Source organism: Schistocerca cancellata, chromosome 2 (genome assembly GCF_023864275.1).
Source record: "Schistocerca cancellata isolate TAMUIC-IGC-003103 chromosome 2, iqSchCanc2.1, whole genome shotgun sequence".
Taxonomy (NCBI): Eukaryota; Metazoa; Arthropoda; class Insecta; order Orthoptera; family Acrididae; genus Schistocerca; species Schistocerca cancellata.
The window spans coordinates 744,148,515-744,436,872 of record NC_064627.1 but is presented as its reverse complement, the minus strand read 5'-3'; the positions used below and the strand labels follow the sequence as shown (position 1 = coordinate 744,436,872).

Sequence of the window (288,358 nt, the reverse complement as noted above, 5' to 3'; positions counted from 1 at the left end):
TTCTCAGCCACTGCTTACCTTTCATGCCCTTTGACTCTTATAACTGCCATTTGGTTCTGTATTTTACCCCTGCCACCTTCAGAATTTGAAAGAGAGTATTCCAGTCAACATTGCCAAAAGCTTTCTCTATGTCTACAAATGCTAGAAACATAGGTTTGCCGTTCCTTAATCTAGCTTCTGAGCTAAGTCGTAGGGTCAGTATTGCCTCATGTATTCCAGCATTTCTATGGAATCCAAACTGATCTGCCCCAGGATTGGCTCCTACCAGATCTTCTGTTCGTCTGTAAAGAATTCACATTAGTATTTTGTAGCCATGATTTATTAAACTGGTAGTTCACTAATTTTCACGTCTGTCAACACCTGCTTTCTTTGGGATTGGAATAATATTCTTCTTGAAGTCTTAGGGTATTTTGCCTGTCTCATACATCTTTCTCACCAGATGGAAGAGTTTTGTCAGGGCTGGCTCTCCCAAGGCTGTCAGTAGTTCTAATGGAATGTTGCCTATTCCCAGGGCCTTCTTTCGGCTCAGGTCTTTCAGTGCTCTGTCAAAGTCTTCAAGCAGTATATCTCCCATTTCGTCTTTATCTACATCCTCTTCCATTTCCGTAATATTCTTCTCAAGTACATCGCCCTTGTATAGACCCTCTATAAACTCCTTCCACCTTTCTGCTTTCCTTTCTTTGCTTAGAACTGGGTTTCCATCTGAGCTCTTGATATTCATACAAGTGGTTCTCTTTTCTTCAAATGTCTCTTTAATTTTCCTGCATGCAGTATCTATCTTTGCTCTCATTTTTGAGACATTTGTATTCCTTTTTGCCTGCTTCATTTACTGTATTTTTATATTTTCTCCTTTCATCAATTAAATTCAATTTATTTTCTAGTACCCAAGGATTTCTACCAGACCTCGTCTTTTTACCTACTTGATCCTCTGCTACCTTCACTATTTCGTCCCTCAAAGCTACCCATTCTTCTTCTACTGTATTTCTTTCCCCCATTCCAGTCAATCGTTCCCTAATGCTCTCCCTGGAACTCTCTGCAACCTCTGGTTCTGTCAGTTTATCCAGATCCCATCTCCTTAAATTCCCACCTTTTTGCAGTTTCTTCAGTTTTAATCTACAGTTCATAACCAATAGATTGTGGTCAGAGCCCACATCTGCCCCTGGAAATGTCTTACAATTTAAAACCTGGTTCCTAAATCTCTGTCTTACCATTATATAATCTATCTGTTACCTTCTAGTATCTCCAGGATTCTTCCATGTATACAACCTTCTTTCATGATTCTTGAACCAAGTGTTAGCTATGATTAAGTTATGCTCTGTGCAAAATTCTACCAGGCGGCTTCCCCTTTCATTTCTTACCCCCATTATATTTTCACCTACGACATTACCTTTTCTTCCTTTCCCTACTATCAAATTCCAGTCCCCCATGACTATTAAGTTTTCATCTCCCTTCACTATCTGAATAATTTCTTTTATCTCATCATACATTTCATCAATCTCTTCATCACTGTGGAGCTAGTTGGCATATAAACTTGTACTACTGTGGTAGGTGTGGTCTTCGTGTCTATCTTGTCCACAATAATGCGTTCACTATGCTGTTTGTAGTAGCTTACCCACACTCCTATTTTTTTTTTTTAATTCATTATTAAACCTCCTCCTGCATTACCCCTATTCGATTTTGTATTTTTTGTTGTTGTGGTCTTCAGTCGTGAGACTGATTTGATGCAGCTCTCCATGCTACCCTATCTTGTGCAAGCTGCTTCATCTCCCAGTATTTATTGCAACCTACATCCTTCTGAATCTGCTTAGTGTATTCATCTCTTTGTCTTCCTCTAAAATTTTTACCCTCCACGCTGCCCTCCAATGCTAAATTTTGTATTTATAACCCTGTATTCACCTGACCAGAAGTCTTGTTCCTCCTACCACCAAACTTCACTAATTCCCACTACATCTAACTTTGACCTATCCATTTCCCTTTTAAATTTTCTAACCTACCCACCCGGTTATGGGATCTGACGTTCCACGCTCAGATCTGTAGAATGCCAGCTTTCTTTCTCCTGATAACGACGTCCTCCTGAGTAGTCTCCGCCCAGAGATCTGATTGGGGACTATTTTACCTCCAGAATATTTTACCCAAGAGAACACCATCATTTAACCATATAGTAAAGCTGCATGCCCTCAGGAAAAATTACGGCTGTATTTTCCCCTTGCTTTCAGCCATTCGCAGTACCAGCACAGCAAGTCCGTTTTGGTCCATAGACAGTTGATACTAGGGCTCGGAAAGGAGAGCCCATGCCTTGAACTTCTCTATTCATGTCTTGTAAACCATGTCTCTTGAGACTTGGAAATGAAAACATGCTTCTGATTTCATCATGTTCAAGAGTCTGATCACAGCAACTGGCCCAGACTCTCTTGGAATTGGGCTGTCAGCTGAGCCATAGCTTTCTACTCACAGCGTATGTGCCATTTGGTAGGCCTATAATGGCAAACACCATACAAAAATTTCATCATAAGAACTGCACTAAATCCAGCACTTGTATTGCAGTGAATTATGTGCACTGTTGTACTTGTTCCCAATATATTAGTTCTGAAAGCCTAAAGACAAAAGGCATAATTTGCGATTTGAAGAACCTTGAAATATCTCCAAGCTGTCAGGCATCGCGTAGCTCACTTGTGCAGTTATTAATAATAACTGCAATATATTACTCATTTTCTGGAAGGTGGAATACATCTAGATATTTTGGCTCTTTTTTACATGACAAATTGCTTTATTAACAAGAACTTGCACCACAGATTATAGTTATTTTAAAAATTAAATATGAAACATTGCAACAGTTAAAATAACACTAAGTAGTAGTCCAACTGAAACACACAAGTATCCAAGCACTTTGTATCTTAACATTTCCTGTCCTCAAATTATTGTGTTAACATTGAAGAACTTGAAAAAAGTTCTCGCATGTACACAATTTGACATTGAAGACTGTGTGTGGATGAATAACTGTGGTATCAAACTGACACTCATAGCAGCCTTAGAATACTAAATTGTGATAAAGTCACAAAAATAGGCAGAGAAATAAAGCATGCAGTGTGTTATACTGAGTGCCATTGTAACCATATATATTTTCTCTCCCCCCCCCCCTCCCCCCTCTATGTAAGTACTCTTTTGATTTGTCAATTAATCCCGTGTTACAAAATAACATTTTAATTGACATCTATACCCTACAAGGCCACATTAAAGCTATCAGTACATCCATTTAAATGCACGTGTGATTCCAGCCCAATTTATTATGCATCCCCAAATAAGCTTATGGACGTAACTACTATACATGATAAAAATATAAGGGAAATTAATAAATTAATTTTTTTATGGAAATAATGTACTTTTTATCTATCAGAGCTGATCCAACTGTACTTACTTCCTCTTTGGGCACCTTTTTTTTTCTTTTTTAGATTATTCATTTATAGTTTTAAAGATAAATCAAGTCATAGACTAATGTCTATGGTTCTGAGTAGATAAAACTTTATCTAATGAAAAATAATAAAATACAATTGTTTCTTAACATGATCCAAACTGGGCTTGCTTCTATCTCAATTATTTTTGTGAATAAACAGTACTGGTGGTGGTGGTGGTTAGTGTTTAACGTCCCGTCGACAACAAGGTCATTAGAGACGGAGCGCAAGCTCGGGTTAGGGAAGGATTGGGAAGGAAATCGGCCGTGCCCTTTCAAAGGAACCATCCCGGCATTTGCCTGAAACAATTTAGGGGAATCACGGAAAACCTAAATCAGGATGGCTGGAGACGGGATTGAACCGTCGTCCTCCCGAATGCGAGTCCAGTGTGCTAAAAACAGTACTGAAACAATTAACCTACACGAATGTTCCAGCAGATCAACAAAAAATGATGCTGTTCGAAAATGCATACAAAAAGCCACAATTTCTGTGCGTGGTAGCTGCAGTCCTTGAGAGTAGTTCTTGCACTACTACTTTGTTCATTTGCTTACTCTTGCCATGACAACAGGACAGTTCAATATGTCTAGAGTCTATTGAGCAAGACAAATTCCCACCCACAGTTGATAGTGTTTACTGCAGAGTTACATAAATGCTTTGCATGATGTACTACATAAAAACAGCAATTAGAATGTTTGTGCATATAGATAACACTACTTGCTTCATGTTCCTGAAGACTCTCCTTCATGGTGGGATATCTGGAGCATTTCTCCCCAAACAAGAAATATAGCTTCAACAGTACAAAAGAAAAATGCTTTATTAACAATTACACAAACTACACAAATTTCACAAAAGGAAACTCTTCACAGAGTTATAATTTCCGGAAGAGTTCTTCACACCTAACTTATTTCACAAGTAGCCCCTACTTTTGATAAAGCTTCTTTCAATTTGTCTGCTTCATCCTTCCCAATGTCTGCTTTTACAACAACTGGAGCACTCTCAACAAACTTTTTAGCCTGTGGAACAAAAAGTAAAAGAACATGTTTGTATTTTTAACTTTTTAGCCTGTGGAACAAAAAGTAAAAGAACATGTTTGTATTTTTAATCATTTATTGCAATATAGTTTTCCTTAAAATAAAAAACCTGGTAATATAATGAGTCTGTATAAACTGTTCTGATTACTATTACATTCATCAATGTGTTTCTTTACCATGCAATTCATATAGTACCTTACAAGACAAATCCTTAATATACAAATATCATCTTTTCGGCAATCAATCTACGAAATCTCCAACTCAATTTCATTATACAAACCTCAAGAACAAAGTAACTTCTTAAATTATGTTTAGGTTATTTTGTATTTTTATGCTCTTCACTCTTAGAATGTAGGCCTACCACGCAAATATATACTGTCATCAGGAAGTAGTGAGTGGAGCTGTGGATGCTATAAAATGGAGTGCCACGTAGAGAAATCAGAAAATTACTGACATAGTCTTCTGTTAAGAGTTCAACTGAGAAGTGACAGCAGCAGAGGCAGCCAAAAACATTTGCACTGTGGACGGGGATAATGCCATTGGGTAGGGCATGACAAGAATGGTTTTCTCATTTTGAAGAGGATCATTTTGATGGTAGTGACTCTCCATGTTCAGGAAGACCTTTGGGGTTTGATGAAGATCATTTAAACACTTTAATCCACAATGATCCATACCAGGGTACTTGAGAACTGGCAAATGCGATTAACTGTGACTATTCCATCACGGTGTGACATTTGTGTCCGACAGGGAAGATTGAAATGTAGGGTGTATAGGTACTGTATGATCTAAGCCAAAATCACAAAAAACCACAGGTGGCCATATGTCCATCTCTGCTTGCTCGTCATATCAATTGGCTCATGAACAACAGTGGCCATTCCTACCTCGTATCATTACTGATGATGAGAAATGGTATCTTTATGCTGACATAAGAAAAAGAAAGGAACGACTGAGCCCAAACAAAGCAGCAACTCCCCATACAAAGACCTGTGCACATTCACAAAAGATAATGTTATGCAGCTGGTGGAACAGTGAGACTGTGGTGTACGACAAATTGCTTCTCTGCTGTGTAACCATCACTGCAGTTATTGACAGTAAAAAACTAAGATGTCTTCCAGATGCAATTCCTGAACAATAATGCCAGACTGTGTTCTGCTAGACTGACAACATGCAGGAGTTGGGAAGTCATTCTGTAGCCATCTTATTCATCTGACCTTGCACCCTTACATTTTCACCTTTTCCACCTTTATCGAGTAACTGTCAAGTAACTTCTTTCCTGGATGAAAATGTACTCCCAACATGGCTCAACAAGTTCTTTGCCTCAAAACAATGTGATTTCTACAGTCACACAATCGAAAAGTTATCCGAGAGTTGCAGACTTTTTTAAATAGTGAAGCAGAATGTATTATTGATAAAGTCTCTTATGTGCATCTGTTGTGTTTAATAAACTTTTGCACCAACCTAATACTTAGGGCTGGAAAAATAATTTCCCCAGGCAAGAGATATTACATAAATGTTTTGCAACATGGCCATAATTTCACCTACTCCTTCTATGTTGTCAATGAAAAAAAGAGCTAACAGAATTTAAAAGATAATGGCAAGTGCTTTACAGTGATAGTCTGGAGGGGAAATGTTATGTAATCACAATTATATGCCTAAGAGATTAATTGCCTAGGTTTTTAACAAAGTTCATGCTGCAGACCATATGAGAGGGTACCCAAAGAAAAAAAGAAAACTGAAATTATTTTTTAGAGCTATATATTTTCAAATTGTTTGCAAAACAACCTTATACCCTTCAAAATGTTCTCCAATACAACTAATGCATTTGTCCCACCGGTACTTCCACCGTTCGAAATATTTTTTGTAGTCATCTTTAGAAATGGCTGACAGCTCCTCCCTCATTTTTTTTCCCTTAACTTCTTCAATTTTGTCAAACTGGTGTCCTTTCATGCCCATTTTCATGCTTGGAAATAAGGAAAAGTCGCACGGAGCCAGGTCAGGTGAGTAAGGTGCACGAGCCAGCAGAACCACGGCATTTTTAGCCAAAAATTGTGCAGGTGGATTGTCGTGGTGGAAGAACCAGTATCCCATCTGCCACAAATTGGGTCTTTACAAATTGGGTCTTTTTGGACGAACACTGTTGTGCAACCTTCATAAAACAGTCTATGAGCACGAGCTCTCAAATTTTTTCAACACTTTCAACGATTTAGGCTGTTGATGGATGTCCAGAATGAGGTTTGTGATCAAATGATATGACACCATTTCTAAACTGAGCAAACCACTCATACACTTGAGTTTTCAATTGCGTCATCTTGGTAAGCTGTTTGCAGCATTAAAACTGTTTCAGCAGCATTTTTACTGAGTAGAAAACAAAATTTCACGGCTGCATATTGTTCACTTAACGTTGCCATCATAGAAAACTAAACAAGAACAAAAGCTGCTACCAAAACAATCAATGCAGATGAGAGGGGGGAAGGTGGGATGGAGAATTGTGACATGCTATCAATATCAGGTCATTATGGATGGAGATTGTACTGAAAAAGAGCACGCGAGGAACTGCAAAATTCACAACAAAACAATCCATTTGTGAAGTGTATCCAGAGTTTATGATTGTAGAGGGCTGTCTGAACAAACCAGCTCCTTTGCACAATGTGAGGAGGCATGTGTCTTAACAAATGTCACACACACAGTGAACATTACCTCCAAAAATGTTAAGACCACCAACACAATTAATGTGTGCAGAAACAGACACACATAACTGTAATACACTAGAACTTCTTGAACAGGTGTAGAATGATGCATTTTGGACACAATCAAGTTTCAACAAGATGCAACACTGATTTTTGCCAGTGTCACCTGGGAATACTTAAGTGATTTCTTCCCTCACAGGTGGACTGACAGATCATCCCAGAACCTCTGATCATCATGTTAACCAGGACACAGATTTTAATACAGGTGTACTGAATACTATGTACAACTGTGAAGTTAAAAACTTGCAGTTAATCTTGTTCAATCCAAGCTTGTGCTCTAATGCTTTTCATTTCCATTATTAGAATATCCTCATCAGCACAATGGATCACAACAAAAGTACCTAAATCAAATCTTAATACTAGTTAATGAAGAGCTTAAAACGTATAACAAAACTTTTGAATTTTTACCTGAACTAAGTTCATTCCTTCAAGTAAGTTCTTAACTTCTTTGATGAGAGCAACTTTCTGTTTTTCATCAAACTGTAAAAGTTTGACAGTAAAACTCGTCTTTACTGTTTTTGCTGCCATAGATTCATCATCCTGTAAAGTTAAAAATCAACAGATATTTTTTCGTCTCCAAAACAACATTATTACAGAAATGGAAATAAACTATAGGCATGCATGCACCCATACCTCTGCTTGAGAAGCTCCAGGAAATGCACCAACTGCCCCAACAGGCATAAGTGGTGCATCAGGTAAATTTAGTCGCTTTTTTAGAGCTTCACTCAATTCAGCAACTTCTAGTAAATTAAGTCTTGATATTGATGTAACAAGTTCCTCAATTTTTGGTGAAAGTGGTTTTGCAGCACCTTCTGAATGTGGAGGAACTATCTTCCCCTCAACATGTACTTCAGGTTGTGAAGCCTGATAGATAACACTCCTACAAACACAACACACATAACTATATCACCTAAAAAAGTGAATTTTTGAAATGTCATACAAAGATTCATTTAACAACCATGGTGAATGTATATTTCAAAGATTCATGTTACTATAGGGAATACACATCAACATCAAATTTCAGTTTGCCTGCAGTTATGGAGGCCAGCATGGTTTGTGACTTTTTATCCCCCCCAGAAATAAGAATAAGCTGCCTCAAATTTGGAATCAAGTGTAACACAATATATCGCAATGCTGATTTTCAGAGCAAATCAGTAGCGACAGCACGCTTGAGGACATCCCTCTGTACTTAATAAAAATACCACTGCTCTGGGCTTCGACGAACTGTTGACTCATTAAATTATTCACTGAAGGCCATATAGGTAATTTTCAGAACTGCTTATTTGCCAGCCCATGTTGCCCCTTTTCTAACTTGTCTACTTTTTCATTATGCATGATGCTTGCAACTGAATTCGTTAATAAGAAACTGACAACTTTTACTATTTCTTTTGCATCTACATCCATACTCCGCAATCCACCGGACGGTGTGTGGTGGAGGGTACCTTGAGTACCTCTATCGGTTCTCCCTTCTATTCCAGTCTCATATTGTTCATGGCAAGAAAGATTGTCAGTATGCCTCTGTGTGGGCTCTAATCTCTGATTTTATCATCATGGTCTCTCCGCGAGATATACGTAGAGGGGGAGCAATATACTGCTTGACTCCTTGGCCAAGGTATGTTCTTGAAACTTCAAGAAAAGCCCGTACTGAGCTACTGAGCATCTCTCTTGCAGAGTCTTCCACTGCAGTTTATCTATCATCTCTGTAACGCTTTCGTGATTACTAAATGATCCTGTAACGAAGCGCACTGCTCTCCGCTGAATCTTCTCTCTCTCTTCTGTCAACCCTATCTGGTACGGATCCCACACCGGTGAGCAGTATTCAAGCAGTGGGCGAACAAGTGTACAGTAACCTACTTCCTTTGTTTTCAGACTGCATTTCCTTAGGATTCTTCCAATGAATCTCACTCTGGCATTTGCTTTACCGAGGATTAATTTAAATGGTCATTCTATTTTAAATCACTCCTAATGCCTACTCTCAGATAATTTATGGAATTAACTGCTTCCAGTTGCTGACCCGCTATACTGTAGCTAAAAGATAAAGGATTTTTCTTTCTATGTATTCACAGCACATTACACTTGTCTACACTGAGATTCAATTGTCATTCCCTGCACCATGCGTCAATTCGTTGCAGATCCTCCTGCATTCAATACAATTTTCCACTGTTGCACCCTCTCGATATACTACAGCATCATCCACACAAAAAGCCTCAGTGAACTTCCAATGTTATCCACAAGGTCATGAATAGCAACGGTCCTACGACACTCCCCTGCGGCACACCTGAAATCACTCTTACTTCAGAAGACTTCTCTCCATTGAGAATGACATGCTGCGTTCTGTTATCTAGGAACTCTTCAATCCAATCACACAATTGGTCTGCTCTTACTTTGTTCATTAAACGACTGTGGGGAACTGTATCAAATGCCTTGCGGAAGACAAGAAACAAGGCATCTACCTGGGAACCTGTGTCTATGGCCCTCTGAGTCTCGTGGAGGAATAGCACGATCTGGGTTTCACACGATCATCTTTTTCAAAACCCATGCTGAGTCCTACAGAGTAGATTTCGAGTCTCCAGAAAAGTCATTATACTCGAACATAATACGTGTTCCAAAATTCTACAGCTGATCGACGCTAGAGATATAGGTCTATAGTTCTGCACATCTATTCGACGTCCCTTCTTGAAAACTGGCATGACCTGTGCCCTTTTCCAATCTTTTGGAATGCTACGCTCTTCTAGAGACCTACGGTACACCGCTGCAAGAAGGGGGCAAGTTCCTTCGTGAACTCTGAGTAAAATCGAACTGGTATCCCATCAGGTCCAGCAGCCCTTCCTCTTTTGAGCGATTTTAATTGTTTTTCTATCCCTCTGTCATCTATTTTGATATCTACCACTTTGTCATCTGTGCGACAATCTAGAGAAGGAACTACAGTGCAGTCTTCCTCTGTGAAACAGCTTTGGAAAAAGACATTTAGTATTTCGGCCTTAGTCTGTCATCCTCTGTTTCAGTACCATTTCGGTCACAGATTGTCTGGACATTTTGTTTTGATCCACCTACCGCTTTGACATAAGACCAAAATTTCTTACGATTTTCTGCCAAGTCAGTACATAGAACTTTACTTTCGAATTCATTGAACGCCTCTCGCATAGCTCTCCTCACACTACATTTCTCTTCGTGTAATTTTTGTTTGCCTGCAAGGCTTTGGCTATGTTTATGTTTGCTGTGAAGTTCCCTTTGCTTCCATAGCAGTTTTGTAACTCTGTTGTTGTACCACAGTGGCTCTTTTCCATCTCTTACAATCTTACTTGGCACATACTCATTTAATGCATATTGTATGATGGTTTTGAACTTTGTCCACTGATCCTCAACACTATCTGTACTCGAGATAAAACTTTAGTGCTGAGCCGTCAAGTACTCTGAAACCTGCTTTTTGTCACTTTTGCTAGAAAAATCTTCCTACCTTTTTTAATATTTCTATTTACAGCTGAAATCATCGATGCAGTAACCGCTTTATGATTGCTGATTCCCTGTTCTGTGTTAACTGTTTCAAATAGTTTGGGTCTGTTTGTCACCAGAAGGTCTAATATGTTATCACCACGAGTCAGTTCTCTGTTTAACTGCTGAAGGTAGTTTTCAGATAATGCACTTAAAAAAATTTCACTGGATTCTTTGTCCCTGCCACCGGTTATAAACGTTTGAGTCTCCCAGTCTATATCTGGTAAATTAAAATCTCCACCCAGAACTATAACATGGTCGGGAAATCTACTCAAAATATTTTTCAAATTTTCCTTCAGGTGCCCCGCCACAACAGCTGCTGAGCCAGGGGGCCTATAGAGACATCCAATTACCATGTTTGAGCCTGCTTTAACCACGACCTTCACCCAAATTATTTCACATTTTGGATCTCCGTCTATTTCCTTCGATACTATTGCTATTGTTTTTGCTTTTATTGCTATAAACAAACTGTCCAGCCTGTCTCTGCAGTATACATTCCAATCTGAGTTTAGAATTTCATTACTGTTTACATCTGGTTTCAGCCAACTTTCCGTCCCTAGTACTACGTGGGCATTGTGACTGTTTATTAATGAGAGCAGTTCTGGGACCTTTCTACAGATGCTCCTGCAATTTACTATTACCACATTAATATTGTTATTCCCTGTTGCGTTTTGCCTACTGCTACCTTGTCGTGTCTAAGGAGGTGTCTTGTCGGGCCTAGGGAGAGAATTCTCTAACCTAAAAAACCCACATGTGCACTCCACACGTACTCCACTACCCTTGTAGCCGCTTCCTGCGTGTAGTGCACACTGACCTATTCAGGGGGACTCTACATTTCTTCACCCGATGGTGGAGGTCGAGAAATTTGCACCCCAGATCTCCGCAGAATCATCTGAGCTTATGGTTTAAGCCTTCCACTCGGATCCAAACCAGAGGACCGCCATCGGTTGTGGGAATGATACTACAAATAGTTAGCTCAGATTCCACCCCGCGAGCGAGGCTTTCCGCCTTCACAAACTCCGCCAACCGTCTGTATGAACTGAGGATGACCTCTGAACCCAGATGGCAGGAGTCATTGGTGCCAACATGAGCAACAATTTGCAGTCAGGTGCACCCAGTGCTCTCTAACACCACCGGCAGGGCCTCCTCCACATCTCGGATGAGACCCCACAGCAATCAGACAAGAGTGAACACTGGCCTTCTTCCCCGACCTTTCTGCTATTTCCCTAAGGGGCTCCATCACCCGCCTAACACTGGATCTCCCAATCACTAATAAACCTCTCCCCCTGTGTGCCTGCTTGGACCTTGCTGACGGAGAGGCCACATGTCCACTCACAGGCAAAGGGGGCGATGCCACACGGCCAGGCTCCACATTGACACTCCGCCTCATGCGACAAGGAAAACACAGTTAATACTTAAATTTAAGTAGCTTGCTGCACAGGAGATGTGAAGCAGACTGCATCTATGACGACACTACTCCCACTGAACAATTAAGTAGTTCATATGTTATAGTTCATGTGAATTGCAGCTTTTGAAATTCTCTGATTGACTAATTATTAAGGCATTGAGGGCTTGAGCAGTCCTTATGCATTTAGTAACTTATATGATAACTAGTCTCAGACAAGTAAAATAAAGTTCCAGGTCATTTAGATCTTGTATGAGCTGAAGTCAAGAGGGAACTAGAAGGGACGAACTTTAGCATTTTCCATGGTTCTTATGCAACCAGCTGTACATACACAGCCAAAAGTCTGCCCTTGTGTTCTCCATGTACATAGCCCATGAGGAAAATGATATGTGTAACACACTGTATGCCTGTGCGTCTTCTTACACAGATCCCTATAATGGTGTAAATGAAAGTTGGTTCATTTCAATAATTCAATACTGAGGAGTGCCTGGCAAGTCAAAAACTTGACTACAGCGTCATTCTTTGCACAGGGTATTTTTCACAAAGATTTTCGATTATATTGATACAGGCATTTTTCCAGCTTCTGTCAAAGTGTTAGCTGGAGCTGAAGACATTACACCCAGTCATAGACAAACATTCTTGTACTAAAGTTTATCTACTAAAAACAAGTACTGCTAAATGGCACTGGTGTGTACCAGGCACCCATAATCTATGCAAAACCAAAGTATCAATTGGTACAATCAGAGTGATAAGCTACGGTAAGATGTTCCACATCCTGGCGGACTTCCTCATTACAGATCAATTGGAATGAAAGTAAATCTAATCTAATCTAAAAAAAAAAACATCAAACTCTGGAAACTAACCTAATAATATTTAAAGCTTGTTCATATGACTTAAAGACATTACACACGTGGTGACTCCAACTTAGATGAGAATCAATATGACTCCCAAATACCAAAGAATATACAGTTCATTGAAGTTTTGTGAAAATTGCTGGCTTGTGAATGGGATAATGGCTAGATTTCTTTGGTGATATCTGTAAGACAGATAAGTTACTACAATTTAAATGGCCTTAAATAGCCTTATTTGTGCTAATTGTATGCAGATGTCTGCTTATTGCAGCAGACTTATTGCAACAAGCAGCAGACTTGAAATTTGCAACTTGATGTCCAAATACTTCATATACAACAGAAATTGTTGGGATCCACGACAGTCTTATGACATTTACTTTACACATTGTTGCCTCCAGTAGGTTTTTATTTCCAATAATTGTTTGACACAACATATCCCTGCAGCACACTGCCATCTCCAGTTGTCTTGTCAGATTAGGTGACTCAACTACCACACTCAACAGAAACTTCGTAACAGAAAGGAGTGCATACTGCTCTAAGTAATGTTGGTAACAAGGTGTCATGCGAAGCTACCATTAGAAACACGAAGGGGCTGAGGGCAAAAACATGTAAAATACATAACGTTAAATGGTTTTAAGTATCAACCATTTCCATTCTAGTATAGATGAGTGTCAGAAAAAAATGAGCACATACTACGAATGGAGAAGCTGTTTCACAGAAATTAGCAATGGTTTCAATTTTTTTGTTGGAGATAAATACATCAATAAATTGCTATTTTGCCTTCTTATATAAAGACCCTTTACCAATGAGAGTCAAAAGCCTCCAGACAAAGGGCGCTCTCTGCTATAGAAGTTTCTCTTTTTTATTGTAGTTTGTGTGTACCCAAAATCTGACTACTAGATTAAGCAGTTGTACATTTAAGTTATATGCAACTGTGTTTATCAAGACTATTTATTGCACAATCAGATATCAGTATCTTGCAACAAACTTAAAGGGAATACAAGAGACCATAATAATTAGAGATATAATTTGGAAATGTGATACACAACCGAATTTCATGTCATTAGCTATTCTGACTTTTCAAGAAATCCCAGGTATCCACATTTAATATGCAGTGACATTCAGAATGTCATGACACCACCATGTTTGCAGGGCACAGATATTTATTGCCAGCACTACTTTTTCTCTCATCCAATTCCAAGGAAAATTTTGGAATAATCTCCTGCAGTGAGATGTGTACAACTTCAAGGTATGTACAGTGAATTATATTTTCATATACGCCCCCTATTGCCTGTTGACACTGCATCACTATTTCAGACCCCCTGCTAATGACTGCTGCACTAAATACTTGTTTTATCAGTCACATAATGTCTGGTCAATTTTAGTATCTCTTACCATTGTATAAATCTGTACTTTGTGAATAATATACACAATGCTCATGAAACCAAATTTAAGTTATGATGCCTCAACAGTTTTCACATTCGTCTCTGTTTGGTGCTCTCTTCCCAAAACATTTTTTTTTTCTGCCACTCTGTAACTGGAGTGGAGATGAGTGGACACGGTATATCACTCTGCAAAGGGGGCATTTCATTTAAGGGGAGAGACCAATAGGAAGCTGAACCCTAACTCAAATGTATACATTTCAGACTAGGAACCTTCTTACCCCAGTCTGCCTGTTCTTTGTCACTAGATCTCGTGGAACTAGAACAAAATTTGTTCACAAGGAAATGGATTAAGTTTGAATACCATGAAGAATGTCAGTCTGTAATATTATGACAATTTTGTTTCATACTGTACAGACTTACATTTATCTCCTGTCATACATTCTGATCCAACGAAAAAGTCACGGACAGCGAATTGTCAAGCACAAATATCCGAAGCTGCTACATAATGGGCCCTGATGGAAAAGAAAGGCGGCTGACGCAGAAAGTGCTGAGATGTGTAAATTGTTTACTTTGCACTGTGGTCACAGCTTAGTGATAATGCAGTACAGTAAAAACATCTGCACATCTTATTAATTATTGTTTAACATGATTACGTTGCCTGTCGTGAGTGCAGGAACAGATATCATTCTATATTCAATTACTTGAACTGCGGAATGATGTATTAAGTGAGACACATGCAAAATCTTGATTTTCAGTACTTACCATCTTGAAAAGCATCGCCAGTGCCTGATTGTTCCTCGAAAAAATATTTTTCCACTCTGCATCCCTTGAAAATTAACAGTAAAATTTGTATAAAGTTGTTCTTTTCTATGCACCGGCACTTTCAACGAAAACAAACTATATCAACCAACTGCCATATGTAGTATCGACTGAAGACTATCGATGTCCATTGCACAGTTCCCTGACTCATAAATCGGAAGTACGTCGACAAGACCACTCTTTCGTAATGAACAATCGCAGGTGGGCGAGTATAAGGCCGGGTTCACACACGCAACGTAAGTATCGCCACAAGTCAAGTCATTATGGAGTGGCGCTGTAAGCTACCGTTCACATAGGACGCCACAAATACTTCGTAATTGCACAGTTTGCGAAATGGCGTCACCTGTCTCAGCTGATAAAAAGGCTGCACATACTACTAAATAAGATGTTTTGGAAACATAATAATTGTAAAATATTACTTACCAAAGTGTTTCTCGTCTCTCTTGTCTTGACTACATGTTTTAAGAACCGGTCTGCATCATCAAACCAAGCAAGGCTGGCTTTATAAATACCGTTTGTAGACGCACCACTCTTAAGTGATTTCAGTACTTTTTTATGTTCTTTCATGTAAGCATTTCGAATGCTTCGAATTTTTAATTTTGTCGTAGCTACATCAATTCCAGGTACATATTCACGCATACTGTTCACTATTTCAATTAATGCAGCATCTCTCAAATTTCTGTTTTTGTATGACTCCCTTTTGTGATTCCAAAGGCATTCTCGTTGTTGATACACCACCAAGAATCTCATAATTGTTGCTGTTGACCACTTTTTCGACATATTAATAGCAAACGCACAAACAAAAGCATTATCTGCGAATGAATACGCACTAGAAAGGTTTGAATCCAGCCGCGAGGTAGCAATCGAATGACGTTATTCGATTGTGGACAAGGAAAAATGGCGCAACAAAGTAGAACCAAGTTCAACTTTTTGTGGCTTGACAAAAGTTGCGCTTCTTAAATGGCGCCACCGAAAACTAGGAGTTCACACATGCAACTACAAAGCAATAGCAGTTCGCCATAAGCAGTGGCGATACTTTTGTTACCTGTGTAAAGGCGTATGTACAAAAATTACTGGAAAGCTCAGGAGTTTATGTTGAGTTTATTGTGATGAAAAGGCAACAGAAAATGAAAACACAAGGCCACTGTGGGTAAAAAAGTGTCTAAAACAACAGAGGTACGAGAAATACAAAATGGCGGTGACGTTTTGTTTGCAAATTCCGAAATATGACAGGTGAGATTTAGATTTTTTGGTTACAAAACTACAGTCATAGGACTGGCAACAACATTTCGCTAGTTGGTAACCGGCGACTTATTTACCTGTTTGAACTAATTATTTCGCATTTCAAAGCAAAAGTATTCCGGTTTTTACTCCAGAAACAGAAATATTGGATTGGTGCATAAGTTCGAGGTGTTTTTCCGTAAGTTTAATAAATTATATCTCTGGCAGGAAACAAAGGGTGTTATTAGGAAAGAGACATGTATCAAGCTATCAGGCATCATCCAACTGGGAACTAATTACATGTGGGGTCCCACAAGGTTCCATTTTGGGGCCCTTACTTTTTCTTGTGTATATCAATGACCTTTCATCAGTAACATTACCAGATGCCAAGTTTGTTTTGTTTCCCGATGATACAAACATTGCAATAAATAGCAAATCAAGTGTAGTCTTAGAATGAGCAGCCAATAAAATATTTGTGGACATTAATCACTGGTTCCTAGCCAATTCTTTGTCACTAAACTTTGAAAAAACACACTACATGCAGCTCAGAACTTGTAAGGGGTGTCCCAAGAGTATATGTCTAACATATGATGACAAGAAGATAGAAGAAGTGGACAGTGTTAAATTCTTGGGATTACAGCTTGATAATAAATTCAACTGGGAGGAGCACACCACAGAACTGCTGAAGCGTCTTAACAAATCTGTTTGCAATGCGAATTTTGTCAGACATAGGGGATATAAAAATGAAAAAGCTGGCATACTATGCTTACTTTCATTCCATAATGTCATATGGGATTATTTTTTGGGGTAATTCATCAAGCCAAGCTAAAGTTTTCCACGCACAAAAACTTGCAGTAAGAGTTATATGTGGTGTGAACTCAAGAACATCCTGGAGAAGCCTGTTTAGGGAACTAGGGATACTAACTACTGCTTCCCAATATATTTATTCCTTAATGAAATTTGTCATTAAAAATGCATCACTTTTTCAAACCAACAGCTCAATTCATGGAATCAATACTAGAAATAAGAATAATCTTCACAAGGATTTAAAGTCACTTAGTCTTGTACAAAAAGGTGTGCATTATTCAGGAACACACATTTTCAATAACTTGCCAGCAGCCATAAAAAGCTTAACAACCAATGAAATTCAGTTTAAGAGAAGCCTAAAGGATTTATTGCTGGCCAACTCCTTCTACTCCATTGATGAATTTCTTAGTAAAACCAACTGATTTGTATATAAGTACAACATAACTTCTGCACAATTTCAGTGCAGTAATGTGTTCATTGTAAATAAGTATTACAGTAGTTGTATTACATGTTTATTACCATATAAATAAATAAAAAACTTCTTTATTTTAAATTCAGTGCATTAGTATTTGTAAAATGACTCTTAGTGTTCATTACTTGTTTTAGTTGTAAATACACTCCTGGAAATGGAAAAAAGAACACATTGACACCGGTGTGTTAGACCCACCATACTTGCTCCGGACACTGCGAGAGGGCTTTACAAGCAATGATCACACGCACGGCACAGCGGACACACCAGGAACCGCGGTGTTGGCCGTCGAATGGCGCTAGCTGCGCAGCATTTGTGCACCGCCGCCGTCAGTGTCAGCCAGTTTGCCGTGGCATACGGAGCTCCATCGCAGTCTTTAACACTGGTAGCATGCCGCGACAGCGTGGACGTGAACCGTATGTGCAGTTGACGGACTTTGAGCGAGGGCGTATAGTGGGCATGCGGGAGGCCGGGTGGACGTACCGCCGAATTGCTCAACACGTGGGGCGTGAGGTCTCCACAGTACATCGATGTTGTCGCCAGTGGTCGGCGGAAGGTGCACGTGCCCGTCGACCTGGGACCAGACCGCAGCGATGCACGGATGCACGCCAAGACCGTAGGATCCTACGCAGTGCCGTAGGGGACCGCACCGCCACTTCCCAGCAAATTAGGGACACTGTTGCTCCTGGGGTATCGGCGAGGACCATTCGCAACCGTCTCCATGAAGCTGGGCTACGGTCCCGCACACCGTTAGGCCGTCTTCCGCTCACGCCCCAACATCGTGCAGCCCGCCTCCAGTGGTGTCGCGACAGGCGTGAATGGAGGGACGAATGGAGACGTGTCGTCTTCAGCGATGAGAGTCGCTTCTGCCTTGGTGCCAATGATGGTCGTATGCGTGTTTGGCGCCGTGCAGGTGAGCGCCACAATCAGGACTGCATACGACCGAGGCACACAGGGCCAACACCCGGCATCATGGTGTGGGGAGCGATCTCCTACACTGGCCGTACACCACTGGTGATCGTCGAGGGGACACTGAATAGTGCACGGTACATCCAAACCGTCATCGAACCCATCGTTCTACCATTCCTAGACCGGCAAGGGAACTTGCTGTTCCAACAGGACAATGCACGTCCGCATGTATCCCGTGCCACCCAACGTGCTCTAGAAGGTGTAAGTCAACTACCCTGGACAGCAAGATCTCCGGATCTGTCCCCCATTGAGCATGTTTGGGACTGGATGAAGCGTCGTCTCACGCGGTCTGCACGTCCAGCACGAACGCTGGTCCAACTGAGGCGCCAGGTGGAAATGGCATGGCAAGCCGTTCCACAGGACTACATCCAGCATCTCTACGATCGTCTCCATGGGAGAATAGCAGCCTGCATTGCTGCGAAAGGTGGATATACACTGTACTAGTGCCAACATTGTGCATGCTCTGTTGCCTGTGTCTATGTGCCTGTGGTTCTGTCAGTGTGATCATGTGATGTATCTGACCCCAGGAATGTGTCAATAAAGTTTCCCCTTCCTGGGACAATGAATTCACGGTGTTCTTATTTCAATTTCCAGGAGTGTATTTGTCGTGTATTGTTGTTTTTCTAACATGTTCCACATCCTGGAGGACCTCCTCACTACGGATCAATTGGAATGAAAGTAAATCAAATCTAATCTAATCAACACAACAGATACACATAACAGAGACTATAGTCATCAATAATATACTCTCTTTCACTGTTTACAAAAGTTTGCAAGAGCTGGAGTAACTTCTGTGACTAAAAATTTCGTGGTTTTGAGACGAAGAACTCGTCGATGTTCAGAGCGCATTTTTATCAAGAAAGGAAGCAGCTTGAAGGTTGTTCGACAGACAGCGGAAAAGCTGAAAAGCTGAGAGCGCATGATGAGGTGAATAAGGTGGAAACAGAATGTCTTCCGAACCAAGCTCCTGTATTGTGTGTTTTGTTAGTCTAGCAGAATGCGGAGGGGCTTTATCGTGGGGTAGCATCACTTCCCGCAGCCTTCCTGGTCGCTGTTCTTGGAATGAGTCTGCAAGACAGTTGTTGACATTAGATTCAGTAGTGATGGTTATACCTCAGGGACTCAATTCGTAATACCCTTCATTCTCGCTTGTGCACCAGACGCATAAAGCCGGGTTCACACATGCATCTAATGTGGCGCCACAGTTTGGGCTTGCTGTAGTGGCATAGCAGGGCACCACAAATTCTGTTGCACAGCTTTCAATGTAGCGTCAATTGAAAGATATGGGTGCAAGTTATAGTGCAAGTTATGGGCTTAGAGCTGTGACAAGAGTTAAATACAAGGAAGATGAAACCCAAATGCTGGATCTCAAAATAGATTTCGCACTGGGATAAATCAAGGGAAACAAACACATTTATAAAAGAACAAAGACGACAATTCTGTCTGCAATGGAAAACTAACCAAAAGCTGGCAAGTAAATAACATCTGCAGATACTCCACTCTTCCAAGATCTTAGAATCTTATTATATTCATTGATACAGGCATATCGAATAACTAATTTCTAGTGGTATTGCGCGCGCGCCACACAAACACTGCTGCGTAAAATAAAACATAGATTGCTGTTCTTGTGGTTCTAGAAACTGGAGAAGGTACCTGCCGACTATTGTTTTCACTTTTTTTAGAAATAAAATAAAAACACACCGAAATCGAATGGAGTACAGCAGCAATTGCTACAGGATAACTGCGACGGAATGCTCGTTCTTCGCTATACTGCTGCAAGGGAGCAGTGGTGACACGAAAGTGGTGCAACAAAGGACGACCAAGATGAACTTTTTGTGGCATGACATAAGTTGTGCCTCTTAAGTTGCGCCACTAAAAACTGGGAGTACACACATGCAGCTGCAATTTAGCTGCAGTAAACCACTAGCTGTTGGCAACACTTTTGTTGCGTGTGTGAACCTGGCTTAAGGGGGGTTAGAACGGAATTTTTTTCACATTTTCGGATTTTTATCTCATTATAAAATTTGCACTTTTCTGAATAAAACGATATACAGGGTGAGTCACCTAACGTTACCGCTGGATATATTTCGTAAACCACATCAAATACTGACGAACCGATTCCACAGACCGAACGTGAGGAGAGGGGCTAGTGTAATTGTTTAATACAAACCATACAAAAATGCACGGAAGTATGTTTTTTTAACACAAACCTACGTTTTTTTAAATGGAACCCCGTTAGTTTTGTTAGCACATCTGAACATATAAACAAATACGTAATCAGTGCCGTTTGTTGCAATGTAAAATGTTAATTACATCCGGAGATATTGTAACCTAAAGTTGACGCTTGAAACCTCCGACGTTCAGTTGCGTGTTGTAACAAACTCGGGCCACGGTCGGCGAGCAGCATCTGCAGGGACATGTTTACGATGACGACCATGTTTACAAGTGTGGCTGTAGTGCACTGTTGTGGTTCGGTCTAGCTGTTGCACTGTCCGCATGTAGCGCTTGCTGCTATTGTTATTCTGCATTCGTCTCCGCAGGAGACCAACTGTAGTACACCGTGTTACCAGACGTCTGTGATAGTGTAGTGTTGTAGGAACTGTGACCATGGTGTATTCGAACTCTGAAAAGGCGGAGATGACACTCATCTATGACGAGTGTCGATGAAATGTAGCAGGCCCGTCACAGGAGAAGCGGGTGCAGTTGGTGTGTTAGCTGCTGTTGTCATGAACCCACACATGAGTACACGGGACATTGAGAGAGCCGGTGGACTGAGTCAAAGTAGTGTCATGCGCATACTGCATCGCCACCGCTTTCACCCGTTTCATGTGTCGCTATATCAGCAATTACATGGTGATGACTTTAATCATCGAGTGCAATCCTGTCAATGGGCATTAACAGAGAATGCATTGCAGTTCTACCTGTTTACCGATGAAGTTGGTTTCACAAACCATGGGGCAGTGAATCTACAGAACATGCATTACTGGTCCGTGGACAATCCTCACTGGATCAGACAGGTAGAGCGACAGCGACCTTGGACTGTAAATGTATGGTGCGGAATCATTGGCGACCACCTCATTGGTCCTCACTTCATTGCAGGGACCCAAAGAGCTGCAACATACATCGCGTTTCTACAGAATGATCTGCCAACGTTGCTCGAAAATGTCCCACTGGAAACGCGTCGACGTATGTGGTATCAGCATGATGGTGCACCTGCACATTCCGCAATTAACACTAGGCTGACCCTTGACAGGATGTTCGATGTGGAGGATGCATAAATTGGCCAGCCTGTTCTCCTGATCTTACACCTCTGGGCTTCTTTCTGTGGGGTACGTTAAAGGAGAATGTGTACCGTGATGTGCCTACAACCCCAGAGGATATGAAACAACGTATTGTGGCAGCCTGCGGCGACATTACACCAGATGTACTGCGGCGTGTACGAAATTCATTACGCCAGAGATTGCAATTGTGTGCAGCAAATGATGGCCACCACATTGAACATCTATTGGCCTGACATGTCAGGGACCGATGAGCGTCGCAGTCTGATCCCTTGAATCCCCAAACCAACCAACCAACCAACCTGACATGTTGGGACACACTCTATTCCACTCCATAATTGAAAACGGAAACCACGTGTGTACGTGTACCTCACCCCTCATGGTAATGTACATGTGTGTCAGTGAAAAAGACCAATAAAAAGGTGTTAGCATGTGGACGTAATGTGCTGTTCCAGTCTCTTCTGTACCTAAGGTCCATCGCCGTTCCCTTTGGATCCCTACGTAATTCGGTGCTCTCTGATACACACGATCGAACAGCAGAGGACTGGTACTCAACCGTCAACTTTAGGTTACAATATCTCCAGATGTAATTAACACTTTACAATGCAACAAACGGCACTGATTACGTATTTGTTTATATGTTCAGATGTGCTAACAAAACTAACTGGGTTCCATTTAAAAAAACGTAGGTTTGTGTTAAAAAACATACTTCCGTGCATTTTTTTATGGTTTGTATTAACCAATTACACTAGCCCCTCTCCTCACGTTCGGTCTGTGGAATCGATGTGGTTTACGAAATATATCCAGCGGTAATGTTAGGTGACTCACCCTGTATATATATATATACCACTTACAAACTCACATGGGGAGCACTTTATTTTATTTTTTTAAAATATAATCTATACCAGTTAGAAATTTTAAATTTTTTAGGGCATTACTTCAAGATCTAATAAAATCGGTAATTTTTTATATAGAACCCTGTGGATTGCTGTGTTATAAAGGTTAAATTAATTTTTTGTATTTGTTAGCAATGTCAAAAACAGTATCGCATCGTTTCATAGTATAAACACGCGTTGCATGTCGAAGTGCCACTGTTTTCCCGAGGAAAAGTGACGAATAGATTGGTAAATCTCTCAAAAGAAACCTGGGTTTCATGGTAATGGATTTTCGGATAAAGGGACCATAGTGTTCAACGTGTGGTGTGTGAAGTTACAAACAATGAAATACAGGAAAACTCTTCGGATAAATTCTAGTGTCCAATTCCACTCTTCGGCTTTGACCAATGATGTCATATCTAAGGCAAAGATGCTCCATAGAGGCAATCTATGAAAGAAACGGATCGTACTCGTAAACAAACGAATGCAGCATGCGATAAAATTACAATTACATTTAACGCGATTATTATTTACCCACGAATTACATCTAAACAATTAGAAGATAACCAATATAAATAAGACCAAGAATTAACAAAAAACTGGTCTGATTTGAATTATTACTATAATTTATGTGATTAGAGGGTCACAGAGAACCATTAAACTTCTGTAGCCACTACGTATCTCCATTCTATTAATGATAGACTCGTTCGTATTCTTAATGTTCATCTTTGTTGTGAAGCAACGAGCCAGACACTAACATGGAACATCTAAGACAAAAACAATCACAAAGCAAAGAGTAAATGATTATGTGCACACTAGAATCTTTGCCACTGCCTCTGTACTGAACACACGCAACTATTCGTCCGCGTGTTCCCACACAGCCCCTTGCCTGAAGAGTGGAGCTCCAGGAATGTGTGGAAACTTGTACCGGACCCTTCACCCGGCTCTTGTGCGAATTTCTGGCTGTACTTCCTCCATCGTCGTATCTTCTCGCGGCTTCATCTGGCTCACTGTCCTACCATCCGTTGCACTCTGCAGGGGACCCTCATCTTGCTACAGGCCCGGCTCCTCTTTTTGTCTTACGTCTTCCAGCAGTAAGTGAGCCGGCTTCACCCAGTCTATTGACACAGTAACACTCTTATCGCGAACTATTGACACAGTAACACTCTTATCGCGAACTAGGATAGTCATGGCCTGGTCCGTGCTGTGTAGTACTTTATTAAGTCCCGTATATGGCGGCTGTAATGGAGTTCTGACTGCATCGGTTCGCAACATTACATGCAAGCATTTGCTCAATTCTCTAAGCACGCACGACGGCCTAACGCCATGCCGTGTCAGTGGTTATGGCCTAAGCGCTGCCAGTTGAGCCCTTACTCTCATTAACAAGTACGGTAGGTCCGTCTCGCCTGTACTCTTCTGAAAAAACTCTCCGGGTAGGCGTAAGGTTTCCCTGTATACTAACGTTCCGAGGTCAGGTTTGAAAACAGCGCTTAAGCCTAGTAACACTAGTGGCAATGCTGCTGACCAATTCTCGCCATTGCACATTAACGCGGCCTTAAGTGTTCGGTGCCACCGCTCTACCATGCCGTTGCTTTCCGGATGATAACTTGTGGTACGGTGACGGCAAAACCCGCTTGCCAGCTCCAGGAACAAGGAGGATTCGAACTGACGTCCTTGGTCTGTCGTGACATGTAACGGACATCTGAACCATGTTATCCACGTCGTCAAGAACACCTGACTGACTGTCTCTGCTGATATGTCTGAAATGGCGATTGCTTCTGCCCATCTCGTAAATCTGTCAATTGCCGTCAATAGATAAAAAATGTTCAAATGTGTGTGAAATCTTATGGGACTTAACTGCTAAGGTCATCAGTCCCTAAGCTTACAAACTACTTAACCTAAATTATCATAAGGGCAAACACACACACCCATGCCCGAGGGAGGACTCAAACCTCCGCCAGGACTAGCCGCACAGTCCATGACTGCAGCCCCTTAGACTGCTCGGCTCGTCAATAGATACCAATAGCCTTCTGACATTGGTAACGGTCCAACAATATCCAGATGAGTATGTTCGAAACGTCCAGTTGGCCCATCAACTTTACCCACTGGCTTCTTCACATGGCGTCCCACTTTACATCGCTGACAATCCAGACACGTTTGCGCCCACTTCCGACAGTCCTGGCCACACGAAACGCTCCGTCATTAATTTTACACTCACTCAGGGTCCTTTGAATACTTCCCAGCACAAACTCTCCGGCACAAAAGGTCTAGGCTGTCCCTGTGAGATATCGCACCATAACTGTATTGTCTCACCTTCCAGACACAGTTTTCTTAACTTCAACCCGGTGGGCGTGCTCTGCTGAAAAACTTGCAGTTGTGCATCATCCTTCTTCTCTCGCCATTGTAGCATAGTTCACTGAATACTTTATCGCCGCAACTCGTGAGAAGTAATCTGCCACCATATTCTCTGCCCCATTAATACGTTGTAAATCCATAGTGAACTTGCTTATATATTCCAGTTGCCTGAATTGTTTAGGTGACAAAGTATCCGTACGCTTGCAGAATGCGAAAGTGAGCGGTTTGTGATCTGTGAACAATGTAAATGGTGTGGCTTCCACATATGGCCAGAAATACCTTATGGCTTCTAAGCAGGCAGCAGCTCTCTGCCATACGCACTCGAATTCCGCTGTGAGTCTGTGAGTTTCTTGGAGAAGAATCCTAAAGACTGCCAGTGACCAGAAGTCCACTGATGCAACGCTGCCCCAATCGCCACCTGACTTGCGTCAACAACAATAGCTAGCTTCGCATCCTTCCTTGGGTGAGCTAGTAAAACCGCTTGCTTTAGGCTTTCCTTGATCCGCTCGAACGCGTGCTGCATGTTTGATGTCCATTGTAGCTTCTGATTTTTCCCAGTGTTCGTGCCCGCCAAAGCCTCCGTGAGTGGCGCTTGTAAAGCCGCAGCTTTTGGCAGATGTCTCCGGTAAAAATTTAATACACCTAGGAACCTCTACATCTGTTGCAAATCTATCTCCTCCAAAGGACGGATGCCAGCTGCTGAGACTGTGTGACCCAGGTAAGTCACCCAATCTTTACGCAAACTGCATTTGGTGTCATTCACCACTACACCATAAGTACGTAGCCTCTCGAAAACTGTCCGAAGGTGCTCTTCGTGGAAGGCTGCTGTCACTGAGGACACCAGTATATTATCTAAATAGGCGAAAGTGAAATCTAGCCCTCACAGCACCTCATCGATGAAACGTTGCCATGTCAGGGCAGCGTTTTTTAAACCAAATGGCATGCATAAAAACTCCAAAAGACCGAACGGTGTAGTGACTGCTGTCTTCGGTATGTCACTGTCAACCACCGGTATTTGGTGGTATGCTTTTTTTACAGCTGACTACACTGAAACACTCAGCTCCGGCCAATTATTTGTAAAGTCGCGAATGTTTGGAACTGTATACCGATCACGTATCGTACGGGCATTCAACAACCTATAATTACCACAAGGTCTTCAACTTCCTTCTTTCTTCCGCACTAAATGTAAAGGCGAGGCCCATTGACTATCAGGTCTTCGTATCTCTCCCATTTCCAATATCTCTTCGAACCCAGCTTTTGTGTCTGCAAATCTGTCTGGAGCCAACCTTCTCGGTCTGAGGGACACCAGAGGCCTGGGCACGGTGTTTATGTGGTGAACTGTATGATGGGCCACCATGGCTATCGGCTACGCTGATGGTTCTCTAAGTCGGCATACTTCTGTGACTCCAACAGAACTGTGTACCTTCTCTGTGATTATTCCTACATGACCATGCACCATCTCTTTGCCCCTTCTAAGCTGCGATAGCCGAATGTCCATCGCAATACCAAATGCGTATAGAAAATCTGCTCCTAATATGCACTCTGCCACATCCGCAATGACAAAAGTCCAATGACAAATAATACTAGGTCCTAAATTCGCTTCTTTGACACAACTGCCATACGTCATTATGGGCTGTTTATTTGCAGCCTTGAGGCAAAGCGATGTGCTGTCACTGAGGGCAGTATATTTCCCCTTTGGCCACATGCTGACATCAGACCCCGTGTCTATCAAATAATAACGCGAAGCCGTCACATCCCGAACATGAAGTCGCTGAGATACCGTTAATAAAGAAACATCTGTACATACAGTATCCATGTTATTTACGCGGCGAGCGTGACTGCACGGTAGAATGCACTTCGAGGCTCGCTCCCCGAATCGTCGATGATACCAACACAACTGCTCCTTCCCGACATCTCCGCTGTCCTTACCTGTCGGCAGACCCTCCGAACCGGTAGCTCACAACGCCTCCATCTTCCTCTGCAGCCCGTCTAGCTGCTCCTTGAGTTTTAGAAGTTGTGTACCAGTAACAGCGCGAAGCTGCTTATTAATCGCCGCCGCTTCGTATTCTTCCGTCGTCGCCTCCACCTTTGCTATACTCAGAGAATTTGTTGGTTCAACCGTCGGATGAACCCTGTCGGCGAGTTGGAGTAGTGCTTGTATATCGTATCCGTCATTCGCTGTGCACAGCGGCTCTTACTGCAGACGGAAGCTGTGCTGCCCAAACGGAAAGAAGTGTAGTGTTCGAAAATTCATTTTCTGTCACGATTCCATGCAAATGCCTCCAATATGCGGAGGGAATTCTGTCACCTCTACGTTCACCTTCCAACACCTGGCAGATTCTTTGATCTAGCAGTTTTGTAAGCCGGCTTATTAAAAAGCCCTTCAATGTTGTATATTGCTGCGTTTCCGGCGGCTATCTAATTATCCCTTCAATCAATATCGCTGCCCTGGCATCCAGACTGTTTGCCGCTATCATGAACTTTTCCGTCGTCAGTTACCCAATTATGCATGAATGCCAGTTCTTAGACGGAGAACCAAAGTTCCGGTTTATTGGCCAGGAACGGCGGCGTGCGTACATTCATGCGTTGTCCCAGCGAATCTTCCTCTCGTATATGTGTTCAGGTCGCGGATTTTATCCTGGTAATATCACTGTCCCGCTCCGCTGAATCCATTCCTTGGCGTCGAACGTTGTTCCATAATTCCCGAACCTGACCGCGCAGCGTACCCTGCCGATGTACTGATCGTGCTGTAGAGCTCCTGTAGTTTGGCGTATGTTGTAGAGTACCTTCGTTGACCTTCTCCTCTTCCTCTTGCCGTACGTGTTCTTTTGACTTTGGGATCACCACTTTGTAGCCACTACGTAGCTCCATTCTATTAATGATAGACTCATTCGTATTCTTAATGTTCAACTTTATTGTGAAGCAACGAGCCAGACATTAACATGGAACATCTAAGACAAAAACAAACACAAAGCAAAGAGTAAATGATTATGTGCACACTAGAATCTTTTCCGCTGCCCCTGTACTGTGCACATGCAACTATTTGTCTGCGTGCTCCCACAGTTCATTACTGTATAGCGCATTGTGAAATCTTACTATTATAGAATTGCGTTAATTTCAATAGTAATTATTCATTCAAACGGGAGAAGCGCAGGAAGGGTGAGATTTTGGCTGGGAGAAACTAAATTACAACAGAACAATGGAAAAATAAAGCGAATGGTAACAAATACGAATAACTAAAAAGAAATATAGGGAAACCAACACCACAAATCCTAAGAAATAGTAGTAAGGAAAATCCATGAAAGGTAACAAATATTGGAATCGATAGCTGGAATTGACCTATACATAAGGTCAATTCTAGTTACCGATACAATTATTACTAACTTTTTTGCAGAATTTCAGAGACCAGTTACGAGTGCAGATGATGATGATGTTTGGTTTGTGGGGCACTCAATTGCTCGGTCATCAGCGCCCATACAAAGCCCCAATTTTTCAGTCCAATGTTTTTCACAGTCCAATCTAGCCACTGTCATGAATGATGAGGATGATTATGTTATGATGTGGACAACAAAAACACCCAGTCCCCGGACAGAGAACATCCCCAACTCAGACGGGAATTGAACCCCAGACCCCGTGATGAAGAGGTAGCAATGCTAGCCACTAGACCACGAACTGCAGACTATGAGTGCAGAAATGGCATTATACCTAACACACGTCCTGCAAAAATGATCTAATTAATGAACCATCGAATAGTTGGAATCAGTAACCAGAATTGACCTATATAGGAGGTCAGTTCCAGTTACCGATTCAGACAAGTGACTCATTCATAATGAAAAGTAATTGTGTAAGAACTCAGAATCTTATAAACCACGAATACTTTCATCAACAAAAGATACCTAAAACAAATTATGATATGAACACACTATATCAGATTTTTCATACACACACGTAATGAAGAAACCCAGAGAAATAATTTTACATTCATAACTACAGTACCCAGCGTAAACAAAATAACATCACACATTACGTCATTGGTCAAAGCCGATGGGTGGAATCAGACGCTAGAATTGACCCAATTCATCAGTATGTAGAGAAACACCCATTAGTGCTTCGAAGATTAAAATAAAACGTTGTGATACACAGTTTTCTCAAAGCGAAAGTGATATAAATGGTAGGTTAGGTTATATTCTGATAGATTTACACACCCTAACAAGGGTGTTAGGTGAATGTGTGTGTTGTAAAATATGTGGAGGGCCAGTTAGTTTACATGAAAACAGTGAGGTATCAAACGGACTAGCCAGGAAACTTCTCATTACTTGTGCCAGTTGTAAATATACTCATCCATTTTGGAATTCTAATAAGTGTAAATATAATTATTTAGAAGTAAATGTTAGGTGGTTTTATAGATTGAGAGCTATAGGTAAAGAACACACTACAGCAGAAACAATGTGTGCCATGATGAATATGCCCCACCCACCTTTTAAAATCGACAACTATGCAGGATTTATTGGAGCTGCTGTGGAATTTGTTGCATGCGAGTCAATGAAGGGTGACTGACATACCAGTAGCTTTTGATGGCACTTCGCAGAAGCGCGGCTACAGTTCTAAGAATTCTGCTGCTATGGTGACCAGTGTGACTACTGGAAAGGTAAGATTTCCAGATTTTAATCAAACATTATTATAAGTGTAAAACAGGAATAAATGTGACAGAAATTATGAAGGAACAAGTGGTGATATGGAAACCTCTGCAGTTATTGAAATTTTTAGTCGATCTTTGAACGAAAAGAGAGTTCTTAGGTGATGGAGACTCGAAAGCATATAACAGTGTGTAGCCACTCAGCCTTATGGTGAGAAGATTATCACAAAACTGGAATGTGTTGGTCAAGTCCAGAAGAGGATGGGCACCAGGTTGAGAAAGTTGAAACAAAGTTGGAGAGACAAGAAACTTTCTGATGGTAAAACCATAAGAGGCAGGCTGACAGACAAAATAATTGATGAACTACAGCAGTATTATGCGATAGCCATTAGAAATAATACTAAGGATTTGTTGAAAATAAAGCAGGCAGTATGGCCTACCTTCTTCCACAGACTGTCAATTATGAAAAACCAGTATACCATGTTTGCCCTAATGGACCTGATTCTTGGTGCAATTACTGCAATGCCCAGTACTCAAACAGCCATAAACATTCCATCCCAGCAACAGTCATGGATATCACTAAACCTGTTTACAGAGACCTGGCAAATCCTGAATTACTAAAGAAGTGTCTGCATGGTCAGACTCAAAATCCCAATGAGTCATTCAATAATCTTATATGGACTTGCTTACCAAAAATTTTTTTGTTGGAATTAAGACACTAAAGTGGGATGTCAGTGATGCTGTTAGTGCTTTTATGATGGCAACATTGGTAGGGTGAAAGTGCTACAGCATGTGGGAATTAATCCTGGAGCAAGCTGCATTAGAGAACTTGAACGGATGTACAAGGTTAGCATTGATAAAGTAGAGTATGCAGCACAGTTGGTCACTAAGGAGTCCGAAAAGAAGAAAAAACTTGGATAAAGATCAAGAGAATGATATACAGTATGGTGCAGGGTGCTTCTGAGTGACTAAAAATAAAAAAAAGGCACATATTAAGTGAATTACCGTCTTTGAAACTCAACAAGCCGTTCCTGAAAATTTACAGTTTCTGCTGCATTTCTCCCTAAATCTTAGAAACCACTTCGAGTAGAGCATTAAAATTTTCAGGGAGTATTAACATACATGTCCTTAGTTTACTGAACTAAAAGAAGAGCATAATTTTATGTATAATTAAAATTATTTAGGATAAAGTACAAAAAAGTACACAAAATTTTAAGCATGTAATTAAAGAATTGTATTTTCGAAAGAAGTAGCTGAAATGCAATTATTGTAGTTCATTAGACTCAGAACATACAATTTAATGTCCTGTAATTGTTTAATGTCAATGGCTACAGTGGTTCCTGAAATACAGGGAAGCCAGCTCAATAAATTTAACATTGTTGGGATAGGGCGCTCCAGCTCCTCGTAACTAACCGAGGTATAAAATGGCGACATACAACGCGCAATCCAAGTTGACCTGTGGTTAGCCTATTCCTTGGTTACCTAGCCCTGGATTTATACCAAGATTGTACAACCAACCTATAGCCCTGTTAGTGGGAGGAGAATCTCACAGCAGTAGCGAGAACTCTTTACAGGAATGTGTTTGTGGTCGTACAAGTGCGCAATATTTGTGATAAGGAAGAATATTAATGTTGCGAGCCTATATCCTTACACTTTTGTAAACTACGACGTAATTCAATATGCCACACCTCAATAATACAACTATTGTCTCATATCTTATTTATCATAATATTTCTTCAAGCCTCCTAGGACTGCTCCGTTATTAACTGTCATTTAATGACCAGGGTGACATGTTGGAGTTGTTACCATCTGACAGATGGATCGACACTAGCGCCCCTGTCGGTGAGAAAGCAGTCATAATATTAACGTTTGTTTTTAATTATTTTTCTTCTTAATTAACGAAATAGTTAATATATTTCTTGTGTTAGAAACATTAAGAGATTATAGAGACACGTGAATTATCACGAAATTAATGTAAAAATAGTCGAATCTCAATCATTCAGTGACATAAGCTACAACTCTCCCCCCCCCCCCCCCCCCTTCCCAATGAACAAAGGACCTTGGCATTGGTGGAAGGGCTTGTGTGCCTCAACCATACAGATAGTCATACCTTAGGTAAAACAACAATGGATGGGTATCTATTGAGAGACCAGACAAACATGTGGTTCCTCAAGAGGGACAGCAGCCTTTTCAGTAGCTGCAGGGGAAACAGTGTGGATGATTGATTGATCTGGCCTTGTAACACTAACCAAAACAGCCTTGCTGTGCTGGTATTGCGAATGGCTGAAAGCAAGGGGAAAATACAGCGGTAATTTTTCCTGAGGGCATGCAGCTTTACTGTATGGCTAAATGATGATGATGTCTTCTTGGGTAAGATATTCTAGAGGTAAAATAGTTCACCATTCGGATCCCTGTGTGTGGACTACTCAGGAGGACGTTGTTATCAGGAGAATGAAACCTGGCATTCTGCAGATCAAGGTGTGGAATGTCAGATACCTTAATCGGGCGGGTAGGTTAGAAAATTTAAAAAGGGAGATGGATAGGTCAAAGTTAGATATAGTGGGAATTAGTGAAGTTTGGTGGCAGGAGGAACAAGACTTTTGGTCAGGTGAATACAGGGTTATAAATACAAAATCAAATAGGGGTAATGCCGGAGTAGGTTTAATAATAGATAAAAAAAATTGGAGTTAGGGTAAGCTACTACAAACAGCGTAGTGAATGCATTATTGTGGCCAAGATAGACAGGAAGCCCATATGTACCACAGTAGTACAAGTTTATGTGCCAACTAGCTCTGCAGATGATGAAGGGATTGATGAAATGTGTGATAAGATAAAAGAAATTATTCAGGTAGTGAAGGGAGACGAAAATTTAATAGTCATGCATGACTGGAATTCGATACTAGGAAAAGGACGAAAAGGTAACGTGTTAGGTGCATATGGAATGAGGTTAAGAAATGAAAGAAGAAGCTGCCTGGCAGAATTTTGCACAGAGAATAACTTAATCATAGCTAAGACTTGGTTCAAGAATCAAGAAAGAAGATTGTATACATGGAAGAGGCCTGGAGATACTGGAAGGTTTCAGATAGATTATATAATGGTAAGACAGAGATTTAGCAACAGCATTTAAATTGTAAGACATTTCCAGGGGCAGATGTGGACTCTGACCACTATCTATTGGTTATGAACTGTAGATTAAAACTGAAGAAACTGCAAAAAGGTGGGAATTTAAGGAGATGGGACCTGGATAAACTGACACAACCAGAGGTTGCAGAGTGTTCCAGGCTGAGCATTGGGGAACGATTGACAAGAGTGGGGCACAGAAATACAGTAGAAGAAGAATGGGTAGCTTTGAGAGATGAAATAGTGAAGGCAGCCGAGGATCAAGTAGGTAAAAAGACAAGGGCTAGTAGGAATCCTTGGGTAACAGAAGATATATTGAATTTAATTGATGAAAGGAGAAAATATAAAGATGCAGTAAATGAAGGAGACAGAAAGGAATACAAATGTCTCAAAAATGAGATTGACAGGAAGTGCAAAATGGCTAAGCAGGGATGGATAGAGGACAAATGTAAGGATGGAGAGGCTTATCTCACTAGGGGTAAGATAGATATTGCCTACAGGAAAATTAAAGAGACCTTTGGAGAAAAGAGAACCAACTGTACGAATATCAAGAGCTCAGATGGAAACCCAACTCTAAGCAAAGAAGGGAAAGCAGAAAGATGGAAGGAGTATATAGAGGGTCTATACAAGGATGATGTACTTGAGGACAATATTGTGGAAATGGAAGAGGATCTAGATGAAGATAAAATGGGAGATATGATTCTACATGAAGAGTTTGACAGAGCACTGAAAGACCTAAGTCGAAAAAGGCCCTGGGAGTAGACAACATTGTATTAGAACTACTGATAGCCTTGGGAGAGCCAGCCCTGACAAACTCTACCAGCTGGTGAGCAAGATGTATGAGACAGGCGAAATACCCTCACATTTCAAGAAGAATATAATAATTCCAATCCCAAAGAAAGCAAGTTTTGACGGATGTGAAATTTACTGAACTATCAATTTAATAAGTCATGGCTTCAAAATACTAACACGAATTCTTTACAGACGAATGGAAAAACTGGTAGAAGCTGACCTCGGGGAAGATCAGTTTGAATTCCATAGAAATGTTGGAACATATGAGGCAATACTGATCCTACGACTTATCTTAAAAGACAGATTAAGGAATAGCAAACCTATGTTTCTAGCAGATGTAGACGTAAGGTGCGTCCACACTACTCGTGTACTTGTGAGACTTACGAACCTTACAAGAAATGTGGATGGAGGTAGGCTCTGAGGGCTCGCCGCGAAACAGGCATGCGAGCCGCCCGAGCAAATTTCTTGTCTGGCTCCAGCTGTTGTCAGTACATCAAAGGGATGTGCGGGGAGCTGCACGAGTAGTGTGGACAGCAACAAGCACTGACCAGTTGGCTTGCTGCTCTCGTACAGCTTGGTCTTTGCGTTATTGTTTTTCTGTGTTGTGGACATCGGTTTTTCTTTTAAAATGGAGTGGACCGACGATTTTACCATTAAATTCGTAAATATTTATGAACAATATCCTGTGCTGTGAGATGCAACAAACTGCCAATTTAACATAAAATTTTAAAAAAGTGAAGTGTGGGATTCCTTTGGCACAGAACTTTGGGTGGATGTGGCCGAATTAAAAAAAAATAACAGTTTATTAATCACTTACAGGACAGTTCACCCAACAAAAATGTGCCTGGGCAGTTTGGCACTGGGGTTGAGGAAGTGAATGCTCCAAACTGGCTTGCTTTCAAAGCGTTTGAATTTCTGCACTGTAAATATCAGCTGTAGAAGATAATCAGTACAGATATAAGTAAAAAATATTTTTTTTGGGAATGTATAAAAAAAACAAATTAACAAACTTAATGGGGTTTGGTCCCTTTTGGGTTCTGTCTCCAAAGCTACTTAACTTTTTGTCTTCCTCAGCTTACATTTCGGTCCCTGCTCATTTGTTATTTTTATATTTTTTGGTGTTATTCTCTTATATACTATTAATCATCTCATATCTTATCTTAAGATATTTTTTTCATATTTATTTTATCTTACTATCATTTCTATTAGGAATATATCTAGTAACTGCTTATAGTTTTTAAATTTAAAAATTAAAAAAAAGGTTCTAATTGTGATAAAATTATAGGGTTTATGGCAAAATAGGCTCTGAACGTCATAGATGAGAAAGGAGGAAATGGACTAACAGGATTGGAATACATACTGGGGCAATGCTGGCTGGGTACTTAGCTAGTTATAAATAAATAGTCATTAATAACATTTATTTTTCTGACACAATATGTTTAAGAACATGTACATTTAGGTATATTTTATTTGTATATTGTGTTATTTGAGGATATAAAAATAATGAAATGGGAATTAATAAAGGTAAAACTTCACATATATAGGTAGCTGAAATGTGTGCAGTAAGGCAGTCACTAGTATGTATGTAGCTAGTAGCTGAAAAAAATTCTGTAATATGTTATTACTAACCATCTTGCCATGGCAATCTTCCCTCTTTGGAAATGGAATAGGTAGCGAATTCATCTCCAGTGTCTTGGGCAGTCTGCGTTGAACGTCGCGGAACGATTACTAATCGTGTAAACGTTGCAGCAGAAGTGATCTCATTTCTCCAAGTTCCTGGCTTTAAATGCCCATTCTCCTCATAATCCAGTAATCCAACAGGGGTATAGATTTGTCTGGAAGCAGAACTTTTTCGCAAGGAATTATTGAGGTATATACAAGTCATAATAACACTTTGGAGTTTCTCAGGCTGTAGTAATACAGGCTTTCTTAGTATCCGGAATACGGAAGAAAGTATTCTGAACGCATTTTCCACAATCCGCCGTGCTCTGGAAAGTCTGTAGTTAAAAATTCTTTTCATTACCCTTTGAGGTTGTTGCAGCATATATGGCTTCATGATATGACTGTTCAGGGGAAACGCGTCGTCTGCGACAATAATATAGGGTACTTTTCCCTGTCTACCTGGGAAGGTACAATCGTCCGGAAAAATGATATCATTTCTCTTATTCTTATAAAAAGATGTGTTTCGAAAAACTCCACCGTCTGAAATTCGACCTTGGCAGCCAACATCAGCAGATATCATCCACCACCTGCGTTTTCTTGGATCTTTGTAGCATCTTCTTCCTCAGCTAAAAGGCCCATCACTTAATATAACCGCTTCGTCTATTTTTTAAATTAGGAAACTGGCACTGGCCAGGACTGCGACTACAGTGCGGATCCTCACGAGCCAAAGTCTGGCAAGCAACTGGAGTAGTGTGGACGAAGATGGAAGTAGCATGAGCGCAAGTCAGACAAGTCTCCTGACAGACGAGTATGGTGAGCACAAGTCTGGCGACCACGAGTAGTGTGGACGCACCTTCTGAGAAAGCTTTTTACAATGTTGACTGGAATACTCTCTTTCAAATCCTGGAGGTGGCAGGGGTAAAATACAGGGAGCGAAACGCTATTTACAATTTGTACAGAAACCAGATGGCAGTTATAAGAGTTGAGGGACATGAAAGGGAAGCAGTGTTTGGCAAGGGAGTGAGACAGAATTGTAGCCTCTCCCCAATGTTATTCAATCTGAATATTGAGAAAGCAGTAAAGGAAACAAAAGAAAATTTCGGAGTAGGAATTAAAATCCATGGAGGAGAAATAAAAACTTCGAGGGTCGCCAATGATATTGTAATTCTGTGAGAGACAGCAAAGGACCTGGAAGAGCAGTTTAATGGAATGGACAGTGTCTTGAAAGGAGGATATACGATGAACATCAACAAAAGCAAAATGAGGACAATGGAATGTAGTCGAATTAAATCAGGTGGTGCTGAGGGAATTAGGTTAGGAAATGAGACACTTAAAGTAGTAAATGAGTTTTGCTATTTTGGAAGCAAAATAACTGATGATTGTCGAAGTAGGGAGGATCTAAAATTCAGACTGGGAATGGCAAGGAAAGCGTTTCTCAAGAAGAGAAATTTGTTAACATTGAGTATACATTTAAGTGTCAGGAAGTCGTTTCTGAAAGTGTTTATATGGAGTGTAGCCATGTATGGAAGTGAAAAGTGGACGATAAATAGTTCAGACAAGAAGATAATAGAAGCTTTCGAAATGTGGTGCTACAGTAGAATGCTGAAGATTAGATGGGTAGACCACATAACTTATGAGGTGGTATTGAATAGAATTGGGGGAAGAGAAATTTGTGGCACAATTTGACTAGAAGAAGGGATCGGTTGGTTGGACATGTTCTGAGGCATCAAGGAATCACCAATTTAGCACTGGAGGGAAGTGGAGAGAGTAAAAACTGTAGAGGGAGACCGAGAGATGAATACACTAAGCAGATTCAGAAATATGTAGGTTGCGGTAGGTACTGGGAGATGAAGAAGCTTGCACAGGATAGAGTAGCATGGAGAGCTGCATCAAACCAGTCTCTGGACTGAAGACCACAACAACAATAACAAGCTACAACTCATGAAATAAATACTTTTGAATGTGTGTATAGTTGTAGATTATACCACTTAAATCAAAGAATATAAACATATATTTCATGTATGAGAAGCACACTTTTTTGTTGTTTTCTGTTCTAACTACGATAACCACTTCTCTTGACACCTAATAATTTTTTGTGGTGGGTAATGATTCACATATTATTGCACTTCATTCGACCTTCCAATGCACGGATATTTTTGTAAATGTAACAACTTTTCCTTCAAAAGATAAAGTTTTGGAGGTTCTTCCTGTTTGTGGGTCAGATGTAGCAATAATGATGGAATGGTATATATTGTTTTTGGGCAAAAGTTTTATGACTTTTTTCCGTTTTATTACCGCGTCTGTGTAGTTTCCCTTCAGCTACAGTTGTGCTAGCTTACTTGGTAGATTAAGTAGTGTAGGTATTGCATTCCATACAGGTTTCTTGCGTTCTACATTCACCAATTTGACTTAAATGTAGTGCACAAAACTTCACGTTGTTGAGTAGATATATGAAGTCATTCTGCAGAAGGTGAGGTTTTCTGCTGTTTAATACATATTTTTTGTTTTTAAAACAAAACAATATTCTTCGATAAATATTTCTAGATCACAAGAGAATCGTAAATTAACTGTTCTGTAATGTACCATTTCACACCTCCCACAGTACTTAGGAAACTAAAGAAAGACAAATATGGTATCATCTTTTAGATGTTGTGGATTTTTATGGCACTTCACACGCTCTCCATTCTAAAAACTATGTCACAAATCAATATAAACGATACTATTCGCACTCATTCGACATCGTATTCAGAAATGTAGCTTGCTGGCCACTTCATGCACTGCTGCCGCAGTTTATAACAAAAATGAGCACAAGTGTTGTGACTGTATAATTTAGACTGTGACAGCCCCGGATCTACGAAATTTCCGAACCAGGACAAAAACCAAGCGATTGAGACAGGATGTCAAACATTTAAAAAAATTGGTTTTTCAAACTTTTTTTCATTTTATAGCGCACGTCGTTCTGAAGTGTGTGACATATAAAACATAGAAGTTCGAGGAAATGTAAGACATGTTATCGGTCTTAGGTGTGTCAAAGTGTAGTGGACGCCTCTTCAAGCAGCATTCTTCTATCACACGAGACTGTGTTTCGCTCTGTGGAATTAGACTATGGAAACTAAGATGCCCTGTGGTGCCTCTCCTGCTCCCAGTAGATCGGTTTGACATCCTACCCCTTTTAAAAAAAAACTTACAATTAACACTGGGTGGGATTATTTGTGACCAGGAGAATAAGAAATCTTCAGAAAATTTGTACTCTTTTCTTGTCTATTAGCTAATAACTTCCTCTTTTGTGGGACGTAAAATTAATTATAGAAAATATGAAACAAGTGAAGTTAAGAGACAAGCAAGACAGCACACGATTCTTCAATCCTTAGGTCCCAGCATTTTTCTCTCTAATCTCGCTACAGCTTTACAAGGTGTGCTTCCCTTTCTGCGAAAGAATTACCTCACCAAAATTCGTCAAACGTTTTGCTACATAAAAAATCAAGATGTCGTTGTCTAAAACTGAAAAAGCTGTTAATACGAATAGTACCCAAGTTTGGTGTTGTTTTTTCGATTTGATTACGTCTATTTTGTCACTGCCTGCTAGATAAGACGAAATAGGCCATTATAATATTGCAGCAATTACAGCAAACTCCAAATAAGCGAGACTATTTCGGCACTAATGGTCATTTTTATGTACCTCACTTACATAAATAGCACAACAGAATATAATTCAATAAGTACCAATATCAAAAGCCTATTTACGCATTCTACAAGCAAAAAGTTTTACGTTAGGAAATAGCTTCACATTTTATTCACACACCCGAGTTTCTCAAGCATGAGGTCGAAAAGTAGTAATGAGACTTTTTAAATAAATTTGGAATCGTCATATTCTTCCATATAATTTATTTGATGTCTCCTTTTCTTCTCCTTCCTTGTGCTAAAATTTTTTTTTATCATCACGCATTCTGTAACTATTCCTGCCATTCTCAAAACTTATCCTCTGGTTAACCTCACTAACCCTGCCAGAGTCACAGGTACAAATACCCCGCGTTTATTCTCTGGTTAGGTGTTATTGCGAGTTCGCACAACGCGTTTCCCGCGCTATTTCGAGAATAGAACTTACAGCGGCTGCTAACCGGGGACTCCACAACTGGTAGTGATCGACTTGGCAACATTTTTGTTTGTCAGAATTCATTTTATTGGATACACATAAAAGATAATATGTAATTTTCCTTACCTGTTATTCCTATTAGTCGCTTATTTCCACTCTGGTAATCTGAATATATGAATTTAAAATCACTTACTCTTGTACAAAAAGGTGTACATTATTCAGGAACACACATTTTCAATAGCTTGCCAGCAGCCATAAAAAGCTTACGAAATTCATTTTAAGAGAAGTCTAAAGGATTTATTGGTGACCAACTCCTTCTACTCCATTGATGAATTTCTCAGTAGAACCAACTTATATATATATAACTTCTGCTCAATTTCAATGCAGTAGTGTGTTCATTGTAAATACGTATCATAGTAGTTCTATTACATGTTTATCATCTTATAAATAAAAAAACTTTTTTTTATTTTAAATTCAGTGCATTAGTGTTTGTAAAATGGTTCTTTCATATAGTGTTCATTAAAAAATATGACGATCATTCCACTTGGGACCTATGGAAGGTACATTAGCTTATTTGTTTCAGTTGTAAATATTTGTCATGTATTATTGTTTTTCTGACATTTTCTATATCCTGGAGGACCTCCTCACTACGGATCAATAGGAATGAAAGTAAATCTAATCCAATCTGGATGTCGCTAATAAACGCTGATCATTCGCACACCCAATCAACAACATAAGCAAACAGCGATTGGCATTAATCCGTTCCGGTTTATTCGGATGATCTCGTCTAGCTCCACCACCTTTTTGTCTTGGTAAAGTTTTATATTTTTTAGATGCGAGGGGAATTCCGCTGGCAGAGACATCACGTACACTATGGACGCATTAAAAAATCAACTTATGATTCGTTCAGAATTAACTTAGAATGCATTCAAAACGCAACTGGGATGCGTTTCGAAATCATATGAATAATCGATGGAGCAACATGCACTGGATGTTAAGCACCTTGTTAAACAAGGTTTTTTCCTTCAAGAATACAAATTCGGTGCCCTTGAAAATGTCGCCCGGGGCAGATACTAAGGGAATAATCGAAATGCACACAGAAGTCACTCAGTCGTGCCCGCAAAAGTCGATAATCGAAAGCCTACATTTACAAAAAGTAGCAGCACAGTCTAACATAGACTGTGGTAATAGTCTGCTGGTTTCTTGCGAGGTTGTCGATATTTTGCTAGTTTTTTCTGGAATAAATGCAGTATACGAAAAGTGAACACTATTTCACCGCAAATTTCTGCCCACAATTTTAATAAACCTTGAATGCTTTATTTAGGGTTAAATGCGACGAATGCGTTGGTTAGCCCGTGAGCAGTGGCTAAGCCAGCATTCTGAAATCCTATCTCACATTAGGAACAACGTTTCTCTTATTTTATTAAATTTTTTATTCGTGACGACGCAAGTAGGGGCTCACGAATTGAACTTTGGTGGAAGCAACAATGAATAACTTCACCATTACTTCTCTATTAACATACACGGCACTCTGTCTAATGTGAACCATATAACAATCGGGATAGGGCCGACTTGTCCACTGAGTAGAAACAGATGCGGAAGGAGAGTGAAGTCGAGAGCCTGAAAAATGTTGCGAGTGGGATCCAGATTCTTCAGCTTACTTCTACCCGACAACCTTACCACAACGAAGATGGGTACCACCGTGATGTCACTGCACTTTAACACTCAATGGCATCATCACATGGTGGCTTAACAGAAGGTGAGGTCACCTGGTCAACACCTTGGGGCACCAGTGGCTGTTTACTGTGCTTATATAATTGTCGGAAAGTAGGTCCGTTGCTCCTACTGTAAGTTCATGTGGTTCAGCGATCTGGGCAACTTCTGGTAAAGAGGACACGGATAAGCAAACGCCCGTTTTTGGACCTCTGATTCAAGAGCTACTTGGACAATCACATCTGTGATTAGCAAGACCGTGTGTGTGTGTGTGTGTGTGTGTGTGTGTGTGTGTGTGTGTGTGGAGAGAGAGAGAGAGAGAGAGAGAGAGAGAGAGAGAGAGATAGTTATTTGGGGTTTACAGATGCTTGACAGTTAGGTAATCATGCCCTCACAAATACTGAAAGAAACAAATGTGGATGAAAGGGCTAAAAATGTTGCCACAGCTTGAAGAAAAAACCTACAAAATGATACTCACTCACCTGAGTAAATGGAAATGAGCGTATGGCACTGTTGGCCAGGAGGTCCAATTCGGGGGGGTTCAGCCGCCGTATTGCAAGTCCTTTTTAGTTGGCGTCACATCGGCGACTTGTGAGTCAATGATGATGAAGGACACACAACACCCAGTCCCCTGCCGGGAATCGAACTTGGGCCCCCTGCGTGGTAGGCGGTAACGCTACCACTACGCTACAGAGGCGGACACTCACCTACAGTGACCCACAATCACTCCATCTCGCATGCCGTAAGACAACAGAGAAAGGTGCCATACCTATGTTTAAAACATAAAGAAAATGCAAAGGAGCTAAATTAACAATACAGGGAAATTTTACTGGCTGATTTCTTACAATAAACATGGATGAGCCAGTCTGTAAAATGCCATAAAGTGGTAAAACTGAAAGTAAAAGAAGAAATACAAATGAAGAGCTCCAATAGCAGCATAGGGAAATGTGAGTGGCCGACTACTTACAAAACATGGGTGAGCCTGTCACCCTACACACTAACATTAAGAACATCTTCTTAAAATTTTAGGAAATGAATTAAACACATCACAAAATCTAGACTCTAATCACATTTGTTTGACGTTCACTTAAAATACAGAGATCTGATGTCAGCAGTTCTGCTACTGTCGTCTGGTCTAAAGATAAAACATTCTCTAGTAAAATGCGGCACACAGGGATCAGTACACCACAAGCACCACACATTGGAGGCTCCTCTTGCTAGAGCAAGAAACCATACATCTTAAGGCTGTTGCCCAGCACCTTATTGTCTGTCACTTCCATCCACTCATCTTCCAATCGACGCATGACTCTGTATTTCAACAGCGAAGTGATAGCACACAGAGGAATGGCTCAATGAACTAAATGAGGATTGTGACACATCTCCTTAGCTGTTACATTCCCTGAAATACCCCTGTGCCCTGGCATCCAGCAGAAAAACACCTCCTTCCACTTACTTTCTATTTGGAGGAGGGTGTCCTAGATATTCTGGACTACTTTTATCTGCTGGCTGCAAGTGTGGTAGATAGTGAAGGGCACTCACGGAATCAGAACAGACAAGGAAATTAGCACTCAAAACATGTCTCATCTGTTCCAGTGTTTGCAAGATTGTGTATAATTCCATGTCAAAGACAGTAAAGTGTCGAGGCAGTTTGATCTTGAGGACGGGATCAGGGAAAACAATAGAGAAACCAACAGAATCCCCCTGCACAGACCCTTCTGTAAATACAGTTACTTGCTCAGTTCAAATGTCATAAAATAATATATTAAACACTTATGTAGGAGTGCAATGTCTCCTGTACTGCACTAAATCTAAAAGTACTCTGAGCCTTTGCAGCAATTAGGTTGGCAGATAGTTCAAACCTTGGATTGGAGGTTGGTCTTGCTCCACCAAGTGACTCCAGGACACGCCGCATGCAGATCCGAAATGGCCTTGTTGCTTGTGGACAATGGGAGAAAAGGCTTTCCAGAGATGGACGAGCAACACTATGGCATGCGGGTAAAGTTGGTGCACCATAGAACTTAACAAGGAAATTTTGGAAATTTGTGGTATGATCTAATGAGACCAAACTGCTGAAGTCATTGGTCCCTAAGCTTACACGCTACTTAATCTAACTTAAACTAACATATGCTAAAGATAACACACACACCCATGCCCACTGCAGGAGGCTACGCGGCTACACCACGCGGCAAACTTAACAAGGTGTGGCTGTAAAATAATGGGATTGATGAGTCACAGAGTAAGTATGCATGTGCCAAGGATGAATAACCCATAGCTGTGAAGCATTCTCAGTCAAATGCAGCATCTCTGGTATCTGCAGACAAATAAATGGGCTGTGGCTTTCGTTTATGTAAGAGCTGTTTTGTTTTGCTGAAAAAATGAAAAGTATAATAATAGACCAACAAACTGTCATGAAGTTTCACATGTAACTTGCAAACACTGCTACTGAAACCTATCTTTTACTAAAAAAAAGTATGGCAAAGACTGTTTATCAGGTATGTGAGTTTTTGAGGGGTTGAAGCATTTCCAAGACGGCCGAGATGACTCATGCCTGGGACGCCTTTCAACAACAAAAATGGATGAAAATATCGACAAAGTAGGTAATCTGATTTGAGTATCAGCTGAGTATCTGATCAATTACTGAAATTGCAGGAATTGACAAAAAATGTGTAAATGTAGGAATTGAAACATAATGTGTAATAAGGAAAATTCTACCTAACTAATTTAACATGAGAAAAATGTGTGCAAAACTGGTGCAGAAAATTCTCATGACTGAACAAAAAGAAGATCACGAAAATGTCTGTGGTGACACTTTGAATACTGAAGTTAAAATCTTCTGGGTTATTAGGCTGCATCATGTTTCTTCTAAACTGATCGATGTTTTGGCCCCTCTGCTGGGATCTTCCTCAGGATCTTCTGGTGTCCACTACTGCTAGAACACTGTCAGAGACGAGTGTTGCATCCTCTTATAAAGGGGGAGTTTTTAGGCGTTCGTGCTGGAGAAGTGATAGTATTGGTTAAAACTGATATGGCTACCACTGATGGGCCAATAGTCATAGGCTAATATTCCCACTCTGATGCAGAAGTTGGTAGAAGATGGTAGCTCATTTCCTGTGGATACAATTGGCGGCCCATCGTCATTGGATAGAAAGGCACTACCACACTTATGCTGGAGAAGGGTTATTGGTTGAAATGCCTTCTACTGCTATTGGTTGGTCGTCATCAGTGGCTAGATTTGAAACAGACAGAGCAAGAGAGGGGGAATGCTCATCCAAAATATTATAGTCCGCCGAGGCAACACTCATCTCCTACAGTGTTCTAGCAGTAGTGGACACCAGAAGATCCTGAGGAAGATCCCAGCAGAAGGGTCAAATTGTCGATCATTTTAGAAGAAACATGATGTGGCCTAATAACCCAGAAAATTTTAACTTCAGTGACAACAGCCACGAAAGCCTGCAGACTTACACTTTGAATACTATTGAAATTGATCCTAATTTCTTGAAAAAGGTTGTAACATGTGATGAAACTTTGTTTTTCACTTATGATTCAGAAACTAAAAGCCAAACCATGTTTTGGAAGGGCCCAACTTCACTGAGAGCAAAAACAGCTCAAATGAGCAAATCAAGATTCAAAACAATGAGGACTGTTTTTTCCCATCATTCATGGATTTGTGCCTCTTCACTGGGTGCCTGAAGGTCAAACTATTAATTAACATTACTGCCTTGATGTTGTTGCTCAACTTCTTGGAAAGTGAGAAAAAACAACCTGAATTGTAGAACAAAAAGTTGGGCTCTGCATCAAGGCAACCCACCAGTTGATACCACATTGACTGGTGTGAGGTTTCTAGTGAAGTACAGCATCCCAGTGTTAGACCACCCACCTTCTTATCTGATCCAGCACCATGTGACTTTTATCTATTGCCCAAGGTCAAATATGCATTAAAAGAAACAAGATTTCAGTTCAATGAAGCAGTGGCATACATCATCAAGGAGCTCACAGATGAAGACTTCCAGCATTGTTTCCATTAATTGAAAATTCACATGGAGAGTTGTAGGGATAGAGGAGGAGAGTATAGCGAAGGTGACAATAACTAAATAAGTATATTTTTGAAATAAAGTGTTTTACAGCAATAGTCCCATTATTTTATGACAACATCTTGATGCACAATGAGGAGCTCCAGCTTGATGGTGAGTGGTGATTCCACAACTGGGTAGGTGCTGATCTGATAAGCACCTGCGGTACGCCTAATTCCATCATCGTGGATACAGTCAATGATCTTCAGATAAGAAAGCCTCACTGATCCAAACATTGTGCACCCATAGTTTAGCCATTTCTGCTCCCCGAGACCTGTGGCTAGGCACTTTAAGATTTTAAGTGCCTTCTGGATTCTGTTTTCAGGACTCTCAGGTGTGTTAACCACAACACTGACATACCAGCAGCTTTACATGTGCACTGACAAACAAAGGGAGTAGTGCTGACACTAGCAACACCTGCTAGAATAGGCTTTTTACAAACAGATGTGAACAATGTAGTGAACACTGAAGGTTGCATGGCCTTATGGATTTTTTTGAACTTGATTTAAGCTGCTGGAGTTTCTTTTCTTCAAGTAAGACACTGCAGTACCTACTCCAGATAGGATGGTTCCCAGAGCAACTGACACACTTTGGAGAACACGAACAATTGACTCCTTTGTGGGCAGCCTTACCATAATTACCACAAGTGGCTTCTCCTTTACTTCCTAGAGTGATGTGCCCAAAATGCTGGGATTTGAAAAGCTCATTGGGTTTGGGACACAGAACCACATGCTTAAGTGAAGGAAACCTGCCTTGCTATGCTCTGGATGTTTGGTGCTATTGAAGGTAAGGATAAAGGAGTTAGATTTTACCAGATACCCATCCACCCATTTCATGACATTTTGTACATCTACAATATCCTCCTGGGCCCACTCATCTTTCAGGTTCTCCTTGTGAATATTGATAAGATCTCTACAGAGCACAACGTCTTTGCTGTAGTCCGAGGTGTTGTGTAACTCCATTTCAATGGCATATTCCCCATTGCTTTTAGCTTTCCAGAGGCTCATCACTTGTTGGGAACTAGAAGTTTCAATCAAAAGTATTCCCGTAAACAATTGCTTGACTGATTTTAAAGCGCTGGCAAAGCTCTCTAAACCTTTTTGAATGTAGAAATGCAAAACTTTCTCAAAGTTGCCCTATTTTCTTCTAACTATCAAAAACACATTCTGCTTAGCAGCACGCTTTCTATTTCTAGAAAAAATAGTTTTCAAATCAATTCCCAAGTCAGGATGATTGGCCACAGGATCCCTCTTGTTGGATTAGGTGTTAGCACCTACAAGTGGCCCAGCCATTCTGCTAGGAGGAGGAGGAGGAGGAGGAGGAGGAGGAGAAAATTTTTAGGGTTCCATCTTGGTCCCACAAGCAGCTAAGGAAACAAGGGTCCATCAGAAGACCCTGTGTGCCTAGGTAAGCCTTATTCAATTGAGGAGTGGCAGGTTCCCCAGAGGATGGTTGCCAATGACTGTTCCATGTCCAACAGTCACGCATATCATCAGCGTGCAGCACACCTTGAGGGTTTTTACCACACTACCTATCAGGAAAAAGAAAACTGGCGTTCTATGGAGCGGAGCATGGAATGTCAGATCCCTTAATTGGACAGGTAGGTTAGAAAATTTAAAAAGGGAAATCGATAGGTTAAAGTTAGATATAGTAGGAATTAATGAAGTTCCGTGGCAGGAGGAACAAGACTTTTGGTCAGGTGAATACAGGGTTATAAATACAAAATCAAATAGGGGTAATGCAGGAGTAAGTTTAATAATAAATAAAAAAATAGGAGTGCAGGTAAGCTACTACAAACAGCATAGTGAACGCATTATTGAGGACAAGATAGACACGAAGCCCACACCTACCACAGTAGTACAAGTTTATGTGCCAACTAGCTCCGCAGTGATGAAGAGATTGATGAAATGTATGATGAGATAAAAGAAATTATTCAGATAGTGAAGGGAGATGAAAATTTAATAGTCATGGACTGGAATTTGATAGTAGGGAAAGGAAGAAAAGGTAATGTTGTAGGTGAAAATAGAATGGGGGTAAGAAATGAAAGGGGAAGCCGCCTGGTAGAATCTTGCACAGAGCATAAATAACTTAATCATAGCTAACAGTTGGTCCAAGAATCATGAAAGAAGGTTGTATACATGGAAGAATCCTGGAGATACTAGAAGGTATCAGATAGATTATATAATGGAAAGACAGAGATTTAGGAACCAGGTTTTAAATTGTAAGACATTTCCAGGGGCAGATGTGGACTCTGACCACAATCTATTGGTTATGAACTGTAGATTAAAATTGAAGAAACTGCAAAAAGGTGGGAATTTAAGGAGATGGGACCTGGATAAACTGGCTAAACCAGAGGTTGTACAGAGTTTCAGGGAGAGCATAAGGGAACAACTGACAGGAATGGGGGAAATAAGTACAGTAGAAGATGAATGGGTAGCTCTGAGGGATGAAGTAGTGAAGGCAGCAGAGGATCAAGTAGGTAAAAAGACGAGGGCTAGCAGAAATCCTTGGGTAACAGAAGAAATATTGAATTTAATTGATGAAAGGAGAAAATATAAAAATGCAGTACATGAAGCAGGGAAAAAGGAATAAAAACGTCTCGAAAATGAGATCGACAGGAAGTGCAAAATGGCTAAGCAGGGATGGCTAGAGGACAAATGTAAGAATGTAGAGGCTTATCTCACTAGGGGTAAGATAGATACTGCCTACAGGAAAATTAAAGAGACTTTGGAGAAAAGAGAACCACATGTATGAATATCAAGAGCTCAGATGGAAACCCAGTTCTAAGCAAAGAAGGGAAAGCAGAAAGGTGGAAGGAGTATATAGAGGGTCTATACAAGGGCGATGTACTTGAGGACAATATTATGAAAATGGAAGAGGATTTACATGAAGATGAAATGGGAGATATGATACTGCGTGAAGAGTTTGACAGAGCACTGAAAGACCAGAGTCGAAACAAGGCCCCGGGAGTAGACAACATTCCATTAGAACTACTGATGGCCTTGGGAGAGCCAGTCCTGACAAAACTATACCATCTGGTGAGCAACATGTGTGAGACAGGCGAAATACCCTCAGACTTCAAGAAGAATATAATAATTCCAATCCCAAAGAAAGCAGATGTGAAAATTACCGAACAATCAGTTTAATAAGTCACCGATGCAAAATACTAATGCGAATTCTTTACAGACAAATGGAAAAACTGGTAGAAGCCGACCTCGGGGAAGATCAGTTTGGATTCCATAGAAATATTGGAACACATGAGGCAATACTGACCTTATGAGTTATCTTAGAAGAAAGATTAAGGAAAGACAAACCTACATTTCTAGCATTTGTAGACTTAGAGAAAGCTTTTGACAATGTTGACTGGAATACTCTCTTTCAAATTCTAAAGGTGGCAGGGGTAAAATACAGGGAGCGAAAGGCTATTTTCAATTTGTATAGAAACCAGATGGCAGTTATAAGAGTCGAGGGGCATGAAAGTTAAGCAGCGGTTGGGAAGGGAGTGAGACAGGGTTGTAGCCTGTCCCCGATGTTATTCAATCTGTGTATTGAGCAAACAGTAAAGGAAACAAAAGAAAAGTTCGGAGTAGGCATTAAAATCCATGGAGAAGAAATAAAAACTTTGAGGTTCGCCGATGACATTGTAATTCTGTCAGAGACAGCAAAGGACTTGGAAGAGCAGTTGAACGGAATGGACAGTGTCTTGAAAGGAGGATATAAGATGAACATCAACAAAAGCAAAATGAGGATAATGGAATGTAGTTGAATTAAGTCGGGTGATACTGAGGGAATTAGATTAGGAAATGAGATACTTAAAGTAGTAAAGGAGTTTTGCTATTTGGGGAGCAAAATAACTGATGATGGTCGAAGTAGAGAGGATATAAAATGTCGACTGGCAATGGCAAGGAAAGTGTTTCTGAAGAAGAGAAATTTGTTAACATCGAGTATAGATTTAAGTGTCAGGAAGTCGTTTCTGAAAGTATTTGTATGGAGAGTAGTCATGTATGGAAATGAAACATGGAGGATAAATAGTTTGGACAAGAAGAGAATAGAAGCTTTCGAATGTGGTGCTACAGAAGAATGCTGAAGATTAGATCGGTAGATCACATAACTAATGATGAAGTAGAGAATAGAATTGGGGAGAAGAGGAGTTTGTGGCACAACTTGACAAAAAGAAGGGACTGGTTAGTAGGACATGTTCTGAGGCATCAAGGGATCACAAATTTAGCACTGGAGTGCAGCGTGGAGGGTAAAAATAGTAGAGGGAGACCAAGAGATGAATACACTAAGCAGATTCAGAAGGATGGAGGTTGCAGTAAGTACTGGGAGATGAAGAAGCTTGCACAGGATAGGGTAGCATGAAGAGCTGCTGCAAACCAGTCTCAGGACTGAAGACCACAACAACAACAACCTATCAGGGCAGTCAAGCCAAGATCCCCATTCTCTGTGTTACACACCACATGCTTATCACTTGAGGCATGCCCAGACCTGATGACGAAGTACTGGCGGTGCTTACCAGTGCACAGCTCAGGAATCCTGGCGTCACCAAGTCCATGCCCAGAAAACAAATGCTGTGCCCCTGAGGGCTCCACAAGTGAGGCAGCACACTGTGTACACTTTAACCAACACCTGTGTAAGAGACCTTGCAGGTCGGTGACCCAGATCACATGTAACTGCTCAGGACACTTGTGCTGCTGGTTAAACTGCAATCATGTCGTCACCACAGTGATCTGATGTGCAAAATACTGTGTAAGCAACTGACAGATCCCCCCAAAGTTAAGTTTCTTGGGCTCAGTAGAGGGCATCAAATTTTCCACAATTTCGTACAACCCTGCACTGATGGGCAATGACAAGGTGGCCTTATCAGTTGGATCAACAATACCCCTTATCTGGCAGTGCCACAGGAACCAGCACAGGTAATTCTCCCAACTTTTCATAGACTTGTTGAAACCAGTGAATGGTGTCGGGGGTGGGGGGGGGGGGGGGGGGGCAGCATGCGAGATGATCAAAGCAGCTCCTGCTGCAACTGCAATTATTGCTTCAGGAGGTGTAACTGTTCCTGCCAGCATTGCTTCAATGCCATGTCCATGGTCGCCACAAATTAAAACTATGAGAAAAATAAAAGCTTCACACCACAGGTAAGAATGTCCTTCATTATGAAGGACATTCTGAATGAATGACACTCTTTCTGAATGAAGGACACTTTGTATATGCACATGCGTGACAACACCGTTGCATCATCCTGGCAGCACTAAAGTCACTATTCTACTCAATGGTGGGTACTTGATAGGGAACTGAACCACATAAGTGGGAAAACTTGATGTGCAAGTCAGTCTACAGAGAGCCCAAACATCGCTTATATATAGGGCATGGAGAAAGCAAAAGTGTGACCAACACGAATTATCAAAATAACTACCACATGGAAGCAAGAGCAAGGTGTGATGCGGAAACCAGGTTTGTGCTGATTGATCTTACTGTAAGGACAAATCTAGCCCAGCCTATTGCCGCTGGCAAGTAAACACCTGGGTCAGTGGGTCTGCCCATTCTACGCTCTGAGTTGTCCATCTGTGATATCTTTTTGCATTATGCTGCTGAAAGAATCACGCCAGCTTGTCTGTGTCCATACATATGTGCTCTGATGAGAATACTGAAGACAAAATATAAAGCATGCATCAGATCATTTCCCTAAATGAAACTATGGAGAGAAATAGAATGAAATTGTCCGAGTTCATTAAAAGAATGGGACAAGAAAGACTTCCAAGATGAACTGGAATTTTCAGAATGCGAAAGAAGATCAATTGGAGGACCATGAATAAGATGGAGAGAATAGGTGAAGACGATGTGAACGGAACAGGACTATGATGGAAGAAAAAGCTGAATGACAGACTTAGTGGGAAAACAGGAGATTCGACGAGGCTCTATGAATGAACTGCATACAGCAGAAATGTTTCAGAAGTAGTAGTTCTGATTCCTTCAAGAACAGAACATTTGTTTTTGTTTTCAAAGGCACTATCATATTCACAGTAGCACCCTACTGACACTAATTTGTGAAACACTAAGGTAAAAAGCATTATGCTAAAATAGCCATGTATCAGCCACGAAAACACAATTATTTCATCAAATTTCAGTGCCAGTGATTGTAAAGAAGTTTGCTTTGTGGGTAGATGTCGATGACCGACCTACTCCAACAGACAAGTTGAAGAGGTATTTCACTGAAAACTGTAAAATTAAAGAAAAAAGTAGCTTCTCACTAGAAAAGAAACAGGCAAAATTTTCCTACTTTCTTCAGAAGATCACTAGAAAAATATTCTGGGTACTTGCATTTCTCTCACCTTCTAAAAGCAATTTTAATTCTGACAGTTTAATTCTCAACACAAAATGGTCACCTGGAAATATGGACAATACTGATGCTCTTTTTATTTATAGCAACTCTACTATCTGAGAACAATGAGTAAAAAAGTATACTAAAACTATTTTTGCACATTAAGTTTTGTTTTCTTTAGTTTGTACTTGTGAGAAAGATTTTCCTTGCTGCATAAGCTTGTTGTATATGCTTGATTTACCTAAACTGTTTTTCAAATAACTTTTGATTTACTGAAGTGAAACACACATTTATTTCAAAATTAGTACTGAGCAGCAGGGGCAACACTGGCAGTTTTATTTCAAACTCGGATCATGTGCTATAGAGTTTGCATTTAGGAAAATAACTTTAGAGTAGCTAAAGGCAGAACGCACCTGCTGACAGGATGTGGGATGCCTACTTGCTGTCACCTTAGATGCACTCGTCAAGTGGGTTTTAGTGCAGTGGGATGGGGTAATCCAAAGCCGTGGGTTGGCATGTGGCCACATTGAATGAGATGTACCAGGCCAGCTTCAAAGCCCATGGGCTCAGACTACTGTGTGGCGGGCCACCCTGCATTACTCTGAACTGTACATGGAAGAAGCAAAGAAGACAAAAAAGAATCACAGAAGCAAAAGGAATTTTTGTTAACAAAAGAAAAGTGCTCTGTTCAAACAACACATTTACTGAAGTGAGAACAAGCTGTATTTGCAGCGTAGCACTGTACGACTGTGAAACATGAACAACTGCAGAAATGAAACTAATTCCCTTGAACCATTTGAGGTACGCCACTGGAGACACATGTTAAAGTGGACAGATAAAACCACCAGTCAGGACGTCATACAGAGAATTGGTGAACAAAGGTCATTTAGAAGATCAACAAAACAAAGAAGACATGAGACATAACCATTTCATTATAAATATCCTAGAAGATACATTACAAGGGAAGTCCAAGGAAGACTGTGACTGGCATTTTTAAAATAATGCAAAAGTCTAATTATGCAGAAACGAAATTAGCTTGTAATAAATCCAGGTGGAAGGCAGCCAACCAATCGAAAGATTGATGATGAAGAAGAAGATAATTATATAAGGGAAGAGAATTCGGTAAATCTACTATATAATGAGGAGTGAAGTGGCTGACAGTTTTATATTTGTGTTGAATTATTGGAAGGCACCAATGACACTAACACTGAAGTATACAACTTGCACTTTATGAGTTCTGCTTGTTAATTTAATACATTCCTTTTTTTAATAGGCACTTTTTGTAAATAAATATATTTATATGGTTTCATTTCATTTTACTTTGTATTTTTGTAATGAAACATCTATATACTTAAAGAATACTTTATCTTTCATCACTGACTTTGTAACTTATGCATATGGTTAGTTACTCCATATCTGCTGTGTTACGCAATATGATGTAACACCAATGATACCTGTAGTCACATTTTTGTTCAGAAACATGCAAGCAATTGGTGTAATAAAGCAGTGTTTATATATTTTTATGTCATAATTTAATAGTAACAATATCAGTAATGAAACTTTGAAACTAAAATTGACACCAAATATAACAAATCCTGATAAACATATGTGTTTGAAGTGTGTAATGGACAGGCATTATTAGTTGGAACTAGACATTGCTGTTAGCACAGATACTTGCTTGACACAAGTGAGGGCTCTGTGAATTTTAAAACTGAATGAATGTGTGAAAGCAAGCTAGACAATAAGTTGTGACGAGTCTATCATCTGGACTCATTGCATATGATGCCCATGTCATACAATTAGCCAACAATTACTGATGGGCTTAGCTAATAATATGAGGATGGAAGACACTGATAACAACATCTACATTACATCTACTCTCACAACACACAAGCATTATTAGAACTGTTGCTACTGCTATGTTGGAGCGTATAAATCTGAACCACTAGTTAAAAGTTAAGTTGAAGTGTACAGTACAATCTCAGTTAAATTGTGTGTAAAGGCATTTTTAGTTGTTCAAAATCACATTTCCATTCCTCTGTGCTGGGTTGTTAAAAAAATAAGCCACTGTGTTAGCAAACAACACAAAAACCTGCAATTATTAATACCAGCACTGTCCCTTACAGTTGATTAAACTTACTTGAATTGTTTCTATGCTGTATGCCTTAAAGTAGCTTGCCTTACCTGTTTTACTCTGTGTGTGTGTGTGTGTGTGTGTGTGTGTGTGTGTGTGTGTGTGTGTGTGTGTGTGATCTACATCTGCAGTCCTCATGCCATCACATGCTGTGCAACTGATGTGCTACAGTCTCTACAAAATGCCATAGTATAACAACAAAAACAATCAATTTTTGGCAAGATGTAATGGGGTAGATTAAAAAGCTACTCACCAAACTGCACCAGAACAAATGCATAACAGAAGATTATAATTAAGCAAGCTTCCGGAGCCAGTGGCTTCTTCTCCAGCACAGTTCTAGCTACACATTTCTGTCCCCATTAAATCTACTAACAAACAACAGTACTTACATTTTGACAGTTGCCATTCTTTCCACATCAAATGTTCCCTCCCATACTGCCTTGCATTCGAAGCAAACATATTTGTTCCGATGCACATTTTTTACAGCAATACACTACCATTCACACCACAGTCTTCACTGGATGTAATTACCCCACCAGCTTAGTTCAAAAGCAGATTTCCCAGGCCATCACATCCAATTCTGGAACTGCTGATCTCTCCAAAAAACAACTTCAGAGCACACCACTGGTCAATCAGTATTATCCTGGCCTGGAAAGTATTAGTCAGCTACTTCGACAATGCCATGACTTCCTAAAATCATGCCCTGAAATGAGATCCATTCTGTCCGAGATTTTGCCAATCACAGCTAGAATAGCTTTTAGTCGCCCTCCCAGTTTCCGCAATATTCTTGTCAGTCCCTATGCACCTTCTGCACCCATCTTCCTACCTATGGTTCCAACCAATGTGACTGTACGTGCTGCACGACTTGTCCTATGCATCCTCTTACCACCACCTGTACTAGCCCCGCAACTGGAAAAACATATACTATCAAAGGGAGAGCCACCTGAGAAACGACATGTCGTATACCAGCTGTTATGTAAACACTGTTCGGCCTTTTACATCAGCATGACTATCACCAAATATCAGTTAGGATGAATGGGCATAGGCAAAGGGTGTATATTGGCAACATACAATATCCTGTTGCAGAGCAGGCTCAACATGACAATAATGACCTCAGTGCCTATTTCACCAAATGTGCCATCTGGATTCTTCCCCTAAACATCAGTTCCTCAGAAATCCGCAGGTGGGAACTAGCACTATAACATGTCCTTGGTTCTTGCCACCTGGCCTTAATATATGTTAATTTCTTCCATCTCAGCATTTCTTCACAGAAACTACACCTTTTTTCACTCCATTTTAGTTTTCTACATCTTTCATTTTCTGATCTGTCTATTTTTAGCCGTCGCCCTTCCATCTCTGTTACATATAATGTGTTTAGCTTTTCACTCTTATTAACTCATGCAAAATGTTTTAGCAGAATGTCTGTCTTGCATATTACCCTGTCTTTCACGTTTAAGCTCCCAGGTTTTCAAATCTCATTCGTTGCAGTCCCCAACAATCAGTCTTTCTTTCTCATGATGCCCGATAAGTCTCCCCTGACCTGCAGTTCTGGGTGACTTTCTGAAATCTACCCCTTTTCCTTCATCCCTCTTCCTTCCCCTTCAACCTTTCTGCTTGAAGGAGGAGCCACTGGCTTGAAAAGCTTGCCCAATTATAACCTTTTATGTGAGTGCTCTGCTGTCTTGGTGAGTAGATTTTTTATCTATCCAATTACAATAGAATACCAACTTGTGTATTTTTTTGGGAAGACTGGGGATTAATTGTGTATAAATGTTGTTTATGGTTAAACTGCATTAAGATCCAAGAGCTGCAGCTGAAATTTTTCTCCGTATTGCATTTGTCTTAGCAGCCACAGTATTACCATTTGCAAATGTCACATTTTGTATTATGTTTTATTTTCCTATTCTGTACTATTATACTTCTTGCACAGGTTAGCAGAGTTAGCTCTTACACAGCAATTAACTGCAACAGATTAAAAAGGGAGCTGCTGAAGGTGGAAAAACATAAAAAAGAGATGTAAAAATCTCCATCTGCACTACAAACCAGTCTTGAAATGTAAGACAAATAATATAGGTAACCCACCTGTTGCATCAAATCAGTTTTTTCACTGAAGAGGGCAGCAACAACAACAATGTAATATTAACTAAATTATTGATGTGATGTGAACAACACCCTTTGAACATATGTATTTTTAGTATGAATAGGATTTTCTAATTTCGCAGGAACCTGTCAATCAGATGTTAAGAAAAAGTGCGAAGTGGAGATTTGTAGCTTTGTACTTTGAGACATCAAAATAACAGAACTTCTTCTCATCACATGTCAGGCCCACAGAAGAAGTATAAATAATGTAATTAAATATATTTGTATATCTAGAGTTCATCTGAAACAGCCAGTCAAACAATAACAATTGCAACACTGCAGAAATTGACTAAACTGGACAGGAGTCATCCACAGGTAACGAAATGTTCACAAAATGATAAAATGCAACAGAATCCGGCACAACAACAGCAAAAAGTAACGGTACATCATCTTTTAAATCCTTTAGTAAGAATGATATTTCTCCAGCACTTGGAACTTCCTCTTCACATCTGCAAAAACAGAAAATACACATTAGAATTCATAATGACCAATAGGTCATTGTGAAAGGAAAGGCTGTAGCCAGGAAGAGGAATTCTGATGGCAAGGCAGTTTGGGGATGGTGGTTCACATGGGTCAAGCAGTAATGGAGGAACAATATATAGAACTACATTTTCGTCATATTTGAAAAATCATAAAAAGTATACGACTCTTTTATACCTAATTTAACATTCAAAACAAATTTTCTAAAAAGCAAGTGCTTATATTAAACTACATACATGTGTGTAAATAAATGACTGACAGAACCATGATGAAGTACATTTTATAAACACATGTCATGAATGAAGAAAATAAGCACAGAACAGTCATTACTAAAAGAATTGTAAATGTTATCTCTATTTGAGTGCAAACAACTGTCGTTACAAACTGTTAAAATTAAATTACAACAAAGTAAAATGATGTGCCCTCTACGGGGCCATTCGGTAGTGTTGCATTGCTGGTGCAAGCACCATCATTATGTTTACTTCCATGTTTTCAGCAGTGTGTGGTCACACATAGTCGGTGGTCACCACATTCCGCAATTGCAATCTCAGTATGCATTCTTTCACTGTTTGTGTGACGATCAAAAGTAGGAAACATATTACAAACTTCCACAGTGTAATAATTTTAAAAAGTATTTTGGCCTGCTCTCTGTCATCTTGTGTTTTGGTATCTGTATTTTATTTCAATGGTCATCTGTACCAATGATTTTGATAAATTTACTAACTTTACGTGAGACCAAAATGTTTTTGGATTTTTCAGGAAATTAGTTGGCAAAATTTTACTTGCACTACTCTCCTTAAATTCTTTTTAGCTTCATTCAGCTTCGGTTTGCCTTTAACGTAATTAAAATCTCTTAGTTAAAGTAGCTTTTGCAGCAATTTTCTGATACTACTTCTGAACTATATTTCTTTTTACCTTGCTCAGCCCATAGATGTCTAAAGCATTTTGCGCAATAATTCTAAATTTATTGATTTATATTCCACACCTCCATCCCCAGAGATCAAAGTTTGATGTTGATTGTTGAGATAGACTGCAATTTTATTCCTTTTTAACTTGCTGATCAGAAATATTTTTCTACCTTTTTTAAAATTTATTTTAACATTTTTTGCCAATGATATTATGACAGCTGTATGATCACTGATTCCCTCCTCTGTGATTACTTAACTGAAACCCGTCCCTGTCCCTGGCACCTTTTTTAATATGTGAATCTCCTGATCTATAGATGCTAAGATGAAATTTGCCACTGTTATATTATCATAATCAGGAAATTTATATCTTCTTTTTTGTCCTGGCCATATCCCATACCTTCACGGGTCGGCATGTAAACCAGGATTTGGCAATGTTAGTGGTAGGGGTGGCCAAATGCTCCTTCTGTTGTCACCGCTTTCCACCCGGGACACAATTTGTGTGCCCCATCTACCTGCACATAGTATTATCCATGTGATAGTGTGAGAAATTTTTGAAGTGTCTGTGAACCATGTAACTGAGGCGTAATGTACGTGCCAGCCAAGTAGGCGTGTAATTAGATGTGCCAAACTGTCTAACAACCACATTCATGCTGGCCAGCACACTGGGTGTTGTTAATCCACTGGGCACATTTGATTCTCAAATCCTGGAAGAGATGTGCTAAGGGTTGTGGCTATCTGGGTGGGTTCTGGATAGGAAATTTATCTGTGGTATTCTCCAAGTTTTCTCTGCTATTACAGTTTTTGAGGTGGGTGGTATACAAAAGCATTTAACTGCCATGTTTGAATTAGCTTTGGTGCTTAACTTCAGCCACACTTTCTCACTTTCAGCATCTTTAATAATATCATTAGAAATTTATGACAACAAATATGCTGCCACCACCATCACCATCTAGCCTATCCTTGCAATAGATATTGCAGCTGAAAAATTAGGATTTTGTTGTTATTCAGTTCTGGTTTAAACCAGCTTATGTTCATGATACAATGTGGACATTATTCTGTTTAACTTGTGAGACAGATTCTAGGACCTTAGTGTGAGCACTCTTGCAGGTATCTAATACATTTACATTATTTCTTTGTGACCTGCAAGGGCAAAAATTATATGTGACTGACTACTCTTTTCTCTGACTGCAGGAGTAAAATCACTGTAAAAGCATAAAAGGTGTGGAGCAGTTCCTCACCTTTTTTTTTTTTTTAATAAAAAAAGAGACGCTGCCATGGAAGGGAAAGGGGGAGGGAGGGATACCGTTATGTGGTACCCTTTGTAAGAAACCATACTGAGTATAAATATAGAAGGAAAATACAAAATAGGTCTTTCATTCATGCCACATTATGAGACACAGATGATGTGACTATTAACTGTTTAGTCGACACCTGACTGTCATGTGAAAGTTGTGAATTAAAATAAAACAGTTCTCTGTAACAGTCACCTACTTATTACCCCTCTTTGTATTAGTTCACACTGTCACCATCAGGTGATAAAACTACTACTTTTTGTGCTAGAAGCAGCTAGACAAGAGACACAGACACTTACAATCTTGCAGCGATGAAAATTTTTCATCATGAACAGCACTAACAAATGCAAAACTTTACTTACAGAAGCAGCAGAGCAAAAATTATGTTGAATCTGTGATGGAAAATGTCTTGTAATTCTGAAACGCAATAATACTGAGGGAGTATATTTTTTGCTGCATCACCTCATTTACCTGTCAATGCAACAGTTTTCACAACAGTAAAAATGATATTACAATTACATTTATGCTAAAACAATCAATTTGAACGGTTGCATTCTGTTGTTAGTGCTTATTCTTGCAGTACATGTTCCTAACAGCAGGACACATTTCTCATTTGTGACTTTTCTAGCTGGTGATGATATGAATCTGACATTACATAAAAGGAAGACCCTGAGTGGACTAGTACACAGACAGGTTGGCCATTGATGATAGCTTCTTGATTGTCACCCATGGAGGATTTGTATCTGAGGCAGTCTCACCTCCATACGTGGTTGCTTCACTTAGTTTTTATGATGTTGGTGACTAGGCAAATGGCTGGTATCTCTGTAAAGCAAAAGGGAATGGCTACAGCATGTTGGGGAATGAATCATCCAGGGTATGGTGACACCCTTCATCCCACAGGTCAATTACAATTGTTTGTAGTTGAGTGGCTTGAATGTCTGGTGGTATAGCTGTTGTTGAAAACATGCCTTCTTTCTCTGCAGTAGCACACATATCCACAGTGTAAACATACTGGCCTCTTGTCCTCTGTCCTCCAAGTGTCTGTCCTGCTATGGTGGTTTATACTTGGTGTAGAAGTGTGTTGAACTTGCTTGGTTGAGTACTGGGTTGTCATTTGATGGATATGGTGTAAGTTCAAGCCCAAACTTTCTGGAGCGTGGCAGAGATTGATGCCAAAAGACTGACACACCTTTTCTTCAACATTTCCTATTATTTCCTGACACACTGGGTCAACAGTCATGGCTGCTATCTCTTGCTTACTTGATGTGACAGCTTTGGTTGTCATAAAATGCTGTATCTTTTCTCTCGTTACATGATGTAGGAGTGAGGTGAGATCATTGTGGCCTTCTGCAACTGCCAACGAGACCATATTTGGGAGTTGGTCATACTTCTTTAGTCTGATTCTTTTCTGTTGCATTTCCTCCATGTGCTGGTGTAACTTGATGAATTCCTTTACATATCTTCTGCAAAGCCTGCCATCAAATCTGAGATTTTAGCAGCCTCTGTCATATTTGGATTCACAGAATGGCATAGGGTCAAAACATTCTGTTTATACGACTGTGTCATTTTACCATGGCATTGGACCCTGTTCTTGGATTGTTCTTCCCCTAATCTGACTTGTTGCTGACTGTTGCAAAATTTTTTTTTTTTTTTTTTTTTTTTTTTTTTTTTTTTTTTTTTTTTTTTCAGTTCAAGCTGGAATTTATCCCATTTATTGAGCTTCAATTTATTGTTATTGAACCACTGCTGGGCTGTGATATTCAAGTAAAAGTACACATTTGTGAAACACGTCATGTTATTCCACCTGTTGTATTGGTAACTTGGTTGAACCCTTTCAGCCATTTTGTTGGGTCTTGATCAGAATCTTCGGAGAACACTGATGGGTGACCGATGCGCAGCTGAATTACTGCTGGATTTGAATCCATTGGTCTTGTGAATGCTTGTATCCTGGTTCCTTACCATGTAGGTAACACACTTTTACGTTGTCTAATTGGAGTCAAGGTGATACAGATATCTTGAAGTACCCAGCATTTTAATCAAACAATGCCACATTGTAACTACACTCAAGTGCAAAATCAGAAATCAGAATGGCCAATTAAATACAACACTTAACACTGAAAGCATGTTTATTACGAACATCAACATACAGCCAGAACAGAACTGATCTGAATAGAGAGTGCAGCTATTTGTACAAACAGTGAATATTCTAATGACACAAATCACTATGCAACATTGGATACACCACATCTCATGGCAATATTACCGATGATGGTGCCAGTAAAGCAGACACACTAAACATGGTTTTCCAAAATTTCTTCATCAGAGAAGTTGCAGTAAATATCCCAGAATTTGAATCAAGAACAGCCATCAACATGAGTAACTTAGAAGTAGATACCCTTTGAGGAGGAAAGCAATTTAAGTCACTTAACAAAGGTAAATCTCCAGATCCAGTTTGTATACAATGGTGTTCCTTTCAGAGGATGCTCATGTAACAGCTCCATATTTAACAATCATACACAACTGCTCACTCTATGAAATTATTACCAGTACTAAACGTATCATTGTTAGCAATTTTACAATTATGATAACATCCAACAAAAACACAGGGTAAATCAGAGAATGGGAACCAAGTCCTTTAAACTTTTTCTTGGCAACATCCAGAGATGTACCACTCTTCAACTCAATATTATCAATATCCTCAATACACAAGAAATGATGACTGTTTTCTGTAATGTCTCCTACAATGGCGTGGCATAGTTGTACCTCCGTTCAATGCAGTTGCTTGTGCTGCAGCTCGCACAGACTGACATGGTGCGCACATTCCATGCTCTTTTACATATTCCAGGCCAAAGTGGTTACATAACAACATGGCCACTATACATAGCATAATGCTTGCTAGTGGCCAGTGTCCTGGTAAATTTAGTGATGGTGGGGCCATTGCACGAAATGCAGCTCTGTATTGCTTATGCAGTGAAGCTTGCGTGGAGCCACTGTGATCACCCAGTGGTGCCTCATGTAGAGGCTGTCCCACAGTAGCCCAGAGAGGCTGAAACACCTAGAAGAAATCTTTTTTCAGCTTTTCACAGTTTGTGTAGTTTTGTTTTCTTTAATTTAATGATGCCAAGAGACAGTACAATCACCAGTTAGAGCAACAATTTCCAGTCTCATGTCCTTTAAACCATAACTGTACAGACTCCCCATTATAAATCTTACATTTACTAAGTGCATAAAGGGTAAGTGGCGTATTGAAAACATTATACGAGGGCCCAAAGTCTTTATTAGCAACTTCACCAACATGGCACATACAATAAGCATTAATATTATGGGATTCAAAGATCTCCAAACCAGGAACAGTAGAAGTACCACTATTCCTTACTCCTTTCAGCTTTTTCTTGGCAGAATCCAGAGATATACCAGTCTTCAACTCAATATTGTTGGTATCCTTATAAACAGGAAATGACAAACATTTTCTGTAATGGTCCCAGCATCCCTAGATTTACCACAACGCTGGCCACTAGCGGGCATTGCAGGCATGTTGTTATGCGACCACCTTGGCCTCGAATGTATAAGCGCGAATGAAATGTGGGAACCAAGTCACTCTGTGCGCACTTAGCGCAGGCAACTGCACAGAATGAGCCACAACCACACCATGCCATTATAGGAGACTTTAAGACGACGTCTGTCATTTTCCATTTGTAATGATATTGATAATATCAAGCTGAAGACTGGTACATCTCTGGATGCTGCCATGAAAAAGCTGAAAGGACTTGCTCCCCATTGTCTAACTGATAGAACCTGTTTTTCTTTAAGTAACCTTAATTTTAGTATTGCTAGCAATGATACATTGAGCACTGGTAATGGTTGGCTGATAGTAGCAGTTGTAAGGAATAATGGTACTACTTCTGTTCTGGTTTGGAGAGTTTTGAACCCCGTAATGTTATTGCTTATCGAACCTATCATATTGGTGAAGATGCTAATAAAGATTTTGGTTCTTTGTATTATGTTTCCGATATGCCACCTACCCTTTATTGACATAATAAATGTAAGATTTATATTGAGCAGTTACTACAGTTATGGTTTGAAGGATATGGGACTGCTGAAAGTGTTATTGTAACTGGTGACTGTACTGTATATTGGCCTCATTAAATTAAAGAAAAGAAGACTACACACTGATTGAGCCAAAAGCTGAGAAGCTATTTCTTCTTGGTGTTGTAGTCATTCTGGGCTACTGTGGGACAGTCTCTATGTGAGGTACCTCTGGGTGATCCCAGTGGCTCTGCCCAGGCTCAACTACATAAGCAACACACAGCTGCATATTTCACAATAGCCCCAGAATCCAATACATAAGAAAGCAAATAGAAGTAATCCACTGAACTATAAAAATTATCACTGATGTTAATTTGCAGTACGATTTTGGAACATGTACAGTGTTCTATCACTACCTCAAAGGAAATGATCTATTGACACTTAGTCACCATGGATTCAGAAAATACTGTTCTAGTGAAACACAAATTTCTCTTTATTCACTCAAAGTAATGAGTGCTACTGACAGGAGATCTCAAACTGATTTCATATTTCTAGATCTCCAGCAGATTTTTGACATCTTTCTTCCCAAGCAGCTCCTAATCAAATTGTATGGAATATTGTCACATTTGTGTAACAGGATTTGTGATTTACTGCCAGAAAGGTGTCACAGTTTGTAGTAACTGATGGGTTCTCAAAGGGGCTATCCCATGCCCTCTACTGTTCCCACCAAGCGAGGTGGACTTGACTCAAGGACAACAGTTCAAATCCCATCCAAGTAAAGAGATACAGGTTCTCCATGATTTCCCTAAACCGCTTAAGGTAACTGCTGGGATGGTTCCTTTGAAAGGGGCACAGTTGATTTCCTTTCTCAATTCAAGCTTACGCTCTGTCTCTAATGACCTTGTTGTCGAAGGGATGGTACGATTTTCTGAGAACAGACCTGTGATAGTAATATGATTATTTTTACTATATATTTTTGTTTTTCACATATACATGAAGATTTACAAAACATGAAGAAATATATCTGTTCCAAGGACTTAAGCTATAATGATACAAACACAGTTTATGGTACACAGAGAATCATTTTTCATTTCTCATAAATGTACATACATTATTTAGTTGAGCATGGTATATTGTGATAAATTTGTCCACATGGAGGACCACTGTACATGTATTACACTCGAAACAGGTTTCCCTATAATACCCTTGATCACCTTCTAACAGGAGCAGTTTTCATTTGAGCTGGCATTCTTTTCACAGAAAATGTCTCTCGCTTCTGGGTTGGAGCTTTGTGACTTTTCTGTCTTGCTTGATCATCCCCTACAACTGTAGAGAGGGAGAGTTACATTCTCAAGAGCTGCTCTGCCACATTGAACTGGAACATTGTTGACATTATCCTCTCGGGTCCTGGTTTCGGTATGTGGTAAATTATGCTTACATTTAGCATTACTATGTCCAGGAGCTAGAGAATATTCCTTGATATAAGTTCTCATAAGTGCACAATGCACTTTGTCGCCACATCGGTACACGTTTCTTGCACCACCACATTTTAACAAGTAATTCAAGTTACCCCATTAAGCAAACCGCTAATGTTTCCATCTCTCGATGATGTATCACAGTAACATAGTCTGTACCATTACTCTAATCACTAAAATCACTTTCTTCTGCTTCATAGGATGAGCCTCTCACTGAGTTCACAAAACACACACAAAATAAATTTAAGCTTGAATTAATGCGTCAATTTCACTGGTGCCATCTAATGTATGGCTGCAGACCTATTACAGAAAGCAGCAAGTTGTAGAAAAGTTGCATGTCACATCTGTAGTGCTGTGACTAGAACACCCATCACTGAACCACAATACAAGTAACTGCTAGACGGGTGTAATTGTTATTGTAGGCAAATGGCTTAAACTCTGATATTCCTTCTTTTTCTGCTGTTTCTAGTCTATATAAATGATTTAGGAGACAATTTCAGCAGCTATCTTAGACTGTTTGCAGATAGTGCTGTCATTTACCATCTACTGCAAAATGATTTAGATAAGATATTTGTATGGTGTCAAAAGTGTCAACTGACTCTAAACAATAAAAAGTGTGAGATCCTCCGTATGAGTACTAAAATAAATCTTTGAAATTTTGGTTACACAATAAATCTACATCTACACTCTGCAAATCACTGTGAAGCACATGACAGACGATACATTCCATTGTGCTGGTTATTATGCTTTCTTCCTATTCCACTAAAATACTGAGCATGGAAGATGATCGTTTAAATACTTCTGTGTGTTCTATAATTAATCTAATCTTGTATTCATGATTGCTGTATGACCGATATGAAGGGGGTTGTAGTATATTCCTACAGTCATCATTTAAAACTGTTTCTTGAAACTCTGTAAGTAGGCTTTCTCGGGAGAGTTTGCATCTATCTTCAAAAGGTTTCCAGAATGAGATTTTGCGCTCTGCAGCGGAGTGTGCGCTGATATGAAACTTCCTGGCAGATTAAAACTGTGTGCCCGACCGAGACTCGAACTTGGGACCTTTGCCTTTTGCAGGCAAATGCTCTACCATCTGAGCTACGAAAGCACGACTCACGCCCGGTACTCACAGCTTTACTCTTCGGTAGCTCAGATGGTAGAGCACTTGCCCGCGAAAGGCAAAGGTCCCAAGTTCGAGTCTCGGTCGGGCACACAGTTTTAATCTGCCAGGAAGTTTCATATCTTCAAAAGCCTTGTAGTTGTTTCTTCAGCATCTCTGTGACACTCTCCCATGGCTCAAACAAACCTGTGACCATTCATGTTGCTCTTCTCCGTATACATTTAATATCCCCAGTTAGTTCTGTTTGGTATGGGTCCCGTGCACTTGGGAAATATTCTAGAATGGTGATCTGTAAGCAATCTCCTTTGCTGACTGATTGCATTTCCCCAGTATTCTACCAATAAATCAAAGTCTACCATCCGCTTTACCCACAACTGAAGTGATCATTCCATTTCATATCCCTACAAAGTGTTACACACATATATTGTACAAACTGGTTGAGTCTGTGACTCACTGATATTACAGTCATAGGATACTACATTTTTTCCATTTTGTGAAGTGCACAGTTTTACATTTCTGAAAATTTAAAGCAAGATGCCAATCTTTGCACCACTTTGAAATCATCAGTATCTGACAAAATATTTAGGCTCCTTCTTTCAGACAGTATTTCATTATAAGTAACTGCATCATTGGCAAAAATTCTGAAATCACTATTAATCACATATATTGAAAGGTTGTTAATTCAACTAAATACCTAAAGATTACAATTACAAACAACTTCTGGCATCAGCTGCATTAAGTACGAAGATGTTGCTTATTGGTGACACATTAGAATCTGTGCTGAACCAGGACTCAAACCTAGATTTCCTGCTCGTCAGGAACCTAGATTTCCTGCTCGTCAGGAACAGTCACCTTAACTACTTCAGTTATCTAAGCATGTTTCCAGCACAGCCCAAGTTTCCATATGCTGCACTCTCTATGACAGTTTGTCTCTTTGATACCCTGTGGCAGGAATCAAAGTAAAGCTGTGAGCAATGGGGTCATAGACAGTATGACTTATGAAGGGGTCAGAGAGATATAGTCATAAGACACAATTTTTTCGTAATTCAGTTTTTCATGCTACGACATTCTTAGAAATGCCCTCTTCATATTCCATTGAAAAAGTTCAATTTTTCTGCATCAGATGGCAAGATATGACAGACTGTCATTCTATACTTTGCCATCCTGTGATATGTTCAGAAGAGACGGATTCACAATCCACAGCAAAATTGCAGACAGTCTAAGAATGTTTTCAGCTACTTCACATATTCAACAAATACTTCCAAGAGACAGTATTGAAAATGAAGGTTGTGATCTGTCTGATACTGACAGTAATGAATCTTGGCATCCATTGAGTTACAGTTCCAGCTCAGATGATGTTTCAGTAAGTGTATAAAAGTGTTCATATCTGGTAACTATTGTGCAGTGGCTTGTGACTTTGTCTCTCTCAATCTTGCTCACTCACTTGATCGCCATTTTTTGTGATAATGGGAAAAATCTAAAGGCATATTTCAATGACAGCTTAATGCTGTAATAGTGCACCTCCACTGACAACAGACTTGTGCAAATATTTGTCTTGTGCTCTGCAATTTTTTGTGAGGCTTATGACTATAATTCATGTGAGTTCTGTGACTCCTTTCTCTTCATATTACCACTTGAAATAAACAGAGTAACTGAAGAATTGCCACAGAAGTAAAAAAAAAGGCTAAATACTGACCGGCAGGAAAAAAAAGGGAGGTGAAATGTCAGCGTAATGCTGCTCAGAAGTACATGTCTTCCAAACCCAACGAGACTGTTCAGGCAGGAACCCTACGTGGAATGGATGTAGTGATTGGCCAGGAAGCTTCCCTAAGGGTTCATGACTCATATAAACATGCAAGAATGGTGAGGAATTTACAACAGCAAATGAAGCTGCGTTTTCATGTTCCAAAAGACGATGGAGCAGGTTCGTATGTAACATTATACTATAAGTCTCCCTTTTGCTCCAAATACAATTTTGTTGCAATATTCGAGTTAGGAATGAAAATATAAACTGAAATGCCTTTTTCCTTTGAGGAAAACAAGGAAACTATCCACATAAATGTCAAAATTTTCTTTATGCCGTACAAAAGGAACAGCAGGCAACAAGACCCCAACATGGTGTATTTGGAATGCAATGTTACCGTTGTATCCTTATTTCAAGATAAATACTCAGAATGCTGCAAAGAAAGGCATGATCCTATAGTATCTGAAACTAAATAGACTTCAGACTGCCAAAAATAACAGGTGTTCAAAATTTGATGTGTTTCTAATGGTGATGAATAACCCAGAATTATGTGCAGTAGAAGTTACAGAAAAGAAACAACAATACAAACTGCATCTCAGAAAGACCGACAGTGGGGAAAATATGACAATATCTTTAACTGCTCTGACTAAACAGAATCTTAATGCAACAAATTCCACATCTAAAATAACAGTTGGTCCAGTGTTTTACAATAGAAAATTATGGACCTGTAACTATGGTACTCAAGATGGTGGATCTAATAAGGGATACATGTTTCATGGAGTGAGAAAGATGGAGGAGGAGTTTCAGATGAAGTTGGGGCCTACTTGATAAATTACTTCAAGGTAACTAACCCTCAAACAAAACATTTTCACATAATTACAGATAGCTGCAAGGGACAGGCAGAGAACTGTGCTTTTATTGCTTTAGAAGGATCTTTGCTGCTAGAAGTTCGGAATGTGTCCAGCATTTCCCTGTGGTAAGTCACATTAGAGGCCCTTGCAATCATGATTTTGGTTGCACTGAGTCTGTGCAAAAAACACACATTTAATAGCATACACATCAGATGAATGACCAGAATAGTACAATCTGCTAATCTGCAAGTCCGAAAAATTTTATTGTGACCATTGTGAAAAGAGGTGTCTTCAGAAATTTGGATAACCTTAACACATTAATCTCGAAACCACCAGTATTCACACCCAGAGATCAAGTTAGTTTCAGTGAAGCTACTCAATTTAAGTTTGGGTATGAATATCACTTCAAACAAAGTGTGAAGTACTGTTTTTAATACACAGGAGCCCTCACGTCAGTGGATACTCACATCATGATGGAAGGAAGGCATGCTGAACCAGATCCATTTCAACTGCCAGTAAAATACAGAGAGCCACTTTCAATTAACTAGAAAAATACTGATAACGTGCTATCTCTCATGACGTGTATAACTGCAGCAGATCAACACTTCATTTGGTCATGTATTGGGATTAATGTGAACAATGATGAGACACAGAAACTTCCTCAATGTATCTATCTCAATGTGAACTAATTTATTGGGGTGAGTGATATGTTATGTTATGAGTAGCATGGAAAGCTGCATCAAACCAGTCTCAGGACTGAAGACCACAACAACAACAACAACATGTTATGTATATATAAAGGTGTAAAAATTGTAAATACATAAGAAACAACAAATGTACTAAAGAGACTGCATACACTATGCGTGTCCGTCCTCTTATGGAGTATTGGTGCACAATATAGGATCCTCACCTGATACGGTTGACGGAGGACACCAAAAAAATTCAAAGAAGGGCAGCTTGTTCTGTATTATTGCAAAATAGGGGAGAAAAAGAAAGTCAGAAAATTACATTTTATCAAATTCTACACAATTCATTCCAACACATTTTTCCACATACACAAAAAAAAAAATGATGACATTCCTATCTCTAAATCAGGTATATTACATGTTGAGGCTTTTACATGTTGGGGCAGCATGCACTGAACCAGCAGGTGCAGGTTGCACAAGCCTAACTGAATGATTATGAGTCTCGGTCGGGCACACAGTTTTAATCTGCCAGGAAGTTTCATATCAGCGCACACTCCGCTGCAGAGTGAAAATTTCATTCTGGAAACATCCCCCAGGCTGTGGCTAAGCCATGTCTCCGCAATATCCTTTCTTTCAGGAGTGCTAGTTCTGCAAGGTTCACATGAGAGCTTCTGTAAAGTTTGGAAGGTAGGAGACGAGATACTGGCAGAAGTAAAGCTGTGAGTAACGGACGTGAGTCGTGCTGCGGTAGCTCAGTTGGTAGAGCACTTGCCCGCGAAAGGCAAAGGTCCCGAGTTCGAGTCTCGGTCGGGCACACAGTTTTAATCTGCCAGGAAGTTTCATATCAGCGCACACTCCGCTGCAGAGTGAAAATTTCATTCTGAATGATTATTGATTGTCTGCACCGAAAATGGAGTTATACTGCTCTGAAGCTGCTATGCAAATAAATTTTATAGATGCATAATGAAAACAAATTGTGGCCTATAGATAGTTTGCCAGTGCTGAAAAATAAAATACTACCATGAATTCCTTAAATAGTTTCACAATTATATTGTGATATATGTCCTTTAACTAACTAAAATTTGAGTATGGCACAATTAGAACAGAAATTGTGTAATTCAATTCAAAGAATCAAAACTTGAAAATCCCACATATTATCAGTGTCCAAGCAACACCGAAACACATCAAACATCAAAAATTGTACCATGTTAACAGAATCTTCTGTCAGTTCTTGGTAGAACAACATATAATAAATGAAAAGCATCAGTTTGCTTTTGTTCTACAATATTACTTTTATTGTTAACCGGTTTTCGGCTTACAATGCCATCTTAAGACATTATATAAATGCCTGAAGATGGTCTTGTAAGCCAAAAATCGGTTAACAATAAAAGTAATATTGTAGAACAAAAGCAAACTGAAGCTTTTCATTTTAAAAAAATTGTACCTTTGATGCTGCAGTAACAAATCAACAAGGCCTGCCAGCTGACAAAGGCTCCACCACTGTTGTTTTGAACTGCAGGTACTACCTCACAGAAGGACTCTGCCAGCTGTCAGATTCATCCACCTACAAACCCTGCCACAGTGACCCCATTCCAGAAATCCAACAGGATCTCCAGTCTCTCCTCAAATCCTCAGGCCCATCCCAGAACCTCTCCCTGCACTCCTACCTTCTACATGCTTCCTAAAGTCCACAAAGCCAACCACCCAGGACGCCACCACCTTCCTTTGCACTAACATCCTTAATGCCCATGGCCTTACTGCTATTGAACACTAGCTTTCCCAATGCCCGATGGATTCCAAACCAACCATCTCCTTCCTAGTTGCTATGACCAACCATATCCTCACCCACAATTACTTCTCCTTTGAAGGCTTTACCTACAAACAAATCAAGGTTACGGCTATGACACCTGCATGGCACCACCCTATGTCAACCTGGGCCATCTAGAGAAATCCTTCCTAAATCAGATTCACTGATGACATCTTCATGATCTGGATTGAGAGTGAGGACACCCTATTGAGATGTCTCCTGGCAAGACATTTGTAAAATCGGTGTAATATATGTGAAAAAAAATTTAAAAAGATCTGCGTTTCTATATTTCATTTCTGTATGAACAGTTACTGATTATTTGAATACTGTAAAAAAGGAAATAATTATTTTTCATTTTTATGTTTGTGTAATATTATGTATGACCATTTTACAAATAACATCTATGGTTGGCGAGTGTGGAAACCGAAGCATACAATGATAATTAAAAATATAACAAAGATATATATTAGCATATTAAATTGCTTACATATAGTGGAGGTTTAGATATTACTCTCTCTGTCATCTTGTAGCCGTGAATGTTGTAACAGCCTGTGGCGCTCTCTCGAATGCTTAGTTAGCTTTCTTTTGTTCTTTTATTGACAAAGACGCCATTGGATGCTGATGTATAAAAAAGCTAATTTAGAATTTTCCGTGACGCAGTGCTGTGCCACGATTGCAGAAGCCGCTGCTGCGCCAAATTCAAACTATAATTGAATGAAAGCAGTTTTCTCGCAACTAAGCAGGCAGGTAATGGTACATTAAAATTATTTCTTTCAGCTTTCCAGAGATCCCAGAGGAGAATTATAGATTTTATTATGTTGTTTTCAGACGGACGTGGGCAATTGCATGTACAATATCAGTGACATAAACAATTAACGTAAATCAGTGCGTTAAAACTTCACTTGTGTGATATCAAAAACTGTTGTGTTGAAATCTGGTCTGGCTAATAACATTAAAATCAATTTTCATTTTTAGCTTCATGCTCTTGTGTTAGCCGTGGAAATCAATAGCGTTCAAATATTAAAAAATCCACTGCAGCCTTTATGTTTGGTAAACACTGTATACTGTAACTTCTGTGTGTATAATAAGAGTAATTTTCAGTGCATTTCAGAGACGAAAGTAGAGGAAGACATGTTTAATTTCGTAATCAGTTACAGTAATGATACAGTTTTCCATTTCTAACAAGCCAGATCAGAATTATGAGAACATAGTCTTGCAAATTAAAGATCATACATTCACAGCAGGAAATCTTTTAGTGTTGTGCGTATCCCCACATAATAGATCAGTGGGCACAAAGTTAAAATTTTCAACTACAGAAACCAGTAACGAGAACCACATTTTATCTTTCGGGGTTGCAACAATAATCAACATATAGTTTATTTAAAGTGCTATGCAACATAAACTGTACATAAAATCAAAGTGCATGAGGATACGCGACACTATCCACATTCCTCCAGAAACTCAACACCTTCTCCCCCATTCACTTCACCTGGTTCAACTCAAACCACCAAGCCACCTTCCTCAATGTTGACCTCCACCTCAAAGAACGCTATATGAGTACCTCTGTCCGTATCGTATCAAACCTACCAACCATCCAACCACCCACCACCAATACCTCTGTTTTGACAGCCATTCCATACCAAGTCCCCTCCATACAGCCTAGCCACCTGTGGCAGTTACATCTGCAGTGATGAGCGGCTCTTGAAATACACCGAGGGTCTCGCTAAGGACTTTACAGGTTGTTCCCAAAACCATCATCCGGCCACAGAGGGGCATTCCACTCATGACTCAGTATCACCCAGGACTGGAGCAACTGAATTTCATTGCCTGCCAGGGTTTCAACTACCTCTCTTCGTTCCACTATCCTTCTCACCCCTCCCACAGTGGTATTCTGCTGCCCACCGAACCTACACATTATACTCATTCATCCCTACACAATTCCTGTTCCCAAACTCTTGCCTCATGGCTCATATCCCTGTTACAGACCTAGATGACAGACCTGTCCCATACACCCTCCTGCAACTTCCTACTCCAGTCCAATCACACACAAACATCACCTATCCCGTCAAAGGGAGGGATACCTGTGAAACCAGTCGTGTGATCTACATGCTAAGCTGCAACTACTGTGCTGCATTCTACATGGGCATGACAACCAACAAGCTGTCTGTCTGCATGAATGGCTACAAACAAACTGCGGCTAAAATACAACTGGACCACCCTGCTGCTAAGTATGTTGCCCAACAAGATGTCAATCACTCCAATGACTGCTGCATAGCCTGTGCCATCTGCATCCTTCCCATCAACACCAGCTTTTCTGAATTACGCAGGAGGGAACTCTCCCTGCAATATATCCACATTCCTGAACCCTCCTGGCCTCAACCTTCATTAGTCATTGTCTTTACCCATCTAGCCCCTTCTCTGCTCCCATTCCAGCACTACACAGCCCTCTATTCCACCAACAAACTCAGTTTTTTTACTTCTCTCCTTTCCCGCCACTCCCCCCCCCCCCCTCTCCCCACTCCCCATCTAACCTCCTGATTGCATCTAGCTGCCCTATGCTCCATCTCGTCTCCCTGCATGCCCCCAGCAGCACTTTACCATCCCCCACCCAGTTGCCTCTCCCATAATGCACTGCTACTCGTAGTCTGGCTCCAGCTGCCAGAGACTGTGGTCATGTGTGTGAGAGTTGCATTTGTGTGTGTGTTGCATCCTAGTCTACTGTTCACATTTTTTTTACATAATCACTCACTCTATTCATATGAAATGGGTATCTTCTTGTGGTGTGTTCAGTTACCTCCATTACTATGGTTTCCTGGAACTATTCACGGTTCACAAATTTGCAAATAGCTATGGAGGTAACTGAACAAAACACAAAAAGACTGCCAATTCATATGAACCAAATAAGAGATTATTTAAATTTTTTATGTGAATTGCAAATCGACATATGAAGTACATACTCCCTCTTGTTATGTTATCCTTTACTTTCTCCACAGGATGACCACAACAGACACCAAGATTTTAAAAAACACTTTAATATCTATATGTATTTTTGTGAATTGTTTTTGTACTGCCAGTGTAGCCTGAAAATAAGGTTTATACTTCACACCATATTGCTTCAATAACTGATGTGTCAACACATTTTGTGGCTGGTAGTGGTCTCTGAAAAACCTTTTCATATTTCTGAAACAATCATAGTCAATTAATGCTCAATATGGCCACCATAACATTAGAATCAGCTTTTTGAAAGAATGCTGTTTACAGGAGGCCAAGTAGAACAGTACAATATGTTTTGAGGGCATTGTGAGAGCTACACAAAATAAAGTTACTTTATTCATCCGTGCTTATTATAAATTATATTCCCCCACCATGTTTTTTCCTCAGGATTTTGATAAAGTTTTTACGAGGAAGATTTGTTTACATACTACATATTATAAACAAGGCATCCGGCTAAATATACTTAGTGCTACCCATGAGAAACCTCTGCGGATTGCTAGTACTCAGGACATCATCATTATTGAAGCACACATTTTCATTCATTTTCAATACAGAAAATTAGGGTAATATCTCAACAAACAAATAGGTATCATGTGAGCTTAGGTTTAAAAAACTGAGCTGTATGAAAGTATACTCAAATAATTACGACTAGCATAAAAAACTTAACTTACCCAATTATGCACAGCCTATAATCTGGTAAGCATGGTGAAGATTTCTTAAATTTTGTTGTTGGAAGATAAATGTCATAGTTTATTTTCAGTTTAGTATCAGAATGTGCACTTGGAACTGTATCACATGGAATTTCCTTAAATATATTTAGTTTTTGTAATATGGATCCTGTAAAGAGAAAAATGTAAATTCTCAAAATTCATTCAAAATCAATATTTTCAAGGGCAATTTCTCAGTACTTTAACATTTTGCTCCTTAAATAATAAAGGAAGACTTTGGTCATTAATCTCAAATTCAGATTTTTCTCTCAAGCACATTTAGCACATATTATTTATAAGATCTCTGCATCTAGAAGACTGGATGATAAATTCCAAATCAAAAGCATCTTGAGTGCATGAATAAATTACAAAAACAGCAAGCTCTTTGAGAGCAAATATGAACGTGAATCCTGAATTAAAGTATTAGCTTCAATTTCATGCTCCAGATCCATGTATACACTGTCCATGAAAAGGCTACAAAAACTGGTAGTTAAATGACTGACAGCTAGTTGACTACAGTACAGGTACCATAGCAACAACCAGAGAATGACTATGGCCACATCATTTATTCTGTTCACAGCTGTCAAACTCTGCTACCTCAGTTGCAAACTATGCCCACAGCCGTAACATAACAATTGCAATTAGTTTGTGTTGTTTATCTGTGTGTTATGTTCATTTTATGCAATGGAATGTCCTAAACTTACGAAAATGTGCAGGAAAGTGATAATACTATTACCACCCTGCAGTACTGCACATTAATAGGAAGCATGTGAACATACCCAGAACGGAAAGGCCCAAGCAAACATGAACCAAAAACATCACCCTCTCCCATGCTCGAAAGTGTCTTTTCTTATTTTAATCAAGGTGTAAGTGGAGAAAGTGACCTTTATTTGAATGGCAGAGTTTATTCATAGAAAGTTGCAAACAGATTTGTTGTTATACATAAGGAGTTATTGACTGTAGGCTGTGCCATAAGTGTTCAGGAGCTAGTGGAAGGGATAGACAGTATTACTAAAAGAACTCCACAGGGAGAATATACACATATGCTTACTAGTGCCAGATTTGTAGATTTTTACCAAATTTTTCTCTACAAAAGGCATACTTCATAAAATAATAGCTTCAATACATATACCAGCATAACCTAAGACCAACTGTTGTAAAAAGAAAAAGGGGTATCATTCTTGAATGCATGATTAAAAAAAAGTTATCAGCATGCTGCCTTGTATGGCTGTTTGTGTCCCATGTTTCTTTTTTCATTAATCCTATCCGGAATTTGGCCAAAGTAATTTAGGAACACCATAGGAGATCTAAACCTGCATAACCAGGCTTGTATTTGAGCTCTACTTCACTTGAATTTGAGTTTAGTGTCAGTGCTTCCCTTGCATGGGGTGCTTCCATTGGACAGTGGCATTTAGAGAATAGATACACATGATTGCATTACAGTTTCAAAGCAGGAGATGGAGAACAAAGGAGTTGTTGGATGAAGTCCATAAATCATCAGCTTAAAAGATCATGAAACATTATATGAAGAGAACACACTATTATTTTACGTGTACATAACTGTATAATAGATCATCCTTCCTCACAGGCTACAACATCTTAACAAAAAAATGGTTCAAATGGCTCTGAGCACTATGGGACTTAACATCTGAGGTCATCAGTCCCCTAGAACTTAGAACTACTTAAACCTAACTAACCTAAGGACATCATACACATCCATGCCTGAGGCAAGATTCGAACCTGCGACCGTAGCGGTCGCGCGGTTCCAGACTGTAGCACCTAGAACCGCTCGGCCACTTCGGTCGGCCAACATCTTAACACTGGGTATGCAGTGGTTTAAGATCAGTATCTTTTATACACAGGCGAGGGGAGCTTGTCTGAAAGTTTAGTTCCCTAATTACATAATTTATGAGATGTTTACTACTGAAGGAGTGCACATCCCTTTCCAGCTGCCTCACCACTAATAGGTTCTGCTCTACTATTCATTTTATAATTTAATTTTTGTTATAGCTTGGCCTCTTAGAGATTTTATGGGTGTAGGAAAATAAGAATGCAGATCAATTTTGATCATAGTTCAGAAATTGAACCTGATTCATAAATTTGTTTTATTAGGCAATATTAAAATTGGAACAATGAATGAGATTCTGAGTTGATTGAAATTGGCATGAAACATATTGGGCAATACCACTAAATCAGCTATTGATAACACTATTGCACACACTGGCCAAAAATATTAATTGTATGTTGTAGATACATAATATTTATCATTAATGGTTTCACATTGTAAAAATAGAGGTATGTAATCAGAAGAAGGTGCACTCTTCATATGTCTCCATAGCAGAAAAAGATTTACAGCTAGAAATCGTATGGCGTGAGTTTCAGGACATAACTGAAAGTGGAGAAACTGTTAAGGTTACTTTGGCCAACAAAGAAAAGGCATGCAAAGAAGTCATCATTAACTTTAATTCATGAAACATGAGAACAAATCATGACTGGAAAATTTCAAAAAGGGTTGCGTAAAGAAAACCATTGGAGAAGGATTTCATGCATGGTAAGGTAGTTTTAAAATGCTCTTTACAATACAGAGAAATTCTCCAGCTGATAAATCATGGACAGCAGTTAAAGCATTTATCTGCAATGAATTACTATCTGAAAACAAAAAAAAAAAAAACTGCACAAATATTCATCATTTCTTGATACATTTCAAATTGGGAAACTGTCAATTTACAAAAATATCTGGGAGTAACCATTTCTGAGGGTATGAAATGGAACCATGGGTATGAAATGGAACCATAACAAAGATTCAGTCATGGTAAGCAGGTGATAGAATTTGGTTCATTGGTAGTATACCAGGAAAATGTAGTTAATCTACATAACAGACTAATAAGGCCCATCCTAGGATATTGCTCAACTATGTGGGACCCATAGTGAAGAGGTTTAACACGGATATTGAAACATATAAGAAGGAGGACAGCATTAATAGTCACATGTTTGTTTGACCTATAGGATAAACACCAAGTACTCTATGAAAGCCTATTTTTGAAGTTTTCAGAATCAGCATTAATTGAGGAATCTAAGAATATACAACAACTCTCACAAGGACAGCAAAGATAACACTAGACAATCACTGTGTACACAGGGGCATTTAAGCATCCACTCCCATGCACAAATAGAATGGGAAGAAACGCTAATAATGGGAGCTCCTCTGTGCCATGCACTTCACAGTTGTTTGCAAAGTATGGATGTAGATGTAGAAAACAATTAACACATACTCTGAGGTGCGCATGAATCTCCATATGCCCATATGTGGCGATGCTACAGATCACTTGAGAAGAACCTGTGTCAAGATTACATTTGTTGTAATGCATCATTAAGGCCAAGGCAACTTTAAAGTGACTAAACATTGAAACTATGTATTGGGTCACAAGTGCCATGTTAAAAAAACTCCTTTTTAGTAGTCTGAAACTGAGTCGTTCATTATGTTCATCATTATGCAGGTTCCCATATTCTTTGATTCTTTCTCTAAGTCAATGACTGAGATGTTTGTGAGTTCCTGCACAAGGGGGATTATACACTGACATTACATGTTCCCACCTCTCATCATAAGAGGGTATGCAGTGTGCCCAGGAACATTCTGAAAGATGGCCATTTTGGTACGCCAGGTGTGGATAGGCATAATGATGCATGGGTTGATCTCCAAATCTTTGAATATGGTTCACCCATTGGTCAACAGTATTGCAATACTGTATTCCTTTCCCACATGCGTATTTTCTGGGCTGCCTTTGACCCTGACTTCATTTTTATGGATGACAGTTTGAAACTGAATCGAACAGTGTAGTTGGAGGAGCTCTTGGAAAAAGAGGATATTTGGTGAATGGACTGCCTTTCTCATCCCCCCCAACTTAAAATCCCATCAAGCAAGTGTGGGATGCATTGGGCAGATATGCTGCAGCACATCCAAATGCCCTACTTAGGAATCTTTTGGCCACCTTGGAAGCATGTTAAGAAGCGTGCCATCCATAACGAATCACACACCCTATTAAGAATTATGACTTGCCTTTTTTAATGCCCATGGGACCATAATGATTCACACTGACTTCAGTGTAATTATTTTCTTTGAATGAAAGTGTCATTTCTGTTAGCCTTACCTTCTGTACTATACTGTAGCAGTTCTTTCTACGTACGACCCAAGTCTCATAGATCTATGCTGCATGGCAGTACACGTCATGTTAAATTTACTTTCGTCCTCAAGTTTTGCACAGCAGTATGGTAAGCAGACACAAACTTCAGAGTTCCTGTCACTTCTGACCCTTACTGTTCATACCTAGGCTGGGGCAGGTGTTCTCAAATATTCACCCAGTGTTCTTTTTTTCAAAAATAAAGGTAATGGCATCTTTTTTTAGCTGAAAATACAGTCAGCAGTATTAGCCTTCCATATAGCCATATCAGCTGGGTGTTCAAGCCTAGCAGAGAATGCAGTCAGCAGTATTAGCATTCCATATGGCCTTATCAGCTGGGTGTTCAAGCTTTCACTGACTGACTGACAGGAGTTTCATTGTTTAGATTATTAAGGATACTCTCATGCAGTTGACGGGGGGGGGGGGGGGGGACCACGAAAATTTCTGAGGGGCAAAAGGGTTTAAATTGTTTCACTTATGAGACCACATTATTTTTAAAAGATTATTATTATTATTATTATTATTATTATTATTATTATCACTAATTGATAAAACTGTAATACTGGCATTAATGCATGACACAATGTGGTGGAGGTTACAGCTTGTGAAATGAATGTACCGATACCTTCCTTGCACCATCTACGCAGTACAACATACTTTGTACTATGCAACTATGACAATAAAATTGAGACATATCACATAAGCAGGCATGGCTAGAGGACAAATGTCAGGATATAGAGGCTTATGTCACTAGAAGTAAGATAGATACTGCCTACAGGAAAATTAAAGAGACCTTTGGAGAAAAGAGAACGACTTGTAGGAATATCAAGAGCTCAGGTGGAAACCCACTTCTAAGCAAAGAAGGGAAAGCAGAAAGGTGGAAGGAGTATACAGAGGGTCTATACAAGGGCAATGTACTTGAGGACAATATTATGGAAATGGAAGAGGATGTAGATGAAGATGAAATGGGAGATATGATACTGCGTGAAGAGTTTGACAGAGCACTGAAAGACCTGAGTCGAAACAATGCCCCCGGAGTAGACAACATTCCATTAGAACTACTGACAGCCTTGGGAGAGCCAGTCCTGACAAAACTATACCATCTGGTGAGCAACATGTATGAGACAGGCGAAATAGCCTCAGACTTCAAGAAGAATACAATAATTCCAATCGCAAAAAAAGCAGGCGTTGACAGGTGTAAAAATTATTGAACTATCAGTTTAATAAGTCACGGCTGCAAAATACTAACGTGAATTCTTTACACATGAATGTAAAAACTGGTAGAAGCCGACCTTGGGGAAGATAAGTTTGGATTCCGTAGAAATATTTGAACACGTGAGGCAATACTGACCCTACAACTTATTTTAGAAGCTAGATTAAGAAAAGGCAAACCTACGTTTCTAGCATTTGTAAACTTAGAGAAAGCTTTTGACAATGTTGACTGGAATACTCTCTTTCAAATTCTGAAGGTGGGAGGAGTAAAATACAGGGAGTGAAAGGCTATTTACAATTTGTACAGAAACCAGATGGCAGTTATAAGAGTCGAGGGACATGAAAGGGAAGCAGTGGTTGGGAAGGGAGTGAGACAGGGTTGTAGCCTCTCCCCGATGTTATTCAATCTGTATATTGAGCAAGCAGTAAAGGAAACAAAAGAAAAATTCGGAGTAGGTATTAAAATCCATGGAGAAGAAATAAAAACTTTAAGGTTCGCCGATGGCATTGTAATTCTGTCAGAGACAGCAAAGGACTTGGGAGAGCAGTTGAATGAAAAGGACAGTGTCTTGAAAGGAGGATATAAGATGAACATCAAGAAAAGCAAAATGAGGATAATGGAATGTAGTCAAATTAAGTTGGGTGATGCAGAGGGAATTAGATTAGGAAATGAGACACTTAAAGCAGTAAAGGAGTTTTGCTATTTGGGGAGCAAAATAACTGATGATGGTTGAAATAGAGAGGATATAAAATGTAGACTGGCAATGGCAAGGAAAGTGTTTCTGAAGAAGAGAAATTTGTTAATATCAGGTATAGATTTAAGTGTCAGGAAGTCGTTTCTGAAAGTATATGTATGGAGTGTAGCCATGTATGGAAGTGAAACATGGACGATAAATAGTTTGGACAAGAAGAGAATAGAAGCTTTCGAAATGTGGTGCTACAGAAGAATGCTGAAGATTAGATGGGTAGATCACATAACTAATGAGAGGTACTGAATAGGATTGGGGAGAAGAGGAGTTTGTGGCACAACTTGACTAGAAGAAGGGATTGGTTGGTAGGACATGTTCTGAGGCATCAATGGATCACCAATTTAGTATTGGAGGGCAGCGTGGAGGGTAAAAATCGTAGAGGGAGACCAAGAGATGAATACACTAAGCAGATTCAGAAGGATGTAGGTTGCAGTAGATACTGGGAGATGAAGAAGCTTGCACAGGATAGAGTAGCGTGGAGAGTTGCATCTAACCAGTCTCAGGACTGAAGACCACAACAACAACTACATCACATATGCTTTTCTCATGAAAATGTTTTTCCAAGTTGTAGGTAGTTCTGGTGAGAGACTAGAAACTGCTTCATTATCCACTTTGCAACACTATAAAACCTAGCTGACAGCACAAAACAACAGCCACTATGTATTGGTCATTACACCACAGTAGGGCCTACACAGTTCGTCACATTCTTCCTTAGTTTCGGCAAACAGAGACCTCGAGAATTCAGCTCTTTTTCTTTTTCTGAGCTTTAGCTGCCACCCAATGCTTAACCATTTCTTTCTGGTGTTGTTCTTTTCTCTGTTGGATCCACACCTTTCTTGTCTTCAGCTTCAGGTTTCCTTGGAAAACTGTGTGTTAAAAAATTTTCCTTAAACAGATCACATTCTGAGATATCTTTAGGAGAAATTTTTGCTCTTGTAATCTTTTTCAACTTTCTGAACCATGCCCCTTTGGTTTCTTATGTTGAAAGTGGGTTAATATCCTGGGGTCATTCAGGTCAAGTGGGCATAAAAGGCAATCTTTCTTTTCCAAATTGTGTCCCTTATCTTCTCCATACATTTATACAATTCACAGTTGTGAAGCCTTCTGTACTTGCTGGTTTCTTTGATGGACCCAAGAGTTTCCTCAAACTCTTTCTTTCTTTGGCCTCAGGTTTCTCCTTTAGACCTTTCTTGTTCATTGTGAGTCTTTCCACATGTAGAATCTTTGGTATAACAACAGTGGAGTAGTGTCTAATTCTGACATATAAAGGTATCAACCTCTTATTGTAGATACCTGTTGTTAGTCTATAGGCCATTTCTATTTTGTAAATGGGTGATATCAAGTCTTCTTTCACTAACAGGTTAGACATTAACCATTTATATAGATATTTAAATTTTACTACCAGCTTAATTTTGCCTTGTCCGAACTCTCATTCTCTTGGTGCTGGTTTTATGTTTGTCGATGGTACATATGCAGACAAGGAAAAAAAATTCTGGATTTCCCAGTTAAAAATACATTTTCTCCCAGGTGAAAATACACTTTTTCCGTGTTAAATGCCAGTATACTTTCCCTTGGAACTGTAAAAGTTATCAGTCCTTTGAATGGCTATGGTTTTATACACCGGCGTAGAATTTCTCGGCACTTAAGGAAATGAAACTGGGGGGACAACACGTTTTGAAAGATCTTTGAAGTGCAGCAACATGTACATGTTGCAGTAGATACTGGGAGATGAAGAAGCTTGCACAGGATAGAGTAGCATGGAGAGCTGCATCAAACCAGTCTCAGGACTGAAGACCATAACAATTGGGAATTCCACCAAATACTGCATGTTACTTTCCAAAGCATTGGAATTGAGACTGCAGTGCTCTTTTATAAGCCAGTCACAGCTCATGACACGTGATCTCGCCAGCTGTGGACAGTGAATATTCAGAGTATGGAATACATGATGTAGTCAGTCAATTAGCAATATCATGATTAAGTAGCGCAAACACACAAATAGGAAAAGTTAATGGTTTAAATTAAAATACATAGTGTTGCTACAAGAAAAGCAACGCTTTCATATATAATATTGGTCTCGAAGGTTTGTGGGGGCGTAGAACCACTGGTTCACCCCCCAATAACAACACTACCCTACCGCAGCGAAAACAACTGTATCTTTGCCAGATCAGTTCTCTGTAGTACGTGCTCCATGCTACATACATTGTGTATACAATGTGAGAGTAAAAGTGTTCGATAGTAAATGACGGAAGTGCGAGTGATTATTTATCATTGTAATTACCACACCCGCTCTCCACTACTTATAGATTAATAAGCTGCAAGAGAAGCTACGCTTTCACATATAATGTTGATTTTTTTGCTCATGTAACCCTTTAAGATACATCACACAAATGAGACAGTAAAATGTTTAATAACAACATAAATGTCTTATCTTCTGGGCTCGAAATTCTTCTAAATGGCTCGTCCTCAAAGAATTTAATTTTAAATGAGAGTCAAACGCTCTTTGATTTAATAAATTCATTGTACATTCTCGCACATAGCTCATCTTGTGTAAAAGGAAATTTACTTTGAAAGTATAACGCTTTTCAAACCACCATTTGTAATACTTTCCCACGACCTGTTAAAAATAGGTTTGTTTCAGCAGTTGGCAGAGAGCACCAGATAACAAGTGTCACCGCACTTGCGCAGCTACGATGATGTAGGAAACCCGTACGTTCGTACATTAAAAGATCTTACATTATGTCCTAAAAGACATCAGAGGATACTCCAAGAGCATTGGAATTTAATGAAGCATACTAAAATGTATAATTCGGCTTGCAGTGCACATTCGTGTGTCCAGATTCCCAATGAAGTAGGCCTCAACACTTGGTTCTTTATTATGACATAATGACATACGTGCTAGAAGGTGAAAACGAGCACTTGAAATTCAGTGAACAGTTGAAACTATCCAAAAGTTCGGAATTAAACACTTCGTTTTAAACAAATTGACCGTCTCAGCAGAAAATATTAATAAAAAGCCCAGTTTCTTTAGTAAACCGACAAAAATAACTTCATTGTTCTGCAAGGCGATTAATGCTTGACTGTCAGAAAGGTGGAAATAAGTTCTGAAACTAAAAACATTTCAGCCCTTCATAATTATGTGAATGTATTTTAATTCACTTGATAGCTTCCGGCCATAGAAATCTGTATTGTTTTCATTTGACACGAGCAGGGGAAACAGCAAAATCTCTAAACATAAACAAGGGTCATGTGGAGACTACCCACCTCCCCACTAGAATCAGACTACTCTGCACATCTGGCCCAGATCTACGATATTTATGAACACCCCCCTCCCCCCCTCAAGCGTTTGAGATAGGACGCTAAAAATTTTAAAAACTGTCTTTTCAAAAAATGTTCATTTTGTAGTGCAGACCTTTCTGAACAGTTTGATACATAAAGAAAATATGTTCAAGAAAATGTAAGACATGTTATTTGGTCTTACGTGTGCCAAAGTGCAGTGCCACGCATCTTCACACAGCATTCTTCTATCACACATCACTGTATTACGCTCTTGGAATTCAAATGTGTACAATTATATTAACGACAATGGAAACTGAAATGTCCTGTTGTGGCTCCCCTGCTCCCAGTCGGCTTGTTTGACATCCTGCCCCTCTTTAAAAAAAACTCACAATTAATACTGGATGAGATTTTTGTAACCGGGAGAACAAGAACTTTTCAGAAAATTTGCACTCTTTATCGTATTTTATCTAAATTTGAAATTGTCACATTCTTCCATAATTTGTGTGATGCCACCATTTCTTCTCCTTCCTCGTTCTAACAAACAATCTCATCATCACTAATTCTGTAACTATTTCTGCCAGTGTCAAGACTCATTCTCCGGTTAATTTCACCAACCCCGCCACAATCATCGGTTTAGTTATCATGCGTTTATTCTATGGTCAGGCGTTAGTTATTACCTGTTCGTACAACGCGTTTTCCGCGTTACTTCCACAAAGAACGTAAGCGGCTGCTAGCCGGAGACTGTACAACTGGCCCTTACTAGGGTAGCGATCTGGCCGAAACTTTTCTGTCAAAATTTCTTTTTCTTGGAGACACCGAGAAGATAATATGTGATCTCTCTTATCTGTTATTCCTGTTTGCAATTCTTTCCACTCTGGTAGTCTGAATCTATGGATTTTGCTACTAATTATAACAAAGCTGATCATGTGCAAATCCAGTCAACCACACAAAAACAGCAATTGGCATTCATCCGTTCGGCTAAATTCCACTCAGCTCGTACAGTCCCGTCCCCTTTTGTCTGCAGGAAAGTTTATTTCTAGATGCAACCGGGATTCCTTTGGCAGAGACATCATGTACACTATGCACCCATTCAAACATCAAATTATGATTCATTCACAAATCAACAAGGAATGTGTTCAAAAATGTTTAAAAAAACCAACAGGGATGCGTTTCAAAATAATATGAATAATCGCTAGACCAATGTGCGCTGGATGCTAGGCGCTTTGTGAAACAAGGTTTTTTTTCTCAAGAATACGAATTTGTAGCCCCCCCCTCCTTCGTGAAATTGCCACCCATGGCTGACAGCCCGGTCCCCCCTCTCCCCCCCCCCCCTCCTCCTCCTACCTCTACATCCGGGCCTGTTGTGCATGCATGAATCTGGCAGCTTGGGCGCGCCAGTAAAATTTTTCCGTGTAGCATCTGGCTGCTTGCTGCTACTGCTTATACAGCTAACAGCCAAACTTCTGCGGGGGAGAAGGTACTACTCATACGCAACTCAACTGTGCATGTGTATGAACCCGGTCGCAACTGCTTGAATGAATTTAATGTAAACAGTTGTGATGTCGCACTCATCGTCGGCAATTTGTTATGGACCATTGCATAGTGTTCCTAAAGCCTTGTGACACATTTTGCTGCTGGCAGACGCTTGTATGAGCACTGTGTTTTGTTGCTGTATGTAGCGCATTTGCTTTTCAACTGAAGTTTTATTTTATTTTTTCCCTTCAAGAATACGAATTTGTAGCCCCCCCCCTCGTGAAGTTGCCACCGGTGGCTGACAGCCCGGGTCCCCCACCCATGACCATTGTTCATGTTTTATTCTGCAGTAGAGGGACACAGTAATATCCTTTGATATCCTTTGTTGGAGTATCGATTCTTATCAGCCAAAATTACAAAAATTTAACTGAAAACTAAAACAATGAAAAATTCCCGGAACTCTAAAAATTCCTGGTTTTCTCCCGTATGAAAAAATTCCCGGGTTTTTCCTGGATCTCCCGGGTCGTATACACCCTATTGTCACAAAGTGTCTTGTAAAAGAAGATCTGAAGCCCAGCCTTCATTGCCTATGCCTTCAGTTGGTTAAGATGTTTTGTTGCTGTATTCAGGGAGTCTGAAAAGATCACTAGATCATCTGCAAAGCCTAGACAGGAATTGTAAAATTCATGTACTTGTAGCATAAAGTAAGGCAAGGCAAGGTAAGGTAAGGTAAGGTAAGGTAAGGTAAGGTTAAGCTCTGCATTCTGACCCTAAACAGGAAAGTCTGGCCCGACCGACCATTGTAATAAGTGTGGTCCTTCAGCGCTTGAATGATCTTCCTGACATCCTCCTTTGTAGGAGGAGTGAATCAGAGTGGATGTATGGACTGTTTTTATAAACGAATGTGGTCTTTGAGACCTCACACTCGAGGAGACATTCAAAGTAAATCACTAGAAACTGTCAATCATCTTCATCGCTGACGGCTAGTTTCCCTTTGGAATCTTTGAGCTGTAGGATGGCTCGGGGGGTGGAGGCAGGGGGATATTTGTTCAGATTGTGCTTGAAGATTTTATAGAAGTTAGGAATGTTATTTTCTCATGTTTAGAAGTTGACCTACATTGCATCATTTTTATGGCAACTCAATTTCTGCCAAACATCTTGTCTTAGCTGTTGGGACAGTCTTCTTAGCTGCTCTGACTATGGTGTCTTGCAGTTGTTCCCATTTCTCTGGATTTGAAGTTTCCAACTTGTTGGTGAATTCTTGGTTGCTCCTTACCTTGTCTCCGTCAAACTTATAATTTTTTTCTGGGAGTAACCTTCTTGGCATTTCTTGGAATTAGTCGAACTTCAATATTTAGAAGGTAGTGATATAAATTGGCAATTATCAGAACTTTTACATTCTGGATCTCCTGTTCCACCTTCTGTGCAAAGGCGGGCGACATGGCCAATATGGAAAACACTGAGGTTTGAATCTGGAGATGTCTGGCTATCCTGCTTTTTGGGAAAGTGCGTGAAAGCAGTTGGCTTTAGAACCAGATTGCATAACTCCACTAGTCCCTCTCCACTGCAGTTGGTTCTCCTTTGAGCTGTGTAGTATACAATAATAATTAATATTTTCTTTGCTTACCAGCTGGGCATTGAAATTCCCCAGCAATATACTGGTGTGTTTGCTGGGTACCTTTGAGAGGATATCTTCTAGCTCCTCCCAGAATGTGTCTGTTCCTTCTGTGTCCTCCCTGATTGATTGGTGCATGTATGTTCAGCAGTGTGTGAAGTCTATTTGGATACAACAAATAGAAAGAATAGAGTCTTGGCTGTTAGGGAAGGTGAAGTCTGTGATCAAGCACAAAAACTTCCTGCAGGCAATTACTCCTGTGCCTACGAGTTATTATTATTATTATTATTACTGGCAAGTGGTTAGGTACAAAGCATTGGCAGCCTATAGGCTTCCAATTTCTGTCAGCTCAGAAGTAAGGAGACCGGCAAACAAGTGATTTACAAATATTAGGCCTAAGTGTAGTGCACACATTTTAATTTGTTCTGGTTTAATTGGGGTGCAACATGTGGGTGAAGCATGTGCCAGCAGGGAGGGGAGTGGCACAGAGAAAACATTATGTAACAAGTATCTACCTTCAACATGAAGAGTTAACTTATTTCCTCAGTAGGAGTTGTAGTTAGCACTCACACTGACTGCACTGAGAAATGCTTCATTATTTTACAAAAAAAGGTTGTTGGAAATAAGCAGTACAATTGACTCATCAGCTCATGGTTTAATAAAAGAACTACAAAAAATAAATATAAATTATCTTTCATCATTTTAAAAATGAAAGTGTTCAATCGAAATTCTTTTCTCATTCTAAAGTTTAGTTAAATGCTGATGGTAATTGTGGGAGTGGGGAGGGGATTACTAGCTGAATCTGACTGTACACAGGGGTAATGGTCTTGAAAAAGTTGGGAACCACTGTTCTAATGAGAACCAAGGGGAATAACAGTCCTCTCAACCAGATCCCTACAGGTAAAGTTAAGTCTAATACAAGTAAGATGTAACAAATAAGATGAGGCAGACACCCAACATATTGCATACTAGTGGTGTGTGTGTGTGTGTGTGTGTGTGTGTGTTTTACCAAATCCTTTTCATTTCTTTACTATTTTGCTACACAAGAGCTGATGATACATATAATTAAGCCAAAATAACTACTCTTTATATGCAATATTATGAAAACATAAACTGCTACTCACCACACACACACACACACACACACACACACACACACAAAAGTAAGAAAACCACACACATACATGACTGCTATCTCTAGCCAGAAGGCCATGTCCAGCCAGAAGGCAATGTCCAGCCAGAACGGAACTCCGTTCTAACGGCAGAAGCAATCCAGAATGGGAAGGGGAGGGGGGCAGAAATAGCAGGGTTGGGGGTGGGGGGAGAAGTGAGCAATGCCTGGCAGAGCGTGCAGGGACTAGATGATAGCAAGACAAGGCTCCCAGGTGCTGCATTGGGAGGCTATGCAGGAAGGATGGGGAGCAGAACAGGAGAAAAAACTAGTGGTTGTGTTGGCAGACAGTGGAGCACAATGAGGGTGAGTGGATGTGAACTGGGAGGAGCTGGTAGGACTAACGTGGCGGATACTATTGGGTGGAGGGTGTGGGGACAGTAGGTTGATGCCGGAATCATTTTGGGTGCAGAGAACTCTAACCTACTGTGCCCACATCCACCCTCCAAAAAGTGTTGCCCCCTCTGACCTATCACCTACTCTCAGTTTGTGACCCCTCATCATCACTGAGCCCCACTCTGTGCCAATGCACCCACCAGTCTTTTCCACTTCTCTGCTCCTCTACACTCTGACAGGCAGTGCTCATTTCTCCCCCCCCCCCCTCACACACACACACACACACACACACACACACACACACACACACACACACCTATCTTCATTCTATGTGACAGTTGCATTCTGGTCTGAGCTGTCAGAGATAGTGGTCATGTATGTGCTTGCTTGTTGTGTGTGTGTGTGTGTGTGTGTGTGTGTGTGTGTGTGTGTGTGTGTGTGTGTGTGTATTCTTTTCTGATGACGGCTTTGGCTGGGAGCTAAATGTTATGCCTGTCTGTGGCCCAATGTGTCACCTTTCCTAATATTGCTGACATTCCAATGTTAGATGGATCAAACCCACCTACAACAATTACAGTAAATTTATTGGAATTATTAAAGGTGCAGCTAGTGATGCATTCCTACAGGATACCACATAGCACAAAGAGTATATCTCTGGTTGGAGTGCAGAGGATGAGAAATATCTAAGAGAATATGAGTAACATCCAAACTCTGACAAAGCAATAGGTCTCCTCCAATTCTTGGATCAGGGTCAAAGAAAGACCTGTCAGAGAACAGCAGAATCCTTAGAATACACCCACTCTAGCAGAAAAGCCTGGTCTATTATTAGGAAACCACTTTCATCAAATCCTGCAATCAAAAGATCAGAAATTGCCATCAGTTTGAATGATTTTGCTGTACATTTAGTATCAGTTTCCAAGCATACAAAAGACAAGTAATTCAAAAGGGTTATCAAATTTTAATTGAAGACCAAGAGAAGAGCTGCTATACATACTTCTAAATTTTCCAATGCATTCTAAGAAGATGAAACCAAAGATGCAATGAAAAGTGTGAAACTTAGAAAAGCAGATGGATTTGATGGAATACACTCTGGATTTGTAGTTCACAATAAACCAGCTATAGTAGAATGGCTTACCGACTCCTCCTCAAACACCATACAAACAGGAGATCTTACACTTCTGATAACAAAAACAAAAGTATCAGCCACACTGAAACCAAATAAAGGCACACAAAAATTGAGAACTACTGTCCAAAAGCACTTCTAAGTGTTACAAACAAACTCCTTGAGCATCTGATCAATTACGGTGATGCATAAGTTTGTAGCATTTTTATATTGCATGTTGATACAGTTGCTCTTGGTTTATTTATCAAATGTCATTTTTTTATTCACAATTCACTGTTGTTATTTCAGTTTACATAGTATCATTAGAAGATAGTGAATGGAGCTGTGGACACTAGAAAATGGGGTGAAAAGTCGAGAAATTGAAACATTTCCAACACATTCTTCTTCTTGAGTTCAATTTAGGGGAGACAGCAGCAGCAGCAGAAGCAAATAGACACATTTGTGCCACGTATGTGGATAATGCCACTGGGCAAAGTATGGCAAGAAAATTACTTTCTCATTTTAAGGAGGATTGTTTTGACAGTAGTGATTCTCTATGTTAAGAAGACCTTTGGTGTTTGATGCAGATCCTTAAACGCATTAATCCAGAATGATTCATGTCAGTATACTCGAGAACTGGCAAATGTAATGAACTGTGGTCATTCCACCATTGTGCAACATTTGTGTGCAATGGGGAAGGTTCAAAAATTGGGTGTATGGGTACCACAAGCTCTAAGCCAAACTCACAAAAATCAGCGGGAGGCCATATGTGTATCTCTGCTAGCTCCTCATCATCTGTATCGTTCCTGGTGACAAGGAGTGTTGTCTCTATGCTAACATACGGAAAATAAAGGAATAGTTGAGCCCAAACAAAGCAGCAACTACCCATACAAAAATCTGCACGCATCCACAGAAGATAATGTAATGCATCTTGGGGAACAGCGATGGTGTTGTGCTTCCCCGTGGTGTAACCATCATTGCTGACATTTACTGACAACAGCCGAGATGTCTTGCAGATGCAATCCCAGAACAATGGTCAGGAAGATTGCATGAAGTGATGCAACTCCACGATAACACCCACCACCATTTTGCCAGACTGACAAAAAACACTATACAGAGTTTGTGATGAGAAATCATCTCACACCCCATCTCATTCACCTGACCTCAACGAGTTCTTCACCACAAAACCACACAGTTTCTACATTCAGAAAATCAAAAACTCACCCCAGTGTTGGCAGACTGTTGTAAATAGTGAAGGAGAATATACCACTGATGACTCATGCCTCTGTTATGTGTATGTGTAGTGTTCATTAAACTTTCTAAAAAAAGTCAATGATCTTATGCACCACCTTAAAACAATAGAATTTTTGAAGTAATCAACAAATACGTCCCTACAGAAGCAACATTCAGACTACAGAGAAATTGTAATGATCAGGTACTCTCTCTCACTACTAATATCGAAAATAGGTATGAAAAGAAATCAGTAGCTCGGATCTATCAGCTGCTGAGGATACTGTTTGGCAGTAAGGATTTCTTTTGAAATTCACAAGTGTTATCCCACGTTGTAAACTTACAGATATACTTAACAACATGCTAAGCAATATATACTTTGAGGTCTATTCTTACAATGACAGAAGAAGAGTATTTAAACTAAATGATGGTTTACCTCAAGCATTTTGTCTGTACATATGCAAATGACCTAAAACATCCCAACTTTTCTGATGCTGAAACCACTTCTACCATTGACAAGGGAGCCTTTGACGTATGTTTCAAGAAATGGTGCCTCCACCTAAATCTCAGAAAAAAGTTATATCTGAATTTCACCCATGCAACAGATAGGTCAATTATAAACTAGAAGTCAGATTCAGAGGCTTGTCTTGCTGTACAGCAGTTCACCAAAACACCTAGGAATAACACCAGATAGAACTTTAACTTTCAAGCAGGATCTCTCAAGTACAATAGCTGAAGTCAAAATGACAAATAACAGTGTACATAAACTAGCTGGTACCTTGTGGGGAGCCAATGCTCATGTTTTAAGCTACACAGCCTTAGCCCTATCATAATCTGTTGCTGAATACTGATGCTTGATCTGGATCAGTACCACTCACACTAAGATAGATGTGCAACTCAATTGGCAATACGAATAATTACAGGATGTATTTAGTGTACAAACACCTTATGGCTTTCTGTTCCCAGCAAAATCTCACCTGCAACTTTAAGATCATAGCTCTCCTGGAGGTCTGGAACAACATTTAGAAGAATTCTCAGCTATCAGTTCATCGAGATATTGCAGAAGCAGAACACCATCATTTGAAATCAAGAAAAACATCATGGCGCACAGCGAATAACCTTGTTGGGTCCTCTTTCAGTGTCAACCATTCATGGAAAAGCCAGTGGGAGCAGCCATCAGGTGTCAACAAACATCTAGTTCAGAAGCTTTCATATGGATACAAGGATTTGATCTTCCTAGACACCAATGGAGGATAACAACTGGATTTGAACCAAATAAGGCAGATGTAGCTATCTACTGCACAAGTGGAGATGAGATAGTTCTGCAGGATGGGACTGTGGTGTCCCCTTACAGTCAATCCACCATACTGTTGCTGACTGTCCTCTTCAAGCATACAAAGGAACAATAATGGACATTCACCACGCATTGGATGAAGCAATCAAATTGATCAGGGAACTGTAACTGGAGATGTATATCTGTATTTGTTTTCATACTACAATAAATAAAAATACTGTTTAATCTCTATATAAAAGTCAATCTAGGAATTATTACAGGACAAACTGAAAGGAATTAGCAGCCTACTGAGCACAGAAAACTGATTGAGAGTTAGAGAGAAACTTACCACCAACATTGAGGACCATGAAGTAGACGTATTCTGCTACCTTGGAAGGAAAGTAACTTATGAAAGACAAAGCGAGGAGGACGTAAAACGCAGACTAGTACGGGTACAGAACGCATTTCTGACCAAAATGTGCCTATTAGTACTGAACATCTGCTTTAATTTGAGGAATAAACTTTTGAGGATGTGTGTGTGTGGAGCAGAGCACTATCTGAGAGTCAATCATGGACTGGGAGAAAACTGGAAAAGAAGAGAATTGAAGTGCTTGAGATGTGGTGATGGAAAATTAAGTGAACTGATAAGAAATAAGGAGGTTCTCATCAGAATCGGCAAGGAAAGGAATATATGGAAAAACAAAAGGAAGGGACAGCATGATAGGACATGTTAAGACATCATGGATTAACTTCCATAGTACTAGAGGGAGCTGAGGAGGTTAAAAAACTGTGCTGAAAACAAGAGTTTGGAATATACCCAAGAAATAACTGAGGTGGTTTGTTGCAAGAGCTGCTATGAGATGAAGAGGTTGCCACATGTGAGGAATTCATGGTGGGCCACATCAAACCAGTCAGAAGATTGGTTGGGGAGGGGAAAAAAATTAAAGACTCATGATGCTATAGGAAAGATGTTGTGCATCACACGGAAGATTACGTTTCAAGAAGAGCCAAGCAACATATTTTCTCCCACATATATCTCGTAAAATAGCAATGACATTATATCAGAATTCACATTGAGACTTATGGACAGTTGTTGTTCTCCACAACATTCTTGAATAGAAAGAGGAATAAGAAAATGGTAGTGGCATTAGACATACTCTCTAGCAAACATTCTGAAGAGGCTTTTGGAGTATGGGTGAAGTATACAAAATGAAACATTTATTCACTCACTCGCATACATTTGCCAGTTCATGCAGATTTTAGGTTCATATGCCAATATTTACCAAAATAATTATCAAGCAATACCAATGCAATAGCCAAGGCTCAGTGCACTCACATAGTGTCAGGTGTATAAATATTCATTACGGAGTCATGACAGGAATGTAATTTATTTATTAACACATGAAAGCTAGCAGTGTGTGTGTTCAGCAATATAGCTAAAAACTGTTTAGCGGGTAACACCAAACCATTTACCTCACATCAACTAAGAAAATATAAATGATACATATATATTTACCGACTAGGTGGAATTTGATAGACTAATACTTATGCCAAGTGTCTGATATTTTTAATATTACTATCAACCTCAATATCATATATAATTTCCCTTCTTGCCTCTGGCATGGTATGAGCTTTAATTTTCTTTGTGTTGGGAAAAAACTGACTTTTTATTTTACCTATGTCTGTACAGTCTGAAGGCTGAAGTAATGGTTTCCATTCAACTTCTTCCTCTTCAGCTACCTCATCCAAAGACTCCACTTGTTCCTCCTCCTGCTCCTCTTCTTCCACCTCATCATCACCATCTTCTGCTTTCACTGATGTTTCTAGTTTTGATTCCACTGAAGGCTCTTCGCAATTTTTGCCACCAAGCAGCTTCTTAAAATCTGACCAACTTTCAGCATTTTCAGACACATTACGAAGATTTTGCCAATTATATTCTGTGGTTTCTTCCTGGAAGTTGGCTGTTCTGGATGTGTGTGTGTGTTGTGCAGGATGATGGAATGATCTGAACTTTGACCTACCACTTGGATTTCTCCTGTTAGTTGGGTTTCTGTGATATCTCCTGTTCCACCTGAAACAGTCATGTCAATATATAATTATGTCAGGAATTGCCACAAAAACTAAAAATAAAAAAAAACAATACTGCTGTGAATAAAAAATAAAGGAAGAATGAATTTCTAAGAGAATAAGAAGAAATGCTACTGAACATTATATAACTAACTATAGTTGTACAACAAAGACTACCCATATCTAGGTTTTATGTAGTTTCCTTAAACCAATCAAGATAAATACCAGTATTGTTTCCCTTTTCAAAGGGCACACTCAATACTCTTCCCCACACTCATCCAATCAAAGATTTTGCTCTGTCTCTAATGATTTCATTGTCAAAAGGATCACCTTACTTCTTTCTTTCCATTCTTAAACAATTATATGTTCTCTTGATAAGAGCAGCTGTTACTGCTCAGTGTGCCATACATAAATAGTTGAATTAATCAAATAGGAAATGCAAATTAGGACTTGATGCTTGAATTTGAACACACTGCAAAGGATTAACAAGGTAACAGTTTCAGAGATTTAGCTCCAGACCCAAAATATAAAAGAATATTCACAGATCTGTAGGTGGTATGAGCACGATTCAACTTTTTGTTTACCAAGTCTCCAAAATTGCTGAAAGCTACATGATTACATGTTGTGCAGTCCTGCAAACTCTCCATGGATGAAGAATTAATGAGTAACTTAAGTTGAAAATGCTAATAGATATTCAGATCAATTCAGTTATGGTTCAGAATAGTGGTGAGCAATAACAAGTGAAGGAACATATTTGTAACTTAGGCCTGCTGAGCTTGTTTGTGTTTGAATGACAACTAATGAAATCTTTACACTCTCTGAGGATCATTCCAGCAGAACAGACAAAATGCTTGGTGCAGACACATGCCGTAGATGATGGCCAATTGCTCAAACAAGTAAAATCACCAACAATGGATCTGCCACTGCTGAGATCTGTACATAACAATGGATGGTACAAGTTGAGAATTGTCAAAAGGGAATGATGAATCCACAGTTAGGCCAATGTCTGTCAGGAAACAATGATTTAACAAAAACCTTACTTGATTCTTTGGAAATGCGCTGTGGAATTCAAAACTTCTATTTTCAAAATGTATCGGTAAAAAGAAGTCCTTGCTGTAGACTGTAACTAATAGATGCAAATACCACAAATTGTCATAGTATAGCTCTATAAGCTGAGGGGCCAAGAAAAGCACTGACAGTTCTGCGGCCAAGAGAATATTTTCCCACATCTATACGTCCTACAAAAAGGAAACAATATTGCACAAGGCACTATACAATGAACAGACACGTGTGTGATGCTAATGGGAAGAAAATCCACAGACAGTCAATATTACAGTGCTGATTGCAATACTACCTCATTCCAAGTATATCATATTCAAAAAAACCATCATGTTGTACACAGGCACAATTAAAAGACACTTACAAATTAGGTTTCAGCTACAGCCTTCATCATGAAAGGAAAAAGAAACACACAAGCAAGCACACCTCACACACACATGATCGCCGTCTCTGGCAGTTCGGACCTGAAGACAACTGTCAAGTGGAATCGAAGCAACAATCTGGAGGGGGCAGGAAAGAGGAAGGAATAGCAGTGTATGGATAGGGGAGAGAAAAGTGCTATCCGGCAGAGTGTCTAGTCTGCCAAGAGGCGCTGCCTCGGGAGGCTGTGGGCGGAAGGGGGGGGTGGGGAGTGAGAGGGCCAGAACAGAGAGAAAATGGAGAGGAGCAGGGGAAGAGGGGCTGGTGTATTGGCAAAAGGCAGCACATAATGGGGGTGGGAGACGAGAATTGGGAGGTGGTGATAGGACAAAGATGGTGGAAACTGTTGGGTGGAGGATGTGGGGACAGTATGTTACCATAGGTTGAGGCCAGGATAATTACAGAAGCAGAGAATGTGTTGTAAGAATAACTCCCAACTGCACAGTTCAGAAAAGCTAGTGGTGGAGGGAAGGGTCCAGATGGCTCGAGTAATGAAGCAGCCATTGAAATCAAGTCTGTTATGTTCAGCTGCATGTTGTGCCACAGGATAGTTCGACGTGGTTGTTCATCCTGGTGGACAGCTGGTTGGTAGTCATACCAATATAAAAAACTGTGCAATGATTGCAGCAGAGCTGGTAAATGACATGGCTGCTTTCACAGGTGGCCTGGCCACTGATGTGGCAGGATAAGCCTGTGACATGACTGGAATAGGAAGTGCTGGGTGGGTGGATTGGGCAGGTCTTGCACTTGGGTCTTCAGCAGGGAGATGATCCTTGTGGCAAGAGGTTGGATATGAGTGACATAGAAATGGACTAGGATGATTTGGAGGTTGAGTGGGCGACGGAACACCACTTTAGGAGGGTTGGGAAGATGTTGGATAGGATGTCTCTTATTTCAGAGCATGATGATGGTAATCAACACCCTGGTGAAGGATGTGGTTCTGTTGTTCCAGTCCGAGGTGACGCTGAGTGGCAAACAGGGCACTCCTTTGTGGCTGGTTCTTTGGGGTGGTGCGAGTACAAATGGTACAAGAAATATGTTTGCTGACTAGGTCTGGGGGACAATGCTTGTCTGTGAAACCCTTGGAGACCCTCAGCATATTGGGCAAGGGAGTTCTTGTCACTGCAGATATGCCATCCCCTGGGTTGCCAGGAATTTTTTGCTGTGAAAGGGATAACAGCTGTCAAAATACATGTGCTGTTTGTAGTTGGTGGGTTTAATATGAACAGAGGGGTGGTGGAGAAGTCAGAGAGGAGGAGGTAAAGGTCCAGGAAGGTGGCATGGAAGATTGAAGAGGATCAGGTGAAGAAGATGGGAGAGAAGGTGTTCTGGTTGTGAAGGAGTGAAGACAGAGTGTCATGGCCTTGAGTCCAGATCATGAGTACAGCATCAATGAACATGATTATTGTGGTATCGATAGCAACGATGCCACGGCATATTAAAGTTATTAGGTTGGCACTACAACAGACACCAACGACAGTGCCCTCTAGTCGGTACTGTGCAGATCTAAGAGCTCCGCTCCAGATTCTCCCTATTTGATCAAGAGCAGATGGCAGGGACACTTCGCTTCAGCTTCGCACCTCAGGGCAAAGATATGTATTACTCTAGTTGCTAAAGTAAAAGTGATTTTAATTCACAATGCAGTACCGAGAGATTTTCACCTTACCCTCCTAACAGCTCCTTTTCACTCGGTACTGCTTTCTTTTCGTGCTAGCCTCAGTACAAGACTTTCATTTGTGTAAACCATGGCTTCGCCACAGGAACAGGCTTCACTGTCTGATCTTGCACGTTTTCATGCTCAGCAAATGACGCAGCTGCTTGCTGCCATAAATGGACTGGTCACACTACGAACTGCAGCTACTTCGGCACCTCCGATGCCACCGCCTGTACTGATGCCATCGCTGACGGCACCGCCATTTCGTGCTTTCAATCCTGACATTGAACGCTGGCCAGAATACATCATCCAGCTCGAGGCACAATTCGCAGCATACAACATACCAGGTACAGAGCACCTTGCCTTTTTCATTGCCAATGCGGGTGTTGTGTTATACCGTGTGCTCATCAAGTTGTTTCCCACCACCTGCCCAGACACTAAAACTTATGACGAAGTGATTGACGCTTTGAACTCCCACTTCCGTGACAGTCTAAATGTGGTAGCTACACACTACAAATTCTTTCGTCTCTGGTGTGGCCCTACTTAGTCAAATAAATCTTGGTTAGCAGACCTTCTAGGACTAACTTCTGACTATGACTTTAATTGCTCGTGTGGACGCTCATATGCGGATATAATGATTAGAGATGCTATTGCGCAGAATATGGCGGATCACCGCATCCGCGAACAAATCCTCAGATTTAAAAACCCGTCTTTGCACGATGTAGTGGACTTGCTAGATAGACAAGATACATTAGACATGGCTCCTTGCGCATTCGACGTGACCCCAGGTGTGTGTACTGTTAGTGCGGCACAACACATGCCCTTTTGCCCGGCCCCAACCAGACAGCCAGCCAAGCCACGCCGCTCGCACGCTTGTGAACACGTTTCAAACCAGGCACCCAGTAAGGAACTAAAATCATATCCGAACTGCTTTCGTGCCCACCCATGGGACAGTTGCCCATCATGTCAAGCACAGTGTTATTTTTGTAATAAGAAAGGACATATGCAAGCTGTGTGTAATAAGACAAACTCTAATTCACAACTTGTCTCCCGTTTGCGTGGGTGTCACTGCAACGAAAACTGCCATGATCATGATTCACATCAGCCTATGGATGTTAATGCCATTTATTCACAGCCTCCTGCTTCATGTGCTTCGACAGCTCGTCGTGTGAATCAAGTTTTGCCAGACATTTCCTCTTGCATTCAGCACGATGTGCGGAAACTTTTTGTTGCTTTGAACATTTGTGGACGTTCTGTTCGCCTGCAACCGGACACTGGTGCATCAGTTTCTTTACTGAACAAATCAACGTATGACTTGCTCGGTTCGCCCCCACTTCGTTGTTCGCATTCCACACTGACTGCATTTACTGGACAGGAAATCTCAGTGCTCAGAGTGTGTAGTTTGCAAACCACATATGGAGCAACAACCCGTACAGTGTCTTTCCATGTGCTCCACTCTAGTGATGCTACGAACATTTTTGGCATGGACGCATTTGAACTATTTGACCTCGCAATTCAGGACAATGTACTTTGTATCAACGCTAGTGACCATGCAGACAGTGTTGCCGCACTATACGATGATTTTGCTGAACTCTTTTTCTGATGGCCTTGGTTGTGCCACGGACTTTGCAGCACATGTTGTAGTTAAAGACAATGCCATGCCTGTTTTCCGGCGCGCACGCCCAGTTCCATACGCACTGTGTGACGCCGTAGCTGCTGAACTTACACATTTGCAAGACTGTGGCGTCACTGAACCTGTTTCTGCTTCACCATGGGCATCGCCTATAGTGTGTGTGACGAAACCAAACGGTCGTCTATGTATCTGTGGTGACTTTAAGTCTACATTAAATCCCCAGACAGTAGTAGCTACATTTCGCTTACTACGCCCTGATGACATTTTTGATAAGCTTGGTGCAGGAAAATTCTTTTCCACGATTGACTTGTGGGACGCATACTTTCAGATTCCACTCGACAAACAGTCGCAGTGCTATTCTGTGATCAACACCCACCTTGGCTTGTTCCAGTTTCGCCGCCTTCCGTTCAGTTGTGCTTCGGCTCCTGCTATTTTTCAGTCTTACTTGCAGCAGTTGTGTGCCACTGTCCCTGGTTGCTCAAATTATTATCTGGACGATATAGTTGATTCAGGTCGCACCCCTAACGAACATTTGCAGAATTTGCGTGCCTTATTTACAGTACTTTTGCAGGCAGGACTAAAGTGTAACAGAGACAAATGCAAATTTTTTCAAACTGAGATTCAGTATTTAGGACATATGATTAACAGACAGGGTGTCCACCCCTCACCGTCACATCTCAGTGCGATTAGAGACTTGCCAGCACCCAGGAACTTGAAAGAACTTCAGTCTGTGTTGGGCAAAATCACTTATTATATTTGGTTTATACCAAATGCAGCACAGATTGCTGCGCCTTTGCATCGTCTTCGGTGTAAGAATGTTCCTTTTGTTTGGTCTTCGAAATGTGAAGCTGCTTTCCACAAGCTCAAATCTGCTTTGTTGAATGATCGCTGTTTGATTCCTTTAAATCCCTCCAAACTGCTTGTTTTGGCTGTCAATGCATCTTCTCACGGCATCGGAGCGGTTCTCTCGCACCGCATTAATTCTGTCGATCGCCTGATCGCTTTTGCATCTAAGTTGCTCAATTCTGCCCAGCAAAACTATTCTCAAATCGAGAAACAAGCTTTAGCTATTGTATAGGGAGTGACTAAGTTCCATGATTTTTTGTACGGTCGTAAGTTCTATTTGGTCACCGACCATACGCCTTTGACATTGTTGTTCCACCCGTCAAAGCCAGTTCCGGCCCATACTACACAAAAGTTTCAACGTTGATCTTTGTTTTTGTCTAACTACAATTACGAAATTTTGTTTCGGACTATGGCCCAGCATGGCAATGCTGACGCTTTGTCTCGTCTACCTATCGGTCCTGACGCCGTGTTTGATTCTTCCGAATTGTCATGCGTGTTTATTGATTCGCAAGATAAGGAATTAGCTGATGGTTTTCCGGTAGATTTTTGTCACACTGCTGCCGCGACAGCCGCCAATGCTTCTTTGCAGATTCTTTTGCAGTATCTTCCTACTCAATGGCCTCCATCTGCTATGCAAATTCGTGATCCACTTGTTCGACGTTACTTAGCGCAACGTCACAATTTGTCTGTACACCATGGTGTTATCTTGTTACAAACTGACAATGATCAGCCTCGTGTGGATGTACCTTGTTCGTTGCAGTCGGAAATCCTCAGATTTCTGCATGCTGGTCATTGGGGTATAGTGCGGATGAAGCAATTAGCGCGTCATCACTGCACTTGGGTTAGCATTGATAAACAAATTGAGAATTTGCTTGCTAATTGTCGCTCTTCTGCAGAGCATCAATCTGCTCCCTGCCAGCACTTCTTTGGGTTGCCAACTCCTTCTGCGCCTTGGCAGCATGTTCATATTGATTTTGCAGGTCTTTTCTGGGACACTCGCTGGTTGACAGTTATTGATGCATACAGCAACTTTCCTTTTGTTGTACCTATGTCTTCTACTGCATCTGCCAGTACTATTCGGGCTCTGATGTCTATTTTTTGCATTGAGGGCCTTCCTGAAGTTATTGTCTCCGACAATGGCCCCCAATTCATGTCCTCAGAGTTTGAAGCGTTCTGTGCTGCTAATAGCATTCGCCATCTGACCTCAGCCCATTTCCACCCCCAGTCAAACAGCGAGGCTGAACACTTTGTGCGTACATTTAGGTCGCAGCTGAGCAAGTTGCACGTCACGCACTCTCGCGAGTGCGCGCTCTGGACTTTCCTTGCTTCCTATCGCTCTCAGCCACACAGCTCCCGTTCCCCAGCGGAATAGCTTCATGGCCGTGCCCATCGGTCGCTCCTCGAGCTTTTGCACCTGCTGCTGTGTGCTGCTGCTGCTGCTTTGCCTCATTCTGGCTTGGCATGATTTGGTATTCTATCGCATTTTCTCTGGCAGGCAGCGCTGGGAGCAGGGGTGCATTCTTCGTCAGCTTGGCCGCGCCTTGTTTGTCATTTTTGGTCCCTCCGGTACTGTCAAGCGACACCGGAACCAGATCTGTTTGTGATGTTCTCGGTTTTCTGCCACTGGTTGTTTTCCGGCAGAACTGGAGGCTTCACAGCTTCCGCCGCCTCAGCCCACAACTCCACCGACGGCACCTCCGCTGCTCATGCCTCGGCAGGCGTGCCAGCCATCGCCACCACTGCCGGTCCGGTCACCTGCATTGGATGGGCACCTGTTGCCGCCAGCACGGCCCCAGCTCCAGCCACCGCTGTGTTCCTTTGCAATGCTGGAACTGATGGAGGCTGAGGCTGCCATCACGCCGCTGCCACCTTTGCACATTAAGGTCGTTGCTCTACCTCATCCGAGCATACCCAGTAGCGGTGGACGGCCTGGGCAGGTTTTCCACAGGGCGTTTTCCTAGCCCACTTGCGAGCAATTCGGAGTTATGGGTGGACAGCACGCACCGGCAGTTCCGCTGTCCGCCCCCTCAGCTGCGCCGCCCCTGGGTCCCCCCACCTGCGGTCGGAAGCCCTACTCAACGATGGTACATCGTTTCAAGGGGGAGGGATGTGGTATCGATAGCAACGAAGCCACAGCGTATTAAAGTTATTAGGTTGGCACTTTGACAGGCACCGATGATAGCGCCCTCTAGTCAGTGCTGTGCAGATCTAAGGAGATTTTCACCTTAGCCTGCTCCTACCCACGCGCCGCCTTCCAGGTGGGATACAAAAATTATATCAACCACTTCCTTCACTGAATCTTCACTATCTCCACCCCTTTACCTCCTGGATCCCTACTCGTCACTGTTGGTGCCACCTCCCTATATACTAACATCCCTCATGCCCATGGACTTACTACTATTGCACACTGCCTTTCCCAACATCCGTCAGACTCCAGACCCACAACCTCATTCCTCATATATCTTATTAAGCTTATCCTAACTCACAACTACTTCTCTTTTAAAGGCAAGGTATACAAACAAATCTGCAGCACAGCCATGGGTAACCGCATGGCACCCTCTTATGCCAAACTGTTTACAGCCATCTAGAGGAGACCTTCCTAGCCTCCTAAAACACCAAACCCCTCGTCTGGTTCAGGTTCATTGATGATATCTTCATCATCTGTACTCAGGGCCAAGACACCCTATCTTCTTTCCTTCACAACCTCAACACCTTCTCTCCCATCTGCTTCACCTGGTCCTCTTCAATCCAGTGTGCCACTTTCCTGGATATTGACCTCCTCCTCTCTGATTGTTCTAACCACGCTTCTATCTATATTAAACCCACCAACAACAAACAGTACCCATACTTTAACAGCTGTCCACACCAAAAGGTCCCTCCCATACAGACTGGCACCTGAGGATGGCGTATTTTAAGTGACAAGAGCTCTCTCCTGTGTAATTTCCCCTCACATCCTCAAACCTCCCACCACCGCCAAGAACCAGCCACAGAGAGTGGCCCCCCTTGTCACCCAATACCACACCAGACTGAAATAACTGAACTACATCCTTCAATAGGGCTTTGATTACCTATGCCGTGACATGAGGGATATTCTATCCGGGATCCTTACCTTCCACCCTAAAGTGGTGTTCCTCATCTTCCCACCCTCCATAACTTCATATGCCACTCCCAATCCCATTACCTTGCCACAAGGATCATATCTTTGTGGAAGACTCAGGTGCAAGACCTGCCCAATCCATCCATCCAGCACTTCCTACGCCAGGCCTATCACAGAATTATCCTACCATATCAGTGACCAGGCCACCTGTGAAAGCAGACATATCAGTACCAGCTCTGCTGCAGTTATTGCACAGCTTTTCATATTGGTATGACAGCCAACCAGCTCTCCACCAGGATGAACGGCCATTGCCAAACTGTGGCCGAGAGCAAAGTAGACCACCCTGTGGCACAACATGCAGCTGAACATAACACACTTGATTGCAATGGCTGCTTCACTACCCAAGCCATCTGGATCCTCACCTCCACCAACAGCTTTTCTGAACTGTGCAGATAGGAGTTATCCTTACATCACATTCTCTGCTCCCAAAATTATCCCAGCTTTGATCTGCAGTAATGCACAGCCTCCTGACACTGCACCTGTTGGCAAGGGCAGGCTAGTCCCTGCATACTCTGCCAGACAGTCCTTTGTAAAGGTTTGTAAAGCTGGAAAAGGCTACTGGCTGAACTGAAGGACCGAGAAGCCTAATTAGTTGTGCCTGGACAGTTCAGTTCGTATGATTGTCGCTCATAAAAGGCAAGGTTCCAAGTATGAGCCCCAGTTTGACACAATGTTTGATATTTAATCAAGTCAGTGTTTCATTCAATAGTTCAAAAATGTATATCCAAACTACCTTGGGATTATATCTGCATCATTTGTGTCAGCTAATTACTGTTGTGAAACAAAAACACTATCCTATATTATGAACCATTCCATGTGTGGCCCTTAAAAGCTACACGAAACTGCAACAAAATATTAGAACATTTTGGGAAGAAAGCCTGGAGAGTGAACCATCTCAGGAAGGAATTGACAGACTGCACCAGTCAGCCAGATGTCTGAAAATTTGATCTTAGAGGTGTATTCTGAGAAATCTGAATAAACTGCTCTCACTTGAACCAAACAATAGCAGCATACATGTGCCATATCTAACAATAACATTTTTATAAGTACCATATTCAGCATGTACAACTGTTTGGGACAATTTCCCTCTTTCTTGTATCAACTTTTTGTACTTAGTTTCTGCAGATGTCTGCCACATTCCATTTCCTTGTTCCCATTTACAAATAAATCACACACTGATAATGTCAATCTGTTATGTAGATTTACGAGGCGCATTCAAGTTCTAAGGCCTCTGATTTTTTTTTTCTCCGGACTGGAAAGAGATAGAAACATGCGCATTGTTTTAAAATGAGGCCGCGTTCATTGTCAATACGTCCCAGAGATGGCAGCACCGTACGGCAAATGGAATTTTACCGCCAGCGGCGAGAATGAGAACGGTTTTAAATACTTAAAATGGCAACGTTTTCCTTATTTGAACAGTGTGCAATCATTTGTTTTCTGAATTTGCGTGGTGTGAAACCAATTGAAATTCATCTACAGTTGAAGGACACATGTGGTGATGGAGTTATGGATGTGTCGAAAGTGCGTTCGTGGGTGCGACAGTTTAATGAAGGCAGAACATCGTGTGACAACAAACCGAAACAACCTCGGGCTCGCACAAGCTGGTCTGACGACATGATCGAGAAAGTGGAGAGAACTGTTTTGGGGGATCGCCGAATGACTGTTGAACAGATCGCCTCCAGAGTTGGCATTTCTGTGGGTTCTGTGCACACAATCCTGCATGACGACCTGAAAATGCGAAAAGTGTCATCCAGGTGGGTGCCACGAATGCTGACGGACGACCACACATGGCTGCCCGTGTGGCATTTTGCCAAGCAATGTTGATGCGCAACGATAGCATGAATGGGACTTTCTTTTCATTGGTTGTGACAATGGGTGAGACGTGGATGCCATTTTTCAATCCAGAAACAAAGCGCCAGTCAGCTCAATGGAAGCACACAGATTCACCGCCACCAAAAAAATTTCAGGTAACCGCCAGTGCTGAAAAAATGATGGTGACCATGTTCTGGGACAGCGAGGACGTAATCCTTACCCATTGCGTTCCAAAGGGCACTACGGTAACAGGTGCATCCTACGAAAATGTTTTGAAGAACAAATTCCTTCCTGCACTGCAACAAAAACGTCCGGGAAGGGCTGCGCGTGTGCTGTTTCACCAAGACAACACACCCGCACATCAAGCTAACGTTACGCAACAGTTTCTTCGTGATAACAACTTTGAAGTGATTCCTCATGCTCCCTACTTACGTGACCTGGCTCCTAGTGACTTTTGGCTTTTTCCAACAATGAAAGACACTCTCCGTGGCCGCACATTCACCAGCCGTGCTGCTATTGCCTCAGCGATTTTCCAGTGGTCAAAACAGACTCCTAAAGAAGCCTTCGCCGCTGCTATGGAATCATGGCAACAGCGTTGTGAAAAATGTGTACGTCTGCAGGGCGATTACGTCGAGAAGTAACGCCAGTTTCATCGATTTCGGGTGAGTAGTTAATTAGAAAAAAAATCGGAGGCCTTAGAAGTTGAATGCACCTCGTACTTGTATATTTACTTAATGAGTGTCATTTATAATCTTTCCATACCTGTGGTTTCAATGAGTCTTTAATATCGGAATATGACCAACAATGAAAATTTCTGCATGGTCTCTCAAGAGTAGGAAGACTTATGGAACTATTACTAACTAAACAACACATAAGATATGTTGACAATTTCTTCTTTGAACAGAGAGACACTAAAATGAAATTTCATAGCCAGACTGAACATTTGTTCATGTAAATAGGTTGAAAAATGCTAACAAGACCACCAGACCAAAAAGAAAAGGCCAATCTCACAGGGTAACATTATACTCTGGAACACACTGAGCTACACTACACCTACATACATTTACATACATTTACACCTACACCTACACCTACACCCTGTAAATCACCATGAAATGCGTGGAAGAAAATACATCTCATTTTACCAGTTATTAGGGTTTCTTCCCATTGCATTCATGTATTGAGTGCAGGAAGAATGAGTGTTCGAATGCCTCTGTGTGTGCTGTAATTATTCTATCTTGTCCTCATGATCCCTATGTAAGTGATATGCAGGGGGTTGAGTATATTCCTAGAGTCATCATTTAAAGCCAGTTCTTGAAACTTTGTTAGTAGACTTTCTCAGGATAGTTTACATCTATCTTCAAGAGTTCGCCAGTTCAGTTTCTTCATCTTTGTGACACTCTCCCGTGGGTCAAACAAACCTGTGGCCATTTGTGCTGCCCTTCTCCACATACATTCAATATCCCCTGTTATTCCTATTTGGTACAGGACCCACATACTACAACAACATTCCATAATGGGCTGCAGGAATGATTTGCAAGCAATCTCCTTTGCAGACTAATCACACTTCCTCAGTATTCTACCAATAAACCAAAGCCCAACACCCGATTTATCCACGATTGAGCTTATGTGGTCATTTCATATCATATCCCTCCAAAGTGTTACACCCAGGCACTCTTATGAGCTGGCTGATTCCAACTGTCACTCATCAATATTATAGTCATATGATACTATGTTTTTCCGTTTTGTGAAGTGGACAATTTTACATTTCTGAACATTTAAAGCAAGTTGCCAATCTTTGCACCATTTTGAAATCTTATGAAGATCTGAATGAATATTTACGCAGCTTCTTTCAGGCAGTACTTCATTACAGAAAACTGCATCATCTGCAAAAAGTCTGAGACTAATATTAAAATTGGCCAAAAAGGTCATTAATACACAACATGAATGGCAAGGATCCCAACACACTTTCCTGGGGCACAACCACATTTGATGATGACTTTCCATCCAAGATAACATGCTGTGTCCTCCCTACCAGAAAATCCTCAATCTAGTCACATATTTCACTAGATATCCCATATGATAATACTTTTGACGATAAGTGTAGATGCAGTATGGGGTCAAATGCTTTTCAAGAATTAGGAAATACTGCATCTACCTGGTTGCCTTGATCCAAAGCTTTCAGTATTATGTGAGAAAAGTGAGAGCTGAATCACATGTTCGATGATTTTAGAGTCCATACTGGTTGGCACAGAGGTGGTCATTCTGTTTGAGGTACTTCATTATGTTTGAGCTCAGGATATGTTCTAAAATTCTACAAAAACTAAATGTCAAGAACACTGGACAATAGTTTTGTGGATCACTTCAACTACCCTTCTTGTAGATGGGAATGGCCAATGCTTTCTCCCAACTGGGCACAGTTTGCTGCAAATTCAGTATAGAATATGATAGGCTTTCCATTGCAATCTGGGGCTTTGTTCAGTTTCAATGATTTAAGCTGTTTCTCTACACTACTGATACAAATACTTATCTCACTCATATTTTCAGTGGTACAATCATGAACAAAACAGCAGAAATCTTGGGTGGACTCAACAGTGGAAGGAGTCAATAACAATAGTCTATATAGAGGAGGTGTCGAGCAGTTGACATGCTCAAAAGTAAAATTCGGAATTTGTAACGTAACTTTGAGGCTAAATACTTCTTTCATGTTTGCACCCCCCCCCCCCCCCTCCACACACACACACACACACACACACACACACAGAGAGAGAGAGAGAGAGAGAGAGAGAGAGAGACTGTTCCAGCATTGTAGCTGAGTGGATACTTCTGTATGTACACTCTATGTGATCAAAAGTATCCAGACACCTGGCTGTAAAAGGCTTACAAGTTCATGGTGCTCTCCATCGGTAATGCTGGAATTCAATATGGCGTTGGCCCATCATTAGCCTTGATGACAGCTTCCACTCTCACAGACATATGTTCAATCAGGTGCTAGAAGGTTTCTTGGGGAAGGTAAGCCCATTCTTCACAGAGTGCTGCACTGAGGAGAGGTATTGATGTCGGTTGGTGAGGCGTGGCACAAAGTCAGTGTTCCTAAACATCCCAAAGGTGTTCTGTAGGATTTAGGTCAGGACTCTGTGCAAGTCCATTACAGTGATGTTATTGCCATGTAACCACTCCGCCACAGGCCGTGCAATATGAACAGGTGCTCGATCATGTTGAAAGACGCAATCACTATCCCCGAATTGCTCTTCAACAGTGGGAAGCAAGAAGGTGCTTAAAACATTAATGTAGGCCTGTGCTGTTATAGAGCCAAGGAAAAATAACAAGGGGTGCAAGCCCTCTCCACGAAAAACACGACCACATCATAACACCACTGCCTCAAAATTTTACTGTTGCACTACACACGCTGGCAGATGACGTTCACTAGGCATTTGCCGTATCCACACCCTGCATCGGATCGCCACATTATATACCGCGATTCGTCACTCCCAATAACGTTTTTCCACCATTCAATCGTCCAATGTTTACGCTCCTTACACCAAGCAAGGCGACATTTGGAATTAACGGGTGTGATGTGTGGCTTATGAGTAGCCGCTCAACCACGAAATCCAAGTTTTCTCATCTCCCGCCTAACTGTCATAGTACTTGCACTGGATCCTGATGAAGTTTGGAACTCCCGTGTGATGGTCTGGATAGATGTCTCCCTGAACCTAGGGATGTTTAGGAGTTTGGAAATCTTGCATACAGATGTACGACACAAGTGACACCCAATCACCTGGCCACATTCGAAGTCCGTGAGTTCTGCAGAGCGCCCCATTCTGCTCTCTCACGATGTCTAATTACTACTGAGGTCGCTGATATGGACTACCTGGCAGTAGGTGGCAGCACAATGCACCTAATAAGAAAAAAAATATGTTTTTGGGGGTGTCTGGATACTTTTGATCACGTAGTGTATATATGTGTGTGTGTTTTACTTGATTCCAAGTATATAAATATTTGTTTAATTGTATTAAAAGGAAAATTCACTTGAGAAAACTATAAAATTATACTGAGCAGAATTAAAGGTCAGTATTTACTTTTGGGAGACAAAATTTCAGTACTGAATATAGATATATCTAAAAATTAAAAATTAGTTCTAGCATTTGAAACTATTAGTTTCTTCCTAAGGGAGCAAGGAGGGAGAGGTTGGGGAAGGTTTGAAAGGAAGGGCAGGTCACTCATACCCAAGATGAAAGAAACTCACTTGTTGTAAGGACCCTGAGAAAGTAATGGTTTTGAAAGTTAATTTTTTTCACTTTTGAACATATCAGAGTTCCTCATTTTGAACCAACACTCCAAAGCCTTAAAGATCGGAAATGGTTGCACACAAATTGTATCACCACATCAATCATAGATATGTGGCCCCCAAGTGATTTAGTACAGGTAATGGCATTTTATCTATTTTTACTGTCTCTAACATAATTTCTCTACATTTGCAGTCTCCTGTTCATAACTATTTAATTGGAAGTTACTGCTCACTTTACCAAAATTTTACTCTTTTCCATTCAAATTCATCAACTGCAGCTTCTATTCTTTAAGACATTATGGCTGCTTTTCAGTACAAGTTCTGGGATATTTCTACAGCTTCTTCTTCTTCTTCTTCCTCTTCCTCTTTCCCCATCCTTTATCCATCTTTAGCTTCTCAACCCACAACATTATAATGAAAGTTCAGGAAGCACTTTTTCATTTCTTTTTCAGTCCAACCAACTATGGACAATATACAACAGTTACTTATGTTTTATCTTTCTTCCCAGAACTTTTTCATTCTTTCACCCAGCTGTGTCCCCTGTTTCTCAGAGGACATTTTACTGTGCTCTCTGTTTTCTCTCTCTCTCTCTCTCTCTCTCTCTTAAAACCCTTGAAGTTGTTAATTAATTTATGGTTCAGGAGTTTTCTCTGTTTTGGACATCTTCACAATCATTCATTTCTTCTACATGTTTTTGAGATTCAATGACACACCATGAAGAAATTATCTGAATGGGACAGGAATCAGTAGGTGCGATGTACATGTACAGACAAACAAATTACTACAATTTGAGAACAACTGGATGTTTTATTGAAGATAAAGAGGTTCATAAACGGAGCAAGTCAATAATGTGTTGGTCCACCACTGGATCGTATGCAAGCAGTTATTTGGCTTGGCAATGATTGATACAGTTGTTGGCTGTCCTCCTGAGAGATATCATGCCAGATTCTGTCCAATTGGCATGTTAAGATTCTCAAAATCCTGAGCTGGTTGGAGGGCCCTGCACATAATGCTTCAAACATTCTTAATTGTTGAGAGATCTGGCGACCTTGCCAGCAAGATAGGGTTTGGCAAACATGAAGAAAAGCAGTATAAACTCTCACCGCATGCGAGCGGGCATTATCTTGCTGAAATGTAAGCCCAAGATGGCTTACCATGAAGAGCAACAAAATGGGGCGTAGAGTATCGTCGACATACTGTTGTGCTATAAGGGTGCCAGGGTAACAACTAAAGGGCTCCTGCTACGAAAAGGAATGGCACCTCAGACCACCATTCCTGGTCATCGGGTTGCAAATCGGGTGACAGACAGGATGGTATCCTACCACTAACCAGGGCATCTCCAGACATGTCTTTGGCCTGGAATCTTATCAATTGGAGTAGAATTGTCTCAGTGATGAGTCTCACTTCCAAATGAGCCCCAATGACCAGTAAAGAAGTGCCTGGAGATGCTGCAGACAGCTGTGGGATACAAACCTGACTGTCGCCCGCCTTACAGCCTGACAAGCAGGAGTGCTGGTCTGAGGGACCTTTTCATAGCAGGACACCTTTGGTTGTCATTAGTGGCACCCTTACAATACAGTGGCATGTCAACGATGCTCAATGTCCTGTTTTCTTGCCCTTCACGGCAAAACCACCCTGGACGTACATTTTGGCAAGCTAGTGCCTGCCTGCACATGGTAAGAGTTTCTACTGCTTATCTTCGTACTTGACAAATCCTACCTTGCCCACCACGGTCAACGGGACCCTCCCCAAATGAGAACATCTGGGGCATTATGTGCAGGGCCCTCCAACCAGCTTGGAATTCTGACGATCTAATGCAGCAAATGGACAAAATTTGGAATGATATCCCTTAGGAGAACTCTGTCAATAAACAAGCTGAATAACTGCTTGCAAAAGTGCCAGGGGGGACCAATGCTTAACTGACATGCTCAATTTGAGAACTTCTTTCACTTGAGTAAATCATCAATTTTTTTCTGAAATTGTAATACTTTGTTTGGCTGTACATGTGCATCACATCTACTGATATATGTCCAAAGAAAGTGGTATATTTTTTCCTAATTGTCTGAGAAAGTTTTTGGCTTTTCATAGAGCTCTATGTTGCTCCTTAGTATTTATTTCCAGTTTTCATCAGTTGTCACACCCTGAATTTTTTGACGGACTTTTCTTTGTTATTTAGTGATAACAGTTTCTATAATTTCCAGCAGTATATGCATTCCTTTAGAACTTACAGGGGGATTAAAATTGTTTATCAGATCAGTGTTAAAACCTGGGACCTTTCACCGGCCAGTACTCTACCAAATGAGCTATACAAGCATGAGTCATGACCTGCACTCACAGCTTCGCTTAAACCAGTACCTCTTCTCCAACCTTCCAAACTTCACTGAAGTTCTCCTACATATGATGCAGGTCTAGGACTCCTGGAAGAAAGGATATTGCATAGAAATGGCTCCGACGCAGCCCATAAGATTGTTACCAGAATTAATTTTCATTCTGCAGTGGAATATGTGCTTATTTGAAACTTCCTGCCAGACTGAAACAGCTTCCACACATTATGTTTTAGTACAATATCTAAATCATAATCATTAAGGTGAAATGACATAGTTGCAAATTAGCATCCAGTTCTGACAATGAATCATTTTACAGTCAAGAAATTACGCAAATAACATAACCTAGTAAGAGTATTATCAAAAAATTGGAAAAAAAACGCTGAAACATCAAACATACAAACCTTTGTTGATTGTGCCGGTGTCCTGAAAATCTGTTATCAACATTCATAAGCTCATAATGTTGAGGAGAAGCTGAAGGTGAATCACTATGCTGCATAAAGGCATCACTTTGTGGACCTGTGTTCCAAGTGTTTTCATACCATGGTTTGTTTGATCGCGCTTGAAAAAATCTTTGTTGGTGTTCAAACCTTCTTACATGTGAGAAATCTCCAGAAGTATCAATCACAGCAAAAGGTATATTTTCTTGTGCCGGATGGTTGTATGGATTAGAGTAGTTCCGAGAAACCGACTGCCCATCATAGTCCATCCTAACATTACGAGAAAATTCTTCTGATATTACCTGTGGATCAATGTAATGCCTCTCATCAGCCATATGATGGTGAGGTGATCCTCGATATTGCTGGCGTCGGAAATACCCCCTCCTGGGCCTAAATCGTTGGTGAGCATCTCTACCTCTATGTGGGCGTCTGCGCACAATCCAATCTGGCCGGTCAGAGAGTAGGTTTTGCAGGTCAATTTGATATTCCTCCTGTGACGGTGTCACATTCTCTGGTAAAAGATCAGATGGAGGAACTCTAACAGTAGCAATCTTCACACCAGCAAAATTAGGAAACATATCCAAAATTTCAGTTCTAGTTTTTGTCCTGGAATCTTCACCTGTTAGATCAATGAGAGTTATTTCTTCATAAAATCTGGTCAATTCTAATTCCAGGTCATCATCTTTCAACACAACTGCTTCATCATTCTCACACTGGGTGTCGATATCATCGACAACTATTATTTCACCCATTTCTTTTTGCTTTTCACGCTTAGCTACCTTTCTTGGAACCAATTTATCATCTGAATGCATAAGAGTATCAGTTTCAACATCAACTACATACGACTTTTCACTCTTTACAGATGATTTCCTTTGAGAAATACGACGTTTCCTTTTTGATCTGTGTTTGTGATCCACACATAATATATCATCATTCCCTTCTTTATTACTAGTGATGTCCGGACAGATGGCTATGCTTTCTTCTGCTGAACTAACATCGGTTATGTCTATTTCACATTTCAGAGATTTCTTAACGAAAGACTTCTGGCCCCCAGCAGTCTTCCGATTCAATGTCCTTAAGGCTATACTTTCTTTTTTTGAATTAATGTCAGTAATGTCTACCTCACACTTCAAAGAATTATTAGAAGTACACGGTTGTCCTACATTCTTTTTCGGTCTTGGTGGCACTGGCAATTCATCCACGATAACTACTTCTTGAGGAGTTCTCATTTTACTTTGAAAACTAGACAATTTGTTTTCATGATAATTCACTAAATTCACAAGAGTGGGTTGGCATGTTTTGCCATAATTTTTGTTCTGTTCTTGTTCCTCAAGGTCAACAATGATATCACTGAACCCCGATACACTACTGTCACTAATTAGACATACCTCATGTGATATTTTTACATCTTCCTTTTTTATTAACTCATGTGATTCCTGTGTGATTTGTGGCTCTCTAGTGTTTAAATGTTTGTCTACTTCATGTACTTCCTCTACTGATTCAATAATGCTGGGTGAGTCCATTCTGTCTACTGAAATATCACAGTTCTTCTCTGTATGAATAGTCTCTTTTTTTATTATGTCTTTTGATGACCTCTCTGTTGATGTAGATCCTGAAATAATTCTCTCTCTTTGCTTTACAACATCCTCCTGCAAATCATTTTCTACCTTCATTTCGATGTCACATATGACAACATTATTTTCATGATGATTTTCTTCATTATTTACTGCTACATGTGAAAAATCAACAGTACTTTGTTCATGTTTGATGTTATGAATATTGTCTTCAATCAATCTGCCATTACCAGATTTTTTGCTAATAAACACTTCAGAACTATTTTTAATTCTCTGGTGTGACTCTGAGAAGTCATCTTTAGGATTTGGACTGCTTAGCTGTTGCTTCTCAGTTTTAAAATTAGTCTCAGATACACCAGGTGAAACTCTTGTACTGTCTGATACTATGTTATTTGTGTAAAATCCAAATCCACGAGCTGTTTGAAGCTCACTATCTTCATTTTTAACAATATTACATATTACATCATCACCTGTAGATTTTTCTTCAGAAACCTGTGGGATTATGGTTTCAGTTTTTACATGGCTCTCTGATAAAATATCTGCATGTTGTTTTTTAATGTGGTTTATATCTATCTCAACATCATTTCCTTCAGATGACATAGTGATTTGTCTAATAGTGTTTTCATGGAACTCAGCATTTGCGGAATCTCCATTTTGATCATTATGCTGCTCTTGCGTGCTCACAGTGCTACGCTTACTGGGATAAAGATAACTCTGTAGACCTATACGTCGTTCATAGTCTGTGAGAACGAAAAGCGGTCCGTCATGACGTTTAAGCCGAAATCCTTGGCGTGCTAAGTGTGAGAAAACTCTATAACAATTCAGTGTACAACCTGTCCTTTGTCCTAAGAGTGTGTTATAGCCTTGCTGCACACTCAGACCAACATTGTTATGCAGTAGCAGCAGATTACTCTGAAATGAAAAAGAAAGGAATATATCTTAATATGCTGAGGAATACCACAAAATGTCTGATATACAAGAATGATAAAAAACTGTAAATTATGACTTACAGATATCAAGTTAACAGCTATAAGTTCAAGCCTTTGCAGCTATAAGTTCAATCATCATAAACAAATTCAGAAATATGTTCCGGATCAGTATTTAAGGCGTATACAATAAAAGACAACACTGTTTGACAAAAATGAGAACTATTTCAGTGATGTATTTCTGAGTGTTTAGCCGAGATGTTGTTTCGTGTGTGTGTGTGTGTGTGTGTGTGTGTGTGTGTGTGTGTGTGTGTGTGTGTGTGTTTGAGGTTTACGGGCGCTAAACAGCGTGGTCATCAGCGCCCAAACGCATAAAAAATAGGAACACATGCAGTGAAGGGACTAACTAAGACAAACAGCGAACAAGGAGAACGGCTAAAAGACACAGACCTGACACAGTTCCAAATCCTCACATACAGAGGCAAAACAAGAGGAGAAGGAACACACTAAAAAGGAAAGGAAACACAAGGAAAAGAGAACAGAAACCGAAGGGAAACAAGGAGGTAATCGTGACTGGCTGACCTCTTACCTAAAACCTGGGTGAGCCAGTCACCCAGCAGCACATTAAAACCCTCTCCCTAAAATCCGAGGCAACAAATTGGACAGGACACAAAACAGTAAGACCTTAACTACAGTCGTTGCGTCATCTTGTAAAATAGAGGGCAAATCCGGTGGCAAAGAAACCACCGCCCTCTGGTCAGAGAATAAAAGACAGTCAAGTAAAATGTGGCGGACAGTAATCTGGACGCCACAAGAACTGCAGATTGGGGGGTCCTCCCGCCGAAGTAAAAAACCATGCGTTAAGGGACTGTGCCCGATGCGGAGGCGAGTGAGGAGAACCTCATCCCGCCCGCATGACTGGTAGGACGTATGCCATGGCTGCGTAGTAGCCTTGACCAGACGCAGCTTATTTTCACCGACTGCCAGCCACTCCTCTTCCCACTGACGCATAACGCAAAAACGCAGGAGGGAGGTAACAGCATGGAGGGGGGACGGCTCATTCAACAACGTGAGGGAGGGAACATGCATCTTTGGCAGCCACATCTGCCAGTTCGTTTCCCCTAACACCCACGTGCCCCGGCACCCAGCAGAAGGAATGTTGTTTCCATTTTATGCAAAATATACTGATAACTGAATCACTCATCTTCTTCAGGTACTGTGAGTTGTGCTGTTGTGTGTATTTTCTGCCTGGATTCCACCTAGACTGTGAGTTTGATTCGAATGCCCACTACACTCATCTAAGAGCGTAGTGCGCATCAAAAGTTGGACTCACAATTGGCTATAAATAGTGGCATGAGACCAACAATAGTTCACAGTCTGGTTGGAGTTAATGCAGTGACTTCTAGAAAGTCTTAAATCTACACAGACAGAAATATTTGAATTCTTAGATTCTAGACCTTTCGCAAGCCATCAATGTCCTCAGCCATAAAATTCTGCTTGAAAAATTAGAAAGAAGTGGAGTAACAGGTGTAGCACATAGCTGGTTGAATTCATACCCAACAAATTGCAGGCAGTAGGTAACACTTCAGCACGAGTTCAACACTTTGAAATGAATTAGAAACAACACTTCCCCTTTCCAGCGAATAAACAATAAAATATGGTGTACCTCAGGGCTTAAGCATAGGACTGCCATTCTTCTTCATCCATGTGAACAATTTTGTTAACTACATAATTCTTCAAAGAACTATCCTATTTGCCAATAACACCATCATACTGCTCAATGGGTCCAGCCCAGAAACTTTGCAATCAACACCAGATAGTTCTATGGCACAACTTTCAGAGTGATTCACCAAAAACACATTCATTGTAAGTACTGAAAAAGCTGTGTATGTCAACTTTATTTCCACTATCTAGTCAAATGTCTATTCAAGCAAGATTAAATAATGATCCAACATAAAATACAAATGTGAGAAATTTTTTTGGTCTGTGAGTTCAGTAAGACTAAAAATGGTACACACATATAAAGAACTTGTCTAAGAAAGTCTCATCCACTTGGTACGGGCTAAGAACAGGAAAGTCTACAACAAGCAAAACATTCGTACTGCAGGCATACTAGCATAGTTTCACTCACTGCTCTAATATTGGATCATTTTCTGGGGACAAACAGCTCATCATATAATTGTCTTTAGAATTCAAAATCGAGCTCTAAGAAAAATTTGTGGCCTTCAAAAAAAACATGGAGTCCTGTAAATTTTGCTTTACTGAGCTGGATGTTCTGAGTGTTCCATGCTTATTAATTTATGAAACTATCTTGTTCACCAGAAACTACCTCTTGAAAATGGGCAAACTATTCTGAAAATGTACGAAACTATTGTACCAGAGGGAAATCAAATATACACTAAACAAATTCCAGAACAACATCTTATCAGAAGAGCATAATTAGTGTCATACAACACAATAAATTACCAGAGGAAACAAAAATTGGAACATATCCAATATTTAAAATAAAACTAAAGGGATTTCTAATAAAGTGCTATTTCTATTCTGAAAAATAATTTTCAAATGTGTGAAATAAATGTTAATTTAAATTGATTCTAAGAATAGACACCCAATTTTAATTTCTACATATACATAAACACTGCACTAAACATCATACAGTGCGTGGCAGATGGTATCTTGTATCACTACTAGTCATTTCCTTTGCTGTTCCACTTGCACGTACAGCAACAGAAAAACGACTGCCTACAGGCCTCCATACAAGTCCTAATTCTCCATAATACTTGCTTGTTGATCAAACCTACCAGTAACTAATCTAGCAGTTTGTCTCGGAACTGCTTCGATGCCTTAAATTAATCTGATCTGGTGGGCGTCCCACTCACCAGGAATACTCGAGAATGGGTCATATAAGTGTTCTATATGCGGTCTCCTTTATAGATTAGCTACACTTTCCCAAAATTCTCCCAATAAACAAAAATCGACCATCTGCCTTCTCTACTACAATCTGTACATGTTTGTTCCATTTTCTATCACTTTGCAAAGTTATGCCTAGATATTTACTCAAAATAATCAGTTTTTGACAATTATTAATTGGATGGATAAAAAAAAATCTACTCACCAAGCAGTGGCAGAGGAACACACATACACTCCTGGAAATTGAAATAAGAACACCGTGAATTCATTGTCCCAGGAAGGGGAAACTTTATTGACACATTCCTGGGGTCAGATACATCACATGATCACACTGACAGAACCACAGGCACATAGACACAGGCAACAGAGCATGCACAATGTCGGCACTAGTACAGTGTGTATCCACCTTTCGCAGCAATGCAGGCTGCTATTCTCCCATGGAGATGATCGTAGAGATGCTGGATGTAGTCCTGTGGAATGGCTTGCCATGCCATTTCCACCTGGCGCCTCAGTTGGACCAGCGTTCGTGCTGGACGTGCAGACCGCGTGAGACGACGCTTCATCCAGTCCCAAACATGCTCAATGGGGGACAGATCCGGAGATCTTGCTGGCCAGGGTAGTTGACTTACACCTTCTAGAGCACGTTGGGTGGCACGGGATACATGCGGACGTGCATTGTCCTGTTGGAACAGCAAGTTCCCTTGCCGGTCTAGGAATGGTAGAACGATGGGTTCGATGACGGTTTGGATGTACCGTGCACTATTCAGTGTCCCCTCGACGATCACCAGTGGTGTACGGCCAGTGTAGGAGATCGCTCCCCACACCATGATGCCGGGTGTTGGCCCTGTGTGCCTCAGTCGTATGCAGTCCTGATTGTGGCGCTCACCTGCACGGTGCCAAACACGCATACGACCATCATTGGCACCAAGGCAGAAGCGACTCTCATCGCTGAAGACGACACGTCTCCATTCGTCCCTCCATTCACGCCTGTCGCGACACCACTGGAGGCGGGCTGCACGATGTTGGGGCGTGAGCAGAAGACGGCCTAACGGTGTGCGGGACCGTAGCCCAGCTTCATGGAGACGGTTGCGAATGGTCCTCGCCGATACCCCAGGAGCAACAGTGTCCCTAATTTGCTGGGAAGTGGCGGTGCGGTCCCCTACGGCACTGCGTAGGATCCTACGGTCTTGGCGTGCATCCGTGCGTCGCTGCGGTCCGGTCCCAGGTCGACGGGCACGTGCACCTTCCGCCGACCACTGGCGACAACATCGATGTACTGTGGAGACCTCACGCCCCACGTGTTGAGCAATTCGGCGGTACGTCCACCCGGCCTCCCGCATGCCCACTATACGCCCTCGCTCAAAGTCCGTCAACTGCACATACGGTTCACGTCCACGCTGTCGCGGCATGCTACCAGTGTTAAAGACTGCGATGGAGCTCCGTATGCCACGACAAACTGGCTGACACTGACGGCGGCGGTGCACAAATGCTGCGCAGCTAGCGCCATTCGATGGCCAACACCGCGGTTCCTGGTGTGTCCGCTGTGCCGTGCGTGTGATCATTGCTTGTACAGCCCTCTCACAGTGTCCGGAGCAAGTATGGTGGGTCTGACACACCGGTGTCAATGTGTTCTTTTTTCCATTTCCAGGAGTGTATAAAAATAGGTTTTGTGTATGCAAGCTTTTGGAACCAGTGGCTCCCTCTTCCGGGAGAAGGGGTGAATGGAACGGCAGAGGGGTGAAGGAAAAGAGAGATTAAGGGAAAAGGGATAGAGTTCAGAAAAGTCACCCAGAACTCCGGGACAGTGGAGACTTACCGGACAAGATGAGAAGAAAAGACTAATTGTTGGGGACTGCACCAGACAAGATTTGAAAACCTTAAAGGTGGAAGAAATGGTAATACGCAAGACAGAGATTATTGCTAAAGCATCATGCATGAGTTAATAAGAATGAAAAGCTAAGTGCAAAACAGACATGATAGAAAATGAAAGATGTAGAAAGCAAAAACGATGTAGTTACTGTGAAGGAATGCTGAGATGGAAGAAACTAAAGTTAATTGAGGCCAGGTGGGTGGCAAGAACCAAGGATATGTTGCAACAGTAGTTCCCACCAGCAGAGTTCTGTGAAACTGCTGTCTAGGGGAAGAATCTAGATGGAATGTGTGGTAACATACACACCGAGGTCATGACTGTCATGTTGTAGAGCATGCTCTGCAACAGGATATTGTGTGTTGCTGGCATACATCCTCTGCCTATGACCTATGACCATTCATCTTAACTTACATATATGTAAGTTAAGATGAATGGGCATATTGTGTGTGTGTTTTTTTTGTTTTTTGTTTTTTTTTTTTTTTTTTTGTTTGGGATTTAAGGGTGCTCAACTACTGAGGTCATTGTTAGAGCACATAGAATCTAGTAAAACTCAAGGGGAGGGGGGGGGGGGGGGTTGGACACCAGAAAGTTCTTACAAAGATGCAGATAAAATAAGTGAAAGAGTTAGACGTCTTTGGACAAGCCAGTCAAAGAATGAAACGAAGAACACGAGCAGCTGCTCGAGCGTCATCAGCTAAAATATCCTGTAAAGTAGATGGCAGAGACAGGACAACACGAGATTGGCTAAAACGGGGACATGACAATAAAACATGGCGCACTTTTAATGCATGACCACAAGGGCACTGCGGGACTGGGTCACCGGAGAGCAGGTAGCGGTGGCTAAACCGGCAATGCCCAATCCGCAACCTGGTCAGAAGGACCTCTTCTCGCCGAGATGGTTGGGAGGAGGTTGTCCAAGCAGTTGGGAATGGTTTTACTGCCCGGAGCTTGTTTCCTTGAAGTGATGACCAAGTATCCCACCACAACGACACAAGCCTCTTACAAACAACCCCACTAATGTCAGATGACGGGACACAATGGGAGGCTGGCCGAGGCACGAGGACTGCAGCCTTGGCTGCAGCATCAACAGCCTCATTCCCAGGCATTCCTACATGGCCGGGAACCCACAGAAAGCTGACAGGAGAGCCATCTTCAGCAAAAGAATGGAGGGACTGCTGGATCCGTTGCACCAAGGGATGGACCGGATATGGAGCTCCAAGGCTCTGAAGAGCACTAAGTGAATCAGAGCAGAGTACATACGATGAATGGTGGTGGCGGCGGGCATACTGAATGGCCTGATGGAGAGCAAAAAGCTCTGCCGTAAAGCTGGAACACTGATCGAGGAGCCAGTATTTAAAGGCGACGGCCCCGACGACAAAGGCACAGCCGACACTATCGTCAGTTTTGGAGCCATCAGTGTAAATAAAGGTGTGACTGGCAAGTCGCGCACGAAATTTGACAAACCGTGAGCAATACACTGCAGCCGGAGTACCCTCCTTCGGGAGCGAGCTGAGGTTGAGATAAATATGAACCGGAGCCTGGAGCCAAGGTGGTGTCGGGCTCTCACCCTCTCTGAAGGTGGTAGGGAGGGCAAAATCCAATTGTCGAAGCAGGCGACGAAAGCGGACTCCAGGGGGCAGCAGGGCAGACACATACAACCCATACTGACGGTCGAGAGAATCAGCGAAGAAGGACTGATAAGAGAGGTGGTCGGGCATTGACAACAGCCGGCAGGCATACCGACAAAGCAGTAAGTCGCGCCAGTAGGTCAATGGTAATTCGGCAGCTTCAGCATAAAGACTCTCGACGGGACTAGTGTAGAATGCTCCGGTCGCAAGTCATAACCCCCTATGGTGGATGGAGTTGAGACGGCGTAAGAGGGATGGCCGAGCAGACGAGTAGACGAGGCTCCCATAATCCAGCTTTGATCGGACTATGGACCGATACAAGCGAAGCAGGACAGTGCGATCCACTCCCCAAGATGAACCACTAAGAACTCTGAGGACATTAAGGGAACGTGTACAACGGGCAGCCAAATAAGAGACATGCGGAGACCAACAAAGTTTCCTGTCCAGTGTGAGCCCTAGAAACTTGGTTGTTTCCACGAATGGGAGAACAACGGGACCGAGATGTAAGGATGGCGGAAGGAACGCTTTATATCGCCAAAAGTTGATGCAAACCGTCTTCTCTTCAGAGAACCGGAAGCCATTTGCCACACTCCATGAGTATAGGCTGTCTAGACAACGCTGAAGGCAGCGCTCCAGGAGGCATGTTCTCTGGGCACTGCAGTAGATCGCGAAGTCATCGACAAAAAGAGAGCCTGAGACATTAGGTGGAATGCAATCCATAATTGGATTGATCGCTATGGCAAAAAGGGCTACACTCAAGACGGAGCCCTGAGGCACTCCGTTCTCCTGGAGGAAGACGTCGGACAATACGGAACCCACACGTATCCTAAACTTTCAATCTGTTAAAAAGGAATCAATAAAAAGGGGCAGGCGACCGTGTAGACCCCACCTGTGCATAGTGTGGAGGATACCTCCTCTCCAACAGGTATCATAAGCCTTCTCCAAATCGAAGAACACGGCTACCGTTTAGCGCTTTCGAAAAAAGTTGTTCATGATGAATGTCGACAAGGTCACAAGGTGGTCAACAGCGGAGCGGCGTCGACGAAAGCCGCATTGAACATTGGTAAGTAGCCGTCGAGATTCAAGAATCCAAACTAACCGAGCGTTAACCATGCGCTCCATCACCTTACAGACACAGCTTGTAAGAGAAATGGGGCGGTAACTAGAAGGAATGTGTCTATCCTTCCCGGGTTTGGGTATAGGAACAATGACGGCGTCACACCAACACATGGGGACCACACCTTCGGTCGAGACGCAATTGTAGGTACGAAGAAGGAAGCTTTTGCCTGCCGGAGAGAGGTGGGCCAGCATCTGAACGTGAATGGCATTTGGCCCCGGAGCAGAGGACCGGGACAGTGCAAGTGCACGTTCGAGTTCCTGCATAGTAAAGGGGGCATTATAATTTTCCAGATTCAGCGAGTGGAAGGAAGGTTGCCGAGCCTCTTCTGCCTCTTTCCTGGGAAGTAAGGCAGGGTGGTAATGGGCGGAGCTTGAAACCTCCGCGAAAAAGCGGCCGAAGGCGTTGGAGACATCCACAGGATCAACAAGGACCTCATTACCTGAAGTCAGGCCAGGTACCGAGGAGTGGGCTTTAATGCCCGACAGCCGGCGCAGGCCACCCCAGACGACAGAAGAGGGAGTAAAACTGTTAAAGGAGCTGGTGAAAGAGGCCCAACAAGCTTTTTTGCTGTCTTTGATGACTCTACAGCATTGCGCTCGGAGTCGTTTGTACCCAATACAATTCGCCAACGTAGGATGGCGGCGAAAGGTGCGAGCACGGATAGCGTCTCTACAAGCCTCATTCCACCAGGGGACGGAAACGCGACGTGAAGAAGAGGTAGTACGAGGAATGGAATGTTCAGCAGCATTGATGATAACAGCCGTGAGGTATTCGACCTGACTGTCACAACTGAGAAAATCGTGGTCCGAAAAGGTCGCCAGGGAGGAGTAAAGTCCCCAGTCAGCTTTCGGTATGTTCCAGCTCGAAGGATGTGGGGATGGGGTGTGGTGCAAGAGACGAACGACACACGGGAAGTGGTCGCTCGAATAGGTGTCAGAAAGGACATACCACTCGAACCGACGGGCAAGAGTGGTAGAACAGATCGAGAGGTCCAAGTGGGAGTAGGTATGAGTAGAGTCCGAGAGGAAAGTCGGGGTGCCAGTATTGAGGCAGACAAGATTGAGATGGTTGAAGACATCCGCCAAGAGGGAGCCTCTATGACAGGATGCAGGAGAGCCCCAAAGGCGATGATGGGCATTGAAGTCGCCAAACAATAAAAACGGCGGAGGAAGCTGAACTATCAGGTGCATCATGTCAGCCCGACTAACTGCGGATGACGATGGAGTGTAGATGGTACAAACGGAAAAAGTAAAGGCAGAAAGAGTAATACGGACAGCTATTGCTTGGAGTGGGGTGGTCAATGGGATGGGATGGTAATAGACATCGTCCCGAACGAGCAACATGACCCCACCATGAGCTGGAATACCGTCTACAGGGGTGAGGTCAGACTGCTCCGAGGTATAGTGGGTAAAAGCAATATGGTCAGTTGGGTGCAACTTGGTTTCCTGGAAACCAAGGACGAGCGGACAGTGCAGGCGGAGGAGCAGTTGTAATTCCTCCCGATTAGATTGAATACCTCTTATGTTCCAATGGAACAAAGCCATCGCTAGTCAGAAAAAAGGGTGGAACGAACGGGTGAAGAGCTGGTCACCTCAACAGCCGCAGAGGGCCAGGTTTCGAGGGAACAACGCTACAACCGGCAGGAGGCGGATCCTGTTCCATCGAGTCGTCGCCAGCTGCGGCCGCTTTCCTGGGTTGCGTAGGAGGGGCAGCATCATTCGCCGACGAGAGGCCAGCTGAGCGCCTGGCAGCAGAGCGTCCCAGCGAAACTGAGGACGGCCGGGAGCAGCGACTCACAGATGGAGCGTCAGACGAAACGCGCAGGGGTGGAGAGGGGGATAAAGACTTCTTCTTGGAGGCCTTCTTGGAAGTCCGATGAGGCACGGGGATGGTAGGCTGGACCCGAAGAAGGTCCTCACGCGCGGGGTCCGTTTTGGAACGCTGGACCTTGGAAGCCGGGGTCCAGATCGTTTCCCCGATGGACGCCTGAGAAGAGGATCGCTTCTCAGGCGGCAGAGGGGGAGGAGCAGGAAGGGTGGCCCCTGGGGCAGAGGGGGCAGGGGCCGCGAGGGAGGAGGATTTGGAAGGGAGGGCTTTGGGAGGCGGAGGCATAGACCCTGGATGGGGTGAGGAGGTGGAGGGGGGACAGGATAGGGGTGAAGATACTGTGGAAGGAGTGGACACGACTGAGGCAAACGAAGCTGTCAACGTCATGGGATGGAGGTGGTCATACTTCTTCCTGGCCTCAGAATAAGAGAGGCGATCCAAAGTTTTTAATTCTTGAATCTTCTTCTCCATCTGATACGCGGGGCAGTCTAAAGATCTAGGCGAGTGGATGCCAGGACAATTGACGCACCGAGGTGGTGGGGTGCATGTATGTTCCTCATGAAGAGGACGTCCACAATCGCCACAAAGGGGCTCAGCCTCACACCGTGACGACGTGCCCAAAGCGCAAACACCGAAAGCAGCGCATTGGAGGCAGGACGTAAGGTCGCGCGTCGCACCGGTAGCAGATCACCTTTACCTTCTCAGGGAGAACGTCCCCCTCGAAGGCGAGGATAAAGGCCATGGTGTCGATGCGACAGTGTTTGGGGCCGCGTTGGACTCGCCGGACGAAATTCACGCCTCGGCGCTCCAGGTTGGCCCTGAGCTCCTCATCAGATTGCAGCAGGAGGTCCCGATGAAAAATAGCCCCCTGCGTCCTATTCAGTGCCAGATGCGGGACAATGGACACTGGGATGTCCCCTAGTCGGTCGCACGCCTGGAGTGCCGCCGACTGAGTGGCGGAGGTGGTCTTTATAAGAACGGACCCTGAACGCATTTTACTGAGAGCCTCGATTTCCCCGAAGATGTCCTCGATGTGCTGGACAAAGAACATGGGCTTGGAGGTGGCGAACGTCCCCCCATCGGTCCGAGAACAGACTAAATAGCGGGGGAAGTACTTCGCCCCAAGCTAGCGAGCCTGTCCTTCCTCCCAGGGAGTGGCCAAGGGGGAAAGGGCAGGAGAACCAGAACCAGAGACAGTACCTTTCTTTTTAAAAGACTCGGCCGCAGAGCGACCCGATACATGTTGACGTTTCATCTGCGAAACGTCCGCCCCAATACCACCCACTCCGACCTGGGGCTCTCCCCACAGGCGCCACCCACCCTCAGCAAGGGCCACCTGGCAGCATGACCGTTGCCGGGAGTCCTGATGCCCCCAGGAGACGGGCATCTACTCCTTGGCCAACGTGGGGAGGGTGCACCTCAGGTATCGGCAGTACGATCCCTGTGTTGTCAGGGGGCTACAACCTAGAGGGTACATGACGACCCCACCACAACGGGCTGGCTACCGTGCTGGATTTCGGGTGCCATGGAAAGTCCATCATGATCGTAGATGCAGATGGGGACGCACTATGGGCGTAACGTGTGCAACCCATCAGGCGTTTAGGCCCAATTTGAGGAATAGTGGGTGTGGTTACAACGCCGTTACAATGCTGAGTGCCAAGGTCTTAGTGCACTGAGGACCAGTGAGACACCACGTAAGGCGTCCTTCCCCAAAAGGCTCGTACTTCTGTAGAATTTTGAAAAATGGAGGTCAAACCCCAAGGGGGACCATCACATGGAAGGCCGAAACAGTTGAAACTCCTTTTAGTCGCCTCTTACGACAGGCAGGAATACCTTCGGCCTATTCTTACCCCGGACCTGCAGAGTGTGTGTGTGTGTGTGTGTGTGTGTGTGTGTGTGTGTGTGTGTGTGTGTGTTTGTTTGTTTTCTCCTCCTGCCACCACTTGGTGAGCAGATATTTTTTATCTATCAAATTACATTATATACTTAATTAACGTGGCTGTATCAGGAAGCATAGAACCAATGCTGTATTTGAACATTATGGGATTGTTTTTTTTTTTAATACTCATCTGCATTAACTTACATTTTTCTACATTTAGAGAAAGCTGCCATTCATCTGACTTATCCTGTATCCTACTACAGTCACTCAACAATGACACCTTCCCATACACCACAGCATCATCATCAAACAGCTGCAGACTGCTACTCATCCTGTCTGCCAGATTATATATGTATGTAAAGAAAAGGAGCAGTCCTGTCACACCTCCCTGAGGGACTCCCAATGACACTCTCTCTCTGATGAACACTTACCACCGAGGACAATTTACTACATTCTATTACTTAAGAAGGCTTTCAGCAACTCACATATCTGGCAATCTATTCCATATGCTCGTACTTTTGTTATCAGTCTACTTTGGGGCACCACGTCAAATACTTTTTAGGAATCTACACATTTGGAATTGGCTGCCACCCTTCATCTATAGTTTGCAGGTTATCACGTGAGAAAAGGGCAAGAGGAGTTTCTCATGAGTGATGCTTTATAAAACCATGCTGATTTGTGGACAGAAGCTTTTTCGTTTCACGGTAATTTATTATATTCGAACTGACAAAGGAAACTCCCCATTGCACCCCCATCAGATTTAGCGGGCGCCGATAACCTCGTTGTTGTGCGCCCTAAAACACTAATTATCATCATCATCCCATCAGATTTAGTGGTAAGAGGGCCCAGTAGACAGCCTGTCAAAATCTGAACACAGATCAAGCATGAAGATAGGAAGAAGGAATACTGAACTGTGGAAAAAAAAGAAAGAAATAGTGAATATCAAAGGACAAGAAGTGCAATAAAGAGTAGCCTAAAAGAGCAACGGTGCAGTGGTGAAGTGGTCACGGTGCTCGACTGCCCTGTGGGTGAGCCATGCTCAAAACTCCTCACGCCAGTAAGCCTCATCTGTATGAATATGGTCCCGGCCAGGGCACACATTTTCAACTGTCCCCATTGAGATTTATCAACGTCTGTAAGCAGCTACTAAGGTCTGGATTTCACTGTAATTTCATTCTTCAAGAGCTGCAAGATCACCAATGGTGTCTGTTCTTTTGGACATCTTATTCATATATGTGGTATCTTGCCTGCTGTCACTATCCATCACATTTACTTGCGATGGTAATGTATTCTTACCACTTGACTTATGTTCTATAACCAGTGAATAATATGACAACTGTCTGTACTACAGAAAAAGAACAGACATTTCAATGACCAGACGGACAACTCACAATCTTGTGAAAAAATAAAAATAAATAAACATGACTCAACAGCATAGCAGTCCAACGCCGTGACCACTTAACCACGACACTGTTGCTATTTCAGGCTGCTCTATATTGCACTTCTTATCCTTTGACCATTCAATGCTTTTATTTTGATTTTTTTCACAGTTCAGTACACCTTCTTCCCTGTTTTCATGCTCAATTTGTGTTCAGTTTTTGACCGGGTATCCACTGAGCCATCTTAGCACTAAATCTGATGTGGGAGCAATGGTGAGTTTTCCTTGTAAGAATATGTTCAAGAATTCTGCAGCTCACCAATGTTAAGGATATTTGTCTGTAATTTTGTGGGTCTGTTCTTTTACCCTTCTTATATACAGGAGTCACCTGCACTTTTTTCCAGTCACTTGAGTATTTGAGCTGGGTAACAGATTCGTGATATCTGCAAGTTAATTAAGGGGCCAATCCTGCAGAGTATCTTTGTAAAACCAAACTCTGATTCCATCTGGACCTGGTGATGTATTTATTTTCAGATCTTTCAGTTGCTTGTCTACATCATGGATGTCCATTACTTTGTCCTCCACACTGCAGCCTGTGCAATGGTCAAATGACAGTATATCTGTACAATAATCCTGTGTGAATGATTTCTTAGATTTGAAATTTAAAAGTTCAGCTTTCCTTCTGCTATCTCCTACTGCCTCATCAGACTAGTCAATGAGTAAGTGGATGGAATCCTTTGACCCACTTAGCGATTTTACATAGGACCAGGTTTATGTTGAGTTCTTGGTAAGATCTTTCACTATAGTATAATAATGGTAGTTGTTGTATGCTTCTCACATTGATCTTTTAACAGACATACAAATTTCTACTAACATTTCCCTGTCATCACCTGCATGTTCTCTTTTGAACCAAGAGTGCTACAGTCTTTGGTTTCTCAGAATTTTCTGAATTTTGTTATTAAACCACTGTCAGTCTTCTCCATCCTTAATCCCCTTACTCAACACATACTTCTCCAGAGTACAATTTACAATCCATTTAAACTCTGTCAATAATACCTCTACATCCATCGGACTAAATGATGTACATTCATTGTCTAAGTGGGATGCTAACGACTGCTTATCTGTTCTTGCTAGCAAAAGTACTGTCCTAGCCTTCTTGGTTGATTTCTTAACTTCAGTAAACACCGTCGCTATGATGACATCATGATCACTGCTCCCTGTCTCTATACTGAGAATGTCTATAAGATCACATCTGTTTGTAGATACAAGGTCTAAAATATTTCTATTTCATCTGGGCTGTCGAACTAGAAGCTCAAGTCAGTTTTCAGAAAACGTGTTTAAAAGGCCTCCACAAGACTGCCTGTCCATACTCCCCTGCAATTAATCCATAGACATCCCAGTCTGTGATAGGCAATCTCCCCCCTCTTTCTATGGAGTTTGTGTGTCTTTCCTATCTATGTTCCATGACTTCCTAAATATTTCAGGGTTTCTACTTCAGGTTTCAGCTATCTCTCGGTCCTGAGAATAATTTCAGTGTTATAAACTTCCTAAAGTGTAGTAAATTTAGGAACTATGATGCAAATACTTCAACACCTTACTGATAAAATTTTGACATTCAAAGTGTCTTTATTCTGAAAGCAGTCCAATTTTGCTATCTGTGTGGGCTGGTGAGTGCTCGTAGGAGTAACTCAAGCTACCACCTAACCTAAAAATCCACCATGCACACCCCACAAGTATTCTGCTACCTGATTAACTGCTTCCTTTGTGTAGCATGCCCCTGACCTGTAAGGGGAGTCCCGTAATTCTCCACCCAAAAATGCAGGGCCAAAAAATTGCAGTCAAGACCATCACAGAGTCCATGAAGCCATTAGTTGACACCCTTCACTCAGTTCACAATCAGAGTATCCAAATCAGCTCTGGTAACAATGCTGCAGATTGTGAACTCTGCTTGCATCAATTTTTCTGATACTATGTATTACTGTAACTGTAACTGATAAACTTACGATTATGAGAATAACTACCTACTTTCTCAATTTGTGTGGCAATATTGCCCATAGTGGATTCATAATAATTATTGATGGTATTTTAATTCTGTCTTTGCAACTACATGAAAATGCATGTTTTTGTCATCAAACATGTTTTGTTTCATTGGAATAAAACATTACAATTTGCAATGAGAGACATTTACAAATTGGATTTCTTTCTAGATGGAAAGACTTTGTTACAAATGATGACAATTTTACCTAAGGTATTTCATGCTTGGTTCTTGCTTAAAGCAACATGGGATTAGATCAGGATCAACAGTGCCAAAAAAAGGTATTAAAAAAAGCATGCAAGCAGACGGCGATTCCTGATGTGAGCATGAAATACCGTATATAAAATCAACATCTTCTGTGACTAACTGTTTTAGTACATAGAAAGAAAACCAATTATGTAAATATCATTCATTACAGACTACTGATTATGTTTTATTTCAATAAAACGAAAAGCATTTGGAGACAAAAACAGGCATTTTCTTGTAGTTGCAAAGACAGAATAAAAATACCTTCAATAAATTTACCTACTTAATTTCACTTAGTTTGATAATTATTAAATACAACACTATCCTCATTTTGAACTGTCTAATATCAGTTTACAATTTGTATTATGAAAAGGAAAGTTGCTACTCACCATATAGAGGAGATGCTGAGTTGCACATAGGCACAACAAAACGTTTGTCAGAAATATAGCTTTCGGCCAGTAAGGCATTCGTCAAAAACATACAGACAGACACAGAAACACACACGACTGCAGTCTCAGGCAACTGAAGCCACGGTGTAGCAACAGCACCAGTGCATGATGGGAGTGGCAAATGGGTGGGGGTAAAGAGAAGACTGGGGCAGGGAGGGGAAGGGATAATAGGGTAGGGGTGGCAGACAGTGAAGTGCTGCTGAGGAGAGTGCAGGGATGAGGTGGAGAGAGATTAGGGCAGGGGAGAGGTGTGTGTGTGTGGGGGGGGGGGGGGGGGGGTTGAAGAAAAGGAGAGAAGTAAAAAGACTGGGTGTGATGGTGGAATGAGGGCTGTGTACTGCTGGAATGGGAACAGGGAAGGGGCTGGATGGGTGAGGACAGTGACTAATGAAGGTTGAGGCCAGGAGGGTTAAGGGAACATAGGATACATTGCAGGGAAAGTTCCCACCTGCACAACTCAGAAGCCCCGGTACCTTGCTCATCACTATTGATGCCACACCCCTTTACATTAACATCCCTAATATCCATGGCATTACCACTACCGAACACTACCTTTCCCAACACTCGATGGATTCCAAACCAACAACTTCCTTCCTAGTCACCATGACCAACTATATCCTCACCCACAATTACTTCTCCTTTGAAGGCATTACCTACAAACAAATCCGGGGTATGGCTATGGGCATCCACATGGCACCATCCTATGCCAATCTGTTCAACCCGGAATACTAAACCCTTCACCTGGTTCAAATACACTGATGAAATCTTTGTGATCTAGATCGAGGGTGAGGACACCATATCCACATTCTTCCATAAGCTCAACAACTTCTCCCCCATTTGCTTCATCTGGTCATGCTCAACCCTCAATGCCACTTCCCTAGATGTTGTCCTCCACTTCAAAGATGGCTACATCAGTACCTCCGTCCATATCAAACCCACTAACCAACAGCAATACTTCTACTTTGACAGCAGCCACCCACTCCATACCAAGCTTTCCATACAGCCTAGCCACTCGTGGTCGTTGCATCTGCAGTGATGAGCAGCCCTCTCAAAATATTCTTTGGGTTTCACTGAAGTCTTCACAGACCATAATTATCCTCTCTACCTTGTACAAAAACAGATCTCTTGTGCCTTATCTTTCCCATCTCCCACCACCTCCCAAAGTCCCACCGTCTGGCCACAGAGGAGAATTGCCCTTGTAACTCAATACCACCCAGGACTGGAGCAACTGACTTACATTCTCCGTCAGTGTTTTGACAACCAGTCATCATGCCCTGAAATGAGAAATGTCCTGCCCACTATCCTTCCCAACCCTCTGACAGTGGTATTCTGTCATCCACTGAACCTATACAATACACTTGTTCATCTCTACATAACATCTGCTCCCAACTCCTTGCCTCATGGCTCATATCCCTATAACAGACAAAGATGCAACACCTTCCCATACATCTCCTACCACCACCTACTCCAGTCCCGTCACAAACATCATCTAATCCATCAAAGGCAAGGCTACCTGTGAAACCAGTCAGGTGATCCACAAGCTAAGCTGCAACCACTGTGGTGCATTCTATGTGAGCATGACATCCAACAAGCTGTCGGTCCGCATGAATGGCCACCGACAAACTGTGACCGAGAAACAAGTGTACCAAACTGAACAAACTGCCAAACATTATATCCTTCATTTCGATCACTGCTTCACAGTCTGTGCCATATGGTTCCTTCCCACAACCACCAGCGTTCCTGAGTTGTGCAGGTGGGAACTTTCCCTGCAATATATCCTATGTTCCTGTAACCCCCCTGGTTCAAATGGTTCTGAGCACTATGGGACTTAACTGCTGAGGTCATCAGTCCCCTAGAACGTAGAACTACTTAAACCTAACTAACCTAAGGACGTCACACACAGCCATGCCCGAGCGAGACAGGATTTGAACCTGCGACCGGAACGGTCGCGCCGTTCCAGACTGTAGTGCCTAGAACCGCTCGGCCACCCCGGCCGGCTGTAACCCTCCTGGCCTCAACCTTCATTGGTCACTATCCTCACCCATCTAGCCCCTTCCCTGTTCCCAATCCAGCAATACACAGGCCTCATTCCATCATCACACTCAGTCTTTTTACTTCTCTCCTTTTCTGTTCCCCCCCCCCCCCCCCCTGCCTCTCCTCTGCCCGCCATATAATCTCCCGACTGCACATAGCTGCCCTACTTTCTCTCCACCTCATCCCTGTGCTCTCCCCAGCAGCACTTCACTGTCCACCATCCCTACCCCATTATCCCTCCTCCTCCCTGCCCCAGTCTCCTCTTGACCCCCACCCAGTTGCCACTCCCATCATGCACTGGTGCTGCTGCTCGCAGTGTGGCTTCAGTTGCCCGAGACTGCAGTCGTGTGTGAATTGCATTTGAGTGTGTGTGTGTGTGTGTGTGTGTGTGTGTGTGTGTGTGTGTGTGTGTGTATTTTTGACAAAGGCCTTACTAGCCAAAAGCTCTATTTGTGACAGTTTCTTTGTAGTGCCTATCTGTGACTCAGAATCTCCGTTATGTAGTGAGTGGCAACTTCTCTATCCATAATATTGTTACAATCTATCCTGCATTTTCCATTGCCTTACGACAAAATGGAGAGAAAAAAAAAAAAGTACACTTAACAGCAGAACTTGCACCAGCTAAAGATGATGACTGAGTCAGTTATAAAAATGTTGTGCATAAAGCAGAAACAACTTGGCTGAATGGCACTGAGTTCACATTAGCCAACACAATGGATGATTTACTGTAGATTTTTACTTCTTTGGTGCCACGTGGCTTTTGGAATTTAGGCCATGGCCTAAGCTTATTTTACTGCCACTAATCCCCCCCCCCCTCCTCTTCCAAAAACTTCATCTGAGGCTATGTATGTAGGTGGTTTGATTCTCTGATCTTTACAGTACCAGAAGTAAATCATTTGGACATCTCATTGATGTGTTATAGTGTCATATGATTATCTTTTTGAAGTTGTAATTGTTGGAGAAAGTAAACATCTCTCTCTATTTATGATGAACCATCAGGCAGAAAAATACACTTCACGTCACAGTCAAAATACCACAAATCAGATTTAATATCAGACAAACACCACAAAAAGTTTCCACTGACTACAGAATCTATAAAGAGGTTACACGATTCAATTTCCATGGTTCTCCAACTGCCATGAAGAAAGCACATGAGTAATCTCCTTAGAGCATGGTATGTATCTTTCTTTATTACTGCTATTCATGTGCTCTGCTTAGTGAAACTTTTATGATGATTTATTTCATTATTTGTAACGAAATTGTTAGTTTCTTTTATCCCTACAGGTTTATAATCAATTCTCTTTTTATCTCATTGGTATTGCCAGCATTTTATTGAACTGTTTCTTGCATGGCAATGGTATACCCTTCATATTTATTACATCACTATTTTTGTAATGCTGTAAAACTGATCTACATCTACATCTACATCCATACTCCGCAAGCCACCTGACGGTGTGTGGCGGAGGGTACCTTGAGTACCTCTATCGGTTCTCCCTTCTATTCCAGTCTCGTATTGTTCGTGGGAAGAAGGATTGTCGGTATGCCTCTGTGTGGGCTCTAATCTCTCTGATTTTATCCTCATGGTCACTTCGCAAGATATACGTAGGAGGGAGCAACATACTGCTTGACTCCTCGGTTATGGTTCACATTCATCTAATAGCTGCTTTTTCTTCCTTATTTAGTACTAAGATATGCAGATGATGCAGCCTAACCTCACTGTATTTATGTTGACTCATTGTTTTTACCATGACTGGTATGTCATTACTTTTTGTATGTTATTTTACCTTGAAATGTGTACATTCCTAAAGACTATTAAGTCAGTTCCTGGTTGTTCTTTCAGATTTGAGGATGTTCGGGTGACCTACTGAAAATACATATGAAATATAATGTAGTACGTTGTTTGCGATCGAGACAATTAAAAGATTTTGCATAACATTTTTTTTTTAATTTTCTGAATAGGCTCAACATCGCTTTCTCCATTTTCTGATAAAATCAGGATTGCTAATTCTTTCCGTTGTGCACAAGAGGAAGACTGTGTACTGTTTGTCCCAGGAAGAATAGTCAACACCCAGGCAAATGACAGGAACAATCGTTCGAAGCATAGAAGTCTAGTAAACATAGGCTCTAAAACACGTACCTTAAGAGCTATGAGCACTTCTCCATCTTTTACATTGTGAAACAAATCTCTTCTACTGCAAGGTCTTTGCTTTCCATATTCTAGGATGAGGCAGTATGAACCAAAATAAAAAAAAAAAAATCTACTGAACATGGGCTCTAAAATGAGCACCTTAACAGCTATGAGCACTTGTTCAGTACAAGAGAGGTTTTTCACAGTAATGAAGAACAAGTGCTCATAGCTTTTAAGGCACCCACTTCAGAACCCATGTTCAATAGGCATTTTATCTTGTTTTGGTCCATTCTCTCACAATACTGAAAGCAAAGTGCTTCCTGTAAAAGATATTTGTTCCACGGTATTGAAGATGAATTACTCTTAGCTCTTAATGTACACATTTTTTCTTAGAATGATTATTCCTGTCATATTCCTTAACACTGACCATTCCTCCTGAGACAGTGGTGTATAGTGGTGAGCCACAGTATATGATAGGCAGATCAGAAGGACATATTGAGACTTAAGGGATGTATTGTGAATGATATTTACCTGAGTATGTTGTGACAACTGCAAAACTCGGTGGTGGTGTGGTACGGGGGACGGGGAGGGGGGGGGGGGGCTATTTTTCCTGGCTGAGACTCATAACAACAGTTTTGGTCAAATGCTAAATGAATGTAGACATATATAAAAACATTTTAAACAATATCATGAATCTTACACTGTAACAACACATCAGAAATATAGCTTTCCTATTTAGTATGATGATGCACCTATTTAAAAAGCAGTCGTCATTCTATCATCGTTCAAATAAAATCAGATGCATCTACTGGACTGACAATTCAAAACCCAACCTGATATCGAACAAGTATCTTTCGCATGAACTAGAGAGTTGGTGGTGTGTTACACCAACTCATTGAACAATCTAGTAGTAATTACTTATCATCCTTCATAAAGGATGTAAACAAATTCCTTTATCAAATCAAAACATACTGAAAAGAGTTTCTCAAAAATAGGACATTCAAACAGTAGCAAAAGAGTTACATGCAATAAACTGTATGCCTGAAATCTTTTAAATGAACAGCAACGGGTGTCCAGAGACATTTGATCACACATCATACCTGTTTGGAACAACTGAGTCACAAATTAGAGAAAGGCTTATCTACAAATTTGGTCCATTTAGAAATGTTTTATACTTGAATATGGTAGCTACCTTATGTTCATAGTACTTGGAACTAATGACTACGAATCTGTCTTTATAACAATGACTTCTTTTTAGCAAAATTACATCTGCAAATGAAATTCAAGTAAGTAACGAATTTTCAGCTCCACTTCAAAACACAAAGTCCTAGAATACACCGGTATAAAGTACTGTGATTGTTTCATGTATACTAGCTGCAAATTACACATATCCACACTTTTCCTTACTGAATGATTTTACAATACAAGTGGGTTAAAAAAAAAATGTTTGTGGTATGAGACCAAATCAAGGTTTTCTGATAACATAAGCATACAACCAAGGATACCAAATTCAAACTTATCAGACACATGACAGCAAATGTAGTGTGACACATTGTTGATTTGGAACAAAATGTTACATCTCTTCCTTTCAAGCCGACAAAAAATGTGCATTTATAAACGTTTTTTATGTAGTATTTAAGTAGCGAGCTCAATGCAATTTTGTCATATGTAGACCTAGTTGAAGACTGTGGCTGTTATATAAAATAAATCATTGATGGAGTCATGCAACCAATTTGTGGCTGCCTGCTGTACACCATCAACAATTTATAACAACAATGCCCAGGAATAGCTAAAGAAAGCTTAACAAAAATAATAAGGAAAAGATAGATTGCTACTCACTGTAAAGATGATAGGTTGAGTTGACGACAGGCACAATGAAAAGACACTTACACATTAACTTTTGGCCAACACCTTCTTCAGAAAAGAAAACACACACAAACATTCATTCACAGATTCACAGGCAGCTTGGAACGGTGTCCAGTCCAAGCTGCTGGTGATGGTGGTCAGGTGTGCATGCCTGTCCGGAATTCAATGTGTCATCTTTACAATGAGTAGCAATCTATCTTTTCTTTATCTTGTTTGGAGTAATAGACAGAAAGTCACTGAGTAAAAAAGAAATAATATCTGGCATTGCCCAGCGAATTGTTATACGACCTATATTGTTCCTGCTCGATATTAATGACATAGGAGACAATCTGAGTAGTCCTATTAGATTGTTTGCAGATGATGCTGTCATTTACCGTCTTGTAAAGTCATCAGATGACCAAAACAAATTGCAAAATGATTTAGATAGGGATTACAATTACAAATAACCTAAATTGGAATGATCACATGGATAATGTTGTGGGTAGAGCAAACCAAAGACTGCAATTCATTAGCAGAACACTCAGAAGGTGGAACAGGTCTACTAAAGAGACTGCTTACACCACACTTGTCTGCCCTATTCTGGAATACTGCTGTGCAGTGTGGGATCCGCATCAGGTGGGACTGACAGATGACATTGAAAAAGTTCAAAGAAGGGTGACTTGTTTTGTATTATCATGAAATAGGGGAGATAGTGCCACAGACATGGTATGTAAATTGCAGAGGTGTTTTTCGTTGCAATGGGATCTTCTCATGAAATTTCAATCACCAGTTTTCTCCTCTAATTGCAAAAACATTCTTCTGGCACCCGCCCACATAGGGAGAAATGATCATCACAATAAAATAAGAGAATTGAGGGCTCACATAGGAAAATTTAAGTGCTCGTTTTTCCTGTGCGCTGTTCGAGAGTGGAACAGTAGAGAGACAGCTTGAAGTTGTTACATTGAACCCTATGCCAGGGACTTTATTGTGAATAGCAGATGTATATGTTGTTGATATTCCAACCTGGAGTTTGCACTGTTCAACAAAAATGTTGTTCTATTCTGAGATTTTAAACAGAAATGATTATATGTAAGGATTTATGAGAGTTACAAATTGAAGAGATCTGTCCAACCACAGTTGTAAATATTCTTATACTATGGATACGAAATATACAAGAGTTATTGAAATATATTTATACATTTAGTAACTTGCATAATTTGGAGTTCTCTTGCAGCTCTTGACCCTCTGCAGAAGGTGAAGAAGTCACACAGCACGATTTTGTGGGAATGCATAGCAGATCCACTATATCAAGAAACTTTGAGAAAGGAGACCGTAAAAAAGAGAGAGAGAGAGAGAGAGAGAGAGAGAGAGAGAGAGAGAGAGAGAGAGAGAGGACATAATTAAGGTATCACAAATAGAATCAGGGTGACAGATCATTTGGAAGGCAGCACTTTATTTGGCTTACTCTAGCTACAGAACTTGTCTGTTACATTCCATTTTTTCACCTTAAGTGCAGGACATGAATAAGAAGGTGTGAAAAGAAGAGAGTTTTATTGAAAATAAGGATAATTTTCAAGAAATAAGGGAAGAAAATATGATGTCGCCCACAGAAACCTAAGCAAACAGTGAAGAAGATATAGGCAAGTACATGATGTAGTGTCGCCCAAAGTAATTAAAATGTTTAAGAAGTAATTTTCATTTAGTAAAAAGCTAAAAGTTTTAAATTGTTACTAGAAATTGGATAAAAGAAAACTGTTGACTGTAGCAACGAGGCCAGCAGCAAGATATATTCATATGTTTGAGTAAATAGTTCAGGCATGTGAGTCAAATAGTTCAGGCATGTGAGTCAAGAAGCATCATGCCGATACTATAGAAGAATTCAAAGTGCTGATTTTCAGGCTACAAGTGCAGCAACAACATTCGACAGCATCTCGGCAGTGGGCAACCAATGCAACAACAATACAGCTTCGATCTACAGTGCAGCAGTCAGTCAGCTGACTATGAACGAATTGCACAGCGTCTCATCGCGACATCGCTTTGCCCACATGCATAATGCATCAGTAGTATGGGGTAGTTAGCAGTATGATCTATTAGGTGAACTGTAAACAGCCCAGAACTTAATCTTTTTTAGAAGTACTCTGCGTAAAAAGTTACTGAAACATATTTCACTGGTTGAGAACAGTGGTGTTCAAATAGTCATATTACTGAAGTGTTATTAAGGACATATAATTTTGTCTATATTGTACGCTGGTTACTACTTGGTAAATAGATGGAAGTATGTCAGAAGTAGTGAAGAAATTAGAATTGCCAAACAATAGTATAGCTCAAGCAGAGAAATTAAATAAACTAGACAAAATGTGTAATAGTTCTACGACCCGAAAAACCCAAGGGGAAAAATTTAAAAAATAGTGTTTCAGATGTAAACAGGCAAGGAGATAAGGTATCTACAAAAGTAGATAAAATTCCTAAAAGAGAAGAAACCTTAGCAAATTTACCTAAGGAGCTAGAAACAGAGAAATGATTAAGTAATGTGACTTAGTCTGGAAAGAAGTTGAACAGGTTTAGAGACTTAAATACTAAGATGAAACAAAGAGAAGAATATTCAACAAAAATATTTGAACTACTAATACTTCAAGGAATAAATAATGTCAAACACCCTAATAAGTTTCTCAGGTTATGGCAAGCCTTAGAAAGCAATCAGCAAAGACTACAAAATAAAATGACTATCATTAGTTCTGGGGGTATCAAATGATTTAACAGGGGAATTTCAAATGAGTAATTGAATAAATTAAATAAATAAAATAAAAGCAGTTTACTAAATTTAAACCAGATGGTGTGGTACATCTAACTCATTTTTTAAGAGTGTTCTCTCGATCTTTACCAAAGAAGTGGGAAGATTCTAAGAAAATAGATTTTACATTTAGTTATCTGGTAGCTGACAGCTCAGAATGGGACCCCAAGACAGGAGAACATACAAGAAGTAGAAGAGTAGAAGTTTAAATAAATATGAACTCAACTACACAGCAACTGAGAGAGAATTGTTACTTATTGTATGGAACATACAAACAATTTCAAAAGTTAATTTTGATATCTAAAATAATCACATATAAGGATCATCCTTATGGAAAATAGGTTGCTGCACTGCCAATTAATGCTACAGGTATTGTTGCTTCGGAGGAATCAGAGATTAACTACATAAAAGATTCACAAAATAAAGTGCCAGGTGAATTCTCACAACTGGGATTAGGCATGAAAAAAAGACAAGAACTGGAGGAAAAGGGGATATTTTCTCAATAAATTTTCTAGTTTCAAGTTACGCTAATGATGAAGTAAGAAGGTTAACCTTAAGAAAAATCTCTGTGAACAACAGGAGGTTAAAAGAAAAGAAAATTCAGTGGAAGTTATGTCTTCCACAAGCTCAGAAAATGATTTAATATGGCTTATTCATAAAGGATATGGACATTTTTGAATACATAAGTGTATCCAACATATGAATAATTTTTATTATTAAAAAAAAACTATGTAGAAAAGTGAGAAAAGAATTGAGAACATGTGAAGTGTGTCAAATGGGTAAAGATGATAAAATGAGTGTACCATATAAACTGTACCAACAGCTTTACATGAACAAACAGCAGCAGATTTTGTTTGGCCAACTGCCTAGACATCGGGAAGAGGTCACTAATATTTTTGTCATTGTTGAATGTTGGTCAAAATATGTAAAACTATACCCAATTAATCAAGCAAATACAACTACTGCAATAAACTCTTTGAAAAACTACTCTGCAGATATAGAGAAACGAAAAGATACTCGATCACAGAATACAAGTTTTTTTTATTTGAGGAATTTCTAGCGTGGGAAAGTGTCGAACAGGTGACTATTTCAATATTTCCCCTTCTTATGAGCATGCTATGAAAGAGATAGGACAATTGTGTGTAACATACCACTTCTTGGGCTTAGATTTTTCCAGTGTTTCAAGTAATCACCAGCAAACTACTGCATACATCTACACGACTATCCCCTGTCAAAGTTGTCAATAAAAATTTTATTGGTGAACCACTACTAAAATTATTTAAATGGCAACCTATAGAAAAAGGCAGAAGCAGAGCAATTACATAAGATGGTAGATAACAGTCTACATAACCAAGTAAAAATCAATGGGAAGAAGTACAATTAACTGTATTTAATAAAGATGAATTAATACTTATTAATGTACCATCCAAGTTAAAATATAAAGAAAGAGACTGTGTACCATTTAAAACAGTGAGTATTCCACACCCAAAAGCTGTGTTTTTGGTACACCTCAAAATGTGGCAAGAAAAAGAATTACACAATACTGATATGGTAATGAAATTTAAAGCTCCAGGAGTTTGCACTCTTTGCAAATTCGATGGAGTGATGTTAATCAGCAGTCCCATTAAACTGCTTTGTTACTTCAAATTTTGTTTTCCATGAAACAGTTTCTTCCTCCTCAACTATCCTATTATCTTTAATCTACATCCACCTCTTAACTGCCCTATTCTAACACCCAAACTTGCAAATGTCAGACATTCAGACCGGTAACAAACGTTGTATTCGATAGAGTATCACTCAAAACTCCGATTTAGTTCGTACCATGTGCTGTTGTCCAGCAGAATGGGCATAAACGTTAATTAAAAGTAACAGCAGAATTACCAGAGGATAAGAAAAGTAAATCTGTGAACAAGTAAAATCTATGGTTTTCGTGGGTGAGTTTGTTGAGCGTTAAATTGTCATACTCATACCAAAAATCCTGGATTCAAATCCCAATGATGACAATTTTTTTTAACTCTTTATGTGTGAAACTGGTATATGGCAGAACATTTTCATGACAGTGTAAAAAATCTTTTCAGAGCTTGTCAAAATATTCGTTTGGCAGTCTGCTTTTCTTTTGCTTCTTTGAAAGCAGTAAATCCATAGAGTACATTTATATAGATAGATGTGATGTTCTGTCAAACATGTGTGACTCATGATGAAGCAGCTAGTGCATTTGTAGTTTCACAAAACTGATCTTCATTTCTTCAGTTTATACAAGCATACAATTCATAAAATGACCAATGCTGCTCAAGATTCTTCAATTCTGTAACAACAGAATTATCATCTTAAGCTGCAGTCTCTCACATACAATCAGCTGTGTTCTCCACATTTCTATAATTCTCACCATCAGTGGTGGATAATGGCTAAACTCACTGTTGAACCCAGACCCTTTGAAACTTTGACAAAGTTCTGTTTCAGACACAAGCTTCCATTCTGCAATCTACAGGGTGGATATGCAAATGTGAGATTCATCAAATGTGCTTGTTGTAAGACAGTAATTTGCTTCACACACTTCTTTGTATGCAACCATTATTGTGAAGCCTTTGTTCCTGAATGAATCACACTGTGTGTGTGTGTGTGTGTGTGTGTGTGTGTGTGTGTGTGTGTGTGTGGAGGGGGGGATAATGTTTGCATTGATTTTTGAACTTTATAAACTTATTATTAATCATATTATTTTGTTTATTATTACTACCGGTACCATTAGTTTTATTGTGTGTATTATTGTTATTATTATTATTATTATTATTATTATTACTTCTACATGTGTGATGCAGTTGTTTCTTTATTTTTCTGTTTTGTTTGAATGTTCTGTGGAACAAAAAATGTTCTCCATAGGTTTACTACTTTCAAAGAAACAAAGCGAAAGCAGACTGCCAAACGAACATTTTTACAAACTCTGAAAAGTCTTTCTACATATCAGGAAAATGTTCTCCCATATAATAGTTTCAGATGTAAACAATTAACGGTAATTGTCATGATCAACTTTCGCGCTGGGGTCCATTGGTATGACGATCTAACGCTCTACGAATTCACCCACGGCAGCCATTAACATTAAGTAGTCACAGACATGCTTTTCTTGTCCTCTGGTAGCTTTGGTGTTGCTTTTAATTAACTTTTACACCCGTTCTACTGGACAACAGCTCATAGTTTGAACTAAATCAGAGTTTTGGTTGATACTCTATCGACATTCAACGTTTGTTATAGATCTGGGTGCCTGACATCTGGAAGTTTGGGCATAAAAACAGCATAAAGTAGTAAAAAAGGTATGTTATTTGAGCATAAAGGACATATGTTACTGAAGAACGATTATAAACCACATGGGTGAGTGGGTACACAAAAGTGAGAAACATAAGACCTCCTTTTTTATTTTTTTATACACACTTTATTTGAGTATAAAAAAAGTAAATTTGTATTTACACTTTTCTAGCTTTCCTTCTTTGTTATAAATAATGGTTGCGCTTTATGTACTTTGATAGGGGAGGTCAAGTACAGAAAGATATGAAAAATTTACTGCTTGGCATTAAGTACGGCCAAGATTCTTGTATTTGACGTTGTTTGGAGCGCCAAGTTTGGCATGAAATCTGGTGGGCTCTTAGTTTACTTCATTCTGGTTAGCATGATTTGTTCACTTTAGTTTTCGTATTCAACCACTCGACTTAACTGTTTTCTCTGTGAAATCTCATGCACTGTATGTCAGTGCTTACACAACTTTTTAAGTATGTACATTGATATGTATCCTGCAAGTCTGTCAGTTACTTACTGTGTGTATTGCGAAGTGTTTTGTGCTCATGGTGTATATATTTTTTACAACTGTCTGATGATGGGCAATGTCCAAAATGTGTAATAAAGAGTTTGGATTTGATACAACGTTTCTATGAAACACCCAAGATATGTTATTAGTGACCATCAGTATGTATATATTTATTGGCTTAATCATAATGGGTCACATATCTCATGCTGATCATGACAATTTCCTTTAAATGTTTACATTTGAAACTATTATATGGGAGAACATATTCCTGATATGTAAAAAGACTTTACAGAGTTTTTAGAAATGTTCTTTTGGCAGTCTGCTTTCACTTTGTTTCTTTGAAAGTAGTAAATCTATGGAGTACATTTTTAGTTTCACAGAACATGCAAACAGAACTATAGGAAAAGGAGTACACAAGAAGGAATCAGGGAACATACATTTAAAATAACAAAGAAAAAATTGATAAAGATAAGGATCAGAGGCTGGGTACACAGTTGAAATTTTTAAGACTGGATAAAACCAACTTCATATGGATGTGGGAGAGAGGATGCATAGGTGAACACGAGGGAGGGATGGACTAATCCTTGGTCACATACACAACACTGCCATGTCTGTGTTACTCTGAGTAAGATGCCACGTTCCTTCTGACATGAACATCTGCAAAGAAACAGGCACTGGAGTGACTACAGCCATTGTGAAATACATTAAATGTATTCACAACTGCAAATATGCACAACCATCAGCTGTAGAATGGAATGACAACAATGAAAATTTGTGCTGGACTGGGATTCAAATCAGGATTTCCTGCTTATTGCAAGTGATTGCTTTACCATTTGGCTATCTGTGCATGACTCACAGTCTGACCCAAATTTCCATATGTCGTCTACTATGTGTCTACAATCTGTACTCATACATCCATTGAGTATATTCCCGTGCAGGTGAGACATTTTACTTATGCAGGCATGTCCAAAGGAACTCAGCATCATATTCAGAATAACACTAGGTACTGTAATATTGTATTTACTCACTGACACCTGGAATGTAACTTGCAAGTAAAATGCCTCACCTGCACAGGAGTATACATAACCGATGTACGAGTACAAGTTGTAGACGCATGGTTGACGACATATGGAAGTTTGGGTTTGGTCATGAGTCATGCACAGATAGCCAAATGGTAAGGCAACCGCTAGTGATAAGCAGGAAATCCGGGCTTGAGTCCCGATCTGGCACAAATTTTCATTGTCACCATTCCATTCTACAATTGATGGCTGTGCATTGTGAATAAATTTAATGTAATCCTTCGTCGGCTGAATCTATAGGAGGAATGACTTGAACTGTGTAGTATGGAACAATAAGGAAAGGGCACTTACATAAAAAAAGGCAACAATATATTTACGCAGTACCTGTCTGGAGGATACTTACATTAATAGGGAGATGGAAAGTGACTATGAGACACACTAATGAAGTATTCTCCAAAATATTTAAAAGAAAATATACTTATCTGGGCAATGATGATTCTTTGAATTTTCATTGCTGTATACATGTGATTAAATACAGGGCTGAGATTTCCCATCATGGACAGAAGACTAGATTAAAATGTCAGCACATAGCTCCTTGTGGGAAATAAAGACTTAAACCTTTTACATCTCAATAAATCTGAGAATGGGATTACCTTTAACTGAGACTATTGTAATCACGACAGAGCCTAATCAAACAGGGCAAATACCTCTCACAGGTTTTTAAGACAATGAAACACTGTATGGGCAAGGTAGTCTGAGGGTAATAATAATGAAATAAAATGTGAAATGAGAAAGTCATGTATTAGATAAGAATACAAGAAACAACCTCATAGTTAAATCAGTATTCACCAGCAATTTAAACCCGTAAATTAAGAAAGAAACAAGGATATTAAAGAGACATGAAACCTTTTTCTCAAGGAAGCTGAATTAGGGGACAATGCTTATCTAAAACGGAAGTGCATACTATCATATTTACTATTGGTAAATGAAATAATCATTAATTGGGAGAACCGAGAAGCAAAATATGCTCAGATATGTTTTTATTGTGTGTAGCCCAAGGAATTTGTTCTTAACAGACCTTTAGTTTAAGAATGATATTAATTTAACAAAGTTATAAAATGATTGTAATTAGTTAAGGAAGTTGTTTTACACATCTTTCATCTTAGACGGAAATCTGTTATGTGACATGTTGTTCATTCGGAATAATGTGTTTCACTTCTTCCTTTAAGTTGACAAACGATGTATGTGTAAAAATTGTGTGTGTTTTTGTTTGGTGTATGTGCAGATGTGGTGAGAGAAGCATGAGCACAAAACATTGTAAAGTGAGACAGCAATCAAATGCCTCCACCTGTGGCAGTGGGCTCACTTATACTTTGGTGTTGTGGAAGGTGGTTTCTTGGAAGGTACAGAGCAAGAGGCACTGCTGGTAATGGCAACTACTGGGAAAAGCTGGAGAAGGTTTAACAAAAATGTCATTCTGTTCTGAGATTCTGTATGGAAATTATTATATGCAATGATTTGTGAGAGTTATGAACTGAAAAGAGATCTTCCCTTCCATGGTTGTAAGTATTCTTAAACATGATATAAAATACGGACATGTTATTGAAAGATGTGTACATCATTTAGTAACCTGAATAGTTTGGAGCTCTCTTGCAGCCTTCAACACTCTGCAGAAAGTGAAGAAGTCACACGGCAAGATTTTGTGGCACTGCGTAGCAAGTCCACTACATGAAGAAACTCTAAGAAAAGTGACCATAAAAAGAAAGATATAATTAAGGTAAAGGTTATGATGGATAGCATAAGAGGGAAGGTAACACTTCATTTTGGCTTAGTCTAGCTACAGAATTTGGCTGTTACAGTCCACAAAGAGGACCTACAACTGCAAATAGTTTATGTCTTAATCTCACAAATACATATACTACACAATTCCAAATAAGCAGAAATGTCCTGTTAGTACCAGAAACTCACATTAAAGGTCATATACTAAATGAAACACTGCAAGTAAAATTTCTTGATGCCCAGTTTGATAAAAGTTAAAAGGGAGTGAACACACACATAAATTAATCAAGAAACACAGTATAGCATATAGCATGTTTTGGCCCTAGAAGTGTATCTCAGGATTTTGATTTTAAGCTGTTCTACTCCACCACAAGACAAGAGGCAAAAATAATTTTCATGTAGACTTTGCCTCATTGTCTAGGATTTGGAGTGGAGTCCTGTACCCTCCTTGTAAAAGTATTTAACGAGCTCCCACCTGACGTGAAGCATGATACTGGAATATCCTACCAACTGAAAAGAAGATTAAAAATATGTCTTATAAATTACTCACAGGGATTGTCTGATCATATAGATTCAAAGATTGAAAATTCCCACATGGATAACAGCAGCATTCATTTCAAAATTATGACAATTAGTAGTGTACTGTATTGTAAACAGAAATCTGTTGCTACAGGTGCAGCTAATATTTTCATTTAAAAGATACTAATGTAATCAACAAAGCATTAAGCTACCCCATCTATAGAATATGAACATCAGCTGCTTAATATCAATGAGGAAGCAGCAGATTTTTCAACAAATGTGATATCTTTCTCATTTTCTTGGTTAAATTTCCTTATGTCCCTATACCCAACAGTTCCCTCTTCCTCCATTCCTCCATCCTGCCACCTCCTACCAATTCATGCCATCTTCAGTGCGTGCCGCTCTCCAACGGCTCTGACAATCATGCACCACTTGCCTAGTCCAATTACCTGCCAACCCTCACTCCTGCATTCCCAGCCAGCAAACTGGCTGCCTCCCTCCAAAGTGCTAGCCATCCATTCTCAACCCCTATGCCTCCCACCTCTCCCCCTCTACCCACTCCACCCAACACTACCCCCACCACAACCTGCCTGCCAAAAGACACTGATGCAACTGTCTGTCGAGCCAGCATCATGTAGGGGCACACATGCATGTGCATATGTGGCATGTGTAATGTGTATACATGCACTTGTGTGTGTGTGTGTGTGTGTGTGTGTGTGTGTGTGTGTGTGTGTGTGCTTTAGCTCAAAAAAGGATAACTCCGAAAGCTAGCAAGTTTGTTTTTCTTATGTATGCCCATCGATGACTCCACACTTTTGCTTCTCGGTGAATATTTACATTCTACCAGACATTTAACCAATACTAAATGATACCGTGGTAATTTATCGTTTATAAATAGTGTACAGACTAAATTTCTATGACATGTTTGTCATTCGTTAATGTATATCATAGTGCTTTCCACATCCATGAATGTTTGCCTTTTTGATGGGATCTATAGAACACAATGAATGAATATGTTAGATTGCCCTTTTTTTTTTTTTTTTTTTTTTTAAATGTAGTGTGCATGTCCTTCCAGGAGACACCGCCTTATAGTAGGCACCTTCGGTGCCGGGCGGAAGGATTTGCGTACTTTGTTGAAGTCGAGAGTTATAATGGCAGTAGCGTAGCTACTGGGAGGGTCACCCAAGCCAGATTGGTCTCTACTGAGGAGCCAGACGAACTGTGTCCTACAACATAGGGCAGGGAGGACTCTAGAGGAGTAGTGAAGCAAGCTTCGCTAGAGGAGTAAACCTAATACAGATCCTGGTCCTCCAGGTTGGGGAGTTGGGCATGGGGCTAATAGCCCCATACTGTAAAAAAGAATATTACAAAAATTCCACAGATGGAGAATATATATATCAACCCAGGCAAAGGCAATGGATAAAGGTTCTGACAGTAGCATGAAATGTGAGGAGAATGCTTCAGCCTGGAATCATCATCATCATTTAAGACTGATTATGCCTTTCAGCGTTCAGTCTGGAGCATAACCCACCTTATACAGTTCCTCCATGATCCCCTATTCAGTGCTAACATTGGTGCATCTTCTGATGTTATACCTATTACTTCAAAATCATTCTTACCCGACTCCAGGTACCTTCTCCTCGGTCTGCCCCAACTCCTCCTACCCTCTACTGCTGAATCCACGAGTCTCTTGGGTAACCTTGCTTCTCCCATGCGTGCAACATGACCCCACCATCTGAGCCTGTTCGCCCTGACTGCTACATCTATAGAGTTCATTCCCAGTTTTTCTTTGATTTCCTCATTGTGGACACCCTCCTGCCATTGTTCCCATCTACTAGTACCTGCAATCATCCTAGCTACTTACATATCCGTAACCTCAACCTTGTTGATAAGGTAACCTGAATCCACCCAGCTTTCGCTCCCATACAACAAAGTTGGTCGAAATATTGAACGGTGCACAGATAACTTAGTCTTGGTACTGACTTCCTTCTTGCAGAAGAGAGTAGATCGTAGCTGAGCGCTCACTGCATTAGCTTTGCTACACCTCGCTTCCAGTTCTTTCACTATGTTGCCATCCTGTGAGAATATGCATCCTAAGTACTTGAAACCGTCCACCTGTTCTAACTTTGTTCCTCCTATTTGGCACTCAATCCGTTTACATTTCTTTCCCACTGACATTACTTTCGTTTTGGAGATGCTAATCTTCATACCATAGTCCTTACATTTCTGATCTAGCTCTGAAATATTACTTTGCAAACTTTCAATCGAATCTGCCATCACAACTAAGTCATCCGCATATGCAAGACTGCTTATTTTGTGTTCACATATCTTAATCTCACCCAGCCAGTCTATTGTTTTCAACATATGATCCATAAATAATATGAACAACAGTGGAGACAGGTTGCAGCCTTGTCTTACCCCTGAAACTACTCTGAACCATGAACTCAATTTACCGTCAACTCTAACTGCTGCCTGACTATCCATGTAAAGACCTTTAATTGCTTGCAAAAGTTTGCCTCCTATTCCATAATCTTGTAGAACAGACAATAACTTCCTCCTAGGAACCCGGTCATATGCCTTTTCTAGATCTATAAAGCATAGATACAATTCCCTGTTCCACTCATAACACTTCTCCATTATTTGCCGTAAGCTAAAGATCTGTTCCTGACAACCTCTAAGAGGCCTAAACCCACACTGATTTTCATCCAATTGGTCCTCAACTAATACTCGCACTTTCCTTTCAACAATACCTGAGAAGATTTTGCCCACAACGCTGATTAAAGAGATACCTCTGTAGTTGTTACAATCTTTTCTGTTTCCATGTTTAAAGATTGGTGTGATTACTGCTTTTGTCCAGTCTGATGGAAACTGTCCCAACTCCCAGGCCATTTCTATTATCCTGTGTAGCCATTTAAGACCTGACATTCCACTGTATTTGATGAGTTCCGGCTTAATTTCATCCACCCCAGCCGCTTTATTGCACTGCAATCTATTGACCATTTTTTCCACTTCCTCAAATGTGATCCTATTTCCATCATCATTCCTATCCCATTCTACCTCGAAATCTGAAACATTACTGATCGCATTTTCACCTACATTGAGCAACTCTTCAAAATATTCCCTCCATCTGCCCAAGGCATCAACTGGATTCACCAGTAGTTTTTCTGACCTGTCCAAAATACTTGTCATTTCCTTCTTACCTCCCTTTCAAAGACTGCTAATTACACTCCAGAATGGTTTTCCAGCAGCTTGACCCAAAGTCTCCGACCTGTTTCCAAAGTCTTCCCAAGATTTCTTCTTGGATGTTACAATTATCTGTTTGGCTTTGTTTCTTTCTTCAACATAACTTTCTCTGTCTACCTGAGTTCTAGTATGTAGCCATTTTTGATACACCTTCTTTTTCCTTTTACAGGCTGCCGTGACTGTGTCATTCCACCAAGCTGTTTGCTTCATCCTATCTTCACACACTACTGTTCCAAGACATTCTTTAGCCACTTCTAGCACTGTGTCCCTGTACCTTGTCCATTCCCTTTCCAATGACTGTAATTGACTACATTCAACTAACTGGTACCTTTCTGAGATCGCTGTTATGTACTTGTGCCTGATTTCCTTATCCTGAAGTTTCTCCACTCTTATCCTCCTACATATGGATCTGACCTGCACTTTCGGTCTCACAATCCCAATTTAGCTGCAGATTAAATAATGATCAGTGTCATCAAAGAATCCCCTGAATACATGTGTGTCCCTCACAGCCTTCCTGAATTCCTGATCTGTTGTTATATAGTCAATGACAGATCTGGTTCCCCTGCCTTCCCAAGTATACCGGTGAATGCTCTTATGTTTAAAAAAGGAGTTTGTGATTACTAACTGGCACAGAAATCCAAGAGTTGTTTCCCGTTCCTGTTGGCCTCCATTTCCTCTCCAAATTTACCCATAACCTTTTCATACCCTTCTGTTCGATTTCCAATCCTGGCGTTAAAATCACCCATGAGCAGAACACTGTCCTTTTCCTTTACTCTAACAACTACATCACTGAGTTCCTCATAAAAACTACCCATCTTATCTTGATCTGTCCCTTCACAATGTGAATATACTGACACAATCCTAATTTTCTTGCTAGACACTGTCAAATCTATCCACATCAGTCGTTCGTTTACATACCTTATTGCAACTACGCTGGGTTCCATTTCTTTCCTGATATAAAGCCCTACACCCCATTGTGCTATTCCTGCTTTGACTCCTGACAGGTAGACCTTGTATTCTCCACTTCCTCTTCTTTCTCACCCCTTACCCGAATGTCACTAACAGCTAAAACGTCCAGCCCCATCTTACTTGCAGCCTCTGCCAGCTCTACCTTCTTCCCAGAGTAGCCCCCATTGATATTAATAGCTCCCCATCTCATTACCATTTGTTTGCTAAGTCGTATCTTAGGAGTCCCTGGTTTGTCAGTTAGAGGTGGGACTCCGTCCCCTCCAAAGGTCCGAGGCATTTTGCTCTGATTGTTGCCAGCATCATATTTAAAGTACCAGGGAAGCAGGTTGCTAGCCTTACTTGCCCCAAGTCCCATTGGGTTTTACCCCTAACGGCTGAGGGACTAACCGGTGGATTTGGTAGTCTTTGCCGTATGAGCACAAAGGTGACCACGACTCAGAATATGTCCGAGATGCCCAGCCTTATTCCAAAGTAACTGGTATCCCGACTGTCGGGACCACTTACTTGGCCACTCATACGTTGCCCGTGGTTCATGAACTAGGACATGACTACAGGAACCCACACCATGAACCACTCAGCCTGGAAAAATAGAAATAGCCAATGAAACTTTAAAATGTAAATAAGATGTCAAAAGAGCTACAGGAAATAAGGTAGCAAGGGAATGGGCAGATAGATAAACTTGAGTACTCATTGGTATATAGTGGACCAGAAGAAAGAACAGGCGAACTTGGAACAGGGTTTACGATAACTAGGGAAGTTAGGAAAAGCCTTCTAGAATTTCGACCCATAAATGAAAGGATGTGCAGACTCAGAATAAGAGGGGAATTTAGAAATATACCAATAGTGAATGCACATGCACCAACAGAGGAAAAAGAGGATATAATTAAAGAACTGCTCTACAAAGACTTGGAAAAAGAATGCTGCGCAGTACCTAAATACAACATGATTCTAGTAATAGGAGATTTTAATGCAAAAATAGGGAGGAATGAACATCCATATACAATTCACAGGAAGGAATAATATGATTATTAAAAATAGATTGACCATATTTTAGTGATTGCATGACACTCCATGTCAGTTATGGATGTACGAAGCTGCAGAGGACTAAACTGTGGCTCAGACCACTTTGTGACAAAATCAGTCTTGAGAGAGAAACTGTCGCGAACAAATGGCAACAGAATAGGAAATATGATGGAATGGAAAACAGAAAAACTGAAAATCCCTGATTAAGAAAAATAATACCAAGTAACACGAAGCAGAAAGTTGAGCAATGAAGAGACTGCAGTAGGAGCAGACGAAAGGTGGAACAGGACTGAAAAAACCATTAAAGATGGCACAGAGGAAAAAAAATAGATATAGGATGGGACAAAAGAACCCAGGTATGGTTTGATGCAGATTGCAGGTCAGTAATAAAGGAAAATAATAGGGCAAGAACAAAAGTGCTACAGAGAGACACCAGAAATAATGTACAACAACACAGAAAATTAAGGAGAAGAGCTAACAGGCTGCGCAAGAGAAACAAAAGAGAGTGGACTAAGAAGAAATTTCCAGAACTAGAAAAGTTAAAGGAACAGAGTGAAATAAGAACATTCTATCATGCTGTAGGCAAAATGAAGAATAGATTGCAGCCAAAAACTATGGCCTGTTCCAGTAAAGATGGGAAAATGATAAGGGAGGAAGAAGAGACAGTGGGAAGATGGGTAGATTATTTCAAAGATACACTAAGCACCAGCCTAGAAGATGAGGAGACAGCTGTACAGGAAGAAAGAGTGGAGCTGGAAGTAGACAATGATACCAATGAGGCAAAATAGCCACACTACAAAGAGGTATCCCAGGCTGTGCACAATGCAAAAAACAATTAAGCTCCTGGGGAAGATAGAATAATCCCTGAATTAATAAAAACTGCAAGTGAGGCTGTAATAAACGGATTGCAAACATTACTATCAGATATATGGGAAACAGAAACTATGCCAGATAATTGGAAAACTGGAGTAATAATTCCCATTTATAAGAAAGGGGACAGAACAGCATGTGAAAACTATAGAGGTATAACACTTCTATGCATACCTTATAAGATCTTCACTAGTATATTAAAGGAAAGGATACAGAAGTGTGCAGAAGGCATAGAAGGGAAACATCAATGTGATTGGCGACTCCATGAAGTGTTCTGTACACCACGACCAAATAGTGGATAGAATTGGAAGGAAAATCAGCATTGACAGTATTTTGTTGTTTTATTGTTAGTAAAATCGATTCTCTGTCATTTAGTGACCATCCTCAGTGCTAGAAGTTGAAAATTTTCACATAACGATCGGAGAGTATAAAACAGAAAATCACAACTACACTTGCGTATGAACATAACAGTTGGTAGGAACATACAGGGTGTTTCAAACATGTCCGGTATATTTGAAACGGCAATAAAAACTAAACGAGCAGCGATAGAAATACACCGTTTGTTGCAATATGCTTGGAACAACAGTACATTTTCAGGCAGACAAACTTTCGAAATTACAGTAGTTACAATTTTCAACAATAGATGGCGCTGCGGTCTGGGAAACTCTATAGTACGATATTTTCCACATATCCACCATGCGTAGCAATAATATGGCGTAGTCTCTGAATGAAATTACCCGAAACCTTTGACAACGTGTCTGGCGGAATGGCTTCACATGCAGATGAGATGTACTGCTTCAGCTGTTCAATTGTTTCTGGATTCTGGCGGTACACCTGGTCTTTCAAGTGTCCCCACAGAAAGAAGTCACAGGGGTTCATGTCTGGCAAATAGGGAGGCCAATCCACGCCGCCTCCTGTATGTTTCGGATAGCCCAAAGCAATCACACGATCATCGAAATATTCATTCAGGAAATTAAAGACGTCGGCCGTGCGATGTGGCCGGGCACCATCTTGCATAAACCACGAGGTGTTCGCAGTGTTGTCTAAGGCAGTTTGTACCGCCACAAATTCACGAATAATGTCCAGATAGCGTGATGCAGTAATCGTTTTGGATCTGAAAAATGGGCCAATGATTCCTTTGGAAGAAATGGCGGCCCAGACCAGTACTTTTTGAGGATGCAGGGACGATGGGACTGCAACATGGGGCTTTTCGGTTCCCCATATGCGCCAGTTCTGTTTATTGACGAAGCCGTCCAGGTAAAAATAAGCTTCGTCAGTAAACCAAATGCTGCCCACATGCATATCGCCGTCATCAATCCTGTGCACTATATCGTTAGCGAATGTCTCTCGTGCAGCAATGGTAGCGGCGCTGAGGGGTTGCCGCGTTTGAATTTTGTATGGATAGAGGTGTAAACTCTGGCGCATGAGACGATACGTGGACGTTGGCGTCATTTGGACCGCAGCTGCAACACGGCGAACGGAAACCCGAGGCCGCTGTTGGATCACCTGCTGCACTAGCTGCACATTGCCCTCTGTGGTTGCCGTACGTGGTCGCCCTACCTTTCCAGCACGTTCATCTGTCACGTTCCCAGTCCATTGAAATTTTTCAAACAGATCCTTTATTGTATCGCTTTTCGGTCCTTTGGTTACATTAAACCTCCGTTGAAAACTTCGTCTTGTTGCAACAACACTGTGTTCGGGCGGTGGAATTCCAACACCAGAAAAATCCTCTGTTCTAAGGAATAAACCATGTTGTCTACAGCACACTTGCACATTGTGAACAGCACACGCTTACAGCAGAAAGACGACGTACAGAATGGTGCACCCACAGACTGCGTTGTCTTCTATATCTTTCACATCACTTGCAGCGCCATCTGTTGTTGAAAATTGTAACTACTGTAATTTCGAAAGTTTGTCCGCCTGAAAATGTACTGTTGTCCCAAGCATATTGCAACAAACGGTGTATTTCTATCGCTGCTCGTTTAGTTTTTATTGCCGTTTCAAATATACCGGTCATTTTTGAAACACCCTGTACCTGTAATATACAATTAAAATTGGTAGGCACTGGTATCAAGCTATAAACACAAGCTTAGAGCGATCACATAAACTGAGGCCGCTGTTTACATGCATCTGTTCAGCAGCCCTCGGTGTGACAGGGCTTGGAACGTCCTCTATGTGACAAGTGTCACGTGAAGACTTAATATCACTGATTTTGCAAGATATTAACACAAAATACCTCTTGTGCATTTGTGAATCATGAAGTAATTCAAATTTAAAATGTACGTAAATAACACAGCAGACAAAGGGGGAAGGAAACATCTAAAATACTCTGGCGTATTGTTTTTAAAAACCAACTTACAAAACATAAAACAGATTGATAATAAGTCATCAGAGTGCTTGTGTTTATAGCTTGATACCAGTGCCTACCAATTTTAATTGTATATTACAGTTATGTTCCTATCAACTATTATGTTCACACGCAAGTGTAGTTGTGATTTTCTGTTTTATACTCTCTGACCGTTATGTGAAAATTTTTAACTTCTAGCACTGAGGATGGTCACTAAGTGACCGAAAATCGATTTTGCTGTCAATAAAACAACAAAATACGGCCAATCCTGATTTTCCTTCCAATTCTATCCAACATCAATGTGACTTTCGACCAGACAGAAGAACAACTGGTCAAATGTTTGTGATAAGGAAAATGATAGAAAAGTTCTATGAATATGATACAGATCTGCATTTCCTATTCATTGACTTCAAACAAACCTTTGACAGCATAAACTGGCAAGAACTATACAGAGTACCGGAAGAAGTTGGTGTATGTGCTAAACTAATAAAACTAATCAGAATGACAATGACAGAGCCAAGAGTGAAAGTAAAGGTCCTTAGCAGAACAAGTGAAAGCTCTAACTTTAATAAAGGCATGAAGCAAGGTGATAGTCTCTCCACTGTCCTATTCAATATAGGCCTGCATAGTGTAGTAAATAAAATCAACAATAGAGGCACCATATTTATGAAAACTAGCCAGACATACGCATATGCTGATCACATTGCTATAGTAGGAAGAAATATCAATACACTCCAAGAAACATACAGGGCAATAGAAACAGAATCCTTATAAACTGGCCTCATAGTGAATGAAAACAAAACAGAGTATATGGTAATGTCACAATCTGAGGCCAGAAGAACCCCTAAAAACCTAAACATCAAGTGTCCTCTTTTAACTGGTTGGGAGTCTAATAACAAATGATAACAGTATTGGAAAGGCTATAAGGGAAAGAATACAAGCAGGAAAAAGAGCTTACTTTGCAAATATGCAACTTTTCAGAAATAGCCTTGTTACAAGACAAACAAACTGCTAAATATATTTCCCTAGTCCACCCAGCTATCACATACATGTCAGAAGTATGGATGTTGACAGAACATGATAAAAATGCAATAAGAACCCTTGAGTGGAAAATACTATGCAAAATCTATGGGCCAATAAGGGAGGAAGAAGGCTGGAGTATATGCTACAATGCCGAAGTACAAGAGTTAATACAAGGTAGGGACAAAGTAAAATTTGTCAAATCACAGCGAATACAATGGCTAGGACACTTTGAGATAATGGCAGAGGATAGAATTCCAAAGAGAATGATGAAAGGTGCGATCCATTCAGCTAGGCGAAAAGGGAGACTTAGAAGAAGAGGGATTGATGACATAATAGTGGATCTCACCAGTATGGGAGTCCGGGGGTGGAAAAGAGCAGCAAATAACCGAGAAGTGTGGAGGAATATCGTTGAAGAAGCCAAGGCTCACTAAGGGTTGTAGTGCTACTGAAGAAGAAGAAGTGTGCATGCTACAGTGAGACAATTTTACACAAAAAGAATGGACGTGCTCATGGTGTATGATAATGTCAGTTAACAATGGAAAACAGATGGCAGTTTGCAAAGAGTTGTTTATAGCAGTAAAATTTGCATCTTCTTCTTTCATTAGGTATAATGCTGCATAGCTGGTTTCTTCTTCTTCTTCTTCTTCTTCTTCTTCTTCCAACTGTGCTGGCTTTTACCATTTTTTTTCTTCTTGATTGCCCCAATTATTTTCATCCTCTTGATCAGTATATATGCATGGTGTATTTAAATTCCCTTTACAGACTTTGAGGACAGGTTCCTTATGCCATAACATGAAAACAATGTCTAGTAAACATGAACTCCAAAATGCATGCCTTAAAAACTATGAGCACTAGTTTATATTCAATACTGTGAAAAAATCTCTTCTACTGTAAGCTTCTTTGCTTCCCATACTTAGGGATGAGGTAGTATAGACCAAAACAAGAAAAATAGTCCAGTAAACATGGACTCCAAAATGCATACTGTAAGAACTAAGCACACTTGTTCGTCATTGATATTGTGAAACACTTTTCTACTGAACAAGTGCTCATAGCTCTTAAAGTACACAGTTTGGGACCTATGTTAACTGCACAATTTTTTTCTCGTTTTGGTCTAAGACAACAAAATGTTCATAGCTCTCAAGGCACTCATTTTAGAGCCCATGTTTACTGGATATTTTTTTCTTGTTTTAGTGTAATGAACCTGTCATCAAAGTCTGTAAATGGAATTTAGTTACACCCTGCACATCTTTTCCACATAAAAATGTATTCCAGTGCATCCAACTGATTTGTCCATTTTGCCCCATAGACACACGCACAAATTTGTTATACTTTTTATTCTATGTTTATTTCTACATATATACACCGAAGTGCCAAAGAAACAGGTATAGGCATGTATATTAAAATACAGAGATTTGTAAACAGGCATAATAGGGCGCTGCAGTCGGCAATGCCTATATAAGACAACAAGTGTCTGGCGCAGTTGTTATATCAGTTACTGCTGCTACAATGGCAGCTTATCAAGATTTACTGTAAGTGAGTTTGAACATGGTGTTATAGTCAGCACACAAGTGATGGGACACAGCATCTCTGAAGTAGTGACGAAGGGGGGATTTTCCTCTATGACCATTTCACGAGTGTACCGTGAATATCAGGAATCTGGTAAAACATCAAATCTCCGACATCGCTGCAGCCGGAAGAAGATCCTGCAAGAACAGGACCAATGACTGAAGAGAATCATTCAACGTGACAGAAGTGCAACTCTTCTGCAAATTGCTGCAGACTTCAATGCTGGGCCATCAACAAGTGTCAGTGTGCAAACCATTCAACAACACATCATCGATATGAGCTGAAGGCCCACTCTTGTACCCTTGATGACTGCATGACACATAACTTTACGCCTTGCTTGGGCCCGTGAATACCGACATCACAATGTTGATGACTGGAAACATATTGCCTGGTCGGGTGAGTCTCATTTCAAATTGGATTGAGCGGATGGACGTGTATGGGTATGGAGACAACCTCATAAATCCATGGACCCTGCATGCCAGCACAGAACTGTTCAAGTTGGTGGAGGCTCTCTGTGATGATATGGGACGTGTGCAGTTGGAGTGATATGGGGACCCTGATATGTCTAGATATGACTCTGACAGGTGTCACATACGTAAGCATCCTGTCTGATCACCTGCATCAATTCATGTACATTGTGCATTCTGACGGACTTGGGCAATTCCAGCAGGACAATGAGATGCCCCACACATCCAGAATTGCTACAGAGTGTCTCCAGGAACACTCTTCCGATTTTAAACACTTCCACTAGCCACCAAACTCACCAGACATGAACATTACTGAGCACATCTGGGATGCCTTGCAACGTGCTGTTCAGAAGAGATCTCCATGCCCTCGTACTCTTATGGATTTATGGAGAGTCCTGCAGGATTCACGGTGTCAATTATCTCCAGCACTACTTCAGACATTAATTGAGTCCATGCCACATCGCGTTGCAGCACTTCTGTGTGCTCGCAGGGGTGCTACATGATATTAGGTAGGTGTACCAGTTTCTCTGGCTCTTCGGTGTAATTCTGTTTGATCCTGTGTATTTTGGTAAAATTGCACCATGTTTTTCCTTCTACCTTTCTTTTTTAAAATTTCTGTCAAGTGTGTCATCATCATAACTGTATTTTAGATTTTGTTACCAATGTCCAATACTTCTTGGAATGATTAAAGATAATCCAAGGCACTGAACAACTTTACAATTTTGGTCTGCTTATTATCGATTATTCTTTTGCACGTTAGTAGGTTCTAGTACTCTTACTACTTTGATTTTGGTTCTACGATTTAAACACTAACATTATGTGCCATTGCTATCAAATGGTGTTGATGAGCAGCACTTTGTAATAATAGTTCCTCACTGACAGTTTGCAAAATCAAGGTGCACCTTTAAAATTTTGCCTTTGGTTGAAGAGATCTGTGACAGAAACTTGGAAAATATCAGAACAAGCATCCAAAGGAGAATTTTATTCTCAACAACTTCATTTTTGTGATTCGAAAAGTTTATCAAACATCACATTCCTAGTATAAAACACTTGGCTTAGTTCACAAACATGATGAAATATTTCCCATTGTAGCACATTTAACATTTTCATGGTTGCATACTCGTTTAAATTGGCCATTGAGGAAGGATATTAAAAATGCTATGTCAGAACAGAGCCAGGTGAGAAAGAATGCCAGGAGTTTTAGAGCCAGGCAAGACCTACTTCAGTCCTATCATTACTGGTAATGAAAGTTGGCTACATCTTATGCCCATGAAAACAAACTTCCATGTATAGTTTAGAAGTTACCTAAAGCAGCAGCCATAGAAGAAAATCAGCAGTAACTTTCCCACTGATGCAATAGCTGCGTCAGTAGGGAAGTTACTGCTGATTTTCTTCTATGATTGCCAGGTAGCAGAGCATGATTGCAATTTATCATGATTACGATGATGTTAAGAATGATGGGCACTTCACTGCGGGGACCGAAGTGCCCTTCATAAAATACTATGAGGTAAATATTGTGAAATCATATACATGAAAACACAAGCACACATGCACTTATACTATTCTAAATCATGGTATGATTGATAGATAACAATCTGGAGAGAACTGTGGTGATGGGAACCTGCCATCACCGCAATTTAATACACAGAGAGCAATTACTGTCAGTACATTTCAGCACAGGTATTAAAGAATTGACACAACTGTTAGGAGCCTCTGCTGTATTTGCTGTATGGCAGAGGTATTAATGCCAAACTGAAGCCAACATTTTATCTGCTGTTCACTCTGTAGCTTAAAATTTGCAGAATATGTGTATCAAATTTCTTCCTCTGTGAATGACATCTACATTACAGCTGATAAAGCACAAATAAGCACATTAAAATTAGATCTATTTTCATATATGAAATGCTGTATGAGCATAATAGATGTGGCATTCACTACTAAATTCAAAATTTGGTAATAATTGTAACACTTTAAGACACAAAGGAATTGCAGGCGTTGGCTGTGAGTGGACACTGTCGCAGCCAACGTATATAATTCCTTTGTGTCTTCATTAATAGTGGCTGCTGGATCAAAATGGTGTCTGCTCTTTCAGACATGAATTAAATTCAGTGTGTACAAGACAATTGCATCGTGTGTGAAAGATAACTGCATTGTCACATCTATTTAGTATGATGTGGAAAGGACATATGCCTGTTAGCAAGTGAATTTAATCAGCCAGTCTTCTGTCTGACTCACCTCTACCAATCAAATAATGGGAAGCCACGGATAGAATACGAAAAGAATAGAATGCTACTCACCACACCAAGGAGGCACTGAGTTGCAGATAGGCACGATGAAAAAGATCACTAGAAATACTTACAGCTTTTAGAGAAAGCTCTTCTTCAGAAGCGAACTCTCACCAATTCACAGAACAAAACCTCACACACATAGCCACTGTCACTGGGCATAGTAACTGTGTCTGACATGCATAGCAACAGAGGCTAGAGTGGGTAGTTGGGATAAGGAGAAGACATGGGGCAGGGAGGGGTATGGGTAGCAGGATGGAGGGTGGGGGAAGATGTTAGTGCTGCCCATGGAAACGTGCACCAACTTGGTGTGGACAGGATAGTGCAGTGATGGGAGGGTGTGCTGGGGGCAGGGGTAGGAGGCAGAGGGAATGGGGAGAGGGAAAGAGAGGAGTGGAGAGGAGAGGAGACGAGAGGAGTAGTATGTAAGGAAGGACTAGTAGGTGCATTGGTGGGTCAGAAGGCGTGTGCATGCTGGACCAGGGGCAGGGAAGGAGGAGGGCATGGACTAGCAAGGTTGAGGCCAGGGGGTTTACGAGAATGAAGGATATGTTACACGGTGAGTTTCTCCCACCTGTCCAGTTCAGGAAAGTTGGTATTTGCGAGAAGAATCCAGATGGCACAGGCTGTGAAGCAGTCATTGCAGTGAAGCACATTGTGTTGGATGGCATGTTTAGCAACTAGGTGATCCAGCCTTCTCTTCGCCACAGTTTGACAGTGGCAATTCATGTGAATAGACAACTTGTTAGACTGAAGGTGTTGGTCCACAAGAGCAGAGATCAGAGTGTATATGTGGAAAAAAACATTCCTGGATTTCTCTCAGATTTCCCAGTCAAAAATACACTTTTTTCCAGGTGTAAATACACTATATCCCTGGTGAAAATACATTTTTTCAGTGTTAACTGACTATATATTTTCTCTCTCCAGCTGTAAAACTTATTAGTTCTTTGAATTGTGAAGATTTTATACACCGGTATAGAATTCCCGGAACTTTAGGAACTGAAACACAGCAAAAAAACAATGTGTTTTTGAAAGATCTTTGATGCACAGTGACATTTACATTGAATATTTTTGTTTTATGAAAGTATAAACAGGAATCCCACCAACTACAGCAATTGAAAGTTTACCAAATACAGCAAGGTAGCTTCCAAAGCATTGAAATTGAGATTGCAATGCACTTTTGACAGCCAATCCCAGCTCGTGGCATGTGATCTCAGCAGCCAATGATAGCAGATAATTCAGAGCATAGGACACATGATTTAGCCAGCCAGCAGCAATACCACTTTTAAGTAGTGTGAATACACAAATAGGAAAAGCTAATGGTTTAAATTGATATACATACAGCATAGCTACAAGAAAAGCTAAGGTTTCACATATAATATTGGTCATCAAAAGTTTTTTGCCGTTTTTTTATCTTTCCCCAAGGGTATGGTTAGGCAGAGTCCTAGGAGCACAGCTTAAAGTGCAGCAGCTGAATATTTTCAACAAGCACGATTATAAATTCAACTGCTGTGCACCGAAAATTTTATGGGCTACCTGGTCGAGTAAGTGTTCCTTCGAGCACTAAGTCTTTTCATTAGAAAAGCCAATTATACGTGAAATTACTGAAGAACTTACTTCACACTTTTTTTAAAAGATAGTTATACTTTTTGTGATTGTTGTTGCGTAACTTGTAATCTAAGAAAGAACTAAAACAAAAATGAAAAACTAACCTTGAAACTTGGTCTTTTTTAGCATGATTCTTTAAGATACATCAAATACAAATGTACCTGTAAAATTTTAAATAATGGCATAATTGGCTGATCTTCTGGGCCCAAAGTTTTTCTAAGTGGCTGGTCCTCAGTGTTAAGTTTTGAATGCTCTGTGATTTAAGAAATTCGTTGCACATTCTCACACATAACATAATTCATCTTGTGTAAAAGGAAATTTACTCTGAAAGTAACTCTTCTCAATCCACAATTCACAAAGTTTCCCGTGATTGTTAGAAATATAAATAGCTGGGTTCATCAAAATGAGGCCCATGAAAAAAATGTTGCTATTAAGTAATGCATGGACACATTTTGCTGTCGGCAGACGTTTGTGTGTGCACTGTATTTTGTTGCAATAAATTGTGCATTTTCTTTGCAACTAAAGCTTTATTTTGGTGTTATTCTCTCGTTTATGTTCTATTGCTGCAGTATTTTTCTGCAGTAGGGGGCTATATAAAAATTTAATTGAAAACTAAACCAAATATATATTTCTGGAATTCTAAAAAATTCCCAGGTTTTCCCCAGATTCCTCCTGGATGAACAAATTCCAGCATTTTTCCCGGATTTCCCAGTTGTCTTGGGGCATATACACCTCTCTGTGAGGGCAAAGTAACCAGCCACAATGGGTTGTCCTGGGTCATTGTGTTTATGAACTTTAGGAAGCATGCAGAAGATAGAAGAGTGGGGGAGGGGGGGGGGAGTAGTGGGGATGATGAGAGGGGCGGTCTCAGGGTAGAGATTCTGGGAAGGACCAAAGAATTTGAGGAAGGAATGGAGATACTACTGGATTTCTGGAATGCAGTCACTAGGGCTGGGCTTGTTGGTGGATGTATCTGACAGCTGATAGAGTCCTTTTGTCAGGTAAACACTGCAGTTCATAATCACTGTGGTGGATTCTTTGTCGATAGGTAGGATTATAGGTTGAGGTCAGTCTTTAAGTGGTGTAATGTGTTATTTTCTGTGGACGTGATATTGCTTTCCTTGAAGAGAGATTTATATAATGATAATGAAGAAAGGTTAAAGGTTAAGAAATTCGGGAAAGTTAACAACTGGTGATTTGTGGGCAGTGGATGGCAGTTGGACAGAGGAGTAAACTGAGGCAGGGTTCAGTATTGGTTTTGAACTGAGTGCGATTTGTAGCATTAATGGTGAGAACCTGTTTACAATGGAGGGACCAGGAGAAGGAGAGAGGTCTTGCTTGAACCACCCCAGCATGATTTAATTTGGGAGTAGTGCAGAAGTTAAGGCTTTTGAAAAGGACTGACACTTCTGTGGGACTGCGGCTTTTGGAGGACAGGTTTGTGACTGTGTTGCAGATCTGTTTGGGCTCTGGGTTCTGTAGTGTGGCAGGTGGTAAATGTAGTAGGTCTGCAAGGCAGTATTTGACCGCTATGCGGGAATGTGGGGGAGGCTTGATGAAAGCTCTAGTAGTGGTGGTGGAAATTGGTCCAAATCGGGAGTATGAGATGAACAGATCGGATAATTTTTTGGGAAGACATTGTACATGTTGCTCTAGTTCCTGGAGGGAAAAGGTTTCAACGTTGGGAGATGAGATGCAGAAATTTGGGATTGAAGAGCAGGAGAATCTTACAGGTGGAGAGGAGGTAGTGCAAGGTGGTTTGGGCTTGGCTGATATGGTTTGCAAGACTAGGTTGTTGTGGCTATTCACTGATGGAATTTGACAGATAGAGGTAATTGTGGATGTAGGTGTTGCAGCTGGAGATGGGTAATGTATTGGTCAGGGCATGAGGTAGGCAACAATGCAGGAACAGTATGTGAGGCTGGGTTCTGGCTGGGGGTATGGAAACTTTTCTGTATTGGCACAGATGGAAGGAGCAGGTCAGCCACCCCCATATACCCACAGTAAAGCCACAATGTCAAATGATGCAAGATGTTTGAAATTCTGAGGAAAATAGGGGTAAGGTATAGGGAGAGATGAGTAATATACAACATGTATGAGAGTCAAGAGGGAATAATAAGAGTGGAAGACCAAGAACGAATTGCCCCTACTATTCAATCAATATATTGAAGAAGTAATGATGGAAATGAAAGGAAAGTCCAAGAGTGAGAATAAAATTCAAGGTGAAAGGACATCAATGATAAGATTTGCTGATAACATTGCTACCCCTGTGAAAGTGAAGAAGAGTTACAGGATCTGCTGAAGGAATGAATGTTCTATTGAGTACAGAATATGGATTGAGTGTAAACTGAAGAAACACAAAAGTAACGAAAAGTAGCAGAAATGAGGACAGCAAGAAACTTAACATCAGGACTGATGGTCACGAAGTAAATGAAGTTGAGGAATTCTGCCATGTAGGCAGTAAAATAACCCTTGACAGAACAAGGACATCAAAAGCAGAATAGCACTGTCAAAATAGGCATTCCTGGCCAAGAAAAGTCTACTAGTATCACACAAAGGCCTTAATTTGAGGAAGAAATTACTGAGAATGTATGTCTGGAGCATGGCAGCAAAACATGGACTGTGGGAAAACCAGAACAGAAGAGAATCAAAGCTTTTGATACGTGGTGCTACAGACAATAAGGACAGAGGCAGTTCTAAGAAGAATTGGAGGTGAATGGAATATATGGGAAACACTTATAAGAAGAAGGGACAGGATTTTAGGGCATCTGTTATGATATTGGGGAATAACTTCCATAGTACTAGAGGGAGTTGTAGTGTGTGAAAACTGTAGAGGGAAACAGAGATTGGAATACATCCTGCAAATAACTGAGGGTGTAGGTTGCAAGAGCTACTCTGAGATGAAGAGCTTGGCACAGGAGAGGAATTCATGGCACGCCACATCAAGCCAGTCAGAAAACTGTTGACTCAGGAAAAGCAGACAGACAGACAGACAGACAGAGAAAAAGCGAGAATGAAAACAAAACACAAAGCAGCACTCCTCTTGTGACTCGGTATTATCCACGACTGGAGCAGCTGAATCATATTCTGCGCCGGGTTTAGACTCATTCGCAGCCTGCTCTGAAATGAGGAATATCCTACCCACTATCCTCTCCACACCTCCCACAGTAGCATTCCTTTGCTCGCCAAACCTACACAATAGCCTTGTCCATCCTACACAACACCTGCTCCCAGCCCCTTGCCTCATGGCTCATATCCCTGCATTAGGCCCAGATTCAACACATATTCCATACATCCTCCCACTGCCACCTACTCCAGTCCTTTCACTGGCATCTCCTACACCATCAAAGGCAGGGCCATCTGTGAAAGCAGCCCTGCCATCTATGGACTTAGCTCCAACCACTGTGCCACACTCTAGGTGGGCATGACGACTAACAAGGTGCCTGACTGTATGAATGGCCACTGCCAAACTGAGGCCAAGGGATAGCTGGACCACCCAGCCGCTAAACATGATGCCAAATGCAATGTGCCTAACTTTAATGACTGCTTCACAGCCTGTGCCATCTGCATTCTTCACACCAAAACCAGCTTTTCTGAACCGCACAGGTGTGAACTCTCCCTACAACATATCCTGAAACCCCTGCCCTCAACCTTCACTAGTATCTGTCCTCCTACTGCCTACCCCCTTTCCCTACTCTTACTCCAGTACACACACCTTTTATCCCATTCCACCCCCCAACCCCCCTCCCTCCACACCGTGCACACAGAACCCCCTCTTGATGCTGTACCTAGTAACTCTATCCTGTCCCATAAACATGTCTACATGATCCCACAGGCAGCACTAGCATCTTCCCTCACCCCTACTGTGCTATCCCTCCCCCTTCTGCCCCATGCCACCTCCTCACCCCCACTATCTAACCCAGCTACAATAAGCTGCGCACATAAGACACAATTGCAGTTGGGTATGAGGGCGTGGTGACAGTGGCCATATGTGTGGGTTGTTGTGCTGTGAATGTGTGAGTGTTTTACTTCAGAAGACTTTGTCTGGAAGCTGTAAATATTTTTGGTGTTCTTTTTCATTGTGCCTGTCCGCTACTCAAAATCACTTCTACCAATCTCATTTACTTTCAATCATTCTGCTGAGCATGTTGCTTCTTGTTCAATCTTACAGATCAAAACCGCAAGCCTGGACACTAAATTCAAGACCTTCCCTCTGATGGGCAATACTTCTGCCAACTGAGCTAACCAGGCACTACACATGGCTCACTGCACAGCTTCAACTCTGCCAATGTCTCTGTCATACTTTCCACATTTCAGAAAAGCTCTCCTGCATTGCTTGCCATTCTAGCAGTTCAAAAAGGGTTTAATTTCTTTTAGGATTGCTAGTCTCGCATGGTATACAGGACAGCTTCAAAGAAGTTTGGGTAGTTGGAGAGCAGCATGGACAGAATTGAAACTATGAGGACAGGTCTTGAGCTAATGTCCATGCAAACACACTGCAGAATATATCAGTATACTTCATACCAGAGGGTATTGTTATTTGCTTTGCTAAACACCAAGTAATATACTCATATCCACAGAAACTTTCATAATATTTTGGAGACAAACATTCAATGCACTAAGCTCACCAGTTCCAACTTTGACAAGTAGGCTACATGGTGTCTTATAGGAATGTCTGACAAAATAGTACAATCTCCAGCTGACCAACTACCGCTATCTCCCAGGTAGGTACTGAACCAATGTAGACAGATATTATTTTCAGAAGCACTTGTCAAGCTATGGAAGAGAGGTAAGCATTATGCATACTGCTTACTGATTTTTCTTTGGAAAATCACATCATTAACATTCTACTTTGCTTTTTATCTCTCTCTAGTATGAAATTTCATTCAGTACTAGAAAGATTTCTTGACAAGTAAAATGTTCTCTTCCTCAGTGCTAAGTACACTCCTGGAAATTGAAATAAGAACACCGTGAATTCATTGTCCCAGGAAGGGGAAACTTTATTGACACATTCCTGGGGTCAGATACATCACATGATCACACTGACAGAACCACAGGCACATAGACACAGGCAACAGAGCATGCACAATGTCGGCTCTAGTACAGTGTATATCCACCTTTCGCAGCAATGCAGGCTGCTATTCTCCCATGGAGACGATCGTAGCGATGCTGGATGTAGTCCTGTGGAACGGCTTGCCATGCCATTTCCACCTGGTGCCTCAGTTGGACCAGCGTTCGTGCTGGACGTGCAGACCGCGTGAGACGACGCTTCATCCAGTCCCAAACATGCTCAATGGGGGACAGATCCGGAGATCTTGCTGGCCAGGCTAGTTGACTTACACCTTCTAGAGCACGTTGGGTGGCACGGGATACATGCGGACGTGCATTGTCCTGTTGGAACAGCAAGTTCCCTTGCCAGTCTAGGAATGGTAGAACGATGGGTTCGATGACGGTTTGGATGTACCGTGCACTATTCAGTGTCCCCTCGACGATCACCAGTGGTGTACGGCCAGTGTAGGAGATCGCTCCCCACACCATGATGCCGGGTGTTGGCCCTGTGTGCCTCGGTCGTATGCAGTCCTGAATGTGGCGCTCACCTGCACGGCGCCAAACACGCATACGACCATCATTGGCACCAAGGCAGAAGCGACTCTCATCGCTGAAGACGACACGTCTCCATTCGTCCCTCCATTCACGCCTGTCGCGACACCACTGGAGGCGGGCTGCACGATGTTGGGGCGTGAGCGGAAGACGGCCTAACGGTGTGCGGTACCGTAGCCCAGCTTCATGGAGACGGTTGCGAATGGTCCTCGCCGATACCCCAGGAGCAACAGTGTCCCTAATTTGCTGGGAAGTGGCGGTGCGGTCCCCTACGGCACTGCGTAGGATCCTACGGTCTTGGCGTGCATCCGTGCGTCGCTGCGGTCCGGTCCCAGGTCGACGGGCACGTGCACCTTCCGCCGACCACTGGCGACAACATCGATGTACTGTGGAGACCTCACGCCCCACGTGTTGAGCAATTCGGCGGTACGTCCACCCGGCTTCCCGCATGCCCACTATACGCCCTCGCTCAAAGTCCGTCAACTGCACATACGGTTCACGTCCACGCTGTCGCGCATGCTACCAGTGTTAAAGACTGCGATCGAGCTCCGTATGCCACGGCAAACTGGCTGACACTGACGGCGGCGGTGCACAAATGCTGCGCAGCTAGCGCCATTCGACGGCCAACACCGCGGTTCCTTGTGTGTCCGCTGTGCCGTGCATGTGATCATTGCTTGTACAGCCCTCTCGCAGTGTCCGGAGCAACTATGGTGGGTCTGACACACCGGTGTCAATGTGTTCTTTTTTCCATTTCCAGGAGTGTATTTAGGTTCTACAGGAAGATAAAGAAAAATTTAAAATCCACAGTGAAGTTGTGACAGAGCAAATTTAATACAACACTTGTATACCGAAATAACTTGCATTTTTACAAATACGAAGCTTAAATTCCACAGTCTGGAAAGGGGGATGAGAGGGAGGGAGTAGGGGAGGGAGTAGAGGGAGAGGGAGAGGGTGTTAAGGTGCTTTGGACCTCTGGAGGCAAAATTTGCAATATCAAACAGTTACAGCCTCTGAAACAACAACAGCTGATACTCAATAAAAGTAGTTCACAGAGCACGTTAATATCTAAAAGCGCTACATAATATTCGATAAAAAATACTATTACAAGCAAATATCAAGGATCAACTTCTGTGATATCAAAGGAAACATAATTACCCATTTCAGTTTGAGGACAGAATTAATTGTCCAATACCTGAATGTCAAATAATGGAAAATCCAGAATGGAATGTAATAATATTATGAGAAGGAAAGTTGCTACTCACCATAAAGCAGAGATAGATAGGCACGACAAAAAGACTATCACAATTAAAGCTTTCAGCGATTAATGCCTTCGTCAACAATACATACACACATGAACACACACACACACACACACACACACACACACACACACACACACACACACACTCACGCAAACGGAACTCACACATGACTGCAGTCAGAGGCAACTGAAACCACACTGAGAGCAGCAGCACCAGTGCATGATAGGAATGGTGACTGGGTGGGGGTAAGGAGGAGGCAGGGGTGGGGAGGGGAGGAATAGTATGGTGGGGGTGGCGAACAGCGAAGTGCTCCTGTTTAGATGGAGAGCAGTGGAGAGGTCGGAAGGGGGGAGGGGGCAGGGGGGAGGGAAGTGCAAAAAGGGAGATAAATAAATTAGACTGGGTGTGGTGATGGAATGACGGCTGTGTAGTGCTGGAAAGGGAACAGGGTAGTGGCCAGGAGAGCTACGGGAACGTAGGATGTATTGCAGGGAAAGTTACCACCTATGCAATTCAGAAAATCTGGTGTTGGTGGGAAGGATCCATATGGCACAGAATGTGAAGCAATCATTGAAATGAAGGATATCATGTTTGGTAGCTTGTTCAGCAACAGGGTGGTACACTTGTTTCTCGGTCACAGTTTGTCGGTGGCCACTCATGTGGACAGACAGGTTGTTGGCTGTCATGCCTATATAGAACGCAGCACAGAGGTTGCAGCTTAGTTTGTAGACCACACGACTGGTTTCACAGGCAGCCATGTCTTTGATGGGATAGGTGATGTTAGTGACCGGACAGGAGAAGGTGGTGGTGGGAGGATGTATGGGACAGATCGTGCACCTAGGTCTATTACAGGGGTATGAGCCATGAAGTACGGGACTGGGAGCAGGGGTTGTGTAAGGGTGGATGAGTATACAGTTTAAGTTCGGTGGACGGCGGAATACCACTGTGGGAGGGGTGGGGAGGATAGTGGGCAGGACATTTCTCATTTCAGGGCACGATGACAGGTAGTGAAAACCCTGGCAGAGAATGTAAGTCAGTTGCTCCAGTCCTAGATGGAACTGAGTTACGAGGGGAATGCTCCTCTGTGGCCAGACAGTGGGACTTTGGGAGGTGGTGGGAAACTGAAAAGATAAGGCACAGGTTATTTGTTTTTGTAAGAGGATGGGAGGATAATTACGGTCAGTGAGGTCCTTGGTATATTTTGAAAGGGACTGCTTGTCACTGCAGAAGCGATGACCATGGGTGGCTAGGGGACTTCTTGGTATGGAACGGGTCGCAGCTGTAGAAGTGGAGGTATTGCTGGTGGTTAGTAGGTTTGATGTGGATGGAGGTACTGATGTAGCCATCTTTGTGGTGGAGGTCAACATGTAGGAAGGGGGCTTGTTGGTCTGAGGAGGACCAGGTGAAGCAAATGGGGGAGAAGTAGTTGAGGTTCAGGAGGAATGTGGATAGGGTGTCGTCACCTTCGATCCACATAGCAAAGATATCATCAATGAATCTGAAGCAGGTGAGGGGTTTAGGATTCTGGATTTTTTGGAAGGATTCCTCTAGATAGCCCACAAATAGATTGGCATAGGATGGTACCATGCAAGTGCCCATAGCTGTACCCTGGATTTGTTTGTAGGTAATGCCTTCAAAGGAGAAGTAATTGTGGTTAAGGCTATAGTTGGTCATGGCGGCTAGGAAGGAGGTCGTTGGTTTGGAATCGGCCATACATTGGAAAGGTCGTGTTCAATAGCAGTAAGGCCATGGGCATTAGGGTCCTTAGTGTACAAGGAGGTGGCATCAATAGTGATGAGCAGGGCACCATGTGGTAAAGGGACAGGAACTGTGGAGAGTCAGTGGAGGAAATGGTTGGTATCTTTTATAAAGGAGGTTAGGTTCGTAGTAATAGGTTGAAGGTGTTGGTCTACGAGAGCAGAATTTCTCTCAGTGGGGTCATAGTAACTGGCAACAATGGGGCATCATGGGTGGTTACATTTATGGACTTTAGGAAGCATGTAGAAGGTAGGAGTGCAGGGAGTGGCAGGGGTGAGTAGAGAAATGGACTCCGGGGAGAGGTTCTGGGATGAGCCTAAGGATTTGAGCAGTGACTGGAGATCCTGCTGGATTACTGGGGTCACTGTGGCAAGGTTTGTGGGTGGAAGTATCTGACAGCTGGTGGAGTCCTTCCACTAGGTAATCCTTGTGGTTCAAAACAACAGTGGTGGAGCCTTGTCCACAGGTAGGTTTATAAGGTCGGGATCACTTTTTAGATGACGCAAGATTTGAGCTAAAGAAATTCAGGAAAGGTAACAGGGGGTGGTTTGGGGGCAGTGGGGGTGGATCACAGTGGGATGGAGGAGTGAACTGAGTTAAGTAAGATTCAATATTGGTCTTTGCTTGAGCCTGATTGGTAGGGTTGGTGGTGAAAAAGTGTTTTCACTGTAGGGACCGGGAGAAGGAGAGAAGGTCTTTAACAAGTCCTGCATGACTGAATTTTGGAGGGAGGTAAAAGGTGAGGCCTTTGGAAAAGACTGATATTTCTGTGGGGCTGTGGCTTCTGCAGGAAAGATTCATGACTGTGTTGTGGGTCTATTTAGGTTCTGGATTCTGTGTGGTGGTGGAAGGGAGTTTTGGAGGGTGGGATAAGTGTATTAGGTCTGCAAGGCAGAGTTTGTCAGCTATGAGGGGACGTGGGGGAGGTTTGGAGGTTGTTGTTGAACTGGTGGATAGTGGAACTCCAAGGCAGGAGGAGGAAGTGAACAGGATGGAGAGCTTTTTGAAGTGGCATTGTGCATGTTGCTCAAGTTTCAGCAGAGCAAGAGTTTCAATGTGTGTTACGGGTTCCAGGAATTTGGGATTGCACACCAGGAGAATTTTGCTGATGGAGAGAAGGTACTGCAAGGAGGTTTGGACTTGGTTGATAAGGTTTTGCATGACTACATTGGTGATGGCTAAGGATTGGCGGGAATAGATATACGACCCAACCTCTAAATAGAAATAACAATTATAGCACATAAACTGTAAGGAGAAGTCACATACAGTCAGAGTCTAAACTGATTTTTGATCACAGTATGTAAATACAACTCACTGTTTCTAATAGAAAAAGTGCTTCCTCTGGATTGAGGCATTTTATTTGGCCTTGCTGGTGACCAAAGTTTTCCCAGTGTTTCCCAACTGAGTACGTCACAACAGCTACATTCATTTTTTCGTCCCATTCTGCTACTGAGAGGATGCCACTGAAAATAAATTTTTAGGTGACATAGCATGTATTTACCAACAACAAAAAATGCAACAGCAATCTCATATCCAGTAGATACTCAAACAACTGTCTATATGACACTCTGATGTGTTATAAACAATAGTAATATCAGTTGAGGCAAATGGCTGGCTCACATACTTATACAAATAATGTGAGGTAAGCTACATTAAAGAAAAACCATGAAATAAACATAAAACATTTTATATTTTGTTTTCCATACAGTGAGTGCACTTAGTAAATTTACCGCCAAAGAAACGAAATTTATTTGCTTCTTGTGGAGATTAAGTAGAAAGTGTATTTCAGTAACACATACGTTGTTGTTGTGGTCTTCAGTCCTGAGACTGGTGATCCCTTGATGTCTCACAATGTGTCCTACCAATCGATCCCTTCTTCTAGTCATGTTGTGCCACAAACTCCTCTTCTCCCCAATCCGATTCGATACCTCCTCATTAGTTATGTGATCTACCCATCTAATATTCAGCATTCTTCTGTAGCACCACATTTCGAAAGCTTCAATTCTCTTCTTGTCCAAACTATTTATCATCCATGTTTCACTTCCATACATGGCTACACTCCAAACAAATACTTTCAGCAACGACTTCCTGCCACTTAAATCTATACTAGATGTCAACAAATTTCTCTTCTTCAGAAACGCGTTCCTTGCCATTGCCAGTCTACATTTTATATCCTCTCTACTTTGGCCATCATCAGTTATTTTACTCACCAAATAGCAAAACTACTTTACTACTTTAAGTATCTCATTTCCTAATCTAATTCCCTCAGCATCACCCGACTTAATTTGACTACATTCCATTATCCTCGTTTGGCTTTTGTTGATGTTAAACTTATATCCTCCTTTCAAGACACTATCCATTCCGTTCAACTGCTCTTCCAAGTCCTTTGCTGTCTCTGACAGAATTACAATGTCATCGGCGAACCTCAAAGTTTTTATTTCTTCTCCATGGATTTTAATACCTACTCTGAATTTTTCATTTGTTTCCTTCACTGCTTGCTCAATATACAGATTGAATAACATCGGGGAGAGGCTACAACCCTGTCTCACTCCCTTCCCAACCACTGCTTCCCTTTCATGTCCCTCGACTTTTATAACTGCCATCTGGTTTCTGTACAAATTGTAAATAGCCTTTCACTCCCTGTATTTCATGCCTGCCACCTTCAGAATTTGAAAGAGAGTATTCCAGTCAACATTGTCAAAAGCTTTCTCTAATTCTACAAATGCTAGAAACGTAGGTTTGCTTTTCCTTAATCTAGCTTCTAAGATAAGTCGTACGGTCAGTATTGCCACACGTGTTCCAATATTTCTACGGAATCCAAACTGATCTTTCCCGAGGTGAGATAAGCCTCTACATCCTTACATTTGTCCTCTAGCCATCCCTGCTTAGCCTTTTTGCACTTCCTGTCGATCTCATTTTTGAGATGTTTGTATTCCTGTTTGCCTGCCTCATTTACTGCATTATTATATTTTCTCCTTTCATCAATTAAAGTCAGTATTTCTTCTGTTACCCAAGGACTTCTACTAGCCCTCGTGTTTTTACCTACTTGATCCTCTGCTGCCTTCACTACTTCATCCCTCAAAGCTACCCATTCTTCTTCTACTGTACTTATTTCCCCCATTCCTGTCAATTGTTCCCTTATTCTCTCCTTGAAACTCTGTACAACCTCTGGTTTAGTCAGTCTATCCAGGTCCCATCTCCTTAAATTCCCACCTTTTTGCAGTTTCTTCAGTTTTAATCTACAGTTCATAACCAATAGATTGTGGTCAGAGTCCACATCTGCCCCTGGAAATGTCTTACAATTTAAAACCTGGTTCCTAAATCTCTGTCTTACCATTATATAATCTATCTGAAACTTGTCAGTATCTCCAGGCTTCTTCCATGTATACAACCTTCTTCTTTGATTCTTGAACCAAGAGTTAGCTATGATTAAGTTATGCTCTGTACAAAATTCTACTAGGCGGCTTCTTCTTTCATTTCTTACCCCCAGTCCATATTCACCTACTACGTTTCCTTCTCTTCCTTTTCCTACTATCGAGTTCCAGTCACCCATGACTATTAAATTTTCGTCTCCCTTCACTATCTGAATAATTTCTTTTATCTCATCATACATTTCTTCAATTTATTCATCTGCAGAGCTAGTTGGCATATAAACTTGCACTACTGTAGTAGGCGTGGGCTTCGTGTCTATATTGGCCACAATAAGGGGTTCACTATGCTGTTTGTAGTAGCTTACCCGCAATCCTATTTTTTATTCATTATTAAACCTACTCCTGCATTACCCCTATTTGATTTTGCATTTATAACCCTGTATTCACCTGACCAAAAGTCTTGTTCCTCCTGCCACCGAACTTCACTAATTCCCACTATATCTAACTTCAACCAATCCATTTCCCTTTTTAAATTTTCTAACCTACCTGCCCGATTAAGGGATCTGACATTCCATGCTCCAATCCGTAGAACGCCAGTTTTCTTTCTCCTGATAACGACATCCTCCTGACTAGTTCCCGCCTGGAGATGCAAATGGGGGACTATTTTACCTCCGGAATATTTTACCCAGGAGGATGCTATCATCATTTAACCATACAGTAAAGCTGCAGGCCCTCGGGAAAAATTACAGTTGTAGTTTCCCCTTGCTTTCAGCCGTTCACAGTACCAGCACAGCAAGGCCGTTTTGGTTAGTGTTACAAGGCCAGATCAGACAATCATCCAGACTGTTGCCCCATCAACTACTGAAAAGGTTGCTGCCCCTCTTCAGGAACCACACGTTTGTCTGGCCTCTCAACAGATACCCCTCCGTTGTGGTTGCACCTACAGTACGGCTATCTGTATTGCTGAGGCATGCAAGCCTCCCCACTAATGGCAAGGTCCATGGTTCATGTCAGTCTGGACATCAAAATCACTGTACCTTGAACATTTTGGCTCTAGAAAGAAATGGAAATACTAGGGAGAATGAAACTCAGTGATAAAAATGGCCTATTATGGTACAAGGAAGAAAAATGATCCAAGAAAACTCACAGAAAATATGAGATACCAAACGAACAATCATCAATTGTTCATAGTATTATTAAATGCTTCTGACTTTCATAGATGGTTCATATCATGACTCTCACTTCTACGTGTTTTTGATTTTTTGAATGATGTATGTAATTTCTACATTTTAGTAATTCGAGAAGTGGGGATATTAAAGAATTGCACAAGACACTGGTGGTGGCAGACTAAAAACAACAATATTGCAAAATTTTTCCCATAGGGCATTGGAATGATATTGTGGATTTCAATTAGTATGTTGGCACCTAACTACCTATAGGCTCTACAAATACTTTTTCTACTTAAATGCCCTTCACTCACAAGGAGCTCTGAATTAAAATTTGGTATCTAAACCACAATTTGATAAAAGTTTTCACATACAAAATAGTTTGACACAGGTGTGAACATTAATATGAAATGCTACGAAGAGATGCAGGGCCACCAACACTGCACTTTGTTCCCCACTTCATTGATAAACTTTACATTCAGCCAAATAATCTACACAATGTTATGTTCCATCTTCTTGAAGAACATCATAATAAAGGAAGCTACAGCCTGTTCATTTAAATAAAAGTGCTTTCTTCAAATATTTTCTTTATTCTTACATAGCAAATGCACACATCAGAAAAAGTTTCGCACCTCAGTTCCAAGAGTTCTGGAACCTGTACAGAAAATTGGAATAGAGATCAACATAAACATCATTTCCGCCATTTTTATTGCTCATGAAAACCATACACTACATGTTGTACCACCATACAGCGAAACCATCAGAGGTGGTGGTCCAGATTGCTGTACACAATGGTACCTCTAATACCCAGTAGCACATCCTCTTGCACTGATGCATGCATGTATTCGACGTGGCATACTATCCTCATGTTCATCAAGGCACTGTTCGTCCAGATTGTCCCACTCCTCAACAGTGATTCGATGTAGATCCCTCAGAGTGGTTGGTTGGTCACGTCATCCATAAACAGCTCTTTTCAATCTATCTCAAGCACGTTTTATAGAGTTCATGTCTGGAGAACATGCTAGCCACTCTAGTCAAGTGATGTCGTTATCCTGAAGAAAGTCATTCACAAGATGTGCATTATGGGGCACGAATTGTCGTTCATGAAGATGAATGCCTTGCCAATATGCTGCCGATATGGTTGCACCATTGGTCGGAGGATGGCATTCATGTATCGTACAGCCGTTACAGCACCTTCCATGACCACCTGCGGCATACATCCGCCCCACGTAATACCACCCCAAAACAGCAGGGATTCTCCACCCTGCTACACTCACTGGGCAGTGTGTGTAAGGCATTCAGCCTTATCGGGTTGCCTCCAAACACGTCTCTGACAAATGTCTGGTTGAAGGCATATGCGACACTCATCGGTGAAGACAACGTAATACCAATCCTGAGAGGTCCATTTGGCATGTTATTGGGCCCATTTGTACCGTGCTGCATGGTGTCATGGTTACGAAGATGGACCTCGCCATGGACGTAGGGAGTGAAGTTGCACATCATGCAGCCTATTCTGCACAGTTTGAGTTGTAACACGATGTCCTGTGGCTGCACGATATGCTTTAGTCAACATGGTGGTGTTGCTGTCAGGGGTCCTCTGAGCCATAATCCATAGGTAGCAGTCATCCACTGCAGTAGTAGTCCTTGGGCGGCCTGAGTGAGGCATGTCATCGACGGTTCCTGTCTCTCTTTATCTCCTCCATGTCCAAACAACATCGCTTTGGTTCACTCCGAGACACCTGGACATTTTTCTTGTTGAGAGCCCTTTCTGACACAAAGTAACAATGCAGACGTGATCAAACTGCAGTATTGACTGTCTACGCAAGGTTGAACTACAGACAACACAAGCCCTGTACCTCCTTCCTGGTGGAATGACAGGAACTGATCGGCTGTCGGACCCCCTCCATCTGCTCAAGCATGGTTGCTTACATCTTTGGGCGGGTTTAGTGACATCTCTGAAGAGTCAAAGGGACTGTGTCTGTGATACAACATCCACAGTCAACGTCTATGTTCAGGAGTTCTGGGAACCAGGTTGATGCAAAACATTTTTTGATGTATGTAATATTCACAGACTGACCAAGTAGATGAATAGGTCACTGAGGCAGCACTCAGATCTGGTTTGCTTGCAAATAGTTGAGAATTTTGTCTGCTGTATGAGCTGCATTGTCATGGTGATAACAAGATGATCTTTTTATGTTCAAATTCTTCAAAGCCCACGGCAAGATGGTTTGATACAAGCAGTGTGTCAAGCCTCATTCAGGTAAAATGGATATTCATAGGAACAATGGTCAGTTGGGTTTTCAGGAGGAATAAAGTGATCAATTCTTAGCAGAGCTACAACTCTTTTCAACTTGGTAAGGAAGGCAGTATGATTATGCTTAAAAGTCACACAGACAATAAATGTGTAAGTGATGGCAAACAATTTTGGACAGAACACAAATAGCGGAGAAATTCAGCCTTATTCTTTTCAGAGAAACCATGACAGGGTTCACCTTAATCATTTTAAGGAAACCTAAATCTCTATGAACAACAAATTGTTATTTTGCTTTACATTCAAAAATGCACAACCACAAATCATCACTAGACAACATCTCGTATTTTTTCTTAAGAGTTAGCTGTTTGTCTGTTCTGTGGATAATGAATGTGACTTCTCACTATAATGCTGAATGAGTCAGTTTTACAATTACAGCAATTATTCTCAACGAAAAATATGGAAACATGCTGACCATATGTCATCTGTGCAAGTTTTGAAGCATGAATTGGCACCAAAGTGGGCTACACCAGCCTGTTGCTTTATCAATAAATGTGACATCCAAAAGTCTTAACAAGATCTATATCTAATTGCCTACACTTCTGCAGACAGAGTCAGTTTTCTGAGAATCATACCGTGTCATAATGTAAAAAACTATACTAGAGGAACCAATGTTTCAGCCACGGTTACAGTGGCCTTCCTCTGGGTCTAATGATGTGCTTTAGCTGTGTGGAGTTGCTTATATTTTGTCACTGCTACTTACTGCGCACGAAATTGCATCATAATTTTGAAAGGTTGTTGTTATGATTGGTCACTTGAGGCAGAAGAAGCAGGAATTTTATTATATTAAGTTGCTATGGTGGAAGGAGTGGGGATCTGCTGTTGTCTATTGCTTCTTGCATTGTTTGCTATGATTGTTGCTCATCAGTGAATGAGGCCTAGGCTCTTGTTTTCCTCCTACTAGATGTAGGCTGTGCAGCAGCAGTTCCTCACTGGGGGCACTCGCATCACATGTTGTTGGTGTGGACTGTTGGACTCTGAGGGCTGGCAGCCAGGATGGGGCAAGCTTTTATCTGTCCTCCCTGATTATGTTGTTATGATGTTTTATTATTTCTACGCCTTCACTGATCTTGCATTTCATCAAACCCACCTACTTGGCTGTAAGCAGGTTTCATTACATTTGATTTCCTTGCCAGTCTTGCCAGTATTCAAAGACGGCAGACTTGCTGTGTTGTCTCAGACAAATTTAGTGCTCATGTTCTTGTATGTGCATTGCTATTGACTTGCCTGTCTTGTTAACGTATTCTTTTCTCTACTGTCATTTCATCTTGTACACACCCGTCCTTGTGGACATTAACACATCTAACAGCTGCTATGGTGGACAGGCTGGACACCAACCTCGTGAAGGAGTTTACCACCCAGTCAGTGATATGCTACAAACATTGTACACACCCTTTTGAATGCATGTGTTATGTTTCGAGCATCACTTAGGCGCTAAGCACTGTGTTGTGGTTGGATTGGGTGTATAAATATCTGACCATATGTGTGGGATTCCGATATTTTTGGCGCCCTTGTGTGTTCTTCATTGTTCTGTGTACTTCCACCTCCAGGAATGGAATTGTGCCAGTCTTCTCTACCTCAAGCATGAGCTGTATCTTCCTGTGCAATTTATTCAAATATTCTTGAAACCTGCGTAGCTCCATTTCACCATGAGGTCATATAGCAAACGTATTGTCCACATACTTGAACCAGTATCGCGGGTGTAAAGGAGTGGAACAAAGTGCTGTTACTTCAAAGTTCACCATGAATATATCTGCTGCTAATGGCGATAATAGAGACCCCATTGCTACACCATCTGTCTGCTTGTAGTATTTTTGTTGCCATTTGAAGTACACTGAAAACAAACATAGCCCAACGAGACTGCATATGACCAGCAGGACATACTCTTGTAGGATTCAAGTTTTGTCTACTGGCATGTTTGTGAATAATGACATTATGTCGAAGATGACCATGATGTCCATGGGTAAAATTGTTGCTCCCTTTATGCAAAGAGTTTGGGCAGAGATCTCTGCCCAAACTCTTTGCCTTTATATATGTCTGCTTGTGTCTGTATATGTGCGGCGGATGTGTGTGTGTGTGTGTGTGTGTGTGTGTGTGTGTGTGTGTGTGTGTGTGTGTGGGCGCGCGCGCGCGATTGTATACCTGTCCCTTTTTCCCCCTAAGGTAAATCTTTCCGCTCCTGGGATTGTAACGACTCCTTACCCTCTCCTTTAAAACCCACATCCTTTCGTCTTTCCCTCTTTCCTGATGAAGTAACCGTGGGTTGCGAAAGCTTGAATTTTGTGTGTGTGTGTTTGTGTTTGTTAGTGTCTCTATCAACATACCTACGCTTTCGTTTGGTAAGTTACATCATCTTTGTTTTTAGATATATTTTTCCCATGTGGAATGTTTCCCTCTATTATATTCTTGAGCATACTAACATAGACTGAACTACTGATTCCTTTCACAAGTGCTGTCGATACAGATTTTGTTAAAAGCAAGTCAACTGGTTTCTCAAAACCTATTAATTCCAAGTGGTAATTCACAATCATTGCACCATCCTAAAATTTCATTAACTATTTGCCAATGATCCACTGTACTTTATCCATTTATAATGCTAGCTTGTTTCTTTGCCTGATTATAATCAAGGAATTCTGCTATGCAGTTGGTGATGTTAGTTGTATATCAGCCACAGACGGACTGTGATACACTTCCAACAGAACATCTTCACACTGCGAGTTGCCTACTCCTGGTTCACTGGCGTCTCTCGTCCAGAGACTATTCTAAGTACTACAAGGGCATCCTTGTTATGGACACAATACTGTATACAAAAGGTCTGCTGATGCTCCGATTGTTACAGGTGCCACCAGGGAAAACCAGCCATGTTTTCAAGCAGCATGCACACGAGGAAACCTGTGGCACTGCTATCGAGGAAACAAGTACTGGCTGACATCACATGGTCATGAACATATATCCTCCTGCTGGATGCTATCTCCAGCAACAGCATTCGATTGCTCACTCAGTTCCAGGTCAGAAGCTGGCTACATTCGTAGTTCATCAGTCGTAACTCGCAGAGACCGGTGTGAACTCTCCAGTCTATAATGCACTGCCTCCACACTGCTTCACAGTAATCAACACAGTGCAGCCGTCATGGCGTGCCACACAACACAGACCCCATGGACACTGCTCCGCAACCACTCTGCCTGAGACTTCACTTGGAGTTGGTATTGTGCCAGTGAACGTTGCTTCTGTAATTCTCAAGTGATCACAAATAATTTTTCTTTTGTATTACAACTAAACTTTATTGTAAACTTAGCTGTGAATAGAGTGTTCTTCAGTCTCACCAGGGACACACCAATTATTACTGCAGGCATCACCCAACACAGTTCTTAACAGTGACAATAAGGATTTTTTTTTTACTGTGTGGATTTGAATACCATGTGTTTGTTTATTATTCTCATTATTTTTCTGAGGGTCACTGTCGGTGATGCAACAATGCCACACGGGACTGTTCATCACTAGTGTATCTGTCCATGTTGATACTAAGACAAAGGGATGGTTTTTCAGGTATAGCAGCCATGGTAGGCCCTCCTCCTGAGGTTGACGTTGCATGGACACCTGTTGATGATGAGATTCAAGTCCACACGCTGCAGCTCCTGGGGTCATCAGCTGTTGTTGTCCTGCCCAGTCTCATGCCTCTCCCTTCAGCTGCACCCAAAGCTACCCTGCAACTTCACATCATTGTCACTCTAGGATGCATCATCCAGCTCCTCTGATGCCCCTGCCTTCTTGCTGCAAGTGTCCTCACCCCCACACCCGCCAACCACTCACTATCCCCTCTGATCACAAGCTCGATGTTCCACCTTCACCACAGGAGTAGCCAAGGTAGACTCCCTCATGAGAGTGGCGCACCACGTCTTCCAGTCGAAGTCATTGGTTACCTTCCTAGTCACCATGCCCGATGTTGAATCTACAATGCTGAAGCAGTGGCTGGCTCTCTGCACACAGCACCACGACTCAACCGTCGCCCAGCGACTGCCCTTTCCCGGAAATGCCTGATGCTGCTTGTTTCCTGTGTTTCTGCCTTGGTGCATCCGTGGCCAGCCTCCTTTTCCAGGCACTTCACTTTCGCTGCTGCTGAGCTTACGGTCTGCAGTTCTAGTGCTGTCCCCTGGCTCCACTACTGCTGAGTCCATACTGCCCTTCCGTAGTTGAGCCCAACACTACCGACCAATACACACCGCTGCTCTGAACCAACACAGCCATGGTCAAACTCTTTCTTTCAAGGACAGCACACCACTACGTGCCTCTGATTCTGTGCAACACACATCTTTCTCTGTGGTGTAGATTTTCTCCCATGTTCCTGCGCATACTGTGGAGATGCCCTTCCCACTACCCACTGATATCTCTCACACCAATATACACCACTGCTTTGAACCAACACAGCCATGGTCAAACTCTTTCTTTCAAGGACAGTACACCATTATGTGCCTCTGATATTGTGTAACACACATCCTTCTCTGTGGTGTCAATTTTTTCCACGTTCCTGCGCATACTGCGGAGATGCCCTTCCCATCACCCACTGATATCTCTCCATCTAGATGTTCCTGTACTCCAACATTACTCTTGGCATTGGCCTTCCTGCCATCTCTGGCCTCCCTTCAGTTCACGTTTCTCAGGTGCCCTTTGGTTTCTTTTTGTGGCAGCTCTCTGATCTCCTGCCTATATTCCTGCACTCCTTATGTGCCCCTTCATGCGTCTGCACTGCTCCTTCCCTATGTACTCTCAATCGTAGCTGTTGTTCACAGATTTGTTAGCACTCACCAACAATGTGTCTGTCATCAGCATCACTGCACTCCTGGCATCGCATTGGTTGAGCCCAGACTCCCAGAGCCTTCACCAGCTCCACCCCCATTCTGTGGACAATAATTCCATTGTCTAATTATTTTCTTCTGGAAAGATGTGTTCAAGACAAACATAATGCTTTCTTTGTAAATTCTTACCCCTATCAATTCTGATAACAAACCCAAAGTTCCCCACTGAAGAATCAATCTTTACGTTTTGTCCCATATTTGCATTCAAAATTTCCATTATTTTAGTTAAATAAGATCTGCTGGCATTTATCAGTTTTCATACATTTTCATGGAGATCTCACATCCTCATCAAAAAGTGTGCATAAACTTGATTTATTTCCTTGTAATATCTTTTGTTTATTTTAGAAAAAAGTGTAGCTACTCTGAAATTCATTCAACAGCTGTGTTACAAAAACAAGTTTCTCATTTACAATAAACTCTACACCTGGATTTCCACCTTACTATGTTCCACTACAATAAAACTATATCCAATTTTTAATTATACTTGCTCTTTATTGTCATCATCTTCTGATAATCCTGAATGATGTTGTTCAGTCCTTTTCCAACTCCACTAGCCTACCTTCAGCTTCTAAGGTCAGCAATTTATTGTTCCCAAATAAAAGCAGTCAATTTTATTAAAAAAAGTCATCTTTCTTGCCTAGGATGCTGGTCGAAGTAACGGTGCACTGAGTGCTAACACGCATTCTTTCAATTTGTTTTTGGTCTCTGTGGACCCATGATGGAGAATAACTCCAGAAAAAAGTACTAAAAACTAGCCTAATTTTGTCTGATTTACATTTCTCCTGTTCACTAATATTTCAATGGTACATCTCTTTCAACTGTCTTCACTCTATCATTCTTTACATCAGTTATAGTACTGAAATAGCGATCACTGATAGACTTACACTGGCGAACAAAAAAAAAATGAAGTACCCAGAATATATGGTGGATGTTGATGTAACTTTGTACACATACATACCTTCAGTAGGCATGTAAATGATGAAAGTTGCAATTCTCTGTAATAGGCAGAATGCCCACCAGAGTGCATTAATGTTGTTCGTGTTTAGTGTTGTTACCATGCCTGGTAGTGTACATAGGGGGCATCAGATGTTGAGTGAGCACTCTGACAGACACAAAAATGCTGCATATTCATGTAAGACAGTGTTATCAGTTGTATATCAGCAGTGAGCTGCATATGTCCGGTGCCAGTCTGATGTCTCTCCCATGTAGAGTTATCTACCTGTTGCCTGAAAATGTCTCTCCTCCAGCGACTGTTTATTCATACAAGATGGGCCTCATATGTCACGACACTGTGCTGTATACAAACAGTACATTCATACACCAATCAAACAGTACATTCATACACCAATCGTTCCAGGCTCCACCAGGGAGCAGCAGCTATGCCTCCAAGCAGCACATGCACCAAGAAACTGGTAACACTGCTATCAAAGAACAAGCACCATCCACACATCATGTTGATGCACAAATACTTCTGCCTGCTGGGCAGGCACAGCCTCCAGTTACCCATATTATCCAATTTTTCTGACAGTATCTGTGTGTCACAATTTTATCTTCGGTTCAAGTGTTGTTGCCAAAGGAATTCTCTTAGGTGACACTTTTGGTCTGTATGTTTTCAGTTGTTAATTCATCTTTTTAGTATTTCTGTGACAGTTCAAGTCCCAGCACTGGCAGTGTATTTTTGCCTACAGTTTGAATGTCCTCTCACATTATCATGTCTGTCCCATTACTGAAGCTGTCTTCGTCTCACATCAATCAGTCACAGGAGCAGCAAATTTAGAAACTGCTGCAAGGCATAATGCAGCTCACTCAGATTTTATATGCAACAGCAATGTCTCGACATGCTTCTCCTATTTCTGAATCGATGTCGGGTGTTTGACGGCCAGGAGGAGGACTGGGCCATTGTACCGTCAACAGTCGGAGATACACCTTACAGCCTACAGCATATCCAATTCACAGCACAGTGGTCACTTTCTTCCAAGTGCAGGTGCAGAAGTATTTCGTTTGTATTGTCAGTTTTTCCCCTCTTAATGGGGGAACAGTTAAACATGCATTTTGGTTGTAGTAACAGTCGCCTCCAGTTGCAGCATATGTGCACTTTGTTTTGTGCTCTTGGCCACCAGTCTTCCTACAGTGATCCAGTGTGCATTTTCACAAACAGGACAGGCCAAACAGAATTTTCTTGTGTGGTTCGCTGGGCCATCTTCTGTCAGGTTGTTTGCAATGCTACTGTACTGTACGGCATGTGGTTCAGCGTGCACAGAGTTCCATTGCAGCAGTCCTGTAACTCACTGCCCTTGCCAGGGGACACCGATTCTCTCCTACTCAGCGTCAGTCTAGACGGTGCAGGCCCTGTTACAGCCGACCCACTTCTCAGCGTTAAGCCTGTTGGTGCTGGCCCTATTCCAGCCAGCCTGCCTGCTGTTCCTGCCCCCGTGGTGCCAATACCAGCTGACTTATCAGCATGTTCATCAATGGACCTGCCAAATGCACTTCTGTTGCTGCTGCCAGCCCTACCACCGGTCTCACCACCCAAGCTGGTGTCACCAATCCCACCGTGTGTTTCCCTGGGCTGTGTGCTGCATTTTCTTGGAAGTTTTATTGCAAGCCTCACCGATGCCCGTGATATTCAGTCACTGTTCCCCTATATGGACATGGCACGCTTGTTCTGTTGGGCTCATTTTCTTGTGTTACTTAGTGGTATTTTCATACAAATGGTGCTGAGCTTTTTGAAGTTGTTTTGCAATGTTTGTGTACTTTTTCTATTTATGTGTATCGGATGTCACAGGTCCTACACCCCGTGCTCAGCAGTCTTGTTCATTGTGTCTTGTACTTTATCTCAATCCAATGATTCTTGTTATGTATATTGCCTTTTCTTCTGTTCAGTTCTATGTACTTGAATATCAACTGTTTATTCGTTATTCTGTAGTGTTTCTGGAGGTCACTACCAGTGGTGAAACAATGTCAAGGCCGACGGTTCATCACTGGTGCCTGACTGCTCGGGAAAACAATGACAAGGGAGACAGTTCGCCACTGATACCTGCTGTCACTCACTTGATTGACTGGGCTGGTCCAGCACCACCTCATCAGGCTCCAGCACCTCATCCAGCCCCTGTGCCTTAACTGTTCATGTACACACACTGCATCTCAAAGGGCCTTCAACAGTGTCATTCCGCTCAGCCATTCAAGCCCTCTTTCACTGTGCCCGAAACTGCTTTGCCCCTTTGCCACAAGGCAGCAACCTTGGCTGGCCTCCTTGCAGATGGCTTCACCATCTCCTTCATAAAGGGGAAGCGGTGTTATATAAAGGCCGTAGGCCACATACGTCTGCTTCCGGTCCAAAGTTGCCTATCCATTGCCGGAAGTCTCTCTCCTCTGGTGACTGGTTATTCATACAAGACAGCATCACATGTCATGACACTGCACTGTACACAAACAGTATGTTTATATGCCATTTGTTCCAGGCTCAACCAGCTATGCTTCTGAGCAGGGTGTGCAACAGGACATGGGTAGCACTGCTGTCGGAGAACAAACACGGTGGCACTGCTGTCGAAGAACAAACAACATCTGCCCATCATGTGGATGCAAACATAGTTCTACCTGCTGGGTACATAAGGCCAGGCACAGCCTCCTGCAGGCCAACTGCTATTCTAGTTCCAGTTTCAGTTTCCATTCCAGCACAATGGATTTCAGTTGCTTTAACAGTACTGGGCCAGGAGCCAGGAGCCAGCTACACTCATTGTCCACCTAACAAAACTCGCCGAAACACACCAGGATGCTCTGCTATGCTATGCTTCGTACCATTGTCATGCCTACATCTCTCCATCTGGCACAGTTCCTCTCAGATGTAATCCTACAGCAGTGTGGAATGACACTTCCTGCAGATCTGATATCATGCCAGTAAACTTTATATTCGCTACTTCAAGTGATCCCTAAAGATCTTTCCGTTGTTGTTTTTTGGGACAAATTGTCATTGTGAACTTGTGCAGCTAAAAAAGTGTTTTGCATTGCAACTTGAGAATCAACTTTTAACATAGCAAACAACCAACTTATGAAGTGCACGATGGCAAATTATCAGCATCTGATAGTTTGAAAGTGATCTCACCGTGGGTCTCCACTTGACCAGCTGGTTAAATCATATAATATACAGATTTATGGGGCAATCGGATGTGAAAGTGGTCCAATATTAGACTGCATGGGAACATGTAGGCATGCATACTAATCATCAAGGTTCCATTCAACTACATCTGATGACCACAAGGGAGTTCAGTACTGTGTAGCAAGCACATCACAACCCCTTCCCATCTGTGCCTGCCATCCAAGAACAAGTTATGGACTATCTCAACATTCTGTATCATCCTGTGTCAAAGACTAGTTGCAGCCAAACTAGAGAATTTCCTTCCACTTTGTAGGCTACTTACACCACGAAACAGACAGCTTCTCCTACCCCCAACTCTCTGTGCATCTACTCTTACCCCGTCCCCCCTCTCTATCCACCTCTTCCTCTCCATCTCCTCCTTGCCTTTCCTTACTACCCCCCCCCCCCCCTTCTGTTCATCCCCTCCTCTATCTGTCTCAACCTTCGGCCAGATGTGCCCATCCACAGTTGTAGCCCCTGCAAAACAGGTTGATGAAGCAGGCCAATACTACTCCCAGAACATGCCTGTCATGCAGGTCAACCTACACATCAGGGGATTGAAAACAGTTTCTTGCTTGATGTGTAGGCTACCCTGCAAAGCAAACCCAATATTAGTCCCACACAACACGCCTGTTGTGGAGGACAGCCTCCAGGGAGTCAACGGCTGAAAAACAGGTTTTTTCCCATATCTCTGTTCCTATGAGAGCTGTGAGGTTATAACTTCCAGAGTGATGATACCTGTTTTCTAAGCTAACAAATTTGGTTGAAATCAATCAAGGGGTTTAGAAGGAGATGCCCCCCCCCCCCCACACACACACACACACACACACACACACACACACACACACACACACACACCTTAGCATTTCCCCATGCTTTCACCTGCCACATAAAGCGCACATCTCTTGCGCCATCTCCTCCTCTGCCCTCTCTCAGCTCATTATCTTCTCACCACCTTGTCTGTCCATCTCCTCCTACATCTCAGCCTATCTCCTCTTCCCCACTCTCTTTCTGTCCATCTGCTCCTCCCCCTTCCTCTCTATGCATCTCTTCCTGTCTCCTCTCTCACTGTCCATCTGTCCATTCCCTCCTGTCCCCCTCTCTCCCAATTCATCCGTCCCTGCCCCTCCTCTCTCCATGTCCTCATCTATCCATCTCAACTTTCACCCATGCATGTCCATCCACACGCGTAGCCCCTGCAAAAGAGGTCGATAAAGAAAGCTGATACTACTTCCACAACATGCCTCTCTTGCAGCACCACCTGTATGCCAAGGGCTTGGAAACCCTTTTTTTCCAGTGATATTTAGGCTCCCATGCAAATCAGGCTGCTAAAGCAGGCCAGTGCAACATGCATTTTGCGCTGGGCAGCCTACACATTGAGGGCTGGCAAACTGTCTCTTGCCCCTGACGAGTAGGCTGTCCTGCAACACATTTGAATAAGGCGGGTCGATACTATTACCTGACCTGCTCTGCAGACAATCAGAGGCAAGAAACATTTTTCCATCCTCAGATGATTAGGCTTCCCTATATAAGAACTGTGCTGTTGCAATAGCGTCAGCTTGCTTTTTTGACCTGATTTGCAAAGGCTACATGTGAGGAAGCACATAGCTGGTGGAAAATTAAGATGCATAGAGGAGTGGGTGGACAGAGAAGGATGCAGGTGTGTGTGTGTGTGTGTGTGTGTGTGTGTGTGTGTGATTGAAGTTAAACTTTCAAACCACTATAGAAATAACACCACTGGTCAGAATGATGTCAAACTGCAATGGAATATTATCGGCGAAGGGGGAAAATGTGTGGGAGAAAAAAAATAAATAGTTACAAAATGTAACAATAGATGGCACTGTAAGCATATTCATTTAATAGTGGTCGACTACAAATGACAAATGAATCAAACAACAATGCCTAAAGTGTATGAAGACGTTAAAAACGAACTGTACTACTCAGTGTGCATGGGTGTACAGGTGTGACACTGTCAGTTATGTAAGCCCATCCACCAAGGCAACGTCATATCACATCGGATATGAAAAATTGATTTTTAATTGTCCTGAGGCCAAAAAATCACATAAAAAGCATCACTCACATCAGTTTTTAATTGTCCTGAGACCAAAAAGCACATGAAAAGCATCGATCACATTGGTTTTTGATTGTCCTCAGGCCAAAAACTGCATAAAAAGCATCCATCAAAATCAAATTGGATTATTAATTTCCGTGTGACTGTCACAAAACATGTTCAATATGCTGTCCATCATTTTCTGCAACAAGTTGAAATCGAGAAACAGTATGTTCCACAACTGATCAAACTGTTGCGCAGTCACGTTCAGAATGTGTTGCACAATGCGTGCCTTCAATGCAGCCAAGTCTGCAATCAGAACACTGATCACAACATCTTCCAGATAGCCCCACAGCCAGAAGTCACATGGATTAAGATCTAGTGATCAGGACAGCCAGCCTGTAGGGAAATGGTGGTTAATAATTCTAGCATTTCAGAAATGATGCTTCAGTAGCTGCTTAAACGGATTTGCAACGTGCGGAGGTGCGCCATCTTGCATAAAAATGATCCCATCCACACATCCACGCTGTTGGAGAGCTGGAATGATGTAGTTGCACAAAAGACACTCATAGCGCTTACCAGTGATGGTAAAGGTAACAGGACCGGAAGCACCTGTCTCTTCGAAAAAATATGGGCCCTTGATAAATGATGTCTTAAACCTGCACAACACAGTGCCCTTTTCAGGATGAAGTGGTATTGGTTGATTTGCGTGTGGATTTTCCATTGCCCATATTCGACAAATCTGTGTACTGACATATCCTGTCAGATGGAAGTGGGCTTCGTCTGTCCACAAAATCTTCCACGGCCAATCATTGTCCACTTCCATGTGAGCAAGGAATTCTAAAGCAAAGGTCTCTTTTGCTTGCTAGTGCGCATGGGTAATTTTGAATGGATAGCAAAAAAGGATGTTTTGTAGGATTTCACACATTGTGCTGACAGGTATGTCCAATGCTTGGGCAATTCTCCATGCACTACACATTTGCACACCACCACTTGTCTCCTCCTGCATTCCTGTGACCACTGCTTCCACTGACGTCAAATCAATTCGTTTCCTCCCTCTACCAGGTTGCACACCAAAAGAACCCGTGTTTTCGAATTTCCAAATCATTTTCTCCAAATGCATGGCAGTCATCGGACCAACACCTTTTTTCAAACCCTTCAGCGTCTGGAACTTCTGAAGAGTGATGTGTGTACATTCATCATTCTTGTACTACAGCTTTACAAGCAGAACGCGATCCTGCGTTGGGACAGTCTGGTGAACATCACAAACACAAAAGGAGGAAAAGCTGTGTACTATTTTACTTCTTCTGACATACATTACCCCCCTCCCCCTTCTTTGATAATATTCCGTTGCAATTTGATGTCATTCTGACCAGTGGTGTTATTTCCACTGTGTTTTGAAAGTTTAACTTTATATATAAACACACACACACACACACACACACACACACACACACACACACACACACACACGGTCACAAGCTCACTACTTACATGCAATGGATATTAAGCATTAAAGTAGTTGCTAGAGTGTTACTATTTATTCTAACCTCAAAATTGGTCAAGTGCTGCATGATGCGATCAAATACTGCAGAGGTTATACATTTAAAATTATTTTTTTAATGGTTTCTGTTATTTATATTAAGTCTGGTGAGAATGGTATACAAGGCACAATCCATAGTAACGTTACTGTGTTTTCAAAGTTTTACCAAGCGAGGTGGCACAGTGGTTAGCATGCTGGACTCACATTCGGGAGGATGATGTTTCAAACCCACATCCAGCCATCCTGATTTAGGTTTTAATGATTTCCTGAAATTGCTTCACGCAAATTCTGGTATGGTTCCTTTCAAAGGGCACAGGTGACTTCCTTCCCCATCCTTACCTAATCCGATGGGACCAATGACCTTACTGTTTGGTCCTCTCCCCCAAACAAATCAACCAATCAAAGTTTTATGTACTGTGTCAAAAACTGTTTGGTTATGAAAGTATACAAAATTATATCCCACAAAATAGATCCTTAGGAAATGTCCAGAAACATTCATCTTACTTTATTTAATCACTCCTTATACTGCATGGAATAGTGTCATTAATGAGCAAGACTGTGCACCAACATTTTTGTGTCAGTGTATTGAGTGTACGTCAAATTCACTGTAATGAAACAACAAAGCTTAATCTTAATTATAGAGAGACTACAAAAATCACAACCAGTATAAATCAATTATAGGATAAAAATTCTTTTATCTGTTGTTACTTACACACGTTCCACTCTCTCTTCTTTCAATAATGCATGTCTTTCATCCCGTGCAGCCTCCAACAGCTTCCGTTCCACCCATGAACCACTGGGTGCAAACTCCTTTTTCCCCTTTACTGGAAGAGTTCTCTCCAGACGTACACGGTATCGTTCCAATTCAGTTGCCCTGAAAATGTCAAAATTTAAGATCATTTTTTGCATTGTTCTTCATTTCACTAGAGCACAGAATGGCAGAGGAGATGACAAGCAATGTTTCAAAGGAAAGTGGAAAGACGTCCAGGGTCATGAATGTTAGCTGCAAAAGACAAGCAACAGGCTTACACCATGTGAAACGCAGAAGGGATTTTTCTCCAAAAAGAAGAGGACCAAAAGCTAATTTATCTTCGAAGAGACTGGCAGTACCCTTTCAGATGGTATTCTACACACATTACATTGCGCTTGAGAGGGGGAGGGGGGGTGGCGAGGAGGTGAAGATGATGATTAAACAACTGACATTGAGCAAGCTCGTACACTGACATTGCCCTCGAGCAATCAATTGCTTTTGCAATATTTCTATACTTAATTTCTTCCTCATAATGTTTCTTTTAATGAAGAATATCCACAACTGCTCAATCTAAGGATGTTACTGCCCCCGCCCCCATTTGTGTGTGTGTGGGGGGGGGGGGGGGGGAGGGGAGGGGGGGGGGGTGAAGTGATAACTCTCTCTAACCAGCCATCAGCAACATTGAAAAGGTCAAAGAGTGTAGGTCCATAAGTACACTATAAAAATAATTAAACAAATATTATGGGACACAAATCAGCAGATGTGATGCACATGTACAGACAAACAAATTATTATATTTTAAAAAAAATTGGATGATTTATTCATAAGAAGCAGCTTCACAAACTGAACAACACAATAATGCGCTTGTCCACGGGACTCATCACAGAAGACAATTTTATTCCAGTCAATGAGACTCCTGTACAAAGATGAGTCTGGAGATATCCTTGGACAGCAGTGGGATACCAGTCCGATTGTCACCTCCCATATGGCACTCTTTGTAGACAAACAAATACATATAGCAGCAATCCCTGAAAATATAGATCAGTTCTACATAGAATCGTAAGTATATCTTTGGACAGTACTGATAACGAACTTTGTTTTGCAATTACCAGTTATCAATAACATTTGACCGTGAAATCTCTCTGCTGCTCTTTTCTTTGGCAGATTCAGTATTTCCTTCAGAAATTTTTCATAGAGGAATAAATTTTCTGATAAATATGGGAAAATGGACACCACTGTCCACCGCTGTGAAGTGCATGTTGTTGGTTGGTTTAAAAGGGGGGGGGGGGGAGGGAAAGGACCAAACTGCGAGGTCATCGGTCCCTTGTTCCCGGTAAAATAATTACACAAGGGAAAGAAGAAAAGAAAGGAGACATACAGCATACAGCACAATAACAGGAGAAAGGAAGAACCAGAAGAATGACAAAAGGACAACCAACATTACCTTGGACAAAAACAGGAAAAGAAAACCACAGAGAGAAGAAAGAAATAGATATAAGGGATAAAAAGCAAGAGAGCAGATGACCATGGCTGGCCGACCATGAGAATAAAAAGGGAAAGCCAGACACTCTGCGACACATTAAAACATCCAGCCTAAAAGCATTAGAGTGGAGAGCACAAAGGGACAAGGGCATGTGCTAAAACTTATACAGAATGATAATACCCACCGTCACGTATAAAAAGTAAAACTAAATTAGCTGATGGGGCGTTGTCAGCTAAAATTAATGGCAACGAGTCTGATAACTGAAGAGTCTGTCACAGGGCAGCCAAAGAAGGACAGCTCACCAACATGTGGGCCACTGCTGGGCGCCGTACCAACACTGAGGTGGGTCATCACGGCATAATAGGTAGCCATGTGTCACCCAAGCATGGCCAATGTGAAGCTAGCAGAGAAACACAGAGTCCCTGCAGAGGCCTGCACAGAAGACTGCCACACATTCATAGTCTCCTTAATGGCATGCACTTTTTTGTGTATGCTGAGATTATGCCATTTCCTCTCCCAAAGACGCAAAACCTCATTGCGTAGTACTGAATGCATGTCAGTTGCAGAGAAGCTGATCTTCACAAGTGGTTTCCGCGTAGCCTGTTTGGCCAGCCTGTCGGCAAGTTCGTTGCCTGGGATTCCAACGCAACCAGGGGTCCTGACAAACACCACTGAACAACTGGACCATTCCAGGGCATATATAGACTCCTGGATGGTCACTACCAAAGGATGATGAGGGTAGCACTGGTCGATACCTTTCGGGCTGATCAAGGAGTCAGTACCCAGAAGAAATGACTCCCCAGGGCATGAACGGATGTGCTCAAGAACAGATATAGTCACCAGCTTGGGGCAGTGAAAACACTGCAGCCATTGGGCAAGGAAAGCTGTTCAATATGTCCTCCATGGACATATGCGAAGCCGACAGGAGCATCATCCATCGAGCTGTCAGTGTAAACCACTTCATGGCCTTGGTAAATGTCAAGAATAAAGAGGAAGTGGCAACAGAGAGCCGCAGTGTTAAGTGAGTCCTTAGGGCCATGTTAAAGGTCCAGGTGAAGCCACGGCCTAGGTTTACACCATGGAAGTGTACGTGAATGGACCTCAAGTATAGGTGGTAAACACAAGGACTCCAGTTCTGAAAGAAGGGATTGGACAAAAATTGCAATTGGAAGCTCTGACCTGGGCTGCCGATGCAAAAGATGAACCGCTGTGGGTGAGAAAAGGAGACGGTGAGTCAGATGCGCAGGAGAACTATGAACGTGTGCAGCATAACTGGCCAGCAGTTATGCATGCCTAATCTGCAATGGAGGGACTCCGGCCTACACAAGGACACTGGTCACCGGACTCATCCTAAAAGCTCCTGTCACTAGGCGAACAACGCAGTGGTGCACTGGGTTGAGTAAACGCAATGCTGAGGGTGCCACCAAACCATAAACCGGGCTCCCTTACTCAAGGCGGGATTGAACAAGGGCTCTGTAGAGATGCAGCAGCGAAAGCGATCTGCACCCCTGTTGGTGTTGCTCACGCAGCAGAGGTGCTGCCAATAATTCTGATAAAGGAAAGGAAGCCAAGTCAATCGGGCATTGAAAACCAGTCCTAAGAATCGATATGTCTCCACTACAGTGAGTGGATCATCATGAAGGCAAAGTTCTGGTTCTGGATTAACGGTACGACGCCGACAGAAGTGCATAACACACAACTTTGCTGCTGAAAACTGGAAACTGTGGGCTAGAGCCCATGACTGCGCCTTGTGGATGGCTCCCTGTAGGTGCCGCTCAGCAACACCAGTACTGGTGGTGCAGTACAAAATGCAAAAGTCATCTGTATACAAAGAAGGTGAGATGGACGGCCCTACAGCTGCTGCTATACTATTAATGGCTACTAAAAATAGAGAGGCACTCAATACAGAGCCTTGCGGGACCCCATTCTCATGGATAAGGGGGGAACTATGGGAGGCGCCAACTTGGACACGGAAAGCATGAAGCGACAGGAAATTTTGAATAAAAATTGGGTGCGGGCCTCAGAGACCCCACTCGTATAACTTGGCGAGGATATGATGTCACCAGGTAGTGTCATACGCTTTTCATAAACCAAAAAAAGATGGCAAGCAGGTGTTGCTGTCTGGAAAAGGCTGTTCAGATGGCAGACTCTAAGGACATGAGATTATCAATGGTAGAGCAACCCTGGCGGAAGCCACCACGACATTGAGCCAGTAGGCTACGTGACTACAGGACCCAACCCAACCCAATCACCGACAAACCATACGTTCCAGCAGCTTACAAAGAATGTTGGTGAGGCTGATGGGCCAATAGCTATCCACATCAAGTGGGTTTTTACCGGGTTTGAACACCGGAATGATGGTGCCCTCCCACCATTGCAATAGAAAGACGCCATTGCACCAGATCCGGTTGAAGATGAAGAGGAGATGTAACTTGTAGTCAGATGAGAGATGCTTAATCATCTGACTGTGGATCCGATCTGGCCCAGGAACTGCGTTGGGACAATGTGCAAGGGCAATGATGTGCTCCCACTCTGTAAATGGGACATTATAGGATTCACTGTGGCGTGTAGTGAACGAGAGGACTTTCCCTTCCAGCCACTGTCTGAGAGTGTGAAAAGGGGGGGGGGGGGGGTAATTCTCTGATGCAGAGGCTTGAGCATAGTGCTCAGCAAAGTGTTCGGCAATCGCGTTTGCGCCGGTAGATAACATGCCATTTATGGGAACACCTGTTGGGGGTCTGGTACCCAAAAACACATTTGATCTTTGCCCAAACTTGGGAAGGTGACATATAACACCCAATGGTCGAGACATATCTCTCCCAACACTCCTGCTTCTGCCGTTTGACAAGCTGGTGAACACGGGCACAGAGCTGTTTAAAGGCTATGAAGTGCTCCTGGGAAGGGTGCTACTTATGCCGCTGTAGAGCTCGCCGACGCTCCTTAATTGCTTCAACGACTTCCGTCAACCACCAAGGGACTGCCTTTCGCTGAGGGCACCCTGAAGAGCAAGGGATAGTGTTTTCTGCCATAGAAACGATTGTTTAAGTCACCTGCTCAATCATCACATCGATGTTACCGTGTGGGGGAGATTCAACAGTGACAGCAGAGGTGAAAGTTTCCCAGTCTGCCTTGTTTAAAGCCCATCTGGGTAGGCGTCCATGGGCCTGACACACGGGCAGTGACAGGAAGATGGGGAAGCGGTCACTACCACACAGGTCGTCATGTGCTCTCCAGTGTTTAGATGGGAGAAGTCCTGAGCTGCAAATTGATAAATCAATGGCCGAGTAACTACCATGAGCCACACTGAAATGTGTCGTGGCCCCGGTATTTAAGAGACAGAGGTCGAACTGAGACAGTAAAGTTTCAACATCTCTGCCTCGGCCAGTAAGCACAGTGCCACCCCACAAGGGGTTATGGGTGTTAAAATCTCCCAAAAGTGGGAAGGTTTAGGGAGTTGATCAATCACAGCAGTTAATACATTCAGGGATACTGCACCATCTGCAGGAAGATATACTTTGCAGACAGTTATTTCCTGCGTCATCCTTATTCTGACAGCCACCGCTTCAAGAGGGGTTTGAAGGGGCACAGTTTCATTACAGACTGAGTTTAGAACATAAACACAAACCCCACCAAACACTCGATTATAGTCGCTATGATTCCTGTAGTATCCCTTATAGTCATGGAGGGGAGGGGTCTGCATTGCCGGGAACCAAGTTTCCCCGAGGCCACTGAAGAAAGCAGGTGTAAAGCTTAACAGTTGTCATAGCTCAACCAGGCGGTGGAAAAAACTGCCCCAATTCCACTGGAGGATGTCATCATCATGAGACTGGGAAGGCATGCAACATTCAGTGAGGCACTTTACACCTCAGGGTCACCTGCTGCCACCGACTTTTTGCCTGAGTAATCCATATCCATTGTGTCTGAGGGTCTGGAGAGATCTAGGTCCTCAGCGGACGCCAGAATCTCCACTGCAGACGCAGAGCTGGTGGTGTAGGTGCCAGCACAATTCCCTTGGTCTTCACTGATTCAGTCTCCAGGACTGAGGATGAGCGTGAAGCCCTATGACCAGCTGCTTTTGGGCTCTTCAGCCACTGGCGAGTGTCATCTTTCCCACTAGCAGAAACCTGGGAAGGGTGTGACCCAAGGGACCCCCTCCTAGCGAGAGGAGCCGAAGAAGACTTACACTTCTCCAGCTCAGAAGTGGGGACTGATATCCCTAATGGTTAGGGGGGGGGGGGTATGGATGGTCTCCTGAAGAAGGTGGTGCAGGAGCAACAGGGAGGGAAGTGCCCCCACCATCAAGGGCACAGGTGTAGTGTTCTGGTTCTGAGAGGCAACAGGAATGCAAGGAACTGATGGGGGCGACAACTGTTCTCGTAGCCGTGGCATAAGAGGTGGTCATAGCCACGAGTTGGATCATTCCTTGGCTATTTGTTTAACTGTCACAGCAACATCAAAGTTAAATAATCTCTGGGGATTGTTATTAGGAAGTTTACAAGCAAGTTCACTCCTGATATATGCTGATAATACATAATGTAAAGAATGCATAAAGATGCTCCTGAATGGATCATCAAATGCCACCTCTTCTTCACTGTTATCTTCTCTGGTAGATAGATGAGCTTGGTCAGACACGTTTTGATGCAGACAAACAGTTACATGTTTGCACAAAAAAGAAATATTTTTACAATAATTTATTAGCCTCCATTCATTTAACAAATAACAGTAATCAACTTATCCACTAGCAGTGCTACATCATTATTACTTATCTCCACTGTGGGCACTTGCTCTGAATGCCAGAACTGTGTGGACACAAGGCAGTGATAACAGCCCTCGCTGCCTTTGGTAAACAGAGCACAAACATTGATCAAGTGAACATGTGTAAAGCCTACAGAGAATCTGTTCCCCTAGAAACTGTTCTCTATCCTTCTTGTATCTATGTGTTTGGACTGACAGAGAGGAAAAGAAAGGGGGGGGGGGGGAAGGAGGATTTTTTTTTTTAATCCAAGACCACAAGTGTGCCAGTCTAACAATGTATCTGCTCAGCTATGTCATAACTATGAAAACAAATATCATTTTAATTACAGCAAATTCATCTCATGTACTTTCTGAGTACAACATCTCCTGAATAAAGGATTACATCACTATTCAGTCCATTCTCCAATTCTCAGCATTAACCCTGTGCCGTGCCCTTGTTAGATGCTTTCGGGAGTCCAAATTACTTATTTTATCACCTGCTGCTTCTATCACTGTCTTTGAGGGAATAACACAATACAAAAGAAGATTCACAACACCCAATAAATGCTAGGTTAGAGCTAATGTGTTTCTGTGAATACGTAATACTTTTATATGGCCACATGGAATTTAAAAAAAATATTCCTAATACCTTTACGACTACGTAACTCTATTCAGTTTGTTATAAAGTTCATGACAGGCACAGAAAAGTTATATTTCCCCCTCTGTATTAATTCAAAGGAGAATGGTTGAATGGATGGATGTGTGTTCATAGTGTTAACAGAAATGCTGTCCTAAAGGAATGGGTATGAAGAGTGAGAAATCATGAGCTTTTTGAGGTCAAAAATCAGTGATACCTAGGGAAGGACAAACAATCTATTGACGGGGAAATAAATAAATAAATAAAAACAGTAGATTCCCCTACAATCAAAGCAGTCAAGGCCAATGAAAGTCCTTTCCAACAAAGATGTAATAATCTAGGCCCTAGGTTTCTAAAAAAATAAGTGCTATTCTGATGTGGCATTTCATAAGTAGGATGACCACATAACCCTATACTTTGATTAAAATAAATTTGTGATTGATGTCTTAGTGCATCGAGTGGTAAGTGCCAGCTGCCAGCCAATCACAATTCTTCCTCTGACACCACACATTCACCATACTGGCTGTTTTGTAGGCAATGGCAGAGCCTTGTCAAGTGTGACTGGCTGCACACTGGCAACACTTTCCTCCGCCTCTGCAACATGCCAATCATTAAGTTATTTTATTTGAAGTATAATTATAGGAACAACAGATACCAGTTCACCGACAAAGGAGATAGCTTACAAAGTCCTACTTCAACTGATACCTGAGTATTGCTGCTCAGCCTGCGACCGTTAATAGGTACAACTGATGTGGAAATGGAGAAGATACAATGAAGAGCAGAGCACTTCATCACAATCTTGTTTGGTAAATGGGAAAGTGTTATGTAGATGCCCATCCAATTCCTGTGGCAGACACTAAAGTATGCAATTCCTGAAGGAGTCAAGTAACATACTACTCTCTCCTCCAGCTATATCTCATGAAAAGATCCATGAAAGATTCAAACTCATGTGGCAACTTATGAATAATTATTCTTCAAGCATACAATTTGCAACTGGAACAAGAAAGGCAGGAAGTTACAGTGGATTACAAAGTATTCTCTTTCACATATTGTAAAGTGGGTTGCAGGGTACTTAGTTACATGGGATAGATTACTGGAACAGCCAAGGACAAGCAACATCAACAACACACACACACACACACACACACACACACACACACACACACAAACGAAAGCAATGCAAATCAGTTAATCACCTGTTGTTGAACAGTGGCTATAAATAATCGTAAAATGAGAAATGGCAAGACCATTGTCATGATACGAGGTGCGACAATAAAGTAATGAGACTGATTTTCTTTGCAAGATGTGGCAACAGTGCAGGCTTGCATAGGCACAATATCTTTGACCTTGGTCTATAAGCTGCTTCTAGTCCAAGCGGCACATTGACGCAACTGCTCAGTCATGAGTTGTGCTGTAATAAGTTAACATGTGTTTGTGTCTCTCGTCCTGGAAATGGAACCGCATAATATTGCGCAATGGTGTGCCATTTCTTTTTGCGTTAAATTGGGTGAAAATGCGACAACAACTTACAGTAAGCTTCAGAAGGCCTTTGGAGAGGAGGTTATGTAAAGAGCCCAAGTTTTTCATTGGCATAAAATGTTTAGTGAGGGCAGAACAAATGTTGAAAATGAAGACCGCAGTGGACGACCATGCATGCTTGTGTGCTTCTTTGATTCCAAGGGAATTGTTCATAAAGAGTGGGTGCCTCCTGGACAAACAGTTAACCAATATTACTACAAATAAATTTTAGAAAGACTTCGTAAAAGAGTTCTTTGTGTCCATGCCAACATTCCTGATAATTGGATTCTGCATCACAATAATGCACCATCCCATACTGCTCTTGTCAGTACAGTAATTTTTAACCTCTTTGATTCCAAGGGAATTATTCATAAAGAGTGGGTGCCTCCTGGACAAACAGATAACCAATATTACTACAAATAAATTTTAGAAAGACTTCATAAAAGAGTTATTTGTGTCCATGCCAACATTCCTGATAATTGGATTCTGCATCACGATAATGCACCATCCCATACTGCTCTGTCAGTACAGTAATTTTTAACCTCAAAACAAATTTCAGTACTACCATGACCATCTTATTCACCAGATATCACTCTGTGCGTCTTTTTTCTATTTCCAAGAGTCAAAATGGCGGTCAAGGGACACCATTTTCAAACAACACAAGATGTCCAAAAAGCTTTGACAAGGATCTTGGAGGATATTACAGAAGATGAGTTCCAGACATGTTACCATCAATGGCAGAAGCACTGGAAAAGGTGTGTGCAATCAAAAGGGAACTACTTTGAACAAGACAACACTAAACTTGACTAAAACGGTAAGCAACAATTTTTTTCACATTGGTCTCATTATTGTCGCACCTTGTATGTAGATTCCAAGTTTCCGGGAGAAAAGGGGGGGGGGGGGGGGGGAGCATAACTGTGGACATATCAGTTACTGGGATCTGGGAACACAAAAGACAATGGGTCAGAATACAAAAAAGAGATGATACCCCAGGCAACACAATATTGTGTGCAAAACTGAATAATGAAAATCATCAAAAAAGCATGATTAATTAACTGTACCAAGAAACACTAAGAAATGACAACACACAGGTTATTCCATAAGCTGTACCAACAAACAACATTGTGAGTCTGGACTGTAAATTATCACGATTTTGTATATCGAATTACCGGGCCCTCAACAAAAATTGTTGCAGAAGGAAATAACACTTTAAAAATGCAAAGAGTTCATGAAGTTAGAAATTCATAAAGTTCATAAAGCAATGCAATTCCAGACCAAATAGTTGGGGCAGTATTATGAAAGCGCCAAGATTCTGGAATGCTTTCTGAGGATAACACGTAGAACAAAACTCTGTCAGTAGTAACGGAGAAACTGGCTGGATTATTGAGAATATCACAAGGTTTTCATACAAAGATAGCCCAGTTTAGAACTGAAATGACAATAATGTTTTTATGAAAGCAACAAAGAGCTGAACACGACAAACCAAAAGGCGTACTATGTTATCTAACCATGACTAAATTTAAGAACAAAATGAGTGCACAGTTTTTTGAATACCACGAATAAAGTATCAATGAGCTAATGAAAATTTCATGTGGCAGCACGGAATTGGTACTAAGGAAGTACTACCACAGTGGAACAATTCATGAATGCAAATCATATACTATATACAGAACTATAAAAATATGTAAGATGAATGAGAAAGAAGACAAAAAATTAAAATGTGAATAATGATGAATTAATAATGTTAGCTCAGTATTTGCATTCTTCTCCTTTTCTTCTTGAGGAATCCTGACAACAATGTGGTGTGCCTGCTATTTTTTACACATGCACACAACTTTTGCTCCACAGGTTGGAAACATGAAATAAGCTGTACGTCACTTGCATGTGGTTTTTAGTTGTGAGCATGTTTTGGCGCATGTTTATAAATATCAACAGTCCCCCATACGTGATTCGAGCAGTGTACCTGCTTTTTTTGTGTGTGCATGAAATGTGACATTAGCTGATATTCATGATTGAATATGTGAATATTTATGGATCTGTGGCACTGGTGAGGCAACTGTTCACAGGCCTGTAGTAGTATTCAGTTCAGATGCAAGACTGTTCCCAATGAAGTCAACACAACTACATTGTGGGGGGGCCTCATTACACAAGAGAAAACAATGGGTGCGCCTAGTATGACCAATACATAGATGGCATAAGACAGTGGACTCCTTCCAAGAGGAATGGACAGAAGAGAGCCACACTGCAGTAGTCTCCTTGATTGTGCGGAGTTTATTACTGACAGCAGTGCTGCGCCAGATGTCATCCCAATTTTGGGCAAAGGGAGATTTGATGTGTATCCGCATCTGCACCTGGGGGATAAGTATATGCCTCTCTAGTCAAACGGTCTGCCAGTTCATTCCCTGGGATGCCCACATGATGTGGGACCCAGAGGAAGACAATAGGACAGGCGGCACAGTGAAGGGCAGAGAGAAGGTCATGGATAGCAGAGACCAAAGGATGATGAGAATAGCATCGTTCTATGGCCTCCAAGCTACTCATTGAGTCAGTTAATATTAAAACACTGTGGAGGGAGTCCTGAAAAACAAAATGGAGGACCCTGTTAATGGCTAGCACCTCTGATGTGAACACACTACATTATCCTGGCAGTAAATGGTGTTCCATGCCAGTAGGAGGGGTTAAAATGTATTCTGCCTTATCTATTGTTTTAGAACCATGAGTGCAGAAGATCACAGCACCTGGAAACTCTTCAAGAAAAGAACGTACAAGATGCCAGAATATCATAGGAGTGACAGAGACCTTACAGCCCTGGAATAGGTCAGCCTTAATCCATAGCCAAGGCACCATCCAAGGTGGTTGGAAAGGGGGGGGGGGGGAGGAGGATATATACGATGCACATTCCAATTAGTGGAGAGGAGATCTCGACAGAGGGAAGTGAGAAGTATTTCAAACAGAAATCCCACACGAGGTCGGGTATCAGGAGGGAGATGTCCCTCATTTGCAAAGAGGATGGGGTAAACGGGATGGTCATGGAGGTGTCGCATGGAAATCGTGTAAGAAGCCAGGAGATGGTTCCATGTATTTGTAGGGGAGGGAATCCCTGCTTCTGCAAGGAGACTGTCGATGGGACTAGTGCGAAATGCATCGATAGCCAGACACATCCAATAATGATGAATAAGGTAAAGTAGTTTCAGAGTAGTAGATTGTGAGGAGCCATAAAGCTGACAACTATAAGTTAGTTTGGACTGAATTTGTACAGAAGTCAGATTGTAGTAACAATAGTATCATTTGATTTTATTAGCAAAACACCCACACGCACACACACACACACACACACACACACACACACACACACACACACACTAATAAATCCTTTATGCTCCTCTTAAACGGAGCTTATTGGTTAAACTTTTTATTCCAGCCCATGAACCACGACCTTGCCATTGGTGAAGAGGCTTGCGTACCCCAGCGATACAGGTAGCCGCATCGTTGTTGCAGCCTCAACAGAGAGGTATCTGTTGAGAGGCCAGACAAACATGTGATTCCCAAAAAGGGGCAGCAGACATTTCAGTAGTTGCAGGGGTAACAGTCTGGATGTTTGGCTGAAATGGCCTTGTAACACCAACCAAAATGGTCTAGCTGTGCTGTTATTGCGAACAGCTGAAAGCAAGGGGAAACCATAGTTGTAATTTTTCCTGAGGGCATGCCCACCGTACGGTTAAATGAGGAGGGCATCCTCTTTAGTAAAATACTCCAGAGGTAAAATAGTCCCCCCATTCGGATCTTTGGGTGGGGACTAATTAGAAGGACATCGTTATCAGGTGAAGCAAAAGTGGCATTCTACAGATTGGAGCATGGAATGTCAGATCCTTTAGTTGGGCAGGAAGGTTAGAAAATTTAAAAAGGGAATTGGATGGATTAAGGTTATATATTGTGGGAATTAGTGAAGTACAGTGGCAGGGGGAACAGAACTTCTAGTCAGGTGAATACAGGTGTATAAAAACAAAATCAAATAGACTGTGTAATGCAGGAGAAGGTTTTTATAATGAATTAAAAAAAATAGGAATGTGGATACGCTATTATGAACAGCATAGTGAATGCATTATCGCAGCCAAGATAGTCACGAAACCCACACCCACCATAGTAGTAAGTTTATATGCCAACTTAGCTCTGCAGACGATGAAGAGACTGAAAAAATATATGATGAGATACAAGAAATTATTCAGAGAGTTAAAGGAGATGAAAATTTTATATAGTGATGGGGGACTGGAAACTAATACTAGGAAGAGGAAGAGAAGGAAAAGTAGTGGGTGAATACGGACTGGTGGAAAGGAATTAAAAAGGATGCCACCTGGTAGAATTCTGCACAGAGGTGCATAATTTAAATACAGCTAACACTTAGTTCAAGTATCATGAACAAAGGCTGTATACGTGAAAGGGGCTTGGAGATACCGAAAAGTTTCACACCGATTTTATCATGGTAAGACAGAGATTTCAGAACCAGTTTTTAAACTGTAAGACATTTCCAGGGGCAGATGTGGACTCTGGCCACAATTTCTTGGTTATGAATTGTAGATTAAAAGAGAAGAAATGCAACAAGGCAAGAATTTACATAGATGGAACCTAGATAAACTGAAAGAACCAGAAGTTGTCGAGAGTTTCACAGGGAGCATTAGGGAATGATTGACAAGAACAGAGGAAATGAATACTGTAGAAGAAGAATGGGTAGCTTTGAGAGATGAAACAGTGCAGGCAGCAAAAGATCTAGTAGGTAAAAAGATGAAGGGTAGCAGAAATCCATGGGTAACACAAGAGATACCGAATTTAATTGATGAAAGACGAAAATACAAAAAAAGAAGTAAACAACGCAGGTGAAAGGGAATACAAACGTCTAAAAAATGACATCAATAGGAAGTACAAAATGGCTAAGCCAAAGAAGCTAGAGGACAAACATAAGGATGTAGAAGCATACAACACTAGGGGTAAGATAGGTTCCGCCCACAGGAAAATTAAAAAGACATTTGGAGAAAAGATAACCACCAGTCTGAATATCAAGAGCTGAGATGGAGAGCCAGTCCTAAGTGAAGAAGGGAAAGCAGAAACGTGGAGGGAGTATATAGAGGGTCTATGAAGGGAGATGTACTTGAGGGCAATACTGTGGAAATGGAAGAAGACATAGATGAAAATGAGATGGGAGATATGGTACTGCATGAAGAATTTGATACAGCACTGAAAGACCTAAGTCTAAACAAGGCCCCGGGAATAGACAACAGTCTGTGAGAACAACTGACAGCCTTGGGAGAACCAGCCATTGAAAAACTCTTCCACCTGGTCAGCAAGATGTATGAGACAGGCTGAATACCCTCAAGAAGAATATAATAATTCCAATCCCAAAGAAAGCAGGTGATGCCAGGTGTGACTATTACCAAACCATCACTTTATTAGTCACGGTTGCAAAATGCTAAAGCGAATTCTTTGCAGAAAAATGGAAAAACTGGAAGAAGCCAACCATGGGGAAGATCAGTTTGGATTCTGGAGATATGTAGGAACACATGAGGCAATACTGCCTCTATAACTTCTGATAGAAGTTAGGTTAAGGAATGACACACCTTCATTTATAGCATTTGTACACTTAGAGAAAGCTTGTGACAATGTTGACTGGAATAATCTCTTTCAAATTCTGAAGGTGGCAGAAGTAAAATACGGGGAGCGAAAGGCTACTTACTATCTGAACAGAAACCAGATGGTAGTTATAAGAGTCAAGGGGCACGAAAGGGAAGCAGTGGTTGCGAAGGGAGTGAGACAGATTTGTAGCCTATCTCCAACATTATTCAATCTGCATATTGAGCAAGCAGTGAAGGAAACGAATGAAAAATTTGGATTAGAATTAAAGTCCAGGGAGAAAAAAAAAGACTTTGAGATTTGTAATTCTGTCAGAGACAGTAAAGGACTTGGAAGAACAGTTGAACGGGGATCACAGAAGTGTCTGGTTCCACCCATCTGCTTTGACCCATGATTTCATCAATATGGTGGAAATGGCTATTCTAAGTGTCTCCAATACGGCGCCTATGATGTCACTACATACACACAGCAACAAACATGAAAATATGTATAAATAAGACAATAACACGTTCCTCCTCAAATACAATCAAACTAATGGTACGACCATGCGAAATGAGGGGTTTTTGGGAGGGGACAAGCCAAATATAACAATAAAAAAACACACCACGATCCCAAAACACATAAAATGGTGAACAAAAAAATAATTACAAAATCTATAGGAATCAGACACTTCCCTTGACCTATATAGGTCAACCACAGCTAATGATACCAAAACACCAACGCTACAGCAAAAACTAAGGAATTTGGAATCAGACATTTCAAATGACCATATCTGACGATACCAAATCACCAATACCTACATATAAAACTACAAAAATTGGAATCGGTCAATTCCCTTGACTTTTATAGGTCAACCACAACTATTGCTACGAAATAAAACAACACCTACAACTACGAAAAACAAAACCACAACACCTCAAAAATTCATAAGCCAAATATCCCTATGTGAATTAAAACACATTCAATACACAATAAATACACAGAACATTACAACTCGAGAAAAATAGACCCAATAAAACAATTAGTCACCATCCACAAACACAACAAGACAACATCTACAAACACAACCAACTCATAAACTCCGTGCCATAATGACGTCACACACAACACCCTTACGTCATGGGTCAAAGCAGACGGGTGGAATCGGACGCTTCCATTGACCCACTGAATGGAATAGACAGTGTCTTGAAAGAAGGATATATATGTACAGCAACAAAAGCAAAATGAGGATAATGGGATGTAATCAAATTAATCCAAATTGCTGAGGGAATCAGATTAACAAATGAGACACTTAAAGTAGTAGAAAAGTTATTCTATTTGGGCAGCAAAATAACTGACGATGGTCGAAGTAGAGAGGATACAAAATGTAGACTGGCAATGGCAACAAAAGCGTTTCTGAAGAAGAGAAATTTGTTAACAACAAATATAGATTTAAGTGTCAGGAAGTCTTTTATGAAAGTGTGTGAAGTGTAACCATGTATGGAAGAGAAACATGGACGATAAACAATTTAGACAAGAAGAGAATAGAAGCTTTTGAAATGTGATGCTACAGAAGAGTGCTGAAGATTAGATGGGTAGATCACGTAACTAATGAGGAGGTACTGTACAGAATTGGAGAGAAGAGGAATTTGTGTGCACAACCTGATTAGAAGAAGGGATTGGTTGTTAGGACATCTCCTGAGACCTCACGGGATCACCAGTTTAGTACTGGAGGGAAGTGTGGGGGGTAAAAATCATAGAGGGAGATTAAGAGATGAATACATTGAGCAGATTCAGAAGGATGTTGGTTGCAGCAGTTACTCGGAGATGAAGAGGCCTGTGCAAACCAGTCTCTGGACTGAAGACCACAACATCAACAAACATTTTACAGCTCCTAGCAAGTTACTGAAAATGTGTGTGCCTGAAAAATGGACATCTTTTTGGACTATTTCCAATAGGGCCTATTGATTTCACAAACTGAGTACTGTTTCGAAAAAGCGATATATATCTTAATGATAAATTTAAGCTGTGCGGAGTGACCACGCAGTTAGAGGCACCATGTCACTAATTGTGTGGCCCCTCCCGCCAGAGGTTCGAGTCCTCCCTCGAGCATGGGTGTGTGTGTTGTTTTTAGCATAAGTTAGACTAAGCTAGTTTAAGTAGTGTGTAAGTCTATGGACCAATGACCTCAGCAGTTTGGTTCCTTAGGAATTCGCACACATTTGAACATTTGATAAATTTAATTAAGGAATAAATATACTGGGACGCATTAGTTAATATCCCTAATTCCCTACATAGGCCTCTACATGATGTTCTTGTGTTCACACCACAGATAATTATTATTACACATTTTTGAACCTGAAAAATTTCTGCTTGGCTTGATGAATTACCCCCAAAGTAACCCCATATGACATTACAGAATGAAAGTAAGCATAGTACACCAATTTTCTTTATTTTTATATCCCCTATGTCTGACAACATTCATACTGCAAACAGAGATTCCTTTAGGGACTCCAGTAGTTCTGTGGTGTGCTCCCAATTGAATTATCAAATGGTGGACTGTTTATGAGGAATATGGATTCCGTATTGTGCTATCTGTCAGACAGCAGCAAGCAGTTAATAGTCTGTGGTGACCTCAGCTGTAGATTTTCTACGTGTTTCTGACAGGAAAAATGATCTGGAAGGATTATTTGGATCCTACAGTTTGATTTCAGTAATTAACTTTCCAATATGGGTAGATAAAGGCTGTACAATTCTAACTGATAATGTTTTCTTCAGCTAAAATCAAAGCAAGAAAGTAGAGTAATAGTGTGCCACTACAACAAGGGCAAACAATATTAAAACTGTGGAGAAAATAGTTTGAAACAGAAAAATATGCTCATGTTTCATAAATAAACTTGTATGCAACCTCCAACATGTGACCAGATGAGAGGAAACACTTATGCCAACCAAAACCACGAAGAACTGTAAGTAATCACTTATTTACATTAAAAAAAAAAAACAGGATGTGAACTGTTTCATAATCTACAAATAACACATATCAAAATGAAACTGCATTATTCCACATCCCATTGAAGACACCTTAAAGTAAAAAAAATGCGAGACACATCTGGGAGAAATAAAACATGGTGCAGCAAGAAAAGGCAGTTTTTATTTACAAAACAAATATTCCTGCACTTGCTGCAGAGGATGGCCATGCAAACAAACTTGTCAAGGAAATAACTGTTTACCCAGTAACAAATGCTCTCTCTGATCATGATGCACAATTAGAAAAGTGTGGATATTCCTCAGTGGAAATCAGTAAGAGAAATTAATGACTGCAAGACAAATGTCTTTAAGAATGGTTTACAGTAGATTACCTGGGATGAAATTTATAATGAACCAAACACTAACGTAATCTATTCCATGATAAATTCATACCATTATTTGAAAATAGCTTTCTCAATAAGCTAATTACAAAGGACACTAAACAGCCATATAAAAAGCTATGGATAACCAGAGCGATTAAAGTACCTAGTGAAAGGAAATGGGAAATGTATATTTTGGCAAGAACAAGTAGAGATCCTGCAGTAGTTGCACACTACAAAAACTACTCAAAATTACTACAAAAGGTTATCAAAAATTTAAGGAAAATGCACATAATGTCGGAAATCAGTAGTTTTGACAACAGACTTCAAGCTATATGGAATGTAATGAAATGATCAGCCACAGAACAACATAACATCACTACTGAACTGAATGGAAGAGCTGATGATGAGTCACAGGTAGCAAATAACAGAAAAATCACAACAGTATGTTGAAAACATAATTCTCATTAAATTCAATCATATGAATGTGTCATGCATTTATAAGGTCACTCACTAGATTTTACAAGCATCAAATAATAAAACAGAGTTAGTTTGTACTTTCTGTCATCTATCTTAACTGTGTAAATCACAGTATCACCAACTTCTCTCTGAAATTAAAAAAATTATACATTCTCTCAAAAATACAACCTCAGCTGGTTTTGATGGTGTTTTCAATAAAATACCAAAGATTTGTTCCCATATAATACACCCAGTCTTATCCAAAATACGTAATGCATTACTAACTTAAGGCATTTTTCCAGAGAGACAGAAATATGCTGTTATTAAACTCATCTTTCAGGAAGGTGATAAGAGAGATGTCAATAACTTCCAACCTGTTTTAGTGCTGATACAAATTTCCAAAATTTTTGAGAAGGCGGTGTATTCTAGAATAGTATCTTACCCTATGAACAACATTATCTTCAACAAACAACAAATCAGGTTTCAGAAGGGTTGCTCTACTGACAATACCATTTACATGTTCACTCACTAGATTTTACAAGCATCAAATAATAAAACTGTGTCAGTTGGTACTTTCTATCACCTATCTAAGGAATTTGACTTTGTGAATCATAGTAATCTAGAAAAATTGAAGTTTTATGGGATTGTTGATATAGACAACCAGTAGATAAAGTCATATCTAACCAAAAGAATGCAGAAATTTGTATCTAATAATTCAACCAATATAGGCCTAGTTCATGGGCATAATTCAACTGGGGAGAGATCACGTATGGGGTTCCCAAGGCTTAATCTCAGGTCTTCTATTGTTCCTAATACACATAAACAATCTTCTGTCAAGTATACAATAAGCAGAATTAGTTCCTTTAGCAGATGACACGGGTATTGACATCAGACCAAGCATACATACAGAAACAGATGAAATGGCAAACAAAATTCTTAAAAGGTACAAGACAAATGGATTATCATTAAATTTTGACAAGATTCAGTACATGCAGTTCAGTATTTTTCATAGAACTCCAGAAGCTATCAAAATAAATTTCTCAGACAAAGAAATACAAGAAGTAGAACGTGTTGAGTTTGTCAGGTTATAGGCAGATCACAATCTCAACTGAAAAGCTCACTGAGTAGAATTAATGAAGCACTTTGGCTTGGCTATCTGTGCAGAATTCATTACTACTACAATAAGAGCTTTTTTAAATCAGTTTATTCTGCATGTTTCCATTTGCAGATGACTTGTGTAATCCTTTTTTGGGAAAATTCAAGTTACAGGGATACTTCAATGAAAATAATTATATTTTTATTAAATAATATAGTTGACAGAGCACTGAAAGACCGGAGTTGAAACAAGGCCCCGGGAGTAGATAACATTCCATTAGAACTACTGACAGTCTTGGAAGAACCAGTCCCGACAAAACTCTGTTATCTGGTAAGCAAGATGTATGAGACAGGCGAAATACCCACAGACTTCAAGAAGAATATAATAATTCCAATCCCAAAGAAAGTAGGTGTTGGCAGATGTGAAAATTAATGAACTATCAGTTTAATAAGTCACGGCTTCAAAATACTAATGCGAATTCTTTACAGACGAATGAAAAAACTGGTAGAAGTTGACCTCAGGGAAGATCAGTTTGGATTCCGTAGTAATATTGGAACACGTGAGGCAATACTGACCCTACAACTTATCTTAGAAGACAGATTAAGGAAAGGAAAACCTATGTTTCTAGCATTTGTAGACTTAGAGAAAGCTTTTGACAATGTTGACTGGAATACTCTCTTTCAAATTCTGAAGGTGGCAGGGATAAAATACAGGGAGTGAAAGGCTATTTACAATGTGTACAGGAACCAGATGGCAGTTATAAGAGTCGAGGGACTTGGAAGGGAAACAGTGGTTGGAAAGAGAGTGAGACAGGGTTGTAGTCTATCCTCAATGTTATTTAATCTGTATATTAAGCAAGCAGTAAAGGAAATGAAAGAAAAATTCGGAGTAGGAATTAAAATCCATGGAGAAGAAATAAAAACTTTGAGGTTCACCAATGACATTGTAATTCTGTCAGAGACAGCAAAGGGCTTGGAAGAGCAGTTGAATGGAATGGACAGTGTCTTGAAAGGAGGATATAAGATGAACATCAACAAAAGCCAAATGAGGATAATGGAATGTAGTCGAATTAAGTCAGGTGATGCTGAATAGAAGAAGGGATCGGTTGGTAGGACATGTTCTAAGGCATCAAGGGATCACCAATTTAGTATTGGAGGGCAGCATGGAGGGTAAAAATCGTAGAGGGAGACCAAGAGATGAATATACTAAACAGATTCAGAAGGATGTAGTTTGCAGTAGGTACTGGGAGATGAAGAAACTTGCACAGGATAGAGTAGCATGGAGAGCTGCATCAAACGAGACTCAGGACTGAAGACCACAACAACAACAACAACAATATAGTTGCATGGAAAGTACAGGTTGATAATTATGAATTATTTAGGAACAAAGGAGACGACTCACCAAAAGGTATAAGTGCTACATCTTCTATCGGTACACAAACGAAAGGTACAGAGGCTGGCCTGCTTTCAGAATGCACTTCCTTCTTGAAACTTGTAGGAAAAGCACGCTCTGTACCTTTCGCTTGTGTACCGATCAACAATACAGCGGTTCTGCCTTTTAGTGGGTCATCTTGTTTATTCCTAAATATAACTGGATACATTAAAAAAATCTACTCAGCAGGTCGTGGCAGGCGAAGGGAAAGTAAGACGGATGACGGAAAAGGACTGACGAGGGTTAGGAAATGGGAAAAGTTTGGAAGTCACCCAGAACCCCAAGAGCAGGGGAGACTTATTGGATGGGATGAGAAGGAAAGGCTGATTGTTGGGGTTTGCATGTGGATGAGATTTGAAAACCTGAGAGCATAAAGATAGGGTAATAAGCAAGACAGAGATTACTCATAAAACCTCATGCAAGAGTCAATAAAGTGGAAAGCTAAGTGCATTATATGCTGTAGACAGGTGACACGAGGGACAGAGAAAAACAGACAGTTCATAAAATAAAAGATACAGAAAACTAAAAGGGAGTGAAGAAAGGAGTAGTTACTGAGGAGAAACAGTGAGACTGAAGAAATTAATGTAAATTAAGGCCAGGTTGGTGGCGAGAACCAAGGACGTGTTGTAATGCATGTATCCACCTGCAGAGTTCTGAGAACCTGGAGTCTGAAGGAAGAATACAAATGATATGTGGGGTAAAACAGGCATCAAGGTCACAACTCTCAACAGAATATTGTGTGATGCCAGTGTACACTCTCTAGCCAATAACTTGGTGGTAGTCATACAAATGTAAAAGACCAATTGACGTGTACATAACAGCTGGCACATGACATGTCATTTCACAGGTGGCACTCCCTTTGATAGTATGTATACATTTTGCCAGTTGCAAGTCTGGTATATGTAGTGGTAGGAGGGGCATAGGGCAAGTCTTACAATGGTGATGATCACAGGAGTTGGAGCTATAGGATACAAAAATAGGTGTAGAAGGAGCATAGTGTCTGACCAGAATTTGTGGAGGTAGATGGGGTAGGGCAACACTGAAAAGCTGTTCCAAGTGCGGTGGTGGGCAAAATGTCGGATGGAATGGGCCTCATTTCTGGGCACAATTTTAAGAAGGAATAGTCTTGTTGAAGTACTGTTTAATACATTCAAGACTAAGATAATATTGACTGATAAGAGGGTACTCCTAAGGTGTTTCTTTGGATGCATCAGCAGTACTAGGATCGGATGTGATAGCCAGGAAATCTGCTTCTGAACTAGGCTGATAGGATGGGCCTAATTACACCCAGTGAAGGCCGAGGTGAGAATGGTGTGTGTTGCTGTAAAGGGACTGCAGCTGAAAATATATGTTGCCTCAAATGCCAGGACTGTATGGAAGGGAATATTTGACATGGAAAGAATGACAACTGTCAGAATTTAAGTACTGTTGTTTGTTAGCAGGTTCAATGTGAACAGAAGTTTTCAGCTGACTCTCAGTGAGGATGAGGTTAACATCAGACAAAAGTGGCATGGGATTTCGAATAGAATCATGTGACAATTAATTGGAAGAATGTATTTAGATATTCTAAAAATTTTAACAGGTCAGCCATGAGACTACATGACAAAGAAGTCATGAATGTAACTAAACAAAACCACAGACCAAGAGATTATGGAACCCAGGAAAACCTCTTCCAAGTGAACCATGAAAAGGTTCATACAGGAAGGAGTCATCTTAATTTTCATAGCCATGCCCCTGATCTATTTGTACGTCTGCCTCTCAGAGGTAAAGTACCGGTAGTTGTTGGTAAGTATAGAGCTGATTAAGGTAAGCAGGAAGGACATCAAAGGTCGAGGTAATGTTCAGCAGCAGATAGACCATGTACATGGGAGATGATGCTATAGGAGGAGATGACATCAATGGTGACAAGAAAGCTGTGCGATGGTCAAAGATTTCAGACTCTAGGAAATGGTTGGTGTCTTTAATATAGAAGGAAGTCTTTGGATTATAGGTTGCAGGTGTTGATCAAGTAAGTCAGAGATAGGCTTGGTGGGTATTTCGAAGCCAGAAACTATGGGACAGCCAAGGTGACTGGGTTTGTGGATCTTCGACAGAAGGTAAAAGTGTGAGGGTGCGTGGTTTCTGTTGGGTATGAAGTTCTGTGGACTGAGACGTTAGAACTTGTAATGTCACTGTTTTGTACTCAAATTAAATGTACATCTGTGACACCTTTCCAAATGCCAAAAAACACTCTCCATGGAATGCAACTAACGTAATATAATATAAGTTATACTCCAAAAATTTCTTTCAAAATAGGCTTCCTTGTTACACATAAATTTATTAAGATATTAACAATTTTTTTTCAGAAATGCTTTTCTGGCTACTGCCAGTGTGCATTTTACATAATCTCTACTTTAGCAAGTGTCAGTTATTTTTCCATCCATACAGCAAAACTCGTCTACAACTTATATGTTACGTACATATTGGCCAACAGTTAATAAAGAATTTCAGAAGTCATTTTGATAATAACAGTCATTTCACTAAGAAAGTTAATTTGGAATAAGAATTTTTTATCTATGGAGAACAGGAAACGTATGCAAAATGACCATTACAAACAGAAGCCTTCATATATTTCACATGGTCTTTACTTCATATAAATAAAGACTGCCCTATGCACAAAAGCACTACTATTCCTACAATCTTACTTCACCTTAGTTGAACTTCAAATTATATTGTTTTTACTTCGCTGTATGACACGACTATCCTACGGTAAAAATAGTTATTAGCTTACAAAATAATGAAAAGCCTGACGTTTTCAGTAACCAACATAGTATTTTCCCAAAGGTTGGAATCAATTTGTTTTTTTGTAGAATATATTCGCAAATAGTAAGGTAATCTTCATTAGCTGAGACGCGCAATGATGAGAAAACATCGAGAAATGTGGCCTTCCCGACAATCAAGGAAATCACGGCCTGTGCTTTAAAGTTTCGACACATTTTCTCTAGGACGACGCCAGTCTCTTAGGCATTTTCATACCTTGTTTAGTTAACTTTCTTCTATGCAATATGGTGAGGCCAATAATACCCGGACAAGTATCTGACATGTTGTCATGTAAGATATTTAATTAAAGGGCAGTAATATTCTGACATTAAATTATTCATGCTAGAAACCTTCCAACAAAGGAAGCTGATCAAATGTTAGTGACGCAATTTCTCGCTAACACTAGTCTTGTGTCGCACAGAGATGTTTTGAAGACTCTCGGCTTCTCTTTATACAATCTTCAAAAACAAGTGTTCAATATGACAACAAATATACTCACGAGAGAATCTTGTTACATCCAAGCGACATCACGGAGGCGTCTCCTCCTAATTTCTGCTCTTACAGGTTATCACACGGCAAAACATTACACACACACAACATAATTCACACAAATAAACAACATAATTTTGTTGACAGTGCTGGTACATCTACTTTCTAATTGCAACTGTATCGATTTACTTAACATCTTTGACACAAATGTCCACACATCGATATCTACGTTGTATTGAACACATGTTGCACCATCGATTGTGCCAACGTGCTCATTACCTAATCTACATTCTTTAATGACGAGAACACAGTGTGAGAAGGCGGCTTAGTAAACTGATGCAGTTCTAGCAAACTGTACCAGTAAAATGTAACATGTTAGTAAAGAGGAGTGTGTTATATACAGGAAACGTGTAATACTATTAACTGCGTGATGTTTTTCAAATGCAAGACAAGTGTTTTGTTTCCCAATGTTCAACCCGTTATCATTCCAGCGGTGATAAAACCTTCATCACGGCGTTTCTGTTCCCAAAACATACTGACAAGTACTGTGGATGGCTGAAAGCAGTTCCAAGGAAAAATTCCTTGCCTTCGGAGATGTATGTAGTCCGCATCTACACCATACGTAGTCTGCGAACCACAGTGAAGTGCATAGCAGAGAGTATGGGTCCCACACTCTTGAGCAATAGCCTAAAATGGGCCGCATGAGTGATTTGTAAGCAATCTCCTTTGTAGACTGATTGCATTTCACCAGTATTCTACCAAGGGTCTGCAGCTGAACATGTTTTACCCAGGATCATTCCATTTCGTATCTGTACAAAGTGTTACATCCAGGTACTTGTATGAGTTTGCCGATCCCAGCTATGACTTACTGAGATTGCAGTCAAAGGATCTACGTCTTTTCGTTTTGTGAAGTGTACAATTTTACATTAGCGAACATATTAAGCAAGTTGCCAAACGACCATTTCGAATTCTTATGATCTCACCGAATATTTATGCAGCTTCTTTCAGGCAGTACTTCGTCACAGACAACTGTACCAGCTGCAAAAAGTCTGAGATTACTATTGATATTGCACGTATATGCCCCAATATACTTCCCTGGCCCACAACCGAAGTTACTTCTGCATCTCATGATGACTGTCCATCCGAGATAAACATGCCGCGTCCTCCCTTCCAAACAATCCTGAAACCAGTCAAAAATTTCGCTTCATACCCCACATGGTCGTATTTTAACAATAAGCATGGGTGTCATATGGTTTTCGGAAATCAAAAATGCTTCGCCTACCTGACTGCCTTGATCCACAGCTTTCAATACGTCAAGTGAGAAAAGTGGGATTTGGGTTTCGCATGATACATGTTTTCGGAATCCACGCTGTTCGAGACACCTCATTACGTTTGAGCTCAAAAATCAAAATATGTTCTAAGATTATATAACATATCGATATCAAGAATATCGGACGGCAGGTTTGTAGGTCGCTTCTACTACCCTTCTTGTAAAGACATGTGACCTGCACTTTTTTCCAAATACTGGGCACTTTTTTCTTTTTTTTTAAGAGTCTACGATAGATTATAGTCAGAAGAGGGACTATGTTGGCTGCAAATTTATTGTACAATCTGATCCTGGATCTTTTTTCAGTCTTACCAATGTCACTTGCTTCTCAACACCACTGACACTTACATTTATTGCGCTCATCTTTTCAGTGGTGCAAACATTAAACGGGGGCTATTCTCCTGTGTTTTCCTTTGTAAAGGAACATTGGAAAACAGAGTTTAGCGTTTCAGCTTTTGCTTTGCTACCCTCATTTCCAGTTCCTGTCTCATTTGCGAGTGACTGGACACATAAGTTTGGTGCCACTAACAGCCTTTACATATGACCAGAATTTCTTTGGTTTTGTGAAAGGTCATTAGAAAATGTTCCACTATAGCTGTCATCGAAGACTTCATGCATCGCTTTTGTGACAGCCAAAAGCGTTTCATTCATCGTCTTTCTATCAATAGTCCTATGTTTTGTTTTCTACTTATTATGCAGAAGCCTGTGTTTCTTTAGAATTTTATTTACACCGACTGTATACCATGGAGGGTCCCTTCCATTATGAACTGTTCTACTGGATATATATCTACTCAGTGTATGATGCACTATTCTTTAACTCTTGAGCCATAGGTCCTCTACATGCTCTTGCCCTGTGCTAAAAGTTTCAAATTTCTCACTGAGATATGACACTACTGCTTTTTTTTATCTAGTTTACTGAACATACAGTATACATCTTCCTACATATTTCAGTTGTCTAATCATTGTTGCTACTGTTGCATAACGCTCACTGATACCAATTCCAGTGTGACATCTTCAAAGAGATCAGGTCGTTTTGTTGCCATTGGATTTACCTCTTCTGGGTAGCTTTCAGAGAAGGCATTATTAATGTTTCACAAGATGTCTTGACACACCCTCCCCTAAAAAAAGTGTAATTTTTTTCAATTAATTTTTGGATGATTAAAGTCATCACTGATGATTACAATATGACTGCGGAACTTACATTCAAGTGGACTGAGGTTTTCTCTAAAGTTTTCAGTTCTATCTGGAGGTGAGGCTAGTAGTCAATAGAAGGAGCCAGTTAGCATTTTATGCCCACCCCTGAGACTGAGTCTTGCTCATACAATCTCACATACAGCTTCAGTTTCTTTCTAGGTGGATTTGCCCATACAATCTCAAATACAGCTTCAATTTCTATCTAAGTGAATTTGAGTTTCTTGCCTTCTGTGACAAATATACCACCTCCATTTCCTATTAGCTTATGCTTTACACATATACATAAATTTCCCCAAAAAATCTCACTGCTCTCACTTTTAGGTTTCAGCCAGCTTTCTGTTCCTAATATTACTGTAAAACAGGGTAATACCGATCATTATTGGCTGTTTTTTAATGATATTTCCTATGCCATTAAAATCATATTTATGTAATTATATATTTCAGATGTGTGACCCTTTCTAGTCTGATTCGTAATAATAGAAAATCGAAACAAGCGAATATATATAGCTGATTGGTGTTACCCCATGGTGTGTGGTAATTACGATCAAGAGTTTATTTTGCTTGATTATCGGCTTTACACTTTTTTCATGGATTACAACGATCAAAATTTACATTTTTGTAAAAAGTACAAACACTACTGTTGTGGGTGAACTTAGCATTTAATTTTATAGCAAGAACACAACACTTTTAGGACTAGTGATCTTCTTCCTTTAATATATAAAAGATGACTCACAGCAACAACAAAAACTTCCTAGAGTAAAAGCGCGGAAAATAAAAGAAACTCTTAGGAGCAAAGAAATTCACAACACAGAACCTAGGAAACACAGTTCTGATTTATTTACTTTAAAACTTCCCTCCCCCCACCCCCCAAATCAAACTGTGGTGCACTGAACAACTCTTAAATAAAAAATTCGAAGTAAAAACCCATTAGTTACGAAGTCCGATCTTGGTACACATTACTTTAAATTTGTTTGATTTTAAAGGTTTTATAGACATGTTACCAAGTTGATTTTCAGAAAATACATATCTACATCGTTATCCCCATTTTGATAGAGTTCCGGCACAAAATAATACTGTACTTCGATGTGCTTAGAGCGTTGGTGGAACTCTGCGATTTTCAATAATTTAATGGCACTTGCATTGTCAATGAACAATACGGGTGTGTTTCTTTTTCCACTGATCTGCAACAGCATGAGCCATACTAACTCCTTGGCTCCTTCACTTGTAGCAATGAACTCCGCTTCAGTGGTGGATAGTGCAATTGATTTCTGCAGTTGAGATGTCCACTATACAGCTGTATCACCAATAAATGAAACAAAACCATTTGTTGATCGTCTTGTTTTAGTGTTGCCAGCAAAGTCAGCATCAGCATAGGCGCAAAGTTTACCGCCAGATGAAGTACAGAAGAGACCTAAGTCTGAAGTACCATGAAGATATCTGAAAATAAGTTTTACGGCGTTCCAATCAGTAGAAGTGGGTTTAACCATAGATCGAGCAACTTTTGAAACAGCAAAAGGAAAATCTGGACGAGTAGAGTATGCCAGGTACATTAATGATCAAACGGGCAAACAATCATGCCAGGTACATTAATAATCCCACAGCCAAACAACAAGGAATGTTGTCAAGGGTTTTGCTATATTCAATGTCTAATTGTTCGTTATCACTTGGAGTTTTTAATGGTTTTGAATTAACTATGTTAAAACGATGTAGAATCTTCTCTGCGTATGCTTGCTGTGAAATAATCAAGCCAGACTCGCGTTGCTCTATTGGCATACCTGAAAATGAGTCTAATGATCCCACTGTTATTTTGAATTTATACTTGAACATATTGAAAACGAATTTACTGCACTTTCAGTTGTTCCTGCGATAAGGCCATTATCGACATAAATAGCAATCAGCAGTTTTTCTGTTTTGCTTTGTCGAATGTAAATGTGAGGTTCTGCTGTCAAACTAATAAAGACATTTTTTGTCATGAATGAATGAAACTTATTATTTCAGCAATGAGGCAACTGCTTAAGTCCATACAATGATCTCTTGAGGTGCACTAACATGACCCTACTCATCATCGAAAACTTATGGTTGAACCATGTATATTTCTGTATCCAAGTCACCATATAAAAATGCAATTCTAACGTCGAATTGACCAAGTTTCAAATTTCCTTGTGCTGCAATCGCTATAATAGCACGAATAGCGTCATAACAAGCAAGTGGACTAAACGTTTCATCATAATCAAGTCTGGCACGTTGAAACATATCACACACAACCAAGAGAGCACGGTAAACTATCAGGTTTATATTTAATAGGAAGTACTCATCGATTGTTGTACAGAGTTTCAGGGAGAGCACAAGGGAACAATTGACAGGAATGGGGGGAAGAAATACAGTAGAAGAAGAATGGGTAGCTTTGAGGAATGAAATAGTGAAGGCAGCAGAGTGTCAAGTAGGTAAAAAGACGAGGGCTATTAGAAATCCTAGGGTAACAGAAGAAATATCGAATTTAATTTATGAAAGGAGAAAATATAAAAATGCAGTAAATGGAGCAGGCAAAAAGGAATACAAAAGTCCCAAAAATGAGATCGACTGAAAGTGCAAAATGGTGAAGCACGGATGGCTAGAGGACAAATGTAAGGATGTAGAGGCGCATATCACTAGAGGTAAGATAGATACTGCCTATTGGAAAATTAAAGAGACCTTTGGAGAAAAGAGAACCACTTGTATGAATATCAAAAGCTCAGATGTAAATCCAGGGCTAAGCAAAGAAGGGAAAGCATAAAGGTGGAAGGAGTATATAGAAGGTCTATACAAGGGCGATGTTCTTGAGGACAATATTATAGAAATGGAAGAGAATGTAGATGAAGATGGAATAGGAGATATGATACTGCATGAAGAGTTTGACAGAGCTCTGAAAGACCTGAGTCGAAACAAGGCCCCGGGAGTAGACACCATCCCATTAGAACTACTGACAGCGTTGGGAGAGCCAGCCCTGAAAAAACTCCACCATCTGGTGAGCAAGATGTATGAGACAGGCGAAATACCCTCAGACTTCAAGAAGAATATAATAATTCCAATCCCAAAGAAAGCTGGTGTTGACACATGTGAAAATTACCGAACTATCAGTTTAATAAGTCACAGCTGCAAAATACTAACGGGAATTATTTGGAGACAAATGAAAAACTGGTAGAAGCTGACCTTGGGGAAGATGAGTTTGGATTCCGTAGAAATGTTGGAACACGTGAGGCAATACTGACCCTACGACTTATCTTAGAAAAAAGATTAAGGAAAGGCAAACCTACGTTTCTAGCATTTGTAGACTTAGAGAAAGCTTTTGACCATGTTGACTGCAATACTCTCTTTCAAATTCTGAAGGTGGCAGGGGTAAAATACAGGGAGCGAAGGCTATTTACAATTTGTACAGAAACCAGAGGGCAGTTATGAAAGTCGAGGGACATGAAAGGGAAGCAGTGGTTGGGAAGGGAGTGAGACAAGGTTGTAGCCTCTCCCCGATGCTACTCAATCTGTATATTGAGCAAGCAGTTAAGGAAACAAAAGAAAGTTCAGAGTAGGTATTGGAATCCATGGAGAAGAAATAAAAACATGGGGTTCGCTGATGACATTGTAATTCTGTCAGAAACAGCAAAGGACTTGGAAGAGCAGTTGAACGGAATGGACAGTGTCTTGAAAGGAGGGTATAAGATGAACATCAACAAAAGCAAAACGAAGATAATGGAATGTAGTCGAATTAAGTCGGGTAATGCTGAGGGAATTAGATTAGAAAATGAGACACTTAGAGTAGTAAAGGAGGTTTGCTATTTGGGGAGTAAAAAACTGATGATGGTCGAAGTAGAGAGGATATAAAATGTAGACTGGCAATGGCAAGGAAAGAAGAAGAGAAATTTGTTAACATCGAGCATAGATTTAAGTGTCAGGAAGTTGTTTCTGGAAGTATTTGTATGGAGTGTAGCCATGTATGGAAGTGAAACGTGGATGATAAATAGTTTAGAGAAGAAGAGAATAGAAGCTTTCGAAACGTGGTGCTACAGAAGAATGCTGAAGATTAGATGGGTAGATCACCTAATGAGGAGGTATTGAACAGAATTGGGGAGAAGAGGAGTTTGTGACACAACTTGACTAGAAGAAGGGATCGGTTGGCAGGACATGTTCTTAGGCATCAAGGGATCACCAATTTAGTACTGGAGGCAGTATGAAGGGTACAAATCGTAGAGGGAGACCAAGAGATGAATACACTAAGCAGATTCAGAAGGATGTAGGCTGCAGTAGGTACTGGGAGATGAAGAAGCTTGAACAGGATAGAGTAGCATGGAGAGCTGCATCAAACCAGTCTCAGGACTGAAGACCACAACAACAACACCCATCGATTATCGATAAAAAGTTTACTTTAGGCAGTTCGACCAAGTCCCAGGTATCATTTTCTTTAAATGCCTTCATTTCTTCTTTCATCACATTAACCCATTCATCGGAATTACTACTTCCCATAGCTTCATTCAAATTCGTTGGTGCAAGCTCTTCATGGATTGCTTTTGTCAGGAAAACAATTGCATTTGCTTCTTGAGAGTGGTGTGGCTGGTATCCTAATTCGTAGTCACTAAATTTTACTAGGAGACATATATCACGAACTGGACGTCGATTTGGTAACTCATTCAAATATTCTTGGTCACTAATTTCAATCTGATCAACAGTAGATTCACTTTTCTCTCCTGTTTCTTGAGGTACGGAATTAAATTCCAATTTAATCGAATTTCCAGTTGTACATAGTTTTTCTGATCGAAAATCAACATTGTCAGGTTCAATTACACAATGTTTTCATGGAATCCACACTTTGTAACCATGTTTGTGATTCATGTAGCCAATGAAACGATCAGGTATAGCCTTGACATAGAACCAAACGAAATTTCTTTGGCGATTCAACATCGTATTTTGATCCTAAATACTTAGATAGTTAAAACTCTTAAACACTTTGCCAGTCCACAATTCGAAAGGCGTTTTACCTTCAACACTTGACTTCCCACTACGATTGAGTAGAAAAACTGCTGTGTCACATGAATGAGCCCAAAATGATTTAGGTAACTTGCTAGGCGTCAACACTGAGCTAGCTAATTTAGCTATATGTTGATTAGCTTGTTCAGCAACATCATTTTGCTCAGGAGTGTCTTCGCACGTAAGGCGAAACTCAATACCATGGTCTCGTAGCACAGCAGCTACGATGTTACAATTAAACTCTCGTCCATCGTCAGACCGAAATACTTTTACCTTATGACCAACAGCATCACTTTCCTTCAAAAATGTTTCAAATTGTTAGCCACTTCAGATTTATTTCGCATGAGATCTATCTGTACGAAATGAGAATAATCATCTTTGAAAATCACATAGTAACGAAAACCATTTGTAGAGTCAACAGACATGGGTCCATTAACGTCTGCATTGAGCAACTCACCGACAATTTGTGGACGATCTCTGCGATGCCCAAATGGTTGACATTGGAATTTGCCAATAACACATCCATCACAAAACGATGTAGTATCAGGGCACTTAACTGATATACCAAAACGAGAGAGCGCATCTCGTACATGACGTTTATCTTCATGACTGAATCGCTCATGCCAATATTGTAGTTGTTCTTCTGAAGTTGTTAAGTTAATCATTACTTGTAAATCCGGAGGACAAACTCGCATGTTCATAATGCATACTGAACCCTCTAATCCTCCTGTTGCGACTGTTTCACTATGTCGCCGAATGATGACACCTTTGTCATCATAAGGAAGTTCTGGTTTTACGTTAAATCAGTAAGTGGATCGAAACAGCATATCCAGACACTCTGGGGTGATAATGGCATTGAAACAGAGGATGACATGCGTAAAGCTGAAATACTAAACACCTTTTTCCAAAGCTGTTTCACAGTGGAAGACCGCACTGCAGTTCCTTCTCGAAATCCTCGCACAAACGAAAAAATGGCTGACATTGAAATAAGTGTTGAAGGAATAGAAAAGCAATTGAAATCACTCAACAGAGGAAAGTCCACTGGACCTGACAGGATACCAATTCGATTCTACACAGAGTACACGAAACAACTTGCCCCCTTTCTAACAGCCATGTACTGCAAGTCTCTAGAGGAACAGAAGGTTCCAAATGATTGGAAAAGAGCACAGGTAGTTCCAGTTTTCAGGAAGGGTCGTCGAGTAGATGCGCAAAACTATAGGCCTATACCTCTGACATCAATCTGTTCTAGAATTTTAGAACACATTTTTTTCTAGCATATCATGTCATTTCTGGAAACCCAGAACCTACTCTGTAGGAATCAACGTGGATTCTGGAAACAGTGATTGTGTGAGATCAAACTTGCTTTATTTGTTCATGAGACCCAGAAAATATTAGATACAGGCTCCCAGGTAGATGTCAGTTTCCTTGACTTCCAGAAGGCGTTTGATACAGTTCCGTACTGTCGCCTGATAAACAAAGTAAGAGTCTACGGAATATCAGACCTGCTGTGTGGCTGGATTGAAGAGTTTTTAGCAAACAGAATACAGCGTGATGTTCTCAATGGAGAGACATCTACAGACGTTAAAGTAACCTCTGGCATGCCACAGGGGAATGTTATGGGACCATAGCATTTCACAATACATATAAATAACCTAGAAGATGATGTCGGAAGTTCCATGCGGCGTTTCGCGGATGACGAGGTAGTATACAGAGAAGTTGCAGCATTAGAAAATTGCATCGAAATGCAGGAAGATCTGCAGTGGATAGGCACTTGGTACAGGGAGCGGCAACTGACCCTTAACATAGACAAATGTAATGTATTGCGAATACATAGAAAGAAGGATCCTTTATTGTATGATCATATGAGAGCAGAACAAACACTGGTAGCAGTTACTTCTGTAAAATATCTGGGAGTATACGTAAGGATATGTAAGGAACGATTTGAAGTGGAATGATCATATGAAATTAATTGTTGGTAAGGCGGGTGCCAGGTTGATATTCATTGGGAGAGCCTTTAGAAAATCTAATCCATCAACAAAGGAGGTGGCTTACAAAACACTCGTTCGACCTATACTTGAGTATTCCTCATCAGTGTGAGATCCGTACCAGGTCGGGTCGAGAGAGGAGACAGAGAAGATCCAAAGAAGAGCGGCGCGTTTCGTCACAGGGTTATTTGGCAAGAGTGATAGCGTTACAGAGATGTTTAGCAAACTCAAGTGGCAGACTCTGCAAGAGAGGCGCTTTGCATCGCGGTGTAACTTGCTGTCCAGGTTTCGAGAGGGTGCGTTTCTGGACGAGGTATCGAATATATTGCTTCCCCCTGCTTATACCACCGAGATCACGAATGTAAAATAAGAGAGATTCGAGCGCGCACGGAGGCTTTCCGGCAGTCGTTCTTCCCGCGAACCATACGCGATTGGAACAGGAAAGGGAGGTAATGACAGTGGCACGTAAAGTGCCCTCCGCTGCACACCTTTTGGTGGCTTGCGGAGTATAAATGTAGATGTAGATGTAGATATCCACGTTGTGTAGCTTGATGGACAGAGAAAAGCTGGTATCTGCTACCAGACATTTTCAAACAAAGCAGGTGTCCACCTTTTGTTAATGAATATTTCAATATGAATACTGCCAGTCCCATGTGCAAAAATAACTTCTTTGCCAGCTGTCTGTACACATTGCGGAATCGAAAACTTTTCAAATGTAGTGAAATGCCGTTTGGTGAAATATGATGTGTTATGCCAGAGTCCGAAATCCAAAAATCTGCACTATCAAAATTACCACGAGACAACAAGCTAGTGGCTAGAATGTATTTGGTTTGTTGCTCACTTTTAAACTGGAAATCGAATTATTATTGTTGTTAGCTGTCGCTTTTGCTTCTTCTGCGACCATGCGCTTTCGGCAGTTTGCGATAATATGCCCAGCTTTCTTGCAATAAGACACGTACGACTTTCTTTCTTCTTTGACTTACTCACCTCTGTTGCAACGTTCTTCTGTTTTTGATGTTGGTCATTCGATTCGATTTTGATTGCCTGTGTAGCTAGCGCATTGTCAATCGAATGCAAATTCTCTATAAGAAGCTGTGTCGCCTGCTCAGGTTCAGGAATACGATACTACGTCGACCACTCCAACTGGTATTCGGGTCCTAATGTTTTGAAAATACGATGGTGGAGCAGCGAAAGCGGCAAAGTTGCATTTGGATTAACACTGCACAAGTCATGTAAAATGTTCGCAAGTAGCATCGTGTGTTTTTTTATAGACGTGACGTCATCTTTTGACGTTTCCAAGACAGAACCGAGAAACGTATATAGTCGCTGCAGCGAAGATTGTTCATATTATGGCGTAAGGGTATCCCAAATTTCTTTTGCGTCAGACTTCTTTCTTACATGAATAGCGGGTTCCTCATCAAGAGCTGTTCCAATGATACGAGCTGCCCGAGCATTGTCCCGTTGCCAGCGCTGATATGCGTCGTATGGTTCTTCTCCTTCTGATAATGATGGACGCTGACGTGTCCATCTATAATAGAATAAAGAGAATGTTCCTTTAAACAAAGTTGAATCTGTTATTTCCATTGTTCTCAGTGATTTTCACTTGACAGTTTGCGAATGTTTGTACCACTAATATCATCACTCAGCTGAAGCGCTGTGTCCTCCACTCCAAAAATTTTGCAGTCTCACGAAATCCTAGTAAATGAAAAACATTCTTGCGAACGAATACCATAATTCACAGAACCTGAAGCGTTCAAAGATGAGCCCATAACCTGTTGTTATGTGCTATAATTTTATAGCAAGAACATAACACTTTTAGGAATAGTGATCTTCTTCATTTAATATCTAAAAGATGACTGACAGCAACAACAAAAACTTCCTAGAATAAAAGCACGGAAATTAAAGGAAACTCTTGGGAGCAAAGAAATTCTCAACACAGAACCAGGCACCACCATAGGAGACGAGAGGAAACACAGTTGTGATTTGTTTTACTTTAATAACTACTGTAGTTGCAAAATAAAAAAAAAAAAAACAGGCCTACTCATTTAAGTAAATCAACAAGAAAAAAATCAAAATTTATAGCACACAACTCGATAGTCAGATTTAAACACTTGTTTCATTACAATCAGCACACTTTGTAGTGCTAACATCAATGTCAGAGAAAATAAAATTCCCTCGTTTGCAGGATATCGGCTCCATCTCTGTAACGATTTGCTCCTCAAATGTGTCTGCAACATCAGGGAATATAAAATTGTTGTGGCTCCAGTGTTCCTTTTTTCCATAAATTAACTTCATAGAGTTCTGAACTTGTCTTCCTTATTATCTGTCCAATGAAATGTTGAATTCTTTTCTTTTCTGGTAATGCGACAAGAACAATAGCTCCATTGAATAACTGCTGTTACTTTCTTGTTTTGACTGAAGCTGATGTGGTATCTTTGAGGGAGAAGTGGCATGATTGTAGCAGTTTGGAGCCTAAGTTATTGTTTCAAGCATATTTTCATCATTTCTTGACTCTGCACTTTCCTCACTATCATCGTGACACTGGTGACCATATCTTTAGCCACAACGCCTTTCCTGGGAGATACAGTCAGGCATTTTGGACAGTGACAGGTGTGTTTGTATTTGGGTCACCAACTCAGGCTTGCTGGAGATGTTCTCCAAAGTATGCAGTCCAGGAGCATTTGTCACTGCTAACATAATTTTAATTTTGTGCAGTATGACACATCACTTCTTTAGGATAGAAAGGTGCAGTACCAGTCTTTTTAAGTACTGGTATTATTTTGGCGCAGAACTCATACCTGTTTTCATCAATGTTTCTTTCAACAGTTTAGGAAATATTGACTTCTGCCTCAGTCCTCTGCTGAAATTCTTCGACTCATCTAACATGCATTGCCAAGATGGCCTCAAGGGGAGAAATACTGCCACTCCAAGAGATTGACAAAAATGGGTCACATTTGGAGGCAGGAAGATAAATCTAATGTCATATTCCTCACATAGCTTGAGGACACTTACCAAGAGCTGAGTGGATAAGTTATCCTCGATTATAATCTTGGGTCCTTGCAGTTTCTTGGCTAAGGGTAACCAAATTTTCGTGAATCATGATTCAAACATGTGAAGATCGAACCATCCACTCACATTCCTGTAGTGATATGTATTGTAACATTGGTGTGCTTCTGACAGTGTTCTATAATCTAAATGAGCCTTACTACGCACTGCTTCCTGTTGTAAATCAAAGCACTATTTGTAATAAGTTTTTCTATGATATCGAAAGACTCTGGAAACACGTCCACTAACATTTCGAATGCATAGTGCTTTGCATGTATTGACTTCTCGTAGCGATTTCAATATACTTACAGTTTCTTCGTCAGTGTAGTTTACATCAACCCCTTCAATCAGTGCTGTGAATGTCAGAGTTTGGCATGGAGGCTGTGGTTGTTTTGGAAGGTTTATGAGTGGTGTTATTGCTGCATTTGCCCAGAAAGTAGCGTTAGGTCTGAGTAGAGATAAGAGGGACAGTGGATGGTAGTTTTTTATGAATTAAACAAAACAAAAATTTGGAGTAGGAATTAATATCCATAGAGAAAAAATAAAGACTTTGAGGTTTGCTGATGACTTTGTAATTTTGTCAGAGACAGCAAAGGACCTAGAAGAGCAGCTGACCAGAATGGACAGTGTCTTGAAAGGAGGATATAAAATGAACACCAACAAAAGTAAAACAAAGATAATAGAGTGCAAATTAGGTGATGCTGAGGGTATTAGATCAGGAAATGAGACACTTAAAGTAGTAAATGAGATTTGCTTTTTGGGGAGCAAAATCACTGATGATCGTTGAAGTAGAGAAGATATAAAATGTAGACTGGCTATGGCAAGGAAAACGTTTGTAAAGAAGAGAAATTTGTTAACATCAAGTATAGATTTAAATGTCAGGAACCCTTTTCTGTTTGTATGGGATGTTTGTATGGAAGTGAAACATGGATAAAAAACAGTTTAGGCAAGAAGATAATAGAAGCTTTCCAAATGTGGTGCTGCAGAAGAATGCTGGAGATTAGACGGGTAGACCATGTAACTAATGAGGAAGTAATGAACAGAACTGGAGAGAATAGGAATTTTTGGCACAATTTGACTAGAAGAAGGGATCGGTTGGTAGGACACATTCTGAGCCATCAAGGGATCACCAATTTAGTACTGGAAGGAAGCGTGGAGAGTAAAAATCGTAGAGGGAGACCAAGAGATGAATACACTAAGCAGATTCAGAAGGATGTAGGTTGCAATAGTTATTGGCAGATGAAGCGGCTTGCATAGGACAGAGAGCATCGACAGGTGTATTAAACCAGTCTTTGGATTGAAGACCACAACAACAATAGAATTTCTCTCCAAGGGATGAGTTGCTGGATTGACAATGTTGGTAGAGGTTTTTGGATGTGACTGCCTGGTGACCAAGAATTTAGGTATCAGGTTTCGCAACTGCTTAATAAGAAGGAAAAGGATGGCATGGAATTTTGAGGATCACATGAGATTTCAGACTGCATGTCAACAGAGTCTGAAATGGTAAGCTTACTGTGATTACTTTCATCCTTATGCTAATTTATACTGGACCTTAGATTAGTTTTTGTAATAGGTTTAGGTTGAGTATGAAGGAGAGGTCGCGGGATTACTGGGGGAAGGTAAAGTTTACCTGCATGTAACGTTGTGGGTGCTGTAGCTGGTGTTGTTGCTTGCTGCTGCCAGAAATGATGTGATTGCTGCTAGTAATGGCTCTGGCTGATTGATGATGCTGTTGGCACAGCAGTTGCTGGTATCATGGTTAGAACACAAGAATTTTGGCAAGGGAGGTCCAGTGAACATCCAGTGGCTAGTCGTTACCCATGTTTTAGACCAGCTAGGCTGTAGTGTCATGTAGAGAGCACCTTTTGCTGTCACAGCAGTGGTTCTGAGCAATTTCCTCTTTCTCATTGTTTGCTGGTTGTAGTGTGGTCCATCTATGGAAGTAGTGTCTGTCAATGGGAGGAGAAATAGATCTGCCAATGTTTATATGGCGATTATAGCTATTGGTTGTTGTTGTGGTGATGAAGCAACTTCAACATCATGAAAGAGAAATTTTAACAAAGAGATATTCGAATCGAAAAGTAAAGTTTCTAGCACACTGAAAACAGAGAGATAAGGGATTCCAACTCTTTATTTACAGCTATGCTCTCACAATCGATATTTTATATTCAATTTAGAAATCCAATTTGTAGTGGAAGCAGTTCTTCTGTGGCAACTAATCTAGCTAAACAACAAGAAACAATCAAACCAAAGTGCAAAGAACAGTCTAACTGTTCAAAGATCCTTAAGTGACAACAGTTTCCCCACATTAATTTATGTTATGAATTACATGGCGAAATTATCTGTAAATGGACATTTAATAATATGACTGATACCTCTACAATGACAGTAAGCCCATCTCATGAGAGGTTGAGTATGACATTACAGTTACTAGCAACAAGTTGTACAGATCTGAAATTTCACCAAGAGAAATTATATATCGAACACATTGGTCTGATTTAAACAGGAAGTAAAGTACCTCAGATTGAATAAATTTCGTTACTTTGCAATGAACAGCCCCACAAGAAACAGTTTTAAAGTTAATGTGTCACTATTTGTTTTGAACATAATTTCTCCCTGCTTCTCTGGTAAAGAAATATAGCCAGATTCCTTCTTCTTCCGATCACTGTTTTCCTTGCTCCTTATATTCCACAAATATGTGTGGCTCCAATATATTTCTATAAATTCATCAATAAACATGCCAGAACATTGATTCTTATCATCCATATCTATACTCTGCAGATATATGTGAAGTCATGGCAGAGGCAGAAGCCAGTGTCACACTCAGCTTACTGTGAACGCACAGTATTACAAACATGTCATTCTTGGAATATTTGTAATAATGCAATTTCAGTTAATGACACATCAGCAGTAAAGGCCTGCAGGAGATAGTTATATGAACAACACTCTTGTTCAAAGATGTTTGTGTTTCCTCGGTGTAGTGGTTAGAGTTACAGAATTGGAAGAAGTCAGTTTGAGTCCTGCTAATACTTTTTTATTCATCTATATGTTCTGAAATATTTGATTTCAGTTACATATAAGATCTCTCTCTCTCTCTCTCTCTCTCTCTCTCTGTCTGTCTGTCTGTCTCTCTGGAGTGAGTTCATTCGATTTTGTGACTTCAGCCTGAGTAAAAAACGAAAGATTAAGTTGTTGGAAGTGAAACGAGCATCAATGACAATTGTATTCTTGTTTATCACAACTATTTGGCTTTTTATTTATGAATATGTCACTATTTCTGAGGGTATGCAGAAACACAAGAGCACAGCTTAAATTGCTGTGAGTGAAACTAACAGTAGCGACTTAATAAAGGATGCATGTTGAAACTGGCATGATGTAATTTTTCCAGGAGAAAGAAAAAAAAACTTTAGGATGCAAAAACTGGAAGACAAAGAAATCTATTGAAGTATTTTCATGTTTAATGTGAACATCATTGTTAGATTAAAAGCTCTAAACGACTGTTTTGTAATATAACGCCAAAATTAAAAGCAATAGTAATTTCCATTTCTACCAAAATGTTGTAAGTTTCTTTTATTATTCAAGTCCGAACATTGTTAAGTCCAAATCAAATTGCAAATGAGACTGAGGTCAGTAAATATAACAGAACACATTAACTTGTGATAAACTTGATTACTGAAAAGAAATACTGTATTTTAGAGGTAATTACACTGATTTGTCCATGACATTACTGTAAAGGTATAAGCATATGATGCAAGCAAAGCACCAGTTCAGAGTGATTGTAGGTTAATGGTTAGAAAACAGTCCTTAAAAAAAAGATGTAGCAGTCCCTTCTAAGTATGAAAGCATGGCTCTGATGTCCTTCTTCTCCTGTGACAATGGAATTGGTGTTTTCTGAAATTCAACACTAAGATTTTTAAAGTTGTTCATGGTTTTGTCTGTCTGCGACATGTTGATCGATGTCCAAGGACTTCACTTCAGAGTACCCTCTTTTCATATCTACTGTACCAAATATATGTTTGGATATATTTATCATTATAACATCACTTACATGTACATGTTTGGTGATGAGGAAGACCTTAGAAATACTTTTCTAATCAAAGAACTCGTTTTATAGATGATACCAAATGGTTTTTTGATATCTGCTCTGCCTACAATTTCCATTAGGTATCTTGGTGGCAGAGGATTAGATAGTATTTCAATTTTCTCAGTCAAACCAAAATCTCTTTTGTATGACATACAGGTTTGACCATAAATCAGAAATTTTATTTAATCTTCCTTTTGCAACTACAGTTAGAAGCATTGCCAAAACAAATCTGGATGTTATTTTGATCACTACAGTTGTCACACCGTAATACAAGGTTATTTTTGTTAGTGTTAAGGTTCATTAGAACCCGACTTTTTTCAGTTTCATGCCATAGGTTAATATAACCCCTGTTTTTATCTTATAAATGAATTCCCAAGTTCATACATGCTATCTGTTTGCTATAATACATTTATGACTGTGTTGGAGTGGGTATAAACATCTGTTGCTACAAATCAAATGAAAGTATGCTGCTGTCTGAAGTAGGACATTTTGCGTTAGTATTATCATTCGAAATGCAGTGTTGAGCAGCTTCTGCCTGGCGCTGACGAAGTACTAATGATTTTTCTATGACATTTCTAAGCACTGGGTCGTCGCTGGCTTGTAAGTAAATGTGTTTGGAGTCACAAACAAAGCATTTACCTGACCATGGTTGGGTAAAAGAAAGATTGGATTCGCTGTTGATGACCTCATGAAAGGGGGGGTAGTCTCATTGCATTTAGTTTCATGCTTCCCTTTGAATGAATGATACAATTATGTGACATTTAGGTGAGGTGAAAGGTACATTTTATTGGGATTGTTGTGTCCCAAATAATGGACTCCTTGAGAGGGGATGGAAGAGATATACTCCTTAATTTCTTCCTTTCATTGTACAGTTCTTTTTGGTCAGCTACCACCTCGTTTGTCATACACATCCGTAGTCCCTGATATGATTTTTTGCTGTAGGGTTCGTACTCTTCTCTTGATGACACTGTAGGGTTGACAAAAAGTGTTTAGACATACTTGTACTTTATAAGTAACAGATGTTGGTAACATATTCCGAAATATTCTCTGTCTTCAGCTGTCTGCTATATATTCCTATGTCACCTCCTTCTTATTAAAGTAGCATTAATGAGACCTCTTATGTATGCCTGCTGATCATTGTAGGTCTGCAGGTCATACAACGTTCGAAACGATGTAATTCTGTGTTCCAGTCAAAGAGTTTTGAGTGAAAACTGACACTTGTAAATCATCTAAAACATGCAAACACAAGTTCTGTATTATCATTGCACCATACCAACAATAATATTATCAACCACAGAATAAATAAATTATATGTTTTAAAAGCTGAAAATACGAAAGCACTAGCTGTAGCAATCATTGCATACAAAAGAACGGAGGAAACACTGCACAGTAATGCCAACAAGATAACATGCCGGTCATAGTAGATTAAGAACATAATGTACCTCTACTGGTTAAGATTTCTGGTTAATTTGTACAGTTTCCGTATTTAAATATGAGAATCCAGTGTTTGTCTTCCTTTTCTGGACACTTTTCTTCCATGCAGATTCATTTCTAAGTCTTTTCTACTAGTGTTTGCTGCATGCTGCTGCTCATGATCTGCCATTGTTACCATTGCATTATCATAATGAGAACCAGAGGTCTGTGCAGCTAAGCTTGCCACATCCAACGTTATGGCATGTTTAATTTTTTACCCCTGGAGCGCTAGAATTTGACAAACTGACAGTTCTGAACATGATAGGAGGTGGAGAGCGGCTCATACAACGCACTTTCACTATTTACTCAATTTCAGCTAGTGATGGCACTTTAAACGTTATTGTTCAGTATCCTCCATTCATATTCTTGCTTGTCACAAATATTTAACTATTTGTTTCTGAAGATCTCGAAATTTCCGAGGTCCACTCACACACTGGAGAATGTAATGTCACTCCCGCCTTACTGGGTTGACTGCTGTCGAGTTCTGTGGTCGCATCAAGTGACATGCCATTTTGATGACACTTCACAGCAAACCGAGTATGACACAAGCTTTTCCCAATGGCGGAGAGTACTGTAATCGCCAATATTTGGATTCTAACAGTGAAAGCGGTAAACCTGTTGTGTACACTGCTCTCACAATACATTTACATAGATATTCTCCAGACCACTGTGAGCTGTATATCAGAGGTTAGTAATACTTCTGTTTACTACTCCACCTGCGACAGTTAAAGATGGACCATGTATGGTTATTGTTCACATGACACTTCAGAACACTGATATGTGCACATGAGTCTAGTACGCAATAGCACCAACGAGTTCTGAGAACAAGTAAAGCTGTATCTCAGGACACACAATGGATGGGCTTTGGCCTGTGCTTCGTGTTGCAGGCAGTAGTAGCACAGCGCGGGGCTGAAACCCGTACAGGGTCATCCAGTACCACGACCTTACTGCCTAGCCATATGGAGCGCTAGAGGTTTATCAGGACCTTACCTCGTTTCCTTAATAAGTGATTTGAAGTCTTGCATATTTGTTTTCGTTTTGTAGCAAGGAGAAGCTGGTTACATCGCATTGTATTCGCGATTCCAACTTCTTGCGTGTACTGCACTCTTTGAATTGCATTGTACATATGATGCTCATTTTCTGCTTGATTTATGCTCGCACTGAAATTTTGGGCGGAGTAAGAGAGTCCATATTTGAGTTTCTTTCATATAAACCACAAATTGGCTTTCTAGAATGGTGTTCTGTGGACTCTCATGTATCTGATACTGCTCACGAATTCGTGTGTGATCGCTTAACTTAAATGTGTTGTATGTACACTCCTGGAAATGGAAAAAAGAACACATTGACACCGGTGTGTCAGACCCACCATACTTGCTCCGGACACTGCGAGAGGGCTGTACAAGCAATGCTCACACGCACGGCACAGCGGACACACCAGGAACCGCGGTGTTGGCCGTCGAATGGCGCTAGCTGCGCAGCATTTGTGCACCGCCGCCGTCAGTGTCAGCCAGTTTGCCGTGGCATACGGAGCTCCATCGCAGTCTTTAACACTGGTAGCATGCCGCGACCGCGTGGACGTGAACCGTATGTGCAGTTGACGGACTTTGAGCGAGGGCGTATAGTGGGCATGCGGGAGGCCGGGTGGACGTAGCGCCGAATTGCTCAACACGTGGGGCGTGAGGTCTCCACAGTACATCGATGTTGTCGCCAGTGGTCGGCGGAAGGTGCACGTGCCCGTCGACCTGGGACCGGACCGCAGCGACGCACGGATGCACGCCAAGACCGTAGGATCCTACGCAGTGCCGTAGGGGACCGCACCGCCACTTCCCAGCAAATTAGGGACACTGTTGCTCCTGGGGTATCGGCGAGGACCATTCGCAACCGTCTCCATGAAGCTGGGCTACGGTCCCACACACCGTTAGGCCGTCTTCCGCTCACGCCCCAACATCGTGCAGCCCGCCTCCAGTGGTGTCGCGACAGGCGTGAATGGAGGGACGAATGGAGACGTGTCGTCTTCAGCGATGAGAGTCGCTTCTGCCTTGGTGCCAATGATGGTCGTATGCGTGTTCTGCGCCGTGCAGGTGAGCGCCACAATCAGGACTGCATACGACCGAGGCACACAGGGCCAACACCCGGCATCATGGTGTGGGGAGCGATCTCCTACACTGGCCGTACACCACTGGTGATCGTCGAGGGGACACTGAATAGTGCACGGTACATCCAAACCGTCAACGAACCCATCGTTCTACCATTCCTAGACCGGCAAGGGAACTTGCTGTTCCAACAGGACAATGCACGTCCGCATGTATCCCGTGCCACCCAACGTGCTCTAGAAGGTGTAAGTCAACTAGCCTGGCCAGCAAGATCTCCGGATCTGTCCCCCATTGAGCATGTTTGGGACTGGATGAAGCGTCGTCTCACGCGGTCTGCACGTCCAGCACGAACGCTGATCCAACTGAGGCGCCAGGTGGAAATGGCATGGCAAGCCGTTCCACAGGACTACATCCAGCATCTCTACGATCGTCTCCATGGGAGAATAGCAGCCTGCATTGCTGCGAAAGGTGGATATACACTGTACTAGTGCCGACATTGTGCATGCTCTGTTGCCTGTGTCTATGTGCCTGTGGTTCTGTCAGTGTGATCATGTGATGTATCTGACCCCAGGAATGTGTCAATAAAGTTTCCCCTTCCTGGGACAATGAATTCATGGTGTTCTTATTTCAATTTCCAGGAGTGTATATCGTTAGTTCATTAGTTATTTTTGTTCATTTCTGTTTTGCTTACATTCTCGCATTTAATGGAGAACTCCATGTTAGCAATTTTTGACAGAATTGGTATTCTACATTATTAAATATTGCCACAGAATGAGATAAAAATTCTTTGAATCCTGTCGTAAGGAGCAACACCATTCAAAGCAGAACTACATACTCATTCCATTACAAGAGGTAATGAAATGTGACAAGATGAAATAAAGTTGAATAACAATTCTGCCAAAAGTTGTTTACATGGAGTTCTACATGAAATGGGAGAAAGTACGATAAACAGAAGCAAAAAAGTACAATATGAACAATACAGGGTGTTACAAAAACGTACAGCCAAACTTTCAGGAAACATTCCTCACACACAAATAAAAAAAGATCTTACGTGGACATGTGTCCGGAAATGCTTAATTTCCATGTTAGAGCTCATTTTAGTTTATTCTTCCACCTACACTCAATGGAGCATGTTATCATGATTTCATATGGGATACTCTACCTGTGCTGCTAGAACATGTGCCTTTACAAGTACAACACAACATGTGGTTCATGCACGATGGAGCTCCTGCACATTTCACTCGAAGTGTTCGTACGTTTCTCAACACAGATTCGGTGACCGATGGATTGGTAGAGGCGGACCAATTCCATGGCTCTCCTGACCTCAACCCTCTTGACTTTCATTTATGGGGGCATTTGAAAGCTCTTGTCTACGCAACACCGGTACCAAATGTAGAGACTCTTCGTGCTCATATTGTGGATGGCTGTGATACAATACGCCATTCTCCAGGGCTGCATAGCGCATCAGGGATTCCATGCGACGGAGGGTAGATGCATGTATCCTCGCTAACGGAGGACATTTTGAGCATTTCCTGTAACAAAGTGTTTGAAGTCACGATGGTATGTTCTGTTGCTGTGTGTTTCCATTCCATGATTAATGTGATTTGAAGAGAAGTAACAAAATGAGGTCGAACATGGAAAGTAAGTGTTTCCGGACACATGTCCACATAACATATTTTCTTTCTTTACATGTCAGGATTGTTTTCTGAAAGTTTGGCCGTACCTTTTTGTAACACTGTGTATATTATAACGGATTTAAGTCGAGCAGTTCACATACAGATTTCTGAGCAATAGCAAATACATATGAAGCCACACAGAACACCCTACTATGAAACCAGCTTGTATTTTCCATGAAACAAAGCAAATATGGAATCATTAACTCCAATCAAGGTTGACACACTTTAACATAACAGTCGTCACAGTTTTGTTACCCACTGCAATACCAGTACATCAAATGTCGCATTCGACAAGATATTGTGAAAGCGAAAGCAAAAGCAAATGTTAATTGTTTATATTGGTTTGTAGACTGATTTTTACAAACAGGAGCATCTATTGTGCAGTAAATTGCAGCAACAATAAGAAGATGTCATATCTGTTTTCTAGGCTTCCTAAGGATCCTGAGGGGTATATAATATCAGACTATTGAACTGTACCATGAGGTTTCGCTTTGAAATGAACTGAAGTGTAATCAACATATAATGTTTTCAACATATTTCTAACCTTATTTGGCAGTCGCTTCTATCACATAGAATGATATTAAGATGAACATCATACTTGGGACAAAAGATACCAATGACTAAAAGACACAGTACTAAAAGACAAATGAGGCCTTTATCCTTTTTGCACCTGGATGTAAATCTCTGTTCTTCTTATGTGTGAATCTGTGTTTATATTCCTTTGGTATCAAAGATGTAAGCTGTAATTCTGTCCAAAGTCACATGCATTTCTTCACGAATACGTCGTAGCTGGTCACTGGACTCAGGAACTTTAGCCCTATTTTCGCTTATTTCAGAATCGTCCATATCTTCTGATATTAGATAAACACTTAGAGGTTAAAAGAAAAAAATATTAAATCACGTAGAAAAGGGATGAGAAGCAAACATCAACCTTATGACACATGTTACTGCCTGCTTTCTCACTGCTCCAGCTGTCAAATTATAACCATTTTCGAGATGAGCTTAAGGCCTGTGCAGCTCTGGAGACCCAGAAGTGGCGTCAAAATGACATTTACGTGCCCAGCACTGCATTTAAATTAAGCTGAGCATGACACTGACGGCACCTTGGCCCATAGGTGAGTTGTCTCTCAGAAATTGTAGACACAATAGTTTAATAGCAATTTGGTCCAATTGGGGATGTACGTAAGACGATAAATTTCATTACAGATACTTGCACCAGGCAGAAATGGAGTAAATAAGCACAAGCTTTTATTAAAAAGGAAAAACATAGTAAATTCCTGTGAAAGTAAACAATGGCAAATTTGTATCTATTACACTGATTAACATTAAAAATCTACAAAAGACATGGTAATTCTTTTTTTTATATTCAAGATATCTGTAATTTCAAGACTGATGATCACTGTTATGTTAGAGATTTTGATGATAATTAGAAATGGTTTATCCAGGATCATGCTATCTGGCCTTTAACAAACTATACAGCAGATTTCTTCAAGTAACCTATGTGTCAGTCATATGTCTATCTCACATTTCATCGATTATATTTTACTGACATTATCTTATTGTTAAATAATTTACTTTAATAAAATCCTTGAAATGCTTCGATTATGTCACTGCAGACCACAGGAACTACTTCATATATAGCAGCTACTGAAATGCAGGACAATCACTATTGTAAATATCTCTGGCTGCTAATAACCAGAGTATTAATGCTATTCTTTCTTCAGGTTATGTTGATCTCCATTAACTAGTGTTTTGTTTTTAAATTTCTTCCTCAGTTGTAACGAGAACCCAGCAAGAAGTGTCAATGCTAAGCTCTAACTACAATTCAGTGTTCAGTGCACTATATCCACACATTTAACATTTACACAGATTTACCAATACTTTATCAGAACAAACCATACTAAAAATGACGCATTTTGGAGAGATCTTTACAGTGATGTATCACTAAAACTGTACATTTTATTAATACGCCAGTGTAAATATGGAAATCACCAAATATGGTATTTTAGCTTCGCACAAGGATGAATACAAAGTGATTGTTGGTCCAAGAATTTGTTACGAAATGCAAAGATGAAAAATATGTAAGCATACAGTTGAACATGAACCTGGTTCTTTAGCACTGTAACATGACGTCTTTATCCATAAGTCCACAGGGAGCACTTGGTTGGTTGGTTGGTTGGTTTGAGAATTAAAGGGACCAAACTGCATAGGTCATCGGTCCCTTGTTTCATAAACACACAGAGCACAGTGAAACGATCCATTAGTCATTCGAAGCACAATGTAAAAATTCCAGGTGAAGAAAATCCCCAAGGTCAATAATAAAGAAACATGAAAAACGGAGCACAGCAATAAAAACAACAAAGAGAAGAAAGGCAGAAAGAATTAAAACTACAGCAGAGGAACGTGGCTGGCTGTTCACGAAAATAATAGGATGAGCCAGCCACTCTGCAACACGTTAAAACCTCCAGCCTAAAAGAATAGGAGGGAGTCGAATTAAAACACAAAACTAAGTAAAAGATACAGCTCAAAAGAGGGTGATGTAATAAAATTAAACGGACCTATAAAAGCCGGTTGCGCGAATAAAACTTAAAACCCGATCTGCCATAGAGACATTGTCACCTAAAAGAGATGATAAATCACCCTGGACATTAAAAGCACGCCTGAGAGCAGTTAAAAGAGGACATTCCAACAACAGATGGGCCACCGTCATGGTTGCACCACAGCGACAATGAGGGGGGTCCTCTCGACGCAGCAGATGACCATGCGTCAGATAAGAGTGACCAATGCGGAGCCTACAGAGAATGACAGAATCCCTGCGAGAGGCCCACATGGAGGAACCCCACACGGTCGTGGTCTCCTTTACTCGCCATAGCTTGTTGGGTACAGACAGAGTCCGCCATTCGTCTGCCCACATCCCAAAGACCCGACGGCGTAACACCGATCGGAGATCTGTGGCCGGGAGGCCGATTTCCAACGGCAGTCTGCGGGTGGCTTCTTTAGCTAACTTGTTGGCGTGTTCGTTTCCCGCTATCCCAACGTGTCCCGGGGTCCATATGAACACCACTGAACGTCCACGCTGTTCAAGAGCATGAACGGAAATCAGCATTATTACTGATGGTAGTATGTCCTGAAAGCTTTTATTGTCAATGCGTCTTTAACTAACATTTGATAACATAAATTAGTACTAATGTTGACGTGTTTGTGATTAATCTTCAATGCACCATTACCTTGCAAATGCATATTGCAAGTTACGATATAAAATAAAATAAACCAATATGGCGAATGTTTTACCGAGTGTCACATCGGTTTGACTTCATTTCCCACAGCAGCTGCTAGAAGAGTGGAGGAGTGGGCGACCAGCACGGGATTCAATGTTTACTCAACTCTTGTAATAGAGAGAGCTGCAGCGGTGTATATTAGGTGTGGTACAGTAAGTTGGTGTGAACTAGAACACCTTGAACATTCCATCAAATCATTTTTACTGAGGAATGAAAATTTTTTGTTATTAATCACAACCATACATTACTAGATTGGCAATGGCACACCTGTTACTGAAGCCTGACACTGCATCAAACATTAAGAATTTTGTGTATGCTACTCCTGCGTTCTTCTGAAACGAAAGGATGCTGTAAACACAATGATGTTCTGAACGACTTCTGCACTTGAGCTAATATTTGAGTACTTTTTGAGTTTAACACATACATTGTCACCCACATTTACAGCAGACTGCAGATTTCATAACATGCCAATGAATATGCTTATCAATGACGAATATGATGTACTACTCACAGGAGCACTTTTATAATGAGCATTCTGTCTGAAGAAAAGTCGAAGTTGATCGAAATTGGTTACAGATTAATAAATCATTAACACCACTAAAGCAATGTGCTTATGATGATAAAGGTGTTGCTATCCCTCTTTTACCAAAATCAACAAAATCATGAAACTTAACTAAATGCATAAAATAAAATATTTGTCTACAGAAAAATCATTAATTTTAACCGAATAACATAAAATAAAGTGTCTGAAAAATCAGTAAACTCAGTTCATATTATGGTGAAAAATTGGAAAAATAACAAAAATAAAGGAAACTAGATTTGACCTAAGAAATAAAAAACTTTCTCGGTTTTCCAGCTGTGTCAATTCGAATAAAATCCTGATGCGCAACATTGGAGAGGCAGTTTCAAATGTGGCACCTGCCGCTGGCTCCGCCGGACGTCACCGGTGCTGCCAAAGGCAATAGCTCCACTGGCTGCCCTGGTCGACTTTCGCGTTCGCGCCACATTTGGCTGCTGAAGATGTCATCATGTCTATATAAGCGAGGAACTGTAGCAGACCCAGCAGTCACTGAACTCCTGACGACGATGGCGAAGATGGGCATTGAAAGCTCGAGGATTTTATTCGAATTGACGTGGGTGGAAAACCGAGAACGTTTTATTCATGTATGCCATTGCGAAAGACTCTGAGGACAAAAAAGTATGAAATCAGAAGAATCATAAATTTTAACTGAGTATCAAAATGGGAGAAAAATTCGTAAAAATAATAGGCACAAAGGGAAAAAGATGCAAAAAATTGTTATCTGGAGCAATTTTACTAATTTTTGAGCATAAATATTTTAAGAAAAAACTTAGTGTCATGTTTTGAAGGAATTTATTGAGTAAATTCCAGATCATGAAATTGAGACTCATTATCATTATTTTTTCATTCCTTTATATTTTAGTTTAGTATTTCCTTCCTCCAAATCATTAAAATTATACCCATGAATTAATGTATTATATCCGTTTTTAATGTAGTTATAAACTCGTCATTGAGTTCCATAGAAATTTTCTCTTCAAACCTAGTATTCAAATATTCACAGCCTGAAAGCTTGTATAAAAAATTAATTCTAACTCATTAATTTTTTTAAAGAATTAGAAGTGTTGACATCGTTGAGCTTTTTAAGAAAAGGCCGAATTTATACAGACGTTTTTAATAAGATATAAACCAAAACTTAGTTTTCATTTTTACAAAAACCTAATAATATTTTTATCTTATAAATGAAAGAGTAAATGAACAACTTCACTGTGGTTGAACTTCAGAATTGTAAAGGAAATAATTTGAGAGAGTATTATAATTAAGAAAATATGACTTAATTAAATTTATAGTTAAACACATCATCAATCACAGAAGAGTCCAAAGAAAGTTTTGTAAACAATAAACTTATTCAAAAATAGAAAATATAGAAAATAATTATGAAGCTTTTAAAAATGACACAATTAAACAATCAGAAGAAATATTTCCATTTTATGCTAATATATTTGCGAGAGACATCAACAAAAAATCCAAACAAATTTATACACTTGAAGAGATAGGATATATGATCTATATAGAATCTAAAATTTGTGAAAGACTCGTTTTGTGTTCATGAAGTTGAATGTTTCCAGAAAATATGATGATTTAAAAAAATGTAAAATATTAAAAATTCTCAAATGATATTCTGTGTTGAGCATCATAAGTTAGTCTTTTCTGTAGAAAATGATAATAATTTTTATTAATTAAATGACAGGTTGAGCTCCAAAATTAAAAATTCTGTAAGAGAAATCAAAAAGTATATGTTGTAAACTTTTACCAAGTCCTATTCTATTACATACAATTGCATTAAGTAGTTATAGAAGACATCATTAATGATCAATAGTTATCTTTTAGTCCCAGGATGGTTAAATTATGACCTCGTATACAAATATTAAAAAAATGTTGTTACTTTTACTGAAAATAATGAACAAATTATACAAAGCAATGGGAACTCCAGTTAGGAATATCAACAATGTAAAGACGTTATGGGAGCCTTTATATTTTATGAAGTAACAGCTTTTTCATGAGATGAGAAAACATTTTATTTTCCAAGCACAGATCAAAAACTAACAAGAATAAACAACTTGTAACCAAGCAGACTATGGCAAAGATAAATATCTATCAGCTGCAGCTTTCACCCGCTGTTTTTGGCGCAGTGGATAAATGACGTCGCCACATCAGCCCCCCTCCTTTTGAAACCGGGTGCACCAGGTATGTGGGGAAACTTTCACTTGATTTTTCTACCAGCTCTCGTGAAAACATCTGGTGCAGGCAATGGCTGCTCCTGTTCTGCACTTTCTGCTTCGTTGTCCTCTTCTGAAACCGAGGGCTCGGCGAGACTATCTGCTGTTTCTTTGGCCTCCACGTTTGAGGGTGATTTTGCAGACCGAGGAAGGAGTGTACCCTCTTCAGTGTAAGCAGGTTTAAGCCGCTCAACTGAGACTGTCTCTTCTTTACCATCCTTATCGATTTTGAAGCTGTGGCTTCCTCTTGTGATTACCCTGTATGGTCGAGAGTAAGGCGAGACAAGCAGCTGGCACACCGTATCATTCCTAAGCCACACTTGGGACGTTGCTTGCAGGTCTTTATGTACAAACACTCTCCGGTCTCCATGTCTGACAGGGTTAGTGGGTTTGGTGTTTCTCATTCTAACGCTGAGTTGTCTCGCGAACTGCGTGCATAGCTCAGGGGCGAACGGCTGTGTAGATGCTGGAATGATAAATTCTCCAGGAACCCTCAATTGCTCGCCATAAACCAATTCTGCGGAAGAGCATTGTAAGTCCTCCTACACGGCCGTTCTCAATCCGAGTAGGACCAGCGGTAGCGCTTCAGGCCATGACGTGGAACTACACATTAATGCAGCTTTGAGTGTGCGGTGTAGTCGTTCCACCATTCCATTACTAGATGGATGATAGCTTGAGGTGCGTAGGTGGTTGCACCCGCACAGTAGTAAAAGTTCATTGAAAAGTTGGCTTTCAAACTGCCTTCCGCGATCTGTTGTTATGTTTTGCGGAACGCCAAACCTGGAGAACCATGAATGCAACAGTGCTTTTGCAACCGACTCCGCAGAAATGTCTTGTATTACAACTACTTATGGCCACCTGGTAAAACGATCAATGATTGTGAGCAAATAGCGTTGTTCTGAAGAGCATGATAGCGGGCCCACAATGTCCACATGTATATGTGAAAATTTTGCACATGGCGTCGGGAAGTCAGCAATAGGTGCAAAGACATGTCTGCTGATTTTATTACGCTGGCATGTTAGGCATGCACGCGCCCATGCACGACAGTCTTTTTGTATTCCAGGCCACACTACTTTGGAGGAAACTAACTTGGCTGTAGCTCGTACTCCTGGATGTGATAGGTTATGTAGTGCACTATAAATCTCGCGACGATATTGTTCTGGTATGTAAGGTCGCTCCTTTCCTTTTGCAACATCACACCAAATTCCGTCTGGAACATTTGGGACAGACACACGTCTGAGGTGCAGCGCAGTTCTCTGTTCCTCTATTAGACGGCGCAAGAAAGGATCTTCTCGTTGTTTAGACGCTAACTCGGTCCAACGAATTGAATTTAAACTGGCACAATTCCTAGACAGGCAATCTGCGACCAGGTTGTCTTTTCCTGAAATGTGACGCACGTCAGTTGTGAACTGTGCAATGTACTCGACTTGCCTGCACTGACGTGGTGAATTGAGCTCTGTGTCTCGTTGAAATATAGCTACTAACGGCTTGTGATCGGTAAAAATTGCAAAGTGCCTCCCTTCGACAGACGTGCGAAAATACTTTAGGGCTAAGTAAATAGCAAGCAACTCACGGTCAATAGCACTCCATTTTTGCTGCTGTCGAGTCAGGTTTTTAGAGAAAAATGCGAGCGGCTGCCATCTGCCATCAACTTCTTGCTGTAGCGCAGCACCCACCGCTGTTTGGCTCGCATCAACCATGAGCGCTAAAGGAGCGCTCAATCTTGGATGTCCCAGTAGTGTTGCCCGAGAAAGACATTTCTTTAAGTCATGGAAAGCTGCTTCAGCATCTGGACTCCATGGAATTTTACGATTTCCTGTTGTATTTTTACCTGCAAGTAACGATGCGAGTGGGTTTTGGGCGGCAGCTAATTTAGGTAAGTGACGTCTGTAATAGTTGAGCATGCCTAAAAATCTGCGAAGTCCTTTGTAAGTTGTGGGAAGGGGCATTTGTTGTACTGCTTCAACCCGCTCAGGAAAAGGTGACAGGCCTGCTGCTGAAACCAAATATCCCAGGAACTTAACTTCGCGTTTTCCAAACGTGCACTTTTGTTTCGTTAATGATTATGCCATACTCTGTCAGACGGCGGAAAAGCAGCTGCAGATGTTCGACATGCTGATATACAGAACCAGAGAATACTAAAATGTCGTCCATATAACAAAATACGAATGGTAATTCTCGAAGCACCTAATGCATGAATCTTTGCCATGTTTGGGCAGCGTTTCTGAGGCCAAATGACATAAAATTGTACTCAAACAAAGCGAATGGTGTGATAACTGCTGTTTTTTTAATGTCAGATGGAGCCATGGGAATCTGTGAAAATGCTTTGGCGCAATCAATCACACTAAATATTTTGGCATTGCTAATCGTACTGTTAAAATCAGTCACATTGGGTACCGGGTAGCGGTCGGGAATTGTGCGGGCATTGAGCGCCCTGTAGTCTCCACATACTCTCCATGAATTGTCTTTTTTACGGACCATGTGAATTGGAGATGCCCATGAACTATCGGACCTACTGACAATACCGGTTTTTAGAAGTCTGTCGAACGTAGCTCGCGCCGCGAGCAGCTTCTCTGGAGGCAGAAGCCGCGGGCGGAAGGCAACGGGTTGACCTTGTGTCGTGCTGATGTGGTGTTGAGTATTGTGTCTGCATTTCCTGGTTGCGTTGACGGGTTCGGTAAGTGCTGGAAAGTCTTGAAGCAGTTTACGAAAAAGTGATTCCTCCGACAGTGCTCTGATATTGCCTACAGTATACGAATCGTTACGACTGTCGGGTGTCTTCTTGCGTGACGCACACGTGTGCGTCCCGCTTAGTTGCGGGTACGAAATCGTATCACAATATCCCGACGCGGATGACGCGGTACAGGAGTCGGAAATCTTCGTGCGGAAAGACGCTGGCACATCGCACTGCACTTGAACCGACGCGGAAGACGCAGTAGGCAATATCCCTTCTGTGGTAACTGTCACCAAACGACGGTTAGCCAGGTCGGGCATAAGTCGGTAGTTCCGTAAAAAGTCCGCTCCAATTATAGGACTCGGCACATCAGCAACCACAAAAGTCCATTTTGGATGGAAGTTGGAATTCAGATGTAATGCCAACTGTTTCTCACCATTGGTAGATATTCTGGAATTGTTTGCCGCAGTCAGCACATGTTGCGTTGTTGTCGTGAGTATATCACCTCTCTTTCTTGGATAAACACTGACTTCTGAATCTGTGTCGATCAGAAACTTCTCACCTGAAGAGAGGTCCAACACGAACAATAGGTGTGATTGGATGACTGCAGATACCGTGGCGTTTTCACCTCTTTGAATCACGCTATGACTCGGGCGCCTATGTTGTTGTTGACGAACGTTAGCGCCCTTTAACGCCCGCCTCTTAAGTTTGGGTAGCTGCAGGGTTGAATACATTGACGGGCAGTGTTACCGAAGCGTCTGTGGTACCAGCACCATTGATCTGTCAAATCCTGTTGGATAGCATTTCTTCGTCTTTTCCAACTGCGACTTCGTAGCTGCTGGTGGAGTGAAGTTACTTGCACGTTGAGTTTTACCACTTGTGCTGCCAGTTGCTGTATGGTGGGTTCGGTCGATGAGCACTGCTGTTGGGAAGTATTATTGCATGTTCATGGCTCACTGACGTCAGATTCCATCACACTACACGTTCTTGGGCCACTATGCTGGCTGTAGTTGAATTCGGAACACGCAGAAACTTCGGTTAAGGTGTTTGCGATGGTGTCTGCCTTTTTTGCTAAGACTTGCAATGGTAAGTCTGTTTCTGCTGCAATGACGGCACGGATGTTGGCAGGAAGTTTACGAAGCCATATTAGACGTAAAGACTCTTCAGGTAGGAGTTCCGGGCCGGCTAATGTACGTAAGGCTTTGAGTACTTGTGACGGAGTCTTATCGCCCAAATCTTCGTATGCGAAAATTTTTTGTAGTCGCAAATCTGGTGACAACGTATAATGCTGTATGAGAGTTTCCTTTAGCACAAAGTAATTTTGTTGCGACAAGGTTTCTTCTACTTGCTCTATCACTTCTAAATTTAGATGTGAAACCACTATATTAAATTTATCAATGTTGTTAGACACCCCACGCTGCCGAAATATGCATTCAGCCTGCGTAAACCAAAGCTGGGGGCGCGTCGGCCAGAACGCGGAAAGCTTAACATTTCCGTGTCGCGCGTTGGTACTCCCATCTTTTGCGTTAACATCTGTCGTTCCGTTTTGTGGCGAATCAAAGGGCGTGGACCGCGATCCTTGGTCGAACAGACTGTAGTCTTCAATCTTGATTCCACTGCCCCATGCTTTTGTCTCTGAATTCATTATTCTCGTCGGTATATATATTTTCTTTATGCTTCTGCTACGATTTTTCGGGGTCACCACTATGGGAGCCTTTATATTTTATGAAGTAACAGCTTTTTCATGAGATGAGAAAACATTTTATTTTACAAGCACAGATCAAAAACTAACAAGAATAAACAACTCGTAACCAAGCTGACTATGGCAAAGATAAATATCTATCAGCTGCAGCTTTCACCCGCTGTTTTTGGCGCAGTGGATAAATGGCGTCGCCACAACGTATTTATGCTTACCATGAAGGAAGATAAATCAAGTTGCAGACAGGCGCAATTAAAAGGCACTTACATAAAGCTTTTGGCCACAACCTTCATCAGCAGAAGAGAAACACAAACCACTCTACACACAAGGAAGCACACTTTATGCACACTTGATCGCCAACTCAAGTATCTCAGCTGGTGTTCTGGCCCAAGATGCTGGGATTGGCAGTCATTTATGCATGAGGTGTGCTTGCTTGTTTGTATGAATGGTATGTGTCTCGCTTCTACTGATGAAGGCTGTGGCCAAAAGCTTTATGCAAGTGTGTTTTAATTGTGCCTGTCTACAACTTGACATGTCTTCTTTATAGGAAGCAGCAATCTGTCTTTTACTACATTGTTGAAAAATTAAACTTTTTATTTATTGATTTTATTCTTGAAAATACCATTCCTTTTACTGAAATTAATGAATAAATTATACCATTAGACAAATGTGAAGAAAACTCAGTTGTTTATTTCACACTTTTATTCTTGAATATCGAGACATTGTTAAGGAAGATTTTCTAGAAGGAGACACAAAGAAATAGACTCCATTTATTTGACCCAGGCGTGTTCAAAAATATCAACACAATTATTTAGAGATAGTCGTATTTTGTAACATGTTTTTAGACAAGATGATACAAATTTAAAAAGTATTTATAACGATTTTGTTGAGGGAAATTTAATATTTGATGACCCTTTAAAAATGTTTAGTAAACTATTGCTGTGCTGACAAATTTGTATTTTTTACAATAGATATGACAAAAAGTTGCTGAAGAAGAATGCAGAAATAATATTAAAGATTTTTAACAATACAAAAATTTAAAGCAAAAAATATAAAAACATAAAACATAAATGCTAAACAGTAAAATATTAATCTTTTTATCCTTATCAAATGTTTGCAAAACATGCCCTAGAAGCTGTTAAAACAGCTAAACGAAACAGAAAGAATAAGGGAAGAATTAAAAGAAGACTTTAAAAATTGGAAGAAATGACCAAGAACATAATGTGAAAAACATAAAAAAAGATCAGCCTGTAATTGAAGCAACATAAAAAGAAAAACAAGGAATCGAAGGTTTAGGTGATGACGTACTGAAAGCTTTTGAAGAAAATACAGAATTTGAAAATCAAATAGTTCCTTGTAACTATCATAAATATTTAGAACAATTTAATGATATTCCATCAACTGCTTATAGGGAATTAGGAATAGGGGATATTTTAGTTAAATATGAAGAAGAAAAATATAAAAAAATAAGAGATATTACAAAAATTTAAGAGACAGAAATTTGAAAAATATTTAGAATAATGAAGAAAAAGTTTTTGGATTAAGAATGGTTGGTATGTTTAAGTATGGTAATCATCAGAGATCAGTTTGGATTCCGTAGAAATATTGGAACACGTGAGGCAATACTGACCCTACGACTTATCTTAGAAGCTAGATTAAGGAAAGGCAAACCTACGTTTCTAGCATTTGTAGATTTAGAGAAAGCTTTTGACAATGTTGACTGGAATACTCTCTTTCAAATTCTGAAGGTGGCAGGGGTAAAATACAGGGAGCGATAGGCTATTTACAATTTGTATAGAAACCAAATGGCAGTTATAAGAGTTGAGGGGCATGAAAGGGAAGCAGTGGTTGGGAAGGGAGTGAGACAGGGCTGTAGCTTATCCCCAATGTTATTCAATCTGTATATTGAGCAAGCAGTAAAAGAAACAAAAGATAAATTCGGAGTAGGTATTAAAATCCATGGAGAAGAAATAAAAACTTTGAGGTTCGCCGATGACATTGTAATTCTGTCAGAGACAGCAATGGACTTGGAAGGGCAGTTGAACGGAATGGACAGTGTCTTGAAAGGAGGCTATAAGATGAACATCAACAAAAGCAAAATGACGATAATGGAATGTAGTCGAATTAAGTCGGGTGATGCTGAAGGAATTAGATTAGGAAATGAGACACTTAAAGTAGTAAAGGAGTTTTGCTATTTGGGGAGCAAAATAACTGATGATGGTCGAAGTAGAGAGGATATAAAATGTAGACTGGCAATGGCAAGGAAAGCGTTTCTGAAGAAGAGAAATTTGTTAACATCGAGTATAGATTTAAGTGTCAGGAAGTTGTTTCTGAAAGTATTTGTATGGAGTGTAGCCATGTATGGAAGTGAAACATGAACGATAAATAGTTTAGACAAGAAGAGAATATAAGCTTTTGAAATCTGGTGCTACAGAAGAATGCTGAAGATTAGATGGGTAGATCACATAACTAATGAGGAGGTATTGAATCGGATTGGGGAGAAGAGGGGTTTGTGGCACAACTTGACTAGAAGAAGGGATCGATTGGTAGGACATGTTCTGAGGCATCAAGGGATCACCAATTTAGTATTGGAGGGCACCGTGGAGGGTAATAATCGTAGATGGAGACCAAGAGATGAATACACCAAGCAGATTCAGAAGGATGTAGGTTGCAGTAGGTACTGGGAGATGAAGAAGCTTGCACAGGAAAGAGTAGCATGGAGAGCTGCATCAAACCAGTCTCAGGACTGAAGAACACAACAACAACACAGTTTATCAGTAAATTGTGATGCAGATAAATTAATTTTTGGACTAAGAGAATATGGAGAAACAGGTAGATTAAGGAATCTGTTAACAAAAAAAACAATGGTATAGAAATGAAATGTAAACAATTTACTGAAACTCGTCATCCTCGAAGAACAACAACAATAAGTGGATGAAAGGGAATTGTGTCTATATAAATGAATAATCACATTTGGTATCTGACATTTAAAAAATTTACTGAAATTCATCATCTTCACAGAAGAAAAACAATAATTGAAAGACAGAGGATTAAAGGAATTTTTACAGTTTGTAAAACTGCAAAAAGTAAATTTCTAAAAAAAATTCTAAATATTTGTGAAGAAATTATTAATGAATTACACAAACCAATGAAAAGTAGTTTTAAATGAAGAAGTCTTATTTCTTTTGCTATAGATGATTTATGGCAAGCAGATCTAGTAAAGGGTACCTGGAACCTAAAAATGATGAAATTTTGGATTTTCAAATCAGTGTGAAAAAACTACACCATTTCGTCTTTAAAATAACATACTAATCTTTCCTGTAGCTCAACTCCAAGTATAAAAATATCATGTTCAATAATCATTAACGAGAATAAAATTTTTGGATTAAGAATGGTTGGTATATTTAAATATATTTGTAATTTACCAGTAAGTGTTCATTGAAAATATTCTTATTCAATATTCCTGGTCTTTTCAGAGAGCTTATATTATGTATGTAGGGCATATTTCTTGAGTTGTCAACACTATCTGATAGGCAATTGTTTGCATGCGTATTGTATTCCTTGAATACTGTTGATTACCCTTGAGCAGTTGGTGGTTAGTTCACACTTTGTATTGCATTTCTGTTGTGCAACTGGAACTTACCAAACGTGTCTAGATTTAACAACAAAGTTAACAAGAGGAAGAAGCCTCATGGGAGGTACACTAGTGGAACTGTGACAATTTCTCCTACCTTGGGAAATGATTCTGAAAATAGTGTGTAGTGTGGTTGTTCATGAAGTGAAATCGGCTCCTGTTCTAGCACAAGTAAGAAGTTGCATGGATCAACAAAAAAAATGCAGTTTTTTGTGGAGGATAACGTGAATGAAATAAATAACATTTCATTGCTCTCAGTGGTGCCAGAGGGTTCAGTATTGTATAAGAAATGTTGCAAATTGAGTATGTCAATAAACGTCAAGTGACACATAGAGCTTGCAGCAGAAATCTGACTCCATTGTACTAACTGTCATCACAATGTTTCATTGTGTTCAGAATATGTCAAAATAGGCCAAGGTGAAACTGATAATGGGAAAAACAGGTACTATGGTGTAAATATGAAATGTGTGTATGCTCTAAGCTCAGTCAGTAACGACATATCTGCTGGTCAGATGTTTTCTGGTATAATGAACCAACAACGAAATTCTCAAAATATAACTTGATTGCTGGATCTTGTGTTGAAGCTGCTATTGGACAAGAATCCATGAAAGATACAGCGAAGGAGGCTATGGCGGTAAATGAATAAATTCCAGATGTTCTGAATCCTGCACACATGACTGTCGCACTAAATGGTAAGTGGCAGAAGCACATGTACACTTCACATAATGGGGTAATAATGGCAACAAGAAGTGATATTACAAAGGTTATAGATGTTGTTAATAAGTTTATGCACAGTATGTGTCATAAAAGACTGAAGGATAAGCATGCAGAATACTGTCAAAGAAATTACAGTTTGTCCAGCAAGGCCATGGAAGTTACCAGTGTGAAAGTCATTTTCAATCACTCTCTTCAGTGGTACATCTACATCTACATCTACATCCATACTCCGCAAGCCACCTGACGGTGTGTGGCGGAGGGTACCTTCAGTACCTCTATCGGTTCTCCCTTCTATTCCAGTCTCGTATTGTTCGTGGAAAGAAGGATTGTCGGTATGCCTCTGTGTGGGCTCTAATTTCTCTGATTTTATCCTCATGGTCTCTTCGCGAGATATACGTAGGAGGGAGCAATATACTGCTTGACTCTTCGGTGAAGGTATGTTCTCGAAACTTTGACAAAAGCCCGTACCGAGCTACTGAGCGTCTCTCCTGCAGAGTCTTCCACTGGAGTTTATCTATCATCTCCGTAACGCTTTCGCGATTACTAAATGATCCTGTAACGAAGCGCGCTGCTCTCCGTTGGATCTTCTCTATGTCTTGTATCAACCCTATCTGGTACGGATCCCACACTGCTGAGCAGTATTCAAGCAGTGGGCGAACAAGCGTACTGTAACCTACTTCCTTTGTTTTCGGATTGCATTTCCTTAGGATTCTTCCAATGAATCTCAGTCTGGCATCTGCTTTACCGACAATCAACATTATATGATCATTCCATTTTAAATCACTCCTAATGCGTATTCCCAGATAATTTATGGTATTAACTGCTTCCAGTTGCTGACCTGCTATTTTGTAGCTAAATGATAAAGGATCTATCTTTCTGTGTATTCGCAGCACATTACACTTGTCTACATTGAGATTCAGTTGCCATTCCCTGCACCATGCGTCAATTCGCTGCAGATCCTCCTGCATTTCAGTACAATTTTCCATTGTTACAACCTCTCGATACACCACAGCATCATCTGCAAAAAGCCTCAGTGAACTTCCGATGTCATCCACCAGGTCATTTATGTATATTGTGAATAGCAACGGTCCTATGACACTCCCCTGCGGCACACCTGAAATTACTCTTACTTCGGAAGACTTCTCTCCATTGAGAATAACATGCTGCGTCCTGTTATCTAGGAACTCCTCAATCCAATCACACAATTGGTCTGATAGTCCATATGCTCTTACTTTGTTCAATAAACGACTGTGGGGAACTGTATCGAACGCCTTGCGGAAGTCAAGAAACACGGCATCTACCTGTGAACCCGTGTCTATGGCCCTCTGAGTCTCGTGGACGAATAGCGCGAGCTGGGTTTCACATGACCGTCTTTTTCGAAACCCATGCTGATTCCTACAGAGTAGATTTCTAGTCTCCAGAAAAGTCATTATACTCGAACACAATACGTGTTCCAAAATTCTACAACTGATCGACGTTAGAGATATAGGTCTATAGGTACAATGTAAGATGCCTGTAGTTCCTGTGTGATGGTTATTCCAAGTTTTTTGCTGCTGTATCTGAGCTGAAACCTTACGAAAATAATGTCACCATTACTAAACAGGAGTGCATAGGTCACATTCAGAAACGTATGGAAGCAAGATTATGTTGACTGATGACCACAATGGTGGACTAAGTACTCAGTGATAGAAAACTTTTGGGTGGAGCTGAGATTGATAGATGTGGTAATCAACAGATTTCAAATAGATTTTTGACTGGCGACAAGACAAAATACTCATAGTGTTGATGCAATGGAAAAGGCTGTAATGGTACTTTAGTACAACACCTTATTAACTGATGAGGAACCACTACATGGACTATACCTACTGGAACCCAATTCCTGGTGCAAGCACAACAAATATCAGGGATCTTAACATGTATACAAGCATCATCACAGGCTACCAAAAGCTGTCATGAAGGCTATGAAACTAATTCTGCAGCTGAACATCTGAAGAAATGTCTCGATGGACAAACATAAAATCAAAATGAGTGTGAATAATGTAATTAGGAGCAGAATCCCAAGAAATGTGTATGTGGAAATTCGTACTCTTCAATTTGGAGCATATGATATATTTTCTATGTACAGCAAATGTAACATTATAGTGCAGTGAGCTGCAGAAGATGGCAGTGATTCCCAGAAAGTACATGATGATTTCAATGACGTTGATAGACAATGAGAAGAAATTAAATGCTGAAAGGAAAGATAAGCAGCATGAGAGGCAAGCGAAACAAAGAATAAAAGACGTGAAAAAAAGGCTAGAAGGGGAGATTTCTAGTAACAGTGAGAACCCTTCTTATGGTGTTGGACTCCACTAAAATGTTAATTAAACTTTGAACCTCGTTTCCCACAAGTTCACTTTTTTAGAATATATCGAACATTTTCTCCTAAACTATTAGAGACAAGACTTAAAATTGACAGGAAATGTAAACAGTGCCAATATACTCCTTCTGTCACAGCCTTTTGCCATTCATAATTGATGGCTAATGTTATTTAAAAGATACTATGCCAAAAGATGTGTCAATTATTTTCAGAAACAAAATAATCAGTGTTTTGCCACAAAATATCAACAAACTAAAATCCCTTTGTTACATGATATTAAGTATATGTAATATTCTACTGTAAAAGTTTCATCATTCTGGTGTTAGTAGATCATTAGAAAACGTTCCTTACACTTAACACTGGACATACACGACATTCTGGGTCCCACAAAAATGAATTCAGGAAAATCAAAAATAATTTCAAAATTAACAAACAAAGTAAATATTTATTAATATAATTTTTTTCAAAACTTGGTCGGGCTACTCTAGCTAAAGAGGAAACATAAAAATAGTTCAGAAGTTTTTGAAAAAAAATTAATGCAGAAGACTCCAAGAAATCTGTAAACAGATAGTGGAAAATAATTCAATAATAAAGATTTTCAAGAACTTATGAAAAATGTCAAATTAATCATTACTCAACTTTTATAGAATTAAAGACTTCAGTCATTGAAAGATTGTAGAGAAGACCAAAAGAAAAATGTGAAAAAATTTGCTCCGCAAGGAAATTGTAAATGGGTCGCATTAGTTGTAAGACTGATTGAAAATTAGAATAATACAAGATATTCAACAATGAAAATTAAACCAACAGAAGTTAATGAAGAAAACTATGAAGCAGTTTTCACTGCATACAATAATAAATCAAAATATATATTAGGAGATAAAGTTCGAATCAGTAAAGTGAAAGGAGTTTTTGACAAAGGCTATATGGCCAGTTGGTGAACATAAATTTTTGAAATTGGTTATATTATACTTCCAGATCCAGTGACATTATTTGAACGATATAAAAAGGAAATTCTTATAAGCAAGAACTACAAAAACAAAATTTACAAGATAACAGAAAACAAGAAAAGAAAGTTAATAAAGTTTATATAAATGTTAAATATTTGACAATTCTTAGAAAAGAAAAAATATTTTGTCCTAAACAATTCCATTTATTGTGTCATCAATGAACTGTTCTTGTGTATAATTATTCAGTATATTAAAATAATTGTGATGTTTTTAATTCTTTGATATAAATTTATTGAACTGAGATAATAATCAGCTCTTAGCATTCCTTCGCAATTGGGGCATCTATTTCTAGTTTCAATCAATTTTTTGTATTCTTGCTCTTAGTGTTCTAATAATACACCGTTTATATCTAATTTTATTATCAAATAATTCTAAAATGACTTATGTAAGTTTTTATGTCTTCTTTACATGTGACAATATTCTATTAACTTCCTCATTTTTTTCGTTCATTATCTGTAAGGCAATGTTAACTGTTTCTCTCTGGCTTAGTCTTTGTTTCTTCTCCAGTTTTATAATTTCTTCATTATTTTTATTTACATCATCTTTTATTTCTTTTTCGTCGCTCCATTGAGTAATTTTAGTATTCTATTTGGTTTTTGTATGAATTTGTCATTGCTTTTATAATCTTTGGATTTTCTTCAGTTTATTTCAGTTTTATTTTTAAAATTAATGAATATAAACACACCTCTTTGACAAAAACTCTGATATATTCTATATTTGCCTGCAATAAGTAATCACTATTCTTCGAGTCTTTACACTTTTTCCTATATTGCACCCTAACTTGATGCTCTTAGTGTTCTAATAATACACTGTTTATATCTAATTTTATTATCAAATAATTCTAAAATGACTTATGTAAGTTTTTACGTCTTCTTTACATGTGACAATATTCTATTAACTTCCTCATTTTTTTCGTTCATTATCTGTAAGGCAATGTTAACTGTTTCTCTCTGGCTTAGTCTTTGTTTCTTCTCCAGTTTTATAATTTCTTCATTATTTTTATTTACATCATCTTTTATTTCTCTTTCGTCGCTCCATTGAATAATTTTAGTATTCTATTTGGTTTCTGTATGAATTTGTCATTGCTTTTATAATCTTTGGATTTTCTTCAGTTTATTTCAGTTTTATTTTTAAAATTAATGAATATAAACACACCTCTTTGACAAAAACTCTGATATATTCTATATTTGCCTGCAATAAGTAATCACTATTCTTCGAGTCTTTACACTTTTTCCTATATTGCACCCTAACATGATGTAATATTGGTTTTCTTGTATTTGCAAATTCTGAATTTTCTGCAACATCTTTTGTTTTGAACCAAGGATCAATTTTTTCTTCAATAAACATTAAAACTGGTTTAACATTGTATATACGTTTGTTGTTGACAAACTATACTATTTATAAGAAACAAATTATTAGAAATATTTTCTTTGATATTATACATTTTTATATTCTTCTTAATTAATTTTATGATTTCTTTCTTAATTTTAAGATTCTTTTTCCTGAATATTTGTATTCTCCATTTTCATCTTTACTTTTATTGTTTTTTCAAAGAAAATGGAGGCACCATATATAAGTATTGTAAATACTGTGACACTATGAAATCAATTGTAATTCTAGTTCACAAAAATATACAAAACTTGGTTATAGAAAAACATGCAAATTTAATTTAAATCAATATAATAAAAAACTATATATTAAAAATCTTTGTGTTTGTGGAAAATATGTTTCTAAATATTATTGTAAAAAGCATTTCAAACGAATTCCGAATGAAGAACAGTGTAAAATATTTTTACCGATAAAAAATGATGAAAAACAGTAAAACAAAAATTCAAAAAAATTACAAATTTGTAAGAAATTAAGGTGCTCTTAAGGATAAATATTCAAGCAACTGTAACAATTGTATACTAGAGAATATCAGAAAGTAGAAATATTAATTCTATGATAATTCTTAATTCTAATTTTTAGTTTTAATAATTCTCAGTTCTCATTTTAATGATTTTTATTTCTTATTTTTAACGAAAACCAAATGAAAATTTTATCAATTACTCTATAATGCCTATTTCTTAGTGTATCTATTTTCTTTTCCTAAGCATATCTTCAATTATCATGAGTACCTTAAGTTTTCTTATTAATTACAGCAGAACAAATTTCATCTTTAAAGCTTCCTATAAAGTTCATATTTCTGTATTGTTCTTCATTGTTAAATAAACGATCTTTAAAACCTTGCAAATATGTCTTATTTTTTACAATATGTTTCTGATCTCCTTTACATGTTTTCTGTTCTTTGTCACCAAGACCACAAAACTTTCCTCTGTTTTTCCATTACATTCATGTTTCGTTTACCCTAAAACTTCTTATTTACTTGAGGAAGATAGTAACTCTCTAGTATGAAATGTCTCAATGAAGTACTCATAAAAATCTACAGTCTTTGTATTATGGATATAACTATCAGTAGCTTGATAAAAAAATTCGATTTTTCTCCATATTTTGGTTTCATAAAATTATAGGGAAAATTATAAACAATTCTTATGACTAACCAAATTTTACTCATTCCAGTATAAATCAATTTATTAAACAAAATTGTAGTATTATTTATATGAATTGCAGCAAGATCTTCATTAAATATTGTTCTTCCTTGAAAAGTTGGATTTGAATCCAGTTTTTCACACATTTTTAATAATGAAATTGTTATAATATACACACTGTTTCTTATATTTTCCATTGTTCTTCCAAAAACAGAGTTATTTATTATTTTGTAATATACTACTTCAAAATCATTTTTTGCTTTATTTCTCATTGCTGCATGTAATAAATCTTTATACTTTATGAACCAATCAGACTGTTTAACATTTAAAACTTTATAAATTTTTGTTATCTTCAGGCCTAGAGATAAATACAGTTTAAAGTTTCTGTAATGAAATTACATTTATTACATTTATTATCCAAAGTAGTTAATAACCTTTTCTGACAGTTCCTGGTACAAGTTTGTTTTAGGGAGTAAGCAGTAAATCTTTGTGAAAATGATACAGATGTTCTGGATCTTCTAAATCCACTTCGAAAATATAACCAATTTTAGTAGTATCTGATATTTCATTTATAATTTTAGAAGTGAATAAATTTGGATTATCTCATTCAAAACCTCCATATGTCAAAAATTAACTCACAGTCTAACAATGCAAATTATTTCTATCTAGATACGCTAAAAACTTCAATTATTTTTTTATATCAATTTTTTATACATTTATATACCTCTTATGGCATTGTGGTATTCCGACTCTTAATCCTTTTTCCATGATAATGATCATATCATAATCACGTAATAAATCTAGATTTTGTTCTGTTACTTTTCACATATCATCAAAAGATAATACTTGAGGAGTAAAATACCAGGAGGGAACCATATCATAACCACTTACAACAGTTTTTTTCTAAAATTAACAAAAACATCAGCACATAATACATCAGTTTTGAGATAAGTTTTATAAATTTTTCCCATTCGAATTTTGCATGTTTACAATCTTCTACACGAATATTGCATCTGTTTACCTTATTATAAAGTTCTTCCTTTGGTGGAAGCTGGTCTTCTTCAAACTTTTCCCAAGAATCCATATAATAATAAGGATGAACTCCTTTTTTAATGACTAAACATACTACATCTTCTGGAAACAATTTATAATATTTGCCATTTGTTTCTTTCTTAAAGTGAAGTAAAGTTTGTCAAGACTTGAAGCCATAAATATAAATGTGCCAACAAACCCCAATTTTAAATTTTCTCTTTTTTTAAAGCAAAACTAATATATCTGCCTTCGCTATTAGTTATAAAATCTATTTCTTTTTCATCTCAACCAAGTTCTTTTACAAATAAATGAGGATCATATCCTGATTAATTACGTAAGTAAATTGGAACTAATTTTGAATATTTTAGTTCTACACAAAGACCAAGTTTTTGATTTACTATGTCTGATTGTTCTTCATGTGTTACTGGTCTCATTTCTTCAATTTTGGAATAAAGTCTTCCAATTTCATCGACTTCTTTTCCATATGTTCCATAGATTCTATAACAATTTCGTTCTCTATAAACGACAAGATATTTATAATAACCATTTATCATTTAATGCAATAATAAAAACAACTTGGGTGATGTTTTTGATATTTTTGGCATAGAATTGAGTAGCCCAGCTGCTAAAGCCAGTAAATGAATTTTTTGTCGATTTTGAGTTGGACACACCGCCATATAGATTTTTTTCACTGCCTGTCTGATGGAATAGGTTTCAGGGTGCAAAACCCACCATAAACAGTTGAAAGTAGCAGTATAAAATTGTATGCTGTTGCACAAGCCACTAACAACACGTTGTCTTTGGGTGCAAAGTCCGCTAAACGTCCAACGTCTGCAAAACAGGCATCGCAGTCACTATTCTGTGTCCAGATGCAAAGCATGTAAACTGACATAAGACACCAATCTAGATGTTCAAAGAAACCTTTCACTTTGCTACAATTCGAAGCGATATTTTTCTTATTCAGAGCTAGGTTGGCTTCACTGTAGCGAAAGCCTATGCAATAATGAAGTTATCGCTGCCAGTGGATTGTCGAAATATTCACCATAAGCATAGTTCAGCTGATCAGCAGGGTGTATTTGAGTGAGTATTTTAAAGAAAATGAGTGATTTTGTGGACAGTTTAAAAGCAAAAGATACTAAGACGAAGTGGGAGTAATTGAAATAGAAGCAATTCTGCAAGAAGTCAGAAAAGGAACAGGCAACCTGCTTAGTTGAATAGAAATGTTTCCAAAATAGGAGAGTAAGAACACGAAAAGTATTATTAAAGCAACTTTATGCAGTAAAAACTGTGTTGACACTGAATGTTATGACATAATCTCAGGAAATTCGTGGTGCGATCTGCGCTCCCCTTTACATACTAGTATAGTCTGACCAGTTTAATAGACAATACCTGTAAAACGGAAACTGGAGCTATTTGGTTACAAAGTAAGAGTGTAGCATATAGCAAAACTACAGAAAATTTGTGTTAAATGCAGTAGATCTCGCAGGGAGCAGCAACGAGTGCGCCCGAATGCACGAAATTGTGCTATGCACTACACTTACACTGTTTCCAAATTGCTCCCAGTTTAAGTTTCGCAGGAATTGTGCACTGATTTGACAGAAAATAATGAAATTTTCTGCCAGTCACGTGGTTTAATTATGCCTTTTTTATATACACTACTTGATTTTTTAAAATAGCTCATTGTGCTTACTATGCCTTTTATTTTATGTGTGTGTACAGACTTCTATCCACTTTTCAAGACCCATGATGTGGTCCCACCCTGTCCCACTCCTCGTCATCGTTTACTGCTTCTACGTACTTAAGCATTCGGATAGAAGCCCAAGGCCTTCCCAAGCATGTCTGGTTATAAACATCCTTTCAGAAAGATGTAAGAAAAGAAAATTCATCAAAAGTTTTTACCAGAACCAAACCTGGAAGTGGCAGAACAACTATGCACTCAACACGTATCTACCACATCCCCTAAAAGAATATCCAGCAAGGGCGAAAAAAGGAAATAAACCATAACCACCCATTTTTCTTTACCGAAAAGGTGGGATGAGGAGATCGAAAATGTTGCTATTTGGAAAGTGGATCTAAACCAAGATGCAGTTCCCACTGAGACGTGGCGACAACAGAACTGAGTTGTATTAAGCGAGAAAAAGAGTGTGTGAAAAATCATATCAAGCATTTCATCCCCTTAGTACGTCACTACTCGCGAGGAACAAACATCGAAAGATTCCATTTAAGTAGCGAATTGAGTATAACGAAAATGTGGACCATGTACTGTGAAGAGAACGATGAAAACGTTGTCAAATGCGATTCTTACAGGAGCATTTTTGTCAAGATTTCAATATTACCTTTGGTGCCCATAATTATGTTGATACCTTTCCGACATGATCATCACTGGAAAATCATATTAGAGCAGAAAAACAAAGTGCCGGAAAGGAGAGCCTGCAAATCCACCTAAAAGTTCACAAAAAGAGAGGTAATGTCTTCTATATAGAGCTGAAAGGAAATAGCGAGGGTGAAATAACACTCAATTGCTATTGTCAAAAGAGTCTAGTACTACCAACGATTCCAGACTAAGCAGCCTATTAATTCAATCATATTTAACTTTGCAACTTTAGAGTCTACCAGGCCTCATCAGAGTCCCCCCAAAACACCGACAAAGTGTTTTTGTACATTTGGTTGGAACATGAATATGACAAATTATCACCTAAACTTCGAAGGAGCGAAAAAACTTCCGTTGTTTTCCGACAGATGTCCTGGTTAGAATAAAAAGAGGACCATCATCAGCATGATACATCACTAGTTTCTTCCCAAAGCTCCCATCAGTCTAGAAGAAATAGAATTGTGGTTCCCAATAGTTGGTCACTCATTCATCCCACTAGACAGGAGTTTTGGTAACATCGAAAGAGAACTTCACAGTTTGAACGTCATTGAAAACTCGTCTGTATACATTCAGCACTTTGAGAAATTTTCAACTGTATTATTTCTAGGACAAAATGAATGTCCTGTTCAACCCCGGAAAGAATATACTTAAGACTCAGCGAAAGTTGCTGGTAACTGGCGTTTGCAGATTACAAAAGCCAAAAAAATAGTGCCCACAAAATGTACAAATAAGAAGGTTTATCTAATTTGCGGAGAGGCCTACTGCAATTTTTTCAAGCTGGAGAGAGGAAGAGCATCCAAAAGAGGGGGGGAAATATCAGCAAAGCAAATGGCCCAACATCCATCACGGGAGGTGTAGAGCTTTCAGAAGCCAAGCTCAGAGATGTGAAACAGTTTTTAGAGCTCAGCTATGGTCAAGACTTGACGACAAACGACAAATGCAGATTCTCCACCAACTTGTTTGATTAGCAGGAGGTCTCTCCTAGAGTCGTTCCTGCCACTGTGAGCCCTCAGAACAGGGAAGAGGCCTGAAGTGATTTTGAGTTGATGGACAGTGTTGAGATAGATGTAATTTAAAAGCAATTTTCAGCCAGATTCATTTTCTAAAATTTTTTGTCACTGTTATGACAATGATTCTGCTAATTTCTAATTTCTAATTTCTGCTAATTGTTTTATTTTCTAAAATTTCGTCTATATTTCACTAAGATGCAGTTTGAAGCTCATTTTATTTTCTGCAATGTTTTGTGATATGAAAAGCACGATGGTGTATCTTTTTCAAAAAATCTAACGTTTACCATTCGTTTTTGTTCTCATTTTGCCATTAAATAAGTCCTAGTCAAGGAATATCACTTTCATATTTTTATATCCAATTTTGTAGAATTTTCAGACTTCTGTTTGTAATAAGGCATATTCTTTTATATCTGCAGTATTTAAATTCTATCCTTTTGTCATTTCTAACATACCACTGAAGAGTGGGTTTGCAACCAGATGTTTGTGTTGTAGTTGGATAAATACGTTTACAAAACCACTAACCGCATAAATCAGGTGCGAAAACCAGTAAGTTAATATTATACTTAAGATTTTAATGCATAAAACATGATCGCAGGTTTTTGCCATTGATATTGAGTAATTAATCACATTGTACTCATTTTAAAAAAGAAATGAAGTCTTTAATTGTATGCATGGGACGAGTTTTTCGTGATTATCTCACTTTCGCTTATCATGCAATTACTGTATTTGGCATCTCGACTACTCAGTTAGTCATCTAATTTTAATTCGATTCAATTTATTTGTTAAGTGTTAAGTTTATATCTATCTTTTAATACATACATCAAAAAAAGTTTTGCAACACCTCAGTTCCGAGAGCTCCAGAACCCGTGCAGAAAATTGGAATAGAGATCAACATGTACATCATTACCGCCGTTTTGTTCATGAAAACCACACATTGCATGTTGCACCACCATACAAAAAGACTCTCAGAGGTTATGGTACCTATAATACCCAGTAGCACATCCTCTTGCATTGCGTGCCTGTATTCATTGTGGCATTCTACCCACAAGTTCATCAATGCACTATTGGTCCAGATTGTCCCAGTCCTCAATGGCGATTTGGCATAGATCCATCAGAGTGGTTGGTGGACCACGTCGTCCATAAACAGCCATTATCAATCCATCCCAGGTATTTTCGATACGGTTCGTGTCTGGAGAACATGCTGACCACTCTAGTAGAGCTAAGTCGTTATACTGAAGGAACTTATTCACAAGATGTGCAAGATGGGGGTGCAAATTGCCATGCATGAAGACGAATGTCTCACCAATATGCTGCTGATATGGCTGCACTATCAGTCGGAGGTTGGCATTTACGTATCATACAGCCATTACAGCACCTTCCATGACCACCAGCGGCGTACGTTGGCCCCACATAATACCACCTCAAAACAGCCGGGAACCTCCACCTTGCTTGGCAGTGTGCCTAAGGCCTTCAACCTAACCGGGTTGCCTCGAAATAAGTCTCTGACGAATATCTCGTTGAAAGCATAAGCGACATTCAGCGGTCATCCACTGCAGTATTAACCCTTTGCCAGACTGAGCGAGGCATGTCACCGACAGTTTCTGTCTCTCTGTATCTCCTCCACATCCGAACAACACCGCTTTGGTTCACTCCGAGATGCCTGGACACTTTCCTTGTTGAGAGCCCTTCCTGGCACAAAGTAACAATGCGGACACGATCAAACCGCGGTATTGGGTGTTTAGCTGTGGTTGAACTACAGACAACATGAGCCATGTACCTCCTTCCTGGTGGAATGACTGGAACTGATTGGCTGTTGGACCACCTCTGTCTAATAGGCGCTGCTTATGCAGGGTTGTTTACATCTTTGGACAGGCTCAGTGAGATCTCTGAAGTGTCAAAGAGACCGTGTCTGCAGTACAACATCCACAATCAACATCTATCATCAGGAGTTCTGCTAACTTGGCTAATGCAAAACTTTTTTTGATGTGCGTATTTCTCAACAGGAACCATTACAAATATCATCTACCGTTAATTCTGAAAATGTTTTAAAATAATTTTAGTAACAAACATTCAAAATCTGTGTAAATAACAATGAAACTTTTTGAGTATTTCGATAATTTTTGAAAAATATTTTTTGATCCTACATTGCTAATACAGCTGTTAATGTTTTATTAACTAAATAATCTGTTGTGTATTTCTCTACTTTTTCTTTATTATTAAAATATAAGACACCAATCACAAATAAAATTTGATTCATCGCGTTTTGAGAGCTGAGTTGAAACAAGTTGAGGTAAATCTTTTATCCCACAATATTCGGAGTTCTCACCCTTTTTAAAAATATAATGGATGAATATGTTTCTCTTCCTTACGTATTGTCATTCTTTGCATCAGAGGAGTAAACATTAATAGCTATATTAATTTTAATCTCAATTGTTTTGAAATATCATCAATTGCAATAGGAAATGAGATATTAAACGCATTTTATCACAGTTCCACAACAAAATTCTCATAATTACTTGTTCTGTTTGGATTTTTACATTTTTACTATCTACCAAATTAATGCTGAAGCTATCTGAACATAGAAAATATTTTTGATCATTAGTTTTTACATTACTACAAGCTTGTGTATGTTTTATTTTTCTGGAAGTTCAGTATAAGATTATCGTCCTAATGGATTATATCAATTAATTCGTAGTTGTAATCCAATAATTCTATTTAATTCCAACCAATTCCTCAGGCTTGAAAATAGTCATATTTGCTATAATTTGTCTTTTTCTTTTATTAAAACATATAAAAAAATTTCTTTCACTCATAGTTGTAAAAGCTTTTTCTTAACACAAATTCCTTAATAATTTTCCTACTCCCATTTTGCACTCATAATAAAGTATAAAATTTACTTTCAATCCATTATATAATTTTAAATTTTCTTTTTAGTTGCACTGCATAGCATTTAATCAGTTTAATCAGTATTTAACCAATTACAGTATTTAATTAGTATTTAAGCAGTAGCATTTAATCAGTGCTTTATGAAATAAATATTAATTAACTGTTTTTCTATCTCTTTCTTTCCCAAATACATTTGCAGAAAATGGAAAACTTCTTTTAATTGTTTAGTTACATCATTTTCAAAAACTTCATTATTATTTTCTATTTTAGGATAAGTTCATTGTTTCCAAAGATTACTTTGGATTCTTCTGTGACTGATGTTGTGTTTCATTATAAAATTAATTAAATCACCTTTTCTTAATTTATATTACCCTCTTAAATTTCATCTTTTACAATAATCATAAAATTCAACCACAGTGAAGTTCTTCATTTACTCTTTGATTTGTAAAATAAATTTATTTGGTTTTTGTAAATATGAAAAACGAATTTATAAGTTTTATATCTTATTAAAGAAATTCTGCATAAATTGAGCCATGCCTTAAGAAGCTCAACACTATCAAAACTATAATTCTTACACATTTAATGAGATAATGAGGAAGTTTCATATCAGTGCACACTCCACTGTAGAGTGAAAATTTCATTCTAGATTTGTAATGAGATAAAATTAAATTTTTTTATATAATATTACAGATTGTGTACACTTGAAAACTATGTTTGAAGGGAAAATTTCTATGGAGCTTAGTAACAGATTAAAACTATTTTGCGAAGCAGATACAATAAATTAATTAATGGGTATGGTTTTTAGCGACTTTGAGGAAGGAAATATTAAACTAAAATATGAAAGAGTGGTAAAAAGAAGATAATTAGACCCAATTTCATGATCTGGAATTGACTCAATGAATTCCTTCAAAACATGATATTCAATTTTTTAGAATAAATACTTTTTAAAAAAATATTTATGTTCAATAGGTGGTAACAATGCTCAAGATAACGATTTTTTTGTTTGTATCTTTTTTCCTTCATTTTTATTATTTTTCTGGACTTTATCAACCATTTTGATAGTCAGTTAAAATTTAATTTTTCTGATTACATTTATTTTTTATTTCACATCTATTTTCATTTATTTTTGTTATTTTTAGCGATATTTCACTATAATATAAAGTGATGTGTACTAAATTTTTTATTCTATAAAAACTGTATTCAGTCAAATTTATGAATTTACTAATTTTTGAATCATTTTCTTTTATGATGTATGGTTAAAATTATAATTTTTCTGAAAACAGATATTATACTTTAAATATTTAGTTAAATTCATGATTTCGTTGATTATGCTAAAAGTAGTGGTGTCACCTCTTTATCATCATAAGCACGCAACTTTAGTGGTGTCACTGTATGTATTAATACTTTCCCAATTTCGATCAACTTCGACTTTTCTTCAAAGAGTATGCTCATTATAAAAGTCCTCTTGTAAGTAATGTATGCTATTTGTCACTGATAAGTGTATTCATTTGAGTGTTGTTATGAAAACTACAGTCTGCTTTAAATGTGGGTGACTTAATGTTATTCTTGTTACCAAATTCTACAAATTATATGTTAAGCTCAGCTAGTAATCAAATATTAGCTCAACTGCTGACCTTGTTCAGAACCTCATTATGCTTACAACATCATTTGGCTTCAGAACATCGTAGGAGTACCAACTTCTTGATGTTTGGTGAGGTAAGATGGTAGTGTTGAACTTCAGCGAAAGGTGTGCAAAACTAGTAATGTATATCTACGGTTAGTAACAACAAATTTTCATTCCATAGCAAAAATGATTTCACAGATTGGTCAAGGTGTTTCAGTTCATCTGAGTAGTTCCAGATCACTCAAAGATAATGACAATTTGTTTTGTTCATGTCTATTTCACTGTAGTTTTGTTGTTTTTATTGATTTTTTCAATATGATCTGAAGCAATGTGCACGAAAGTTTTTATTGTACAAACAACTGTATCCAGTTAAAATTTATTATTTTGGTGGTTTTTTCAGCCATTTTCTTTCATGAAATTCGGTTAGAATTTGTGATTTTTCTAAAAACAAGCATTTTATTTGAGTTATTTAGTTAAATTTCATATTTTGGCGAAAGTGGGTCGACAACACCGTTATTCCGCTGTTAATGTGACTCATTACTGTATGTATTAGAACATAATGAATAATAAAATATAACACAAGTTTCTTATACTTGCATTTTTAAGCTTTCATAGCCATTAATATAAAGATGAACTACTACTACAAACCAAAGGTAAATGACATTTTAATTGTTGACCTTGTGAGCTATATCAGATGGTCAGAATAATTTCTGTGGTTTAGTTAAAATTGTATTTAATACACATGTAAAATTACATTGTGAGAACACCAATTAATGTGTAACCACATTTACATCACACCTACATTTCCATTAAGTACCCATGTAAACAGAATGATTAACATCAGATGTCACATCCCACTTCCACAAATTCTACTGTAGTTAGTGTACCAAAGCTCATGAAAACTAATAACAGATTAATCAATAAAGTCATAAATGTACAGTAACTCATTTCTGTATATTAATTCATAGTGAATAAGCAGTCTATCACTATCAGTGCTGTTTTTGTTAAAGACATTATCTTTGAGAAGTACATCAATAATTTCATTGTCCATATGTATTCTCTTTTTATTTCGCCTGACCTTCTATTGTGGCACTTTTATTTTTTCCTTGCACTCATTAACTCTGTTTTTTCCTCTCAACTCTTCCACCATTTTCCTTTTGTGTAGTGATGGATCCACTATATCACACTCAACACAACTTGATGATGAACCATTCTAACACACCGTCACAAACATGGGGCTTCCTTGAGGTGACCATTTTCAGAAAATAGGATGGATACAATGGGAACAAGAGAACACAGAAGGAACAGCTACTTCCAATAGCCTCCTCGACTGACCGGTTAGGTCCATGTCTTCTTCATGAAAGTCCTGCAAAAAAACATCGGGAGGATCTGTAGGTGACCAGTTCTCTGCGAAAAGCGCTTTTACCCAGCATTCCTTGGATCTTCTCTTTCTGAAAATCTGAAATATTGTAATAATTACAAGGTAATACACAATAATAACAGAACAGAAAAGGCCTCTATGAGGAGGAGGTCTTGCAGATGATGTGCACAAGAAGAAATGAGAGATGAGAGGGAAGAGACAGGGGATCCATTATTAAAATCAGAATTTAAAAGAGCTTTGGATGGCTCAAGATCAAATAAAGCAGATGGGACAAATAACATTCCACCTGAATTTCTAAAATCATTGTAGGAAGTGGCAACAAAACGACTTTCCATTTTGGTGTGTTGAATGTATGACACTGGTGATATAGCATTAGACTTCTGGAAAAACATCATCTATGCAATTTCGAAGATTGAAAGAGCCATCCAGTTTGAGAATTATTGCACAATTAGCTTAACATCTCATGCTGCCAAGTTGCTGACAAGAAAAATGTACAGAAGAATGTAAAAGAAAATTATCATGAGGAACAGAGCTAGGAGGACTTAAAAAGCAGACTAGCAGTGGCAGAATGGGCATTTCTGGCGAAGAGAAGTCTACTAATATAAAAAATATGCCTTAATTTGAAAAAAGAAATTTCTGAGAATGAATGTTTGAAACACAGCACTGTATCGTAGTGAAATGTGGAATGTGGGAAAACTAGAGCACAACAGAACAGAAGCTACAGAACATTCTTGAAAATTTCGTGGACTGATAAGATAAGGAATGAGAAGGTTCTCGAGAGAATTGGCAAGGAAAGAAATGTATGGAAAACACTGAAAAGAAGAAGGGGCAGGATGGTAGGACATATATTAAGACATCACGAATTAATTTCCATGGTACTATAGTTGGAACCATGGACGATGCGGTCGAGTTTAGGCTCGTTCTGCGCATCTGACATGACATCATCCTCTGACGGCCAAAGAATGTTCAGTAGTTTTCTCAGCGCTCAGCTGCGAACGTGTTGGCCAGTGCCAGTGTTAAAATGTGGTTGTGGCAGTTATTCGATGAATTTTTATTCAGCTTGTTACGGTTTGTCATGGCTGATGGTGATAGTAAGCGACAAATTCTCCATAAACAAGCGAGACACACAATTTACAGCATACACGCTTTCTTCAAGCACGAAGTAGAAAACGGTGGACCTACACTGTGTGGTCAAAGGTATCTGGCCACCTGGCTTAAAATGACTTACAAGTTCGTGGCACCCTCCATCGGTAATGTTATTCAGTATGGTGTTGGCGCACCCTTAGCCTTGATGACACGTTCCACTCTCGCAGGCATACGTTCAATCAGGTGCTGGAAGGTTTCTTGACAATGGCAGCCCATTCTTCACGGAGCGCTGCACTGAGTAGAGGTATCGGTGTTGGTCGGTGAGGTCTGGCATGTAGTCGGCATTCCAAAATATCCCAAGGGTGTTCTAGGGGATTTAGGTCAAGACTCTGTGCAGGCCAGTCCATTACAGGGATGTTATTGTCATGTAACAACTCCACCACAGGCTGTGCATTATGAACAGGTGCTCGATCGTGTTGAAAGATGCAATCGTCATCCCCGAATCGCTCTTCAATAGTGGGAAGCAAGAAGGTGCTTGAAACATCGATGTAGGCCTGTGCTGTGATAGTGCCACGCAAAACAACGAAGGGTGCAAGCCATCTCCATGAAAAACACGACCACACCATAACACCACCGCCTCTGAATTTTACTGTTGGCAGTATACATGCAGGCAGATGATGTTCATCGAGCATTCGCCATACCCACACCCTGCCATCGGATCGCCACATTGTTACCGCGATTCGTTACTCCGCACGTTTTCCCGTTGTTCAATTGTCCAATGTTTATGCTCCTTACACCAAGCGAGGCTTCATTTGGCATTTACCGGCGTGATGTGTGTCTTATTAGCAGCCGTTCGACCATAAAATCCAAGTTTCCTCACCTCCCACCTAACTGTCATAGTACTTGCAGTGGATCCTGATGCAATTTGGAATTCCTGTGTGATGGTCTGCATAGATGTCTGCCTATTGTACATTATGACCCTCTTCAACTGTCAGCTGTCTCTGTCAAGTCAACAACGAGGTCGGCCTGTACGCTTTTGTGCTGTACGCGTCCCTTCACGTTCCGATTCACTATCACATCGGAAACAGTGGCCCTAGGGATGTTTATGAGTGTGGAAAACTCGTGTACAGGCGTATGACAGAAGTGACACCCAGTCACCTGACCACATTCGAAGTCCATGAATTCCTTGGAGCGCCCCATTCTGCTCTCTCACGATGTCTAATAACTACTGAGGTCGCTGATATGGAGTACCTGGGAGTCGGTGGAAGCACAATGCACCTAATACGAAAAATGTATGTTTTTGGGGGTGTCTGGATACTTTTGATCACATGGTGTATCAGGAAGGCACAGCAGAAGCGAGTGGCGTCAGCTTGAGAACTGTTCAGCGTATTGCCAGGGGAAGTAATTTACCTGACCATACCAGGGAAGCCCAGTTATCAGATTGCCAGGGAAACATCATAGCCTTGAGAAACATGTCACGAATTTAGGCGATTTTAACAAAGATGTTCGAAGGTGAGTTGTTCTAAATATGTAAAAGTCAGGCGAATTTCCTACTGTTAAAAAAATTACGTTGAAAATGCGTGAAAATTCAAATTTTAAGCGCAGTGTTACTTCAATGCGAAGAATACTTAAAGACGTTGGGTGCAAATATGTAAATACAGACGAAAATTTTCAATGGAATGTTGTGATATCGTTGCTTCAAGGGCACAGTTTTTAAGAAGTATGCTTGAAATAAGAAAATCTGGCAATCAGAACACACTCCTATTTCTTATAGCGTTTTACACAAACGGTTGTTTATACGTCCCTTAATAACGCAATATAGCGGCTAAAGCACAACAAATGATACTGCATACAGTATTGCCAGTCAAGTCACAGAATAGCAAATTATAAGTGCAAGACCTTTGTTACATTATGGAAATATAATGACAGTAGCGTTCGTAGTAGCCTGGCAGTGAACTTCCAATACGGGAAAAAAAGAGGCGAAAATTAGTACTCTTGCCCTGTAAAATACGAGTATAATATGCTAATATTCATAATTTATACTTTACGGGAGGCCTCGTAGTCTGGTTGTGAAGAGTGCACTTGGGAACGTTTTTGTGATCTTACAAATCTATATATTCCAGAAATCCCAATCAAGAACAGGTCAACTTCTACTAGCTGAGGTTCACAATCATGTAAAGTTTTTTAATTAATGTCGTGGTCGTCTTTCAACTGTAAAATTATTTATTTGTTAAAAAAAATACTGCAATTTCGTCTTTGTGGCTATTATAAAGTGGAAATACACTGAGGTGACACCAGTCATGAAATACCTCCTAATATCGTGTTGGACTTCCTTTAGCCCAGAGCTGGTGTAGGATTTTGTGCACAAACTGACCTTTCTATTATATCCCATAAATGTTCAATGGAATTGATGTCAGACGATCTGGGTAGCCAAATAATGCGCTCAACTTGCCCAGAATGTTCTGACATGGCGCGTTGTCATCCATAAAAATTCCATCGTTGTTTCAGAACATGAGGTCCATGAATGGCTGCAAATAGTCTCCCAGCAGGTGAATATAACTTTTTCCAGTTGATGATAGGTTCAGCTGGACCAGCGGACCCAACCCATTCCATGTAAAAATAGCCCACACCACTATGTAGCCACCACCAGCCTAACAGTGCCTTGTTGACAACTTGGGTTCTGACACCACACTCGAAACCTAGCATCAGATGTTACCAATTAAAATCGAGACTCATCTGTCCAGACCACAGTTTTCCAGTCGTCTTGGGGCCAACTGATATAGTTTCGAGCCCAGGAGAGGTGCTGCACACGATGTCGTGCTGTTAGGAGAGCATTCGCTTTGGTCATCTGCTTCCATAGCTCACTAACCCCAAATTTTACAACACTGTCTTAACAGATAGTTTCATTTTACATCCCACATTGATTTTTGCGGTTATTTCACGCGGTATTGCTTGCTTCCGGGGTGGCACTGACAACTCTATGCAAACTCCATTGCTCTCCATCATTAAGTGAAGGCCATCGGCCACTGCATTGTCCATGAAATTTGCTATTCTCAGCACACTCTTGACACTGTGAATCTTGGAATATTGAATTACTGAACGATTTCCGAAATGGAATGTCCCATTCATCTAGCTCCAACTACCATTCTGTGATCAAAGTCTGTTAATTCCTGTCGTGCGGCCATAATCTCGTTGAAAAACCTTTCACATGAATCAGCACAAATCACATGAATGAGTATAAATGATAGCTGCACCGATGTGATGCCCTTTTGTACACTGTGTATCGATACTAGCGTCATCTGTAACTGATAGGTCCAAACATTATAACCACTGCCCACCGCAATGTTGGGTGCCACCTGGTGTCAATGTGGGCACGTGATGTGGTCACAAAAATGTGTAAGCAGAGCAGACACCGAAGGGGGATCATCCTAGCGAAGACACATGCTGCAAATCGGGATTCCATTGGGATAAGTGACTTTGAAAAAGGCAGGTTATTATTATTATGTAGAGCCTGGTATCTTGAAAGCATCGAATGTGAATGTTCACGTGCTACTGCTGTGAGCATTTATGGGAAGAGGTAGAAGGACAGTGAAACTACCACTGGATGCTAAATGACTGGACATTCACATCTCTCCACAGAACAAGGGATTCGAAGGATTGTCTGCTCTGTAAAGTAGGACAGATATCTCTGCTGAAAGAGCGCAATGCTGGTATATGCACAAGTGTTTCAGAGCACACTGTTCATTGTACATTGTTAAACATGGAGCTCCACAGCGGACCATCCTTACGTGTTCACATGTTGATCCAACGACATCGTCAACTACGATTTCAGTGGGCATGGGACTATTGGGATCCGACCGTCAGTCAATGGAAACATGTCGGATTTTTGGGTAAATCACGTTATTGCTACACTATATTGATGGTCGTCTCCACAAATGCCATCGTCGAGGTGAATGGCGGGTCGAAACGTTCAGTGCGCTATATACGCTGATGGGAGCAGTATTATGCTATGGGAGACATTCTCCTGTGCTTCTGTGGGACCTGTGGTAATAACTGAAGACACGCTGGCAGCTGCGAAACACCTGTGTCCTTTCATTCTTAATGTCTTCCCAAATGATTATCTCATCTTTCAGCAATATAATTGTTCATGTCTTGGAGCCAGGACCATGATACAGTAGTTTGGGGAGCATTAGGCCCCTTACACACTGGCGATTTGGTCGCGCGACTTACCCGCTAGGAGGAGTCGCGTCCGTCATTTAACACGCAGTTGCCATAAGGCCTTTCACAACTGGCGATTTGGCCACGCACCCTCTGTGCACCCGCCGGTCCCCGCGACTTGTCGCGGCTATTCAGCAGCGTTTGGCCCTGCCCAGCTGAGGAGGGGGTAAACAGCTGACGCCTCGCCTCGCCAATGTGATTGTAGACTAGCGTGCTATTGTGCTATTTTTACTACAAAAGTAGAAACTCGCCCTGTAATTTGGGATTCAAGAAACAAGGATTACAGTAATAACATCGAAAAACGTGATGCTTGGGAGGAGATGTGTAAGAAATTTGTTCCTGACTTCGAAAGTAAAACAGTATCGGAGAAAAACGAAAGTGGTATGTATTATTCTGTTTATTTCTCATTAGAATACATCTTATATTTTTGGGAACATTTTGGGTAAACAGTGCTCTTTTCCTCTTACAATTTTTATAAGAAACAGTCTAGAGTGCAAACTTTGTTTCAATTTTCATAAGCAGTAACAGCACCTGGAGGCATCCGTAGCACCTGCTCTGCTCCACGCCAACTGTGGTATTGCATGAATATGATCTACCTATGGATTGAAACTAGTTCCTAATAAATTCAAAAGTTTGCGCTCTAGACTGTTTTTTATGAAAATCAGAATACATTTTATATCTTGCTCATTTGCCAAGTAAGAGCACCTTCACTGCTAACAACATAATCATGAAATTTGTCTCGTACACTCGCGGCTTCTTACAGGCGTGGTGCTCTGTACATCGTCTGACCCAATTATTTCTAAAGTTTCATTCAGTTTGAACCCATCTCTTTTGCGAACGAAGTTGTGCAGAATGCAACATGCCTTAATTATTACTGCACAGAAGTCCTCATTCACATTTAAAGGGCGATGAAAAATTCGCCATTTGTTGGATAGGATTCCAAAAGTGCACTCATGTAACGTCGCGCTCTCGATAACCCGTAATCATAAACTTTTCTTTTCTCTGTCAAATTTTTTCCACTGTACGGACGTTGTATTTTTCTTCAAGCGCAAATGCCTTATCTCCAACAAAGCAGAATGGAAGAGGCTCACCCAAATCAGTCAAAGGTCGAGGCTCTGGAAAATTTAAATTATTGTCTTTCATTCTTTTGTAAAGCTCACTGTTTTGTAAATTTGTGAGTCTCCACTTTTGCCATATGAAACTACGTCTATGAATTTAAAGTCACAAACTGCTAGTAACACTATTGAGAGAAAGTGTTTGTAGTTATTGTATAAAGAGCCTCTGTGTTCAGGTTTAACAGTTCTTACATGCCTTCCATCAATTGCACGAAGACAGTTCGGAAAATCAGCATACACTTTAAATTTTTCAGTTACATTAATCCAACCTTCATCTGATGCAGGTTGAATGCATATGCCTTGTAGATTATTCCATATCTCCTGACAAGTGTCTCGCACGATTTTTGATATAGTTGAAATGGCACATTTGAAGGAATAATGTAGCTCTGTAAATGTACAGCCTGTAGCAAGGCACCTGGAATAAGAGAGTTTTTTTTTTTTTTGCAGCAACACAGTTACAGAAGAAGTGGAAGAACATTCGTCACTGCCCGCATCTCGTGGTCGTGCGGTAGCGTTCTCGCTTCCCACGCCCGGGTTTCCGGGTTCGATTCCCGGCGGGGTCAGGAATTTTCTCTGCCTCGTGATGGCTGGGTGTTGTGTGCTGTCCTTAGGTTAGTTAGGTTTAAGTAGTTCTAAGTTCTAGGGGACTTATGACCACAGCAGTTGAGTCCCATAGTGCTCAGAGCCATTTGAACCATTTGAACCATTCGTCACTGTTACAAAAGAGAACTCAACAAGAGAAAAGTTTCAAAAGTGGTTCTCCTGCAGAAATCCACAAAAAATATGTATACTTCGATATGCTTAATTTCCCATCATCTGTAACTGCCACTAAACCACCAGAGTTGGAAGAAGCTGATGCACATACTGATGAGGCAAATAATTCTGATGTTCAGGATAGAGTTGCCTACAATTCCTGTAAGAGACAAAAGATGACAGACGAGGAGAAATTATTTCAGGTACTTGCAGCAAACATCAAGAAAAAAACGCATCAATGGCCGAAGCAGATGACCCTGCAAACATTTTATACTACCATTATTAGATGATCTGAAATCTGTGCAACAACATTTGAAAATGGACGATAATTTGAAATAACGTCAGTTTTGAGGAAGTACAGCAGGTCTTACAGTTCACTAGACAACTATCATTTTCAGTTCACAAATACCAATGCTTGTATACTCAAATTCACCCATAACTGTACCTGCATCTGATCCAAGCCCATGTACAAGTGGTCACTGATTTATTCTCTGGGTAGCGAAATATCACCGTTTTGGCTCACTGTATTTTAATATTACACATTGGAGCAAATTACTGTTAAAACTACTTTAAAAATAAAGTTATATGTAAAATAAGCATTTTATATACATTAAAGTAATCATTAGTCTTTCCTCTGGTGAAATACTGTTCCTCATTTGCGTATTTTGCTTTGTGAGATTTGACCTCAGCGTAGCACATAATTCATTAAAAGATGTCACAGACTTTCTGAAACAGTTCATGAATTTTGCAGGGTTTTCTCTTAATTCGTAATAAATTGTGAAAAAAGTCCGTGTTTCTCTCGAGTATTCAGTAGAGGATGAATCCAGTACTTTCTTTGATGTCAGGGGCGTCTGTATTTCCTTTTCAACAACAGAGCAAAAGCAACACTTCCTCGTCAGACTGCATTTCGAAACTGGCTGGCACAAGCACACAGACTGCTCCCGCCTCAGAGCTGCTGTCGCGCGGTTGGCGATTCAGTCGCACAGTTCATCGTGCGATAGTCGCGCACTGCAATGACTGAGTCGCGGCTACGAAATCGCCAGTGTGAAAGCAGCTTTGTAGTGAACTCGCATTTATGTATTGGCGACCAAATTCGCCTGATGTAAATCCTGTGGTACCCCTCTGGATTGCTAACGAGCACCATCACCGCTATGGAAATCAGTGGCCCATTATTTACGCGAATTACATGACATGTGCATTGACATCTAATATCACATACCTCCACAAACCAACGAACAAACTGTCGGATCCATGGTACAAGAAATTGTGATGTATTTAGTTCCAAGGACGGACAATTAAGATACTAAGCAGGTGGTCATTATGTTTTGCTCATAAGTGTATAAGTGCATGTCACTATTCGGAGACTTTTGTCACCCCATTGTTAACTGTGCTGTCACACTTGGCGAAACCTAAAAACCATGTGACATGACATGACACAGAAGCTGTTTCATCATATTCTGCTCCTGATTAAGAATTTCTTGTGCGGATTGATTTGCACTGTTCATATGTTTTTCATATTCTCCTTAACTTGTGTTTGCATCTGTAATACAGTAATGGGACGGACACACAAGTCCATATTTGTTTTAGTTTTATATAAAACAAAAGCTGGTTTGTCACATAGTATTTGTTATCGCTATCGAATCCATATATGGATTGGGGATAAGAAATGAAAGAGGAAGCCGCCTGGTAGAATTTTGCAAAGAGCATAACTTAATCATAGCTAACACTTGGTTCAAGAACTGTGAAAGAAGGTTGTATACATGGAAGAAGCCTGGAGATACTAGAAGGTATCAGATAAGACAGAGATTTAGGAACCAGGTTTTAAATTGTAAGACATTTCCAGGGGCAGATGTGGACTCTGACCACAATCTATTGGGAATGAACTGTAAATTAAAACCGAAGAAACTGCAAAAAGGTAGGAATTTAAGGTGATGGGACCTGGATAAACTGAAAGAACCAGAGGTTGTACAGAGTTTCAGGGAGAGCATAAGGGAACTATTGACAGGAATGGGGGAAAGAGATACAGTAGAAAAAGAATGGATAGCTTTGAGAGATGAAATAGCGAAGGCAGTAGAGGATCAAGTACGTAAAAAGACGAGGGCTAGTAGAAATCCTTGGGTAACAGAAGAAATATTGACTTTAATTGATGAAAGGAGAAAATATAATAATGCAGTAAATGAAGCAGGCAAAAAGAATACAAACGTCTCAAAAATGAGATCGACAGGAAGTGCAAAATGGCTAAGCAGGGATGGCTAGAGAACCAATGTGAGGATTCAGAGGCTGATCTCACTAGGGGTAAGATAGATACTGCCTACTGGAAAATTGAAGAGACCTTTGGAAAAAAGAGAAACACTTGTATGAATATCAAGACCTCAGATGGAAACCCAGGTCTAAGCAAAGAAGGGAAAGCAGATAGGTGGAAGGAGTATATAGAGGGTCTATACGAGGGCGATGTACTTGAGCACAATATTATGGAAATGGAAGAGGATGCAGATGGAGATGAAATGGGAGATATGATACTGCGTGAAGAGTTTGACAGAGCACTGAAAGACCTGAGTCGAAACAAGGCCTCCGGAGTAGACAACATTCCATTAGAACTACTGACAGCCTTGGGAGAGCCAGGCCTAACAAAACTCTACCATCTGGTGAGCAAATGTATGAGACAGGCGAAATACCCTCAGACTTTAAGAAGAATATAATAATTCCAATCCCAAAGAAAGCAGGTGTTGACAAATGAGAAAATTACCGAACTATCAGTTTAATAAGTCACGCTTGCAAAATACTAACGCAAATTCTTTACAGACGAATAGAAAAACTGGTAGAAGCCGACCTCGGGGAAGATCAGTTTGGGTTCTGTAGAAATATTGGAACACGTGAGGCAATACTGACCCTACGACTTATCTTAGAAGCTAGATTAAGGAAAGGCAAACCTACGGTTCTATCATTTGTAGACTTAGAGAAAGATTTTGACAGTGTTGTCTGGAATATCCTCTTTCAAATTCTGAAAGTGGCAGGGGTAAAATACAGGGACCGAAAGGCTATTTACAATTTGTACAGAAATCAGATGGCAGATATAAGAGTCGAGGGACATGAAAGAGAAGCAGTGGTTGGGAAGGAAGTGAGACAGGGCTGTAGCTTATCCCCAACGTTATTCAATCTGTATATTGAGCAAGCAGTAAAAGAAACAAAAGAAAAATTCGGAGTAGGTATTAAAATCCATGCAGAAGAAATAAAAACTTTGAGGTTCGCCGATGACATTGTAATTGTGTCAGAGACAGCAATGGACTTGGAAGAGCAGTTGAACGGAATGGACACTGTCTTGAAAGGAGGATATAAGATGAACATCAACAAAAGCAAAACGGAGATAATGGAATGTAGTCGAATTAAGTCGGGTAATGCTGAGGGAATTAGATTAGAAAATGAGACACTTAAAGTAGTAAAGGAGTTTTGCTATTTGGGGAGAAAAATAACTGATGATGGTCGAAGTAGAGAGGATATAAAATGTAGACTGGCAATGGTAAGGAAAGAAGAAGAGAAATTTGTTAACATCGAGTATAGATTTAAGTGTCAGGAAGTTGTTTCTGAAAGTATTTGTATGGAGAGTAGACATGTATGGAAGTGAAACATTTTGGCGATGAATAGTTTGGACGAGAAGAGAATGGAAGCTTTCAAAATGTGATGCTACAGAAGAATGCTGAAGGTTAGATGGGTAGATCACATAACTAATGAGGAAGTATTGAATAGAATGGGGGAGAAGAGGAGTTTGTGGCACAACTTGACTAGAAGAAGGGATCGGTTTGTAGTACATGTTCTGAGGCATCAAGGGATCACCAATTTAGTATTGGAGGGCAGCGTGGAGGGTAAAAATCGTAGAGGGAGGCCAATACATGAATAAATTAAGTAGATTCAGAAGGATGTAGGTTGCCGTAGGTACTGGGAGATGAAGAAGCTTGCACAGGATAGCGTAGCATGGAGAGCTGCATCAAACCAGTCTCAGGACTGAAGACCACAACAACAACAACATCAAGTGCATGTGTGAAGTGCTCAGTTTAAATGCATTGTAAGTACTGCCAAATGTTCATATTCTGCGTTACTTTTGTTTGCATCCATTTTTAGTTCTTTCTGGCATATAACAGAGACCAAACTTTTTATTAGAATGAGAGGATGAATCTAGTACACTCATTTCCTTTGGAACATATTGTTTGCTATACCTATTAATAACATGTTAACACATTTGTGTAACCACTGTCTGGCCCTATTACTACTATCATACTGTTACATTCTTAACATTTGCAAGGAAGAATGCTCTAGTCACCAAGACTACAAAGCATACTCATCTACATTCACATCCATACTCTGTAAATCAAGTGAGTTGCATTGCACTCACTGGAAAAAAAGTAACACCATTCAAAGCAGAACTACATCTGCACTTTGTGACAACATGTAATAAAGCTAAATAGGAGTTCCATAAAAAGCTGCTAACATTGAGTTCTCCTTTAAACGAGAGGAAGTGTGGAAAAATAATGTAAAAGAGTAGAATAAACGCTTTATATTTACAATGCATTTAAATTGAGCAGTTCACACATGGATACATAAGCTGTAACAAATACACCTGGATTCACACAACAACATGAGACAAAACCAGCTTCTGTTTCACATGAAACAAAAGCTATATGGAATCATTTAGTCCGCCCAATAACATGGATGTGAGCAGAAATCAAGCAGAATACTAGTAACATACACTCCTGGAAATTGAAATAAGAACACCGTGAATTCATTGTCCCAGGAAGGGGAAACTTTATTGACACATTCCTGGGGTCAGATAACATCACATGATCACACTGACAACCACAGGCACATAGACACAGGCAACAGAGCATGCACAATGTCGGCTCTAGTACAGTGTATATCCACCTTTCGCAGCAATGCAGGCTGCTATTCTCCCATGGAGACGATCGTAGAGATGCTGGATGTAGTCCTGTGGAACGGCTTGCCATGCCTTTTCCACCTGGCGCCTCAGTTGGACCAGCGTTCGTGCTGGACGTGCAGACCGCGTGAGACGACGCTTCATCCAGTCCCAAACATGCTCAATGGGGGACAGATCCGGAGATCTTGCTGGCCAGGGTAGTTGACTTACACCTTCTAGAGCACGTTGGGTGGCACGGGATACGTGCGGACGTGCATTGTCCTGTTGGAACAGCAAGTTCCCTTGCCGGTCTAGGAATGGTAGAACGATGGGTTCGATGACGGTTTGGATGTACCGTGCACTATTCAGTGTCCCCTCGACGATCACCAGTGGTGTACGGCCAGTGTAGGAGATCGCTCCCCACACCATGATGCCGGGTGTTGGCCCTGTGTGCCTCGGTCGTATGCAGTCCTGATTGTGGCGCTCACCTGCACGGCGCCAAACACGCATACGACCATCATTGGCACCAAGGCAGAAGCGACTCTCATCGCTGAAGACGACACGTCTCCATTCGTCCCTCCATTCACGCCTGTCGCGACACCACTGGAGGCGGGCTGCACGATGTTGGGGCGTGAGCGGAAGACGGCCTAACGGTGTGCGGGACCGTAGCCCAGCTTCATGGAGACGGTTGCGAATGGTCCTCGCCGATACCCCAGGAGCAACAGTGTCCCTAATTTGCTGGGAAGTGGCGGTGCGGTCCCCTACGGCACTGTGTAGGATCCTACGATCTTGGCGTGCATCCGTGCGTCGCTGCGGTCCGGTCCCAGGTCGACAGGCACGTGCACCTTCCGCCGACCACTGGCGACAACATCGATGTACTGTGGAAACCTCACGCCCCACGTGTTAAGCAATTCGGCGGTACGTCCACCCGGCCTCCCGCATGCCCACTATACGCCCTCGCTCAAAGTCCGTCAACTGCACATACGGTTCACGTCCACGCTGTCGCGGCATGCTATCAGTGTTAAAGACTGCGATGGAGCTCCGTATGCCATGGCAAACTGGCTGACACTGACGGCGGCGGTGCACAAATGCTGCGCAGCTAGCGCCATTCGACGGCCAACACCGCGGTTCCTGGTGTGTCCGCTGTGCCGTGCGTGTGATCATTGCTTGTACAGCCCTCTCGCAGTGTCCGGAGCAAGTATGGTGGGTCTGACACACCGGTGTCAATGTGTTCTTTTTTCCATTTCCAGGAGTGTATTTACAATTCTTTATGGAGTGCGATACGAGCCAGGATTGATAAGTCTGGTGAAAAAGCACGAAAAAAGTGTTTGTTTCGTAAACAAACTCATCTTACTTCTCTACATAGTCTCCTTTGAGGGATGTACGTTTGATCCAGCAGTCCTCCAGCTCTTTCATCCCACCAGAAAAAAAATTTGTGTCAAACTCTGTAAAACACTCATTAACTGCAGCTTTACTTCCTCATTTGATGAAAATTTCTTCCCAGCGAGCCAAATTTTAAACTAGAGAACAGGAAGAAGTCACTTAGAGGTAAGTATGGTGAACAGCGTGGTTGAGGAACCAATTCAAATACCTGTTCACCCACTTTCGCCACTGTTATCGGCGATGTGTGGGTATGGTGCACTATCCTCGTGAAATAGCACTTTTCTGTGTGCCAACCTTGTCTTTTTTCAGCCTCTACATAATAGGGTCTGGTTATGTTTCTGCCTTTTTTTTCATGTAGTCTATGAAGATTGTTCCTTGGGAATCCCAAAAAACAATGGCCTTCACCTTACCAACTTGCAAAATGGTCTTTGCCTTCTTCGGAGCACTTTCCCTAGCCTTTATCATTTGCCTTGATTGTCGTTCTTACTCTGGTGGGTATTGATGGATCCAGGTTTCGTCAACAGTCACAAGTCTTACGGATTGCGATTAAACATCGCCAGACATTGTGCTAAAATGTCCATATCAGATGCACTGTTGGTCTACTGTAAGCAGTCGCGGCATCCACCTCACGCACAGCTTATTCATAGCCAATTCTCTGTGCAGGTTATTATGCATTCGTTCTGTTGAGATGCCCACGGTCTCAGCAATCTCACGAATTTTTATTTAGCAGTATTGCATTACCATACCATTGATATTGTCAATGGTTTCCTTGTGATGACCTCAATTGGACGGCCAGAGAGCACTTCATCATCAGCGTTTGTCTGACCACATATAAATTTATTAATCCAAAAGTGAATGGTCTTCGTGATGGTACAGAGTCCGTGTGAACTTCATTCAGTTCTGTTTTGATTTCTACATCAGTCAAAATGCTTCGAATGAAAATGTTTAATAACAGCACAAAACTTGGTTTTCTCCGTTTTCAGCCACAATTGACACACTTAGCAATTCAGACAGCCATCAAATATGAACTGTGCACTGTTAAAATTCTTTATATGGTCCTTGGAATAATCAAGCTTAACAACTATGACTGCACAACAAAAATTTTCCATTCATTCATGGAAGTTTACCAGATTTATCAAACCACCCTTCTACTTACAAGAAATAGTAATTAGAAACACAATGTGAAGAAACCAGTTTCTGTTTATTAAAAAACAAAAACCATTATGGAAGACTTTAAAGCACCTGATAAGAAAACTAGATAAATGATTAACAAAATTGCAGTGCTCCATGTGCCCTGGCAGCGAACCAAGGTCGTGTTACTGGAACTCCCTGTATGAGTTTCATCCCCATTCAGTCTAGTAATGTATGCATTGAGCTATAATACCTCCATGAATGTATGTCTGTTTATTAATGGAAACCTTTTGTCATGGTCAACAGAGATATTACATGTTACAGTGACATAAAGATTGTGTATCAAAGGTTTGTGATATATTAAGAAATATATTTTTTAAGTGTAAAATTTCCTCTTCTCTTAAACTCTGAAAAAAAAGTACTAGAAGTCAGAGTCACTGGAATGTTAAGGACAACTATCAGTCATGATAGTGTGGTTATGCTATTCTTTAATTACAGGTGTAAATGTTCAAAATACTTTTTCAAGGTGAACTGGAACATGCCATGAGTTTACAAAAGGAGACTGGGCCAGATGGCTGTTAAAAATATGAGACAAGCCTTCAGAAAGCTGTTAATGAAGTCAAGGTATGATGTGAAGTTTCTCTCAGGAATGCATGGAAACAAGGCAGAATACTTGCTAGTATATTCTCAAGGAAATTAAATACGAAAAATCCTTTGAAAGTAGGTGATCAGACCGTCTTTGCAATAGAAGAGAAGACTTTAATCAGTGGTTTATTTAAAAACGCATAATGAAGTCTGCCAATTACAGCAAATTAGGTTAGGAATAAAGTGAAGAGCAACTTGAACCAAAATGGAAGAGTAAAACAGGGGTTTCAAGACATTAGGCCTGGATATGAATGGGTTAAAATTCTGCTTCCACCTAACAAGACTCACACCGCATGTTTCAGTGAAAACATAACAATAGCTAGAGCTCAAGTGGCTAGGGATGTTCTAGCAAACTATTTTAAAAATCTGGAGAAGACTTTGAGAGGTTTCTGGGCTAATTATATAATTTAATTATCTTCAACATTTCGGGGCCCTGTCAGCAACTGTATATGGTTCAAATGGCTATGAGCACTATGGGACTTAACATCTGAGATCATCAGTCCTCTAGAACTTATAACTACTTAAGCCTAACCAACCTAAGGACATCACACACATCCATGCCCAAGGCAGGATTCGAACCTGCGACCATAGGCAACTGTATAAATATTAATTTTAGTTTTAATAATGAACAGCCTCAGTTGCACTGTTTTCTTAGAATTTACCTAGGTTTAAGTCGGGATAACCCAACCTTCTTCAGAATAACAGATCTACCGTTTGTCCATAGTGGACATCGTCAAGCTAAAACTACAAATCCATAAATTATCATCAAACTGTGAAACTTATGTGGCACTGCCTCGGCCCCACTTCGCGACCGCAATGCAGCAGCCATGAGTGCTGTACTGGAACTGCACAGCACTTGTGGCTGCTGCATCACGGCCTTGAAGTGGGGCCGAGGCAGTGCCAGATAAGTTTTACAGTTTGACAGGCTCAGGCATTTTCAGTAACTTATTGCCAAAGCAAATCACTACTAATAAAGTACAGTTTATTGGTAACTTGAAGGATTTGTTGGTCACTAACTCCTACTCCACAGAAATTACTTAGGATAAACAACTGATGTATATATTAACTGTTGTTATTATGGTTTTCAGTCTGAAGACTGATTTGATGCTGCTCTCCATGCTACTCTATCCTGTCCAAACCTCTTCATCTCTGAGTAACTACTACAACCTACAGCCCTCCACGCTGCCCTCCAATACTAGATTGGTGATCCCTTTATGCCTCAGAATATGCCCTACCAACCGATCCCTTCTTCTAGTCAAGTTGTGCCACAAATTTCTCTATTCTCCAATTCTATTCAATACCTCGTCATTAGTTATGTGATCTACTCGTCTAATCTTCAGCATTCTTCTGTAGCATCACACTTCAAATGCTTCTATTCTCTTGTCCAAACTATTTATTGTCCATGTTTCACTTTCATACATGGCTACACTCCATACAAATACTTTCAGAAACGACTTCCTGACACTTAACCCTATACTTGACATTAACAAATTTCTCTTCTTCAGAAATGCTTTCCTTGCCATTGCCAGTCTGCATTTTATATCCTCCCTACTTCGACCATCATCAGTTATTTTGCTTCCAAAATAACAAAACTCAGTTACTACTTTAAGTGTCTCATTTCCTAATCTAATTCCCTAGGCATCACCTGATTTAATTCGACTACATTCCATTATCCTTTTTTTGCTTTGTTGATGTTCATCTTATATCCTCCTTTCAAGATACAGTCCATTTCGTTCAACTGCTCTTCCAAGTCCTTTGCTGTATCTGCAACATCATCAGCAAACCTCAAAGTTCCGATACCTGGACTTTAATTTCTATGCAAAATTTTTCTTTTGTCTCCTTTACTGCTTGCTCAGTATACAGACTGAATAACATTGGGGATAGGCTACAACTCCGTCTCACTCCTTTTGTCAACCACTGCTTCCCTTTTGTGCCCCTCAACTCTTATAACTACGATCTAGTTTCTATACAAATTATAAACAGCTTTTGCTCCCTGTATTTTACTACTGCCACCTTTAGAATTTAAAACAGAATATTCCAGTCAACATTATCAAAAGCTTTCTCTAAGTCTACAAATACTGTAAATGAAGATTTGCCTTTCCTTAACCTAGCTTCTAAGGTAATTCATGGGGTCAGCATTGCCTCACATGTTCCTACATTTCTCCAGAATCCAAACTGATTTTCCCTGAGGTCAGCTTCTATGAGTTTTTCCATTCTTCTGTAAATGATTCATGTTAGTATTTTGCAGCCATGACTTACTAAAGTTCAGTAATTTTCATACCTGTCAGCACCTGCTTTCTTTGGAACTGATATTATTATATTCTTCTTGAGGACCGAGGCTATTTCACCTGTCTCATACACCTTGCTCACCAGATGGAAGAGTTTTGGCATGGCTGTCTCTCCCAAGCCTATCAGTAGCTCTAACGTAATTTTGTCTAATCCAGGGGCCTTGTTTCGTCTTAGGTCATTTAGAGCTTTGTCAAATTCTTCATACAGTAGCATATCTCCCTTCTCATCTTCCTCTACGTCCTCTTCCATTTCCATAATATTGCCCTCAAGTGCATCTCCCTTGTATGTCTATATACTACTTCCACCTTCCTGCTTCCCTTCTTTGCTTAGGACTGGTTTTCAATCTGAGCTCTTGATATTCATACAGGTGGTTCTGTTTCCTCCAAAGATCTCTCCAATTTTCCTGTAGGTAATACAGGGTGTTTCAAAAATGACCGGTATATTTGAAACGGCAATAAAAACTAAACGAGCAGCGATAGAAATACACCGTTTGATGCAATATGCTTGGGACAACAGTACATTTTCAGGCGGACAAACTTTCGAAATTACAGTAGTTACAATTTTCAACAACAGATGGCGCTGCAAGTGATGTGAAAGATATAGAAGACAACACAGTCTGTGGGTGCGCCATTCTGTACGTCGTCTTTCTGCTGTAAGCGTGTGCTGTTCACAACGTGCAAGTGTGCTGTAGACAACATGGTTTATTCCTTAGAACAGAGGATTTTTCTGGTGTTAGAATTCCACCGCCTAGAACACAGTGTTGTCGCAACAAGACGAAGTTTTCAACGGAGGTTTAATGTAACCAAAGGACCAAAAAGCGATACAATAAAGGATCTGTTTGAAAAATTTCAACGGACTGGGAACGTGACGGATGAATGTGCTGGAAAGGTAGGGCGACCACGTACGGCAACCACAGAGGGCAACGCGCAGCTAGTGCAGCAGGTGATCCAACAGCGGCCTCGGGTTTCCGTTCGCCGTGTTGCAGCTGCGGTCCAAATGACGCCAACGTCCACATATCGTCTCATGCGCCAGAGTTTACACCTCTATCCATACAAAATTCAAACGCGGCAACCCCTCAGCGCTGCTACCATTGCTGCACGAGAGACATTCGCTAACGATATAGTGCACAGGATTGATGACGGCGATATGCATGTGGGCAGCATTTGGTTTACTGACGAAGCTTATTTTTACCTGGACGGCTTCGTCAATAAACAGAACTGGCGCATATGGGGAACCGAAAAGCCCCATGTTGCAGTCCCATCGTCCCTGCATCCTCAAAAAGTACCGGTCTGGGCCGCCATTTCTTCCAAAGGAATCATTGGCCCATTTTTCAGATCCGAAACGATTACTGCATCACGCTATCTGGACATTCTTCATGAATTTGTGGCGGTACAAACTGCCTTAGACGACACTGCGAACACCTCGTGGTTTATGCAAGATGGTGCCCAGCCACATCGCACGGCCGACGTCTTTAATTTCCTGAATGAATATTTCGATGATCGTGTGATTGCTTTGGGCTATCCGAAACATACAGGAGGCGGCGTGGATTGGCCTCCCTATTCGCCAGACATGAACCCCTGTGACTTCTTTCTGTGGGTACACTTGAAAGACCAGGTGTACCGCCAGAATCCAGAAACAATTGAACAGCTGAAGCAGTACATCTCATCTGCATGTGAAGCCATTCCGCCAGACACGTTGTCAAAGGTTTCGGGTAATTTCATTCAGAGACTACGCCATATTATTGCTACGCATGGTGGATATGTGGAAAATATCGTACTATAAAGTTTCCCAGACCGCAGCGCCATCTGTTGTTGAAAATTGTAACTACTGTAATTTCGAAAGTTTGTCTGCCTGAAAATGTACTGTTGTCCCAAGCATATTGCAACAAACGGTGTATTTCTATCACTGCTCGTTTAATTTTTATTGCCGTTTCAAATATACCGGTCATTTTTGAAACACCCTGTATCTACCTTACCCATTGTATTATATGCTTCTACATCCTTACGTTTGTCCTCTAGCTGTTCCTGCTTAGCCATTTTGCACTTCCTGTTGACCTCATTTTTTAGACATTTGTGTTCCCTTTCACCTGCTTCATTTAGTGCATTTTTATATTTTCTCCTTTCATCGATTAAATAACTACATTTGATAAATAAAAATAAATGTAAGCTCTGTGCAACAAATTTCTAGACCATTTCAACGTCATAAACTATTTCTTTTTGATTACATTTGACTTTCATAGCCTAGGAATCACCTAATGCACATTAGGATATATACTTTAAGTGTGTGGCAAGTTTCGTATCAAATGTTTAACATTTTTCCCCCGTTGTTCCACGTCCTTCAGAACCAACTCACTACAGAGCATTTCTCCTAAAACAGTGTCTGTTATAGTAGTTTTTTAATATTCTCAAATATTATACTACACTTAATTTTTTTAGTAAATTTTTCAGAATAAGTCTCGTAAGGCATCAGGATCCTAACCTCCACAAGTCTGCGCGATGAACAATATGACGAAATGTCCAGCTGTTTATATACTGTTGCTACTGTTAAGTCCTGTTTCCTTGTGGTTTTCCAGTTGGAAGAACTTATCAGTGATATTCAAATTCCTCAACTCCAATGAAAATGCCTCGTTTAAAGTATTTTCTGTGTCTTGCTTCAGAATATTTGTGAACAATGATTTCTATTCAAGGTTACAAAAAGAAATGGGGTGGGTGACACTATATCATACTCATCACAATCAATGGAGCAGAAGCACTAAGGTCAACAAGGACTCAGAAGAAAATTCACCGTGGTTTATTTGCAGATTTCTCACTATTTGTATGTAATGATTCAAGAGTACCATGGCAAAACTTACTGACTCATCAAAAGGGCAGTTGAACATAGCACCTCAGAAACATCAGCCATTTCTTAGCCACTTTATTACCTTGCTAAACCCAATGTTTGTAATTATCGTTACATCCAAGACGAACTGTTGCTTGAATAATATTGATCCAATACATATTCTTATAATAAAATACACTGAATAAGCTAGCAATCACTAAAAGTCACTTAATCAATCCACTTATAGGGTTTATGAATCCAAGTGTCACCCAACTACACTGCTATGTTTCCTATTTCTACAGTAATACATAGCTGGGGAGAGGGAATCACACCACTAAGGAGGAGATGTGCGACAAACTAAAGTTGGTAAGCATGTTTCTACATCTGAAAGATGCCAAATTTCACACCAGTCGCACAAGTGTGGCGCTAGTAGTGCCAATATGGGGATGCAAATCAGGTTTGCTTTAAGTACACACTGCAGGAGTTGTGAGCACTAGTTACCTTTGAGAATGAACGTGGTGATTTGATGTTAATCGAGAATGCCTTTAACGTGATAAAGACGCCATTATCAGAACCCTACTCAGTTTGACCAAGGTCATCTAACAGGGCTACAAGAAGCTGGATGTTCCTTACGTAATTCTGCAGGAAGATTTGGCAGTAACGTAGCCACCGTACGTGATTGCCAGAAGCGGTGGTCACGAGAATGTATGGTCGCAAGTAGACGACGCTTTGGATGGTCATGTGGCACTACTGAGATGGGAGATCGTCATGTTCAGCATTATAGCAGTGGCGCATTGTACTGGATCAGGGTGTAGGTGGTTGGTTCAGGGGGGAGGGACCAAATGACGAGGTCATTAGTCTCATTGGCTTAGGAAGGAAGTTGACCATGTCCTTTCTAAGGAACCATCCCGGAATTTGCCTGAAGCGATTTAGGGAAATCACGGAAAACCTAAAACAGGATGGCCGGACGTGGGTTTAAGCTGTTGTCCTCCCGAATGCGAGTCTAGTGTGCTAACCACTGTGCCACCTCGCTCGGTCATCAGGGTGTATACACGGCCAAGAAAAAAAAATTCCCAGATTTTTCACTTACAAACATACTTTCTCCCAGGTGACAATACACTTTTTTCCATGTTTAGTGACAGTATACTTTTCCTTCGAACTATAAAACTTTTCAATCCATTTAATGGTTATGGTTTTATACACTGGCGTCGAAGTTCCTGGCACTTCAGAGAACGAAACTCAGGGAAAAAAAAACACGTTTGGAGAAGGTCTTTGATGTGCAGCAACATGTGCACTGCATATTTTCGTATTACGAAAGTATAAATTCGAATTCCCCCAAACACCGCATGTTAGTTTCTGAAGCATTGAAATCGCTCATGTCACGTGATCTCACCAGCTGATGACAGCGGTTATTCAGATCATAGGACATCTGATGTAGTCAGCCAATAGTAACATCACTGTTAAGTAGCGTGAACACACAAATACGAATAGTTAATGGTTTAAGTTAATATACATAGAGTTGCTACAAGAAAAGAAAAGCTATCACAAATAATATTGGCCTCTAAGATTAATAAGCTGTAAGAGAATCTGAGCTTTCATATATAATATTGACCTTTTTTGCGCGTGTTACACTTTAAGATACATCACACAAATGTGTCAGTTAAATTTTTACCAACGACATAAATGTCTGATCTTCTGGGCACGAAATTCTTCTGAAAGGTCGTCCTCAAAGATGTGATTTTTAAATGACAGTTTGTGATTTAAGAAATTCATCGTACATTCTCGCACATAGTTCATCTTCCGTAAAAGGAAATTTACTTTGAAAGTAAAGCTTTCAGTCATTCGCAATACTTTCCCGCGTGCTGTTAGGCGTTTCAGCAGTTGCCAAAGAGCGCCAGACAACAGACGTCACCGCGCTTGCTACGATGGCGCAGAAAGTCCGTATGTTCGTACTTGTAAAACATTAAAAGATCTTGTATTATGTCATAAAAGATACAAGCCATTAAAAATACTCCAAAAGAATCGGAATTTCGCGAATCATACTAAAATGCATAATTCAGCTTAAAGCGCACTTCCGTACGTCTAGATTCGGATCTCACGTTTGGCTCTTTATTATGGCATAGTGCCACACACGCTAGAAGATGAAAACGTGCACCTGAAATGCAGCGAACCTGAAACTAGCCAATAGTGTGAAATTAAACATTTCGTTTCCGCTTCGTCGGAAAAGATTAATAAAAAGCAAATTTCTTTAGCAAACCGACAAAAATAACTTCATTGTTCTGCAAGGCGATTAATGCTTCACTGTCAGAAAGATGAAAATAAAATAAAACCAGAAAATAATAACATATTTTAGCCTTCCGTAATT

At 40.5% G+C, this 288,358-nt stretch overlaps 2 protein-coding genes across 3 annotated transcripts; both read right to left on the bottom strand.

Moving 5' to 3' along the window:
* Window positions 1-4,245: 4,245 nt before the first annotated feature.
* LOC126162552 (39S ribosomal protein L12, mitochondrial) lies at window positions 4,246-15,317 on the bottom strand. The gene is made up of 4 exons (XM_049919135.1): window positions 15,123-15,317; window positions 7,861-8,107; window positions 7,636-7,767; window positions 4,246-4,462 (listed from the first exon to the last, which is right to left on the bottom strand). The coding sequence occupies exons 1-4, from the start codon at window positions 15,182-15,184 to the stop codon at window positions 4,346-4,348; spliced, it is 558 nt and encodes a 185-aa protein (XP_049775092.1). The 5' UTR covers window positions 15,185-15,317; the 3' UTR covers window positions 4,246-4,345.
* A 40,636-nt stretch (window positions 15,318-55,953) lies between these two features.
* On the bottom strand, window positions 55,954-212,975 carry LOC126162551 (uncharacterized). 2 transcript variants are annotated; one of them, XM_049919133.1, is made up of 7 exons: window positions 212,793-212,975; window positions 189,150-189,311; window positions 170,324-170,471; window positions 111,201-113,722; window positions 93,213-93,607; window positions 73,886-74,051; window positions 55,954-56,283 (listed from the first exon to the last, which is right to left on the bottom strand). In XM_049919133.1, the coding sequence occupies exons 1-7, from the start codon at window positions 212,819-212,821 to the stop codon at window positions 56,124-56,126; spliced, it is 3,582 nt and encodes a 1,193-aa protein (XP_049775090.1). In that variant the 5' UTR covers window positions 212,822-212,975; the 3' UTR covers window positions 55,954-56,123. The 2 variants fall into 2 exon arrangements, with proteins under 2 accessions (XP_049775090.1, XP_049775091.1); XM_049919134.1 differs by lacking the exon at window positions 212,793-212,975 and adding an exon at window positions 180,660-180,751 and having other exon boundaries at window positions 189,150-189,289.
* Window positions 212,976-288,358: the final 75,383 nt, after the last annotated feature.

What these genes read in the sequence shown, in the direction of transcription:
- LOC126162552 (XM_049919135.1), bottom strand. Translation starts at nt 15,184, where the DNA reads ATGCAGAGTGGAAAAATATTTTTTCGAGGAACAATCAGGCACTGGCGA. An exon ending in TGGCGATGCTTTTCAAGATG is followed by an intron (nt 8,108 to 15,122) that starts GTAAGTACTGAA and finishes TTGTGTTTGTAG; the next exon opens with GAGTGTTATCTATCAGGCTT. An exon ending in CTGGAGCTTCTCAAGCAGAG is followed by an intron (nt 7,768 to 7,860) that starts GTATGGGTGCAT and finishes TTAACTTTACAG; the next exon opens with GATGATGAATCTATGGCAGC.
- LOC126162551 (XM_049919133.1), bottom strand. Translation starts at nt 212,821, where the DNA reads ATGTCGCTTGGATGTAACAAGATTCTCTC. An exon ending in CACTTTTTCTATTAGAAACA is followed by an intron (nt 113,723 to 170,323) that starts GTGAGTTGTATT and finishes TTTTCATTTCAG; the next exon opens with AGTAATCTGCTGCTACTGCA. An exon ending in TATAGGCTGTGCATAATTGG is followed by an intron (nt 56,284 to 73,885) that starts GTAAGTTAAGTT and finishes CTGTTTTTGCAG; the next exon opens with ATGTGAAGAGGAAGTTCCAA.